This window comes from Carcharodon carcharias, chromosome 1, assembly GCF_017639515.1.
Source record: "Carcharodon carcharias isolate sCarCar2 chromosome 1, sCarCar2.pri, whole genome shotgun sequence".
Taxonomy (NCBI): Eukaryota; Metazoa; Chordata; class Chondrichthyes; order Lamniformes; family Lamnidae; genus Carcharodon; species Carcharodon carcharias.
In genome coordinates this window covers 28,899,515-29,187,872 of record NC_054467.1, presented here as the reverse complement: position 1 = coordinate 29,187,872, position 288,358 = coordinate 28,899,515, and the positions used below count along the sequence as shown (strand labels likewise).

The window sequence follows — 288,358 nt, the reverse complement described above, 5'->3', positions numbered from 1 at the left end:
TCATGGTGGAGGAGGTCTCATGGGGCGGGGGTAGTCGTAGGCTGAGGGGATCCTTTGTGGGAGGGTTAGTCAAGGGTTGTGGGGGAGTCCCATGGCAGGGATAATCAGAGGGTGGGGAGAGTCTCCTCGGGGTACAGGGGTGTAGGGGGAGTCTGGTGTTGGGGTGGGGCGGGGGGAGGTGGGGGGGGTGCGGTCGGTGTGGGCCTGTACAATAGTTACTCAGAAGCTAGAAGTGGTTTTAATTCTTCGAACTTTTTCTCTATAGTTATTGATGTAAGACAGTTAGAACCGTCCAAAGTTTTTAATTTATTTCACATGTTCAGATGGTTCCCAGTGCAGGGCAATTGTCCAACAGGAGTTTGCATTTCCTGGGTAATTGCCATGCAAACATAATCTGGGAATCTCCGGGGCGGGGTTCCCCAGCACTTCTTTGGGGATGCCCCAGTTACACTGCCCTGGGACTCTGGGGTTACGGCCCAATATGTCCACATAGAATGCCAGTAGTGAACAGCCAGAAGCTGCTTCTCATGCCCATCGTACTTTCTCAGACATTCGGAGTTCTGCCGCTTATGCAAAATGTTTTCTCACTTATTTAAAGCTGGGCTCTCAAGCAAATATATTTTAACCTATATGAAGCCAGTGTGCTTTATAGGTTTACATCCATACTTTGTACTATAGGATTATGCTTTCCATTATGGGAAATCTGTGACTAGCCCATTGTTCTCTGCGGTGGGCTGGCCAATATTTATCACTCAATCACCATCACTAAAATAAATTATCTGGTCATTATCATATCATAATTTGTGGGACCCTGCTGTGCATTTCTTAGATTGCAAGATTGACTTACCTTTCAAAAGTACTTCATTAGCTGCAAAGTGGGAAGTCCTGATTGTGGAAAAGGTGCTACATAAATGAAAGTCCTTCCTTTTTACCCCAGTACTGTCTCTCCGATGCCTACCTCTTCTTCAAGCATCCAGAATTAATTCTCAGGCATTTTGCCTTGTTGCAATGTTCTCTGCCATTATCTTGCTATTACGAAAACTAGCACACAAAATCAAAAGATGAATAAATTGTGAATGTATCAGCCATGCAATCACACATTGAGATACTAATGAATGTTTAACAGGTCCTTTGGAAGTTCTTTCTCAATTGTTGGAAGTGTTACTCTGATCAATATCAATCTGTTAAAATGGTGTCACTTCAGAGTTACAGCGAAAATTATTTCCTAGAGAGCTCAAAATATAAAGGTTGCAAAATTGAGCTTCGTACTGCTGCTGGTGCCAGCAATATGAAAGTCCCAGAGGCCCACAAAGGCCCAGGCCACGCTTCTAGCCTCTTCAAGTGTTGTTCTCGCTTGGGAGTGCGTGAATGTAGGTTTGTCATTCATGTGCCGGAAGCGTCAGAGGCAATGCTAAAATGACATCAGACAGCTATTCCAGCAGACCTGACACATTTAATGAACTTTGCCTGCATATGTGCACCAGATTCCAGTGATACTCAGTCCCGACTGAACGTGCTTTATTTGCGTGAAGGCCCCTTCCCTCTACCCCCAACCCTTTCCGCCTCCCAACCTGCATTATTTAATGTTCCAGACGCCAACTTGCAGATGAGGTGCTTTTGACTTACGTCTGCTTTGGCAGAGTTACTGGTAGTACCGTGGTGTATTTTTGGGGGTGCTTTGGAGAGCTGCTGCACACAACTATGGAGGCAATTGGTGACTGAGGCATGGGGATTTTGATTAATGCCTTTAGTTCAGCAACATGACCTGCAAATGGAGAGAAGGCTGCAGAGAGGAGAAGATCTGCAAAGAGGGTGGAGGAGGATGGTTTTCTACAGAAGGCCATACCCACCATGGGTTTATCAAGAGCACTGTGCCTACCTGACCCAGAAGCAGTGCCTGTGGTTACTCGGATTCACTGCGGAAGTGATCACAGACTGACCAGGAGCCCCACACAGTACAAGGAGTGCAGCTAATGGCAGTAAATGTCACAGTGGCATTGAACTTTAATGCGTCTAGTTCTTTCCAGGAGGAGCAGATGACATCTCAAGTATCTCCCGCAAGTGATGGATGTCATATATGCCAGGAAAGGTGAGCACATTGTTTATTTTTCCCTCTGCAGGGAGAAGCAGGATGAGAGGACTTCGGATGGTGTAGGGTGCCATCATTGCTCACATATAGCTCTGTGGCCCACTAATACAGGAACCTTACAGGCTATTTTATCAATTTACAGTCAGCGTGCGACCACTCACGATGCATTATGTTGGGGAATTCACGTTATCCTGGCAAAGGTCACAATACACTGGCCTGGATCTTACAATATGGGGTGCAGCGAGTGACTCAACTTAAGGAACTGATACCATCAGTATCCTTCCATTCAAAAAAACAGGTGGAAGGTGTTCACAGACATTGACAATCCTTCCAATATAAATAAATGTCATTACCCTGAGTAATTCTTGGCATGCACACATGTGCAGTATTTACATGGGAAGTTTAAACTTCCAGGTTTCTGCTCTTACACAGCCCAGGTTGCTCTGTGGTTCCTCATGAAAATGGGATGGAATGGCCATAACCAGGAAGACTCAGGCTGTTTGTCCTATCTTAAACTGGTTTGTACACAGATAGACTTAACGCTTTTCCTAGCAGGTGTAAAGCCTGCTCAGGAATGCAGCTCTGTGTTAATCGGCTGGGGTGTCAAAGCACTTCATCACAACAGCAACACCGATACAGTTTAACACCCCCACAATGTTTATCCCACCCCCACCTCCAATAATACTCACCCTGCGACAATGCTCACCGTCCTCCCAACAATGCTCACCCCACAACAGTGCTCAGCTCTGTTCCACAACGCTCAACCATCCCAACAATGTTCGCCATTCCCTGTATCAATTCATCTTCCGGAATCCCTAGCTCCTGTCCAGCTGATGTTGGAAGTGTCCGCATTGTCGGGGAGCAATGGGTATTGTTGGGGGGGTGGGGGGGCAGGTGGTGAAGGGAGGAGGGTGAGCCGGAAGGGTTGTGAGCATTGCTGGGGGCTGACAGAGGGGCTGAGCACTGTCAGAGGGTGTGCAGGGGGCGAGCATTGTCAGGAGATGAAGGAGAGGGTGAGCACTGTTGGGGGTAAGCACCATTGGTGGGGATGAGAGGGTGAGGGAGAGGGTCAATATTGTCAGGGATGAGGGAGGGTTAAGCACTGTCTTGGGGAGGGGTTGAGCAGTGTTGGGGTGACAATGCCACTTTGTCCTGCAGGAGAGAGGGCAGAATGTTTACATTGCTCTGTGTTTGGTTGATGTGCCAAACAAGCTGAGTAGTTGGAGGTATGTGGAGGTAGCAAAGGCTAGGTGTGAGACTGTCATTAGTGGAAGGTGTGCGAGTGTGAGGTGGAGTATGTGCATGTTAGGCGCGAGTTCTGAGTGCTAGAGAGTTCTGCTGGGTGAGTGATGGGTGTGTGGTGCAGTGAGCAGCATGAGAAGCTGGCGGATATGAAATATTATATGAAGATGCATTCACTGATTCTTGATCACCGTGAGGCCCCTAAACCTCTCACAGCACTACTGCCAGGTTCTCGGGGCCAGACTCTGGGAGTTAATCACCCTTCCCACCTGCTCCCTTTCCCTTCAGAAGGTCTGCCTTGGGGGCCTACTGGCCCTCCGACAGAAGCATGGTCTATCTCTTCTTGTCTACCCCGCTACTAAGGCCTCCAGCGCTGCATTGGTGAACCACAGAGCCCTCCTTCTGCCCTGGTTTTCCATTTCCCTTGTGCAGAATTGCAGTGCTGTCAATTAGCAGCGGCCTCCAGTGATCCAGTGGAGCTTTGATTTAAGAGGAATGGGTTTCCTTTCAGGATTGGAGTCGAGCTGCACCACTTGCTATACTACATGGCGATGTGGGGGTGGGTGGGGAAGTGCGGGATGGCAGTATTTATCTTACAAGGAAGGATTGGACAGGCTGGGCCTATATCTATTGGAGTTTAGAAGATTGAGAGCTGATCTTATTGAAACGTATAAGATCCTGAGGGGACTTGACAGGATGGATGCTGTAAGGATCTTTCCCCTGGTGGGTGAGACTAGAACCAGGAGACACAGTTTAAAAATAAGGGGTCTCCCATTTAAGACAGAGATAAGAAGGATTATTTTTCTCTCAGAGGGTCATGAATCTTTGGAACTCTCTTCCCCAGAGAGCGGTGGGGGCAGGGTCAATGGTTATTTTTAAGGCAGAGGTAGATAGGTTCTTGACTAACAAGAGAGTTCAAAGGTTATCGGGAGTAGGCAGAATGTGGAGTTGAGGCCACAGTCAGATCAGTAATGATCTTATTGAATGGTGGAGCAGGCTTGAGGGGCCAAATGGCCTACTCCTGCTCCTAATTTTTATGTTCGTATGCTAGCCTCGCACGCTCTTAGGTCCCCTGTTTTAAGTGCAGTTAGCAAAATGCAGAAATGAAGAGGAAACATGAAGTTGGTGTGCTAACTGCCTCAATGGGAACAGGTGTGGGTGGGCCATGAGTTATGAACCTGCATCTGAAAAACAGTACAAGACCTATTTTTATCCCAAACTCTCCCATTCTGTGATTGCGGAGAATGTTAGAGGATAAAGTGAATCATAACCATTCTACATTATGACTGTAATCCAAAATATTAAAATCTAAAAGCGCTAGGTGGCAGCATGAGCCACAAAGTCTCAGGCACTTCACTTTGTCCAGGAAGCCTGTAAGAAGAATGCAGCTGAAGGGGGAAGCTGTGAGCCAAGTGGTGTTCTTTCACAACATCACAGGATGGTATGTAAATCAAATCTGGGCTAAATGTCCAGAACGTTTACTGTGGGCTCCTGGCCCTGACCTCCACCATAAGTAATCTTTTTCTGAATTCAGCACGTGAGACTATAAAGGCCTGAATGTAAATTCTAGACAATGGAAGTGTTTCACTGGTTTCTTCCTAAGTTGCGTGGTAAGATTGTCGGAATGGGTGGGAGATAATATTGGCCAGTTTTCTGAGATTATATTTCAAATGCGCTGTTGGGTTAATGTGTATGTGGCTGGTGGGGGTGAGGGATATGGTTTAGTGGGGGGAGAAGGGGTCCAGTCTCCCTCATAGTAAATCTCAGGTCAAAATAGGCTGATGACAAGGGAAATATTTCTGAATGAGGTGTAATTTGTTATTGTTTTTAAAACATATAGCTGCTTTGTTTAAAAGAGACATGAAGGTATTGCATATAAGGGGTGTTTTTAACCATTCAATGTTCCCAATGGGGCATGGTGTTCACAGGGAGCTGTGCCTACCATTTCCTGACAGGCACACTCGACAATACAGCTGGCCCAGGAGGGCTGATGGTGCAAGTGCCTCTTTATTCTTCTCGGTGTACAAGACTTAAAAAATCTTACTTCACTAAATTATGGGCTGGGTTGTATTAAGTGGACGTATCATGACAGGAACCATGGCAGTTGGACCCACTTAATCGTGGGAGACGCCTCATCTCCAGGCGCGGAAAGTAACCCGCGACCCCCCACCCTGCCCCACCGATTAAGTTGAAGGGCAGAAGGGACTGAAGACTGACGTGGGACTCACGGTCAGCAATGGCGGGATGTCAGTTAGACAGACTAATGAGCCAACTGGCGCCCTCCCTGAGCGCACCACAATTTAGTTGCAGCTCAGGGATTAAAGAGGCCAGAGGGCTTCACCATGCCCTCGGAAGGCCACCCAGCAAAACCTGTTGGGTTTTCCAGTGACCTCCTGGGTGGGGGGAGAGCGCCCTCAGTGCCCGACCAAGGGACCTGGCATCGGGCAGCAGGAGGCTGCTGAAAGCCATCGCTTTGCCCTTGTATCTGACCTCATCCTCCCCCTCCCATAACCCCCACCCTGCAACCCCCATTCCACCTTCACGCACTTATGGCCTGGGGCCCCTCCATGGTCCGGTGAATGCAATGCTGCCAGTACCCATTGCTCCTGGCAGCGTGGCGGCACTGAAGAGCTGCCGGCTTCTGATTGGCCTGCAGCTCTTGGCAGGCGGGCCTTCTGCTGCTGGGGACATCAATCGCACGGAAACCCCAATGGGGGCCAATTAAGTAACTGAAGGGCACTTGATTCAATTGAGTCACCCCTCAAAGAACTGACGGGGGTTCCCCACGGGCTCTGCTACCATTGGGCAAGATCCCCCTTTGGCCCGACAGAATCCTGGCCTATGATTCTAAATCAGAAAAAACGTATTCAAAGAACTTGGCTTAGAAACTCGATTGGGCCCAAGACTGATCAGACATTGCACGTGTCTATTAGTGTTGTCCCAGGGCAGCACATAATATAGCTGGTTGCTAGTTATCACCATTACTCATTGCCTACAGGCCATTTTTGGGGACCTGTTTTCAGGCAGCTCTGATGCCTCATAAAGGCAAAAAGCCTGTACCTTTTGGAGGGGCGGGGGGGCCATCAAGAAAATATTTGAAAGGTGAGAAGTGGTTGTAGCAAAGCTGAGAGGACATCAGGATACTGTGTTGCAGCTTTGGAGGTCCTGGTGCAATCAGTGGACAGGAGAAAGGAGTTCCTCTTCATCCCAAGGGGAAGGAAGCTCTCCAGACAATAAAGTCATCAATGGGAATATGCTGCGGAACAGGTCAGTGCCATAGGTTTAGCTCCAGGGACTTGGATGCAATGTTGAAAGTTGTTAAGGTAAAACTAAGGAGTTGTTATGTTGAGACTACTTCTCTCTTACTCTCTTCTCACCTCAATCACCTCTGACCTCATGGCTCATAGTGCACAAAATATTCCTCTCCTCCATGTTGCATCATTCTTCTACAATTGCTGCACCGCACTTTACTACACCTCCTTCTCATCCTCCTCATATTGTCACTACTCTTGCAATTTTCATTTCCCACACCTCCCATCTACATACTAGCCATTCCACCATGATACCCCCATTTTCTAAACTCCTCCTAATACTGTCACCATCACACTGTCTGCTCTCTTGCAGGAGAAAGTCACCCATAACTTGAGACAAGCAGCTGTCACCCAAGGAAGCTAATCACTTAAAGAAAATATGCTGGCCATCAAGAGTAGAGGAAAAGTCATGGCCATTGTGACTGGTAATGGTGAAGGAGGTGAAACAAAGGATTCCTTCACAATCAATCCTGTTTTTCTATTACCTCCATCTCACCAGATGTGCTTTTCATGACATACTGTGGATTCTTTCACCAGTCATTTCTCTCTCTATGTTCTTGCTTGACACTAAAAGCTAATCCTTGCACTTATTTTTCATTTGAGCTGTTGAAAATGTAGATGGTTATCCGTCAGTGGGCAGAATTGTCTGTGCCCACTGGCGTCGGGTCTGTTCAGTGGTGTGATTGGACAACATGGCGAGTAGGCCAAAAATCGGATTCACGATGCTGTGAAACCAGTTTGCGATCGTCCGCTTAGCCCATCAATGGTGGGGGGCCGCATTCCCCGACATTGGACATTGGGAACCTCACTGCCACACATCAGCATATTATTATAAGGCCAGCCTTCCAGACTCATCTCCCCACCGCTGGATCGTCCACCTGCATCGGCGGTGCAGAACACGTCTTGACAACTGTGATGTGCAGAAATTGGGACTTACCGCCAGGACCTTGCTCACAGTGCAGACACCTGAGGAGCAGAAGATGCTGGAGCCTGACAGCAATGGCATACTGGAGGAACATCCATGGCAGGCCGGGTGGATTCTCATAGACATGGCTCTGCTGTGAAGCAGCTCAGGGAAGTTGGAAGGTCACCGTTGATACTCACAGCAGATGATGATCGAGGAGGTGGGAGAGGAAGGTCTAGGATCAACTGAGAGATGGAGAGGTGTCAGATGGTGATGTTGGGGGTGGGGGGCAATGAAGATGTCAGGGGGGTGAGGTTGTGGGGGGAGAGGGTGTATGGGGGAGGGAGATAGCTGGGGAGAAGATGGCAACTGGGGAGGTAGATGCAAGGAGAGTAGAAGGTGTAAGGGAAGGAGTTTGGAGGGGTGAGGTGAGGGTGGTTAGTGGAGACTCTGAGGCAGACACCAATGCTGGGGCTGAGAAGGAGAAGGTCGGGGAGGTTAATGTGGATAGGGTTGGGATTTTCGAGAAGGAAGGGAACATGCACATTCACAAGGACACCCCCAAAGGAAAAGGGCTGTGGCTGGAAGGTGATGGAGGGGAAGTGAAAAGTTATGCCTGGGGGATCAACTGTGATGGGGGAAAGGAAATGGGTGACTGGGGAGGGTAAAGGATGGGGTAGCAAAAGTAAAACCAAATGAGTACCATGCTGTCCAAATCGAAAGTGAAATGACAGTCGTGGTGGGTGAGATCAGGTGCTACATGGGTGTGTGATCAATGAGTGGGCGGAGATGCAGGTCAACTCAGATGGACAACTGAAAGTGAACCCCAGCAGACAGCATTGAAAATGATCAGAACATTGAGGTGAGTGTGTTATGTGAAGGATCCGCATGCGTGGGAGAGTGCTTGCACAAGGCTCTGAAAGGCCCTGCCACAAACATACACACCTCTCCCTTCAATCACTCATGAGTAGTCTATTCCCTCTGTGGTGACAGAGGATGAGTTTGAGGGGTCACAGGCAAAGGGGACGTGGAGGGAGAGGACAGACTCTGAGATTCCTGAGTGAATGACCCAGGGATGTCCAGCAGCTGTTCCTCCTCCCTTGAAGGACCCCGGCCTGATTCATTGAGGGATGGAGCATGTGGAACGTCATCGAGGTGCTCTGTTTCCCTCTCACTTGCCACTGCATTAACTAACCCTTGGCTCCTGCAATGGAGTGCAGGTCTGCGCGCATCACCGCATTCTGCTGGACCAGGGTCTCCATGGCATCCGACATCCTCCCCATGAGACCCCTATATGCGCACGTCAGCACCGCTTCATCAGAGGGCAAGACGGACACACTCCTTTGACTTGGGAGCCATTCTGTCAAGAGCTTCCAATAGCTCTGTGTGATGATACCCTGCCTTCTGCTGACTCTCCAGGATGAGTTGAAAGGTCTAACCCAGAGATTCATCATGTGACTCAGACCTCACAGATGCCTCTTACCTAGCAGCCCTCTGAATGCCAGGGAGCTCGGCTGAACCTGCCTCCTCCTGCTGCAGCCGCGTGTACATGCGGTGATCACCAGACTGTGAACTTGAGTTTGTTATAGGTCTATGTCCCACTGGGGTGTGTGTCTCTGCGCTGGTTGAGGGTGTGGGTAAGCACTCTGACGGGTCTTCCAGGCTGCTTATTTCCAGCTCTTCAATGGAGGAGGTGTTCTCTTGGCTGGAGGTGAGGACGTGAGTGGAGCTGAGGGACTGGCTGGCTGAGGGTGTTGGTCGCTTGGCAGAGCTCCCTGTGAACCAAAGCAGAGGTAATCAGTGCATGGCAGCACAGTCAAAAGCAGGAGAGAGAGCACTCACATTTGCATTGAGAGAGGGATGATGTGGTGCAGGATCCTCAGGTGGGTGTTCACTGCTGACCTCACCGTCACCACAGGCAGTCCACATCCTCACCAGTCAGTGCAGTGACATGCACCTCAAAGTGAGTGAGGGGGCCTAATGTGGGCCATTCCACCCCTGGTCTGGGACCTCCCCCTGCTGTTGTGAGCCAGCTTTTCCTGCATGAAAAGAGGTGGAGAGAGTGTGAGCAGGACGCATGGCACTGAACGGAATGTTTGTGTAGTGAGCGGAGACATGAATGGGATGAGGACGCGAGCTCCAGAGGATATGAGCCCGCTGGAGATGTGAGGGTGTGTGAGAGAGTGAATGGTGATGTCCCTTGAACTGCCAGTGAGGGCCCTGTGGATGTGTGATGGGTTTGTGAGTGTGTGAGTTGAGAGTGATGAGAAGAGTAACTTACCCTGGTGGAATGATTGGTATCACTCATCTTGTAACGGCACTGGGTGGCTGTCCTCTTTTGCAGGACATTGGTGCTGACTACTGCTGCCACCACCTCCCATGCTGGATTGTTGATGCCGCTGCTTCTCCTGTGGCCAGAGTGGGGGTAGAGGACATCACAGTGTCCAAAATGTGCTCCAAGGACGCGTCACTAAACCTGGGGTCTGCAGTCATTTTGCCTTTCAGGGAAATCCTCTCTTCTGTACAGCAGTAGTGGGTTGGTAGCACTGAGAGGTGTGTGAGGCTGGACTTTAAATATGGAGCCTGGCGTGATGAAGCGGCGCAGTGATGGCATGGTGGGCAAACGAGAGCCCGCCCGCCATGGAAACGGCCTGTTTCCCGAGAATGTATAATTAACATAGCAGATTTGGTATAATACGGCCTGAAAAGCTGCCATTGCGGCCAGCTGATGAAACAACCGGCCAGCTACCGCACTCCGCACTTGGTGCAAATCTGGGACGATTCCGCCCAGTGAAAGGAGACCAGCCTTCCTGTTGATTCAGCGTCACTCAATCTCACCCTCAACTGTAATACAGGGACCGCCTGTACTTTACAGGATGGACTAAAATCTTTGTGCATCACTGGCTAGAAGTGTGCAGGAAGTAAGGCAGAGGGATGCGATGCCATAGGTGCCACCTCACCAAAGGGCGAGATCGCATACAAGCTCTGTTGCACAGCACTGAGATGCTGACTTTGAAGGCTCAGGCTGCTGATGGCCACGTACCAGGAAATTCTAGATGCATTGGGTAGCCTGCCAACTGAGCATGTGCACTGTAACAGAGAGCCTAGAGGAGCCAAGCTCCAACTTGACTCAACAATTCACGCAGAGGGTGGAGACTATTCAATCTGCCATTCTCACCTTGCTTCACTGACGTGAGCTAGTGGGCTATTTTAATTTCTGTGCCTCATTTAAATGTACGAGACCCAACTCCTGTTCAAAGCCAGCGAGCATGGCAGGAGCCTTTCCTTCTTTGTTATTCAGAAATAGTCAGTGATATAATCTATTTAATCTTCAAAGACTGAGAAAAATGTTAGTTTTTGGAAATGCTTTGGATGCCTATGTGGCCAGGCTTTACTGTTGTTTTTATATTGGCTTGTTTTTTTTGAGCAGGAACCATATGATTAGAATATAAGTGAGTTATGTTTCAGTTGGGAGAAGCTGATGAATCAGCTGATGTGATGAATGGAGTCTGGTCTCTTAACTGACTGGTCACCTCAACCACCCACAATGCAAGCGGTTATCTCCCCGAGGACCAGTTCGAGGTACATTTAAAGGGGGCGGCATTTTTTATCCACACGCGTGTACGCATACGTGCATGCATGATGGGGCAAATGTAAAATTTTGTTATTGGGCTCTGTGACAAACAAAGAATTCTAGATGCTGAGGAATTGTGGTCACAAATTGCTAAAGCATTTAATCTCGCCTATTTTAATCGAACCAATGAGTTGCTTCAGTGTCACGTGACAGAACTTCAGCACTTTACATGCCCTTTTAAGGGAATCAAGAGTATAATAAATCTGGTGTTCCCTCTGTCAATGCTTTAAAATTGAAAATGTGAAAATGAATTGGAAATTCTACCAATCTGCCATCCTTACCTTTGTTTTTTTTAATTCATTTACGGGATGTAGGCATCTCTGGCTGGGCCAGCACTTGTTGCCCACCCCTAACTGTCTTTCAAAAGGTGGTGATGAGCTGTCTTCTTGAACCACTGCAGTCCATGTGGTGTAGGTACACCCACAGTGCTATTAAGAGGGGGTTCCAGGAGTCTGACCCAGTGACAGTGAAGAAATGGCAATATATTTCCAAGTCAGGATGGTGAGTGGCTTGGAGGGGAACTTTCAGATGCTGGTGTTCCCATGTGTCTGCTGTCCTTGTTTTGCTAGGGCTCCCTGGTGCCATACTTGATTTAATGCTGCCTTAACGTCAAGGGCAGTCAATCTCACCTCACCTCAGGAGACTTAGCTCTTTTGTCCATGTTTGACATGAAGTCAGGAGCTCAATGGCCCTGGCAGAATCCAAACTGACCGTCAGTGAGCAGGTTATTGCTAAGCAAGTGCCACTTGATAGCACTGTTGATGACGCTTTCCATCACTTTACTGATGATGTTGAGCAGACTGATGGGTCGGTAATTGGTCGTGTTGGATTTCTCCTGCTTTTTGTGTACAGGACATACCTGGGCAATTTTCCACATAGATGGGTAGATGCCAGTGTGGTAGCTGTGCTGGAATGGGTTGGCTCAGGGCGCGGCAAGTTCTCGAGCACAAACCTTCAGTACTATTGCTGAAATGTTGTCAGGGCCCATAGCTTTTGCAGTATCCAGTGCATTCAGCCATTCCTTGATATCACGTGGAGTGAATCGAATCAGCTGGAGTCTGGCATCTGTGATGCTGGGGACCCCTGGAGGAGGCCAAGTTGGATCATTCACTTGGCACTTCTGGCTGAAGTTAATAGCAAATGCTTCAGTCTTATCTTTTGTACTGATGTGCTGGGCCCCCCCAACATTGATGATGGGGATATTTGTGGAGCCTCCTCTAGTGAGTTATTTAGCAGTTCACCACCATTCATGACTGGACTTGGCAGGACTGCAGAGCTTAGATCTGATCTGTTGGTTGTGGGATTGCTTAGCTCTGTCTATCACTTGCTGCTTTTGATGTTTGACACGCAAGTAGTCCTGTGTTATAGCTTCATCAAGTTGACACCTCATTGTTAGGTATGCCTGGTGCTGCTCCTGGCATGCCCTCCTGCAGTCTTCATTGCACCAATGTTGATCCCCTGACTTGGTGGTAATGGTAGAGCAGGGGATATGTCAGACCATGAAGTTGCATTCTGTGGTTGAGTATGATTCTGCTGCTACTGATGGCCCAGGGTGCCTCATGGTTGCCCAGTCTTGAGCTGCTGGATCTGTTCAAAATCTATCCCATTTAGCATCGTGGTCATGCCACACAACACAATGGAAGGTATCCTCAATGTGAGGACAGTGCTTCATCTCTACGAGGACTGTGCGGTGGTCACTCCTACTGATACATTCATGGACAGATGCAAAGGCAAGGACAGGTCGGTGAGGATGAGGTCAAGTGTGTTTTTTCCCACTTGTTCGTTGCCTCACCACCTGCCGCAGACCCAGTCTAGCAGATATGTCTTTTATGACTCGGCCAGCTTGGTCTGTGTTGGTGCTACTGTGCCACACTTGGTGATGGCCATTGAAGTCCCCCACCCAGAGTACATTTTGTGCCCTTGCCACTCTCAGTGCTTCCTCTAAGTGGTGCGCAATATGGAGGAGCACTGATTCATCAGCTGAGCTGGGGTGGGGAGTTTATGGTCATCAGCAGGAAGTTGCCTTGCCCATGCTTGACCTGTTGCCATGAGATTTCATGGGGTCCGGAGTCAATGTTGTGGAGTCCCAAGGCAACTCCTTCCCGACTGTATACCACTGTGCTCTCCATCTCTGCTGGCTCTGTCCTGCTGATGGGACAGGACTTTGCCGGGTTGACAGGGCTGAGTTGGCCATTTTCATTACTGGTGCCAAGGTCCTAAAAGGCATCCGTGACCCCTATGGGCTTTAACAACAATGGTTTCATGGCCTTCATTAGATTTTTAATTCAAGATTTTATTAAATTCAAATTTGCCATGGTGGGCTTTGAACCCAGAACATTACTCTGAGTTTCTGGATTATTAGTCCAGTGACAATACCACTATGCCACCACCATCATCTCCCCTAGTAACGCACAGCCACTGGGATTCGCAGTGAACTGATGATAATTCAACCTGATAGCAGATATTACAGCAGGTGAGATTTGCTTTACAAACTGGCTTTAACTTTACTGCCCAGGGTAAAATGCAGGACATTGTATAACATGGTATTTTTGACAATTGGCACGCTGCCAATCCAAAATGCTGACTGCAACACACCACAATGCAAAACACATGGAATATGTTTCTATTTGTCCTACCCCCTGATGAAAATGGAAAATTCCAATCTTGTATTAACCCTCGGGGGGTGGCGTTGGTGGCTAATAAAACCACTTCAGATATAAAACAGGTTTCAGAATAATTACTTCAGTGCGTCACTTTAAATCCAAGCTTTTAGCTCCGTGCTAACAAACTTGTGTGCCTGCAACATGATTCTATTTTTTATTAAGAAATTCCTTTCCTCCTTTAAGCATTCCATAAGCTGTTCGCTCATTTTTAATCACAGAATTTCTGTTTCAGTTTAAAGGCTGACTTGAGAAAAGAAAAAAGCCTTCTCTTTGTGATTGCGAAAGAAAGTCTGACCTGTGCCTGCAACCAGAAGATGTCAGATTGATAAATGTAGTGGAGAAGAACATAATTCATCCTAGTATCAGCTATCATAAAAATATTACAGAGTGCAGGGTTCAGGCCAAAAGACTTCTATTAGTGCAACGTAGGAGGGTGATGATTTAGCTACCTTATGGGGCATCCAAAACTGTATTAAATATAAATATACCATGTTCTGTGATAAATACAAAGGGATTCCATATCCTGCAAATATCCCATTTTATCATGTGCACTAGGATCCGAAATTACATTTCATTTACACCAAGAGCTTTCAAGAGTACCATCATTTTTAAATTTTCCATTGGTACGAACTTCAGTGATATTATTGGCATTCATTGTGTTACTTACTTCTTCTGTTGTTTTTATTTATATTTTCCTGTGATAGGCAGCAGCTTTTATATCTACACAACAGTCATTAATAAAATCATGATGCAGGAGGGCAATACTAATCCAATCTAGCAGCTATGGGTACACAGTATATCACTGTCAAATACTCGGCATAAAATGGGCAAACCCTCTCTGTGGATTGCCACCGGATACAGTGGAAAGGCATATGAGCTTTGACAATTCCTTGAGCCATGCTGTTGGGAGCTCCTTCCTCCTTGTAGAGACACCCATGGCAGCAAAGTTGGGGCAAGATGCCAGACAAAGTGCGGTCCAAAAAGTCTTTAGCAGTAGAACAGGCGAAGGAAGACTGTGCATCTCACCAGCTGTGAAGGCAGAAGAAGGATGGGATGGCAAAGTGGTCCCAGTCTCCGTGGCTTGACACATCACTGAAGTCTGATCGCCAATCCGTCCAGACTGAGTGGACAATGACGGCGCCCCAAGGTCCCCACATTAAATGAAGCCACACACAGGCTTCTTAGGGGTCAAGCTAGGTGGTGTGATAGCCCCATACTTTTTACAATCTACCTGACAATGGCTGCTCACTTCATCAAAGATCAACCACCCTCTGTGTCAATATTCTTGGATTCTTATTCTTATTCTTTATATTCTTGTTCTCATTATTCTTAGATTCTAAATAAGCAAGGGGGTGAAAAGTTTTCAGGGGTAGGCAGGAATGTGGAGTTGAGGTTACAATCAGATCAGCCATAATCTTGTTGAATGGTGGAGCAGACTCGAGGGGCTGAGTGGCCTACTCCTGCCTCTAAGTCGTATGTTAATATTAAATACCATCTAAATAGAAGTCTCTTTAACCTCAGTCGCCTCCATACCAAAACTAAACTGATCACCAAAGAGGTACATTTTCTACAGTTTGCCCACTCTGCACCTGATTTGTAAGCCACTCTTGATCTCTTCAATTCTGCATACAAGGAAGTTGGCCTGTCTTTGAATGTTCTCAAAACAAAACTCATATATCAACCAGATCTCATCAGCCAAACATTCCACCTCCCATATATGTTTAAGAAGAGACTTTGGATTATGTTGAGCATATCCCATACCTTGAAACCCACCTCTCTCAAAAGTCCACCATTGATGAGGAGATCCAACACGGCATCATCTGCATAGGTCAGCCTTCTACAAACAACGGCAATGAATGTTTAACAACAAGACCTCCACAAGTCATCAAAAATCTTAGTGTACAGTGTAGTTGTCACCATTATCTTGTACTGGAGCAATATTTAGAATGTGTATCAGTGACATGTAAGAGCGCTAGAGAAATTCCATCAGCAATGGCACCATCCCATCCTACAGATTCAATGGAAGGGCCATCAAACAAATGCCAGTGTCCTCCTGGAAGACAGTTTCATAAACATTCAAGCGAAACTCCTGCACAATCAACTTCAATGGACTGGACATTGTATCTGGATGGCCAAAAACTGTCTTCCCCACCAGGTCCTGTTTTCTCAACTCTCAAATGGCCAACATTCCATGGGAGCACAAAGGCACTTGAAGCTCTACTTGAAGTGCAGCAGCCTTGGCATTAATGACTGGGAGGATCTTGCTAACAATTGTCCAGAATGGTGACAACCTGTCCACCAAGCTGTATCATGCTTTGAGTCATGACGTCTTAATGATGAGGCAGAGTAGCAGTGGAGAAGGAAAGAAAAGGAAGCAAATTCTACATTTTGGATGCCATTATCTCATTAGACATTCTGGCCAACAAACTCAAAGATCAGTAGGTCCAGAATCAGCCTGAGAATCCATGGCAGAAATTCATGACCCTGGGTAGACACCATCCTCAAACTGAGGAAAGACAACAATAAAATAGGCAATTGCCTATTTAGGAAAAAAGAGACATGTCGAAGTTTTTCATCTTGCACTTAATCAGGAACATTGCAAGAATACCAATTTAAGGGGAAAACAACAATTTATACTGTATGAGAAGATAGTGCTGATTGGTTGGCAAGTGGACTCTGATTGGTCAAGGCATTGCCATGGAGAATGCACCTGAGCTCAAACAGCATGGCATGCAAGGTGGGTAGTGATTGACATTGTCTACCTTCTTCCAATTTTATGAACAAACTGATTAGAAAGAATTGGTATGTCAAATTCTGGATAAGAGGCAATAGAGAACTGAGGGATTGTGAATTTGAAAGCATTGAGTGAGTGCCACATTTTGATTTTAAATTCCCACTCCCCACTCCCCACGCCTTGCATCATTCACATTCTATCTCATCGACAACTGGCATGACCAGCAGTACAGCAGCATGACACACATGTAAGCTTTGTGCATAAAGTGTCTTATTCCCAACATACTTTGTTTCTGCTCCCATGAAAGTTCCCGAGGGAGGCAGTCGGGAGCTATGGTGCCCATACCTCACATTACACTGCATCATTCACACTTCACTGTGGCAAAAACCATCCCAAACACTTGCACTTGGATTGCTCTATGTAGTGAGTTGTACGAGGGAGAATTGAAGCAAGATACAGAAGGAGAATTGTCAAAATCGAACTAGGCAAATGGTTTATTGGGGTGAAATGTTCAAATACAAATTAAAAATAGGAAAGGTAATAAGATGGAACATTTTACTCAAAGTATTATAGAGCTGGGAAATGAGTTAAGGGTATTGGAGGGAACAGTTTGAAAGGATTCAAATGTTCAATGTGGAGAAAATGAGTCGGTTTAGCTGAGCGACAAAAATGGACCATATAGTTGCTCTTTTCCTATATTCCTTAAAAAACTGTTTTCTGTTCTTTCTTTATTAAACTACAATGTATATTGGAAATGACGTGGGTATGGATGTGAGCAGTTTTAACATTGATTTAGTACAAAGTTGCTGCACACTTTCAAGCTTTATATGTTTCAGCCAGGAGCAATAATGAAACAATCATAAATATCACTAATTGACAACCTGGAAGTGTGACAGACTGCCATCACTGTGTTAACTGACAATGAATGTTTTGCGTTAGGAAGATTTGCAGAGAAAAACTATAGTTGCACAGATTGCTTGTAAGATTTCAGAGCATTAGTGAGAGATAAATGACATCCTCAATGCAGTTTTCACTGTTACAAAACTGAGTTAGAAGCCTACACTGATAACTCGCACCAGGCCATGCAGAGATATTTCATGACAAAGAGTACATGTGAAAGATTAGAGAGAGAAAATGTCCTTTGAAGGATAAAATTCAGGTTATTCAGGGTTTAGATAACATTCTGCTTTGACCCTCAGCTGCAATCTGGCTTGATCTAAACCTTTGCACTCTTTCCAATTTATTACTGGAAATCTGTGGACCTTACTAGAGGGCTGTGCCCAGTAGAATGGTTTTTCCCAAAGGAAAGCAAAAGGAGAAAGGCAGAAAAATCTCTATAAATATTAACAACATGATTTTTTTTGAAGAAAACTGGGCTTTGTAATTGCAAAAATGAAAAAAATATAAGGATCTGTTCTCTTTTTTGTTCCAAAATGTAATAAAGATCATCATTGCTCTTCATCCAGATGTGAAAAGTTTGATTTTTTCCTCTGAATTACAAGCTATTAATATAATTAGGACTCCCCATGCAGGAGTTCAATGCTATTATTGGTTTCTCACTGATGACTGCAGAGTGACAAGGACGTTTTGCTATACAAGTCTTTGTATTCTATCAGAAATGTTAAGGTTTACTAGCTAGTTCCAGAGAAAGAAGTTTAATTTTTCACGGTCTAAGGAGTGGATTGGCTTGGTTACATAAGAATAATAGTTTACTGTCATGTCCATGTAGTTATACCTGTGGGTTTATGAAAAATTAACACTACTTATAAACACAAAATGGAGAATAGACAATCTGCTTTGTAACAAGATGGAGTCGAGAGGTCAAGTGACCTCCCTCCTTGTCTGCTAATGTACATGAAACTGCCTGAGGCTGGAAGGTAGCCTTCATCTCTGGTCAGGACACTAAAATGCAAATGACCTTTTGGGACATTCCTTTGAAGAGATGTTGAAATACAATAAATCTTTCCTGTAATTTAATGATCGCTATTGTCCAAATACCTGCAAGGACAAATGCACAAATGGACCTGTAAGCTTCTCGGCTGCAGAATGGAATCCCACAGAATGAATGTTAGGACAACACATTCTATCACAAGGAGATGCAAATGACTGAAACTCAAAACAAAAACAGAATTACCTGGAAAAACTCAGCAGGTCTGGCAGCATCGGCAGAGAAGAAAAGAGTTGAACTTTTGAGTCCTCATGACTCTTCAACAGAACTGAGTGAATCTAAGGAAAGGGGTGAAATATAAGCTGGTTTAAGGTGGGGGGCGGTGGGAGAGAAGTGGGGGGGTGGGTGGGTGATATGGTTGTAGGGACAAGCAAGCAGTGATAGGAGCAGATAATCAAAAGATGTTACAGACAAAAGAACAAAAGAACACAGAGGCGTTGAAGGTGGTGATATTATCTAAACGAATGTGCTAATTAAGAATGGATGGTAGGGCACTCAAGGTACAGCTCTAGTGGGGGTGGGGTGGAAAGGCTAGCAGGGCATAAAAGATTTAAAAAATAATGGAAATAGGTGGGACAAGAAAAATCCAAATAAATTATTGGAAAAAACAAAAGGAAGGGGGAAGAAACAGAAAGGGGGTGAGGATGGAGGAGGGAGTTCAAGATCTAAAGTTGTTGAATTCAATATTCAGTCCGGAAGGCTGTAAAGTGCCTACTCGGGAGATGAGGTGCTGTTCCTCCAGTTTGCGTTGGGCTTCACTGGAACAATGCAGCAGGCCAAGGACAGACATGTGGGCAAGAGAGCAGGGTGGAGTGTTAAAATGGCAAGCGACAGGGAGGTTTGGGTCATTCTTGCGGACAAACCGCAGGTGTTCTGCAAGGCGGTCGCCCAGTTTACGTTTGGTCTCTCCAATGTAGAGGAGACCGCATTGGGAGTAACGAATGCAGTCGACTAAGTTGGGGGAAATGCAAGTGAAATGCTGCTTCACTTGAAAGGAGTGTTTGGGCCCTTGGACGGTGAGGAGAGAGGAAGTGAAGGGGCAGGTGTTGCATCTTTTGCGTGGGCGTGGGGAGGTGCCATAGGTGGGGGTTGAAGAGTAGGGGGTGTTGGAAGAGTGGACCAGGGTGTCCCGGAGGGAGTGATCCCTACGGAATGCCACCGGGGGTGGTGGTGAAGGGAAGATTTGTTTGGTGGTGGCATCATGCTGGAGTTGGCGGAAATGGCGGAGGATGATCCTTAGAATGCAGAGGCTGGTGGAGTGATAAGTGAGGACAAGGGGACTCTATCATGTTTCTGGGACGGAGGAGAAGGCGTGAGGGTGGATGCGCGGGAGATGGGCCGGACACGGTTGAGGACCCTGTCAACGAGCATGGGTGGAAAACCTCGGTTAAGGAAGAAGGAGGACATGTCAGAAGAACTGTTTTTGAAAGTAGCATCATCAGAACAGATGCGACGGAGGCGAAGGAATTGAAAGAATGGGATGGAGTCCTTACAGGAAGCAGGGTGTGAGGAGCTGTAGTCGAGGTAGTTGTGGGAGTCGGTAGGCTTGTATTGGATATTGGTGGACAGTCTATCACCAGAGATTGAGACAGAGAGGTCAAGGAAGGGAAGGGAAGTGTCAGAAATGGACCATGTGAAAACGATGGAGGGGTGAAGATTGGAAGCAAAATTAATAAAGTTTTCCAAGTCACATCGAGAGCATCAAGCAGCACCGAGGTAATCATCGATGTACCGGAGAAAGAGTTGTGGAAGGGGGCCAGAGTAGGACTGGAACAAGGAATGTTCCACATACCCCATAAAGAGACAGGCATAGCTGGGGCCCATGCGGGTACCCATAGCCACACCTTTTATTTGGAGGAAGTGAGAGGAGTTGAAGGAGAAATTGTTCAGTGTGAGAACAAGTTCAGCCAGACGGAGGAGAGTAGTGGTGGATGGGGATTGTTCGGCCAGACGAAGGAGAGTAGTGGTGGATGGGGATTGTTCGGGCCTCTGTTCGAGGAAGAAGCTAAGGGCCCTCAGACCATCCTGGTGGGGGATGGAGGTGTAGAGGGATTGGACGTCCATGGTGAAGAGGAAGTGGTTGGGGCCAGGGAATTGGCAATTGTTGATGTGACGTAAGGTGTCAGAGGAATCACGGATGTAGGTGGGAAGGGACTGGACAAGGAAAGAGAGAAGGGAGTCAAGATAACAAGAAATGAGTTCCGTGGGGCAGGAGCAGGCTGACTTGATTGGTCTACCTGGACAGTTCTGTTTGTGGATTTTGGGTAGGAGGTAGAAGCGGGCCGTCCGAGGTTGGGTGACTATCAGGTTGGAAGCTGTGGGAGGAAGATCTCCAGAGGAGATGAGGTCAGTGACAGTCCTGGAAACAATGGCTTGATGTTCAGTGGTGGGGTCATGGTCCAGGGAGAGGACTGAAACTCAAACCCTGTCAATGCTTAAGCCACCAGGGACCATTTGTGTGGACAATGGGAAGACATACATTACGGCTGCCTGACAGAAATCAGCTTGTGATAAGCAGCATTCATTAACACACGTTTTGTGGGCAGTCTCACTTTAGTCAGTCTGTGAGGCTAAGAAAGCTCAGAGGGAAGAGATCCCACCGAGCAAAGGAGGGATCCTGCCTGGAATCTACTAACAGGCAGAGAAATGGGGCTATCCTTTTTACCTACTGATTTGACGAACCAAGCCAGATCTTAACTACAGGGGCTTGACTGCCCTTGACTGGAGCAAAGCCAGAAACCTACTGCTGCAAGTAGTAAACCATTACAAATTCATCTCAGGAAACTTTCAACCTCTATTTTCTTCAGTGAACCAAAATGGAACCTACAAGTCTGCAACATTTCAAACTTCCATCCTGAAAGCCTAGTATAATACAAATTTTTGGACATGTCAGAGAACCTAAGTACATGCTACTTTTTCTTGTGCATGTGCCTGCCTTGTGTACATGTGTGTGGGTGCTGTTGCGAATACATTAGGGTGTGGAGAAATAAACATTTATTCTTCCTTTTTTTAAGCTTATGAGAAAACCTGCCTTTTGCCTGTTTTCTTTTGAGAGTCACAGCACTCAAGGGGTTAAAACACTTTTTCCTTTTTAAAAAGATACATCTGTCTGCAGCCAGCCAACGGGTGGGGAAAGGGGGAATCATCCTACCATCTCTACTCTGTCTGCAACATTCTGTTTGTTTAGAATATAAGCAAATATATGTTCAGGAATCCTATATACATCTTCCTAACTGTTCCTTCACTAAATTGAGATCAGAACTTCTTACATCACCTGCATTACTAACTTATTTTGTCTCAGGATATCAAAGCTCTTGAGCTTCTTTTGTTCCTCAGTCTTCCCTTCCTCCTAGTATCTACAGGCTTTTAACACTGAAGCATGGAAGCACCCAATGAGTACGTCTTGATTTACCTGACTACTTCTCCTACATGCTTCAATTTTGATGGCTTCCTACACTATAGGCATTGACTCATCACCTGAATAATGCTGTAACAATTAAAGATATCCCTTGGCTAGACAAGGAAAAGGGTAAATGAATGCAGGATCGATTAGAGGCCATTTGGCCCAACCAGCTTTTCTTGTCATCCACAATAACAACGCACATTTACATAGCACTGTTAATATAGAAAAATCTCTCAAGATACTTCACAGAAGCGTTATTAAAAAAAATCTAAGTTCCTCATTAAGACTCATGAAGAGCAGCATGATATTACTCTTGATTTTGTGCTGACCATATATCCTTGTTGAATTCAGAATCTATGAATTTTTTGAACATTTTAATTACATTGTTATATCACTGCAGCTGCGGTGAAGTGATTAGTCACAGCATTATGTTTAGTGTGCATTTTCCTCAGCTTATGATCATATCCCAAGTTTCCTCCATTGTTTAATTCCAAGTGGCATCCATCTCTCTGACTTCCCCGCAAAATATTAAATGTGGAAGTTTGTGCCCTCCACCATGGCGGGTTTGGTGGTGGTGGGGCATTTAATCAGGAGGTAGATAGGATGTGGGGTCCTGTCACCTTCCCACCTCCACCCTGATTAAGCCTGTGGCGGTAAGGCCCAGGGCCAGCATATCCACCCCTCTGCCATTTAAGGCCCTTAATGTCAATTGATGTCCACTTAAGTAAGTCATCCCACCACAGCTGCTATTAACCCTACAGCAGGCAGAAGGCTTGCCATTTGGGAAGCACAAAAAGCAAACCCTGATGGGTTCCCAGTGAGTGTCCCTCGTTCAAAGGCACCATGTGCCATCGGGAAGGAAGGAGACTGCTGAAAGCCACTCCCCGCCCTTGCTGTCGATCCCCTCCCCACTGATCCCCACTCCGTGACCCTCTTCCCACCACCACTCACCTGTGCCTGTGTCCATCGTTGATCTGAGGCCTTGGGTGCGTGTCATACCTGCAGCAGCCATCACATCCTGTCTGGAACTGCTGAACACAGAAGAGCTGCTGATCTCTGATTGGCTGGCAGCTCTTGACAAGTAGGACTTCCTCCCTGGGGTCCTTGAACCCCGAGGAAGGACTGCTGGTGGGCTGTCAAGTGCCTGAGTGGCACAAGATGTAGCAGACCTCCCCAAAAAGAGGCGACGTGGGTGTCTCGCCTGCTCTCTAGCCAGTGGCCAAGACTCCCTTTGCCTCCACAAGACTGTGCCCCGTGTCTCTGGAATATATGGCTTTCCCACATGTCTCATTGTAATCTGCAGCATAAATCTGGTGACCAAGCATTCCAGTTTTGCTGGGATAGTCCTGGTTTTTAATTAAATATCCCAGATTACTGATATTCACTCAAAATGGCTCAAATGTCCCTGTTTGAATCTTTTTTCTCTTTACATGAAACATATCACAGATTTTGCACTGCATCAGTGTCTCTTTTCTTTAGTCCCTCTCCCCTCCCCTTTACCTCATACTCAATTTACTGTTGGCAAACCAAAAAAGATCCTAGCTGCACCCTACGAATGGTAATGCTACTCACCTGCTGATTGTTAAACAGCTATGCCGGGATGCTCCTGCATGTGCAGAAATCCTTCTCAGCAGCATCCAGAGCCGGTACTGGGGGTGAGTATTTTTCCCCAAAATAGATTGGTTCTCAATGGGACAGCTTTTCGCTGGCCTGCTCAATTTACTTTTCAGTGCCCTGATTGGACATTCTGTTCAGTGCTTCAGTTGGCCAACTAGGGATTCCATGCAGTGTGGGAGAGCAGGGTAGAGCCAAGGCCAGTGGGGGATAGTGTCTGATCATGTGACCAAGCTGTCTGGTAGAAAAATATAGTTTAAACAAAGGTAAGCAAGTTAATTAATGTGGGGAGTAAATCCCTGTGGGTGGTTTTGTTTTTCAAGTAGTTTAGTTTAGAACAAACTGGCTACAGGGTACATCTCTTTCAAGCAGGTTTCACTTTAAATTCCGTGTGCTGGCTAAAAGGGCTTAACTCCCTTGATAACTGATGGAGTCTTTTAACAGTGAGTTGGACTTCTAGGATAGCCAAGCTGAGTAGAGAGAGACAGAGAGAGCTCCTAGAAGCAGACTCAAGAGTTAAAGAAGATTAGAACCAGGAGAGTCCTGACCCAACGTGGCTACATATAAGATGCCATTGATACCTGTGTTGAACTGGGAATCTACAACCATGGGACAATTGGAGAAGTTTTGAAGGGACAAGCTTACTGGAAGTATATGAAAGGCCCAAGAAATCTCAACTCCTATATGAATCTTTGAAACAGTACTCAGGCCAAATGGTTACTCTTCCAATTTCTGATAATTATTTGACTTGAGTTTTTTGGGGTGTAAGTCAAATGGACGCAGAGAGCAATTTGGGCTGAGAAGTTTGGTTTAAAGTACAAGTAACTATGTTTGTTTTACTTTTAATATCTTAAAGTAAATGACTTTTTAATATTTATTTATTATGGTCAATGATACTCATATTCTTTGATTTTTCTGTAGTAAAATTATTTTATATTAAACAGTGAGCATTGTGACTTCATTTCTTTAGTAAATACTTGGGTTCTTGGATTTCCAAAGAAAAATGTTCCTGGCCTCTACTGAGACCATAGCAAGATGGAGAGGTTTAGGGAGAGAATTCTAGAGCTTAGGGCCTTTGGCCCTAAACTGAAGACATGTCCAACAGTAATGAAGCAAAATGAAAGCAGCCATAGAACAAAGCAACTAGAAGTGGGTTTAATCTGAGGGTCACCACACCTCAGGCACAAAGTGAGGTTGAGAAGGCAAGGCTTTCATGGATGGCCTCAGTCACTATGGGAAGTGAACCCATGCTTTTAGCATCACTCTACATTAGAGACCAGCTGTCCAGCCAACTGAGCTAACTAGGGCTGGAGGAAATTGCAGAGATGGGAAGGGGAAAGGCCATGAATGGAGTTGAAGGCAAGAATGAGAATTTAAGAACTGGGGCTTGACGTAACTGGAAGCCAGTGGAGGTCAGCAAGCACTGGTGAGATACATTCCATTGAGAATGAAAACGTCCAAGGGGAGAACCCACCATCCATGGTTAACTAAAAAAGTTAAAGACAGGAAAATGCATATAATTGTGCAAAGATGGGTGGCAGGTCAGGAGATTGGGCAAGATATAAAGAACAGCAAAGAATGACAAAAAGATTAATAAGGAGAGAAAGCTAGCTGGAAATATAAAGATGGATAGTAAAACTTTCTACAGATATTTAATTAAGAAAAGAGTTTAAAAAAAGTGAGCGTTGGTCCTATAGAAAGTGAGCCTGGGAAATTAATAATGGAAAGTAAGGAGATGGCAGATGAGTTGAACAGCTATTTTGCATTGGTTCTCACTATAGAAGAAATGAGTAACATCCCAGAAATAGCTGTAAGTCAGCACATGGAAGGGAGGGAGGAACTCCGGGAAATTACAATCACCAAGGAAGGGGCATTGAGCAAATTGTTGGAGCTGCGGGCTGACAAATCCTCGGGTCCTGATAGACTTCATCCTAGGGTGTTGAAAGAAGTGGCGAGTGAAATAGTTGATGCGTTGGTTTTAATTTTCCAAAATTCCCTAGATTTGGGGAAGGTTCCATTAGATTGGTTTGACAAATGTAACTCCTTTATTCAAAAAGGGAGACAGAAAGCAATAAGTTACAGGCCAGTTAACATCTGTCATAAGGAAAATGTTAGAGGCTATTAAAGATGTTATGGCAGGGCACTTGGAAAAGATTAAGGCAATCAGGCAGAGTCAACATGGTTTTGTGAAAGGGAAATCATGTTTAACCAATTTACTGGGGCTCTTTGAAGAAGTCACATGTGGATGAAGGGGAACCAGGGGATGTACTGTACTTAGATTTCCGGAAGGCATTTGATAAGATGCTACATCAAAAGTTATTGTGGAAAATAAAAGCTCATGGTGTAGGGGGTAATATATTGGCATGGATAGAAGATTGGTTAGCTAACAGGAAACAGAGGGTAGCCATAAATGGGTCTTTTTCTGGTTGATGGGATGTGCCTGTGAGTGGTGTGCCACAGGGATCAGTGCTGAGGCTTCAATTTTTTACCATTTACATAAATTACTTGGATGAAGGGACCGAAGGTATGGTTGCTAAATTTGCTGACGACACAAAGATAGGTAGGAAAGTGAATTGTGAAGAGGACGTAAGGAGGCTATCAAGTGACATAGATAGGTTAAGTAAGTGGGCAAAGACCTGACAAATGGAGCATAATGTGGCAAATGTGAAATTGTCCACTTTGACAGGAAGATTGAAAAAGAAGCCTATTATCTAAATGGTGAGAAATTGCAGAGCTCTTAGATTCAAAGGAATCTGGGTGTCCTAGTGCATGAATCACAAAAGGCCAGTATGCAGGTACAGCAAGTAATTAGGAAAGCTAATAGAATTTTATTGTTTATTGCAAGTGGAATTGAATACAAAAGTAGGGAGGTTATGCTTCAGCTGCACAGGGCACTGGTGAGACAACATCTGGAGTGCTGTGTATAATATTGGACTCCTTATCTATGGAAAGATGTAAATATGTTAGCAGTTCAGACATTGTTTACTAGGTATGTGTAATATACCTTTAAGAAGAATGCTGTTAAGGAAGATCACATGATCTTGAGTAACCAATAGAGGAGTAGTGCAAGCTACCTCAGTAGTTAGTAGTCAGTACTGTAGAGACAAGGTTTGAAATGAAAACACACATGTAGTTGCTGCTGAGTACCTTTGTAAATAAACACAAAGTTTTCCACCTAAGAAGTGTCTGCTGATCAACTCTATCTATGGTAACAACTCAGCCACCACTTACAACAAGCATGTGACGAGGATCCATAGGATCCAACAAACTGCTGATGAGGATAAAGCAAGGATAAGATGAGGATAAAACAAGTTAACGGAAGAAATCAAGAGAAACAAAATTGGGCTGTACCTTGCACAGTAATTGTAAGTAGAAGTTCCGTTCAAATCGACAAAGTAATTACTTCACAGAATGCCGCAATGCAGAAGAATTGATCCTTTCAATCCAGCCACGGACGATTGGTCTCATTACATTGACTACCTCGTGCTCTGTTTCTAAGTGAACAAGATTACAGGGGAAGAGAAGAAGCGAGTGATCCTCTTAACTACGTGTAGGAATAAAGCCTGCGGCTTGATTCGAAATTTAATGGCATCCAGTGCCCCAAATTCAAAAAATGTTGGTGACTTGTTGGACATCGTGAAGGATCATTACCAACCCAAGCCCTCAGTAACAATGCAGCAGTTCAAGTTTAACTTGAGAAATAGAGCCCGGTTGGGGGGGTGGTTGGGGGGTGTTGGGGTGGGGGTGGCAGGAACAGTTGCTTGTTATGTGGCAGGTTTGAGGCTGTTAACAGAACATTGTGAGTTTGGCACATGCTCAGAGCTCGTTTAGTGCGCGGTGTGAATGAGGACACGATTCAGAAGAGATTATTGTCCGAAACAAATTTGGATTTTAAGAAGGTGCTAGAGGTAGCACTGGTCATGGAAAGCACACTAAGGGATTTAAAAGCCATTCAGGGAGCGCAAAATGGCGCTGTCCTCCACTTTGGGCAGGAAACCCCAGCCAAAAAGGGTGCAAAAATGCAAGACTCTGTCAAGAAGCGGGAAACATCCCCCGCTAGCTGGTAAATGAGAAAAATCAACTTAGAAAACAAGGAATAATTTCAATAGAGGTGGAAACAAGCAGTTTTGTAACAATTGGCAGTTTAAAAAAATCAAATATTTTTATTGTCATAGAAATGGACACTTAATGAGACAGTGCAAAGGAAGAGTCAGGCAGACTTTCAAACTAAAGAAAAAACCCAGTGAGATCTACAACGTAGAACAGCCTGAAGCAACAAATTCAGATATTTATTTGTTGTTTAATTTGAACATCGGAAAAACAGAACCAAAACATGTAACAGTGAAAGTAAATGGCAGATCTGTTAGAATGGAAGTGGACACAGGGGCTTCCGCTACAGTAATTGCGGTACATACCTTCAGATATCTGAATAATGGTGAACATCAATTAAATTTAGAAGAAACTACTGCCCAATTAAAAGCAGTCCATTACGAAGCCAATCAGCAAAGTTACAGATAAAAGCAAAATACTGCGGATGCTGGAAATCTGAAATAAAAACAAAAATAGCTGGAAAAACTCAGCAGGTCTGACAGCATCTGCGGAGATGAACATTTTGAGTCTGTGTGACTCTTCATCAGAATCAGCAAAGCTACAGTATTGGTATTGAGAGGCAGAGCACCAAGCCTTCTAGGGTGAAACTGGCTAAGGGAAATCAACGTTGACTGGCCACTGAGACTGAACGGAAGCTGGAAACGTTCCTGTTTTTCAAAAGGAGTATGTAAGGTCTCAACAACCTGTAGAAAAGCAGGCTATCTTAAGCCAACACATGGTAGAACAGTAGAAGGAACTCGAAGAGACCATGCTTGATGACAGAGTTCGAGTCGAGGTGAACAACCTCCAACAGGGAAAAGAAAACCTGCTGAAAGACCTTCACACACTACAAGATTCCCTCAGGTCTAAGTTTATACCTCTGAAAAAGTATGAAAAGAAACTGAAAGAATTCAGCACTTCTCTGAATAATTTGAATAATGAGTTGGCAGAGAAGACACAGCAATGCTCAATTTTCCAGGAGAAAGCAAACAAATACAAAAAAAGAGATGGAAGAGCTGAAGAATCAGCTGCATGAAACCAGAGAGGTTTTGGATGCAAAAGTCACAGAATCTTCGAAGAAACAGACAGGTGATGAAATTTTGTGAGACTCAGCCACTGAGTTCACTCAAGTCGAGCTTACGCTTGAGAGTAGTCTGACCGATATTGAAGTCGAAAAGAAGGCCAAGATTAAAGTCAATGCTAGAAAGAAAAAGGCACATAGAAAGAGGACACAGAAACACAAGCAAGGCTTTAATCCTGGCAGCATACTAGTACACTTTTGTATATAGGCCTGGAAATCAAATTGCAAACGCCAATGCACTTAGTCGTTTGCTTTGCAAGAAAATGATGAGGATGTCTCAGCTCCACAAGAACTTGTTTTACGTTTTATTGTTAAATTTCTTAGATTTCTTGCTGACATGTGCTCGACAGATCAGAGACTGGACAAGTTGGGACCCAGTCCTATCTCAAGTGCGAGAACAAGTGTTGCATGGTTGGTCACAAGAGCCTGTGTCTGATGAAATGAAACCGTACTTCAACAGAAGACATGAACTAAGCAGCCAGGATGACATCTTATTGTGGGGAGCACAAATGATAGCACCTCCAAAGGGAAGAGAGCCACTGTTAATGAAACTACACAGTGCACATCCAGGGATATCCTGAATGAAGACCATAGCATGCAACTATCTATAGTGGCCTGGGATGGATAGAGAAATAGAGAGTTTAGTAAAGAATTGTGTGCAATGTCAGCAACTGCAAAAGTTGCCTTCAACAGCTCCATTACACCCATGGGAATGGCCAAGAAGACCCTGGGTGTGGTTACACATTGACTATGCAGGGCCTTTCATGGGGACAGTGTTTTGGCTCACGTTGATGCCAACTCAAAATGGATGGACATATATGAGGTGACGTCACCAACATCTCCTGCTACAATTGAGAAGTGAGGTCAAAGTTTTGCCATTAGCGGACTACCAGAAATAGTCGTTTCTGATAATGGCACAGCATTTACGAATGCTGAGTTTCAACGATTTATCAGCCTTAGTGGCATCACTCATGTAAAAACTGCACCGTACAACAGACTGGCCGAAAGGACGATTCAAATATTCAAGGCAGGCATGAGAGAGTTAATTGGAGATTCCTAAGCAACCAAGTTGCACGCTTTCTTTTTCATTATAGGACCACCCCTCACACAACGACAGGTGTCACACCAGCGGAGTTATTGTTGAAACACCATCTCAGGACGAGATTGAGCTTAATAATACCGAATTTAGGGGGGAAAGTAGAAAGGAGTCAGGGAAGTCAGAAAACTAGACATGATTGGCATAGTCGTGAGAGGAAATTTACTGTAGGAGAGATGGTATATGTGAAGAACTTTGGATAAGGAGCAAAGTGGTTACTGAGTGAAATAAGCGAAATGACTGGACCTCTATCTTCCCATGTGGGGGTAGAAGACCGGGTCATATGGAGACATGTGGATCATCTAAGGAAGAAAGAAACAAATTCCCAAGAAATGATTCTACCACTGTTCACAACCAAGTCAACATTTCCTGTTGAGAGAACTCAACCTAGGACAGATGTGTCAGATGTGTCTGATGTTCCTGCAAGAGTTGAGGAAACAGATTTGCAGGTGCCCACCAAAGAACCTGATACTCAGACAACGCAAGAAAAGGAGGTTCCTGACAAAGCATCTGAAGTTGTAGAGCAGTGATGATCTACATGCCGAAGGAAACCCCTAGAAAGATGAACTTGTAAGTTACTTACCTGTGTAAATATTTTGTTGTCTTGATAAAATTGTACTTGTAAATGTAAAATGTATTTCCGAGTAAAGGGGGAGGGGTGTGGTAATTATGGTTTTATCTTATGTGTAATAAACTGTTAAGAAAAATGCTGGTAAGAAAGATCACATGATCTTGAGTAACCAATAGAAGAGTAACGTGGGGTACCTCTGTAGTTAGTAGTCAGTAGTATGGAGATAAGATTTGAAGCGAAAGCACACATGTAGTTGCTGCTGAATGCCTTTGTAAATAAACATAAAGGTTTCCACCTAAAAAGTGTCTGCTGATCAACTCTATCTATAGCACCAGCTTGGCCAACACTTACAAGTGTGCGATGAGGATCCACAGGATCCAACACTAGGCTAATATCAAGAATGTGCGGGTTGTCTTATGAGGAAAGGTTGGACAGATTAGGTTTGTGTCCACTGGAGTTTGGAAGAGTAAGAGATGACTTGATTGAAACATTTAAGATCCTGAGGGACCATGAAAGAGTGGATGTGGAGAGGATGTTTCCTGTTGCAGGAGAAGCTAGAACTAGGGGTCACTGTTTAAAAATAAGGGGTCGCTCATTTAAAGCAGAGATGAGGAGACATTTTTTCTCTCAGACGGTGGTGAGTCTTTGGAATTCTCTGCCTCAAAAGGCAGTGGAAGCAGAGTCTTTGAATATTTTTAAAGCAGAGCTAGAGAGATTCTTGATTAACAAGGGGATGAAAGGTTATTAGGAGTAGACAGGAGGTTACAATCAGATCAACCATGATCTTATTGAATGCCAGAGCAGGCTTGAAGGACCGAGTGGCCTACTGCTCCTAATTTGAATGTGCGTATGTGTGCGTCAACAGGACTTGTATGAGTTAGAACACAAGCAACAGATTTTTGATGGCCTCAAGATTACAGTTGGTAAAACATGGGAGGCAGGCCAGAAATACATTGAAATAGTCAGGTCTAGAGGTAACAAAGGAATGGATGAGGGATTTAGCAGCAGATGATCTGAGTCGGGCAATGTTACATAGATGAAAAAAGGCAGTCTTAGTGTTGGTATGGATATGTGATCGGAAGTTCATTTCAGGGTCAAACATGACACCAAGTTTGCAGACAGTCTGGTTCAATCTCAGACTGTTGTCACGGAAAGGAATAGGGTCAATGATTAGGGAGCGGAGTTTGTGGTGAAGACTGAAGACAATGGCTTCTGTTTTCCCAATATTTGCTTCGAGGAAATTTCTGTTAATCCTGTACTTAATGTCAGTGCAACAAGTTAAGTACAGTGGGGAGGCTAAGACAAAAGGTGGTGAGGTAGAACTCGGTATTGTCAATGCACTTGTGGGAACTGATGATGTCATTCCAATGAAGTCAATGAAGGGCAAAGTGTTGATGAGAAATCGGTGGGAGGGGGGTCTATGGATAGATACTTGGGGGATACCAGAAGTAACATTGCAGAAGCAGGATGAGAAGCTGCTACAAATGATTCCCTGGCTACGACTGGACAGATAAGAAATGAACAGGTGAACACAGTCCCACCCAGCTGGATGATGGTGGAGAGGTGTTGGGGTAGGATGGTGTGGACAACTATTTCAAAGGCTGCAGACAGGTTGAAAAGGATGGAGAGGGATAGTATACCATTGTCACAGTCACATTGGTTGTCATTTGTGATTTTTCCAGGATGGTTGGGTACCGATTTGGAAGGCGATAGTCAATGATTTCAAGGAAGGAAAAGGAGGTTGGAGCTGGGGTGGAGTTTGCAAGGATGGAGGAGTCAAGGCTTTTTTTGAGGAGAGGGATGATGACAGGAAATTTGATGGAGACAGGGACAGTGCCTCAAGAGAGAGAACTGTTATTAATATCAGCTAACGTGGGATGTTGGATGGTCATCAGTTTTTCAGAATAGGGTTGAGGAAGCAGGAAGTGCATCTCATGGCCAGATAAGCTCCAAGAAGGGAAAAGGGAGAGATAGCAGAGAAATGAGGGAAAAAATACAAACTCATGGCTAGAACAAGGAGGAAATCTTAGAGGATATTTGATTCGATGGGCTAGGGGAAAAGAGAGAAGTGGCAGAGGCAGCTGATTGGATGTTCTTAATCTTGGTGACAAAGAAATCTATGAGTTCCTGCATTTAATCTTGGAGTTGATGGTGGAGGAATAAGGACAGAAAAGTGTAATAAGATGGTTTTCAGTAGAGGAAAGAAGCTGGCGTTTATTTTTATATTCCAGCATCATTCCGGAATAATGTACAGCTTCAGCAGATGAGAGCAAGACCAAGTAGTATGCTATGTGGTCCAGCCAGATCTGGTAGAGAGTAGTTAAATCAGTTGTCCACCATATTCATTTAAAATTACCTCCATTGGACTTAAGGGAACATAAATTAGGGCTGTACCAGGGGAAATGATCAGGATGAAAGAGAGTAGTTGCTTTAATGAGACAAGGTTTTCAAAGATGGGGGTGAGGGTGTGGCTGAACAGATTGGTAGCTGAAGGAAAGCTTGTTGGAATTTTGAAAGTTTAATTATAATTGAATTGGAAGAGAGTTGTTTTCAGTTGTGGTCATAGAACAAAGTAGGTTTGGGAGCAGGAAAGGATATATAGGCGGAGAGCAATACAAGTAAGTGAACAGAAATAGCCTTATCTGTGATTGGCGCAATGGGCATAGTGAGGCCAAGTGAGATGGCAATGTCAAAAGAGTGGCACAGTATATATGTAGGGGAGATTACTTGAAGGGAATATTTAAGGGAGGAAAGGAGGGCTGTGACCTCAGAGGAGAGAGAACATGAATTGAGATGGAGATTGAAATCACTGTGATGAGAAGTCCTTCAGTGTAGTGGAATGAAAGCTATGAAGACATTTTGGTGATGAAGTGTTTTGGATACCTGGGCGGGCAGCAGGGAATAAGGCTTTTTAAATGAAAGGAAAGAGGGGTGGAACAAGGTGAGGTGCTCAAAGGATTTCATAGGGGATGTATGTCATCAGGGTTGATTTCAACTTGCTGAAATTAGCCTTAGTAGGGGCCGTGATATCTTCAAAGAGCTTGTTAGACTTTCCTTCCCATCATTGCCAATGATTGACTCATTGCCATTTTCAAAGTTACCTACTCTGTTGGGTCGCTGGAGCATTAACCTGTCAAAGTGATTGGCCCTCTTAGTATGTAAGCTGGCATCCTATGACCTAAAAAATGTCCTGGTTACATTTTAGGATAGAACTGACTGGTGATAGAGCTGAAGGGATGCTGGAAAGGTAAGGATTAAGTTATTTTTCATTGGATCGGATGAAAATAATGTGGGCTATTGCCACCCTGAATTCGACCCCCACCCAATCTCTGCGATTGTATCACCATCCCTCATCCTCAACCCCCACCCCGCCTCCCCCAGACTCATTTTGTTGCCAGCCCAGAAGCTATCGGGCCACTCAATATTGGGTCATCCTGAATTTGTCGAGCTGAATCCGTACCCAAAGCCCACCAGTTCTATTTAAATGAGGACACAACCTCAAAAAAGCTCTGATGTCTTTAGCCTTAGAACTCGCTAGCGTGAGTTAGCCCAGTCAGCAGAGGAGGGGGGAAATTAAAAGAGAAACAAGAGGACAATTATCCCTGTTAACTGCTTTTTCTCCCCTAGTTTCCTAGTTAAAAACAGTTTTCATCTTCATCTTGCGCCCTTGATCCCTCACTTCAGCCATAAGTCCCATGTGGTGGATCTAGTCAACCATCTTCCGAAAGTTAGATACCGATCAACTTACCCTATGGCATTAAGGCTTCTGTATCATAAAATACCCCATTGGAATCTTGCTGTTTGCACATATTATTTTTCTAAGTATCATTTTATTTTAAGGTTAATTTAGAAAACGATACTACATTAAGGGCCTCTAGTCTATAATAAAACAGAAAATGTTGAATTATGTGGAATACATAATTGCCAAGAAACTTAACACAGCCCATTCTTTTCCCATGTAAATTATGTCTAGGCTTTAAAGCACTCAGTTAATTTATTTTCCTATTCATTAATCTGAAAACTATGCCAGTAAACATGACTTCATGTCATGAATTTGATGCAGATACAGGAGCAAGTTAAGGTTAAATGGGAAAAACATCTAAATGTACTGTTGGGAACATTTTGTCATCAGATCTGCTCAAATTTATGATTTCTGCTCAAGTAGGATGCACTCAGTCTGTCTTTTCCTTTTTTATCTATTGGCAGTCAGACCATTAATACAGTGAAGCTGGCTTTCTGGCTTAAACTTAAAAATGGGAAGCCTTCAGATACTCATGAGAACTGAATAGGCTATATTCAGTGTAGATATTTATGGACTTTACACACAAGTTATTTTATGTATTTATTCAAACTTTATTACATAAGGAAATGGTCTCTGGAGTATAATCTGGAGAATAATCACAGGAGCGGAAGCTCATATCCTGAGATCATAAAAGACTCAGCATTTCAGTCTGTGTGTGACAGATGATGACCAGGTTGACAATTTAGGCCCTCAGCGGAGGATACACTTCACAATTGTACTTGAACCCTTGGTAATGTTACTTTTTCCTGATGGAGTGACCCAGTGAAAGCCAGCTGGATGTATTTATGTCCCTGTCTGCATTTGAATCAAGTTATCTCTTCAGCAAACTACACCAGACCAATGAAACAGTGGAGATTTGTATCATTGGTGCTGTCACTAGCAGTCCTCTTGGGTGTTTAAACCTGTATGCAGTGGTAACAAAAACAAACTGTGTGTGTGTTTTTGATTTACAATACGGACATAACTGATTGCAGAGAGTGTCAATCATCCGAGTTGAAATAAGCAATGTCTTTGAATGAATCGGCTGACTGATTTTGTGCATTTGCAGCCAAAGGGTCATTTAGTTTATTTTTGAAAATCAATGCATGCAGATTTTTCTTTTAATACTTGCCCTCACACCAATTCTGACTCTTTCGGGGGCCTACACAAATATTAGGCTTAGACTCATTTTCAAATTCAGTTGCAAATGTTCGCTTGATAATTCTTTAGCCTCACAATTCTTAAAAGTAAACTTCGTTTTCTATCTGATCTGATACTTTAGTTCTCATCTAGTTTCTACTGGACACAAAAATGACAATATTATTAATGACACCAAAACATCTGGGGATTTAAATCTCATTGGGATGTCGATGATACTGGAAATGTCAGTGTGGAAAATGTTTCTCATAGCTGTATGATTTATATGGTTTCTCTGTAACAAGAAGCAATAGCAGAGGCGTATCTTTCTGTCACTGCTAATTCAGCAGCAGGCAAGTACAAGTGATTTAACATGCAACTGTGTGGCATCAAAGTTTTGTTGAAATTCCCCTGTGTTTTCTTTATGTCATTCTTAGCTTTAAACAGATCCTGATTCTGGGACTGTGTAACTTACCAAGAACTCCCGCCTGGATAATTCTATCACCTACACTATAAAGGATGTGAATTATACACAGTGAATGTGAAGTGGAGGTAAATATTCCTACCGAGCAAACCATGTAAGTTTTTTAAATGTATTTTACAAAATTTTACAGTGTAGGATATTACCAAAGTTGAGAGATAAGATACATCAAGAAGTAACGGTTTCATGATACCAGTTAAGGTTTTTTAAAAATCCTTTGGAGTGGAGGGTAGTGTAATTGGCACTTAGAAAGAACAACAGAGAAGTGTTAATATTTGTGTTTATATAATCATTTCCTAAAATTTAGATGAACTGGAGATGTGGCATTAGGGGGGAATTTGGTACTGAAGTATTTCCTTCTATCTTGTCACATAGTGTATTGATATAAGAATTCAAACTGCCACAAGTGGTGCTATTTATGGGCGGTTTTGCATTTGAAGACTTATTTGTAAATGTGTGATGAGTTAATACATATTTTTAACATGAGTTAAGTTTTATTTTGAAATTTCAACAACCGCTCTTCCATAAAACACTGGCAGCGCTGCACTCATTTGAAAACAAAGGAGCCGTACAAAAGAGAGGTCCCCTCATGTGCCAGTGAGGTAAAGTGCCTGTGCAATGTGTTTGGAGCACAGTGTGAAGTCCTAGATCCAAACTTGGGAACATTTTGTGCTGTGGGCTTCTGCCCAGACAGGGCTGCATTAAGCCTGACCAAACTCATTTCAAATAAGACTAATATGAGAACAAAGGAGAAGGCTTGGCACAGTGTAAATGATAAAAGGATGTATGGTTTTAAATACATTAATTGTATGTTGCTAGCTCTGTATGCTCCTTTGCTATAATGTTAATGTGGATAAACAAAACTTCCTACAAGTTTACACAGTCTCTGAAACAGGACAAGGCAGGGCACACTTAAGCCCTCTCCCACCAGGGGTGTTTTTGATTCTATAAGATTCCACATTCATGTTCAGATTATTAAGAATTGATTCGGCTTCATGAGTAGAATGTTAGTTTTGTGGGTTCCAAATCCATTTAAAAGGGTTGTGCCTTTGTCGTTACAGCTACCTTCACAAGCCACTTAAATGGGATTAATGTCCCTCATTTTAAGCATGGATTTGACTATAGCAGCTTTGCTGGGACCCAGCTAATATTGGAACACAGCAGTCTATTGAAGGTCAATTAAAAAATGCCTAATTGCATTGACTGATTCCTTTCACACAAACTCCAAAATTCCACTTGATTTGTTGTTTTTGTGCTCGCACATTGGGGTACAGATATGGCTACCATACCAAAAAATATCTTCTAATCTGACCAGAAAATATGGGCAAATCTTGTAAATTGGTTAAACATGTCTGTTTTTAAATGCAACATTCTTCAGTGTGTCTGAGGTGAGCTAATTGTAAAGTAAACAAATAATAAAATTCTGCTCGTAAATTGGCCTGGCTTCAGTATTTTCACAGCTGTATCAACAGACTGAGTAGTGTGTGTCAGGCGCTAAAGTTAGGGTCGGTTCTCTCACTTCATTACCTTGTGGGATCCAGCGATCAGCGTCATGTTTCACCTAATACATTCTTTAAAAGCTTGAATATCCGTGGTTAGGATTGACATTACACTAAGTATGAGTTAGTATAACAAAGATGAATGGCAGAAAGAAGGAGGAGAGGAAATACTATGCATGTGGACACATGTAGCATCTGGATATTCTCTTTTTGACTTCATTGTCTAATCTGTGGTCTGGTTTCACCATCTCTCAGTCAATTAATTTGACCCCTTTTTCTCATGCTTTCACCCTGCATCAGTTCACTTCAGGACAGTCCAGTAATTGATTGTGTAGGAGTGTTCCATTAAAAGATTTATATGGGAAGAGTTTATGATTAACCAGAGAATTCAGTGATCATGCATAGAATTTACTGTTTAAAGGAGGAAACCTGAAACATCGTTGATGTACCCTGCAGCAATTCATCATAATAATATTGGAAAATGCTATTGTCTCTCTCTAAGGTACATCTAACATATACAGTACTTAATTTTCTGAGTTGTAGAATTTGAAATCTGAGTTAGCATCATGAACAGAATATTACACTGCAGTTGTGTGTTACCATTACGCATTTAATTTTGATAGCGACTTTCTGCAATTATTGCCATGCTACATTATGGCTCTTTCATTCTGCAGAATGAACAAAGCAAACACACTGTCACTGGTAAGACACTTCTACCTATATGGACATCACGGTAGGACATTGAATAATTATAAGTTTCAGTTTATGCTATACTAAAACAATATTAAACTGTATATATCAAATAATAATCTAACTGATTATTTTATTCTAACTGATTTTCAGGATGTGGGTGTTTAACCCATATTTAGTTACTCTTGAAAAAGTGGCAATGAACCTTTCTTCTCGTGTCTGGGGAGGTGATGGTGTAGTGGTACTGTTGCTGGACTAGTAATCCAAAGACCCCAGGCTAATGCTCTGGGGACCTGGGTTTGAATCCTGCCATTGCAAATGGTGGAATTTGAATTTGATTTTTAAAAAAAATCTCGAATTAAAAATCTAATGATGACCATGAAACCTTTGCTGTATCTGGTTCATTAATGTCCTTTAAGGAAGGAAATTTGCTGTCCTTACCTGGTCTGGCCTACATGTGGCTCCAGACCCACGGCAATGTGGTTGACTCTTAAATGCCCTCTGAACAAGGCCAATTAGGGATGGGCAATAAATGTTGGCCTAGCCAGTGACGCCCACATCCCGTGAATGAATAAAAAAAAATTGCTGCAATTCATGTGGGGAAGATACTTTCTAGGTTTTTGACCCAGTGCTGATGATGGGACAATGATATATATCTGCGCCAGGATGGTGATTGACTTGGAGAAACAGAATTATTTCAAGCATATCGTGAATATTTAATCTTTACACCATGATCATTGTCTCAGATATAGGAATTTTCAAGGGATTACTTACAGCTGTGACCAGGGGTGGGGGCAGGGCCATAAACTGAGGCAAGCCACTCAAAACTCCATTGACTTTAGTGGGAACAGAAGATCCTGTCAAGGGGACAGACTGTAAAATTCTGCCCCAGGAATCACTTAGCTGCTCTCACTTTTGAAAATGAAAACATTATCTGACAACTGTTAAAAGTAATGTAAATCAAACAAGAAAAAAATCTTGACTCGAAATCCCTGGAAGTCCACTCTGCCAGTGGAAGTGCAGCAGAGTCCTATAATGTGGACTCCACCATAGAATCCACACCAAATGACAGAATGGGGCCATTGACATACCTTGGCAGAGTGCCAGCGTCGGTGAAGGGATGTCCGCCCCACCCACCCTGGCACAAGTTTGAAACCTGGCAGCAGCATCAAGCACAGGGCAGCCCAGACCTGCAGCTCTGAAAGGAGCTGTCAGGTCATCTCTCTTCGGATTGGAATACCAGCTCCTCCCTGCAGTTTGGGACCATTATAAGGCCTACAATAGAGTTTTGACTTGCTCTGGGTACTGAGAGGCCCTAACAGGTCTTGCAGGAGGTGGGCAGTGCAGAATTTTCTGGGTAAATCCAGGAACCTCCCCAGCCCCCATTGATGTTGGGGCCGAGTGGACAGAATATCACCCCCCCCCCCCGCCCATTGTGCCCCAACTGGATCTCACTGGCATTGATTTCTAACCCATTGCCTGGCTGTTCCCTGATGCTTATGTCAGGAACATTGGTGTTTTGTTATTTGGTTTGATCCAGTGTTTGGTTGGGACCTGCATTGTCGGCTATATCAAAGCTACTGATTCAATCCGACCATACGCATAAATTTGTAACGAAACCCTTTACGTTCCTGAAACAAACATAATTGTTTAAAACTGCACACAAAACTCTTGCACAGCTGGGTTAAGAATTAATCTGGAAACTGACCTGCCAACCAGTGGTTATAATAACCATTGCAGCATGGCTTGTAGAGCAAAGGGTTAGAATGTTAAATGAAAGATGAGGTTTAATCAGGTGTCTTAATCAGTTCCCTGTCCAAAACACGCTGGAATATTCATCGCACACAATCTCCGAGAAGGTCTTAATTCATAATGTTGTGAGTAACCTCAGAGGATGATGTTTTGTTTTCAGTTTTGCTGCTGAAATGTTACTGTGTTCTGGCAAATAGCATATACGTACTCAAGGGTAATAAAATATAAAAATGAAAAAAAAAATGAAGATTGCAATGGTCTTGTTTACATTTTTTTGTCATATGAAATCAAGTCCAATGGGATCCCAGAGTATAACTCAATAGACCTTGGTGGGGGGGGAGGAGGGAGTGTGACATTCACCTGAAATTGGGCAGTCACAACAGAGACTAATGGTAAACAAAATCTCTGACTCTCCTCATGGTGCATAAAAATAGCACTGGGGTGAGGCATGGGGATGTGGTGTGGCAGTATCTTGTGTCCCCTAGGATTCCACCCATTCATGCTTTTCATTTTCCCTTCAATGCGGGGGTTGTTGTTCATAGGAAGCAAAAGGACACAAGGTTAGCCAATGGGGAGAGGGACCCTGTAGCAGCCACCTCCTCTTCCCATTCATTGCTGCCATCTTTGGGCTACTTCATCCCTTTATTCCCTCACCAGGAATTTTCCACCCTCCCACTGACTGGCTCCCACAAAGGGTTGGTCCGTTCCTTGGACAATGAAGGCATTGAGTAGGTTGAGCAACCCCTCAATGTCTGACAAGACTGAAGAAATGATCTCTAGAATGGGCTAAATGCTGAACTTAGTCCATAGGGCATTCTGCGGTACTGAAACACAGGTTTATGAGTAACAAAGGCTGTAAGATTTGAGCTTTACTCTGTTGGTGGTATCTGAAGGAAGCTTCATCATTTGTCAAGCTTTGTGAAGACTGTGGAGAAATGAAATGAAGCCAATATTTCTTGGATCATCGGAAATAGATACGTGAATGGAATGATAGCTTTGTTGGCTGCCTTAAAGTTGACGCATAGCATAAGGTAGCCAATTTTCATTGTGCAATGACTGTGTTCAATATCCACAGCGATGAGTCGATTCACTCAATGATACCATCTACTTCTAATTGTTTCAGCTTCTATGACACTTCGATACAAATTGAAAGCAGCAGCCACCTCAAGTTTTGAGAAATTGGGTGAGTTGACATGTCAGCATGAGGACAGTACTCCTTAAATGCCCCAAATCCAGTAAACAAGGAAAGATATCATTGTGTATGGTCTGTGTCATCATTCATATTAACGTGTGCTCTGGTGGGGTCTGCAACTTTGAAGCCAAATTTATTGAAAAGGTTTACCCCCAGGTGAGGAGGAGTCAATCAGGTGAGGAAGAGTCGAATGGCTCCCCTTTTTTCCCTCTCCTCATTTGGCTGCAACAGGCTTTTTGTTTGAAAAGGATACGCTTGCCAATTCAGGGATCTTGGTGGAACGTATACCATTTGACCATCATACTTTTCTTTGGTCTGAATAATTTTTCAAGAGCACTTACCACCAAATCAAACAGAGTTGTGTCTTCTATGAGCTGGTAGAATATTCATTGACCTTCTGCTCTGAGACAGTGTACAAGAATCACCTCCATGTGGCCACTGCTACATCCAGACTGTCCATCCCCGTGGCAAGCAAGTAGGTCTTGAACCCCTAAATCTATCAATCCCATGGCAAGGGCGGATTTCCCAGTGAAGAAAGAAAATGTGCTGAAGCTGGTAAGTTTAAACTATTCTCCATCCCTATAGCCTCAGAGACACGTGAAGATGACACACCACATTCTATGTGCGCAGGAGCTTTATTCACAATGCTTCTAAAATGTCTGCTCTCATACTTACGGCTTCTTGCTTTCAGTTTAGTTTGTGTTTCTTGTGACTACCAGCACAGAAAACAGTCAACGGACACACACAGGCAAACACTTAGCAATTGAACAATCGAATGCTACAGTGTTACTGCCTGGAAAGCTGACCTTTGCATACAGAAGTTAAAATGCAGAATTATATACCAAATACAGTGCAAAATTAGTTCTACCTGAATCAGTAAGCTCCCGCTGTACTTCATTCAACTTGTTTGGAACACCAGGGGCAACTGAGAAACAACAGTGTAAAATCTCAATCACAAGAAACAAAATTATGCACATGTAGTTCTTTCAATCACATTTGTAGCTTTAATTTGCTGGCTATGGATTTGACTTGTGTGAAAAAAACATTATTGGCTTGGATGTGAGGTGACAATGCCTCGAGCTTAATAATTAGTGCCACCTTGAAAGGTGCTGATTTATGCCTCAAGAATTGTGTGCAGCCTATTTCATTTTATGGAAAGTATTCTCATAATTCTTTCATATTGTCAACTTGCTCCAGCCACTTACATATGACTATATTGATAGTTGCTAATTCTTTGTCACTGTAGGTAGACAGCTACTTCAAAGTCTACTTTTTTTTATATTATTCGTTCATGGGATGTGGGTGTCAAAGGCTGGGCCAGCATTTATTGCCCAGCTCTAATTGCACTTGAACTGCGTGGCTTGCTAGGCCATTTCAGGGGACCACATTGCTGTGGGTCTGGAGTCACATGTAGGCCAGGCCAGGTAAGGATGACAGATTTCCTTCCCTAAAGGGACATTGGTGAACCAGATGGGTTTTTTCCTAACAATCAACAATAGTTTTTTTTAATGATCATCTTTAGACTTTTAATTCCAGGTTTTTATTGAATTCAAATTCCACCATCTGGATTCAAACCCGGGTTCCCAGAGCATTACTTGGGGTCTCTGGATTAACAGTCCAGTGACAATACCACCATGCCACCACCTCCCCACTACTGGCCATCATATCCATGCCAATCATTATTCTTTAATCCACATTTGGCCAAGTTGTTTGCATTTATTACTGATGCTGCCTCTGCATAGTTAAAGCAACCTTGTCTTAATTAGTCCCCATCTGGGTGACAATGCTTCACCTAATTGGATTTTCAACCCTGGCAGGTGACTAGCATCTGTGTTACTCTTTCCTGGTAATGTAGTTCTATGTTGTATTTACTAAGTTATGCCTTGATGATATCTTATTGTGGCTAAATGACTGAAAAGAGATTGGGAAGAGTCTTGTAGTTGGTTTAAGACAGGCCTAGTCTCTATGAATTGCTGTGTGCAAAGCTTAATTGAGAGTGATGGAGTATATGCTGGGCAAAAGAATTTGTGTGCTTTTGTCCAATGCCAAACCAGTACAAATTCTTTGAGTCTTCCTGCACTTTTCCCAGATGCCAAATTTCCGAGACATTTGCTCCTGTTATAGTTGTCACCAATTGTGTCTTGCTGTATTGCTACAAAAGAAACTATGTTGAAAAAAGACTTTTTAAAAATATTTATCATATGAGATACCTTGTTTGAAATTCAAAACAGATTTCATGGACTGTAGCGCACCAAAGTTAAATGCATAGAACAAGACGACAAGAACAAATTAATACAACAGGTACAGTTCAGAGACCCATCAATTCAATATTCAGCATATCAATAATTCCATTAAAATTTTATTTGTTGCATAATTTTTTTTAATTAACGTTTATTCACAAACAGCTGTGCTACAAAATCAGGCATGCGACAAGCCGTGAAATTGTAAATTATGGTGACATGTATTGTAATTATGCATTTTAAATGTGAGAAAGCACCTGGAAGCTGGTCTGGAAAGTGCTGTCCTTTGGCAGAAGCGGGGACCCAAAGGGATGATGATGCTCTGGACTCACAGCGTGAATTCCGTCGCCCCTGCTAGAGAAGGATCCAATTCTGATCGCCTGGAATTTTAACCAGGGGTGGGCTGTCGGCAGGCAGGCGGGGTAAATTGGCAGAAAGGAGTATCCCGCCTGTCTGATATCATCAATTTGAGGCCCATGTCAGGTTACATTTACATCCCGCAGGCCAATGGACAGAGCTGGCCAATTTTGGGCAGGTTAAGATTACAGGGCCTGGAAGCCTCCCACTGAAACTGAAATAATCCATGGAGTAGATCGGAACTATTTGGGATAGGTTTCGGGCTGCATTTCAAAGGCATCAGAGTCCCCAAGTTCCCTTGTGGCGTCCTGCTGCTCCTCCTGGCCTCCTCATAGAATGTTTTTGACCTCTTCCTTTTTTCTATTTGGTTTTACTTTGCCGTTCACCCATAATGGACGCTTCACGCAATATATTTTGAAATGCGATCGCAATCCCGTTGATATTGAAGGACCCTGATTTACCATTGAGTCGGCTGCCTAAACAAAAAGGCTTAGTTAAGATGATGGTGGGTGGGAACCTGGTGGGAAAGGAGGAGTAAACCATAGTACAGCTATTCTAAATGTGCAGCAGATAAGTTGAATTAAAATTTGCAATGTCTCTGGCTGATTGGTAAAACTCTCCATTAAATAACAACTTTTAAGAAAATAAATAGTAATGCTAAAAGTAATTTAGATGTACAATGTGATTAAACAACTGCAAAAGCTAAAAGAAAATGCAGGGATATAACAGCAGAAAACTACAGTACAAATCTTCAGGGGTTAAGCTAAGGTTTACATTGCAGCAAATTACCACATTTGGTTCTGGCCTCAGCACCATGTAAGTGATACATGAAATAGATAAGGTGCAGGGAACTGGTAAAAGACATGTCCCAAATGGAAAGGATTTAGATATGTGGAAAGATTAGAAAATACTTTCTAGCTAAGACAGAAGGTGGGATATGAAATATTGAATAGTATTGGTTAAGTAAACTTGAAAGTAAACTGGAACTTTTGGAATAAAGGTTACTTTTTAAAGATGAGTAGTGTTACAGATAGGAGAGACAGATCAAACTGCGCTGATTTCCTCTTACCACTTGTCTGTAAGTAGGTGTTTGAATTAGTTTATCAAGAATAATGTGTTTTCCCAATCCCTTGGGTTTTGCGATCCAATTTTGCTACCAATCCACAGCAAACTCGAGTTAGGATTAACTCAGAAGGTTAGTTTATTTTGCACCTTCAAAGCCCACGAAAAGGAGTATCCGCAATGTGTCACTCTGCACGTTCACACAGTAAAGGGAGGGATGGAGAAAAGGAGTTTTACAGTGCAAGGACCACAGGAAAATGAATATTGGTTCACGTGAGTTCCAGAGTCCAAAGTCAGAGTCCAATGAGGAATTCCTTCACGTAAGCGTTCAAGATCGGCTGACTGAAAACCGGCATTGTAGGGTCCATGTTTCCATTGGGGCCAATGTCGCAAGATGAGGTAGGCACACTGTTAGGGGGAAATTAAAAATACTAAAAGAGAATACAGTAAGAATTTACTGAATACCTAAAATCTCCAGGCAGACATGGCTGCTAAACATATGAGTTGAAGATTACGAGATGAACATTGCACAGCCTTGAGAGTCAGACTGGTGACAAAGTATGACATAAATTAGATTAAGTGTACTCCTCTCTCAGATAGGGAAGGGACAGTTGGTTTTAACTTAAATACGGGAAGATGAACAATGGACAAAGGGGGGGCTTTGATGAAACACAAACAGATTTGAGTTGCAAAACCAACGTCTTTGTATATGTGTGTTAGTTCTGATTGGATAGTATAATTATGTATGCATGCTTTAGAATAATTGGATAACAAAATCACATGTTTATGTACTCAATAGGATAGAAATAGTATGGAACCAGTGTGTCTGTTACCAATTGAATGTATTCAAATGTATTATGATAAGACAAAGTACATGAAATGTAATCAATCTGGGAGCTGGCCTGCCATTTTACATAATGGTAGCGGCTCTCTTGTATATGTTTGAATAAACCAATTAAATAGAAGCCTGAGTCTCGAGTGGTCATTGCAGAATCGGAGAGTGTAACAACTCCCCTCCACACACGCACACAGGTTGAATTGGTTCTGCAGGTGATGTTACGGAATCTCCCAATAGAGTCAAGTCAGATGAGTAGGTTGTTCTGCCTGGCGGAGACTGCTTCTTTGTCTCTTGTCAGTGGGATTTTAGATAGCAGACTGGCTGTGAAAACCAAAGATGTGATATTAAACTGTCCAGAAGACTAGAGGCTTTGGCCATGTGGCCTTCCTTCTCCACAATTACTTCAAGAGGGATGTTTATCCAGTGTCTGGATTTGACTTTGGTTTTAGGACTGATAATGTCTCAGTCATTAGTTGTTGAAAGAGGTGCCATTTATGTTGAAGGATTAACACTTGGGAAGCCAATCTCTCAGCTGATCCACTGACTCTGCTAGCAAGGTTGGCCTATCAAATGCAAATTACATCTCTGTAGTTCTCTTTGCAATTGATCTGAACAGTCCCATGTGTGATGTGAATCTGTTAGTATCTCTGTAGATGCAATGAGGTGTGATATTCCAGAAACGGAGGGGGGAATCATCCCAGATTTGTAGTAAGCACGGTAGTGGGTGTGAAAAAAGCCGTTCTGCCTGCCGACCACAATGATGGGTTTTCGCAATGTATCGACTCTTCCTGGCATGTCCCACCTCATTAATAATGCTTTAATGCTTTCATGGGAAGCATGCTGGATCGCTGGGGGGGAGGGGGTGCAGCCTCTGATTTGCCCTCCCCATCATCACCTCAGGCCTTCAATAATCCAGGTGCCATATTTAAAGGGCGCACCTGCACGGAGCTAGCAGTCTCTAGGGGATTGAAAGCTGCTGGAAAGTCATGTCTGCCAGAGGGAGGAAACATGCTGCCCCCAAATTTAGTGATTCCTCACTTGGGCGCTTACTGGATGTAGTGGAGGGCGGCTGTGATGTCCTTTACCCCCACTTTGGGCAAAGGGCAGCAAGCAAGATGCCAAATCCTGCATGGGATGCAGTGGCAGCGGTGGTCAGTGCCAACTCCCTGCAAAAGAGGAAAGCTGCCCAGTGCTGAAAGAGGATGAATGATCTCCTCTGTTCTACTAGGGTAAGTCACTGTTCTCATCACTCTCAACACACACACTGACAAACCCAAAACACATTCACAGAAATCTCACTCACTGACAGTTCATGACACATCACCATTCAGTCTCTCACACCCACCTTCATCTGCCAGTGAATCATGTCCTCATCCTATCCATGGCATCACTCACCACCCACACATGCTTCTTATTCTTCTCAACTGGCCTGGTGGGGGCGGGGGTGGGGGTGGAGGGGGCATACTGTTTACACTCTCCATCTGTATACATGCAGGGCAAGCTAGCACACAACAAAAGGGAGAGGTTGCAGACTGGTGGAGGAATGCCCAGCATCAAGGTCCTTACAGACTTCGAAAATAGAGTCATCCATCTGGCCGACGAGGATCTGGACCTGTGCTGATTGTGAGGTTGGCATAGCGCAACCACTGAGTGTCCAGCAGTGCAACATCCATCAGATAAGCATGCTGTGAGTGAGTTCCTCTGTTCCACAGTCCCCTGCTATGCACTAATTATCTCTTCTTGCTTTCACTGGCAGATCTGGGAAGCAGCTGAGGGGGTCTATGAGTCAGGCTCTTTACTCAAGCCCTGAAGAAACCTTGGAAGAAGAATTTGATGACACCCTAATTGAAGATCCATCAAAGCGCTCATACACACATCCTCCACCAGTGCAGAGACACACACCTTGGTTGGACCTAGTTCTAGAGTAGCCTTGGGGTCACAATCTGGTAAGCACATCACAATGTCTGATCCGCAGCAGGCAGAGGCAGGGACTTCCCAAGTTTCTGACGCGTGAAGGGTTTCTGGAGGCCAGAAATCTTCTGAGTCCAAGCCAGATGAGGAGCCTCTGGATTTGGTCATACCTCAGTTGCTGGAACTGCAAAGGCAAGCTCGGGAACATCAGGAAGGGATGTCCGCTGCACACCTCGGATTGCAAGGCATGATGGAGGAGTCCATCTGCTTTCACTCTGAGCTGATAGCGCTGGCATGTCAATGCACTGAGGTCAACACTGATAGAATGGTGGCCACCATGGAGTCCTTGGTCAGGACATCGGTCCTGTACTGCAGCATGGGTAAACTTTATCGCTGACGCCATAGTTGGCCTCAAACAGTGTCAACGTGAGAGGGGTATGGGACAGCTTGATCATGCTGCAGCTTCTCCTTCTCTTCAAGGGGGCCCTTGTGCACCCCTAGGGAGGACAATCAGCAGGTGCACACCCCAGGCCAACCACCCAGGTGACTGTAGGAGTGTTCAGCCCTTTGAACCCCCTCTTCCTGTGACCCCAACAGCTCCAGCTCCACAGGCCGAGGAAGGTGCCGCTGCCACACAGCAGGACCCTGAAAGCAGGCCGGGGGCCTCCAGGTATCGGCCCTCCAGAGTATGCTCACCAAGGTCATTACAGACAGGACATTGCAGTCAGCAGGCTGCCTCCACTTCCACTGTGGATGTCAGGGGAGCATCAAGACATAGCGGCAGGGTTAGAAAGGTTAAGTAGATGTAACTCTTTTGAGTTAAAACCAGTAAAACCAAATTAACAAAATTGGGATAAATCAGGCACAGCCCCTAATTCAGGTCAGCTGTAAAACCAAGAACAAAGTTTAAAGGAAACTTACAAACTTTAAATCAAAATGTGATTAAAGGGGTCAACAAAACACCCCAGTCCCCGCGGTGCCCACCGGGCATGGAAGGCCTCGAGAGCGCCAGCAGACACTGCGTGCTCCCTATCCAGGGACATCCGGCCGCGAACGTAGCCGCGGAAGAGGGATAAACAATCGGGCGGGACTCCCCCGTCGATCGCCCGCTGCCTGGACCTGTTAAAGGCCAACTTGGCCAGGCCCAGGAGCAGGTTCACGAGGAGGTCCTCCTCCTTCCCGACCCCCTTCCGCACCGGGTAAGGTTAAGAAGATGTAGCTGCACAGCCTGAGCACAAGTGTTAATCATTTGTATGTAATGTTCACTATTGTAAATAAACTCCCAAGAATGTCTCCCTGCCTATGACTCCTTGTTCTGATGAGCAGTGTTCATGTCACTCAGATGTGAAACCTTGGTTCCGGCAAAAGATAAAAGCAAGTGTCTCAGTCCAGGACATCTTCCCTGCGCAGTGTGTAACCTTCAGAGCAAAGTGATGGTCTGGCCCCACACTCCCTGGACACATTACTGATGCCTGCATCCTGATGGTGCTTGTCATTGCTGCCAGAATGTCGTGGTCAGAATTCACAGAATTCTCTCTGTGTGCTCTCAGCACCTTTAAGATGGGGCTGGCCCTCACCTCTTCAGTATCTGTAACCAGTGATGCTGTGCTCCTGAAGGGGACAGGTGCTGAAGGCTGACACAAGATCAGGTGCATTTAAAATGTCAAGGCTGTGTCTTCTTGATATGACCCTGATCACAGAGCGCAAGCAAGCTGCCTTCAGCCAGACAGGAGTCAGACATTCACAGAGGCTATGTGAAAATCTATGGAGTGTCCTCACTGCATGTCATCATCATTCTCCTGGAATCGAGCGACTATTAGGGCCTCCACTGCATCTCCGTGACATCATCCTGAGCACTGAAATTATCTGCGCTGCCATCAGCCACACCGGGGTCAAACATTCACAGATGCAAGGTGAGGATGTCAGAATTGTCCTCACTGCAACTCGTCATCATCCTCTGTGAATCCTGTGGCTATGAGGGCCTCCCGAACGTGCCTGCCTCATCTGGTCAGTGCAATAGCCCTCATCGGCGGCAGCCTCACCTTCAGGGACCTCATCACCGTCACCCCTTTTAATGTCCTCCTCATAGGAGGAGATATGCAGCTCTTCCACCTCCTCCTCAGCCAGGTCCTGCACCTATCACAGTACCAGGTTGTGTAGTGCGCAGCAAGCGACAAAGATGTGCGACACCCTTGGTTGATGGTATTGCAGTGCTTCACCGGACCCGTCGTGGCACCGGAGCCTCATTTTCAAAATGCCGTTTGCTCCACCAAAGTCTGGGTTGCGGCATGAGTTTCGTTATACAGTCGCTCTGCTGCATCCTGAGGCCGCTGCTTGAGCATCATCAGCCACGTCCTCTGTGGACCCTGGGAGATGTCAGGGATCTGACACCTGCTAAGGATATAGAAGTTGTGGATGCTCCCTGGGGATTGTGCGTAGACCTGTAGGATGTATTTGCGGTGGTCACACACCTGCTGAACATTCAGTGAGTGGAAGCCTTTGTGGTTGACATAGTTGACTGCTTGTTGCCACAGAGGTTTAAGCGCCACCTGAGTGCAGTTGATGGCACACTGCACTTGTGGAAAACCAGAGATCTGTGCAAATCCCAGCCCTCTTGCTTCCTGGCTTTCCTGATCTCGGTCGAAATGCACAAAGTTCTGTGCCTTAGTGAAGATGGTATCCGTGACCTCCTGGATACTCTTGTGCCTGGAGGCTTGCAATATCCCACACAGGTCACCTGTGGAGCCCTGGAAGGAGCCACTGGCAGAAAAATTGAGTACAGCAGCCGCTTTCATGGCCACTGGCAGTGGATGCCCTCCATCTCCCTGTGGCACCAAATCCTGCAGCAGGTAGCATATGTGACCAACAAGTTCCCTAGACATGTGTTGTCTTTGGTGACACTGGTTCTCAGTCAGCTGCAGGAATGACAAGCGCCATCTATAGAACTGGCTCTAGTGAAGTACCTCCGAGCGACAGCTCTCTGTGGATCTTCAGCTGCGTGCGCAGCTGTCCCTGCTGCCCCTTCATCAGGAGGAGGTGCTCCTCCCTTTGCCAAGCCAGGTGCCTCTGCTGCTCTCTTCTTCTTCTCTGCTCTCTGTAAGCCATGAAGCATTCGCTAAATCACCAGGCTCCATAATCCTGATGCTCTCCTCCTGCAGGCTCAAAGAGAGAGATGCGTGATTTAGCATGGATGTACTAAGAACCTATCTTGGTTAAGTCTGAAGGCCCCTTCATGCATTCAGGAGCCACCACTTGGATGACCAGCTTGTAGTGCGCTTCACGGCTGTCCGAAACTCCACCCATCCTCATCCCACTCCACTTGACCAATCGGCGGGAGCTTCGCCCACTGGACTGCATGCTGTGCTCTCAGCTCAGGCGAAGGCATTCTCCTAACCCACACTGCAAGGCTGCACTGTTAGCTTCAACTATGAGGGACAGTGGTCTAAACTTTAATAACGACAGTGCAAGGGGCTGTGAGCGCCTTCACCAGTGACTGCACCATGCCCACCTTTCACAAGGGGATTCTCCAACTTACCCATTTGGCCAATTGCTCTGCTGTCCTCTAAAGCACACATTAATTTTCAGGGGTGAAAAGTCCTGGAGTGTTTGGTGGCACTTTCATGCTTTTGTGTTGCTTGACCAGAAAGAAAAGCTTCTGAGGCCCGACTCCAAGCATATCAATGGAGCTGCAGCTGAACAATCTCAGCTGCAGAAGAATGCTCTCTTCTGACAAGCTTTTCCCGGTGCCTGATTGCTTCCCTCACCCACTTTACCCCCACACCCCCAGCATGTGCTTGTATACTTCCTTTGGTCTGTACAGCCCTTGCCCCAGCACTGCACTGAAAGCTAGTTGTGAAAAAGCGACTTTCCTGTGCACCCCCCCCCCCCAACCCACCCTCACCCCGCTGAAGCGCAGCGCATCTTCCTTGATGTCTTACAGCGATGCTCGCGAACGCTGTGCAAAGTTGTGTGCACTTACCTCCAAATTTCCCTGGAAGTTCAGGTTGCCAGGTGCATGCCTTTTAAAGGCAGTCATGAGGCACCCCGTTCTGAAGTCACGCCGACGTGGGCGATAAATTTAACATGGGGGAATGATTCAGGGTGAATAGGACTTATCATGAGATGCTAAAGTATTGAAATTAGGTTACTGATGTGTGGCAACGGGAAACACGGCCTGCCATTGATGGGTGGAGTGGCCGATCACAAACTGGTTTCACGATGGTGTGAAACTGACTTTAGGCCTTCTTGCCATATTGTCTGCTCACGCCTGCCATGACACCTGCCACCAACAGGACTGGATGAATCCGCCCTGAGAAAAGAATTCTTTGTCCTTGAAACTGCTGGGGATAGCTCACAGACAGAGGATCAACTCCATGAATCAGGTGATTTGTGGCAGCCATCTTAATTTTCTTTTCTCAGCAGAAAAAGTCTAGTCTATACATAAAAGTGGCAATAAGGATATAGCTTTAAAATATATAGCAGTGGGTTTCTTACTGTACCAATGGAGCCCAATAGTAGGTATTAAAAACACCTTTATTTAAAGGGTGATAAATGGTTGAGATAATTTAACAGGCTAAGTAATGTGGGCGAAAATATAAGCAATGTTTACTATGGATGCTATAATGGAAGAGCTGGGGTAGCTTTTTATTTTCCTTATGTTTTATGAGCTGTAAAAATATTTTCCTCATATTGTGCTTCTGAGACCATGTTGAGTCCTAAAGTTCATCAAACTTATTCAAAAATCCATTGTTGCTACAAACTATTTTGTTGTTCTTGTGATTTTGTAGCACCTAGCCTGCAGAACTGACATTGTAGTCTAATGTGGATTACTTTAATTTGCCATGGCATCCTGGTCACTTTTATATTTTTTATTCATTCACGGGATGTGGGCTTCACTGGCTGGGCCAGCATTTATTGCCCATCCCTAGTTGTCCTTGAGAAGGTGGTGATGAGCTGCCTTCTTGAACTGCTGCAGTCCAAGTAGTGTAAGTACATCCACAGTGCTGTTGGGGGCGGCGGGGAAGCAGTCTTAAGGAAGCATTAAATGTGGAGTTAATTGTGTTGTTGTAAATTAGACTAATAACTCTGAGTAATAATACATTGTTGAGTTTCAAAATGGATCTGCCTGACAAAATATATTTATTGAGTAATATTTTAAGACAGCCATCAAAACATACTTGTAGAGAAATATACAGAAACTAGAGAACATGCAAATCTAATCTATAAACCATGATGTCATAGGATCATTGAATACCAGAATCTTACAGCACAGAAGGAGGCCTTTTGGCCCATTGTGCATGTGCTGGAATTTTGAAAGGGCCATCCAATTAGTCCCATGCCCTTGCATATACCTCACAGCACTGTAATTTTCTTCCCTTCAAGTATTCTTCAATTCCATTTTGAAAGTTGTTATTAAATCTGCTCCCATGACCCTTTCAGGGAGTGTATTACACAACTCACCATGTAAAAAACTTTTATCCTCATCCCACTTCTAACTCTTTTACCAATTACCTTAAATCTGTGTCCTCTGGTTACCAATCCTTCTGGCAGGGAATTCAGTTTCTAAGTTACTCTATCAAAATCTCTGCTAAATCTCTCTTTAACCTTCTCTGCTCTGTTCTCTAATCTCTCCACGTGACTGGAGTCTCTCTACCACTGACACACAGTGACAGCAGTGTGTACCTTCTACAAGGTGCACTGCAGCAATTCACTGAGGCTCCTTTGACAGCACCTTCCAAACCAATGACCACTACCACCTAAAAGGACAAGAGCAGCAGATCCTGAGAACACCACCACCTACAAGTTCCCCTCCAAGCCACACACCATCCTGATTTGGAACTATATCGCCGTTCCTTCACTGTCGCTGGGTTAAAATAATGGAACTCCCTCCATAACAGCACTGTGAGTGTTCCTACACCACGCGGACTACAGCGGTTCAAGAAGGCAGCTCACCACCACCTTCTCAAAGGAAATTAGGGCTGGGCAAAAAATGCTGGCCGAGTCAGTGACACACGCATCCTGTGAAAGAATAAAATAAAATCAGAAAACATGCATAAGCATTCAGCTGAATAACGCATTCAGAATTTTTAACAAAGATGTTTTGTGTTCTTCTTCAAACTTCATTATCTGAGTACAATAACACTGGGAGCTAGCAACATGCAAAGTGTTCAAAGTCTTAATTTTAAGTGTTGCATTTTCTTTTTAATCTTTCAAGGTGACGGTTGTTTAGTTTAAGTATTGGTACACTTCAGGCACTCAAAGTCAGTGTCAAGCATCTCCATGTCAGGTACAACATAGCCAGCTTGCATGGTAATTCTGTTCTATTCTTGTAATTTGCCCTGGGCCCAGCCTATTAACACAAGCTAGATCTGCATGTTCCACAGTGGGTAGTCGGCACCCTTTGCCCCATATGTGCCATCTATAGATGGTTTGGGAAACTGGCTTCTTCTGGTAGTGTCACATGGTTTTCTGACACGTGAGCAATGTCAGTTTGCATTTCTAAAATTATTTGCAGAGGCTGGTTGTTTAGTTTCAGAAGATGTCTGTTTTTTATTGATTGAGTAACCGACGTATTTATGATGTGGATTATGATTTCAATCTTGTGTGAATCAGGTCCATGGCAATAAGTAATTCCAATTCAGTGATGCAATTTAGCTAAAGGCATCTAGACTCAGGGGTATTGATTAGTGCACTCTGTCACCACTCGCTTTGAATGGGCAAGTCTTAAATTTCTCTGTATAGGACATAGGATCGTGATGCCTCATGTAAAGAGACAGCTTTAATGGATGGTGTCTCTCTCCATAATGCTGTGTGTCTATATCACAGAGAGATGGCATACATTTGGGACTTGTTCCCACACAAAGGGATATTGTCTGTCAACGTACGCTATACACATTATCCATTTCAAAAGGGGAAATCCAAATGAGTACCATCTCTCTGCAAAGAACATGACAGCGCTGTAAAGCAAGATACTATATACATTCACTAATGTCTAGGGAGGATAGGAAGGCACTTTTTCCATCAGTAGAAGGGTCAATAACCAGGGAGCATAGATTTAAGGTAAGAGGTACAAGGCTAAGAGGGGAGATGAGGAGACTTTTTTCACCAAGAGGGTGGTGGGAGTCTGGAACTCACTGCCTGAGAGGGTGGTTGAGTCAGAAACTCTCATAACATTTAAGAAGCATTTAGATATTCATTTGCATTGCCATAACCTCCAGGGCTATGGGCCAAGCCCTGGAAAATGGGATTAGTGTAGTCAGATCTCTGCTGATCACTGCTGACACGATGGGCTGAATGGCCTCCTTCTGTGCTATAGACGTCTATGAGTTTTAGGAGAGGAAATCTGCCACCTTTGCCTTGTTTTGTCTACATGTGACTCTAGACCCACAACCCTGTGGTTGCCTCTTAACTGCCTTGCAAGCCTCTCCATTGTATCTCAGGGGCAATTTGAGTTGAACCTGACCTTGTCCACATTCCACGAATGAAGACAATAAAGTATCCACTTTATTGCTATAGACCCTGAGTGGACACGTTTTTTCCGTACAGAACATATAATGGCCTGGGGAAGGAGACAGTTTCCATTTCAATGAATTTAGTTAGCTCAGTTGGCTAGATGATTAGCATGTGGTTCCAAATAATGCCGACAGTGCAGGTTCAATTCTTCCTCTGGCTGAGGTGAACTTGGGACCTGCCTCTTTGTCCTGTCCCTGAAACTGGAAGCCAATGGCAAACTGCCAAGAAAATAGCTCAGGATGAACCATCAGCAGACAGTGAGCCAAGGGCCTGCCTTCACCAAAGCAGGCATGCTATATCATACTTGTTCAAGACAATAACAAGCAAATTGAGAAATGGTAGAGGGAGTTGCATGAAGGACATTGACTGTCCCAGGCATGATTTGCAAGCTCTCATATGTTTAAATAAGTGAAAAATGCTGTTTTGTGGAAAACTGACATGGTTATTTTCCTCGCAGTGCTGTAACCTTCCATTCGCAGGTTACAGATCCGGGGTTATTGAGGTAGTTCTCTCTTTCAATTACTTTTATTATTGCAAAAAAGGAAGTCAGTTTGAAAACTCATGTTCATGAGGACTGCAGCGGTTTAAGAAGGCTGCTCACTATCAGCTTCTCAAGGACAACTAGGGATGGGCAAAAAATGCTGGCCCAGCCAGCAAAGCCTACATCCCATGTATGAATAAAAAAATATATACTGGAATACAAAATAACTCCTCAAACGCAAATCAGTATGAAACTAAAAACAGAAAATGCTGGAAATAGTCAGCCAGTCTGCCAGCATCTGTGGAGAGAGAAGCAGAGGTATATTTAACACGAAACATTAACTCTATTTCTCTCTCCACAGATTCTGCCAGACTTGCTGAGTATTTCCAGCACTTTCTGTTTTTGTTTCAGGTTTCCAGCTTCTGCAGTATTTTGATTTTATTAATTTGAGACTAGTTAACTGGGATAGAATAATACTGAGGCTGACAGTGCTCATCTGTATTTGCGTGAAAATCAGACAGCAACTTCCAGTGACCGCATAGTGCACAATTAAACACCAAAATCCAGACATTGCAATTGGAGAAGCTCTGCTTCTCATACATCTTCCCAAAAATGACATTTCACTGTCTGTCGCACCATTCAAATACATTGAATGACATGATGTTGCTGTATTCACCTCATAGATGCAGACTAAACTTGTCATGGAAAGTTAGGGCATGTCTATCCTGGTGTAAAAACTCTTTAGGCAGCATGTTAAGTCTGAACTGATACCAAACAACCTCCCTGGCACTGAAAATTAACTTTTAGAAGCATGAGATTCCATTCCTTCAGATTTTAATTATTGTTAGAGCTCTTTAAAAATTAAATGTTTTTAAATGTTTTCTTTCTTTCTCTTTTAGTTCTCTCATTCTCTCAATACCATCTTTCTTTCACTCTCTTTATTTTGCTTTCTGTACCTAATTTGACATTGAATTCTGCACTCTAACTTATGCTTCCTGATTCAGACCGCCCCACCAGACCCCCCACCAAGAAAAAATATATAATTAAGAGGATCTAATACAGTTCAAAGGCAACATTGCTGCCTCCAATCTGACTGACACTGACTAGAACAAGTTACTTTTGTAGCTTGAAGGTTAAGATCTGACATGTTGCTTCCTAGTTATCGGTAGACCTGCGGACACTAGGGTAGGGTTGCTGACCATACGGTTAGCCTTACTAAATCTTGAGAATACATTTCAGTTCAGAGCGGGAATAGTCTCTTTCAGAACTAGTAGACTGAATTGAATTATCTTAGGAAATACCCACTTTTTGCCTCATGTAGTATATTCAACTTGCATTGTGCTGCCACACACTTGATTATAACTTGACTGTTGTACTTTTCATGATCCATCTAAAAAGGACAACCCACTCCAAATCCCAGCAGAAATATGCTCTTCTGGACCTGAAATAATTCTAAATTAAACCATTTCTTACTGTTATGGGGATCATGTATAAATGAATCAGCGCCAAGTGAGGGGAATCTTAGGGGCGGAGTTTTTTAGCCTTGGTTTTGGCTCAAGCATGTTGCCTCATCAGGAGTCTGCAAACAAAGTTTACTGTTTCTTACAAGAAACTAGTCCTGCATTCCAAGCTTATTACAATTGGCGACAAGGATAAATAGTGCCAACGCAACACCTCACCTTGCGACTGTGGGTATTCCAATACCATAAGGGAAGAAAGAAAAGAAGTATACTCAACAGCAATGCCTCTCTTTGGCAGAATTGACCCGTATGACTCAACCATTGAGGATTGGGGTCAATATATTGAGCAATTAGGTTCCTACTTTGTGGTTAACGAAATAACGCGGAAGAGAAACAGAAGGCAATTCTCCTAAGTGTCTGCGGGAGCAAAACGTATAACCTAATCTGTAGCTTGATGGCTCCGAACACACCAAATTCCAGATCCCTCACTGAGCCACTACATCTCGTGAAAGGACATGTTCAGCCTAAACCCTCATGATCGTGCAAAGATTCAAGTTTAACTCTTGATAAAGGGCCCCCTGGTGAGTTGATCGCAACGTACATCATGAAGTTAAAACAGCCACTGTGACCTTGGTGATACTTTAAATGACATGTTGCGAGATCCTTTGGCTTGTGGCGTACACAGCAACGCCATTCAGCGCCGTTTACTTGCAGCAGTTAATATTGACCTGAAGTGCGCCATGGAGATAGCACTTGCAATGGAAAGTGCTGAGAGGGACTCACAGGCTTTGCAGAGTGAGCAACATGGCACCGTTCTGCAGCTAAGGCGGGAACCTGTTGCCGGGCATGGCATGAAGACCAAGGAGGCTATTGTGAAGCATGACACTGCCCCCACCCTAGAAAAACAAGAAGAAATACTGGAAGCAGCTCACTAGTAATCCAGAAGTTAAAGTGTTACCATTGTGGGGTATATCACACACCTGAAGTCTGTAGATTTACAGCAGCAGAATGCCATTAATACCACAACAAAGGACATGTTGTTAAACAGGTCAGGATTAGATTAAGACAGCCATTCAGACATCAGGTGAACTTAAATGAAGTGCACAATATAAATGAATCAGAGGCTGGCGTTTATTCCCTGCACAATCTGAAGCCCAGGAAAACTGAACCAATCACAGTTACACTTCAAGTAAATGGAAAGCCTCTGCTCATGGAGGTTGAAACAGGAGCATTGACCACAGTGGTGAGAGAACACATCTTTAAATATCTCAGAGAAGGTACCCAGACATTGAGTTTAGACAAAACTGCTGCTCAGTTAAAAACATACAGGAAAAGCAATACAGGTGAAAGTCATCACCTCTGTCCTTCATTCAGGCAACAGACAACTCAGCTGCCAATAATTGTTGTAACAGGAGAAGGACTGAGCCTTCTGGGCCATGATTGGTTGAAGGAAATCAAACTAAACTGGTCAGAAATTTTTCAGGTCAGGACAGGAGGAACTCCAGAGTTGCTGAAAAAGTATTACCGAGTATTCTGAGATGAGTTGGGGAAAATCAAAGATCTACAAGATAAAATATACCTGGATCCTGAAGCAACACCCCAGTTTTTTAAGGCAAGACCTGTGCCTTAATGCTTTAAAAGAAAAGGTGGATGCAGAATTGTGTTGCTGTTGGAGAAATTAGGAATAATACAGCCAGTCCAATTTTCTGAATGAGCAGCACCCATAGGCCCTTTGATGAAACTGGACCAAACCATTCGCATCAGCAGAGATTATAGATTAACTGTAAACAAAGCTGCGAAATTAGACAAATAACCAATACCAAAGATTGAAAATCTGTATGCTAAACTCACAGGAGAAAGATCCTACACTAACCTGGACATGAGTCATGCGTATCAACAGCTCGAGCTGGACAACACATCAAGAAGTTATGTCACCAAAAACACACTCTAGGGCCTGTACCAATATACACGCCTACTCTTCAGTGTGTCATCTGCCTGTGCGATTTCCCAAAGAATCATGGAAAGCCTACTACAAGGACTTCCCCATGTTATAGTGTACCTGGATGATGTCCTAATCACAGGATCCACAGAAGCAAAGCATGAGGCAAACCTGGAAAAGGTTCTGAAGAGATTTTTAGAGGCTAGCATTCTTTTAAAAAAAGAAAAGGCCACTTTCTAAACAAAGGAAGTTACATATTTGGGTCATTGAGTGGATGCCCAAGGGTTGCATCCATTAGAGGGGAAAGTCAGGGCAATCAAGGAAGCGCCTTCTCCTACCAACATCACGGAGCTTAAGTCTTTTTTGGGCATGGTAAACTATTACAGTTGATTCTTGCCTAACCTATCTACTTATTACAATGCAATAAGTAATTACAGACTTATTATTGAAGATGAACCACAGATGGTCCTGGAAGGCACAGCAAGACGAAGGCTTCACAAGAGTCAAGGAACTTTTACACTCGTCATGTCTGCTAGTGCACTATGACCCTATACTCACTTGTGATGCATCCTCCTATGGAGTGGGGGCAGTATTGTCACACAAGATGATGGTAGATCTGAAAGACTGGTGGGGTATATTCCAGAACCCTTTCTGCAGCCGAGAAAGAATACTTGCCTATTGAAAAAGAGGGTTTATCTATCGTATTTGGAGTAAAAACATTCCATCGATATTTGCACAGTTGACACTTCACCATAGTGTTAGATCGCTGTTAGGATTGTTTAGCGAAGATAGGGAAATCCCACCGATAGCTTCGACTAGAACTTAAAGATGGGCTTTAATTTTGTCAGTGTATGAGTACACTTTAATGCACCGTCCGGGTGTGCATATAGCAAATGCAGACGTCCTCAGTCAATTCCCTTTGCCAGATAGTATTACACATATTCCAGTACCTCGAGAGGTAGCATATGTGTTGAATTTCCTGGAATCCTCACCCATCAGCATGAGACAGATAAAGAATTGGACAAATCGGGATCCAATTTTAGCAAGAGTCTGCGAACAGGTATTACAAGGATGGTCAAATGCACATGTTCCTGAAGAGTTAAAACCATTCTGTGTATGTAGATCCAAACTGAGTTGTCAAGATGGTATCTTGTTATGGAGAGCAAGAGTCATTACCTCTGTGCAAGGAAGAGAACAATTATTGGAAGAGTTCCATAGTGCACATCAGAAATGAAAAAGCTCGCACCAAGTTATACCTGCTGGCCAGGTTTAGACAGTAATATAGAAAAAATGGTGAAACACTATCTCTAGTGTCAGCAACAGCAGAAGTTGCCCGTTTCAGTTCCACTGCATCCATGGGAGTGACCTGGTCGACCCTGGGTTAGACTACATATAGACTATGTAGGTCCATCTCTAGGTACCATGTTTCTGGTGATTAGTGACACATGTAACAAATGTATGGATGTGGTTGAAGTGAGATCACCTACATCGTCTGCATCCATTGTGAAACTGCAACAGAGTTTCAATGTTCATGGTTTACCTGAAGTTATTGTGTCAGATAATTCAACTGCTTTCACTAGCACTAAATTCTAAAGGTCCTTGAACCTAAATGGGATTAAACATGTCTGAACAGTACCGTATCATCCCTAGTCCAATGGGTTAGCAGAAAGAGCAGTACAAGCCTTTAAAGCAGGTATGTAGAAACTATCAAAGGGAACATTAGAAACACAAATTTCATGATTTCTGTTGAGCTATTGCATAACTCCTCATGTGACCACTCGTTCAACGCCTTCAGAATAGTTAATGAAGCACCAACTTCGTACAAGATTGAGTCTAGTATTCCCTAGTTTAAAGGGGAAGGTGGAGAAAAATCAGAGTCATCAGAAAGTGAATCTTGATGTCCACAGTAGAGGTCAAGAGATTACTGTGGGAGAGACAGTTTTTATATGAAATTTTGCAACTGGACCGAGGTGGATCCCTGGTACAATTGCCTCTGAAATAAGACCTTTATCTTATCAAGTCGAAGTGGAAAACAGGATTGTTAGGAAACATGTGGATCACCTCAGAAGTAGAGAAACCTTCCAGCAATCTGAAATCGAAGTCGGAACTTCGACCCCTGAGGTGCCAGATCGACAAAGAATAAACATACCGGATGTCCCTATTGAAGTAAATAATCCTGAACTGCCTTGTCTAGGGATGTCCCTGATGCTGCAGTTCCTGTTCCTGTTCCTAAAACCTCCAGTTGTAGAGTTGCGTTGCTCTACCCAAAGCCGAAAATTTCCTCAAAAACTACATTTATAATGGCATGAGCTGTATATAATTGTATATAATATGGGTTAAGATATTTTTGTGAATAAGCGGGTAAAACAAAACTAAAGAAGGGGTAATTTAATAATTGTAGGTTAAACTATTTCTTACTATTATGGGGATCATGTGACTGTATAGACAAGTCGACCCTAAGCCTGGGGAACCTTATGGGCGGAGTTTTTTAGCCTTTGCCTTGGAACAAGCATACAGCCTCGTCAGGAGTCTGTAAATAAAGTTTACTGTTTCTTACAGAAAACTAGTCCTGCACTGCAAGGTTATTACTGGACTTATGAATTTTATGACTCATCAACATTTTCTTGTTACCCTACCGGGCATAGTGGTTAAAAGGAGTTGGGATAGGGCGTTATGTTAGAAAGAATTGGCAAGCCATCATCTAAGAGAACCCTTACAAGGGGCATCTCCAGAAATGTCACAAAGTCAAGTAAATTATTAAATAACAGCAAAAAATAAATACTGCTAAAACAGCAAGAATGTAAATGAACAATACCCTTACATAGTTATCTAATTAACCCTGAACACAAAGTGCCAGAAATCAACATTCTAACAAAAACACTCCAAGCCACTTGTCTGATCAGTGAATTTAATCCCTTGTAAGTGAAACTGAACTTAATGTAAATTACACCAAGCTCCTCCTGTGGGGGAATAGTCACAAATCCTGAGACAGAGTGATCACATGAAAAGAACTGTTGTTAGAGGCTGTAACAAACTCCTGCCAATTGAGTATGATGGAATGGTGCCAAGTAGCAGGTGTTTCATGAGCATGGATAATTTTTCTGGCTTGAAATGCATCTAGAACCTTATGCTGCCCTCTCAAATGACTGCAGGTGAGGTATTTTCCTCTTTAGTGCTAAGTTCCCAGTTGTTGCCATGGGAAAATAGGAGGTGCACCTGTTTAGCTATGCCTTTCCCCTCACACTGCTACTGCAAGGCATCTTGGACTGTCCCAAAAATACCACACCTGGGTCTATGGCCGGGATTTTCCAGCTCCATCATTGTGGGACTTGCTGCGGGGGACGCAGCGGACCAGTCAAAAGTCCATTGGTTTTCAGCGGGACCGGAAGATCCCCACAGCAGGCAGGGCCGGAAAATCCTGGCCAATGTCTGAAATAGGTGCAAGGTGACAGAGGGTCTCCCACATCCTGTTCCTTTTGTATCTGGCAGTTGAGCGCCCAAGCAGATTAGTGCTGAAGTAACCTGGCAATGGGACTAATACCTAGAAGGTAAAGGTGCCAAAGGTCTTAATATTCCCCCTGCTCCTTGTTCTTTGGCCCTCAGGTTCTCCTGGTTCCTGCTGGACAGCACCAATCAGAAGGTCCAGATGTTGGCAGCTACAAGCTTTCAAAATTTTAACTTATCAACGCCCTGGCCAGGGACAGGAAATTTGCAGTACCTTGCCTGCTACAAGAATTGTGCACCTCAAGCCTGCTACATCTGCTGGATGCACTGTGTGAACTTCCAGAGAAAAATTAGCCCCCCCCCAACATGTGTGGAAAAGCTCCCTTCCTAACAACATTGTGGGCGTACCTTTTGCCACATTAACTACAGTGGTTTTAAAAGGCAGCTCACCACCACCTTCTCAAGGGCAATTAGGGATGGGCAATAAATGCTGGCCTAGCCACCAACAGCCACATCCCATGAATGAAAAGAAAAAAAACAAGGAGTGACACACTTGGGCATTAGGATTACAGTCACAGATTGTCACTGAGGGAAAGCACCAAGCTGGTGAACAGCAGCACACAGTGATTACATTGAGGTCAACATTGGTAGCACCTGAGCTACGAGGCAGTCAGAAACCCTCAGTCCTCCCAATGCTTTTCTGCTATAAATCTAGTGGGATTGTGACAGATGGCCTGCAAACTAAATCAGAAGCCAAATATGCTGGGTCATGACCTTACATGTGAATGTTCTGTAACCTTGTTGAGGGCTTCCGCTATCCTAAGCACTGCCACTGAAGCAGAAGGCATGGGCTGGGAGTTGGAGGCTCCTCTCCCTAATGAAGCATTAGCAGAGATTTTATTGGATCTGTTCCCAGGGCCACAGGATTACGGAACACAGTAAGCAGTGAAATACTGTGCAAGTTCCCTAACAGTTGTGCACTACAACCCACCTGATTTTCCTTTACTTGTTGCACCCAAGTAATCAATCTGGCGCTGATCCAGGGAAATGTGTACATTTGTGTAGATAATAGCAGGTTGAAATGGACCTTCTGCATTATTCCTCTGCTATTCCCCTTATACTTTTCATTCCTACTATTTTCTGCTAATAGCATAACTAAAGAGGAACCATAGGAATATTCAAGGGTTAGAGAAAATAGGGGCACCAAAATCCATGCTGCGTAGAACAAAAACAGTCAAAAAGCAGCCTGAAAACATTCCTAAAACCTGTATAGAGTACCTGAATTTTTAAATCATAGGATTACACAACACAGTAGAAGGCTATTTGTACCACCTTGCCAGCACTGGCTCTTCCAGAGAGCTATCTAGTTAATCCCATTCCCCTGCTTGTTTCTTAATTTCCTACATTTTTTTCCTGTTCAAGTATTTATCAAATTCCCTTTTGAAAGTTAATATTTTATCTGCTTCCACCACACTTTCAGATAGTGCATTCCAGATCATAGGAACAATATATAGCTTTAAGTTTAATTTATATTTTGCATTTTGGGTGTTAGGAAAGGTGAAACCTGGTTTCAGTTTCATTTAGAGGTTTTTGTGAGCTGGGTGCAGGGAAGTCTGGGGCCCGTTTGTATACATGCATTTTTAATGAGGTTTTACAACTCTTGAAGCTACCAAGGGGTTAGTAGCTTGGTGAAGTTAAAAAAAACATAGAGACAACAATGCTCCAGTATTCTGGATTCTGAAAAAATGTTTTAACAGGCTGGCTCAGTGAAGGTCATTTTATAGTGAAACAAGCATCTCCACAACGGTCTAATTTATCACTTGCAATGTTCCTATGTATATACAGAATGCCTTTTTGCAAGATCACAGGATGCTTTACTTTCAATTATCAATAAATTTGCAAGTACTGTGTAACACAATGCTTCACCATAATGTTCAATTGTGGTTACAGATTAACGTACCAAACAGGAACGGTACATTCGTAGGCATGTAGGCGCGAGTTTTTAAACTATATAAAGGCACTGACTGGCACTTTACTACAAATTATGTAGTCCAATGTTCCTGTGTTGTCCAGCACTTGTATACTGACTGACTGCTTAACTTTATAGTATTAGTGTATTATCATACTACATTACTCCTATGCAATGAAAGATTCACTGGAGATTTAACTGTAAGGCACCAATGTACTATTGATTTGCAGTTACAGTAAAATAGCCTATTAATATACTATGTTAGTGTAAATCTACCTGTATGTACAATTATTTCACAGTAAAGAACTCCCTGGATACTATCTCATCCTAGTTAAGTATCTTCATAATATGACATTTTACATTAACATAGCTTGTGGAATCACTGGTACTCCACAATTTATCAGGCAGTAAAGACCCTGCTGTTGTGCAGACAAATGCATCAATAGCTATTATTGGCATATAAAAGTTACAAGTGCCAATTATGATCTCTTACAGTGACATACTCGTAAATTTACTCAAAGCATCACTTTTAAGAGTTAAATTAATGCCCCAACCTCCCTGTATATACTATGTCCTGATGAATTATTGCAAGCCGGAATGAAGATGAAAGCCTCATCAGAAAGTGAAGATTTGTTGAAGCCAGACCGAAAGACCTGGATTTTATAATCTCGTTGGATCAGAAGGAAAGAACTTGAATTTACATCCCTAAGACATCTCTCAGTGCTTCACAGCCACTTAGATCATTTCAAAGTGTAGCCACTGTTTTAAATTAGGGAAATGTGCACAGCAAGAACATACAAACAGCAAGGAGGTAAAAGACGAGGTAATCAGTTTTTCAGTGGTGTTGGTTGATAGTTAAACGTTGATTTTGCCGCCGGTGCTCACAAGTTAATTGCTTCAAAAATTCCCTCATGTTAATGCAAGCAGGTTTCAATAATTATATTAGACAAATTGCTCTTGCAGCCCAGCTGATAGCAGGACAGCATGGAGCTGGACCAAACAAACTATAATCAGAATGCATGGAAGATTGTTCTTCTTGTCCTATCTACTTGAAAGTCAAAACTGATTAAGCAACATGATTGTCAGCCTATTGGAAAGAAATTTCTTTGCACGTTTGCATTGAAATCAGCTTTAAAAGTCCTGGAACAATGGATTTCCCTCCATCTTTGGCTCTGTTTGCCAGTTTGTTTCAACTTTGTGGCAATGAGATGGGCCCCATAGATTTCTTAAAAGAGATTTGATTACAAGGTTTTGGATGAAAATGATATGATTTTGTATGCTTGATTTTTAATTTGTAGTATTTGAGTTCTTGCAGGTCAAGTAAGCCAAGTTTTCTTGCTTACTTGCTATTTTCATTTGCTTCTCTACAATTATATTCTGTAATTTGACTATCAGCTCCATCTTGCATGTTGTAATCGAATAGCAGGCTATTAACTGTCTTGGGGACAACTGTCTGAAGTGGATAAGTGAGCATGGTTGTCAGTTCATATAATAGTCACTGCAAAGCAATGGGACCAAAGGGTTAATTGTTAATCCTGTTATTTGCTATTCATATTTGCATCATAAACAAGAGTAATTTTCTCTTTCTGAAAATATGGGTCTGTTAAGGAAGTTGCATCTTTGCTTTGGCGCCAGTTTTGGGAGAGCCTGAATTGTAATACAGATATTATGACCACTTAGCATATTTCCAAAGACACATGAGGCATAGCTTCCTGGCAAATTTCTAGAAGTGGGAGCAGTCATGGGGAAATTGTGTAGCATGGCAATCAAACTCGCCAGAAATTCAGGTGGACGTGGTGCCTAATGCTTATTAGGAATCCGCTGTATTTCCACCACATTCGTGCCTGCTACAATTTTAACTGCTGAGTCTTAACTTTGCTTGGCACTGGCAGAAACATAAAAGCTTACTATTGGAGATGGGCATATTTCTGGCCAAGGCAGGTTGAGGAGCTGAGCTCTTCTGCCCAATATGGTACATTCCTGAGAAAGAGGTGTCTTCCCCAGCACAGAGTTGCATGTGCACGTGCCAGCGGAGAACCAGATCAGACAAGGCTGTGATGCTTGCCACAGTTGAACAACAACACATTATATTTATATAGCACCTTAAATATAATGAAACATCAACAGCATGTCAACATTAATTGTTAAGCTTACAGACACATAATGGGTTATGTTAATGACTGCCACCAATAAAACTGAGCCCAAAACGGAGCTGACATATTCTGTGGCAAAGGGAAGCATACATTCCATCTGTTAGCATTTCACGCACTTCCTGGGTAACGTCTGTTAGACAAGAATCAGCACAGGATTTAGCTTCTCACACAGTAACATGCATGGTTGCACTCATTAGGTGGCTTCTGCACTTGTGAGCAAATATAAAGCACTCAACTTAGCAGGTAATTACAGCTGCACTTAGCAGCACTAGGACTGTGAAAGATTTATGGCTCCCAGTTTCTCTATTTAGCCAGTTTGGTGTCAGGTTAATTTCTGAGCTGTCATATTAGTCATTTTGGTGAACATGCAAATCCAGTGTTTCATGCCCACTTGGGCGAGGTAACCAATAGAATTGTTAATCTTGTGAGTAGTTGCTTGATGCATTAGAGTGTTAAAAATAATGTTAAGCTTATTTGTCTCATTGGGGGTAGAGTTTGATTTTTTGCTAAAGGGGTGTCAGCAAGTCACCATTGACTTCAATGGAAATAAACATTGGAAGAGATGTAAACGGGCTGTCGACTTGCTATCACCTGTTTTGCACTATTGCATAAAGTCCAAATCTACCTCAGTTTACAGCTCAATTCTACAGCCTCTCATTGTGTTTGATTGCTTTCCTGTTTCAGTTTGGTTCATCTGCTAGTGCAAGAATCCTTTGTTTTCCTATTAGGTATATTTGTAATAAGCTCAAATACTGCGTGCCCAGTGTAACTACTTGTTTTCAGTTGTTTTGGATAGAACTAATCAGCTTACAAAGTGGGATCTCCCAAATTCTCGTAAAAGTCCTGGAATTCTAAAGTGCAAAAAAGTGGGGCTTAAGTTAAATCAGTGCTCTCAACTAAAGACATAGATTCAGGGCTGAGATATCAGTTGTATTTGAGTTTGTCTGATGTGTATTGTTCAACGTTTGCTCGATTTCTGGGTCAGCGTGTACGAAGAGAAGAGAAAACTGGCAAGAGAAATGTGCATCAGGTGCTGTCGCAACTGCCCAGACATATAAAGTAGTAGACAACAGCCACAGCACCAGGAGCTGCAGCTGCTGTCGACACAACCACATTGTAAAGATGTCTGCAATATAAATGCAGCACTTAGTGAAAATCTGTTGTTGATTTTGCCAGCAAAATTAGTACCATTGCGAGCCTATGCCCAGGGCGATTTAGATTCTGTTGACTTCCAACGCTTTTGTCTTTGTTTTCACACCACCTGCTAATTAGACACAATTAGCAGTCTGTCTGGGAAAGTGAGCAGCTCCCTGCTGACCAAAGAATTAACAATGAACACGAAACTGGCCTTAATCTTTTCAAAGAGTTACTTTTTATTATATTGCATACATATATTTAGAGTTAAGTCCCCATGGCATTGCACACGGGGACTCAAGTAAATGTAGGAGCCAACAATCCTTTTGGCTCAATCCTTTCACAACTCTGCCAGGAGTGCGAGGGATGGACCAGTAAAAGGTCAAAATAGGCTCGGACTGACATCTGCCATTCCGATTTGGAGTGGCTGATCTACTCTCCCCAAAAAGGCCACTGCTGTGGAAGGGGTTGGTGGGGGGTGGGGGTGGGGGGGGGTGGGGGCGGTGGGAGGAGGTGTGGTTGCTAGGAGGATAAGACTTGTAAAGTTGAAGATTATGGAAAGAAGCGAAGACTCGGGGAGATGAGGAGCTACACAGTTTTCAGGTGCTGGGAAAGAATGAGTTACCAAAGGAGATACTCATTGAATCTTAATCTCACAGAGTAGTGACAGGCAACATCATGTAAGGAGGCGTGTTTGTTGTTTAGGAGAAACAGAATTTATACGAGCACTGACTATAGCAGAAATAATAAAATAGATGGAGACTAAGAAATGTTGTGATGGGAGATGGAGTTAGAGAGAGGGAAAAGTTGGAAGTGAGAGAACTATTGCTTCTCAGACTGCAAGCTTTTTCCTTTGTTCTGCACAAAAAATAAAGTATGTGCCCTTGTGGGAGCAATATTTTTTCCAAGATCCAATATCTAAGACTTAAACAAACTTAGACTTTATAGAGAGTAAGATTGGATGATGCGTGTTCTGAGATCAAGTCCTTCTATCTTGGACTCTAGGTGTGGGACTTAGTACTTAAACAGACTGTAGACTAACTCTGGTACTTGCTTAACCCTTGTTTATTAGTCCTACTTCTAAACAGGTTATGGAGAAGGCATGTAGCTCCTAGGCATGATTTCAAACTCTCTCTCGAGACTCTAACACATGACTGACTGGTGTCAGTGGTACATCATCATCTATGTCATACATTAGCATATCCCATGTGTTAATTCTTTATACTACATTAAGGACATTGATATGAAATAGACTGTACATTTTTTGACTTTCTGCATTATATGATGTAGTTGGAATCCAATCTGCAGGTTTAATTGGAGGCCTGAGAATGGAGCAATATCAGTGCTGGCCTGACTTTCCAGGAAGTGGTTCATGGGCCAGAAGAGGTTATAGTAACTAGGAAGGAAGGAATATAGCAACAAGACTAGGTAATTCAGCTGCTTGAGCTTGTTCCACTGATCAATTAGATCATGAATGATCTTTATCTTAACTCCTTTTACCTTCCTTGGTTCTATTATGCATAATACCCTGGTTATTAGAAAAATCTACTAGAAAGCCCCTCTGTTAGAATTGCTCACAGTGACCAGAGGAGCATGAAAAGCCAAAGGAAGCAGACTGCCCCAAATTCCTCATTGCACATCTACATGGCATCAAGGCTATTCCTTAATGGGTTGGAATTTCTAGGACCTGTACTTTTAATTTGGGCAGATTGTCAGGGTAATGGCCCTAATGGACTGCAGCAGTTCAAGAAGGCAGCTCACCACCACCTTCTCAAGGGCAACTATAGATGGACAATAAATGCTGGCCCAGCCAGCGAAGCCCACATCTGGCTAATGATTAAAAAAGAAAACTTGAAATTATTTTTGAAGACATTTGGCTTGCTAAAATAATCCTCATTAAAGTAATTCATTTTGTGCAGTTCCACTCTGTACAAAAGGATTTTATGTGTTTGCTAGTGTTGCACATTCTTCAGTTTCTCACCTTTATCTTCCATTGTGATACTTCCTGGCGTAAGGATTTGTGATCTGGTTTGGTTGAGGTTCTCTAGGGATTCTTCCTGGCCTGGACCCTGAGGTTGAAAGTTGCTGCACAGCACAGGGGTGTCAAATCATTACCTAAGCCACTTCACTAATGTCCAGGCCATGCATTCCATTTTAGGACCAGCGGACATTTTGCTATTTTATTAGATTAATGCAGCATTGCTTCATTAACCTCAAGCTCACATTGGGTAAAAAATTGTCCTTATCTTGGGCAAGCAGCAAGTTATTTATTCATGTGGTGAAGATCCTCAGCAGAGGCTTTTGTAGAATCATACAACACAGAAGGAGGTCATTAGACCCAGTGTACCTGCTCTTTGAAAGGACTATCTGATTAGTCCCAATTCCATGTTTTGTTCCCTCTGTTTTGCATTTTTCATTTTCAGGGATTTATCTAATTCTCTTTGGAAAGTTACATCACCCTTTCAGGGAGTGTGCTTCAGATCAAAACAACATGCTGTGGAAAAAAAACAGATCTTTTGCCAATTATCTTAAATTTGTGTCTTTTGATAATCAACCCTCCTGCAGTGAAAAAAGCTTTTTTTCTCATTTACTCTATTAAAACCCTTCATGATTTTGAATACATCTGTTAAATTGCCCCTTAACTTTCTCTGCTTTAAGAACAATCTTAACTTCTCTCATCAATCTACATAACTGAAGTCCTTTATCCCTGGCACTCATGCCAGTAAATCTCCTCTGCATCCCGGCAAGGCCTTGACAGCCTTCCTCATTTGGTCCCTAGTATTGGACAAACACTCCAGCTGGGGCGTAACCAGCTTCTGAAGAATAGTCATATTGGAGTCAAAACTTTAGCTCTGTTCCTCTCTCCACAGATGTTGCCAGACCTGCTGAGTCTTTCCAACACTTTTTGTTTTTGCTTAAGATCTCCAGCATCTGCAGTATTTTGCTTTTATATTAACCTAACCAGCTTCTTGCTTTTGTACTCCTGTTGCCCAGACTTTCACTCCTGGGCCGGGTGCACAGGGATGGGAAAATTCCCAGCTCTGTGAATCAGACCTTCAAAAATGAAGACCCTCTGTTCTGACTTTTGTCCTGGGGGGCGGGGCACTTCTCCCAGAACGAGTGTGGAGGCAGGTTGGGCAGAAGGCCTGCCTCTGTGCTTCAGCACTTTGCCAACTTAATGCCAATTTATGCCAACCTATGCCCCCATTCTTTGCCCTTACCCCTCCATGCCAGCTCACTTAGTATCCACTAGTTCCAATGAGTTTTGAGAGTGCTTTGGCAGCTTTGATAGTCCTTTGACAGTTTTGACAGCTTTGACAGTTCCAGCAAGTTAATGCACTTTTTATGCACAACCATATTTACATTTAACAATCTCAAAGGGTGCCTTATCTCTCCCAAAGGTGTCCTGAGAACATATCCAAAGGGGTACCTTGCCTCTCCAAAGGGGCACCCTGGCTATACAAATTAATTCACCAAGTTTAGGACAGCTCTTACCAGGTCTAACCTGCACACATCAGCTTTCACATTTCTGGCTGGCAAAAATCCCACTTCAGTGGAGGCACCTGATGATTTAAATGCCCAACTGCTTCCATAAACTGTGCGAACCTGAGGGGTTCTCAAAATTCCCACATTTTTCATATCATCAATAAGGATATGACTTTTGGACTTTTATGGCAGAGGACCCAACTGCTGAGTTAAGTGTAGAACCCTGCAGACAGGAGCTAGGCCCATGAAGGCCTGGGACTGGACATGCCCGGGCTTGTTGAGTGCAGTGTGGATTGTTACCTGAAAACCAGACGACGAGAGGAGACAGAATACATATTCTTCCCTTTAAAACAATCAACCCAGAGAAAGACTTCATCTTGCACGAAACTAAAGCCCATCAAAATCTTGCATAAATAATTGCTACTAACTATTAAGGCAGGAAGGCAGCAATCAATGCAATTATGCGAACCCATCAATGCTCCACATATACAATGGCTTTCATTCAAGACTAGTTACGGGGACAGAAAGACAATGATAAACATCATGAGAGCCCATTAAAAATGAGACAACATGGGACAACTGAAGAAGCCCACCAAAATCAGACAAAGAACTAACCTTGATTTGGTTTCAGATAAGAAATTTGAAAAAACAGTATAACTGGGCCACGAGTTACGAAGAGTTTAAGCAGGAGGGTGAGCGGTTTTTGGAGTGGTTGAAGCAGAGTTTAAGCAGGGAGCTGAGCCAAGTGGAGGAAGGAGATCTGGAGGTTTGCAGGCTCGCAAGCAATATCACGGCGAGGGGCACGGGGTGGCAGGCTCAACCGAAGACAACAAGGCCGCAACCGGAGCCCTCCACAAAGATTGACCACCCACAACCACACCCTCAACCCAACTGAAGAACCTTCGCAGATTCCACAGACCAGGACCACGTGGGGACGGCAGGCCCCAGAGGACGCAAAGAGTGAACCCCAAAACTGCAGCCGGCTTACCTGGCTGGATTTCAAACTGTCAAGGAACCCTGGTTGGTGAGCATGATCCCTAACCTCTCCTAGTTCAATTTAGTTAGGTTTTGGGGTTGGGACAAGTGTAAGGGGATTAGTAACATGATTTTCCCTCATTATGCTGTGTGTTCCCCATTCTTAACTAAGTGTATTTTGTAGGCCTGTACAATCTCAGTGTAATCCTAATGTTATACGTTCATTTGTGACTTCAATAAACCCAGTTTTTTCTTGCACCAAAACCAGTTGTCTGCTGCAATTTGTCACAACCCTCAAATAAATCCAAGGTCTAGAACCCAGGGAGTGAGAGTGATTCGGACCACTCAGAAGTCAGAGGTGAAGCTGACACACACCACAACCCCCTACAACCCCGGCCTGACTCCAGTCTTGCCATTGCAAAAATTGGAAATATCGCATTCTGGGGCGGGTCTTGGAATTTCTGGGCTCATCTGCCATTTCTCCACGATGCAGAGCCTCTCCATCCCAGCCAAAAGCTGGGCCTATGGGCAAAAAGTTTTATCTCAGCGGACAGGTACACGTCCAACCCATTTGAGGGTAAAATGACACGCATTGACGTCGGGCGAGTGTCCTGATGTCAATGCGCAGCTGCGTGATTTTTCGGTCAGTGGGCATGTGCAGGAGTCGGCAGTGCACCCACCGACAATTAAAAGGCTTATTAAGGCCATTAAGGGATCAGTTACCTTAAATTTTTTGCAGCCCATCCAAACTTGCAGTTGGTGGGCAGGTGAAAATGCCAAGCGGCCTTTGCTCTCTTTTGGAAACCTCATCCACAGGCGGGATGAGGTTTCCAACATCAAATAAAAATAAAAATGTTTCCAATTTCACTTACATGTTCCTACTCATGTGACAGAGTCACATGAGGGAACATGTTTTATAACATTTTTCCATTCTTTATTATTTTTTAAAAAAACTCTTCATCTCCTTGAGGCAGTTCTGTGTCTGAGGGAGATTCTCAAACATGCACTCGCATGCATTAGGAACAGATGATCCTTTCTGACACCACTGGGAATCTGAGGTGGAGAAAATTGTACAGCAAGCTGGCATGCAATAATTATTCAAGCCACTTTATTAAAGCCTGTCCATATGCCCATTTTGCAGCTGAGGTGAAAGGATTCTGTTCCTCTGCAATGAAAGAGGTTGCAACTAAGTATAATTTTTTAACAATTACAATCAAGTAGAACTGGTGTGAGGGGGCTCATGATTAGCACAAACACTGGTATAGACATTTTGGACTGAATGGACTGTTTCTATGCTGTTCCTTTTATGTAATATCCAGTTACTATTGAGCAAGCTCTGGGACCTCATAGTGGGACTGCCCATGGGCTTGATGAACTCAACAAAACATGAGTTCAAGATATGTCGGGTCAGCCTAACGTCTGTCATAGGGAAACTGTTAGAATCCATTAATAAGGAGGTCATAGCAGGATACTTAGAAAATCACTATGTAATCAAGCAGAGACAACGTGGTTTACGGAAGGATAATTGTGTTTAACTAATTTATTGTTGAGGAAGTAACAGGCAAGTTGGTTAAAGTGCAACCTACAATGTGGTGTACTTGGATTTTCAAAAGGCATTTGATATGGTGCCACACCAAAGGTTATTACACAAGATATGGGCACATGGTGCAGGAGGTAACATGTTAGCATGGATAAAAGATTGGTTAGCTAACAGGAAGCAGAGAGTTGGGATAAATGGATCTCTTTCAGGTTGGCAAACTGTAACAATTGGAGTGCCACAGGGATCAGTGCTGGGGCCTCAACTATTTACAAATTATATCGATGACTTGAATATAAGGACCAAATATATAGCAGCTAATTTTGCCGATAACACCAAGGTAGTTAGGAAAATAAGTTGTCAAGTGGAGGTAGTGAGTCTGCAAAGAGATATAGAAAGGTTAAATGAGTGGGTAAAAGTTTGAGGAAGGAGTATAATGTGGGAAAATGTGAACTTGTCCACTTTAGCAGGAATAATAGAAAAGCAGTATATTATTTAAATGGAGAGACATTGCAGAATTTGGTGGTACAGAGGGATCTGGGGGTTCTGGTACATGAATCACAAAAGGTTTTATCAGGTACAGCAAGTGATTAGGAAGGCAAATGGAATGTTAGCATTTATTGCAAGGGGAATGAAATATAAATGCAGCAAAATTTTGCTACAGTTGGTGAGAGCACTTCTGAAGTACTGCGTACAGTTTTGGTCTCCTTATTTGAAAAAGGATACAATTGCTTTAGAAGCAGTTCAGAGAAGGTTCACTCAACTTATTCCTGGGATAATGGACTTATTTTATGAAGAAACAGGTTGGGACTACACTCATTGGAGTTTAGAAGAACGAGAGGTGATCTTATTGAAAGGTAAGATTACCTCTTATTCTTCTAAACTCTAATGGGTATAGGCCCAGGATGATAGGATGGAAATCAGAAGGATGTTTCCTCTTGTTGAGAGGAGACTAGAGCTAGGGGATGCCGTTTAAGAATAAGAGGTCTCCCTTCTAAGATGGAGATAAGGAGAAGTTTTTTTCTTTCAGAGGGTAGTTAGTATGTGGAATTCTCTTCCCCAGCATGCAGTGGAGGCTGGGTCATTGAATTTTTTCAAGTTTAGATAGATTTTTGACAGACAATGGAATCAAGGGTTGCGGGCTTGGGGGGTGGGGGGGGGGGTGGTGGTGGCGGGTGTGCAGACAGAGGTTGAGACCACAATCAGGTCAGCCATGATCTTATCAAATAATGGAACAGGCTTGAAGGGCCGAATGGCTTATTCCTGCTCCTAAGTCCTATGTGCATATGGGCAATGTCTCCCCCAGCACCCCTATGTTGTCATATTTAGAGTTTTTGTACATATCCCAATTATCATGGAACATGATTAATGTCATACTCTCCAGTTTGCTAGAAATTTTCTAAATCTGGTAAACACCATAAAAGATCTATGTTTATTTGACAGAAAGACAACAACTGTTATTTGAACTAATGGTTAGTTTTATTTTGTTTCACAATGTTCACCTCTCCCTGCTTTGGGGAGTGCTTGTTGTATTTCTATACAAACCAGGACTCTGGTGAGGGAATATCTACAAAATGCTTGTACTACATCATTGCTTCTTTTCTTCAAAACAAATGAACATTTGCACTTATATATGGACAAATGGCTCACTCACTATTCAATTTCCGATCAGAATTTCCCTCCTACTATTAAAAATAATTGGCATTTCACTTTTGTTTTCTGTTTCTATGGTAAAGGTAACATTTGGTTGGAATGTAATCATCCCATCATGAACAGAAGTATAAAACCGCCTACTCTTTCAATATGATTCAGATAGCCTGAACGTAATATTTGTACCCATATACATAAGCACATATGTAAATTCACAAATTATCATCCTCACTGACTGTTTTCACAATTGTTACGTACTTTTGCAATGTTTTTCTGAATTGCCCATGCATGTGCTGAAGGTAAAACATGATACATCTTCCAATACACATATAAAACCCACCTCTGTCAGATGTTCAACATTATTTATTTTCCAGCAGAGGCCATTCTATCCATGTGATCCAAATAATTTCCAACAAGGTTAATCCCTGTATCAGTACCCAAATGCATCATCACCACTCAAAAGGCCCATGTATATGCAAACAGTATACACTGTGGGCTGAGTAGTGGGGGCCCACTGAGGGCAGAAGCAGAGGTAGACAGGGCCTGAAGATACCAGCACGAGCCCGCGTGCTGGTTTCTTGACCCAGTTTCCGTTGTCTGTAATTTTTGCTGAAGCGGGTTTGGGGTCCAGCAGGGCTGCCCACCCCCACAAAGTGGGGTAGTCAATTAGGCTCTTTAAGAGTCTTGTTAAATACAATTAAAAGAGGCCAACTGGAATAACTGCCTGGAGGTAAGCACCCAGCGGCAGGCCAGGAGGCCATGAAGAGCTCCAGGCAAACCTGGAGCCCTCTTTGCCAGCTTGGGTGCAGGGGCAGCCATAGGCTGCCCTATAGAGGAATCCCGCTTCCCACAGAGTGTTGGCCTGGCCATTGAATCTGTTCTTTTTTATTTACAGGTTTAAAATCTCCCTGTTGAAGTGTCCTCTCAGTTACTTAATTCATTGCAGGCGGCTCCTCTCAAGTTGGAAGACTTCTGATTGACCCTCCTGCTTCAAGATCCAACCTATCACTCTTAATTGGACAGGAAACCTGTCTCCATGCCAATTAAGGGGGAGCCTCCATGAAAACCTGTTTCCCACCCCCGCCACGAAAGTCCAATTCTGCATTTCAAAACTATGTTTGCCTCACTTTGCTTCTCTTTATTATAATTCCTATTTCATCTTTCATTTAATTTGCATTTACTATTTATCTCATTGTCCCATGGGAGACATTTCTTTCCTCACTTAATTTAGCAAAAAATACATGAATATAAAGTGGTCAACTACAACATTTTACTCAGGTCTATTTTCCTGCTACACTTCCTGAAGCACTGATTTCACCCACTCCATTTTGTTTCTTTGCTATCATTTCTCTTTTGCGTTTAGTTTCTTTATTTTCTCTTGGCAAGCACAAAGGAAAACTACAAGCTATAAGGCTGAAAATGGAAGAGGGCTGAGGTAGAGAGCAACATGTATTCAGCCTGAGGGATGAGGGAAGGGCAAAAAAAATCCCCAGGACACACCAGTGAGAAGCTAGAGAGTAGAACAGAAATGTGGCTGGGCAGTTAGGAAGATGTAAATGAATGGGGAGAGAGAAAGAAATCCGACGCATCCACTCTTCCGAGCCTTAATAAAAATCGAGAGGAAGAAATTATAAGCCACAGTCTTGAAATTATATTGAGAGATAATGCCGTATGAATATTTAATATATTTGTCTGAATTTCTTTCAGTCAATTTTGAGTTTGAGGCTCACAGTATTCATAACAATCAGCAGCTAGTCCCAGCAGTGGAGCTAATCAGTCATCATGTTCTTCTGGTGGCACTACTTCCAGAATGATCTGGGCTGTCCTGGCCATTGAATCTGCCACAAAAAAAAACAAAAGGTTACAAATGCCTTCACCACAGACAGGTATAAAAAGAAAGGAAAACATGAGTGCTATAAATCTGAAATAAAAGCATAACATTTTGAACAGTACCTGCAAGAGAAAGATAAGTTAACATTTCAGCTTTGAACCTTCATAAGAACTGTACCTCAACCTTACATTTATTTGAAATGTTGATTCAACCTCTGTATATTTCCAGTATTTTCTGTCTTACTTTTGGCAATCTGTTGAATAGGGGATACACTGACAAGGGTGATGGTCTAGTAATACTTCTTCTTCTTCCTCTTAGACAGTTCTTTGGGGCCGAGGATGACTTTCTTCCACTCCATGTATGTTTCTGGTATAGTTTCAGGTAGTGTCACAAGGTCAAAGTATGATTTTTCAACTTCCAACTGACTGGAAATTTTGCACTTTGAACTGAGACAGAACAAACTGCTTAAAAATGCAAGACCACATTACACCATGAAGGTGAGAAACAAATCAGCATTAGGGGAGTGTGTCGCCATCACTGGGTCAAAATCCTGGAACTCCCTCAACAGCACTATGGGTGTACCTACACCACATGGACTGCAGCCGTTCAAGAAGGCAGCTCACCATTGCCTTCTCAACAACAATTAGGGATGGGCAATAAATGCTGGCCTAGCCAGCGACGCCCATATCTCATAAATAAATTGGAAACAAGAGAGAGACAGTTCCAATTATGCAGTCACACATCATAACTCGTAACTGTTTAAGGAAGAGAGGTTAAAAATGCAAAGTACTGGATATTGAAACATTGGCTGCCATAGGCAGGCACACCCAAAACCTCTTGGAAATACACAATGGGTGAAGTATTTCAAGGCAAGGCTTCCCAGCCACTTGAGCAAGATTACAAGTGACACAGTGGTAGTAAGAAGGCCTTTGGTGGAGGAAACAGGCTGAGGGCTGCTCTCCCTCCCTCTCTCTTGAAATAAGGGTGCCACCTGGTTTGAGAAGCCAACTGTACCAAAAACCTACTAATGAACTAAGGTCTTGTTATATTTGCAACAACTTCCACATCTGATTGCATCTCTGAAATCAGCTAACCCAAATCAGCCACAGTTTTTAAAATCTATACCTCAAGGACAATCAAAGGACACTTAACCGTATATTCTTTTATCTTTTTTTGCTGAAACCTGTATATAAGTTTGTGTTTATGGACCCAAATGATTGCATGAAGGCCGAATGCTTCATGTCGCGTTATTATTATTTTTCTCAGTCTTAGTTGTTAATAAATTTGCTCTTTGACTCAAGAAAACCTGTTTGATTGGCTCACAGCTTCAATAGTTAAATACATTATGATTTGGAAAAGGCATATCCTCTTGAAAAAAAAAACTTAAATATTTATTGTGACCAACTGGGGAGGTTGAATAGAGGGGAGCCGGTTTGTCCCTTTGCACCTGATCGTAACAACAGTAATTATCAAATTTTCACCAGTCGCCATTCAATGATAAGTTAAACAGAGATCAGTTGTGCCATTTGTGTTATGCACACTGGATTTCATTAACGTGGGGATGTAACTGCACTGGGCAATGCAATATTTTTCCATTCTCATCCAGAAGTGGAACTGGCTCCCAGATCAGGAATGACGAGGATAAAAACTATAAGATTCATCCCTTCACACAGACCTACTGCACCAGAATGACTCTTCCATCTCTCACAGTCTTGCCACTTATTGCAAATTAATGCATGTTATCAAGGATGAGCTCCCAAAGGCCTTGACAATTGAAAGTAATCTGAGCTGAAACTATCTGGAGTAATTTACAAATGTCTGAATTTTAGTCCAGTTCGGATCTTTGCGCATTCTTATTTCTGTGTTTTTTGCTTGTAATAATGATAAGGAATTGAGTGTCAGGAAAGTGTTGTTTTTCTATTTTAATAGATTCTTACTGTCTGGCTCAATTTCCTGGAATATACATCAAGCCAACTAGTCATCTTGTTTCTATCAATCCATCCAATTTCTCTGCCTTTGTTTTAATCTGTGTAAATTCCTGTTAATTTACTGAGTCCAATATATTTTAAGTTTCCTGGGGGTGATGGACTCAGGGGAAAGATTTTTTCTCTTTTCTCTTTGGATCAACATCATAAATCCATTCAGAGCCTCTTTAGTAGAAATCTTTGCGTTTAGTATTACTACTTTGAAAGTATGCTAGCGGTTTTACCTATTCTCTAACCTTGGAGGTGGGATGACATTTTTGCAACTTTTACTTGATTTTTAATTTTTAGGTTGAATCTTACAAAAACATCTCAATAGCTGCACTTGCAGGCACAAGGAGATTAATGGGTCTTGTTTTTACCCTCAGTCCAGCTAACAAATTCACTTACTGAAATGAAAGTTGCTGTAGTCCCAGAGGTTGTTCTCTCATTAGAGAGAGATGACAGGTGGTGAGATTAACCTGAGGGTCACCACACCTCAGCTGAGGTTGAGAAGGCCTTCATGGATGACCTTAGCTGGTACAAGAATTGAACTGACACTGTCGGCATCACTTTGTATGATAAACCAGCCTTCCAGCCAGCTGAGCTAACCGACCCCCAAAACACAATGCTGCAGACGCTGGAAATCTGAAAGAAAAACAAAGTGCTGAAAATACACAGCAGGTCTGGCAGCATCTGTGGAGAGAACAACAGAGTTAATTTTTCAGGTCAAATATGACTCTTCATCAGAACGGTTCTGATGAAGCATCATATTCGACTTGAAACCTTAACTGTTTCTCCATAGATGCTCCATAGATGCCTCCTGACTATTTCCAGCATTTTCTGTTTTTATTTCACTTACTATTTTGTTGTCATTGCAATACATGGACAGCTTGCTAATTTTTTATCGATGACTCATGGAATATTGCAATGAAATAAAATAACTTTAGCAATTATGTGACAAACAATTCAGCTTAGAATTCTTACCACTGATGCTGTGATTCATTTGCTGTCCACTAATAGTTTGGTATAGTAACAAATAAGAAGGTCCTGTGGCGCAGTGATAGCTTTATTATCTCTGAGCTGGGGGTTCTTGGTTCAATTCCCACTTCAGGGTCTGAATTTTCTGTTTGGCTTGCGGCTGCAGGCTCTGCACCCTGATGCGCAGTGACGTCGGGCGTGTGTCCTGATGTCACTGCCCATCATTCCGATCTTCCATTCGGCGGCTCCACACCGGAATCAGCTACATGCCCGCTGAACTGTCAAAAGCTATTAATTAACTAATTTACCCAATTGACAGGGCTGCCCATCCAATCTTAAGGTTGGCAGGCAGGAGAGGAGCCCAGGCCTTCATATTTTTCATGAAACCTCATCCACAGCTGCCTCAGGGAGATTTCTGCGCTCTTTCATGTGCACGCGCGAAAGAGTGCAGGACCCGGCTCTCCCTCCTCCCCCCACCCGCACAGGTGGCGCTCAGTGCTATCAGGCGTGTGTCATGCTGGGCGGGCCTTAATTAGCCTGCCCACGTAAAATGGCGGCGCGCAGCCGATTGTGGGTGGCGATCAGCTCTGCACTCACCAGCGCCCGCTCCTGACCGGCCCGCCCGACGGGGAGAAAATTCTCCCCCAATTTGATGCCTACGGAAGGTGTGTTCATAATGTGGCCAAAGAGTTTTTGATTATCAACCTATAAATTCCTTCTGATATGCCTATGGCAGCTGATGGGATTGGGAGAGTTTCCTAGTCAACCAGAACTGTGGTAGCTGGAGCGCAACAACATCTCTGGTTAAAAAGATTCCAGGCGCAAGCTCTTGCCATGGGCTGTACTCCATGGCATGCCTCCTCCTTGTTTTGATGTTCTGTTAGAGAGAGGTATAACAATATGACCATAGTTTCAAAATTTGTGCTCCCTGATGGTGTACTGGCATCATCGTGTTCACAATACATGGATTTCCTCAGTGGTCTAATAGCAATATGCCTGTCCTGTGTCAAGACACAGTTAAGAAATAAGATACAATCTGTCTCAGTTATATGCTTTGTTATCTGCTTCATTATACACTTCAGTGTGGAAAACAGAAAGGCAGAATATTAGTTAAATAGTGATATTTTGGGAAATGTGGATGTACAAAGGGATCTGGGCGTCCTTGTACACCCGTCATTGAAAGTAAATAGGCAGGTGCAGCAAGCAATTAGGAAGGCAAATGGTATGTTGGCCTTCATTGCAAGAGGATTTGAATTCAGGAGTAGGGATGTCTTACTGCAGTTATATAGGGCCTTGGTGAGACCACACCTGGAGTATTGTGAGCAGTTTTGGTCTCCCTACCTAAGAAAGGATATACTTGCCATAGAGGGAGTGCAGCAAAGGTTCTCTAGGCTGATACTGGGGATGGCAGGACTGTCGTATGAAGAGAAATTGGTTCTCCTGGGCCTGTATTCACTAGAGTTTAGAAGGAGAGGGGATCTGATTGAAATGTATACAATTCTAACAGGGCTCCACAGACTGGATACAGGGAGGCTGTTTCCTCTGGCTGGGGAGTCTAGAACCAGGGGCCACAGTCTCAAGATATGGGGCAGGCCATTTAGGGCTGAGATGAGGAAAAGTTTCTTCACTCAGAGGATGGTCAACTTGTGGAATTCTCTACCAAAGAAGGCTGTGGAGGTTGGTCACTGAGTATATTCAAGAATGAGATTGGCATGTTTTTGGATATTAGGGGCATCAAGGGGTATAGAGAGAAAGTGGGGATATGGCATTGAGATAGATGATCAGCCGTGATCATATTGAATGATGGAGTGGGCTCAAAGGGCCGAATGGCCTACTCCTGCTCCTAGTTTCTATGTTTCTATATTGGAATGCATTTTAGACCTTGGAACAGTAGAAAGGAAATTCAGGATTAAATGGTTAATTGTAATAATGGGACACTTTAACTACAACTATCCTACTGTAAAAGACAAATGTTCATGGAGGGATGTTTAAATTGCATCAAGAGCTGCCATCTGAGAGGTATGTTGCATGTACAAGAAGGACAGATGCAGTTTTTAGATCTAGCTCTGAGTCTTCTCTCTCTTTCTTTTGTGTGGCTTTAGGAGCAGAGTTGTCATCACAGTTTTAATGTCAAGTTCCCTAACCAGTCCAATGCCTTGCTGGAGAGCAAATGTAGCTCTAGGATGTCATCTTCAGACTTGAGTCAGCAGCAAGATGTTACTTTTTTAAATTCATTCATGGGATGTGGGCATCATTGGCTAGGTTGGTGTTTATTGCCCATCCCTAATTGTCTTAAGAAGGTGATGGTGATCTACCTTCTTGAACTGCTGCAGTCCATGTGGTGTAGGTACACCCACGGTGCTCTTAGGGAGGGAGGTCCAGGATTTTGATCCAGCGACAGTGAAGGAATGGCGATATATTTCCAAGTCAAGATGGTGTGTGGCTTGGAGGGGCACTTCAAGATGACGGTATTCCCATGCATTTGCTGCCCTTATCCTTCTAAATGGTAGCAGTCGTGGGTCTGGAAGGTGCTTTCTAAGGAGCCCTGGTGAGTTTCTGCAGTCCATCTTGTAGATGGTACACACAGCTGCCATTGTGCGTCGGTGGTGAAAGGAATGAATGTTTGTTGATCGGGTGCCAATCAAGCAGGCAACTTTCTCCGGGATGGCATAGAGCTTCTCAAGTGTGGCTGGACCAGCACTCATCCAGGAAAGTATTCCATCACACAAATGAATACCTGGGTGGCACAAAAGTAATTTGCCACTTGTCAGCTCAAGCCTGGATATTGTCCAGAGCTTGCTGCATTTGAACATGGGCTGCTTCAATATCTGAGGAGTTGCGAATGGTGCTGAACATTGTGCAATCATGAATGAACATCCCCACTTCTGACCTTATGATGGAAGGAAAATCATTGATAAAACAGTTGAAGATGGTTGGGCCTAGGACACGACGCTGAGGAACTGTGCTCCGTTGTTTGATCAGAGTTTCTGCAGTCACAACCAGGTGAGATTTTGAAGTGCCACTTGTGCACCAGGTGGCCACATTGACCATGTCCAGTTCCTATTCTATTGAAGGATGTCCACGTGCCCTGGATGCTGAGAAGTTGAGTCGGAGACAATGTGTTTATTTGGGAGGATGTTTTCTGCCCAAGCTTTTCTCCAGGTTTCATCAGTGTTATGGAATTTGAGATGTTCGATTTACATCCAGTGGGAGTTTCATAGAGCCATGTGATGATTTGTGGGTCTTGGGGGCCTTGAAGGTCTCTGTGGATGCGGAGGTCCACGTTGCTGCTGATATGAGTTATTTCTCTGCGTGTTGTTGCGTCCCGTCAAATGGAGGGAGACGAAATATTTGAGAGGACTGTTAACCACTGAACTGGAGTTGATCACAGAGTTCCAGGGGTTACCCTCATTACTCAGTCAAGTTGTGTGTCAATGGCTGGAATTTTTCATTCGTCAGACGTGCGCTCCCAGAAGTGGACGGGAAATGGGCCTCTGGCTGCGATTTCACACTGGCTGGCTCAGTGCTGTTGGGGTAGGGGCGGGAAGAGGGTGGGCACCCGCATAACTGAGAGTGCGGGTGAGCGCTTATAGTGAGCCTCCTGAAGGCAGACTGCTGCCCCAGGGAGCTGCAGACCTCCACAGAATGAAGGAAATGACAAAAATGCTGCGAAATATGTCCATGCAGCACAACCAAGCCCTGAAAGCAGACCTCATAAAAAGCCAATCCCCAGACATCTCTTTTTATTTTATTTCTCCATGGAGATTGCATCCCGCCCTGGATTGAGGTTTGGGCAAAGGTGTGAATGCCGCCTGGGAGAATGGCCCATCAGCCAACCGTAAATGCGGACGGGCCACGTGAAATCCCTAGTTAATAGCATCATTAATCGGCTTACTGGCCTGTTTAATTGCCGGCAGACGCGGACCGCTGAGCAAAATATCGCAAGCACGCGATGACATCAGGGCACTCGCCCGACATCACCTGGCGCGATTTCATGTCTGCTCAGGTCGGGCACGCGTGGGATGTAAAATTCTGGCCAGTGTGTTTGGTTAAAAATAAAATATTCTGAGTAATGAAGAAGGACAAACATGCAATCTGCACGTAAGTCAGCACATGGAAAATGGTGACATAACCTAATCATACTCACTTTGTAAAATAAGCAAAGATAAATTGAAGCTTAAAATAAAGCTGCTGGGACTGGAAATTAGCTAATTTCAATGATATGGAAGGAGATTAATTGGTGAGAAAGAGAAGGAAGATCAAACAGCTGGAAAAGCAGTTAGAAATATTGAAATGGCAGAGGAGAAAGGTACAGGCAAAATGCATTCTTACTCAGAGGACCAAAGGGAATATGTCAAAATCAGAGAAATAAAATGGGAGTAAGTTTGCCTTTGGGTGACAGCATAATGTAGGTGATATTGGATCTGTTGCATGTCATATGCCTCTCCTGATTTTTGTTTCAACAATGTGGCTAATTTGTTCAAAATCAAAATTACCCTGTTTGAAAAGGAAGCTCAAGATAAGTATAGAGGGGTTTAGAAGAAAAGTATAAACAGTGTAAAAGGAAAGGAACAAAAGGAAAAAGATTAGGAAGGCTAGAATTAGGAATATGAAACAGCGTTACAATTCAACATGTAATGGAAGAAACAAAAAGAATGTCGAGACCATTTAAAGATGGCGTGGCCATTTTGTATAAAGAATAAGGGAATAGTGAAAACACATAGAGGGAGGTAGAATGACTGAGGAGGATGTTGAAAGATGAATATTAAAAAAGACAGGAATTTGCACTGGTCGATGGAGGTGGGATGGGGCTCTTGTGGTCCCGGAATCCCCCCCCCCACCCCCACTGGTTTATGTGCCAGTATGATCCAATCTCTGACCATCTTGAAACAGGCTGGGCTGGGGGTGAAATGGCTACCCGCCCTCAAGTGTTGGGTTGATAAGAAAAGCAGTTATGGGGCTTATTAAGGCCTCTCTCCCATGCTAGCAAATGAGCCACCTGCTTTGGCCAGTGAAACGAGGGAGGTGGGGTGAGGGGGGTAGTACTCTAGAGGCTTTAAACTCCCCCTCATCCCCAATGCTGATGATAAAAAATGATGGTCTGGCTGATGTAAACTTTTACGTTTAAAAGATTTGGTGGTACTGAGAGAGTCCCTTCATCTTGAGGTGCCTTCTCTCTCCCTTACCTGCACCATCAGGCAGTCAGTCTCTCAGTGCTGGAGTATCAAGTGTTGGCCATCCAGTGTCAGGAGCCCACCTGCCAACCTTAATTGGATGGTGAACCTGCCCTTCAGCCATTAATTGGTTATTCCTTTGAAAATCATTCCTGGTGACTATTTCAGACACAGTGTGGGAACAGGATCCAGATTTGATCATAGTTTTGGGAAATTGACTCCAAATCAAAAATCTTGCCCACGGTATTTTTTAGTTCATGGAACTATGAATAGGAAAGCCAATAGATCCCGACGGTACGCATCCCAGAATATTGATGGAATGGGAGAAGACAAATTTAACCATAATTTTACAAACAATCTTTGGAAACAATTGTACCAAAGAACTAGAAGTTGAGAACACTTGTGTTTAGAGATAAAAGAAAATTATTTGCTATGCTTAGCCTTCTTAGCCAATTTTAGCATGAACTAATGGGAAAGTACCCCAAGTTCACACCATTACAATGATGATGCCAAGTCTTTCAGTGAGAACTGTAACAACACAACCTGTGAAGGAGCAGTGTATTCCTGACAGCAACTTCGGGAATACCATGGGGTGAATTTCACAGTGGGACAGCGCTTAGTCCCATGAACTTTTTAATACAGTGGGCAAATTTTTATGTTTTGGAATTAAGCTCCCAAAACTTGAATCGAATCCAGGTACTGTTCCCACACTGTGTGCAAAATAGTCACCAGACATGATTGTCAAAGGAATGGCCAATTAATGTGCTGGGGGCCAGTAGGGAGAGCAGTGCCTGAGAAACATTTAAACCCCGCCTCATCTCCTCATCCCCAATGCTGATGATAAAAATTGGTGGTCTGGCTGGTGTAAACTTTTATTTTTAAAACCTTTGGTAGTACTGAGAGAGTTCCTTCATTTTGAGGTGTCCCCTCTCTCCCTCACCTGCATCATCAGGCTGTCACTCTCTCCAGTACTGCAGTACCAAGCATTGGCCATCCAGTGTCAGAAGCCCAACTGCCAACCTTAACTGGATGGTGAGCCCATGTTGAAAAATCAGTTGCCAGCTTGCCGACTTTAAATCTGGCTGCTCCGCAGTTATAGTATGCTAGGGGCAGCCTTAACTACATTGGTGGGACCTCTGCGCCTCAGGGACAGGAAGTCCCGCCCTTGAGAGCTGCCAGGAATCTGAATGGCCAGCAGCTCTGTAGTCTCAGCAGCTCCAGAAGCAAGTAGTGGCCACTGCTGGGATTATAAGTAGTCACCAAGAAGAAAGAAGATGTCTCCCTGACTTAAAGTTAAGTTAAAGGATTTTGGTCATGGAGGGAGTGGGGATCCTAGCGAGGGGGGAAAGGGGAATGGGGCATTGGGTTTTAGAGGCCTGTGGAGGAGGTATAAAGCGGGTGAACCATCCTGGGAAGGGATCCTGCGATGAGCAGTGGGGACCCCCCAAAAGAGGTATCCCCTTCCGTCCCACTTTTACTGTGCTTTGAAATTTGCCTTCCTTCTGCCTTCCAAAGCCCCATGTTGTGGCAGAGGTGTAATGAGGTCCCTATGTGGCCCTTAATTGGTCACTTTAGGGCTTCAATTGGCCTAAAGGCAAGTTGGCTACCTGAAGCCTTACCCGCCCACTGTAACATGTGGGGCAGACTGGAGTTGGGCGGGAAGGCAGTGGACTGGCCACTCACTTTATTTTACGTGCCCCCTCCCCCACCTTCAAATATGCCGGTTGATTGGAGGGAGAGGGTGGGGTTCTAAAACCCATGTTTAATTGCACATGTAGATGCCACATGTTGCTGTCAAATTTACTAGCTAGCCTCATCATTATTATGATAGCAAAATCCAGGCTACTAAACTAAGCTACAACTGGAGTAGTGAGTGAAATCTTCTGTTCCACATTACAGGAAGGAAGGTAGACCCATGGAAGGGGTACAGAAAAGGATCACTAAAATTTTACTTGGAATGAGAGGTTATACTTATGAAAAAATGTTTGAAAAATTGGATGATTTTGCACTGTAATAGGAAAGTCTCTAGATGGATGTAACAGAGATTTTCAAACTATTGAGAGGCTAACTAGTTAGAAAGTAATTAACCATTGGAAACTATCATGGAGAAAGAGAGTTAGGACTGTCCCGAGAAGAATGAAGAAGGAAGTTAGAAGGCACTTTGCACATAAATGATTAGTAGAACATGGAATGCTTTACTACAGATGGCTGTTGAAGTGGGTGTTATCAGAAGTGGGCAAGCATTTGAAAAGGATGAATTTAAAAGGAGACAGAGAAAGGATGAATAGTATTAAAGCAGACAGCCCCATTTGAAGAGTTACACAAGTAGATGGCAGATAAGCTGAATACATATCCACTGTGCTATAAATTTTATGATTCTATAGATTCTTCAACAGTTTGGTATCTGTGTATGTATCCTTAATTTTGAATCAGTTATAGTGGCTATGTACATGCTCTCATTTGCAATCTGGTTTTGTCATGTCCATCACAATTACCTAGCAGTCTACTGCCTATGTGCCTGTTGTAATTCCTCCACAATCTATGCTGGTTCCTTGGGAATACAATGGAATCCAATAAGTCATGATTTTGTGGTGGTCTGCTGTGGTGTTCAATTGTTTTTCAGGATTATTGGCATGCTCAATTCAATTTGTTCAACGAGGAATAATTTTTGTGAAAAATAAAATCAATAAACCGCAGGATGCACGGAAAGTAGAATTTTTAATGGGATATGATAACATGATTAATCATTAAGCAGCGATAGATTCTTAGCCATAGCACACTGAGTTAAACAATGACCAGTGTCATTAGTGTGGGATGCATGCCAGAAGTTCCTTGTTGTTGTGCTTGTGTGTAGATGATCAACTGTGCACATAATGAGAAATTAGGCATGCGGGTTTTACATCCATACCAGAGTCTGTCTAATTGTCTCCCCACTTAAATTAATAGCCACAAAATTGGCCAGGGTCTAGTCTGAGATGGTTGTATGGTGATTAATAGGGACCTGTTGGTCTCTAGCTACTCATAGCTGATGAAATTGCTTCCCCACTGGAAAACAGCACAAAGTGGGCACAGCAATGGGCCTACAACAAAGATAAAGGCCAGAGGCTCACTAGAAGTTTGGCTTCGCCTATATAATATCAGTCACTTGATTCAGCTTTCTGATTGGGCACCTTCTCAAAATTTGGGTGGCCCACAGGTAGGTTTTTTTTTCATTCATGGAATGTGGGCATCACTGACTTGGCCAGCATTTATTGCCCATCCCTAATTGCCTTCTTTAGGGGGCATTTAAGAGGTAACCACTTTGTGGGTCTGGAGTCACATGTAGGCCAGACCAGGTAAGGGCAGCAGATTTCCTTCCCTAAAGGACATTAGTGAACCTGATGGGTTTTTAACAACCATCTGCAATGGTTTCATAATCATCATTAGACTTCTAATTCCAGATTTTTTCTTTTTTATTGAATTCAAATTCCACCATTTGATATGGTGGAGATTCAAACCCAGGTCCCCAGAGAATTACCCGGGGTCCCTGAATTTACAAGTCTAGTAACAATACCACTATGCCACCACCTCTCCAAGCTGGGAGTGGAGGGCCGGTGAAGTAATGGGAGGGAGATGAGCACAATAGCAGGCAATGGCATTGCTGTGCATCCAAGAATGGCACTCCTGCTTTCCATCTTCCACATGAAAAGATGAAAATTTCTTCTGAAGAGGAGTCATTAGGATTCAAAACGTTAATTCTTCTTCTCTCTCCACAGATGCTGCCAGACCTGCTGAATTTTTCCAGCATTTCCTGTTTTTATTTCAGATAGCCAGCATCCGCGGTGTTTTGCTTTTATAAAGATTTACCTGTTGCTCTGTAGCCTCCAGCTGTCCTTTTATGGCCTGTTGGTTAGGCTACTATAAAACTAGTTAACCTAAAAGAGATACATATGTGCTGCGCCCAATTTTTAATGACTTGGGCACTGGTATCTGAAATGCCAGTGCCCAAAACCCAATTGGGTATAAAATAGCGCGCGATGACATTGGGTGAGCGTCCCGGTGTCATTGTGCACTTGTGCAACATTTCGGGGTTGGTGGACACAAGCAGGTGCTGGAGCTGTGCCAGCCATTAATAAAAAAGTCCACTTAAGGCCATTACCAATCCAATTGACAGCGATTTTTTGTTGCCCGTGCGATTTTGCGCTCATTGCACGAGCGAAACGGGCAGGCAACCAGCCGACATTTTCAAAAACTTCATCCACGGGCGGGATAAAAGGAGTGAGCTGCATTGCCAGTGTCAGTAGTGGGGAGTTTGGTACATAGTTTGTTGCTGGTGACTTATTGGTACTTGGCAGCTTCATCTCTGTTCAGGTTTTCATTTGTAGCATTTGCAAGCCTCATTTCTGGATTCCTTGGTGTCTCCAAGGCCCCCAGAGGATTCAAACCATGTGGACCCTTCCAGGTATTAGATAGCCTTCTGTTACCCTGGTAATGGGGATTGTGGTCTCTGCTGGTGGCACCTCCTCTGAGGAGGAAGAGAGGGGCAGAAGGGAGAGGAGACCAGCTGTCCCCTATGCAGCTTCCAAGAGAGTGACCTGTGGGAGGAGAAGCACAGGCACAAGGGGCGCAGGGCCAGCAGGTAGTCCAAGGCAGAAGGGGCCACAGAAGACGCCACTATCCTGCTGCCAGGGTTTACAGGCTGTGATGCAGCTACCTCAATATGTCTGAGGTGCAATACTGAAGGAGGCTCCGCCTCTCAAGGGAGACCGTGACCTCCATTTGTCAGATCATTGGGCCTGAGATCAGCTCTGACTGTGTGGGTGGATGCTCTGAAGGTCACAGTGACCCTCAACTTCTATGCCTCCAGCTCTTTCCAGGGGTCAGTGGGGGATCTGTGTGGAGTCTCCCAATTAGCTATCCATAGTTGTGTCAAGCTGGTGACAGAAGCTCTGCTCAGGCTGGCACTGACCTTTATTCTTTATCATACGGACGAGGCAGGCCAAGCTGAGTGAGCCAGAGGCTTTGCAGCAATTACTGGGTTCCCTGCGTCCAGGGTGCCATCAACTGCACACATGTGGCCATCAAGGCAGCAGTGGGTCAGCCTGGTGCCTTCATTAACAGGAAGGGCTTCTATTGCATGAATGTGCAGACAGTGTGTGATCACAGGATGCAGATTCTGCGAGTCTGTGCCAGGTACCCTGGCAGCTCCCATAATGCGTACGTCCTGAGACACTCCCAGGTGCCAAGGCTCTTTAGTGTTCCAGCCCGACTGGATGGATGGCTGCTGGGTGACAAGGGCTATCCATTGAAGAGATGGCTCATGACACCTCTCCACCACCCAAGAACAGAGGCAGAGAAGAGTTACAATAGGAGTCATACCTCCATAAGGGCGGTGGTAAAGAGGACCACAGGTCTTTTCAAGATGCACTTCCGATGCCTGGACCATTCAGGGGGTGCACTACAGTACCTCCCAGACTGGGTGCCAGTGATTGTAGTTACATGCTGCGCTCTCCACAATCTGGCTCTGGTGAGGGGGTACCCACTGGAGGAAGAGGATCTTGACGCAGCTGCACAGGCCACAGATGATGAATCCAGTGGTGAGTCAGAAGAGTACCACGGTGAGGAGAACACTGAGGACATGGTGGCAGACCTCAGTAACCCCCTGGGAGGCAGGAACACCTTGACCCAATGGTCCCTCAGCTAGGCTGCCAAAGATCAGCTTCAACCACATGCCAGGGCTGCCACCTCCATCCTGGATGTCTGAAATGTGCCTTTCATTTGAACCCAAAGAACATTCAGTACCTGTGTAATAAAGTTCAGAGCCACTTATGTCCAGCATTACATACTGGCGTACCCTGCACCAATAAAATAAATAGGTGAAGCATACGCAGGCTCTGATGGCAAAAACAAAATTACATAACCTTCTCTGGTCTTCATTGCCAGACCAGTATAGATAAAGCAAACATAAATGAACATAAAATCACCCATGAACTGTCTCTCTTGTGCTCATGATGCCTTTAATTTAGGTTTCCAACTATTACGTTTTGGTGCCCACCCCTTACTGGCACTGGCATTGGAAACAGCCTACTGACTCTACTGTCTCGTTGGCCTTGATGACCTTGGGGGCCGTCCTCTGGCCAATGGAGCCTGTGTTAACCCTGCCTGGGAGGGAGTGGCCAATACCACAGCTGGCATCTCCCCAGTCATCGCAGCCTCATCAGTTGCCATGGTCACTGGTAGAGGGGTGGAGGAGCTGCTGCTGTCATCCAGAGCACACTGAGAGGAGCTGGCAGAGACGGCAGACAGCTCACGTGCCGATGTGAGGTCACTCTGAATCTCCCTGCTCAGCATTAATGGATGGGCACCCAACTGGGATACAGGGTGCCTCATCAATCTCCCACACTGAAACTGACCACTCTCTACCTGGTCAGTGCCTGATTGAGAGCTTGCAGGTCCGAGTGCAACCCCAGGAACTCCTCATTCTGTCCTTGGTGCTGTCTCTCTATGAGAGTCATCACTCTCTCAAGTAAGGAGGCAGTGCTCTCGGCCATGAGGGTTGACGCAGTGCTCACCCTCCGCAGGGACCCCTCCACAATGGAGACCATGGCACACATGCCCTCATGGATCTCCGCCAGATCTTCCCGCATACTCCGCTGGGCATCCAACATCTGCCGCCTAATTGACGACTCCAGAGGCTCAACATCTGCCTTCGACTCAGCATCATCCTGGTCCCCAGCAGTCCTCTGACTACCAGTGCCCTGGGCACTCTCTGCCTCCGCCTGAACACTCAAGCGAGTGTGAATGCCCTCACCAATGTGCACAGAGATATTAGCCGCCGATCTAATGCCCACCGAGGTGCTGGAATCTGCGCTTCAGAGAGGTGTGACACAGGTGAAAATGACGCCTGGTGGTCCTCTGGTGTCAGGGGTGGCCCTTCAGGGTCCACAGAGCAAATGTCTGCTGGTGAACTGAAAGGGAGAACAAGGACCTGTCATCACACTGTCACTGTGCTTGCCAGGTACCCTGGTGAGACAATGGAGATCTGCATCACGGTGCCATCGCCTTTCAAGGTCAATGGGAAATCCAGGTTCGAGGTCACTTCAATGAAGAGACTACACAAGAATGGCTGCATAAGCCGAAAGTCTCATCTCTGTGCACTGCACTCTTACCTTGATCTGGCACCCCTGCCTCTCCATACCCGGTTGCATGTGGAGCATGCCGACTGTCGAGCTTGAGGGCATCTCGCTCAAACCTGCTGAGCAGCAGCAGGTTGGGCTGCCCTCCACCTGTATGTGCCCTCTTGGCTTGGTTATGGCTCGTCTTCCCCTGAAAGTACAGAGTAGCATTGTTTAGTCCACTCTCTACCTGCAGCGCCATTGCGTCCTGGCCAACCCCAGCTGAGGAGCACCTTGCAGGGCATATCTAAGTTGTGGCCCTCGAGCCGCAAGGCACTCAGTCCAAGCTGCCAGGGCTCACCCCCTTGGCTAACTGCAGTGTCATTGGCAGTTGGCACTCAGGCTCTAACACCCCTGAGATCCACAGGGGGGTGGCCAGACCTTAACAATTCTGCACACTGACCGATGCCAGCATGCTACTCACCCTTACTGAGCGTAGCTGGTCATTGAAGCGCTTCTGGCACTGCACCCAAATGCACCACAATGGGTCATGTCTGCTCACCAGCGCTGCTACCTCATCCCATGCCCTCTTGGTGAGGTGCGGTGCCCTCCTCCTTCTATCTCTGGGGACAAGGGTGTCCCTCTGGGCAGCCACCTCCTCCAGGAGGAGAGCGAGGCAAAAATCAAAAAGCGGGGGACCGCGTGCCCACGCGACCAGTCCTCCCGCCTGCCGTGTCAAGCCCCACTGGAATCCATAACTTCGATATTGAGACCACAGAACAGAAATCCTTCTGTGGCAGCCTTCCAGGGGCTGCTTGGGCCGTTTCGAAAAAGGCCACTGGGTTGCCATTGGAGACAGGCCCCTGCCCCCACCAGGCCCTTCCCGACCAAACGCGGAGCCACGTTTCACGCTGGGCGGTACTTAACTTGGCCTGCCGGCGTGAAATCACGGTCAGCGGACCCTTTCCTGCCCACCTTGCCCACCTGATGGCCTCAAAATCCTGTCCATTGTACCGTGATTTCCCAAAACCTTTCCTCATATACTTTTGATGACGTAATAATTACTGTAGTCCTAGCATCCAATTGAAATTCACACGCAAAAACAAAAATACCTGGAAAAACTCAGCAGGTCTGACAGCATCTGCAGAGAAGAGCACAGTTGATGTTTCGAGTCCACATGACTCTTCATCAGAACGTTGAGGAAGCTGGGTAAGGAAGGGCAGAGAGACAGAGGGACGACTCCATGGGAGGACCAAATTTTGGACAGCCATTGATTTTGATGGGCCAGCTCATACCTGCATTTTTAAGTGAACAGAGCTGTTGCCGGCACTTATAAGCAATCATCAGGACTCTTGAAAAACTAACAGCTGAGGCAGGCCATTCAGCGGGCCTGGTCTGAGGCCATCCTGCCTCAGGTCTGCCCGTTGATTCAGCAGACTGGCTCCAGCAGAAAGTGGGACCTTCCACCAGGAAAATCCCATTTTACATAGCCTGGCGACGAAGCCGGGATCGCTACGGCGGGATTAGTCCCGCTTCCTGACTCCCAACTCTGACAGGAAAACCCAGGCCTCGGTTTTTGTTTCCCCTTCTGTTGATTCCTCACAGTGCTCTGATACAACACGGAGCTTTCTGTTCTTCTCTCTTCCTCCCACCTAGCAGCACCTACTGGCTTCTGGCAGTACTTAGCTAAATGGCTATACTCTGTGCACTTATGTACAGGTTCATTCATTCATACCTGTTAACTCCAGAGCTGTTGGATGTGGCATATGTAACTCATTGTCAGGCCTGGCAGCAGTCTCCATTCCAAATGCTATTTCAAGAACCCGGGTAGGCCTGAGCCTGCATTCTACCAATAGTTTTCCCTGCATTGCCTTTCCTTTCAAACCTCAGACAAAGTGATCCCTTACTGTATCATCGAGAAACCCATCAGTCATGTTTTAAGGCCGGGATTTTCCATGCCCGTTGGCGTCGGGCGTGTTCGGTGGCATGAGCAGACAATATGGTGAAAAGGTCAAATATCAGTTTCACGACATTGTGAAACCAGTTTGCAATCGTCCGCTCCACCCCGCCGATTGCGGGCCGCATACCCTACCATCGGATGTCAGGAACCTCTTATAATATCGTTATAAGGCCAGCCCACTGGACTCATCCCCCCGGCCAGCTGGATCGTTCACCCATGTCAGCGGTAAAACATGCCATTGTAGAACACATCCTGACAACTGTGACGTGCAAAAGTCGGGACTTACCACCAGGGCCTTGACCACATCACAGATATCCAAAGAGCAGGAGATGTTGGAGCCCAACAGCAATGGGACTCTAAGGAATGTCCATCGCATGCTGGGTAGATTCTCATGAAGATGGCTCTGCTGCGAAGCAGCTCGCGGAAGTTGGAAAATCACTATTAATGGTCACAATGGATGATGGTCGAGGGGGTGGGAGAGGAAGGGCTAGGATCAACTGCGAGAGGGAAGGTTTGGGGGGGTGGTGAGGTTGGGAGGGGGGATATGAAGGTGTCGAGTAGGTGAGGTTGGGAAGGAGGGAATGAAAGTGTTGGCGGGGCGAGTTTGGGTTGGGGGAATGAAGGTGTCTGGAGGGTGAGGCTGGGAGGGGGAAAGGGAGTATGGGGGAAAGGGGGTGTAATGGGGGAGAAGGTACCAAATGGGGAGGTAGGTGTACAGGGGTTGAAGGTGTAAGGGAAGAAGTTCAGAGGGGGGGAAGGAGTGTAGAGAGAGGAAGGAGTCCAGGGAAGGAAGGAGTGCGGAGGGGCGAGAGAGTCCAGAGGGAGGAAGGAGTGTGGAGAGGGGAGGGAGTAAGAGTGGAGGAAGTAGTAAGGGTGGAGGAGGGAGTCGGGAAAGGGGGCAGAGTAAAGCTGGAAGAAAAAGTGAGGGTGTCTGAGGGAGTCAGAAAGGGGCAAGGAGTAAGGCTGGAGAAAAAAGTGAGGTTGGAGCAAGAGGTAAGGCTGGAGGAAGGAGTCGTGGGGGGAGGACTAAGTGTGGCAGAAGAAGTAAGGGTATCTGAGGGAGTCAGGAGGGACTAAGCGGTGTGGGGGGGGGGGGCGGGGGGAGGTGTCTGGGGGTTTGGGAGAACTAAGGGGAGGTAAAGGGCTTCTGTGGGTGAAGGGGTACGGGGGAGAAAAGAGGTTCCAGTGGGGGTAAGGGTCCAGAGAGGGGCAGGGATTCTGAGGGGGGGGGGCGGGGGAAGGGGTCCGGAGGGTATGAGGTGAATGTGCAGGGAAGGGGTCTATTGGGTACATAACTGTTTACTGGGGAGCGAAGTGAGGGTGGGCGTGTATGAGGGAATGGTGAGAATGACCAAAGGGACAATGACTGAGGGCAGAATGAGGTGGTAGGGTGGGAGGATGAAGGTTCAACGGTAGTGGTAGAAGGGGTGGTGAGGGTGGTTGATAGGGACTCAAAGGCAGACATGGACCCTGGGGGTGGGAAGGAGGATGTCGAGGAGGTTAAGGTGGATGGGTTTGGAATTTTGGGAAGGAAGGGAACGTGCACGTTCACCTGGACATCCTCAAAGGAAAAGTGGTTGGTAGGTCACAGAGGGGAGGTGGGAGGTGATGCTGAGGGTGTTAACTGTGATGTGGGAAAGGAAATGGTGACTGGGGGAGGGGAAAAGATGGGGAAACACACGAAAAACTGAATCCAGACCATGCTGTCCAAATCGAAAGTGAAATGAGAGTCGTGGTGGGCGAGATCAGGTGCTGCATGTGAGTGTGATCATTGGGTGGACGGAGATGCAGGTCAGCTCAAATGGACAACTGAAAGCGAACCCCAGCAGGCAGCATTGCAAATGATCAGGGCATTGAGGTGAATATGATACGTGAAGGATCTGCAGGCGTGGGAGAGTGCTTGCACAAGGCTCCGAAAGACCCTGCTACATACACACAGACACTTCTCCCTCCAGAATCACTCAATGGCCAGCTGCTCCCTCTGCAGTGACAGGGGACAAGGTTGAGGGGCTCACAGGCAAAGGGGACTCAGAGGGAGAGGGCAGACTCTGAGATTCCTGAATGGATGACCCAGGGATGTTCAGCTGCCACTCCTCCTCCCTTCGGGTGCCTGGGGTCCCCGGCCTGACTCCTTGAGGGGAAGGGGCACCTGGAGAGATGTCGAGGTGCCCTGTTTCTCTCTCGTGTTGCCACTGCAGGAACTCACCCATGGTTCCTGCGATGGAGTGCAGGTCTGCACACATCCTGGCATTCTGGTGGGCCAGGGTCTCCATGGTGTCCGCTGTCTCCCCATGGAGACCTGCAAATGGGTACATGTGGGCACCACTTCATCAGAAGCAGGCAGACAGACTCCTCTGACTCGTCTGCCACTCAGCTGGGGGGTTTCCAACATTTCTGTGTAGCGTTCCCATGCCTTCGGCTGATCCTCCACAACGAGTTGGAAGGCCAAATCTGGAGGCCCATCATCTGACTCGGACCTCACAGCTGCTTGCTCCCTAGCAGTCCTCTGAGCGCTGGGGAGCTCGGCTGAACTTGCCTCCTGCTGCTGTGGACATGTGTCCATGCAGTGACCACCAGATTGTGAACCTGACCCTGCTCTAGATCTAGGTCCCACGAGGTGTGTGTCTCTGCGCTGGTGGAGGGTATGTATAAGTGCTGTGACGGGTCTTCCAGGCTGCTTATTTCCAGCTCTTCAATGGCAGAGGTGTCCTCTTGGCTGGAGGTGAGGATGTGGGTGGAGCTGAGGGTCTGGCTAGCTGAGGGTGTCAGTCACCTGGCAGAACTCACTGTGAACCAAAGCAGAGATAATTAATGCATGGCAGCAGACTCAAAAGCAGGAGAGAAAGCACTCACAGTTGCATTGAGAAAGGGATAATGCGGTGCAGGATCCTCATGAGGGTGTCCGCCGCCGACCTCACCATCACCTCAGACAGGTTCCACATCCTCACTAGTCAGTGTGGTGGCACACTCCTCAAGTGAGTGATGGGCCTAATGTGGGCCAGTTCACCCCGGTCTGGGATCTCTCCCTGCTGATGTGAGCAGGCTTCTCTTGCATGATAACAGGTGGAGTGTGAGAAGGACAATAGCACTACGTGGAATCTGTGGTGAATGGAGCCATGGATGGGATGAGGGCGTGAGCTCCAGAGGGTATGAGCCTGATGGAGATGTGAGGGTGTGTGTGAGGGTTAGTGGTGTTGTCCCCTGAGGTGTAAGATCCCTGTGAATGTGTGATGGGTTTGTGAGTTGTGAGTGATGAGTAGAGTGAATTACCCTGGTGGAACGGATGAGACCATTCATCCTGCAATGGCACTGGGTGGCTGTCCTCCTTTTCGGGGCATTGGCATTGACCACCAACTCCCGTGCCCATCCTGTGGCCAGAGCGTATCCTGGCGAGCCTCAACTGCGTCCAAAAGGCCCTCGAGGGTCGCGTCATTGAACCTGGGGGCTGCAGTTGTTCTGCCATACGGGGCCATGTCTTCTTTGCAGCAGTTGTGGGCTGGAAGCACTGAGACATGTGCATGCGGTGATGGCGTGATGGGTGAATGAGAGCTGCTTGCCATGGAAATGGCGTGTTCTCAGGAATTGCATAATTCATGCAGTGGGTTTGGGACGATATAGCATGAAAAGCCGCCATTGCGGCCAATGGGTAAACCGTCGTTTTACCCGCCCAATACTGCACTTAGTGCAAATCTGTTATGATTCTGCCCATAATCTGTTCCGCAACTAAGCTTAGGCCCTGATGTTCTTTGCTCATTTGGACTAACTTGACATACTTTAGATCAGGAGTGATCAGATTCTTAATCAATGTATGTGTTGGAGGTCTGCAGATAACAAACAAAATTGTTCTCTTTTTAGCATCTATTACATGTTTGCCTCAAAATAAAAATTAATTCTTTCTGCCTAATTATTCCAGTTCAACCCCATTTGATGCTCCACATTTTTCCTTATTAACACCAACATAAGAAACAAATAGTGACAAGGTAGATCACAACCTGAGTAACAAAGATGTCCATAATTCATTTTTAAAAAATTTTGTGCTGACCTTTTCCCTTTTTGCCACTGTTATATCTAAATAAAGACTCCGTGGTTATAACTAACTAATTTTATTGCCAGAACTTCTTAATAATCCCAACAAAGAATACCAAAGGAATGCTACAATGTGTTTACACTCATCTGGGGGTCATCTAGTGTTCTGTAGCAACATGTAAACACCATCTATCATTTGCCACCAAGGTGCTGTGGCTTTCAGAAGTGCCTCATATACATTGCCACACAATGAAGGCCCAACTTTGGCAACAGCCTGGTCTGCTCCCTCAGAGATAATAAAACCTAGTGGAAGAGTTGCTTTCAGCAGAACCCATGAAGCTAAAGCTCTGTGCTGAGAAATCTAAACATTGCCTTCAGTCTTCTTTTATGTTTTCTTTTCCTTCCTGGCGCTCTCCATCTGCTCAGTGTTGATGTCACTGTCTCCAGCCCTGAATTCACCCTCAGCACATGGAGAAGGAATGTTTTGTATGCAAGTTACAAACTGCAGTTACACAGCCCACTACCCCCTCTTCAGCTGACATGCTGCTCAAGTCCCCATTGAAAGAAAGGCAGCCAATCCGCTCATTAGAAATTTCCTCCGCTATTGAGTACACGTTCTAGCAGTCAGTAAGGTAACACTGAATAGGAAAGTACTGTTCCAGTATGAGTGATGCTGTGTTAACTGCTTTGAACTTACACGAGAGAAACAATTGTACATCAGAGGAACAATGAGTCCCTGAAGTGATTTGTATCAATGGATTAAATGTCAGATTGGAAAATGTGTCTTTATAGTAACTGCAGACCATAGGAGCACAAGCTGAGCGAAAAAAATGAAATTTCTTCAACAAACATAATCAGTCATAAAATATTAGACACTCCAATAATATTCCCCTTTTAACCATGTGGTGTGACTTAATGCTCCATGAAGAAATGGGATATGTTAAGAACGGTGCAGCTTCTCAAAAAAGTGGAAATAGTTTCCAGTTGTTTTAGTGATGATGCTTCTCAAAACCTTGCTCACTGTATCATTAACAAATCTCTCCCTGTCTTTTTCTTCTTGCCTTTAGATGCAAGATGATAAGTAATAAAGGCATGCTGTAGCAGGGAAAGGAACTATCAACAGCTGCAATTGTGTTGGGGGTGTTGGGGCTTAGATCACCGAGTGGCTCCCTTCCCATCCCCTGCCCCAAATGTTCAATCCTTCCCCACCCCTTGCTATCATAAGAGCATCGGGCTGAATTTTACATGCCCTTGGGAGGCATGTTTCCCATGGGGGGCACGTAAAATAGGTGAGCGCCCATTCCACCACGTTCCCACCACCCCCAAGCTCATCCCCATAATACGGGGGGGAGGGTGGGTGCTGATTTCAGCAGCCCACCTGCCATATTAAAACAAACAATTAAGTGTCAATTAGGCTTGTTATCAAGGAAGGAATGGGGGGCTGGAGAGTCAGTCTTTGGGGGCTACCCTCTGCCGATCATGGGGTGGCCTCGCTTAGTCTGAACCACTCCTTCCTTGCTAGTTGCTCTGTCCCTTAAATGCACCCCCTTCCCCCACACTGCCCCTCTCCCTAAGGCACCCACATCCTCCTGGCCCAAGACCCTGGACTTACCTGCTCGGGGGGATCCTGGGCCTTGGACTCCTCCCTTCAGCAGCGGTCCCAGCAGCTGGCACTAACCCCTTCCTGGCGCTGCTGGGACTGATGGAGGTTCCGGCCAAATGGATTGGCTGGCAGCACTAGAGGGCGGGACCTCTGTCCCAATGAGACGTGGAAGTCTCACTCATTAATCCTCATTAGTGCTTTATGGCTGCGGAGAGGGTTGGCATGGAACGTGCCACACTGACATGGTTTCTGATGGGGGCACATGTCATCCCTGCCCTCCCCCCCATAGTATTCCACGCAGGAAGTGGTGTAGGCCATTTGGCTCTTTGAGCCTGTTCCACCATTCAACAAGATTATGACTGATCATGTACCTCCTGCACTAACCATATGTCCCTTAATCCCCTCAGTTTCCAAAAATCCATCAAGCTCTGTCCTGAATCTACTCAGCAACTCTCTGGGCTAGAGAATTCCAAAGATTTACAACCCTCTGGTGAAGAAGTTTCTTCTCCTCTCAATCCTAAATGATCAACCCTTTACTCTGGAAGTGTGACTCGGTGTTCTAAATTCCCAGCAGGGGAAACATCTTCTCAGCATCTGTCCTGACAAGCCCTTCAAGAATTTTCTATGTTTCAATTAGATCGCCTCTCTTTCTTCTAAACCCTAGGGAATATGGGCCTGGTCTTCTCAATGTCTGCTTGTAGGTTAATCCACTTATCCCAGGAACCAGTCTAGCGAACCTTTGCACACCTTCAGGGCAAGAATGTTCTTCCTTATGTAAGGAGCCTAAAACTACTAAAAGTACTCTTGGACAAAAACAAAAATACCTGGAAAAACTCAGCAGGTCTGGCAGCATCTACAGAGAGGAACACAGTTAACGTTTTGAGTCCAAATGGCCCTTCAACAGAACTAAGTAAAAATAGAAGAGAGGTGAAATATAAACTGGTTTAAGGGGGGTGGGTGGGACAAGAAGAGCTAGATAAAGGGCCAGTGATAGGTGGAGATAACCAAAAGGACAAAGAGGTGCTGAAGGTGGTGATATTATCTAAGGAATGTGCTAATTAAGGGTAAAAAGCAGGACAAGCAAGGTACAGATAGCCCTAGTGGGGGTGGGTTGAAGGAATCGAAAAAAGCTAAAAGGTAGAGATAAAACAATGGATGGAAATACATTTAAAAATAATGAAAATAGGTGGGAAAAGAAAAATCTATATAAATTGTTGGAAAAAAAAGGGGGGGATTGAAAAGGGATGGGGATGGAGGAGAGAGTTCATGATCTAAAATTGTTGAACTCAATATTCAGTCCGGAAGGCTGTAAAGGGCCTAGTCGGAAGATGAGGTGCTGTTCCTCCAGTTTGCATTGAGCTTCACTGGAACAATGCAAGGATGGACATGTGGGCATGAGAGCAGGGTGGAGTGTTGAAATGGCAAGCGACAGGGAGGTCTGGGTAATGCTTGCGGACAGACTGAAGGTGTTCTGCAAAGTGGTCACCCAGTCTGCGTTTGGTCTCTCCAATGCAGTGGAAACTGCATTGGGAGCAACAAATGCAGTAGACTAAATTGAGGCAAGTGCAAGTGAAATGCTGCTTCACTTGAAAGGAGTGTTTGGGCCCTTGGACAGTGAGGAGAGAGGAAGTGAAGGGGCAGGTGTTGCACCTTCTGCGGTTGCATGGGAAGGTGCCGTGGGAGGGGGTTGAGGTATAGGGGGTGATGGAGGAGTGGACCAGGGTGTCCCGAAGGGAACGATCCCTGCAGAATGCCACCGGGGGGGTGAAGGGAAGATGTGTTTGGTGGTGGCATCATGCCGGAGTTGGTGGAAATGGCGGAGGATGATCCTTTGAATGCGGAGGCTGGTGGGGTGATAAGTGAGGACAAGGAGGACCCTATTATGTTTCTGGGAGGGAGAGGAAGGTGCGAGGGTGGATGCGCGGGAGATGGGCCGGACACGGTTGAAGGCCCTGTCAACCACCGTGAGTGGAAAACCTGGGTTAAGGAAGAAGGAAGACATGTCAGAGGAATTGATTTTGAAAGTGGCATCATCAGAACAGATGCGACGGAGGTGAAGGAACTGAGAGAATGGGATGGAGTCCTTACAGGAAGCGGGGTGTGAGGAGCTGTAGTCGAGGTAGCTGTGGGAGTCGGTAGGCTTGTAATGGATATTGGTGGACAGTCTATCACCAGAAATTGAGACTGAGAAGTCAAGGAAGGGAAGGGAAATGTCAAAGATGGACCATGTGAAAATGATGGAGGGGTGGAAATTGGAAGCAAAATTAATAAATTTTTCCAGGTCCAGACGAGAGCATCAAGCAGCACCAAAGTAATCATCGATGTACCAGAGAAAGGGTTGTGGGAGGGGGCTGGATTAGGACTGGAACAAGGAATGTTCCACATACCCCATAAAGAGACAGGCATAGCTGGGGCCCATGTGGGTACCCATCGCCACACCTTTTATTTGGAGGATGTGAGAGGAGTTTAAGGAGAAATTGTTCAGTGTGAGAACAAGTTCAGCCAGACGGAGGAGAGTAGTGGTGGATGGGGATTGTTCGGGCCTCTGTTCGAGGAAGAAGTGGAGAGCCATCAGACCATCCCAGTAGGGGATGGAGTTGTAGAGGGATTGGATGGCCATGGTGAAGAGGAGGCGGTTGGGGCCAGGGAACTGGAAATTGTTGATATGATATAGGGTGTCAGAGGAATCACAGATGTAGGTGGGAAGGGACTGGACAAAGGGAGAGAGAATGGAGTCGAGATAACAAGAAATGACTGTCTGCCGGGACAGTCCTGTTTGTGGATTTTGGGTAAGAGGTTGAAGTGGGCCGTCCAAGGTTGGGAGACTATCAGGTTGGAAGCTGTGGAAGGAAGATCGCCAGAGGAGATGAGGTCAGTAACAGTCCTGGAAACAATGGCTTGATGTTCAGTGATGGAGTCATGGTCCAGGGGGAGGTAGAAGGAAGTGTCTGTGAGTTGACGCTCAGCCTCTGTGAGGTAGAGGTCAGTACTCTTGGTGTGGCTTCATTAACGCCCTGTATATTAGTAGCAAGATTTCTTTACTCTTACTCTGCAATCCCTTTGTAACAAAAGCTAACCTATCATTTGCCTTCCTAATTGTTGCCGCACCTACATGTTAACATTCCACGATTCCTGTATAAGTCCCTCTGAATACTCCTTCAATTTTCCAATCCTCATTCACCTTCATACAATGGTTTCATTCCTACTACTAATTTATTTTTCCAACTTTGAACCATCTTCTGAATCATTGTTTCCTCCCTTGCTCTTGTTCCCCTTTCCATTCTCCTCACACCCACTTTGTCCCTTCCAAGAGGCTAGATTTGCCCCACTCTCAACAAGTTAACTCCTACACATCCTTCCTATCTGTGTCCCTGAAAGAGGCCTAGGCTTCTTTTTCAAAATTCACATTTTTACACAAAAGAAATTAAATTAAAAATAGAAAAAAATCCTGTAGGGTCAAAAATAGCAACAAAAATTTGCCTACTCATTGCTAGTGGCTTGTACTTCAATTTTCATGTAGTCCTCAAATTTAACTTACAATCTTTCCATTACAAACTGATGGGGGCCTAATTACTGTATGATTTTTCTGTGAACTTGCTAAGACTCAAAAGCCATTTCTGTGTCAATTAGTGCCGTAAACTTTGCTCCCTCAATCCACCGATCAGAAACAGGATAGGCCAGAGGCAGGCATTTGCAGTATTACATAAAGGGATCATGGATTTACACAGAGACTGACAGATTTTTGGATGCTAAAGGAATCAAGGAAGATGGAGATGGCATAGCTGAGGTGGAAGGTCAGCTGTGATCTTGTTGAATAGCAGAGAAAGCTCAAAGGGCTGAACGGCTTACTCCTGCTCCTTTTTCTTGCTTCTTACGCTCTCATGAATTGGAGTGGAGCTGGATAAAGGGCCAGTGATAGGTGGAGATAACCAAAAGATGTCACAGACCAAAGGACAAAGAGGTGTTGAATGTGGTGATATTATCTAAGGAATGTGCTAATTAAGGGTAGAAAGCAGGACAAGCAAGATACAGATAGCCCTAGTGGAACACCTGAAGGTGTTCTGCAAAGCGGTCACCCCGTCTTAGTACAAACTTGTCTTGGTACAAACGCAGACTGGGTGACCGCTTTGCAGAACACCTTCGGTCTGTCCACAAGCATTACCCAGACCTCCCTGTCGCTTGCCATTTCAACACTCCACCCTGGTCTCATGCCCACATGTCCGTCCTTGGCCTGCTGCATTGTTCCAGTGAAGCTCAACGCAAACTGGAGGAAAAGCACCTCATCTTCTGACCAGGCACTTTACAGCCTTCCGGTCTGAATATTGAGTTCAACAACTTTAGGTCATGAACTGTCTCCTCCATCCCCACTCCTTTCTGATCTCCCCCTTTTTTTTCCAATAATTTATATAGATTTTTCTTTTCCTGCCTATTTCCATTATTTCCATCCATTGTTTTATCTCTACCTTTTAGCCTTTTTTGATTCCTTCACCCTACCCCGACTAGGGCTATCTGTACATTGCTGGTCCTGTTTTTTACCCTTAATTAGCACATCTCTTAGATAATATCACCACCTTCAACACCTCTTTGTCCTTTTGTCTGTGACATCTTTTGGTTATCTCCACCTATCACTGGCCCTTTATCTAGCTCTACTTGTCCCACCACCCCCCCCCCCCCACCCCCCACCTTAAACCAGCTTATATTTCATCTCTCTTCTATTTTTACTTAGTTCTGTTGAAGGGTCATTTGGACTCAAAATGGTAATTGTGCTCCTCTCCACAGAGGCTGCCAAACCTGCTGAGTTTTTCCAGGTATTTTTGTTTTTGTTTTGGATTTCCAGCATCCGCAGTTTTTTGCTTTTATCTGTTATGTTCAAGTGCTCAGTCACTCTATCCCTAATGAGAGATCTTAGTCACTTCCCATAACTGACATGCCTGTATTTATCTGCTCTCTGTCTCCCACTCTTCATAGGTAATGGAGTGACAATAACAATTTTACTGTCTAACGGCACAGTTTCTCACTCGAGAGATTTGAAAGATTATAACTAAGGTACAATTTCCTCACCTACTTCTTTTAATATCCTAAGGTAGAAGCCATCAGGTCCTGGGGATTTATCTATCCTAAGTCTCATTTTTACCCCATTACCACTTTGTTTCTTATATTGAATGTATTAATTTATGTTTTAGTTTTCCTATTATTGCTGCTGTTTTATCTTGATCCTCGACCGTGAAAATTGGTACAAAATACTTGTTCAATAAATATGCCTTTATATTCTTATCTATTAGTGTATCAGCCCTATTTGTCCTTTTTGGGCCCACATCCACCTTTGGAGATCCCTTACTCTTAATATATTTATAAAATCTTTTAATATTAGTCTTTATATTACTTGCAAGTTTTTTTTTCAGCATTCACTTTTGTGTCTCTTAATATTTTCCTTGTGTCCTGCTGTCAGCCTCTATAATTCTCCCAGCCCACTGGATTACCATTTGTCTTGGCATTTATGTAAAATATATCCTTTAGCTTTATAATCCGTCATACGACATATGTAGACCATGGTTGCTTGACTGTACAAGTGGAACCTTTATTCCTTTGGGGTATGTATTGATTTTGTACTAAATATTTCTTTGAATGCCTTCCATTGTTCTTATGTGGGGTTTAGTTGTCAACGGCTCAGCCCAGTTTAACCTGTTCAGTTTATTCTCCTTTGAAGTCAGCCTTGCTTAGGTTTGAATTAGTAAGCACTCGCCAGTGTCCATTTTTGACAAACCTCAGGAGCCATGTGGAGATGCAAAACTACTTAAACTTCTAACAATCTAAGAGACCTCTATCTCATACACACTTGATATAGAAAAACATCTCTCATTCTTGATACCCATTCAAAGATTTTAAATCCTTACAAATGGTATTGGTATTGATTGATATTGATATTTCCTTCATTGTTCTGCGGACTTTTAATCCATAAAGATTCACTTTGGTATAACTCATCGCTGCTTGGTGTTCCGTTTGCACTTCAATCTGCAGCTCTGTTAACCCACCTCCTTCCCTTTTCGACAAACCTTTTTAAAGTACTGCTTCTGATGTTGACCAGATTTGCTGCCCTCTCAAAAAACATGCTGCCTATAAGCTGTGCAATTAACACTTCCAGCTCATACTATAACTAAATGAGACCCATTCATGAAATTTAATTGGACCACCCATTGATATCATCAAGCACATAGAGTGGATGCCAGAAACAAAAATAGATCATTATTTTTCCTTTCTCTTTCTCCCTCCCCCTTTGTAACTTCAGTGGTACTCAACTGAACTGCGCTTAAAGATTATTGCTTGAAACTGCACTCTGCATCTAAGATGGAGGTAGAGCTGCACTGTCAGAAATGCTGTCTTTTTGAGGAGACATTAATCTGAGACCACAGGCTGGATTTTTCAGAATGGAGGAGGGAAGCTCAAGTCAGGAAATCTACCTACTCGGCAGACATATCTCCATGGAAACGACCCCTGCGTGTATAATTTTGGCCGCAGGGGTATGGGGGCATGATTGAATTGGGTCTGCTGCCCCTGGAGGCAGTTCAAAGGTGGCCTTGGAGGCAGTGGTGTGCCAAGGTGGGTTGGTTAGTTGGTCCGCAGTGTTTCTATGAGACTTCAGCCCAGTTTTATAAAAGCTGTTAGGCCTTTATCCCTCAACCCACACCATCACCTCCCAACCCACAACCATGCCCCCATACTGCCTCCATGCACCTTCAAACACCCATGCCACCTTCATGCCATCTCATAAATGCCCTCAACCACCTCCACAGCCACTCACCAGTATCCATTTTGGACAGACCTCAAGAGCCATGTGGAGGTGCAAAACTATTTAAACTTCTAACAATCTAAGAGAGCTCTATATCATACACACTTGATATAAAAAAAACTCTCATTCTTGATACCCATTCAAAGATTTTAAATCCTTACAAGTGGTCTATCTGTTATTAAAAATAAACTTTTATTCAGTAGCCACATCAAGGACAGTTAATCCTTTAATAGCCTCTCAAAGCTGTCAATCAAGATGTGAAATCAGTCCCCCTGTTGAGGTAAATGGTTTTGGAGCTTTTGAAACTTAGCCAAGCATTCAAAATGGGCTCAGATAAAATAACAGTCCATGGGAAATGTCAAACATGAAATCTATTGAAATTGTAGGAACAGGTGGTCATGTTTTTTCTAAGCTACACCAGATGGCCTATACATCAATGCACTCCAGTAGCACATTTTTTTTTTTATTCTGACGGCTGCAGCTTGGTTTTATCATGTTTAAAGGGCTGGGGATTTAAATAATTTAAAATCATGACACTTAAGCAGACCTTGTCCACATGTCAATGTGTATATGTCTCCTCCATAAATTCGTGACTCCCACACTGTGGGTTAAGGCTTTTGGAACAGCCAAAATTCGGGTATTTTTGAACTCAGCACAATTTTCAAAGGGCCTTGCTGAGTTCAGGTTTCCTGCCTTTGTGATTCACACCCCTCCCTCTTCCCCTTGCTGGCAAGAATGGAGCTGCAGGAAAAGGGATAGAACTTCTACACCTGCATTCCATGCACCATTTTCAAAGGCTTGCAAAAATCTGGCCCCATGCCTGTCCTTTCCTGTCAATGTAAAGGCTCCGTGGCACTTTTTACAGAAGAGCAAGGGAGTTCTCAGAATGCCCTGGCTAACATTTATCTCTCAACCAACATTGTTAAAACAGGTAACTGGCTATTTTTCTCAACGCTATTTGTAGGAGTTTGGTGAATGTAAATTAGCTGCTCTGTTTTCCTACATTACAGTGGTAACTACACTTCAAAAGTATCTCATTGGATGTAAGACGCTATGATGCATCCTGAAGTTTTGAAATGTGCTGCACAATATTTTTCCTTGTTTCTCTCTCTCTCTCTGGCTCCAGGCTATTTTTCTCTCTGTCAGTTTAATTTTTTTTAAGTTTAATGTACACAAAACAAAATCAATCTCAGATGTGTCATTAGAACACTATAGTTTCTTACACACACACACACACACACACCCTCTCTGTATTATTTATGTAAAAAAACGGATACAAATTTTACTTCAGTAAAGATTTCTGAAATGTTTCCTACAGTTTTTTCAACTTGTTTGTAGAAAAACTACTACGGAGCTAAAGAAAACTGCAGCTAACTGAGCAATACTGATTCATTTGAGAAATTAGGTGAACAGCACATGTAACCTAAATTCAGCTCAGAGAGGCACAGTTCTGGCTAAAAATATCTCAGGGAGTGGCAAAGTAAAAGTGAAAGGCGTTACTAGATACAAAGCTAACAATTAGTATAATTAGCTTTGTTATTGTAAAACATTTAATTTGAATGCTATTTTGTTTAAACCCTGATATCGGACATTAGAAATTTCAGTTACAGTTACCACAAAAAAGGACACGTAATAAAGCAATGCAGAGCGAGATCGAGACAGGAAATCAGACGGCAGACCAAGATGACTGAAGTGAATAATAAAACAGAACCAGAGGCTGCCGATACCGATATCTGTTCCCTATACAATGACAAAGCAGTAAAAAAATGAACCAATAACTGTCACCCTTCAAGTGAATGGGAAGCCTCTACTCATGGAGGTAGACACTGGAGCCTCAGTCACAGTGGTGAGAGAACACACATTTAATGAAGGTGCTCAGCCACTGAATCTAGAGCAAACCACAGCTCAACCACAGACATACACTGGAGAATTGAGACAGGTAAAGGGCATCACCACAGTACCTGTGTCCTATAGGGCAACAGACAGCCCAGCTTCCAGTGATCATAGTAACAGGTGAAGGGCCTAATCTTCTGGGCTGCGATTGGTTCCAAAAAATTAAGCTCAACTGGTCAGAAATATTTCAAGTGAGAACAGGGGGGATTCCTGAGTTGATAAGGGAATATGACAGTGTATTTCGAAATGGGTAGGAGAATCGAAGGACCTCCACAGAATGCAAGGATCTCTCAGGTCAGAGTTGGTTCCGATGGAAAATCACAAAAAGAAACAAAAAGAATATAGTGCACTCTGAACAAACTGAAGAAACAGTTGGCAGAAAAGACACAACAATGTTCAATGTTCCAGGGGGAAGCCAAAAGATACAAGGAGAGAGAAGAGAAGAATCAGCTGATTGAAACAAAAGAGGCATTAGAAGGAAAAGTTGTGGAACTTTCTAAGATGTGAGTGGCTAACATAGCAATGGGTAGCTCAACTATCAAATTGAACCAAGTTAAGATTTCACCAGAGAAGAATTTGGCCGACTGTGAAATCAAAATGAAGGACGAGACAAAATCCTGCAGCAAACAAAAGAAGAAAAGCCAGAAATCAAAACCAAAAGGCCAATGGGCTATGTCTACAGAACCCTCTCCGCAGCTGAGAAGGGTTACTCATAACTTGAAAAGGAAGGTTTATCAGTGATATTTGGAGTGAAGAAATTCCATCAGTATCTGCATGGACGACATTTCACCATAGTGTCGGATCATGAACTACTAATGGGTTTATTAAGGACACCACCATTCTGCCAATAGCCTCAGCAAGAGTTCAACATTGGGCTTTGATTTTATCGGTGTATGAGTACACCTTTCTGCACTGTCCTGGTGTGCATATTGCAAATGCAGATGCACTCAGTCATCTTCTGTTACCAGATAGCACTGTACATGCAACAATGCCTCAAGAAGTAGTGCTGGTGTTGAATTTCCTGGACTCGTCACCAGTCTGTGCAAAACAAATAAGGAATTGGACAAACTGGGCTCCAATTTTGTCAAAAGTCCGAGACCAGGAATTGCAAGGATGGTCAAATTCACCAGTGTCTGAAGAGATAAGACCATTCCATGCTTATAAAACAGAGTAAAATTGTCAAGATGGAATCTTGTTGTGGGGATCAAGAGTCATCATCCCTTCAGAAGGAAGAGAACCACTCTTGACAGAGACTCACAGTGTGCATTCAGGCATATTGAAGATGAAAATGCTTGCACAAAGCTATGTCTGGTAGCCAGGCATAGACAGTGACATTGCAAGCATGGTCAAGCACTGTCTCTAGCATCAGTAACAACAGAAGTTGCTCGTTTCAGCTGCACTGCATCCATGGGAGTGGCCTGCTCAATCCAGGGCTAGACTACATATAGACTATGTAGGTCCATTTTTAGTTACCATGTTTTTATTGATCATCGATGTGGATTCTAAGTGGATGGATGTGTATGAAATTAACATCAACATCGTGTGCAACTATTGAAAAGCTGCACCAATGTTTTAGTATACATGGCCTTCCGAAAGTCATTGTTTCGGATAATAGTACTGTACTAGTACAGGATTTCAGAGATTCATGAGTTAAAACAGCACCATATCATCTCCCATTAAATGCGTTAGCTGAAAGAGCAGTGCAAATTTTCAAATCAGGAATGAAGAAGTTATCCGAAGGTACTTTAGAAACTCAAATTTCACGTTTGCTTTTCAATTACCGTACGACTCCTTATGCAACTATGGATTCAACACCGTCTGAATTACTGATGAAATCGTAACCGCTTTCGTACAAGGTTAAGTCTGGTGTTTTCAAATTTAGAGAGGGAGGTAGAGAAAACTCAGAGTATTCAGAAATTGAATCACGATATTCATAACAAAGCTCAAAGATTTACTGTGGGAGATACAATTTTTGTGTGGAATTTTGGAAATCGTCCTAGTTGGGTTCCTGATATAATTGCCTCTTAAACTTGACCTTTGTCATTCCAGGTGGAAGTGGAGGTCCGGATTGTTCGAAAACATGTGGATCATCTAAGGAGTGGAGAGATCGTCCAACAACAACCTGTAACTGATGTCGAACCTTTCATCCCTGAGGGGACAGATCGACCTAGAATAGACATACCTGATGTCTCTGTTGAATTACCTAATCCTGAACTGCCACTTTTTAAGGATATCCCTGATGCTGCAGTTCCTGATCAAGTCGATCCAGTGGGAGAATCTCAAGTGGTAGTGCTAGATCGCTCTAACTGAATTACAAAACTGCCTCAGAGACTTAATCTTTAATTACATGACTTGTGTATATATGTATATGTTGTGGATTAAAGTATTCTTTGTAAATAGGAAACATAAAAAAAACTAAAGGGGAAGGAAATCTAGTGATTGAAGGTGTAACCTTTCCTCCTGCCTTTAGGGGTTCACGTGATTGATCTGACGATTGTTCTAAGCACGGGTAATTTCGGGGCGGAGTTTTTTAGTCGTAGACCCAGTTCAAGCATGTAGCTTCTAAAAGAGCGCTGTTATAAAGTTATCTATTTCAAATAAGAAACCTGTCCGGTACTTCAAGTTCATTACAGAGGCTGACTAGAAAATTGCAGTCAGCCTCTGACAACAGACCTTAATTGGCCTCTACCTATTGCTAAGTGGCTACCTGTTGCTTGTGGGTGGGTAGCCCTGCCACCTCCCATCCCAGCTCAGGAAAAATGGCACGGGGAAGCATGGAGCTGAAAATTGGCACGCCGGCCTACAGTACGAATTTTCACACCCATCCACCTCCATGCTTGCCCCCATCGGAGGCTAAATATCCTGTCTTTACGTAACACTGCACAGTGGGAGGAAAATTTCATGCAGAGGTTTATCTTGTACATTGAAGCAGAGAGATATATTACTTACTCGTCAGCCTTTGGAAGCACTTTGGCTTTTTGTCCCAAACCACAAACAAATAGTAGGCAGGAATACCAGTCAGGGTGATGACAAATCCAATGCCGGTGTTGATGGGATCAGAATAGAGTGACAGTGCCACTATGAAGAGACAGGTGAAAGCAAAGAAAGCTGGGACAAACAGAGGCACCTGCAACAACAAAGAGAAATTATTGAAATGCAACTAGCCAAAGTTTTACCTTCACTGTCTGGGCAATGAGCTGGGAGCAGATTGTTTACCCGTGACAAATTTCAATGGGATAAAAATCGGGTGGCTTTTCAAAAAGGGAAATCTGCTCTGCCAGAGTGCCACACAGGTGGGTGAAGATGAATTGACTTTTAATTCATCCTGCCGTATAGTCAGGAATGAGGCTGGTAAAATCAGTAGCTTTTAATTGAGATATTAATTGAAGAGCTAACATTTACCAGTGCAAGCTCCAATTAAGATCAAACTTGTTCACACAATTATAGAATGCTACAGCATAGAAAAGGACAATTTTTCCCATTAAATCTGCCATGGTACTTACAAGGTTATTTCTCTATATATGGCACTAAAGGTATCACTGCAAGAATTCATACAGCTAGCTAAGACCTTTGACCACTAGGAACAAATATCAGTAATTCAGGAGTGTGTTCCCTCTGTGTTTTTTTGGTCTAATTTAATCCCATATATGCTTTGTTATTAAAATGGTAAATTTTCATAATATGCTTCAATTCACTTTTGAGAGAGAGTGAAATACAGGATGAATGCATAAAAAGGGGGAGAATGTATGCAAGTAAAAGAGTAAAGCACTGAGAGTGAGTGGGACTGAAGGGAGTGTTAGAGATGTCATAGTAAATGGACAAATAGAAAGAAAGAAATAGGAATAGAGAGAGGGGAGTTGATTGAAAGAGTGAAATAATAATCACAGCGCCAAAAAAGTTCCCAGCCCAGAGAAAGGTCAACCTGCATATCAAATTTGCACATGGTACTCTGACTGTGGCCTAACTATAGGCTTAATTGCCTAGATTTGAGAAACAGAAACAGGGAGCATCAATAAAACAGAGAGCAAGTGAGCAAGGCGGAGAAAGAGGTTGTCTGAGACAGAAAGTGCAGAGTAGATTCTGACCTTGTGTAAAGTGGATGACAGTGAGTCGGCAGCCCATTTTATAGCTGATGGTTTTTATTTTAGGGCTGCAGTGGAAATTAAAATTGGGAGTTTTACACTATTGACCATTTTACATTATCACACAGTGCCAAAATCCATCTCCAGTAAGTCAGAGAGTAAGTGCAAAAGTCAGAGAAAAGCACGCAGACATTTTGGGCAGGGTTTTGCCAGCCTGCAAGAGGATGGATCATGGTGGGGGAGGGGGTGAGGAGGAGAGGTAAAATCAGAATGAGCCATGGTAAATCAGCTCCCCAGCAAATGGGGAAATGTTACCGACGGTGGGATTGGTTTCGGACAGGCTTTCAGCCAGAAGGAAGTGGAAAGCAAACTTAAATATTCAAATTTCCCATGGATGGCTATTTTACCAGGTTGTTGGCATTTTGCCGACAGCAGATTAGACCACTGCCGGGTGGAGAGACCGTCAGCTGAATGTAGATGGCTTCCCAGCAGCAGCCCAGGGGGGTGAAGTATTTTTTATTTCAAAGAGAGGGTCGCGTGCAGGGAAGCCATTAGTTCAGAGGGGTTTCCCTTCTATCAATTTAACTTTAGGTTTATTTTTAACATACAATCAGCCTACCTGGTGTAGGCTCCAGGGTCCCTGCCTGCCTCAGCAATGGCTCCTGTTCCTGGTAGCGCTGACGAAGCTGCTGATCCGCCGGCCGTCTGACTGGGCCAGCAGCTCTGGAGGGCAGATGGCCATCCTGCACAGGGTGGCAACTCCAGATGTAGCTCATTCATGAGCTGCCACCAGTAAAATCGAGGGTAAGCCCAGCCGGACAGCCCTGCATGCTGCCGACATGCATTTCCGGCCATTGTCGGGGCTCTGTCCTTTTTTGGGAAAATTCTGCCCTTTGCCTGAGCGAGAGGCAGAAGCAGATGTGTGCGGGGTGGACAAAGAGTGAGCTCTGGCAAGCACAAACGATACGGAAAGACTGTTGAGACAGAAGCTGGGATTTTCTGGCCCCGATGTGGGTGGGACCCGCCGCGGGTGAGGTGGTGCCCCAGCCAGAAGTCTGTTTGACTTGCGGCGGGACCGGAAGATCCCGGCGGCGGGCGGGTGTGGACAATCCCGCCCAAAGTGTGAGAGAATTGGAGGCAGAAGGGATGTAAATGAGATAGAAGGGCCCCAGAATTCCTGGGCTGGTCTTGAGCCTGACATTCCTGACCCCATTGGGAATCACGGGGTCAGGATAATTAAAATCTTACCTGCAGTTGCCTACCTTATTTCCACCACAACTGGGACTTCTGCCTCAACTGTTGGAGAAGGAGGTATTTGCTGCAGCATTTTGGTACAATGTTCATGATGTTGGAGTGCCCAGTGCAGGAGGTGGTAAACAAATTAAAAAGCTTTTTCCCGCTCCCTCATTTTTGACATTTCAAATGACTGATTTGCGCTCCGTTGTATTGCTGCATCCAGTCTAGGGATTGATTTAACTCAACCTCCTATGGCCTTAGCAATGTTGGGAGCCAGGGAGTCATACGTTCAGAAAGTGAATACCCCGCGCTTTCTGTCTCACAATATTATTGGCATCCTTCCGTCTATGTGAGATGGTAGATAGACATGCGGCAAATCCATTGGCAATGGAATGGTTTCCAATAGCCCTCAGTTGCACAACATGTAATGGGGCTGGAAAGAGGTGGAATTCTGGTATATTTAGATTCTTCCCCAGATTTCAGCCAACTCCCATCAGCAGCCCGCTTCCATATCACTCTCCTTGGCCCCAGCAATTTTGAGCTTAAGACATGCATCTGTAGTGTGATGGAATGACTTATAGATCTTGATACCCTTTTTATTTTGCTTATGTGCCCCCTTGCCCCCCGCAATTAAATACATTGTTGGACTGAGAGTGTATTGCATAATGTTGATGACTGACTAATCCAATATTACTTCCACAGAGTCTTACTTAGGGACCTAGTAGGAATGGGGTTGACTGGAATTGTGATACCACCCTCGATGTGGCAGGGATTACAGTGGAATATAGTGTGCAGTATGTATACAGCATAAAAAATTGAGTTTAATTTAAGACAATAATAAATTTTATGGATCAGGCGAGAATTTTGCTCTCATAGTTAATGATGTCATCTGAAACGATTGCCACATTCCCGCCTTGCAATATATTCCTAGCTACCTGATATTCCAGATTCATAAACAGTCTGAGGTAGCACCAGTAAATCAAATCGGACATTGATCATTTCAACGTAACCTGAATGAAGCCTTTGTTGGATTGCTGCTGTGCTCACAATTACCGGGCAAAGGTCAAGAACGAAAAATGTAACTGAGTGACATTTGGATTTTTAAAAAAAACATAGATTATAAGTGCAATCAGGCAAATTGGTCCTGTGGTGTTTTATAAGATCATATGTGGGGGGAGAAATGTGTTTTCCTAGGAACACTGCCAGACCTGGGTATGTGCAAAATGTGTGGCCCCAGATGAATGCAGTTTTTGTTCAGTGGATGACTGATTAGTCCAATAATACTTCCACAGAGTCTTACTTAGGGATCTGGTAGGAATAGGGCTGACATGGTTCACAGACACTAGGTCAACCACCTTCAGGGATCAGCATTTGTGTGTTTTTTTTAAAAAATCGTTCCAAATGTAGCTGTTCTCCATTTATTTCCTAGCAGTGGGTTGACCATTTTCACCACTTGGCCTTATACTTCCTTGTTTTAAAGAAAGGAAATGCGTAACTAGCAATAGTTAGTGTTTGCATTCCCATTAAAAAATTATCCTTCTGTCCGTCTTTTTCATCAACCTAAATAAATGAAATCAATATTAACTAATTAATTGAATCAACTCTTCACTGTCAGCAATCTCATTCCTGAAAAATCTCAGAGAGCTACACTTATGGCAGGAAAAGCAATCTGTGTAATTTATTAGGCTGTGAGCAAAATGCTAACGTGCATATAAAATGAATAAATAAGCATAAATACATAACGCAATGCAATATGTGGCGTTATTATTTTTAATGCCCCATAGTTGAATATGATTTTTAAGATTCTGGCTTTACTGGTGAGAAGTTATAGGATGATAATGACAGTAATTATCACGCTTTAAACCATAACCTAATGCTGTTTGCCTGCTCTTTCAACTGTTGGTGCTATTAACCCTCTCAGTGCCCCGCTGAGTGCTCATGCTGTTGGACTCCTCTTCAGCATTCAATGCATAAAAACACAACAAAATTTGATCTATGGTACAAACTGGTCAATTCTTGGCTATTGATAAGTGAAAGAAAAAAATGGCCTTTCAAACTGGGCCTCACCCCCAATGAAAGGCAGGAGGATGAAGAGAAGTGTCAATCTTGAAAATTTATTTTTACAATTAGAAAAGGGCTAGAAAAAATAAAATTAGATTTGGCTGATAATAAAGAAATTCAAGTAAAAGGCATAAAGATAGGACAGAAAGAGAGAAAAATAACAGTAAGAGCAGAGTCATCAAAAATTGTTTTATTTGTTATGGGGTAATACGGGAATAATAAAGCTACTCCTGACTTTTGATTAATTTAGTTATTGTGAAATTAGTTTCCAATATAGGAACATGACGTAAAAATGAATTGAACAGTTTGATTGGACAATATGATTTGTTGCTATAGGTACGGTAGTAATCTTCCCCTCTTCCTTTTGCTAGAGGTGAACAAGGGTTTAGTCATCAATGGGATTTGTTAGTTTAAGCCCCCAAAGTGAGCACTATATATCAGATGCAGTTTGCTAAGGTTAAAAAGGGCCGTAATTAACCCATGTCGAACAAGGCCAACTTTTTTAAGTACAAAATAGAGAGCCCATAAAAACAACTGGGAGACTGGCCTGAAGTGCAGTATGATATTGAACCCACAAAGACTCTGATGTAATGAGCTACATGACTGTAACTGTGGCAGGAATTAGAATGCAACACATCATATCTGCGCACGTCAGTGTGGAGAGTGGAAAAAGGTGATCATCACTCCAGCTGGTGAGTGTTTGTGGGCATTGGGGTCGCCCATTAGATCCCTATTGATACAGTACTCTCAGACTTGCACATGAGGAATTCCACTGGGGCAAGGTACTGGAAGGTGACAAGCGCTGATCGAACCATACTCTAACATAAGGAAACACTTTCATTTGGGGAAGGAAGAAGGGATAAAGCTGGGGAAAAAAATAATGAAACCATGCTAAGACAGGGTATAAAATTAAATCCTCAGTGTTATTTTGTCGCAATTGATTGAAATTGTGAAAATATTACGGCCGCAAATGAGTGTATGTTCAGCTACAGTGTTCCACTTTTGATGCTTTAAGAAAATTAAACAGGAATGCTACACATTAATGTACTCAGCAAACAAAGGACAGGAAAGGCACAGCATTCCAATATTCATCTTTTCAAATTGAATTGGCCAATCTACAGTACTGATCCGCAGTAAACATTACCTTAAATGGCCGTGGCATGTCCGGACGCTTGTACCGCAAGTAGATCAGACCAGTTACTGCCAGTCCAATGAAGAGCCATCGGGCAAAGCTCAGGAAGTTCAATAGGCTGTAAATATCACTCATAAACAGCATGAGGATAGTTAAAGGGTACTGCAAAAGAAGAAAGTTTAAACAAATTTAAGACTGGAAGAGATTCAGCAGGATTTAGGATGAGATAAGACAAAACATTGTATTGGCAAGTTAAATTAAGATATTTTTCCAGTCTTAATCTCATTATCTTTTCACATATTAAAGATCTGAAATGCCCAAGGGTAATACAACCAATATAGAACAGAAGATAAGTGAAGCACATTCTCAGGTAGCAGAATTTCAAGTGTTAAGATTTATTCAGCATCATAAGTCCAAAGTACTGAAGCGTAGAGTGAAACATTGCTTGTGTTGTGAACTTCTTACCTTCCATTTCCTAACATTCATTCTCCACTTGTGAGCCCGTATTTTTAGGGATGATATTCCAACTGTCAATAAGCGTCTTCTCCCTTATCTATCTTGAGTCTTCCTTTATTAAAGAGCCAGTTTAAGGAATGCCTGCTCCCAGGCGGCCAGGTTGCCCAATGTGAATTGTATTCATATTAAGCAACCAATGGCCTTTAGGAACATAAGAACATTTGGATGAGGTATTGGCCATTCGGCCCCTTGAGCTTGCCCTACCATTCAATTAGATCACGGCTCAACTCGAATCAGAGGCCGGCAGCTCTTCCATTCTTCAGTACTCAGCAGCGCTACCAGGAAGATGGTGGCTGCTGCTGGTACAACACCCATCCGAGGTCTCAGATCAGATGATTGATCGCAGGAGGTGGTGGGGTTGGGGGTGGGGTGGGGGTCACAGTGTGGAGATCATGGAGGATGGGTAGTTGGCAGCAAGAGCAGGAAGATGACTCACAACTGGCACTCCCCCCCACCACGCCCCAAGCCATCCACTGCCCTCGGTCCTTTCCAATGCCGGGTCCCTTGATCAAGCACTGAGTGCATTTGAACAAGGCACCACTGCTCTGGGAGCCCACATTGTATTTGCTTGTCAGGCTCCCCACATGGTGAACCCCTGATTCAACTCTGGGTTAATACCAATGACAGCGGGATAAGGCCCTTAACTGGGCATTAATAATGGCCTCAATTGGTAGCAGGGCAGCCCCGGACCTAAGTGGGGTGGAGGCAGGAAGGTGGTGGGGTCCAACCTAATTAAATGCCCCTCCAACACCAAACTCCCATCGGGAGAGGGTACAAGATTCCGCTCCAGGTTTCTAATACCTTTTGTGTGTAAAACTGCTTCCTGATTTTGCTCCTGAAATCTATATGAGATTTTCAATTTAGTGCCAAAATAAATTTGTGCAGTATTCATTCTATTGGGTTGAGATACTTCAATTAATTTCCCACAGCACTCTAGCTAGCTAAGACAACCACCATACTTTCATTCTAGGTTAGTTAGCCAGCTTTCAAACCTAACTGTCAGAGTTGAAAGGCCAGCATCTAATTCGGTACAGCACGCATTTCTTTATATTCTTAGAAAATAAATTGGATATAATTCATTTGTATTACTGGGCTACAGTTTTCTATGATTCTAGAATCAAGTGCGAGGTGCGGGATATATTCTCCAACACAAAGCAGCAACACTAAACAACCCGTAATGGTGGCACTAACCATCAGAACAGTCACTTTGGGTCTGGTTACAGGTGAACGTCTTCCACGCCTAACCAGAAAGATCATTCCCTGTGGTTGTTGGTCACAAGATTGTGCCATTGTCCTATTGTTGCTGAATCTGGCATCCAGTATAAATGAGCCATTTCAGTGCCAGTGAAAACAGATTGAATTATGAAAGGTACATCTTGCTTTCTTTCAAAAAAAAACATGCTCTTGGTACTTATATATTTTTCACATTTTCTCTATTCCAGCTTTGCCAAGTACATGCAAATTCAACGAAAAACACTAACCCCCAGTTCGTAATAGAGAGCTTAAGGGCTGGATTTTCAAAACAGGGCTTGGAATCTGACATTCAGATTAAGTTCTGGGTCCCGACCCCAAGCCTTGACTGTGTTGCTCCTGCCACACCGCTTTGAAACGTTAATGGCCAAATTCGGCAGGAGGCGAGCTCAGTGTTCAATTAGTGGGGCTCAGTCTCCTGAGGAGGTGGGAGCTGCCTGCACAGCATAGGTGGCAAAGATAGGTGGCAGTCATGATGCGGCTGCCTTGCCAAGAGAGCCAACAGCATAAACGCTTAAGAAAGCGTCCAAACAACCAGATCAGAGGTAATGTGTGCAATACAACGCAAGATCTCCCAGGGCCCGATAATTTTCAGTTCATAAACAACGCTTTCTCTTCAACCCAACTTGAATCTGATAGCTGTGTACTAACGTAGTCCAGACTTATGGGTTCGCTGAATTCACCATTGAAAATTTCAGTCACAATATCCCCCCCCCACCCCTACCGGCCTAGTAACAAGTTCCAAAAGGAGCTTAATGGGTCCTTAATTGGAGGTGGGTGGATTCCCCATTCCCTCGCCCCCTGCCCCCTGACCCCCGCCCTCACTTTGAAAATTGGAGTGTGTCCTGAAGGCTTTGGGATTCAGAGATGCCCTCCCGGACTGTGATTTTTAAAATCGCACTCTCACCCATTCCCAACCTCTCCGGCAAGTGAAAATCCAGCCCAATATTTCTGCATAAGAAGTCATATTGTGATGTGAAATTGACAACTAAGAGGTTGGAAGTCAGATGAATACACACTTAAATGACTGGAGATGCTTTCTTACCAACACAATAACAGCTGGAAGAGGCGTATGCTTACGAACATGGATCATGGACAGGATTTCAGGAAGATGACCCTCTCGCGAAGCAACATAAAACATTCTATTTGATTAAAGAGATACAACAGATTATGTTCTCTGTTAACTAGCAAATACCAATGCAATATCTAAGAGTCTGCACAGATTATTAGTGACATTCTGAGCTCTCTTTTTAAAGCAACTATTGGTCTCCAGGCTTTAACAAGTTTAGCTTAAATATGTCACATGCAATCTCCTTCGCCTCAGCCACCTCATTTATTTCTGAGTAATATACAACAAATAACTCAGTCTGCAATAAATTCGATCATTTTTTTCAGCTGCTTATAAATGGAGGAATTTTATTTAGTACTTCAGGAGAGATTCTAATGTGATTTGATTGACTCCACCAGGGAAAAAAACAACTGATTTCCCCTTTGTCCTGCTGCTACTTTTATAACATTATTGGATATTGTTAAAGGAGGAGGTTTTCCCACTAAAGGATGCCAATAGAAGATAATCAAAGTGCGAGGGATGTTACAGCTAACTTATTTAGTCAGATTATTATGCATGAGAAGCTACACTGGATGCCATGAGTAAAAGGGCCATTGTCAGAAAAGTGACAGTGAAACTCTTCAGCATCTGGTTTAGAAGCTTAATAGATTGTATGGTTGCCTTTTTAAGCTGGATTTTAAAGTTGGCAGTGAGGCCAATTAACCTGCCCTTGTCACACCCCTGGCTGTGATTGGCCAAATCAGCACAGGTTGCAGTTGAAACTAGAGATCATCCTATTCCGCACGTCCACTCACCATAAAAATGCACCAAATGATCAGGGCAATGTAATATACATTCTTAACTGACAGGGAAAATACCAAATACTTTCTTAAAAAATGTTTTCTTAGTTTCTTTTTATATGTGACAGTTGCTCCTCGATATGAAGATATGTCAAGATATCATATAAAGACTGGTCCCTTTATTTGAATTCATTTTTCTTGGCAAGCAATGCTTCTTTATCTTAACAAAATCTGCAATAAATTTAAGGTCTGCTCCTGCATACCCCTTAAAGGGAGCATTGGTTGTGCACGGTCTGTTCATTGCACCACATGGTATGTCCTGGGTTGGTGCATTGACATGCATCCACAAAATTTAGAGGGAAAATCGGAGGCAACCAAATTCTTTGCAAAGCTTATGCCTACATAGAAGGGACCATAATATTTGATTAATGTAGATTTTGAACTTACAGCAATAAAACATTTTACAGTACCTCTACAGTTTGGTCAGTAATTGATGTAATTGGTAAATTTTGCATATTTTTTATAGATGGAAGAGCATATTCTGCACAAAGCTAACACTTGCAAATGTTAATCCATTATTAAAATATTTTAAGTTAATCTTTAAAGAAATTAATGTTTACCAGACTGGACTACTGTGAAAACTGAATGACAATGGATCCCTTGTCATTGAGATTCAAATTGTTTCTCAGCAGAATGTGAAGTGTATCGCTGTACCACCCTCACATTGGCCGCATATCTAATTTGAATACTTTACTGTCTAATGTTCATCAGATAATTGTGAAATCAGCAGAAAAGCTATTTTGTAAAACTGCTTGAATACTCACTCAGAATCTTGATTTTACAATTACTAAATCACATTTGCATACCTTTGCATAACAGTTTGACCCTGGTACAATCTAAGCTTCAGAAATTTGAAGATTGTTTGAAATCTTTTAGCTGTGCAAATAGGGACATTTGTTAGGCTTTTTCACATTTTTACTCTGAAACAATAATTGATATTTTGTAGCAAAACAGCGAGTAAACTGTGAACCAAACTGACAATAATAAATTTGGATTGCTGTCATTGGAAGTTGCCAGCTTGACAGATAATTCCGTACCACAACACATGTAGAATTGAAGCATGATTCATATTGGGCTATTGTCATGGAACTTCCAAACTGACAACCAAGAGTGGCAGAATCTTAGCATGGGAATAAGATAAATTCCCATTCTCTTGTCCCAGACACAAGTAGTGGAGGGGATGGAATAATTGGAGAGGCTAAAGTTTCAGGCAGAGAATAGTAACAAATGGGCAATTAAACAAACATATTACCATGATGATAAATAGCGATTGTAAACCATTAAACTGTTAAGTACATAAATCCTGATATTCTGCATGACTAATCACTAGGCTGAAAATGGCCTTTAACTTAGTTTTTTTTTAGGGCTTCTGCTTGGTCTTTTGAATGGCTGAAATGTTCGTAACCATAGAATTCCAGGGTCATATAATTTTAAAGAAATGTTATTTTTAAGTATAATATTGTACAATGGACATAGATTCCAATTACTTTAAAGTATAGTAAGTCCTCACTTAAAGTTGTGGTTGCATTCCTGAAAATCACGACCTTAAGTGAAACAACTTTAAATGAGTCATAGGTTCCCATAGGAATCAGATTTAAAGCCAGAGTTAAGTTCCTTCGGACATTACTTGCCAAGAAAAAAAAATGTACATTTTGAAATACTGTATCATACATGTGCGGCACTGTGCATTCCTAGCTGGAATAATTTGCAAAATAAATACATCGCAGAGGATAAAAGAAATACAATATAAAATACAATTAAATTCTTTAAAAAAATTATAGCACTTACCTCAGCACACAGCACTTTTAGATTGACAAGGCTCCATCTAGTGACAGAAGTTGGTCAGTGCAGGTAGCAGCTGAAGTCCTGACATTTTATATTCTTTCACAGGGTATGGGTGTTGCTGGCTAGGCCAGCACTTATTGCCCATCCCTAACTGCCCTTGAGAAGGTGGTGCTAAGCTGCCTTTTTGACTCAATGTAGTCCATGTGGTATGGATACACCCATAGTGCTGTTAGGAAGGGAGTTCCAGGATTTTGACCCAGCGACAATGAAGAAACAGTGATATATTTCCAGGTCAGGATGATGTGTGGCTTGGAGGATAACTTGCATGTGGTAGTGTTCCCATGCATCTGCTGCCCTTGTCCTTCTTGTTGGTAGGGGCCGTGGGTTTGGAAGGCGCTGTCAAAAGATCCTTGGTGAGTTGCTGCAGCACATCTTGTAGATTGTACACACTGCTGCCACTGTGTGTCAGTGGTGGACAGAGCGAATGCTGAAGGTGGTGGATGGAATGCTAATCAAGCGGGCTACTTTGTCCTGGATGGTGTCGAGCTTCTTGAGTGTTGTGGGAGCTGCACTCTTCCGCGCAAGTAGAGAGAATTCCATCACACTCCTGACTCGTGTTTTTTATATGGTGGACAGGCTTTGGGGAGTCAGTACGTGAGTTACTTGGAACAGTATTTATATGGCTGTTCAAGTTACGTTTCTGGTCAATGGTAACCTCCGGAATGTTGATTGTGACTAATGTCACCTCTGCCACTAAATGGAGCCCAGGATTTCAGTGCGAGTTCAGAAGGAAACCCAGAGGTCAGGAGCCAGAAACTGGAAGCTGCTGAAGAACAGACCCCGAGGGCTAAGGTAAGAACAGAGGCCGTGAGGCAAGAGTGAGAGTCAGGAAGGCCGGGAGTGGAATGGAGTGGCACTCTAGGCAAAGGCGAAGCGGGAAATGTTGTGTGAGCTGACAGGCCACAGAAGAGGAAGCCTGTGGCAGACAATGTTAAAGTGAAACTGGCAACTTTAAATGGATATACTGATGCTACTTCATTAATGACGTTAAAATGAAACAATGTTAAGTGAGTCGATGTTAAGCAAGAACTTATTGTGTGCATGAAGCGAAATTTTGTGAAGTGGTTCATTTGTTTCTGTGAGCATAAAAAATGTCTTCTTCACTCTTAATTTATGGGTTTACATTGGTTCTTTCCTGCTCTTCTGACACATTTACAAAACCTGTAAATGAACTGATTTCTTACCTGGCAACTGCAAAGATGCCTCCATTCATAGAACCAAAACAGGAGAGAGCGACAAAAATTGGCACAGCTATTGAGAACTTGCCCATCAATCGCTCTGCAAAGGTCTAAACAATCAGATTGCAGTTAAAATCAATCCTACACTGTTAATGGCTTAACTAGTTATATTAATGCTCATGTCTGGATTTAAATTTTCATTTCCATGTAAACAAGAATAAGAAAAACAGCAAGTGGAAGCAAAAAAACCAACAAACCATAGTGCTGCTGAAATTTAGCGAAGGTATTCCTAATCTCTCATTGCAACTCTGCAGTGAAACCCACCATCAAATCATCAAATGGCCAAAACATGAGAGATTGACTACCTTAATCAAAATGGCCGTCCATTCCCTGAAGACAGATCAGTAAACTTATGCTGTCACTTTTCTAACTTTAGGCCTGGGAAGCCCCTTTCAGAAGGACAAGGCACCTTTCTGACATCTCAGTGGGTGTGCATCTCTGCTGCACCACTACTGGCACTGGCAAAGCCTTTGAACATTTAAATGACCCCACCCTGGCAGCCAGAGGCAGGACAGCAGGTGAGCTCCTGTCCCTCTGCACTTCCACCTCCTGATCTACAGAATTGTCACTGATTTATCTATAGAAATGAGTGAAGGCAGATCTGTGGTCTAAATAAAACTCTATGGGCGGAATCTTCCATTTATGAGACTAAGTGCGGGTGGCGGGCAGTTTCGGTGGTGCCCACCCCGCTGGCCGGAATGGCGGGAATGGGCTTGGAGGTTCAATAATTATGCACAGATGAGCATCGGGTCGCATCGCCTGGTGGGTCGAGAGCTGAATCGTCCGCCCGGCATCAGGTGGCGGGTTCGAATGTCCGGGCGCCAGGCTTAACAGCCAGACCAACGCATTATCTCACTTTCTCCAGCCCACCTGTCTTGCGGGCATGTGCAGAGATGTCTCACAGCCAGAAGAGGAAGGCCAAGAGCCTCAAGAAAGAAGCAGCACTCCACTTCACCCACCAGGCCTTGAACAGAGGGATGCAGGTATACAGGCAAGCCCTGCATCCCAGGGATGGCTGCAGGAAATTCAGCAGCCTCACCTCTTTGCCCTTGGAGGCTGTCGCAGCAAGTCAGCGCAACTGCGCACGAGATGCCACCCAGTGCATGAAGAGGATGAATGATCTTATCCGCTCCGCCAGGGTAAGTCATCCTTCAACACCCTCCAATATCAAATTCTCATCATGGCATCATGCACTCAAATGGCTACTCTCTTCGGGCATTTCACACAAGCATTAGCGGGGGACACATACCAACACTCATTCTCTCACTGAGACTTTCATATCACCACCATTCCATCTGTCATGTTGTTCAAACTCCATCCTCTGCCCTTCTGGGGATGGCTCACCACACACACAGGGAACGTGCATCTCACCCAACCTCTGCTCCACCCCTTCTCATCACGTGCCTTTTTTTTGTCTTCATACAGGCCAAGCTGGCACACAGCAGGCGAGAGAGAGTGCAGACTGGGGGGGTGGGCGGCCGGCACCATTTCTCTCCGTGAGTTTGAGGAGGCTGCAGCTGAGCTGGTTGGGGAGGACAGGGATAGTTCCTAGCAACCCAGACCACAGCTCCATCATTTCATCAAGTCCTGACACTCACAGTGACTCACCTGCAGCCTTATATAGCTCATGCCCATCAACTGAAAACCTATTTTCTATTCTCTAGGCACCAGCAGATTGAGGCCCCCAAGCTAGTCCAGCACCAGAGTGAGCCCACAGACCACATCTGAAGAGGAAGCTCTGGAAGAACTGTCATGGCACTCACACGCACCCTCGACCAGTTCAGAGACACACATGTTGGGGGGGGGTGGCACAGCTGCAGGTTAGGCGTGGGCTCACTTTCTCACGTCCCCACAGTAGTCAGAAGCAGGGACAGCCCCGGTCTCAGGCACCCACAGGGTTGATGGAGACTAGCCACCTGCTTGGTCCGAGTCCGAGCCTCTGGGAGCGGCTGGCAACTCAATGCTGGCGATGCAACGATAGGCGGTGGAACGTCAGGCAGAGGTTCAATAGTCACTCAACAGGCTAGAGCGAATGATGGAGGAGTCCGTCCGCATTCTGTCTGATGTCGTGGCTCCAACATGCAAGCACCTCATGGTCACCGAGGGAAGGCTGGCAGCCATCATTGAGACCTTGGTCCAGCAGGGGGTGCCAGATTTGCACTCCATGGCCACACACCCTGGTGGGCACCATCAGGATGTGGGTGATGTGGGGACTATCACTGAGTGGGAGGATGGCTGAACCTCGAAATAAGAGGATTCCAATGTACAAAAGCACAACGCCTTCAGTTGACAAAACATTCACATAACCATCAAATGTATTCAGAAAAGTGACATCCCTCTGGGTGGACCATCTCCTGAGGAATCAAGGCGGGGCCCACGGGCACCCACAGGGAGGATGAGCTTCAGTCAGACACCCTGGGGGCCTCCTCTCAGGACACTCCAAGGGTGTGCAGCCGCTCACAGCCCCCTCTGCCTGCGACCCGACCCCATCCACTCCAGCTTCTCAGGCTGCCCAGGGCGCTTCGGCCCCTGAGCAGGAGGCCCTTTTCTAGGCCTCAGGCCACCAGAGGATGTCCACCAAGGTCATCTCAGACATCAGGACGTAGCAGTCAGCAGGCTGTCTCTACCTCTGCTGTGGATATCAGGGCTGCACCCAGGCGTAGTAGTAGAGTTAGGAAACCTAAGAAAAATTGATGTCACTTTTGGGTCAAGGGTGTGCTAGACATGTAAAGAAATTGCTCTTTTCTGAATACATTGGATGGTTAAGTGAATGTTTTGTCAACTGAAGGCGTCGTACTTTTGTACAGTGGAATCCTCTTATTTCGAGTTTCAGCCATCCTCCCACTCAGCAATAGTGTCCCACTGTGAGATTCACATTGCTGTGATGTCAACCTCAGTTGAACTAGTCTCCGCACCCTTGTGTGATGTCAGGGGGAGGTGTTTAAATCTTTATTTGAAGTGTGTGATATAAACATTTTTAACCCTCCTTCCTCAAGGAACACCATTGAGCAAGGGCAACTCATCAGCATTTATAATTGAGCGGCATTTGTGTCTCCTCAGTGGTAGTGGCAGAAGAAAAGACATGCACGGGAGGAGGCAATCCCTAGGCATGTCCATATGTCAGTCACAGCAGTGTTTGCATCATTAGATGGCGGAGAAGGTTTCAAGTCTTGTCCTGCGTTGCTCTTGTTCCTCAGTGGACTCTCGGTTCCCAGAGTGTGCTCGCTCACAGGGTCTCACAGACCAAAGCATAGATCATGGCCTGGCGATTCATGAGGCCAGAACATGCAAGTGTGAATGCAGGACTTGTTCTCGCTGCAAGTGGTTGGACATCCCCTGAGATGAGGGCTGGGAGAGATGTGGCCATATTCCCTCACTTGACTGTACTCTTCCTGGAACCTGTCAGCAATTAGTGTATCACAGGCATGTCTCTCACGTCTCCCACACACTCACACTGACTCTCAGGGGCCTCCTGAGGTGACTGGGCATCCAGATCTTTGTTTTCTGAGGAGCTCTCGTCCTCCTCCACTTCATCCTCTGGCAAGGGGTCACCTCTCCTCATAGCCAGATTGTGAAGGGCGCAGCACACTGTGATGATACGGGAAACTCCAACGGGAGTGTATTGGAGTGAGCCATCCGAGTGGTCCAAGCATCTGAAGTGCATCTTCAGAAGCCCTATGTTCTGCTCTATGAGGGAGCATGTGGAGCTGTGAGCAGCACTGTACCTCTCCTAAGAATGATTCTGAGGGCAATGCACCAGTGTCATCAGCCAGCGTTTCAGTGGGTACCCCTTATCCCCTAGCAGACATCCCTGCAGATGTAATGGCCCCTCAAAAATTTCAGGTACCTGGGAGTGACTTAGGATGTAGGAGTCATGGCAACTCCCAGGGTACCATGCACAAAGGTGCAGTCTGTGCTTCCAGTGATCACACAGCAGTTGTACATTGATGGAATGGTAGCCCTTGTGGTTTATAAACATTAGGGGCTGCTGCCATGGAGCCTGTATAGCCACATGGGTGCAGACTATTGCATCCTGCACTCATGGAAAGCCTGAGATGGTGGTGGAGCCGGTTAACCTCGCAGCCTGGCTATCTTGGTCCAGAGCAAACCTGACATAATGATGGGCCTTCCTGTAAAGGGTATCTCTGACCTCCTTTACGAATTGATGTGTTGCGGACTGAGACATGCCACACAGGTCCCCCGCTGATCCCTGGAAATGCCCAGGGGCAAAGAAATTGAGCACTGTGGCCACCTTCAAAGCCATTGGCATGGGGATACCCTCCAACTCCATGTGGCCTCAGGTCTTCACAAAGAACGTGGCATATGTGACGTACCAGAGCTCAAGACAAGCACGGACGTGCATGGCAGTGCCTCTTGCTCATTTGTAAATAGGAGACTCTTGGATGATAAACCCTAGGTCTGGTGAGTCACCTCCATTGTCCGGGTCTGTCTTCCTGACCCTCCTGTTTGTGCTGTGGTTCTGCTTGACCATGTCCCTCCTGCTGGAGCTGTGCACAGAGTTGCCTCTCCCTCCTTTGCTTCCTCCATTGCATTAGGACCCAGACAAAGGCAGCATTGAGCCCTGGATCCATATGTGCTTTTGCCTTCTCTCTGAATGGAAACATTAAAGACATTAATGATTCAAGGGGAAAGAAAGCCCCTTCATCAGAAGATGCAATGTATGGAAACTGTAAGGGTCCATAGTTTTTCCTGCCCAACTTGCATGGTGGCTGATGCCGCCTTGTCCCTGAGACAGTAGCACACACATCGAGGTGACCAAGATGGTATCGCAGATATGTAACATCTTAAGCCCTGCGTGGGATGCTACTGTTTAATTGAGATGAGTGACCCAACCTAGCTCTGTGCTCCAATCTCTGATGTGGCATATTAATGACCAATCAGTTTTTTAATTCATTTATGGGATGTGCCTTCTTGAACCGCTGCGGTCCATGTGGTGTAGGCACACCCACAGTGCAGTTAGGGAGGGAGTTCCAGGATTTTGACCCAGCGACAGTGAAGGAATGGTGATACATTTCCAAGTCAGGATGGTGAGTGGCTTGGAGGGGAACTTCCAGGTGGTGGTGTTCCCATGTGTCTGCTGTGAGTGGATGCCCCTTGGCTCATTAGGAGTGTCAAATCTGATGAGCACGTGACAGGCCTTCATTAATGGAATGCCATATATGATACAGCTGTGCCTCCTTCACTATTGCCTGCATTCCCAAATTCTAACTTCCTATGTGTTACTCTTGAGATTCAGCAACTGTGATGTGAAGCCACTGAGTTCTGAGTAGCCCTTTAACAGTGCTAATGAAGCCATTGGCTTTCAGTGGCTTTCATCGCAAGGAGATCTTCTTACTTTCTTTCTAAGCAGACTCCTGTTCACTCCTGCGGCAACAAAAAGTTAGAGGGTGACCCCCTGTTATTCGCCCTTCCCCCTCCCTGCCATTCCATAATCTTCCCTCCCCGTTGCCCACTTGGTGTTCATCAACCCGACCCTCGCCTCCCAGCCCACACCCGGTTGAAGGGCTAGTTTCTGAAAGTGGAGGCCTGCATGAGTACCAGAGCACAATGGTGTTCTTCGGGGCAATGTAGGCAAAGAGAAGGAGCAGACCAACCCTACAGCCCCAGCAGTGCGGTGTTCATCTCAACAAGACCGGTGCAGAGCTATGGCAGGTAGGCTGTGTATGTTGCACTCGCCTCGAATTTACCAGTGAACTGAGGTCCGACTTGTGCAGGCCACCCCTTTCCAAATGGGTTTGAGGCTGACGTGATTTCCCACGGGTGTGACGCAAGATTGAAAGGTGTGACAAGATTTCAATGAGCAGCTGTTTCAATGAGCATTCATGAGATGTTAATGAATCAAAATGGCGTTCGCACCACTAGTCGGGGGCTATCTGACCTGCCATAAACGCACCATCGGGAGAATTGCAAGCCCTTTTTACAACGGTGAATTTCTGACTTTTTTTGCCTGCCATTGGATTCTCCGCTCCCACCCACTATGAAACCTGCCATGGGCGGGATGGAAAAGCTCCACTCTATATATATATCTACCTGCATACCAGTTTATTAATCTCAAAAAGTATCAATTAACAGCTGTACACTTAATAAGTATGCTCTTCGCTAAAACACACTTCAAAAATATAAACTAAGGAACAATATATTTTGCAAATATTGCTGGCAATCATACACTGAACGGGTGCATATTTTTTAATACATAAACACTTAGTAAGTTTATACTTAATAAGTCCAGTCTCAACAGTACCAGTGTACACATTCAGCATGCTTAACAGGAACATCTTTAAATACAGATTATTTTAGAAAGGTTCTCTGGGAGTTTTCCTGGCCTCCTGTTATAACGTCCACCGGAGACAGGCCAAAACCTCGAAAATAAATGGCGAAATCTCAGCATGTGCTGCTTAAGCGCATAGATTTGGTTGGAAGCATAATGACCACGCTGACCATGGACCAATTAACCCATCTTTATCTTTACAAATGCAAAGTGGTTGCTTTTCTTTTAGCACTTCCCTCCCTTCTCCTGATAATGCTGAATTGCTGCTCAGGCAGTGAGACCAATCCTTAATGCTATCAAGAATGCAGTCATCAGACACAGCATGAACTGGGGATCAAGCCTGTAACTTTCCTGATCTGTAGAGTTCAGCTAGTCAATGGAAAAATTGGCTGCGCAATTGTGGAGATTTGTCTATTGGCTGTTTACATAGACAAATACCACACTGGTCTCTAACTAAATGTCATCCTTTAAAAGCTGTTAATCTATTATTATAAATGTGTAAACATCAGTACATATATATTTATATAAATAAATAGTCTGTAAAAGACTGTATAATTGATTCCTTCAGTGAAGAAGGCTCGATTATCTTATGTGATGAAATTCCAAGTGATTTATTAAGGTAATTCTTGTGAGTGTAATAAATTCTGTATTTGAGAGCTGATTGTTGAGTATTCGTTTCATGCTATTTATGTAGAATATTTCCTTTACCATCCTGAAGATCTCCTGAGTAGGGACAAAATATTAAATTCACAGGACTGCATTGGCCCAAAATAGAACATAGTGCAACACAGAATAATAAACTGGGAAGCTTCTTTTTCCCCTAAATTGGACCTTGTCAGCCATGCCACAGAATATCAAAGTACTTCTGTGAGCTAGGCAGCCAAATGTCCCGTCACCTTTGTGACCAGGCTTCAATCCACTCCAGGATATGCAACAGACGTCTCCTCTCTGTACTAGTTATAAAGATAGAACATTAGGGCAGTTTCAAACTAGTCCCAAGTGGGCTTGAGAGCACGGTCAAAGCTGTCTGCATTTCAGCAGTGCGTAACAAGCAATTTTATTTAGTGAGGGCATAAGGGGTATGTGAAATGGAAAAGTTCACACTGGTGCATAAGGTGCTCCTTTGGATTGCAGTTAAATTCATGCTTAGAGTGGAGGGAGTTTTACTCTGCTTCAAATCCCTGATATACCTGACCTGGATGAGCTTAATGCTGATAGAGGGGACAAAAGATCGAAAGAGTACACACGTCTTTCATTTTGATGAGCACGTTATTCACAACAACCAATAAAATCTTCTTATAGAAATAGAATATTAATGAAATGGATGAACTTTATCTTTGGGGAGTAAGTTAAATTGTACCTTCTTTCCTTCCTCTCCTTAGGTCACCCCGTGCTGCATACCCAAAAGGAAAAGAAAACAGCTTGGACCAGTTCTCTTATTTCCCAGTTTTACTGGTGTTCCATTTTAGGTTATACAAGACCAGTTTGGACCAGTACTCTTACTTCCCAGTTTTTACTGTTTTTTCCTTCTGGGTATGCAGCATGGGGTGACCTAAAGAGAGGAAGGGAAGAATGTATAATTTAACTTACTCCCCAGAGATAAAGTTCATCCATTTCATTAATATTTTAAACAAAATCAAAAATACCTGGAAAAACTCAGCAGGTCTGGCAGCATCTGCGGAGAGGAACACAGTTAACGTTTCGAGTCCGAATGACTCTTCAACAGAACTAAGGAAAAGTAGAAGAGAGGTGAAATATAAGCGGACTTGAAACGTTAGCTGTGTTCCTCTCCGCAGATGCTGCCAGACCTGCTGAGTTTTTCCAGGTATTTTTGTTTTTGTTTTGGATTTCCAGCCTCCACAGTTTTTTGCTTTTTTCATTAATATTCTACTTCTATAAGAAGATTTTTTTTGGTCATTGTGAATGACATGCTCATCAAAATGAAAGACATGTGTACTCTTTCTATCTTTTGTCTGTTGGAGTGAGTAGGGGCCAGAGTAGCAGTGGATCATTCAGTAATCTTTTGCCTGGAAAGAATTGAGTGATGATCCTTTCTCCAGCTTAGTGCTTTCCCCTAATAATGACGGAGTTGATTTTGAGAACTCAAGAGCATTGACATTATACCCTCTGTGTATCACACCGGCATTTTGTAGCTGCAGTGTGCTCTGCATATAAATGAATTCATCTCCTTGGACAATACATGGAGAGCTTATGTGTGCACTTTTTACTGCAGGGCTGCTTATTGTACACTGGGAAATATTTAGGTTGGGTGGGAGACACCAGGGATATGGAAGGCAAGTGTGCTAAGGCTGTTGGAGGCTGGAATTTGTTTTAAAGCCATGTGGCCTGCCCTTCAACATAAATCCCAAAAATGCTTGCTCAGTGCTCCAGCTGGATTAAAATCATGGGCCCATTGAGCATAGCGTCCAACTTGGTGCAGGCGATGATAGCCTTTGTACTTGCTATCTGCAATGGGTTACACTGCAAGTTACAGGCCTCATGTTTCTTCACTTGTGGTACAGGGAATAGGTGCCTGTTGTGCTTCAGCTCACTGGGCGCCCACTGTTGTAGAATCCACCTGTAAATGTGACATATCACTCCTTCTGGCCATGTCAACCAAACTATTCTCATGATCGCAATGGGGGTGGGTTTTTAATTTACTTGATATCATCCTTCCAGAGTACCAACTCTATTTTCAGAGTATTTCCTCCCACCTCATTCACACGGTACCTTGAACTGCAGGCTGTGTTAGCAACCCATAATACTGCAGAAAACATGGAAGATTGATCGCTAATATTTTGCATATGGTCTTATTTAACTAAGTCAGCTTCTGTCTGTATTTGAAGAGAATTTCAGAAAATTGTTGGTAATCCAGTTTGTTTGTAACCATTTGTAAACTGAAGTGTACTCTACATTTCAAAATACTATCAGGCTCTTTCACATAAATTTCATCCATTAAAGTCTATATTACTCACCACAGCTACTGCTTCAGAGGCCAAAAGCTCCTCAGGACTCATTACGGCAAAATAGGCCACATTTGTTAATACGTATCCAACTGTGACAACTGCCATTGATATGCAGATAGCAAGAGGTATATTTCTGAAACAAAATATAATGTTGAGCGTTTTTTAATAGCAGAATATTCTAAAGCCCTGCAATACAAAAACATGCTTTTTCTAGCAAGTGTTGTTGCATTGTGTTTAATTATCAGAAAACATTATATTTTAATGTATAGGGTATAATTAAATATCCTGTGCATAACAGATGTTTATGCTATTAATCTGTGTCAATTGTATTGTACTTGTAATTTTGTGTATTCTGCCATAATGTAATGAGTAATATGTAATAATAAGTAATATCTTATAATTATTTTATGTTCAATTATTTTATAATTAGTTATGTGTTCAAATACACAATTATTATTAATCTTGTTCAGTTGTTCTATAACCATATTCGACTTATTTAGTTATAGTGTGATCATCATGTGAATTCAGCTGTACTGTTATAATTTTAATAGTGCTCAGTTGTATTGCAACCATTGTTATGTGTTATGTATTATGCATTTAGTGTATTCACATGTATTATAAACAATTGCCTTTAATTGCTCTGTTATCATAACGGTTGTTCAGTTGCGATGAAATTACGGATTGCCGGACGGGTGGGGTATCATGTGTGAACTGCTGTTCGAACAAATGACTTGTCGAATGTTCTGTTGGGTGCACTGAGCCTGGTTTTAAAGCTTGTATTTTTTTGGACCAGACCCAAACTGAAAGGAAAACTGAACCTTCAGCTTTCTAGGGAGATAAAACTAAAACTGAATCTGAAGCTGGGTGAAACCAGATAAAAGACACAGGGCCCTCTGAGCTCGGATCACCCAGTGGTACAGTGCATGCAGGTTGAAGAACACGAAGGCTAGATCCAGGACCTGGCAATAGACAAACACCGGGATTGCTGCAGTTGTTTCTGTCCCTTGAAGTAATTGACTACCTGGCCATACAGTGCACAGGGTTGTCACTGAGGGTTTGGACATAGGTAATGCTGGTGGATCCACATCAACAAGATTGTCATGAACAGAGCCAAGGAGGTTCTGGAAAAGTATGTCACTGTGGTAATGAGACCGCTTGTGGAACTTGGGCTGGTTGTGAGCTGCTGTTGATGAGAATTAGTGGCTAAATCCTCAGAAAGGAGCTGGAATTCCAACTACTGAAGATGAGAGCTTTGAGAGACTTTGTAGTTGAAACTGGTGCCATATATGCTGAGTAAAATGCACAGTTAACCAGTGAGATCTATCTTTGTTGTATCCGCTCTTTAATGTGCTATTTGTAATATATATTGATTGTGATTTGCCTGTTCATTCATGTTTGGTTTATGTTGATTTCGGTTTGGTTTATGTTGATTTCGGTTTGATTGTTAAAGTAAAAGTTATAAAAATGAAATCTTGTCCACTGGGTTTTTGTTGGAGTCATTTGGTAAATTTGGTTCTTTGTTTGCCCCATGGGAATCACAACACAGCTGTATTCTGATCAGTTACATTTGTTGCATTGCATTTTAATCATTGAGGTGTTTGGTTTAATCAAATGCCTTTTTACTAGTGCTCAAATCCACTATGCAAATTTCTTTCTTTCTGTTTGCTTGCATGTTGTTGGGAGACAATGAGTAAATTGACTTTCTTGTATAGCTAGCTCACTGTCTCAGAGGTGTATATGCCACTGAACTGACCTGATCAAAATGTTCCCAAACCTGTGTATCCTAGTAGATGATGACTGTCACACTACATTTTGTCTCACACATTCATTCATGTGTGCTCTGCCCAAAGGCTGATTGTCTGAGAGGAAGCAGGTCTTAAGTCTTAGCTGGAACAGGAATCAAACCTATGCTGTTCTGAACCACATGCATTTAATTGATTGAAATTTAAAGTACACTTTGACCAAGCACCCTGAGTAAATGGTGAACTTTCTGACTGCAAATTTCACTTTTTACTATAGACAGAACTTATTCAATGGCATTTCTTGTAATATTTTAACAGTGGGCAATTAAGAATACTGGAGAGCAGAATTGACACTCAATACCTAAAGATCCCCCAATGGTTCAGCTTGAAGCTTGGCCAAAATAACAGGTGAACAGAAATTCTAATGTCTGAATTACTGTAAGTTTGCTCATCAAATTATTTTCTCCCACCCATGAGAACCAACAGCTAAATAGATCTCCACATAAATACAGCATGAATGCACTATCAAATTAGGGGATATAATACAGGGCATCAAATCTCAGCAACCATCTCAGGATTATATGGGGCAATTTTAACCCCGCCTACCTCACGGAAACCAGCAGATGAGCAATTAAAATCAGCAGTGAGCTTACCTGCCATTGTCCTGCCACCTTCCCTTCAGTCCTTAATTTTAAGGAAAGGGCATCTGCTGGAACAGGGCCCTTCTATAAATATGAAGGTTGGCTCTGATGCCATAATCAGACTGCGAATGCTATTTTAACAAGTGACCTGAGAGGGGAAAGCATTGTGACTTTCCAGCTAGGTGAAACAAAGAGGCCCAAGGAGGCAGTTGTTTAAAGCATTTTACATTTCCCTCTGGCACCAGGAGGAGTAAGAGTGCTCCGCTGGGCTACACGTGAAACTTTGGACCTTGAGTGTCTCAGGTATCCCGACTCCCAATCTTGAAACATTACTAAAGCACCCCCACCCTCCTGCACCTCACCCTCCAACACTCCCCCACGACTTTACTTCAGTCCTACCCAGTGACCCCCTGCCATTCAACATTCAGTAGCTTACAGAAGAGTTTTGAGAATTAAAATCACAACAGGTCTCACGCTGCTGAAGTTGGGAGTTTTTGCTTCTCACTTCAGACACCACCTGTCTGAATCTCGTCCCAAGATAAAATCAGGCTACAGAGGTTAAATGGGACAAATCAAATCTAAACCTAGAGATTTCTTTGCCCTGATTTTTGGATGTGAGTCTGGTCATGATTCACGATGTGCCTTTGCCTGTCCAGATCGAGGTGGGAGACATGCAAAATTTGTGCACCCACCTCATCCAAATAATCACAGCTGGTGTTCCACCAGTGCTGATCTCTGTTCTGGGGAGTTGTCCTTGAGATCTGTACAGAGCGGGAGGATCAACACTAACAGATTCAATGCTGGAGGCATTAGTGGTACAGGTGGACAGGTGGACAGACCATGGTTCCAGAGGTGGCCAGGGGACCCTAAAGGACGACTCTCAGAAAGGAGTGGCGGCAGATGGCCAGGAAGGTCAACTCCCAGAGTCTGGATGCAAGAACCTGGCAGCCATGCTACATGAGGTCTAATGACCTCATGCACGTAGTCAATGTCAGTGAATGCACCTTCCTGTCATATCCACCACACCACCAGGTTCTCCAGCTTCACAATACCCTATCATTCATTCAGCATAATTCACTAGCACATGTAATTCATGCTTATGCAGATACTCCCCACCTTATCCTCACACACTTACCAATCAAGCCAGCCTCACCTGCACCCCTCACTGCTTCCACATACTACCAGCTGCAATTTGAGGGGAACTCGGAGGCAAGTACACAGTAAAGTTGCGGAGCGCTTGACCGGGTCACCTCCTGGACTTCATGGTTAGGGTACATTGCAGTGGCTGGAGGCAAGGGCTGCCCTGCGGTTGAAGGTAGCGCACAAGCACGTGCAAGGTTGGGGGGGTTGGGTTTATAAGGCGCCCACAAATTTGGGAAACCTTGTATACGGTGGCCATTCCTCTGCAGCTGAGACAGTTCAGGTGCAGCCACATTGATATTATTGGAGTCGGGCCTCTAGCTTATCTGCCCACTCAAGCAATGCAGAGGAATCAAAGTGCTACCAAATGCTCCAGAGCTTTTCACCCCTCGGACACAGACTGCAAAGTAATGAGTATTTTAATGGACTGCAGAACAGTTTGACGACTGCGCACGTGGTACAATCTCCTCGCTAAAGCTGGCCATGGGGCAGTCACTGATGGAGGCGCTCACAACCCCTAGCAATGTCATCATCCCGGTTTGGACCAGTCTCCCCAATGCTTCAAGCTAACAGTGCAGCCTTGCATTGCGGGTTAGGAGAATGCCTGTGCCTGAGCTGAGAGCACAGCGTGCAGTCCAATGGGCAAAGCTGCCACCAATGTGGGGTGGGGTGGAGGTCGGTGGGGTTTCAGGCAGTCACGCAGAGCACCAAACTCTTGCCATCCAAGGGGTGGCCAGCAGTCTCTCCGGGATGCGTTGAGGGGGCCTTCAGACTTAACCAAGACAGGTTCTTAGTACATCCATGCTAACCCGCGTGTCTGTCTCTGTCATCCTGCAGGAGGAGTACATCAGGATCATGGAGCCTGGTGAGCTAGCTGTATGCTCGTGACATACAAAGAAGAAAGTGAGTAAGGTGCCTGGCTGCTCAGAGGCAGGGGCAGCACCCTCTGGAAGATGGGATGGCACAGCCACAGCGAGTTGTTTCTGGTTGGTGCTTAGCGACACCCAGCAGCTATAGACACCGCCTTTCGTTCCTGCAGGTGAATGAGAACCAGTTGCCAAAGACTGCGCATGTCTAGGGAAATGTTCACTCGCATCTGCCAGCTACTGCAGGATTTGGCGCCACGGGGAGCATCCACTGCCAGTGGCTGTGGAAGTGGCTGTGGCACTCAGTGGCTCCTTTCAGGGCTTCACAGGTGACCTCTGTGGGATATCATAAGCCTCCACCCACAAATGCATCCATGAGGTCACGTCTTGCTGCTCTCCGGCCATTCACAGTGGTGATGGAGACTGCTACTCCCTGTCTGTGATGACCTTGGTGGGCATCCTCTGAAGGGCCAAGACCCGGAAGGGCTTGACCTGCATTCAGGGTCCTGTGTGACAATGGCACCCTCCTCAGCCTGTGGAGCTGGAGCTGCTGAGGTCAAAGAAAGAGGGGATTTGGATGGGCCGGACACTCCTGCTGACCCTCCTCCCTATGCATGCCCAAGGGCCCCTGGCTGACTCCTTGAGGAGAAGGGGTAGGTGGAGTGATATCAAACTGCCTCACACCCCTCGTGTGGACACACTGTTGGAGGTCAACTATGGTGTGAGCGATGGAGTTCAGCTCACGTAGCAGTGCAGGAGTGATGTCCTGGACCAAGGTCTCCATGGTGGCCGCCATCCTACCAGTGTTGACCTTGGTGCATTAGCATGCTGGTGCTATCAGCTCAGCCTGAAGCTGGATGGACTCCTCCATCGTGCCTTGCAATCTGAGGAGTGCAGCAGACATCCCTTCTTGATGTTCCCGAGCATGAACATCACTTTACCCGCCTGCTACCACACTTAGTGCAAATGTGGGACGATTCCCCCCGATGAAGCAGGGAGTCGCAACAATGGACAGTGCAAGCTGGGATGTTGAGACAGAGGAAACTGCAAAGATAGGATGGAGCAAAGCCATACGAGGATTTTTAAATAAGAACAAGGATTTGGAAATGCATGTGGTTGGAAATGGGGAGTCGTCAGTAAACATATGGTTAAACTGGAGTTAAACTAAATACAATGCAAAGTGCAAACTGTGTGAAATTTCCTCACATTACAATGACCTGAATTTTTCTGTCGGTGAGTTGGGGGTGGGGCCTGCTCACTGACGTGAAAATAATGCAGGATAACATCGGGCGGGACCCCCGACGTCATCCCACCCCATTTAAATATTGACGGCGAAATCATCTGTTCGCCCGCTGACCTGTCAAGGCCAATTGAGGCCATTGAGAGGGTAACTAAAACAATTAAAGTAATTAAAGGCCCTGCCCGTCCAACCTTAAGGCTGGTGGGCAGGCCAGGAGCCCCAGTGGGCTTCTGATAATACATGAAACCTCATCCACTGGCGGGATGAGGTTTCATGTCTGTTTTTAAAAAGTTTAGTAAAGCTTTAGTCATATTTATTAACATGTCCCATCTCGTGTGACATTGTCACATGAGGGGGACATGTTAATAATTTATTGATTTTTCTATTTTTGATATTTAAAACGCTGTCAGTGACCTCCCTGAGACAGCACTTAGTCTCAGGGAGATGTGCGCTCTTTCATGTGCATGCACGAAAGAGCCCACTCTGACAGCTGGGGAATCCCTCCCCCAACCCCCCCGCACAGGAAGCACATAGCGCTTCCCGTCGGGCAGCCTGCTGGGTGGGCCTCAATTGGCCCGCCCACTTAAAATGGCGGTGGGGCACGTTTCGGTGGCAGTGATCGGCTGCCCGCCTGCCGCCAAGCCGGTGGGGTCCGCCTGCTTATTAAGGGCAAAATTCTGCCCAATATATCCCCATCCTCAAGGATGGAGAGCCCAGAAAATCAGTGCAAAAGATAAGGCTAAAGTATTTGCTGCAACCTTCAGCCAGAAGTGCCGAGTGGGTGATCCATCTTGGCCTCCTCCGGAGGTCCCCAGCATCACAGATGCCCGACTTCAGCCAATTCGATTCACTCCATGTGATATCAGGAAACAGCTGAAAGCATTGGATACTGCAAAGGCTATGGGCCCTGACAACATTCCAGCAATAGTACTGAAGGTTTGTGCTCCAGAACGTGCCACTTACCTAACCAAGCTGTTCCAGCACAACTACAACACTGGCATCTACCCGGCTGTGTGGAAAATTACCCGGGTATGTCCTGTACACAAAAAGCAGGACAAATCCAACCCAGCCAATTACTGCCCCATCAGTCTACTCTCCGTCATCAGTAAAGTAATGGAAGGAGTCATCAACAGTGCTTTCAAGCAATACTTGCTTAGTAATAACCTGCTCACTGACGCTCAGTTTGGGTTCTGCCAGGGCCACTCAGCTCCTGACCTCATTACAGCCTTGGTTCAAACATGGACAAAAGAGCTGAACTCCCGAGGTGAGGTGAGAGTGACTGCCCTTGACATCATGGCAGCATTTGACCAAGTGTGGCATCAAGGAGCCCTAGCAAAACTGGAGTCAATGGGAATCAGGGGGACAACTCTTTGCTGGCTGGGGTTATACCTAGCACAAAGGAAGATGGTTGTGGTTGTTGGAGGTCAGTCATCTCAGCTCCAGGACATCACTGCAGGAGTTCCTCAGGGTCGTGTCCTCGGCTCAGCCATCTTCAGCTGCTTCATCAATGACCTTCCTTCCAACATAAGGTCAGAACTGGGCATGTTCGCTGATGGTTGCACAATGTTCAGCACCATTCTTGACTCCTTGGACACTGAAGCAGTCCATGTCCAAATGAAGCAAGACCTGGACAAATCCAAGCTTGGGTTGACAAATAGCAAGTAATATTCGTGCCACACAAGTGCCAGGGAATTACCATCTCCAACAAGAGAGAATCCAACCTATTGAGGTTCAATGGCATTACCATCACTGAATCCCCCACTATCAATATCCTGGACAAGGCAACAGGATCTATCAATATCCTGGGGTTGCCATTGACCAGAAACTGAACTAGATTACATATAAATACTATGACTACAAGAGCAGATCAGAGGCTGGGAACCGTGCGACGATTAACTCACCTCCTGACTCCCCAAAACTTGTCCACCATCTCAAGGCACAGGTCAGTAGTGTGATGGAGCACTCTCTACTTGCCTGAATGAGTACAGCTGCCACAACATTCAAGAAGCTTTACACTGTCCAGGACAAAGCAGCCCGCTTGATTGGCATCACATTCACTCCCTCCACCACCAACGCACAGCGGCAGCAGTGCATACCATCTACAGGACGCAATGCAGGAATTCACCAAGGCTCCTTCGACAGCACCTTCCAAACGCATGGCCACTAGCATCTAGAAGGACAAGGGCAATAGATAGATGGGAACACCACCAGCTGGAAGTTTCCCTCTAAGTCACTCACCATCTGACTTGGAAATATATCGCCGTTCCTTCACTGTTGCTGGGTCAAAATCCTGGAACTCCCTTGCTAACAGCACTGTGGGACTGCAGTGGTTCCAGAAGGCAGCTCACCCCCACCTTCTCAAGGGCAACTAGGGATGGGCAATAAATGCTGGCCCAGCCAGCTATGTCCATATCCCATGAATGATTAAAAAAAAATTGACTTCAGTACATTTAGGAACCATATTGGGGCCTGAGTCTGAAGTGACACTGCCACTTTCACTCCAGCTAAGAGCTGAAAATGTTTCATATTGGCAAGAAGGTATTGGTACAATAACAATGGAAGCCATTTCTAAACTTATGATTATTAGTATTACTAATTCAGTAATTCTGTAGCTATTTGTGTTTGCCATTTCAAAAACAAGCTGATATCAAACAGGATTATAGATTTGTCCTGTAGATGGAAGGGCAGCCTAGCAGTCCCAAAATCCATTGAGTTATCAGGCCCACACTTTGTCCGAAATTATAGAGGTGGGGTAACTTATATATGCAGGACTTGTGCATTGTGTCAGTGAGCACACATCAGTAACACCCACCTTGTTACACAACCAGCTAATGAGAACAAGAGTATGGCACCAAAGGTAGGATAAACAGACTATTGGGACACCTCTTATGTCTATGCAAGTTCCTGGGTTTTTACAAAGCTCTCAGCTGATGAGAATTCTTGTTTTGGCCTTGTTCGGGCCTGCTGGGCTGGATTCTATAGTGGCGCAAGAAAGCTGCCCGGCCATATGTCAACTTGATGTAAATATAGCAGCAGATTTACTCTCCTTCCCTCCTATCTCTGCTCTCAAAAAATGACAATCACCAACCTATCATTAATTCTTGTATGGTCATAGTTCAATGAGACTTCCCCCAAAATCTGACCCCACAATCGATCACATAGATAATGGCAGATTTCTGTGCTTCGCTGCCTACTGGGAAGACATATGAAAAGAAACAGATGTAGCTTTTCAATCTCCTAGATCTAAAGGGCATGCATAGGCCTGCTAGTAAAAGATGACAAGGTGTATAATATTCCCTGTTGGGCTTTAACTAATTGACAATTAATCACATCTAGCTCTAATTCAATAGCCGTATTTCCCAAGCTCCAAATGAATTCTTCATTATCTAAATGTCAACAATTAAGTTGCAACAAACAGTCCCACTGCATGAATTATTCTGTGGTGTGCACAGATAATTATATTCAGGGTTGTCATGGCAGCTGGCCCTTTTCAATTTCATTGTAAATGGATCAGGCATAATCACAGCACATCATGAGTACAGAATCTGGTCAAAACTATGCTCTGGGTTTTTTGTTGTAAAGTGAAAATATTTCTCTTCTTTCATTAATGCTCATCAAAATGAATATTTCTCTGTTTAAGTGGCTGACAGAGCCACAGTTGTCAGTGGGTAGTTATAGCACAAGGGGGAGAAATAGAACTAAGAGAAAATATCACATTTGAAATGGTTTGTTCTCCCCATAGATACCGACCAAACTGTCGAGTGGTTCTAGTGTTTTCCCATTTTGTTTCAGAGTTCTATTATCTACAGCATTTTGCTTTTTGATCCTGGCATTTGCTGCCTGCCCAGCAAACGGTTCAACTTATACTTGTTGTTGTTCCGTGTAGAATTGGTTCCATGAAAAGCTCTGATAATAACTGTAAGGTGGGAAGGAGGTAGCAACAGTAGATTTAGCAGCTGCGAAACCCAGAGGTTTGGGTTTTCCGAAGCTCCTGCAGAGTTTAACCAGCAGGACCTGATTTAAATTGGTTTGGAATCAAATCAACCCATTTTGTTCCGAGCTCAGTAATTTGACACATGGACTAGGTGGATGCACAGTTCTCCAGGGCATTGTTGATGATGTACAGCTATCACGGCTGGGAAATAGCATGGTAGACCTATTACTGGGTGCTGAGGTCCTTTCCACTCACCTTTAGGTTACTCTGCAACCAATGCTCCAACACATAGTTTGATTCTGGCTGGACAAACAGCAGGAAGGTTACACGCTTTCTGTGCACTCAAATTCTAACACTAATCTATGCATAAATGGGGCACCTCCCAACATTTTTCTCTTACCAGTCTATGTTTAAGCTCACCGGATGCAATTAGGCACGGATGATAGGGTTCAAAATCTAGTTCAGCAAAAAATTTAAACCATAAAATAAAATTCAGCACATTCTCTTTTTTTTGACTTGACTGCAGCAGTGAGGGAAGGGTGATGTGGGAAGGGTGCGGGGGGGTGCGGGGGGGAGGTGGGGCTGGTGGGAAGCTGTAAATGATATCCCATTGGGAACAATCAGTTACTGTTCAACAATCTAACCTTGAAGTCACGTGTGCAGCTTTCAACATGCTGCAACATATACCACCATTTTCCACAAGCAGACAGACTATGGGTCCCTGTGTGGGTCCTAGTTATGCCTGTCTTTTTGTGGGGTGTGTGGACCATTCCTCATTTCAGTTCTACTCAGGCCCCCTCCCACAACTTTCTCCAGTGTATCAATGACTGCATCCTGTGCTTCCTGCTTTCGACTGGAACAGCAAAAATTTATCAATTTTGCTTCCAATTTCCACCCCTCTCTCACTTTCACATGGTCCATCTCCAGCACTTCCATTCCCTTCCTTGACTTCTCTGTCTCCATTTCTAGGATAGTCTGTCTACTAACATTCAATACAAGCCTACTGAATCCCGCAGCTATCTTGACCACATTTCCTCACATCCTACTTCCTGTCAGGGCTCTATTCCATTCTCCCAGTTTCTCCATCTCCGTGGCATCAGTTCTGATGATGCCACCTTCCACAACAGTGTTTTAAACATGTCTTCCTTTTTCCTCAACTGAGGACACCCCCCACCTCCACCACCCCACTGTGGTTGACAGGGCCTTCAAGTGTGTCCAATGCATTTTCTGCACTTCTGCCCTCACCCCTTCCCACCCCTTCCAGAACTGTGATAGGAATCCCCTTCTCCTCCCTTTCCACCCTCCAGCCTCCATATTCAAAGGATCATCCTCCACCATTTCTGCCACCTCTAGCATGATGCCACCATCAAACACATCTTTCCCTTCCCTCCCCCTCCCTCTGCATCACCTTGGTCCATTCCAAATTCCCTTCCCGTGGCACCTTCCCATGCAATCCCAGGAGGTGTGACACCTGCCCCTTTACCTTCTTCCTCTTCACAATCCAAGGCCCAAAACATTCCTTCCAGCTGAAACAGCGATTTACTTAGTTAATTTAGTATACTGTATTTGCTGCTCACAATGTATTCTCCTCTACACTGGCGATACCAAATGCAGACTGGGTGATTGCTTTGCAGAATACCTCCATTCAGTCTGCAAGCATGACACCAACCTTCCCGTTGCTCGCCATTTCAATTCACCATTTTGCTCTTATTATGCTCATATTTCTGTCCTCAACCTGCTACAACGTTCCAGTGAAGCCCAGCGCAAGCTGCAGGAACAGCATCTCATCTTCCAATTAGGCACTTTACATCCTTCTGGACTCAACATTGAGTTCAACACCTTTGGACCATGAATTCTGTCTTCCATTTTATTTATTTTTGCTAAATGCCAATCTGAATCTTGTTTTTGCTTTCAGATGAGCTGACCTTTTTTCTGCTATTAACACCTATTCTGAACCTATACTTTGTTTCTTTACTACGTCCATTACCATTCCCCTTGCCTTTTGTTCCATGACATCTTTGGCATTTAATCTCCACATCCTGTAGCCCATGCCTGACCTTCCTTTTTGCTCCACCTGACCATCCATCCCCTTTTCAACAGCATAAAGCCCTTCACATTTCTACCTCTCTTCAGTTCCGAAGCAGAGTCATGTTGGACTCGAAATGTTAACTCTGTTTCTCTTTCCACAAATGCTGGCAGACCTGCTGAGTTTTGCTGTCACTTTCTGTTTTCATTGCAGATCTCCCGCAGCGTTAAGATTTCATCATCAGTGTTTCCTTTCCTCATGCACCATCCATCTCCTTTTCAAAAGTGCTGCCCTTACCTCCTCCTCAAAAAAAACCCTCAACGAAACTATTTTCTCCATCTATTGTGTCATGTCCAATTCCTTTCTTCCCTGAGGAAAAGAATATTTCGTCACCCAACAGCTCTCCAGTGAAACAATACTAGCCAAAGTTAAGACCACAATCATAGGCCAGAACATTGCCATTGGCATGTGGGGGCGGGCCTGACACAGCGACGCGTAAAATGATGCGAGATGACATCGGGTGTGCGTCCCGACGTCATCTCGCGTCACTTCGATATTACATTTGGCGGGCGCGGGCAGGAGGTTGCTATGCGCCTGCCAAACTGCCAAAGGCCTATTATGGCCATTAGGAAAGTAATTTAGCTCATTAACAATGCTGCCCGTCCAACCTTAAGGCTGGCAGGCAGATGAAGAGTCCAAGCGGCCTTTGCGTTTTTCAGGAAACCTCATCCAAGGGCGAGATGGGGTTTTCTGAAGGTTTAATAAAGTGATTAAATAAATTTTGGGAAATGCACAAACATGTCCCAGCTCATGTGACACTGTCACGTTTTTGCAGTGCTTCATATGATAGATCATGTCATCCAACTTCAATACCTCTTGTCCAGCTCTGTAGGATAATCTTTGTGTGGTTCCATTTCTACCTATAAAATTCAAAAGTGTGTATCCAATAAGAACACACCTTCCTAATCTCACATCATCACCTTCAGAGCCTCCAAGTGTCTTCCTTTTGCTTCACTCTCTTTTATCTACATGTAGTACCTTGGCGATAGTGTCAGCAAGCGTGAAGCTGAGAGATGGGTCGGCAGCCAGCACAACGAGACCTGTGGGTATTTTAAATATGATAATGAGGTTGCAAGCCTCATTGTCATGCAGATTTTCAACTGTAATTCTGGTTGGCTGGCTTTGCCGAATGGCAGGGAATGTGGCAGTTACAACCAGGCATGGACTTGGTGGATCCAGGAGGTAGGTGCCTACACATCTACCTCCTGAATTCAGCGTACCTGCCTGAGAGGATCCCACAATCAGGTAAGCACCCTTTTTCCCTGCCTTCTCTGCGAGGCCTGCAATCCGACCCCCACTCCCTCAGGCCTCTGATACCACCTGTCTCCCCAAGGCATCCGATCTGCCTTCACCAACTTATACTGGCACCTGGTTCTCCAATGTATCACATTTAAAATCCTTGTATCTCTATTTATAAATCTCTCCATGCTTTTGTTCTACTTCTGCAATTTTCTTGGGCTCTACATCCTTCCTAAATGTTCTGACCCGCCCACCTTTCTGTGCATCTCTGCTCCCTTTGCCCCCATCACTGATGTCAGAATGCTAAGCTGCCTTGCTGATACCCCTTGGGATTCATTTAAACCACTCTAAACTCCACCTCCTTCTTTCCATCCTTAAAACCCTTCTCAAGACCCATCCCATGCTCTGGCCAACCTTTCAGTCTCTCCTCCTCTTCTTTGTCTTTTCGGCTTGGCTACTGGTCTTTTAATCCGTTTTTAAAATGACTTTTGGCCATTTTCTTACATTAAAAAGGTATTGCACAAATGAAACTTATTGCCGCTGATATTTCTAATAAGGTCAGAGCTATGTTAGTTTCTGCGATTTATCTGAATCAATACCTTATTGAACTGTCATTAATCAAGAGCTTGTTACCATGTATCCTGGATTGACTCCATTTATCTTTCAATTTCTGTTTATATTATATAAATTAACAAAGATGATTTCCATGGTCCTTTGAATTAACTAACTGATTATGAATATTTTACTTGATTGGTTTGACTTTCGATTTGAGGTGGTAAATTTTAAGAAATTAAATGCTAAGGTAGGCTTTTCTGCTCCTGTTTCCTAGGTGCAGCACATAGGGGAGGGTCTCAGACCCAAAGGGACCCACCTGATTTTGCTGTCCATTCATTTAAACTGACAAAAAAAATAGGCAAGTGTCTTATAGGCAAAGGGCTGCCCTAATTTATTTTCCTCTGTTTCTTATGCCCAGGTGATCCAATGTGTCCCAGGCACTAGAATAAAAAAAATCTGTCCCACTACCTCTTTAAGAGCATTAAGTTATAATTAATTTCAAATCTTCACATTCTAATTTTTTTCAAATTATTATTTTTAATAAAAGGGGGAAGCGCTAATGCTAATCAAGGTAAAGGTCACTGCAGAGGAATGGGTTATTTCTCAATTTAGTTGCCATCAGCATGCATTCCCTAGCCAAATTTATCAATGGTTACCCATGGTTCAGAGCTCCTTCTTCTCGCTCACAAAATCTCTTAACACCTGTAAAGAACCTTTTTTTTAAATTTTTCTTGGACTGTGGCTTTAAAATTGAACTTTGGCTTTAAAAACTACCATGGCTGCAGTTGAAAGACATGTTCACTGGAACAGGATGTGAAATATCTACAATGTTGCTATCCTGGAACACAGGGTGTCATAAGAGAACAGGATGGTGCTGGAAAGGAGTTCTGGACTAAGGGGAAGTGCCTGACAACAACATTTTAATTGGCTCCTGACCAAGTGTCCAAGACTTTGTGTGGTAACAGTGCAGGCAGAACAGCTCCTAGCCTGCAAAAATGGAAGACCCAAAAACCTCCCTCTCCTGTGTTTGTAAGATTCCAACAATTCTGCCATAATAGCTAGCAGATTATCCCTCACATCTCTTTAACCTGCTTTCTCTGAAAACCCCTGTTAAGAAGAAAAGTTGATAAATCACCAGTAAAGACATTGAAAATCAAATTTTTCAACCAGTGAACCACAGATTGAAAGTGCTGCGTGACCACCTTGTATCATCAACAACAAACTACAAGGAATTTGAAAGACAACAATCAAAATCAAACCATCTAATCCTGTAATCTGGATTGGTGCTATTGAACTGTTTTATCTCACCCTTAAAATCCATGTTTGTGTGTTGTGTGTGTGTGTGTGTCTAAACAGGGGTAGATTTTAAGTTATTGAGTTAGAAGTTAGCAGTTCTTTTACCACTAGCTGAATCCAATTTGTTCAATAAACAGTTATTTACTTATGGGCAGAGTTTTTCAGTTGGCGTATGGGGGTGAGCCCAACACGCTGATGCACAAAATGATGCGTGATGACATTGGACGTGCGTCCCAACATCATTGCGCTGAGTTGTGATGTTTTGTTCGGGCGCACGCGTCGGAGTCAGCTGCGTGCCAGCCGATATGTAAACGGCCATTAAGGATCTAATTTAAGGTTATTGCGAGCACTGCCCATCCAGTCTTAAGGTTGGTGGGCAGGCGAAAAGGCCAAACGCCCTTCGCGTTCTTTAGGAAACATCGTCCACGAGCGGGATGAGGTTTCTTAAAGCTTTTGGAAAAATAAAAACATGTCCCATCTCATGTGACACAGTCACATGAAGGGACATGTTAAAATAAATTTATAAGCCTTTCATTTCATAATTTCAGAAGTTCTTCAATCTGCCTCAGGGAGATTGAAACATTCTTTTGCACTGGCCCTGACTCTCCTGCCTCCCCGTGCGCCGTAGGTAGTGCTGAGCGCTGACCGGTTGCATCTTACACGGGGTGGGCTTTAATTGGCCCACCCGTGTAAAATGGTGGTGCAGAGCCGATTGTGGGTGGTGATCAGCTCCACGACCGCCCCTGCCCCCTCCTGCCGAGCCTGCCTGCCGCCTGAAAAATTTAGGCCATTAAGGTTACAAACCTGGTGCTTGTATTCTGTTAACTAAACTAAACAGTTAGAATTGGGGCAATCTGGTGGTTTGGTCAAACTTTTCATGTTTGGCGCTGCTTGGGGGACAATGGGGCTTGATATGACAGTGCATTATCCGCAGTGGGTCATGGCACACCTAGCTCAGCAAAGAATCTCAGCTGCTGTGTCAACATACTTTTAAGGGATATCAGCATGACAGCACTAGAAGGGAAATGTGTCATATGATCCAGTCTTAGGCCAGGATTTTGTGCCCCCCCACCACGTCAACATCCGCACCCCCCCCCCACCCCCCACCCCCCGCCCCCCCCAACAACTGGCGCTGGGTGTGTTTGGCGCCGAGTGGACAATATGGTGAGAAGGCCAAATATTGGTTTCATGACACTGCGATCAGTTTGCGATCGTCCGCTCAGCACACCAATGGTGGGCCGCATGTCCCCCCCCCCCTCGGACATCGGGAACCTCATTATAATAAATCAGCATAGCATTAAAAGGCCAGCCCGTCGGACTCATTCCCTTCCCCTCAGCCCGCCCGCCGGATCATCTACCCACGTCGACAGGAAGACACGTCGATGTGTTTCACAACAGCACTTAAGCGGCGTGCACCTGCTGGGGACTTCAAGCTTTGTTTGCTTCGGTCAGCACTCGCAGTCATCAGCAGTAAGCATCACAGGCAGCAGCACATCACTTTTAGGGGGGCTCACAGGCAGGTTTCTACCTACCAGATCAGCCATCTATGGGGTGGCTTTTCAATGGCTGCAGGGCAAGGTCTGGCTTGGCGAAATGGCAGGAGTGGCCTTAGGCAAAGGAAGCGGTTGCAGGACGAGGGCTGTACTGGGGAAGGGGGGTATCCCAGGGTGTACATGAGGGCACATGTTGATCTGTGCAAGTGGCCTCAGGATGGTGAGGGCTGAGGAGGCAGTCTCCAGAGGAGATGAGGCCAGATGGATATGTGAGGGTATGTGTGTGAGAGTGAGTGGTGATGTCCCTTGAGCTGGCAGTGAGTGAGATGCCGGTGAATGTGTGATGGGCTTGATTGTGTGAGTTTAGAGTGATGAGATGGTTGCCATACCCTGGCTGCACGGATGAGATCATTCATCCTCTATCTGCATTGGATGGTCAACCTGTTCTGTGCAGCATTGGCACTGATCACCTCTGCCACTGCCTGCCATGCTGGATTGGTGATGCTGCTGCCTATCCTGCAGCCAGAGCGGAGATAGAGGACATCACATGTGGGCCTCCACAGTGTCCAAATGGCATTCCAGTGATGAGTCATTAAACCTGCAGTTGCAGTCTTTTTGCCTCTCATGGACATCTTCCCGGCAGTAGTCGTGGGCTTGGAGCACTGAGATGTGTGCATGTGGTTCGGCTTTAAATAAGGCGCCTGACATGATGAAGCAGCGAGGTGATAGCGTTGTGGGCAAATGAGAGCCCACCCACCATGGAAATGGCATGTTGCTTGGGAATGCATAAATAATGCGACGAGTTTGGGATGATACGTTGTGAAAACTCACCATCGTGGCCGGCGGGTAAAACATTGTGTTAGCTGCCTGCTACCATACTTAGCATAAACCTGGGACGATTCCATTTTGCTTTGAGCAGAGCACAATGTCTTGAGGCTTTATACCTATGTATAACTGTTCTCAAGTGCTTAGCCATAATAAATGAACCCTCAATGTGTTTACTAAATCCCTTATGAGCGATTAGTGCCTTGCATCTTGTATCTTAAATAAGAACTATGTATTATATCATTATAATATAATGCAATAGCTTACAATTTCCACTTTTTACTCTTTGTGTGATGACACATGGTTGGCTGTAATTGTGAGTCAATTTTGTGATGCAAACAAATGTTTATTTAAAATAAGGATTGAAAACACACCTACTTGTTTCACTGGTATGATTTTCTCTATCTTATCTGCCTTTCCTTTGGATTTTACCTTTTCACATACATTTTCATCTATCCTTTACATTTTTCAATTTTTGTTTTTAACTTCCTCACTTCATCTCTTTTTAGACATCTATTCACGCAATTTCATTCTCATCTCTTAATCTAATCTCAGACCAAAGCCTAATGGTCAAACTTCCCTCCTTACTGTCCTCTACTGAGCTAGCTACACACTGTGTGAGATGCCACAATTACATCAGCTCATTCACTTTCTCATCCTATCGTCATTTTTTTGTTCACTGAATTTCTCTTCTTCCACAAGATGGTCCTTCACATGCAAACTATGCCCAGGGTGCAAGAACAAATGTACAACAGGAAATTATTCATTACTGAAAGGGTGCCCAGGACTCAGGCTATTTTGCGAGGGGTTGTTTTAATCATGTGAGATGATCATTTTAATGCTTTCCCTTCCTCTCTCCATTCAGTCCAGGTAGCTTATGGCAGAGCTGGCAGAAAAATGGGCGTGGAAGACGGGGTAAAGAGGACGTGAAGGTGCACGCAATTGCTGTTGGTAAAGAGTAGGAGCCATGTGTACAGACTTTCTTAGTCTGTAATAAAATGAACTAATAATGGTTATATTGCATGTAGACAGCACATCATCATGTGCAAGTTCAAGTCTATCAAAATCTTTTTTATGCCGACCCCTCCCTGGCCTTGTTTTCCCCTCTGTTTGTAACTTCTTACAGCCCTACAGGCAGACCCCCTTTGCATTTTTCCTCCTTCTACTCTCAGAGTGATAGGGTGGAGCTTGATGCCTCTCCGCAATGCAGGCAGTGAGGCAGAGGACTACATTCACTCAGGTGGGAAGGTGCAGGCCTTCCCAACTCCCCCTCGCCAATTAATTCAGGGGCAAAGAAGGTCAAGGTTTACCCTTCTGCCCCTAGACCAATTGAGGCCCTTAAATGGCCAACTAAGGGCTACTTAATGGCCTAATCCCACTGTTGCTGGTGTTCTACCCGGCTCGGGGGAGGGGGGATGCCACATGAGTAGGCTGCTAGGTATACTCAGGTAGGCCTGCCTGTGGGCTGCAGGGGGTGGGGCGGCCTCCTATTCTGATACCCTGTGCCCAATGGAGGGCCACAACGGCAGCAAAGGCCATCCCCCTGTGGGGAGGAAGATACCCCCCACCGCCCTCCACACTGACCTGCCCCTACCATCCTGGTAATATATGGACTGAAAAGCCTGAAATGATGATGTAACTGATTAATTTTCAGTGGCCTGTTATGTTATGGGAATAAGACATGATATAGTAAGTCAAACTGTCTGCTATGTGAGCTTGATCCTTATGGGAATGTAAGTGTTATGTGAGTGGAAAAATAGTAATGGTCAATTCATCTGTGCAAAGAAGCACTTAAACAGAATTCAGTGTGAAGTGTCTTGTGTCCTGTTTATGCTGCAGCCTTAAGGCAGGGTATAGGCAACGGAAAGGTCAAATGCCTTTGAATTATAAGAGGTCAGGAGACATTTCACTGGTATGAAAACCTATGGTTATCAAAACACTGACGGGAGAATCTCAATCGGGCATCTTGAAACTTCTTCTGATCTTATTGGTTACCATTGTGGTCAGGGGACCAAGAAACCTTGAAACAGTGTGAAGATGCACTTGGGTGATGCTTAACATGTGGAATGTTTGGGAGTCTTGTAACAGTCAATAAGAGCATTTTTAAAAGGATTATAGGGACTCTCTCCATGAGGGGTGACGTCACCCTTAATCCACTGCAGAGCTGAACATGCAAGGAGTAACCAATTTCAATAATCACAGGTTTTGAACACATATGCAGGGGGTATGAAGGGAGTACCTTCCTTGGTTCCTCAATATGCAGTTGGACATTGGCCAACATGTCAGAAATTACATCTTTCTTTCTGGGTGTCTGATCAGCACCCCAGGTGTGTACAGAGACTAGAAATGACTAGCTGAGCTGGGTAAAAGGAAAGCTTGTGAATATCGTTCAGGGAACGTGTAACCCTTTAGTCTCCTGGTCAAATTAAAGCAGAGAGCTGGAGGGGAAGAGCCAGTTTTTCTGTGGGTTAAGGACAGAATGCTTGGGTAAAAGAGACTAGTTGTTTTCTGTGGGTTCATGTACAGGAATTGAAGGGCAAGGCTGGGGACTGTGTGGAACATTCAGCTTTGTGGATATAATCCAGACAACTGGATGTGTCTTCCTTTGATCTTACAGTTTAAAGTAAGACAGGGAACTGGATGAAAGATGCCAGTTGTCCTGTAGTTTAAAAAATAAAACACCAACTGGAATGGGAGGATTCAGCTGCTGTGGAGTATTTATAACATTAGGACACAACTGAATTGAAATAAATCAGTTTGTAAGTTTTGTTTTTTATTGATAGCTCCTGCATCCAGTTAGTCCCATTCCTCCACTCTATCCTTGTAACTCTGCAAGTTTATTTCCCTCAAGTACCCATCCAATATCCTTTTGAAATCATTATCTCTGCTTTCACTGCCCTCATAAGCAGTAAGTTTCAAGTCATTACCACTTACTGTGTATAAAAGTTCTTCCTGCATCTCTTGGCCAAAACCTTAAATCTGTCTCCCTAGCCCTTGTACCATCAACTAATAACAACAGTTTTTCTTTGTCTACCTTATCAAAACTTGTCATAATCTTGTACACCTCTATCAAGTGACTCCTCAATCTCCTTTGCTCCAAGGAGAACAACCCCAGCTTCTCCAATCTAACCTTGCAACTAAAATTCCTTATGGTCGGAAGCATTGCGATAAATCTCCTCTCCACACTCTCATGGACCCTCACATCCTTCCCAAACTGTGGTAATCAAAACTGGATGGAATACTCAATGGAATTTAAAATTGGGTTGTTTCTATAATGAACAGCCAAATTGCAATACTCGTTTTGTGCCCAAGAATTGAAAATCTTGCCCACAGTTTGTGCCCTCTGCAGCAACATTACAACACATGACTGTTACTTAATCACAATGTCATCATCAATACCGGGAAGCATCTTAAACCTCCATTGTTAAAATTATTGTGCATGCCACACTGGCTTCACACTTTGATACCAGCAGGTCAACCTTTGGTGACAGTGGGAATTCTTTCAATTGCTTTTCCTAGTTCAATATATAAGATCATGTAAAATTAATGCTATTCTGTGACTCTCAGCAAGCATTAGTCCAGTTGACAGCAGGACCATTGTGTAACGAACTGAATGAGTAATCTGCAGCCACTCATTCACTGGTGGTAACTAGCATCAGAAATACTTTGACTTAGATAGTTTGAAGCAAAATTCCTAACCACATGAATAGGAAAGTAACCAGTTACTTAATAGGCTTGCACAAGTTTAACTGAGTAGCCCCTCTGACTTCCACAGTTAGGCAACTTTGGCTTTAAACTACTAAATGTAATTTGATCAAGTTGTTTTCAAAGGAACGGGTAAACAATTTCTCGATTGGTGAAAGGCTTATTCTTAAAAAAAACAAGCTTGTGTGACACAATAATTTACTTGTTTCTGATGTTATTTGCTTTTGTCTATTAATCTTCATTGGATTTCCCTCACCACATATTTATTTGTGCATTGCTGAAAAGACACATGTTGTTGAAGCTTTTCATCTTGCACTCAACTGGACAATTTGCAAGAATAGCAAACGCAAAGTGAACAACAATTTACACTTCATGAGAAGAGAGTGCTGATTGGTTGGCAGATAGGCTCTGATTGGTAGAGGCGTTGCCATGGAGAATTCACCAGTTAACTGATGACTGACAGTTAATTGCCAAGCTTTGTTTAAATTCAAACCAGACAGGTTGACTCTGATTGGTCAAAGCATTGCCCTGGGGAATGAACAAGAAAATGGCTGTTGCCTATTTTCTTTACTTGCCAACCTGATGTTCCCTTAACATGTGGTATTCTATCAAATTGTCCTGATGAGCACAAGATGAAAAGCTTCAACAACATGTATCTTTTTCAGTTACCAAATTAATACATATCTATTTGTTCAATATCCTTGAAGATTTATTGGGCCTGAGGTATTCGAACTCCGCTGGTGGTTTTGTGGACCCAAAGCATCCATGTACAATGTATTTACTTTTCTGGCCTAATGTGAGTTGATGGTCTTTAAGTTGCACCACACAGCATCCATTTGTTGTTCATTGCCAGTAGGTCAGCAGCCAATGTCCATGGCCAGACCAGTTTTTGTCCCTTTACACATAGAAATAGGCCCCCACCCAGAAATGGCTCCTGCCCAAATTATGACCCACAATATGTCTTTTAAGCCATTCGTCTAAGTTCCATGGCAACTGAGCGAATTGGTCTGGTTTGAATTTTATCTCATGCTTAGTCTGAAATGGTTGAGCTCCCTGGTGGCGTAGAGCCTAGAAAGCAGCTCTACTTTTGAAAGGAGGTTATAAGGTTCAACCTAATTCCCTTAATTGCACCTGAACACAAAGTCAGACAAAGAAAATGTATCTTACTATTTATGTTGTTCTAACTTTAGAAAAGTGTGTACTGGATGTTATGCTGGCTCAGACTTGTTCAATATGCCATGTGAAATCCTTTCACTTTGTCTGTGCTTACGGGCACATATGAGAGACGGTCTCACACATTTATAACACAATCAACAAATTCCCTCACTAAAATGGATTTCAAAGTACAAAGTAAATGAATGTTTCCCCCAAGTTGTGATATTTCTAACTGTTATTATGACACAGCTGATGGTGAAACTTGAAACAACTATCATAACCCATATTTGCAATTTGTATGTTTCAGGATGCAGGCTTTGAATTCAGTTGTAATAAGACCACTGAGTTCAAGGTTATTTATAAAACTAAACATTTATTAATACAAGAAAGATTGTAAACATATACATATGTCTACAAAATTACTACTATAATAACCATAAAAATCCCCCAATTAATCTGACTCTCCATTACATCCCCGTTGAGGCAATAGTAAAACTCATAGACTTAACAGACTTCTGGCAAAACACACTCTGAGCAGTCACATTCAAAGTGAGTTTTTTTCAGCTCTGGGTCCTTGCAGACAGACTTGGGGCTTATAGGCTGGAGGCTTCTCACACTTGGTGGATCTTAAAATGCCTCTACCTTACACACAATCTCCTTTCTCCTTTATATATATCTTTCTCTTTGAATATGAGTTTTCCATTGTATCACTAGGCTTTTGCCTTTACCTCTTCTAACAATAACATCCTTTCATCCCATCAATTTTATTAGTAAGCTGAAAAAATAAATACATTGCTTGGCGTCTCCCAGGTAGGCGTAAGATTTCACCTGCAGTCGTGAATGGTTTCTTTTAAAAAAAATGCAGATTTACACTTTATCTTCTATCCTCCTCATGTTTACCTAATTACCATCACAAAAATACTATACATCAGACCACCTAGGCTAGTTGGCTTTAATCCAATTAAGACACACAGATACTCACATAGACACAGACCCCACTAGAACCCTATTTTAAAAATAATTTCCAATAACATTATAGACATTAATATCTCTTCATGACACTGTCTTGTATGTGCTGAGACCAGACGACTGCAGCATACATGTAATTTGGCAATTGGGGAATATAGTTTGCCTTATTATATGGCATGTATTATAATTAGTGATTCAGGATTTCCATACTTGACTACTTTACATAAACCACTTCATGTTGTTATGGCAATCCTGACATAGAAACCTTAATGGCACTGTAATTCTTCAAGAGTTCTACTAGTCTTCCATATTAAACAGACCTCCAGAACTTCTAGGGAAACTGGGAGATCTGATTACATTGGGTCTATTGGTCAGCTTCCCCAGCATACAATAGAATACGGCCAAAGTGGTGCTTGCTCATGCTTGCCTCCCTTAAAGGACCCCATTGATTGTGCACACTCTAGTAGTGTTGCAGGGTATCAGAGAATGTAAGTCCAGCAAAGCTGCAATGGAATTTTGAGGCCTTTATTTGCAGCTACATAAAATCCTCTGTCTGAAGTTCTACACATGAGCCTAATATATCTGGCTGGTTGATTTCTCTGTAAGTTTGAGCCTGAGATATCATATTTCACTGGTGGCCCAGTGGCTAGGCATTCACTTGCAGTCTAGTGAGTTTGAATTGCGAATAATGTTCTAATATGTCAGTGACAGTCATAAAATTGCAACCTACTTCTCCTTTAGCTGTAGCCCTTTGTATCCTGCTTTTCCATGGGCCTCTAGGTATCTCTTCACAGCCTGCTTGACTGTCAGGAGTGGAATCGAGCATCAATCCTTCTCTATAGGCTTTCCCTCGAGATAAAGCAAGTTAATGCCATAAGGTGGTGGAATAATCACAGCAAGAGCTAAATCCGGAGCAATGGTCCTGTGCCTTTAATCCCTGCTATTGAGAAATGCTTAGGAGGTCACATTGGCATGCTGACTGGCAGACTGTGGGTAGAGTGGCCAGTTTCACTGGGGAGTCAGCAGGGGAGCTGACTGATTTAATATTGGGATTAAAAATAAACATCGCTATGATATCAGCAGGAAACATGTGCCGCAGCAACCACATACATTACAGGCACATTCATGTCCATAAGTTACTGCTAGAAATTTGTCTTCAACACCTCTACCCAGCTTTGCCTGACAACAAATCCCTTTCCTTATCACTAGAACTTGCCACCACCCATGACATGCAGCTCCTACACTTGGTGGGAAGGAGCATCAATTGGTGCTAATCAGACAGGTAGAGGCAAAGATTGTGCCATCCATGAGTTTATTGAGACAGATGTCAAAGCAGCAGCATTTGATACAATAATGATCCAACACTTGATCTTGTTTGCACTCTTGCACCAGCAACTTGAAAATCCCCCCACATCTCCCCTAGCCTGCTACTATATTGGATATTGCTCAAGTTGGCAAATTTGAAACCAAGAACTTGTGAGGACTTGATCGCCCAGCATGTTACAGGATTCTTGAAATTGCTTATGCAAGACTGAACAGTTTGGAATAAGGAAATTTTTAAAATTGCAACTGCTGGAAATATAAAATGAAAACAGCAAGTGCTGGAAATCAATAGCAGATGTGTCAGCATCTCACAAAGGGAAAAAACAAGTTAATGCAAAGCACTTTGCAGGTGCTGATGAACCTGCTGTATATTTGCAGCATTTTCTGAATTAATACATTTAAGCTATTTTATTTTATGAATGTCTTGAATTCAGCATTTCTCTCTAAAAGAGGAAGATTTAGTATTTATATGATACCTTCTATACACTTGTGAAGCCCCAAAGCACTTTACTTGTTAATTACTCCTTGGGAGCGGAGTCAATGTTGCCACACACGCAAATGTGGCTGCCAATTTTCACTTGATGGACAATATATGTTCACATTGTGACAGGATGACATTAAGCAATATTAAAATCCCTGTTAAAATTGTAATAATCCACCTTGCTTTATGTGGATTATAGAAGAAAGGAATTGAGGCTTACAATGTTGCTGAAAAGTGTGGTAGAGGCTTGCTATTTGGGCAGATATCATAATTTAACAAAAGAGGGCCAAGAAGTTGGTAAAGATAGAGAAAAGAGAATATATGAGTAGACTAGCAGGAGATATGAAAGCAGATTGCAAACATTCCTACAGTATGTAAATTGGAAGAGATTAGTGAGAATGATGGGCTCATTAGAGGCAGAGATAGGAGAAATTATAATGGGGAATAAGGAAATGGCAGACATTAAACAAATATTTTGAATCTCTCTTCAGTATGGAAAGCACAAAAAAACCATTCCAGAAATAATTGGGAAGCAAGGGTGTGGCAAGAAAGAGGACCTTAAAGAAGTGGGGACTTTTGGGAAGTCCCCGGGCACATCTTTTGGGTACATCACCCTGGAGCCTGGACGTTCTGGGACAATAGTTGCAAGTCAGGATGGCATTCAGGATGGGAAACTTATAGGTGGTGGTATTCCCATGCAGCTGCTGCCCTTGTCCTTCTAGGTGGTAGAGGTTGCAGGTTTGAAAGGTGCTGTCAAAGGAGCCTTGATTTGTTGCTGTGTGTAAGTGCATCTTGTAGATGGTACATGCTGTTGCCACTGTGCGTCAGTGGTGGAGAGAGTGAATGCATGGCAGATGGGATGCGTTTTCCTGGATGGCACTGAGTTTCTTGAGCGTTGTTAGAGCTGCACTCATCCAGGCAAGTGGAGAGTATTCCATCATACTCCTGACTTGTGCCTTATAAATGGTGAACAGGCTTTGGAAGGTCAGGAGGTGAGTTACTCTCCACAGAATTCCCAGCCTCTGACCTGTCCTTGTAGCCACAGTATTTATATGGCTAGTCCAGTTCAATTTCTGGTCAATGGTAACCCCCAGGATGTTGATAATGGGGGATTCAGCGATGGTAATGCCGTTGAATGTCAAGGCGAGATGGTTAGATTCTCTCTTGTTGGAGATGGTCATTGGCTGTCACTTTTCTAGTGCAAACATTACTTTTCACTGATCAGCCCAAGTCTGAACGTTGTCCAGGTTTTGCTGCATTTGGACATGGACTGTTTCAGTCTCTGAATAGTCACAAATGGTGCAGAAAATTGTGCAATCATTAGCGATTATCCCCACTTCTGACCTTATGATGGGGGGAAGGACATCGATGAAGCAGCTGAAGATGGTTGGACCTAGGACATGCTTCTGTAGACCTAGAATTCTAATCTGGAATAGCAGGTGATGGATACTAGCACTAAAGTCAGGACTCACAAACATCATAGAAAAGAGAAAATAACATCCTGAAAACATGTGTTAATGTCCATCTAATGCCAACATAATTTAGGTTAATGCCAGGAGCCTACTTTCTGCCAGCTGGTCAAAGTTAACATAGGGTAAAATTTTTACCTCGGTGGGCAGGCATGCACTCGACCCACTGGAGCGTAAAGTGACGCGTGTCAATATTGGGCGAGCGTCCTGACGTCAACGCGCAGTCACATGATATTTCAAATCAACAGCGTGCCAACCAACAATTAAAAGCTTGTTAAAGCCATTGAAGCCTTAATTAACTTACGTTTTTCACTGCCCGTCCAACATTATGGTTGGTGGACATGCCAAAAGGCCAAGCAGCCTTTGCACTTTTTAGGCAACCTCATCCACAGGCGGGATGAGGCTTCCAAAAGCAAATAAAAATAAAATAAAGATTTTAAAATTTATTTAATAACTTGTCCCTGCTCATGTGACAGAGTCACATGAGGGGACCTGTTTTATAACATTTTTCGAGCCCTTACTTATTTTTCTGAAAACATCATCTCCCGGAGGCAGCTCTATGCCTCAGGGAGCTTTTCAAGCTTACACCTGCACACATGCGCAAACTTGTGCACTCGCCCTCCTCCCCCCCCACACCCCACCCCTTCCCCCCCGCACCCCACCCCCTCCCCCCACTACACACAGGCAGCCCTGAGCGTGCAGCATGCATTTCACGCTGGGTGGGCCTTAATTGGCCCACCAGTGCGAAATTGCGGTCCGGCCCTGATCACAGGTGGCGGTCAGCTTCCCGACTGCCCCCACCAAACAAGGGCTAAATTCTGCCCATGTAGTACAGGAATCAGGTATAAGACATAAGAGGGCAGGAATAGACAACCATGGGCATGTCTAAATATTGATCAATAGCTTTACAGGCTACTTTGCCTTGTCAATAACAGTAGAACCAGATGACACATCCTGAAGAGGGGTTGTATTCTAAATAAGTGTGCTGAAACAAGATTTCATTGAGCGAGTGGTCAATTTATGGAGCAAGTCCCCTAGGGGGATGGTGGAACCATTAGTACTGATTGATTCATTCAAATGTAAATTAGTTAGATTTCTTTCAGAAAATAACACTTTGGGATACAGTAAATGAGAAAATTAAGACACGATATGTGGTAAATGTATAGTATGCTTGAAAGAAACAGATGAATCTTCCAAAGCTCTCTACAACTGGGTTTTGCTTGTGTCGTGTTTGGGTCTGTTGTAGACTCACTGACAGAGATTTATTGTTATGAGCTGTCAACCACGCCATTATTGTTCTCTCATGCAATTCCTAGAATGGTAGAGGGTGAACTAGATGGACCTTGGTCTTTCTTTGTTAGCAATGTTTATGTTCCAACAGTGTAGGATGTGACACAACAAAATAAGGGAACATAACAGAAGAATTGGCAAATTTCAAAAATTTATAGTGCAAAATAAGCCAACACTGATTTCACCCTCACCTGATAAGTTTATTAAGAGTTTCAACTTGCCACACGGGCAAGAAACAAACGTGGTGGATTGGCCATGCTTTATAGAAATCAGCTGATTTTCAGTTCCCTTAAGAGTAAAGGAAATTAATATAGGTCAGAGTCTATACTGAGCATGTGATCTAGCATCACTTTTACCCCTTGCTAAACGTAGAAATTAGGTGATGAAAACACTTTCTATTTAAGGGTTGACTTTAATAATTAAGTGAATGATCTTGTTCATTAAAGAATACACCTGAATAAAGGACCCTAACAGCCTTAACCTCAATTGTTCACCTGAAAATTAAGGAGGTGATTTCTGCAATAAGCGCCATCTTTAATAAACCCCTCCCCCAGCCCCCCTACCCCACTTAGCTTAGAGACCACCAATCTCAAGAAAAATATGCATGGTAATTCATGCTCATTGCCTGTCTATGAACATAAGACTTTGTGACATGAAATAGCATCACTTGTGTGTGATGTCAAGATAAAAAGAGTATATTTCACTCCCCAACACAGCAAAGAGAAAAACTTGCCCAACACTTCTTCTAGATATGAAAACAAAACTCCTTAAAAATAGTCTTCACAAGCAAGACTTAAAGACAAACTCATTAGCTGATAGGTCAATTCTTACTTGGGTATGTCACTTCTTAATGATCCAGAAGTTAAGTACTGGCACTGATCCCCCCTCCAGCTTTCATCACTGCCTCATCTTCCCCATGCCAAATTGCTTATTGAAGTGTATTGGGAACAGGATGCCTCATGCAAAGTGACAAGATGGCACATTCCAACATACTAGGCCATAACTTCTGTGGTGTGGCAATCATAGTTGGATTACCACTCCACTGCTAGTTACTTACCTTCAAATGCAGCCACACCTTTCTTGCCTGGCCTTTTGACCTTGGGTCAGGTGAGAAAGTTGCGGTGCAGGGGGTTCCTGAGCCCTGTGTCGAGGTAAGGAAGCTGAGTCAAAGGTAAGGAAGCCACCATCCCTTTTTTTACAGCACCAACTGCTGTAAAGCAGGTAATTTTAAAGGTTCAACCACTTTGAGAAGCCAGGGTGAAGCTAAGTGTCTAAGGTAAGTGGGTCGTGTTGGGGTGGGGCAGGGGGGGCTGGTTGGTGAGGGGGTCAGTGCTGGTGGTGGTCAGTGGAGGGGGTTGGAAGGTCACTGGGGGGAGTCAGTGGGGAGATCAGGTGGTCATTGGGGAGCTGGGTGGTCAGGTTGGGGGGTTGGGGGGTGTAAGGCAGGGGGAGGTCAGTGGGGTAGACAGGTCGGATGGTTAGGGGGTGGCCATTATGATGGAAGGTCAGAAGGGGGAGGTTAGATGGTCAGTGGGTGGAATCAGGTAGTCAGGGGGGTGGTCATTGGGAGTGGGTCAGGTGGTGAGTGTGGGGTTGCATGGTGAGATGGGTGGTCAGTGGGGCAGTGCTCAGTCAGGGTGGGGCAGGTCATCTGGTGGGGGTCAAGTGGTCTGGGGGTGGTCAGTGCAGGGGGATCGGGTGGTCAGAGGGGGTGGGTCAAGTGGTCAGTGGGGGTAGGTCGGATGATCAGTGTAGGGGTGGTCAGTGGAAGGGGGACAGTTAATGGGGAGGGTGGTTGGGGGGTAGTCAGGGGTTGGGGTGGTCTTCAGGTTGGGGGGTAGTCAATGAATGGGGAGGGTATTTGGGGTTGGGAGTGTGGTTGGCAAGGTGGGGGGTGGTTGAGGTTTGGGGAAGGTAGTCAAGGTATGGGGGCGGGGTAGCCGGTGGCTGGGGAGGGTAGTTGAGACAGTGGGGAGTAGTCGGGGGTCCCGTGGGGTGTTGGGGTTGGTCAGCACTATAGTTGCTCAGAAGTTACAGAAGAACCATATGAAGTTTGTGATTTAAACTGGAGTTTTGGTTGGTTCTCAATGCAGGGCAATTGCCTAATGGCAGTTTGAACTCGTGTAATCCTTACGGCGGGGGGGACTTCTGTGGGGAGGGTCCCGCAGTACACCTTTGGGGTACCCCCATCCCCCCACCGCTGGGTATGACGCCCCAGAGCTCGGAAGTTATCGTCCATTATCTCTAAAACATTATGGGGAAGGAAAGCCCAACTGGGAAGCAAACTCAAATAGAAAATGCTGGAAAAGCTCAGCAGGTCTAACTGCATCTGTGGAGAGAAAAAAACCAGAGTTAACGTTTCGAGTCTGTACGTTTTTTTTCTCTCCACAGATGCTGTAAGACCTGCTGAGCTTTTCCAGCATTTTCTATTTTTGTTTCAGATTTCCAGCATCCGCAGTATTTTGATTTTATCTATGGGAGGCAAGCTACTTTGCTGTGACTTTTAAGAACAAAATAAAGATAATTTTACCAGAATGATTTACTATGGTGGTGTACATATGCAGACAAGTATGGTCTGAGGCTATTGTAGCACCTTATTCTGGCACACATTCCCTAAGATTTATTATAGAAAAATTCCACCATAGAATGCAAAGTATTCAACACGAACATAAATCACTGATCAATGGTGAAAGAAGTTCAAGATATCAAGTCTTGCCCTACCCTGACAGGGAACTAAATTTCAGGCTCCTACATATGTATGTTTGGGAATTATGAAGAAAAGAATGTATGAAAAATTCAGAAAGAAAAATTAGTTTACTGTCAACAGATATTCTACTGGCCAACATCCAGCAATCTAAGGTTAATAGGGAGGGGAAAATTAGAGTATGAGAGAAAGCTAGCTAGTAATATAAAGACAGATAGTAAGAGTTTCTATAGATACTTAAATAAGAAAAGAGTTAATCAAGTGAGCCTTGGTCCTATAGACAGTGTGTCTGGGGAATTGATAATGAAAAGTAAGGAGATGGCAGACAAATTAAACAGGTATTTTGCTTCAGTCTTCAGTACAGAGGACACCAGTAACATCTCAGAAATAGTGGTAGATCAGGAAATGGCTGGGGGGGGGTGGTGGGGTGGCGGGGGGGGTGGGGGGGGGGGTGGGGGGCAGTGGGAGGGAGGGAGGGAGGAACTCAGGAAAATTACAATCACCAGGGAAGTGGTATTGAGCTAATTATTGGGGCTGCGGGCTGACAAATCCCCAGGTCCAGATGGACTTCACACTCAGGTTTTAAAAGAAATGTCTAGTGAGATAGTTGATGCACTTGTTTTAAAATTTCCAAAATTTCCTAGATTCCTGGTAGGTCCCATTAGATTGGAAAATAGCAAATGTAACTCCTTTCTTCAAAAAAGGAGGAAGATAGAAAACAGGAAACTACAGGCCAGTTAGCCTAACATCTGTCACAGGAAAAATGTTAGAAGTTATTATTAAAGATGTTATAGCAGGGCACTTAGAAAAAATTAAGGCAATCAGGCAGAGTCAACATGGTTTTGAAAAAGGGAAATCATGTTTAACCAACTTATTGGAGTTCTTTGAAGGAGTCACATGTGCTGTGGACAAAGGGGAACCAGTGAATGTACTTTACTTAGATTTCCAGAAGGAATTTAGTAAAGTGCCACATCAAAGGTTATTGCAGGAAATAAAAGCTCATGGTGTAGGGGGTAACATATTGCCATGGATAAAAGATTGGCTAAGTAACAGGAAGCAGAGAGTTGGCATAAATGGGTTTTTTACTGGTTGGCAGGATGTGACGAGTGGTGTGCCACAGGGATCAGTGCTGGGCCTCAACATTTTACAATTTATATAAATGACTTGCTGAAGGGACTGAAGGAATAATTGCTAAATTTGCTGACGACACAAAGATAGATTGGAAAGTGAATTGTGGACAGGATGTAAGGAGACTATAAAGTGACATAAATAGGTAAAGTGAGTGCGCAAAGACTGGCAAATGGAATATAATGTAGGAAAATGTGAAATTGCTCAGTTTGCCAGGAAGAATAAAAATGAAGTTTATCTAAATGTTGAGAGGATGCAGAGCTCTGAGATTCAGAGGGATCTGGGTGTCCTAGTGCATGAATCACAAAAGGTTAGTATTCAGGAACAGCAAGTAATTGGGAAAGGTAATAAAATGTGAGGGGAATTGATTACAAAAGTAGGAAGGTTGTGCTTCAATTGTACAGGGCATTGGTGAGACCACATCTGGAGTATTGTGTACAGTACTGGTCTCCTTAGTTAAAGAAAGATGTAAATGCATTAGAAGCAGTTCGGAGAAAATTTACTGGATTAATACCAGGGATGGGCAGGTTGTATGAGGAAAGGCTGGACAGGTTAGACTTGTATCCACTGGAATTTAGAAGAGTAAGAAGAGTCTTGACAGGGTAGATGTGGAGAGGATGTCTCCTCTTGTGGGAGGACCTAGAACTAGGGGTCACTATTTAAAAATAAGGGGTCGCTCATTTAAGACAGTGATGAGAAGAAACTCTTTCCCTCAGAGCGTAGTGAGTCTTTGGAACTCTCTTCCTCAAAAGGCGATGGAAGCAGAGTCTTTGAATATTTTTAAGGCAGTGCTAAATAGGTCCTTGGTTAACAAGGGGATGAAAGGTCATCAGGAATAGGCAGGAATGTGGGGTTGAGGTTACATTCAGATCAACCATGTTCTTATTGAATGGTGGAGCAGGCTCGAGGGGCAGGAGTGGTCTATTCCTGCTCCTAATTTGTATGTTCATGTGTTCCTATGTATGTTCATTTACATTGTCATTACTACATTATCCTTACCGCGTCTCCCCCCCTTTGAAGTCCTTGAATTCAAAGTCCAGGCAGGCTGGAAGCCTTATAATCCTTTCATATCTCACTTGCACAACTGTTGGAGGAATGGGAGGCTTTATTGCTCCTGATACTTCCTGTAGGCTTGAAGATTGTTCTGGCATCTGGGTGTGGTTTCATCCTTTTTCATTCTTTTGTGTTGACCTGCATTTGGTTGGTTCAGCTGTTGCGCTGGTTGGTGGTTGCTACCTTAACTTGTTTCTTGCGGGGTGGGATGACCATTGTGATTGGCCCCTTGTCATTTCTTTCACTTCTTCCATTGTTGTGTGGGTTGCTCAGAGGTGATGTCCTCTGTGGCGGAGGATGAGCTCCCTGTGACTAGAATAAAGTTTAGTGGTACATTCACCTCTGCCTTTTTCCATCGGCAATGGATGGCTGCTACCAGGTTTCAGCATCTTTTGTGGCTTTGACATGCTGGCTGGAGTTTAGCGTATGTTTGGTGGTTGCAGCGTTGACCTGCTGTACCGTCACTGGAGCTGGAGGTTGAGGCTCATCAGACTGCCGGTCACTTTCTTCTGCATCCTCCACTGGAGGCGTCATGGTTACTTCCTGGGTGGTTGGCTGGTCTGACTATTGATGGTTTTCCACCATCTGTAATGAGAATGGACAAAGCTGCTCCGCAAAGAGAAAAGACAGCTCAGAGCTGAAGTCACAGTCAGGATCATTTTTGTTTGAGTGGTCGGGAATATGGAGTTCTGTATGATTGGTGACAATGGTTGTCTTGACGTCTTCTGCCATTTTGAGGAGATCCAGGGATCTCTGCTCAAGAGAGAGAAAGGATGGTAACAGATGATGTACATCAGCTTGAAGATTTGTTTGCCACCACATCTTAGTGGTCCCAGAATCATGTCTACGGCTGAAAGTCGGATTCCTCCGGGCCCATAGAGTGGTGTCTCTGTTGTTCGAAGCCAGAGGCCTTTTCGCCACAGTTCTTTGTCCGACAGGACTGTTTCGCTGGGTTCTGTGTCTAACTTAAAATTTGTTAAATGGCCATTGACTGAAATGTCCACGTTCCAAAATGAGAAACCAAGACTTTTGACCTCACACAAGGAGCATGCTGTGTATCTTCTGGGCTTGCAGTCTCGATCTTGTGGATAATCTTTGGGCCTTCTGTGTGTTTCAGAGTTTTTGTCTTGCACAATTTGCGTATCGTCCAATTCTGTTGCACTGAAAGCGCTGGACTGAAATTGCAGGTCACTGATCTGGCCTGTGGGGGGCGCTTTGCTCCACAGCAATGGCACGGTCGCCCTGATGCTGGTATTGCTTTCCCTGGCCTGAGGTGTTCCTCTGGGCGAAATTTTAGGGCAGCGGGATTTTACGGTCCCGCCGAAGCCAATGAGGTTTCGAATGTCTCGCCACATTTTACGGCCCCATCCCCACCGAAACAGGACCGTAAAATTCTGCCCTCTATCTTTGTTGTTTAACTAACTGAACCGTGGGTTGGCCTCTGCCCCATGTTTTATTGGTCCTGTGCTGCACGCAGAGTTCTGCCTGCCAACTACCTGGATTGTCTTCCAGGGTTGGATCTTCCTTTGCTTGTATGAGGTCAGAGAATGCATCTCACACCTGCCACTATTCTGTCTCTGAAGAGTTCAGATTTTAAGTCTCTGTATTTGTAACCTTTTGCCATCCTGTACAGATCATTGATGAATGAATCAATGGGTTCTCCTGGCTGCTGGAGTCCCTTATTAAATTTAACACTTTCGAGTATTTTCTTTGCTTCTTAGATTTCAAAAAATGTCGTATGATTTTAATACTTCAAATTTAGCAGACGATTCATTGATTCCCTATCATCCAATAATGTTATCCGCAATCAGACCTGCTGAGTAACCTGCTCTGCTTCTGATTTCTTGTCTAAGCCTGAAGCGATGCTGTCTCTTCAGAATCTTTTCCTCCAAAATCCCCGATTACGCGACTGACCTGGGCCTTGGATTAGTCTGACTTGATTTGGAGGTGCGGAATTCTGATCCATGGTTAAATGTTTAAAAGTGTAGGTTCTGCTTTAAGAGCTTCCTGAATTTCAAGATGGCATAGCCATTCACTTGGAGACAAAAGGATTTCCTACACTTGCCAGTTTTGGTGGGCTCCGCTACAATGGCGATTGCGCTCAGCTTGAAAAAAATTGCTAACAATGGCTGCCTGGATCGACCGCCTGCAGAGTTCTCTCGCTCAGCGTTTTACTTTAAAGTCCCGAATTTGTTGAATCCTGGCTTTTGCTTTCTCTCAGCTGTGTTTAGAAGTCGCAATTCTCCAAGATTATTTAATGACATTTTTTTTCCCGTTTTGGAGCGCGTGTCCTGTACTTCTAACTGAATTATTTAAAAATTTCTCAGGACTTGCTGTAGCCAGGAATTTAAAAAGATTTAGCTCACCCCTGCAAGATCTGCTGACTCTGCACTCTGAGATCAGAAACTGGTTAACAAAGAACGTTCAATGGAGTCTTCTGCTGCAGTAAGGAATTTTAAGTTTCTGCCTCCAGCCTCCAATCCTTTCTTTGGAGCCTTTCCTGGTGATTTTTCCTTTGTGCCTCTGCGTCTGAAGCTTCTTTTTGGGTCAGGCTGTTTTGCTGAATTTTTTTTTCAATCTTCCAGCATTTTAATTTTGCTCTGCATTTTCTGCGAGGTCTTGGGTTTTTCCGCAAGCTACCACCATGTTGTAGGGCGTTCAGTAAGTCTGAAGAAGTCTTTGTTGTCATACTTAATTAACTGTAAGTCTTTATTGACCCCTAGAACTATTTCCAAATATACAGTAAAGGGTACAAGCTAGATGTCTCCATGCTTGCTGGTACACACGGCTCTGTCCAACATTAGACTGACCGTGTGTGCAGGTCATGTGCCTCTTACATTACTGTGTGGGCAGTGCTGTACTCAGCCCCACATTAACCCTATATGTGCCAAACCCTTATACTACACCGCTGCCCTTAATGGGTGGGTTAATTTCAAATCCGTTAACTCCATTTCTCACTCCACAGATGCAGCCTGACCTAAGTGTTTCCAGCATATTCTGGGCAGAATTTTATGGCCCCATTTTGGCGGGGATGGGGCTGTAAAATGCAGTGAGCCATTATAAACCCCATTGACTTCCTGCTGCTGTAAAAGTCTGCCCTCTGTTTGTTTTTGTTTCAAACAGTGCTTGGAACTGATAGCTGAGGGCGCGGTCAGCTCCTGATAAGGGCTCCTAAAGCATCAAGTAGCAAAGATTAACATTTCAATTTGTTTGGTCAATCTCAGCACAATCCTTCAATATTGTGGACACACAGATATGATAAGCCTTTCTAAGGGAATAAAATAAGATTAATTAATTGTGCCACCCAAACCTTTAAGTTTGTGGCCCAGGTAGCTATGGTTTTGACAGCAGCTGTGCTACTCAATAGGACAATAAAAACAATTATCCTGACAACAAACCTTCTGGAATCTGTATTTGCCTCATGTTGATAACTTGATTGTAGGCACAGAGAGGAGCTGAATGAGTCAATGGCAGAAAAACTCAGCTCCCATTTTTTTGAATATATAAATACATCAGAAAGTATATCAACCAGGTGGCAAATAAAATCTGTCCTTTGGTAAAAAGCGCTTGGATTTTCTTTAATAAATAGAATTTATATTTTAGAAATCAGTCAACTGCAGAGCTCCCTTGGCTGTCAAAGCTGATATTTGACAACAGAATTTGTAACAATTTAAAAAATGGCATCTTCTGTCTTCATCCCTGTCTTCCTGTCCCCTTCTTGTAGCTTTATATGGCACCTTTACCCCCAGCTTTCTCACAGCATAAAACTTGATTTATGGTAAACTAAGCACTGGATCCCGATGTAGGTCCTGCCCACCATTTCGAGAACAGGCAGGAAATCTGTGTCGCTTCGGTGGGAGGAGGCCCAGGTAAATTAAGTGCGTGTCAGACCCTTAAGAGGCCAGTGCCAGACTTTCCCCAGGATCTTAGACAACAGCAGCAAAAATCCCATCTCCCAAGAGCTGCCAGCCAATCAGAGGCTGGGAGCTGTCCATTGGCCATCAGCGCCACTGGGAGTGGTGGCTACTGCTGACAATGAACCCACCAGGAACCCAGGATCTATGGAGGACCCAAGCCACAGGTGAGTGAGTGAGGGCTGGGGGGGGGGGGTGAAGAAGGCCTCATGGGGTGGGCTTGCTGGCAGGGATGTATGGAGGGGAGAACCAATGCAAGACTAGGACTCTGGCTTTCAGTAGGCACCCTCCCTTCCCAATGCCTGGTTCCCTACTTGGGCACTAAATACTTGCAAAAGAGGGACCCCCCCCGCCCCCCACACCAGGTGGCCACTGGAAAACCTGACAGGGTTTGTTGGGTGTCCTCAGGAGACACGGGAAACCCATATGAGTTAGGGAGAATCCCTGCGCCACCACCAAATCCCTGTGGATTCAGGGATTATGACCCTTAAGTGGCTCGTTAATGAGCCTAATTAGCCATCGGGCAGATTCCCAATATCAGCCCATCCCCGCCACCATCTCGATCTACAGCATTAACAACTTGCATTTATATAGCACCTTTAACATAGTAAAACATCCCAAGGCGCTTTGCAGGAGTGATATCAAGACCAGTAGCCTAAGGGGAAAATTTTCTCCCTGTCGGGTGGTGGTGGGTGCAGGCGGGCGCACCCGTGATCGCCCCCCCCCCCCCCCCACCCGCCCCCCCCGGCCGCCATTTTATGTGGGTGGGCTAATTAAGGCCCGCTTAGCGTGACATGTACCCGAAAGCCCTCAGCACCAACTGTGCAGGCAGGGGGAGGAAGGAGAGTCGGGGCCTGCGCTCTTTCGGGCATGCGCACGTATGAGCGCAAAAATCTCCCTGAGGCATGGAGCTGCCTCAGGGAGATTAATTTGATTGTGAAAAATTGAAAAAAAGAATAAATAAAATGATTCGGACATGTGCCCTCATGTGATGGTGTCACATGAGCTGGGACATGTCTATGAATTTTAATAAAAATTTTTATCAAAGTTATAAACTCTTCATGAAACCTCATCCCGCCTATGGATGAGGTTCCATGAAAAATGCGAAGGCCGCCTGGGCTCTTGGCCTGCTTACCAACCTTAAGGTTGGATGGGCAGCCCTGACAATTACTTCAATTAGTTGATAAATGGCCTTAATAGGCCTTCGACAGTTCGGTGGGTGCCCAACTGAATCCGGTGTGCGCCCGCCGAACTGAAGATCAGAATGACACGCGGTGATGTCGGACACACGCCCGACGTCACCGTGCGTCATTTTATGCATCGGCGTGTGGGGCCCACCCCCACATGCCGACCAGAAGATTCTGCCCTAAGAGTGGATGTAACCAGTGACAGGGAGTTCCCACATATGGTGGGTTGATGCCAAGTGGAAGCAGGCATACAGCGTGCCAATTAGGGTAAGTGGAGCCAACATTAGGGTTTAGGGTTTCCAGTCCTGGCTGGAGATATTCCTGGAGCTTTTGTCACAGGACCTGCGGCCTCCGACCACCGTGCCCTGTCAAATGGCCTTATTTTGCCATTCAGCTATTTTTGTAACTAATAAACAAAGTGTTCAAAGAATATTAAACCAATGCTAATGGCCCTAACATTTTTCTCCTGGGTTTCCTCCCAGGTTAACCCAGGATATCAAACTTTCACTTCTGGAGATTCCCTTAGGGGGCTGGCAACACCTCCATCACTGAAGATTTCTGCAAGGTGCAACTGAGCCACTAAGGTGATCCTTACCAAAAGGCCCATTTGGAATGACAGGGGGAAGATGAGGATGGGAAACTTAGAAGAGGGGGTTTCCTGAATTGCAGGCTCTGTTTTAAGCTATTTCTCCATGTTTGCACCCAAAGGCTAGCCACATTGATAGGTTGGGTGCCTGTTGGGCCTTTAAATCTAGAGCACAAGTAGGCACCGAAGGAGAAGCTACATCCAAAATAAAAGCAAAATACTGCTGATGCTGGAAATCTAGAACAAAAACAAAAATACCTGGAAAAACTCAGCAGGTCTGACAGCATCTGCGGAGAGGGATACTGTTGACGTTTCAAGTCCATATGACCCTTCATCAGAACTAAGACATATAGAAATGAGATAGAATATAAGCTGGTAGAAGGGGGTGGGACAGGAGAGCTCAATAGGGGGCCAGTGATAGGTGGAGGCCAAGAAGTGGCTGCCAAAGATGTCATAGACAAAAGGACAAAGAGGTGTTAATGGTGGTGATATTATCTAAAGGATGTGCTAATGGGGACATTAAGGGAAGCAAACAGGACAAGCTAGTGGCAGATGGCCCTAGTGTGGGTGGGGTGGGGGGAAGGGATTGAAATGGGCTAAAAGGTGGAGATGAAACAATAGATTGAAATAAATTTAAAAATAGGGGGAAAAGAAAAAAATATAGTGTAAAAAAATTATAAATTATTGGAAAAAGTGGAACTGGAAAGGGGGTGGGGATGGAGGAGAGAGTTTATGATCTGAAATTGTTGAACTCAACATTAAGTCTGGAAGGCTGCAAAGTGCCTAGTTGGAAGATGAGGTGCTGTTCCTCCAGTTTGCGTTGAGCTTCACTGGAACATTGCAGCAGGCTAAGGATGGACATGTGGGCATGAGAGCAGGGTGGTTTGTTGAAATGGCAAGTGACAGGGAGGTCTGGGTCATGCTTGCAGACAGACCGAAGGTGTTCCACAAAGCGGTCATCCAGTCTGCGTTTGGTTTCTCCAATGTAGAGGAGACCACATTGGGAGCAGCGAATGCAGTAGACTAAATTGAGGGAAGTGCAAGTGAAATGCTGCTTCACTTGAAATGAGTGTTTGGGCCCTTGGGCGTGAGGAAGGGGGAAGTAAAAGGGTAGGTGTTGCACTTTCTGCAGTTGCATGGGAAGGTGCCGTGGGAGGGGGTTGAGGTGTAGGGGGTGATGGAGGAGTGGACCAGGACGTCCCAGAGGGAACAATCCTGCGGAAAGCCAGGCGGGGGGGGGGGGGGGGGGGGGGGTGCTGAAGGGAAGATGTGTTTGGTGGTGGCATCATGCTGGAGTTGGCTGAAATGGCGGAGGATGATCCTTTGACTGCGGAGGCTGGTGGGGTGATATGTGAGGACAAGGGGGTCCCTATCATGGTTCTTGGAGGGAGAGGAACGTGTGAGGGCGGATGCACGGGAGATGGGCCGGACACGGTTGAGGGCCCTGTCAACCACCGTGGGTGGAAAACCTCGGTTAAAGAAGAAGGAAGACATGACAGAGAAACTGTTTTGGAAAGTGGCATCATCAAAATAGATGCAACAGAAGCGAAGGAACTGAGAGAATGGGATGGAGTCCTTACAGGAAGTGGGATGTGAGGAGCTGTAGACAAGGTAGCTGTGGGATCGGTAGGCTTGTAATGAATATTGGTGGCAGTCTATCACCAGAAATTGAGACAGAGAGGTCAAGGAAGAGAAGGGAAGTGTCAGTGATGGGCCACGTGAAAATGATGGAGGGGTGGAGATTGGAAGCAAAGTTAATAAATTTTTCCAGATCCAGACGAGAGCATGAAGGGGCACCGAAGCAGTCATCGATGTACCCGAGAAAGTGTTGTGGGAGGGTGCCTGAGTACTACTGGAACAAAGAATGTTCCACATACCCCATAAAGAGACAGGCATAGCTGGGGCCCATGCGGGTACCCATAGCCACACCTTTTATTTGGAGGAAGTGATTCGAGTTTAAGGAGAAATTGTTCAGTGAGAGAACAAGTTCAGCCAGACGGAGGAGATTAGTGGTGGGTGGGGATTGTTCAGGCCTCTGTTCGAGAAGCTACATCTAGTGGTTGGAGGGTTGGGGAGTGGATGGATGGAATAGGGAGATTGCAACAGGTAGAGAATGTAGGGAGGGCCTTAAGGGGGTGTCAAATCACTTAGGGAGTTTTGGAAGTAATGAAGCTAAGGGGGTTAGACAGATTGATGTTGGGGGTCGGTGATTGGGAAGGGGGCAGTCAGAGACTGTGGAGTGGGCTAGTCGAGCAGATCAAGATGGGAAGGTTTTATAGGGGAGCTTACTGGGCCTGGAGGAAACACTTCTAGTCCTGTTGACCCACAAGCAATGCTGCAAAGATGCATACACAACATATTCTGCCATTTCTCATCTTCTACCTGCAACATTTGCCCAGGCCCGGGACATGTCGCCAACATGTATTAAAAACAGAAATCTTGTTAAAATGGAGGCACGTAGCCTCCTTAAAAACTTTCAAAGACTGACCTGCCTTCTAAGGATTGGTTGCCAGCCTCCCATACCATCTCTACTAAAGCTAGGATGGGCAGGTTCAAAGTGGGTTGGATTTGGGTTTGAGTTTTAAAAAAAATTAACTCCAGACCCAATTCAAACCCTCCTATTTTTGGGGCTAAATTATCACCAGTGTTTCTGGTAAGGGTGCCATACAACATGTCTGAACCGCATTGTGCTACAATTTTCAGCCTCTTTTGTGCCCAAGATGTGCCCCTTGTGGTGCAGCCTGCTTTGTTTAAATTAAGTAACCCTGTGATTTTATTAGGGTCAACATGGAGATCGGGGGCTGGTACATCCTGGCACGTACAGCAGTTGTTGGGCTTCTGCACATTTAGTCCCTTTGTGCTTTTTTTCAAATTTTGCATGAGTAACGTGTGAGTAGATGTAAATACTGTGTAAAATCTCTAAGGAAATCCAAAAGGCTGATAGCTGCCGGGTTTTTTTTTTTAGAAGCCTTCTTTCCACCCTCCCCACCCTCATTCCCCATCATGAAATTGTACCTGAAATCAGGACAGGAAGGTTTTCCACCCTAAAGGAGAGAGCGGCCAATTTGAATGCTGAAGTCGTACTTATCCCAAACGCACCAGTTAACTGTGGTCCGACTAAAGACTACACAACCTTGGGCTGCAAACAAAAGCTGACCAGAACTCTTTTAAAGGTTCCTTGAGGACTAGGAAGATTCAAAGTGCTCCTCCTGGCACCAGAAGGATACGTTTGGTCTCCACTGCTGCAGGCTTCTTCCCTTCCCCCAGTTATGAACTTTACCGAAGCCCCTTGTCAGGGGCAATTTCATTCAGTCCGTAGTAGCAACTTGACCCCCTGAACAGTTCCACTCCTTGTTACCAGAGTTGACGTAATTCCTAGCAATTTCAGGTGGGAGTCTGCATTGGAGAAGCCAATAGGGTCTGATAGTTAAAATCTCTCAGGCCTCACGGGGGCCTTTCTCAAGGGTATTGCAATCAGTGGATAGTGGTGTTTGGGCAGAGTTGTGGTACCTAATGTCGGGGAGGCCTCAACTTTCCTTATAGGGCCCCAGGCCAGCATTTCTGTTTCATCTGGCCCAACAAATAAAATCAAATAAATTAAAGAAAAACTTCCTTTGAGCCTCCTTCTGCTAGATTCGCTGGCGAGAAAGCCACAATGGTTTTCTCATACAGGCTTCTGATTAAAATAGCAACCGAGCCTGATGACAGCCTCACCACCTGACCCTGAAAAGTCAGGCAGGGTCACTGCAGACCAGTGAGATTTGGATGTTGGAGACCCTTCAACTGCGCAGTGATTTTCAAAGACTCATTGCAAGTCAAGACACTGAGCACTGTGACAAAAATATTCACTGAGCACTGTTACTTAGATTAAAAATTATACAGTCATGTTTTGTTTCTGCTTGGATTGCCTGGCTTCATTCCAGTCTGCTGGACAACAGCTTCACTAATGTGACATTCCAACTTCTAGTGACAAGCCAAAAAAAAAAACAATCAAGCTTCTTTTATTAAAAACCTAGTTGCAAAAAAAATTTCAAAAGAGTCATTTTCGATTTTGTCCTCTTGTCACAGTTGAGGACTCACGTTGGGAAGACTGAATAAATCCAGGTCTAGTTCTTGTTGGAGTGCAATCTGAGGAGGAAATCTTTGCCAGCCTCTCTCCCTCACATCAGCGTGGCATCTCATCCCAACTCTGCTATTCCCAACACCCAACCTGGTTTGACAACTTGCCGACTCCACAGAGCTAATCATAACTGATGGTTGAGCTTCAGCTTCAGTTCAGGATCTTGCACCATTTTTTTCATAAGGTAAATGCCATAACTGGCACACACATTTTCAAATGAGCGATTAGGGAATAGCAGAGCAAAATTACTAGGACAAACGTGTGTGGGAGCAGAAGCAATTCTGTCAACTTAAGGGGAAAGCCACTCTTGGAAAAGCACGTCCAATGTAAAATTAGAAGATTGCTGAAAACTAAAGGTGACTTAAATGTTTCCTTCCCAAGAAGAGATTGTTAGAAGCCTAAACGCTGTACTCAAGCTTCAAATGAAGTACTTGAGACAGATGACAATGGGCAGGAGGTCTGCTAATCTCCACTCACCTCAAGCAGTTGGTTGAAAATAAATCTTTGGAATGTCATTTAGGATGGTATTTTACGCTGAAACTCTCAGATAGCACATTGGCACAAGATTGTGACGAGAACAAATAGGTGTATCTCCTCAATGAAGACTTTTTTTAAGCAATTGTTGACAAGTGATAGATAGTGGTAGGAGAATCTTATAGTCAAGCTCCTTGCCCAAAGTAACATTTCTCCTTAATAAGATTGCAAAGGATATACAGCACAGAAAAAAAACCATTCAGTCCAACCAGTCCATGCTAGTGTTTAAGCTCCACTTGAGCCTCCTCCCATCTTTCCTTATCTAAATCTACCATCAAAACCATCCATTCCCTTTTCCCTCATGTTTGTACAGTTTCCCCTTAAAAGCATTTAATATAGTTCACTTCAACCATTCCCTGTGGTAGCAAGTTCCACATCTTTTGTTGCATTTGATCTTATTCCACACTCAGTTCACTCACTCCACTATTAAATTAAAGCTAACCCTTCCTATCTTAGCCTTTGCTTATGAACTGGAACTTGAACCCAGCACCTTTCACATCTCATCCAGACTCTCTAACTGCATAGCTACCAGACACCATCCTAAGAAGCTTCTTTCCCTGACTGGAAATTGAACCCAGGTCATGGCAATGAGCGCACTGAATTCTAACCATTAGACCACCAGTGACTCTGTTCAAAGGAGGCTAGTGAACCAGATTTTAATGACAAACTGGTAGTTTAATGGTCACTGTTACTGATTTGAGCTTTTTATTCCAGGTTTAATTAACTGAATTTACATTCTGCTGCTGCTGTACAGGGATTTGAACTCATGTCTCTGCATCAGGCCTCTGGATTATAAGTATTGGCCAGAACATGAGGAATAACTGCCCCTCTCTTTTTTTGAAATAGTGACATCCACCCAAGCAAACAGATGGGGAAAGACATGAGTGAACCAGATGAGGTTTTACAACAGTCTGATAGGTTCCTTCTTACCTTTACTGAGACTAGCTTTTAATTCCAGGTTTATTATTAATTAATTAATTGAATGTAAATTCCAGCCATGCTGGGGTTATTTTCAATCCTCAAAGCATTTTACTGGATTACTTGCCCAGTAACATTGGCACTATACTACCATACCCCATCTGTTCAAAAAATTGTAGTGTTCAATTGTTCTGTGGTTGATATTGATGTTCACTGTGCTTGATTGGTTAAGCCTGGGTGTGGACTCAGAGAAAAGTAAACAAAGCTGTAGAAAGAGCTGGAAGTCTGAGCTGGAAGCATGGACATTTCAAAGCATTGTATAAAGCACTGTAAATAAAGATCCTAGACGCAAAAACTAGTATCATCTCTGCATAGATCCAATATATATATACATACAATAAAAATGAATATAAGTAAAAGATTTTCATTTCTTGCATTTTTATTGTGCTTTTCATGACCATCTGATATCCCAAAGTGCTTTATAGCCAATGAAGTGCTTTTGTAGCAACTGTTAAGTATTAATGTGGCAGCTAATTTGCATACAGCAAATTGCCACAAGCAGTACTGTGATAACAACCAGATAATCTGTTTTGTTTTTGTGAAAAAATTGAGTTTGTTCTTACCTGAAATACAACTTCAAACATAAGCTAACAAAGAATCTGGGACAAATAAGAGCTCAGTCCATTGCAGCAATCTTTTTAAATCTTCCTATTTTATTAATGCTAATTTGATTGGTGCTGCTCTGAACGCTGCTCTCGTCATATTCCTAAGCCTCAAATTTGACAAACTGCATATTTTTTGCCACTCTCCATAACTGTCACTGCACTGAGGTCAAGATTCATAAAACTGTTTCCTGTTCTAACCACAAACTCAGGAACCCTCTCAGTAATTTTTCCCTCCAGCAACCTTTTAGATTTTAAAAGCTCAACATTGGTGCCACTGTAACTGTTGCATTTAAGGGCCATTTGTGATTTGACAAAAATGGAAAGAAAAATTGGGCATGGTGTCCTGTCTGGTCCTGTCAGACCCCTTCCCCTCACAACACTCCCCCCCCCACTACCTGCCCCCTTCAGGACCAGGCTGCAGAGGTGAAAATGAATCCCGTGGTAACTGCTAGTGATTGCAACGTGCACTTTAGGAACCTCAGACATATTTCAAGAAAACTTTATTCAAAGCACATTCAGAATCTTTACTCAGTAGTTCAAAAAGCAATATATAAATATATTGTTCCTGATCAAGGTTAGACAAATATAAAACAATAGAGCTGCCTGCTCGCAGAACTCCACTTTTGTGCTTTTAATCAGTTCTTGGACTGGCCAGCAGATGGAGAGTTCCTTGGACCAGAGAATATCTGACATCTACCTCATCCTAATCTTCCTGCTGGTTGATTGATGATCATTTGGAGAAGTTCATGACTCAGATTTTGACTTATGGGTGGCAGATTGGCAACACCTGCTGCTTGGCCACTTATGGTGGCAAAGAGGCCCTACAGGAAAGCTCTCGGGCAGCAAACAGATGTTATGACAGAGTCCGCCAGATTAACGCTTGATAATCAGGCCAAAGCTGCTGCCAACACATTGGGTTGCAAGGGGTGAGAGTTTTGTGATGATAGATGGTAAGTGTCCCGGGGCAGCAGTGTCCCAGATTATTTTTGTGGTCCTGGAATTGCCATTCTGCTCCTTTGCAGTCCACAAAAATAATTGAATACTTACTTTCAGAGGGACTTTTCTGTTCCCTTATCCATGGAACAAGTTGGGACGTGTACCGTGCCGGATCTGACCAGTTCCTAGTAAGGTGGCATTTGGAGGTCCGGTTATACTATCAACAACAACAACTTGCAATTTATATAGCATTTTTAACATAGTAACATGCCCAAGACACTTCACAGGATGATTATGAAACAAAATTTGATGCCAAGCCACATAAGGAGATATTAAGACAGATGAAAAATGGTTTTAAGGGTTGTTTTAAAGGAGGCAAGAAAGGTAGAGAAGCAAAGAATTTTAGGAAGGGAAATGCCTAGGCCATGGGCCTTTTTAACTGAAGGCACAGCCACCAATAGTGGAACAATTAAAATCAGGGATGCTTAAGCTAGAGTTAGAGGTTTGCGGAGGGTTTTCAGGCTGGAGGAGATTACAGAGATAGGGAGATAATATAGGAAAACAAGAATGATAATTTTTAAAATTGAGGCACTGCTTAACCGAGAACAAATGTAGATCAGCGAACACAGGGTGATTGGTAAATGGGAGTTGGCATGAGTTAGGGCACAAGCAGTAGAGTGTTAGATGACCTCAAGTTTATGGAGGTGTAGACTAGGGTAATGAAATAGCCAAATCTGGAGATGATGAAGACATAGAGGAGGGTTTCAGTAACAAATGAGCTAAGGCAGAGATGGGTTAGGTGATGTTATGAAGGTAGAAATAGGCAGTTTTAATGATCGCAAGTTTGTGAACAGTCTAGTTCAGCCTCAAATCTTTGCAAACCAATTTCCATATCAGCCTGAATCAGGCAGGCGCTTTGAGCACCCAGCAATAGGTCCCTTATAACATGTCAAGGCTACCAAGCTCATTTTGAGGCTGTTACTGACAGACAAGGACACCCAAATCAACCCCAGACTGTCCAATAAATTAATCTGTGACTCGATGCGGGAAGAGTAACATTAGATCTGAAACATTTTTATCTGTCTATTATTATTCCTGATGAATTTAAGTGCACATCATGACAGCATTGCAAGAATGGGGAGAAAAAAAAAAATCACCCTTCATGGCAAATATTCATTGGCAAAGTATACAATGGGCTGAATTCGGGGGTGAAGTTGATTGGCGGGCGCGCACAAGCGTGCTTCCTATCGGTGCCCCCGATCGGGGATGCGGTGCCATTTTACGTGGGCAGGCCTTAATTGATGTCCGCATGGAAGTGCTATGTACTCCCTGTGCGGGCGGGTGGTGGGGGCGATCCCAAAATCGAAAGTGCATTTTTTCAAGCATGCGTTCAAAAGAGCGCATTCATCTCTCTGAGGCTAAGTGCAGCCTCAGGGACATTGGCTGTAAATGTAAAAAAGATAAAAATAGAAAATAAAATTTCCCTAACATGTCCCCTTATGTGACAATGTCACATGAGCTGGGACATGTCCATAATTTTCACAAAAAATTTATTAAAATTTTTTAAATGCTACGTGAAACCTCATCCCACCTTCAGGTTGGATGGGCAGGTCCTTTAATTACTTAATAGCCTCTGTCAATGGCCTCAATTGGCCATTGACAGGTCGGCAGATGTGCAGCTGATTTCGCTGTGCCCCCGCTTTCCTGAAAATTTAAATGGGGCGCACTGACGTCGGGAGTTCCCCCCAACGTCACCGCGTGTCACTTTACACGTCGGCGAGTGGGCTGATGTGTAAAATCCTGCCCAATGGGTTTGTCCATTATCTGCAGAGTAAAATTCTCTTTCTACTGCCACAACAAAGACCTCTGTGGCAGTTTTTGCACTACTTATTTGTTATTTGCTCAGTTAGCTTGTCTTCTCAGATGAACAGTGGAAGGTGTAGTGGGGTGATAGAAACAGAAGAAAGTAGATGCAATTTTTTTCTCCTGGGGAAGTTTTGCGTTCATTAAGATTATGAACGTTTGAACTGGAAAATGGAATTGCTTCATTCTCAGCAGCTAGTGACATGAAAACAAACAAACACACAAAAATAACAGACAGGAAAAGACCTAGTAGTTCACCTAGCCTGTACCATATGGTTCCGATGACTTTAAGGCACATTTATATGAAATATAAAGCTCCCTACACTCTGTCTTAACATTTGTTTTAACTTCTGACTTCACAGCCCCATCGCCAACTTCCAAAAAGCATTCCCTCTATATCAATATGATGTCTTCCATTTTGCAGATCAGCAAGGCTTCGGCACTGCTTTGAATGCAGAAATGCAGCAGCCAATTTGCAGAAGGCATGATCCCACAGGCAATGATGAGACATATGAACAAGTTTTTGATCCCTTTTTTAAGGCTGGAGGAATGACATATGTTGACCAGGAAAAACTGTTCACTCTTCTTAAAATAATGTCTTTGGATCTTTAATATTCACCAGAAGCGACAGGCAGAAACCCGGTTTAGCACCTCCTTCAAAGGTGGCTGAAAGCAGTACTTTCTCAGATCTGTGCTCAGTGTTGGCTGTAATCACCAACCTTTTAATCTATGCCTTTCTTACCTCCAGAGTCTATTGTTCCAATGATCCCTTACGAGCTTCTCCCACCTCCCACAAACATGAACTCATCCAAATCTCTGCTGCCTTTATCCTAATTCATAGAAACATAGAAACTAGGAGTAGGCCATTCGGCCCTTCGAGCCTGCTCTGCCATTCAATATGATCATGGCTGATTCCCTATCTCAACGCCATATTTCCGCTTTCGCTCCATACCCCTTGATGTCCCTAATATCCAAAAAAAATCAATTTCTTTCTCTCAGTGACCCAGCCTCTGTGGTAGAGAATTCCACAGGTTGACCACCCTCTGTGTGGAGAAACCTTTCCTCATCTCAGTCCTAAATAGCCTGCCCCATATCCTGAGACTGAGGCCCCTGGTTCTAGACTCCCCAACCAGGGGAAAGAACCTCCCTGCATCTAGTCTGTCTAACCCTGTTAGAAGTAATGCCAGCCCTTCTCAACCATCACCCTGTGCTTGTTGACCTACATTGCTCCCAGTCAGGAAATTTTCAAATTCTAATCCATGTATTTAAATGCCTCCATGGCCTTATCCTTTCCTATCTCCGAAACTAATCCAGCCCAACAACGCCACTATGAATCTTCGCTCCCAGCACTGCTTCTGCATCCCCCGAATTCTCTGCGATTCTTCAATCTCTAGGATCCCTGATTTTAATTGCTCCATCATTGGTGCCCATGCCTTCAGTTGCCTAGGCCCTAATCTCTAGAATTCCCTCCACCTCTCAACCTCTATTTCTCCTCCTTTAATTCATTCCATAAAATCTAATGCTTTGACCAAGCTTTTGATCATCTGCCTCTTTCTGCAACTCAATGTAAAATTTTGTCTGATAATGCTCCTGTGAAGCACCTTGAGCATTTTACTACACTAAAGTCACAATATAAATGCAAGTCCTTGTTGTTTATTTTTATTATTCATTCACAGGATATGGACATCACTGGCTAGGTCAGCATTTATTGCCCATCCCTAATTGCCCTTGAGAAGGTGGTGGTGAGCTGCTTTCCTGAACTGCTGCTACCCATGTGGTGTAGGTACGCCCACAGTGCCATTAGGAAGGGAGTTCCAGGATTTTGATCCAGTGACAGTGAAGGAATGGCAATATAGTTCCAAGTCAGGATGGTGAGTGGCTTGGAGGGGAAATTCCAGGTGGTGGTGTTCCCATCTATCTGCTGGCCTTGTTCTTCTAGATGGTAGCGATTGTGGGTTTGGAATGTGCTGCCTAAGGAACCTTGGTGAGTGCATCTTGTAGATGGTACACACTGCTGCCACTGTGCATCAGTAGCGGAGGGAGTGAATGTTTGTAGATGGAGTGCCAATCAAGGAGATTGCTTTGTCCTGGATGGTGTCAAGCTTCTGAAGTGTTGTTGAAGCTGCGCTCATCCAGGCAAGTGGAGAGTATTCCATCACACTCCTGACCTGTGCCTTGTGGACAAGCTTTGGGGAGTTAGAAGGTGAGTTCTCAACACTGGATTCCTAGCCTCTACCTGCTCTTATATTTATATACATATGAACATATGAATTAGGAGCAGGAGTAGTCTGCTCTGCCCTCGTGCTTGCTCTGCCATTCAATAAGATCATGGCTGATCTGAATGTAACCTCTACCCAACATTCCTGCCTACCCCAGATAACCTTTCATCCCCTTGTTAATCAAAAATCTATCTAGCTCTGCCTTAAAAGTATTCAAAGACCCTGCTTCCACCGCCTTATGAGGAAGAGAGCTCCAAAGACTCACAACCATCAGAGAGAAAAAACTTCTCCTCATCTCTGTCTTACATGAACGACTCCTTATTTTTAAACAGTTCAGCTCTGTGTCAATGGTAACCCCCAGGATGTTGGTAGTGGGGGATTCAGCAATGGTAATGCCATTGAATGTCAAGGGACAATGATTAGATTCTCTCTTGTTGGAGATGGTCATTGTCTGGCACTTGCATGGCGCAAATGTTACTTGTCAGCCCAAGCCTGGATATTGTCCAAGTCTTGCTGCATTTGGACATGCACTGCTTCAGTGTCTGAGGAGTCGCAAATGGTGCTGAACATTGTGTAATCATCAGTGATAATCCCCACTTCTGACCTTGTGATAAAAGGAGGGTCATTGACGAAGTAGCTGAAGATGGTTGGGCCTAGGATTCTACCCTGAGGAACTCCTTGTTGCTGCAAGTGTTACCAACCAACCCAAGATGATGTATGCTCAGATTAAATGCGGGGTCAAACAGTTTCAATCAGTGTATCACACAATTTTCATTCTATTTAATTGCTGTGAATATTTCTTATTCCAAACATTTGAGCACACTGTGCCCACTCATTTAGCCCACTTATGTAATGTTGGAAGCTATTCTGTTGTTAAATCTTGTCACCAATTTGATATAAAACTTGCCCCCTGGGGTATTACCCTCATTTAAGTGCAGCTTTTGTAAATACAACCCTTAATCGCATAATTCACTGCCAATTCCCAGTCTGAAAATGTGTATCCTGGCAACCAACCAACGATAAATATGTGGTTGGACCAGAAGTGTTAGAAAGTTCTGAAAAACATTACAAATGATCGATGGAGAAAACTGGCAGAAATGAATTGAATGGAGTGATTTTACAACTGGGATTTATCCCCCTGTTTATAGTCCAAGAGCAGGGCTTTCTTATTAAAATATTAAAAAAACTTTCAAATTGACAGTCTTTGTGTTATTTAAAGTATGACACAATGATCCTTTAGCATTATCAGAGACAGAACTACAGCAACACATGTTCACTCTTAAACAAATGATATCCTGCAAAAAAATTATTGAAGAACACGCCACAGTTAATTAAGAAATCTTTTGGAAACTATGAACAGATGACTTGTTTCAGTATTGGTTTCTTTTGGCACTGTGAAATATGCCGCGGTGCAAAAACCTTGCTGTGGGCTGTGCTTGGTTTTATTTGGCTGTCCTTCCTGAGGAAGCTGCAACCTATTATGAAGTGGGAAAGTCAAGCATTTTCCAGAATTTAGCACATAGTCAATTAAACTGACAAGCTCACAGTTACCAGCTCGTGGGCTGTGATCTGTAAGGGAGGCCTGGCTGTCAACTGGCTCAGAAGAAGGGCTGGGCCCTGACAGTGTTACATAAACTGAGAGACAGAAAACTACTTTGCTGCTGCTCTGCCGATCAGCTAGAAGGAGTTCAATGCTTTGTGGCTGAATGAGTGACCCTCACCCTCAACTGCTCTTTCCCACATGAAAATATAAAATAGAAAGCTTTGCTCACGAGTCACTGATGGATCCAAAACATTGTTTAATTTCTTTCCAGGAGCATTATTTGGATTAGAGAACAGGAAATATATTAGTATGCCCTGTCTGCACTCATTTTCAGGCACAGATGGGGCGGAATAGACTTTAAAAGGAGGTAGATTGAGTCGGTGGGCGGAACTGTCCCAGATTTGCACCAAGTGCGGCAGCAGGCGGGTAAAATGACGTTTTACCTGCTGGCCACGATGGTGGGTTTTCCCAAACCCACCACATTATTTATGCATTCCTGTGAAACATGCCATTTCCAAGGCAGGCGGGCTCTCTTTGCTTGCCCGCCATTATCTTGCCGCTTCATCGCGCTGGGCGCCATATTTAAAGTCCAGCTGCATGCACACATCTCAGTACTTCCCGATCATGACTGCTGCAGGGAAGATGTCCACAAAAGGCAAGAAGACTGCAGTCCCCAGGTTTAGTGACGTGTCACTGGAACGCCTTTTGGAGGCCCTGGAGGCCGGCCACAATGTCCTCTACCCTCGCTCCAGTTGCAGAATGGGCAGCGGCGTTACCAACCAGGCTAGGGAGGCAGTGGTCAGCGCCAATGCCCTGCAAAAGAGGACACCCACCCAGTGCCGTTACTGGATGAATGGTCTCATCTGTTTCACCAGGGTAACTCACTCTTCTCATCATTCTCAACTCACACACTCACAAACCCATCACCCATCCACAGGGATCTCACACGTCAAGGGACAACATCACTAACTCTCACACACACCCTCACATCTCCATCAGGCTCATATCCTCTCAAGTTCACATCCTCATTCCTGTCCATTCACTACACAAACATTCCGTTCAGTGCCATGTGTCCTGCTCACGCTCTCTCCATCTGTTTTCATGCAGGAGAAGCTGGCTTACATCAGCAAGGACAGGTCCGGGTCCGGGGGTGGAGTTGCCCCCATTAGGCCCCTCACTCACTTTGAGGAAGGTGCCATCATGCTGACTGGTGAGGATGTGAACCCTGTCTGCGGTGACACTGAGATTGGCAGCGAACACCCACCTGAGAATCCCGCACCACATCATCCCTCCCTCGACGCAACTGTGAGTGCTCACTCTCCTGCTTTTGACTCTGCTTCCATGCACTAATTATCTCTATTTTAGTTCACAGGGAGCTCTGCCAAGTGACCAACACCCTCAGCCAGCCAGTCCCTCAGCTCCATCCATGTCCTCATCAGCAGGCAAGAGGGCACTTCCTCAAGTGAAGAGGTAGAAATAAGCAGCCCGGAAGATCTATCACCGCAGAGGGAGCAGCCAGCCGACGGGTGATTCTGGAGGGAGAAGTGTGTGTGTGGCAGGGCCTTTCAGAGCCTCGTGTAAGCACTCTCCCACGCATGCGGATCCTTCACATTTCACACTCTTTTCAATGTCCTGATCATTTTGAATGCTGTCTGCTGGGGTTCGCTTTCAGTTGTCCACCTGAGCTGATCTACATCTCCGCCCACCCACTGATCACACTCCCATGTAGCACATGAACTGGCCCACCACGATTCTCATTTCACTTTCAATTTGAGCAGCATGGTGCTAATTCGGTTTTACATTTGCCACCCGCCCCATCCTTACTCTCCCCCATTCACACATTTCCTTTCCCCCATCACAGTTGACTCCCTTCTGGCATCACATTCCACCTCCCCTCTGTTACCTACCAGCTGCAGCCCTTTTCCTTCGGGGTTGGCCAGGTGAACATGAACATTCTCTTCCTTCCTGAAAATCCCACCCCCCTCATCCACATTCACCTCCCTGACCTCCTCCTTCCCACCCCCAGGGTCTATGTCTACCTTCGGATCCCCACTAACCACCTTCGCTGTCCCTTCTACCACTAATGTTGAACCTTCATCTTCCCACCCTACTGCCTCATTCTGCCCTCGGTCATTCTCACCCTTCCTCCAAACCATGCCCACCCTTAATTCACTCCCCAGGAGGCAGACATGGACCTATCCAACCCACCCCTGCACATTCAGCTGCACATCACACCCCCCCCACCCCCCGTGCACCCCTTCGTCACTTTGCACCCCTTCCCCTCTTTTCCTGCTTCCCCCTACACACCCTGTACCCACCCCACCAGAACTCCATCCCCCCAGACCTCCCAACGCCCAGGACATCCCCCCTGTTTAGTCCTTCCCCCTCCCGACTCCTTCCTCCCTTTCGACACCCTCCCCTCTCCACTCCCTTCCTCCCCCCAGACACCCTCCCCTCTCCACACCCCTTCTGCCCCCTGGATACCCTCCCCTCTCTGCACTCCTTCCCTTGCACCTTCTACCCCCCTTACACCTACCTTGCCAGTTGCCGTCTTCTTCCCCATTAGCTCCTCCTCCCCGTTCTCTCTCTCCCCTCTCAACCTCCCCCCCGACTCAAACACCTTCATTCCCCCCCGTCCCAACCCCACCTCATCCTGACACTTTCATTCCCCCCCTTCCAAAGCTCACTCCCCAGACACCTCTTCCCCTCCCAACCAATCCTAACCTTTCACTTCCACCTCCTCGACCAGCATCAATGGGGACTATTCCACTTCGGTGAGCTGCTCCACAGCAGAGCCATTCCCAAGAGAATCCACCCAGCCTGCCATGGACATCCCTCCAGTGTGCCGTTGGTATCAGGCTCTAGCATCTTCTGCTCCTTGGCTGTCCGCGATGTAAGCAAAGTCCTGGCGGTAAGTCCCATCTTCTGCATGTCACAGTTGTCAAGACGTGTTATACACCAACATGTTTTCCCACCGACATGGGCAGACGATCCAGCAGGGGACTGGCAGGGATGGGTGGGGGGGGAGGGGGGGTGATTCCGGCAGGCAGGCCTAATAATGATATGCTGATGTATTACAATGAGGTTCCTGGTGTCTGATGGTGAAGAACATGGCCTGCCGTCAGTGGGCTGACTGGATGATCGCAACCGATCACACCATATTGTTCACTCACGCCACCGAACATGCCCGATGCCAGTGGGCACAGAATCTTGGGCCCGCACTAATTTCTATGTGGGCCTGGAGTGGGCATTGATAGTTCCTATATTCAGTAGGTGGGAACTACATCAGGGCATAGGAAAAGGGGCAGAGAAAGGCACTGCTACATTCTGTGGGGGCCAGACATGCTGAACATCGCATGGCTACGAGCAGTTCTGCAGTTAGGGCATTTATAAGGCCTACAGGTGTTACAGGTGAATGTTTTTCTCTTCTTTTATCTCCATGCATTTTCTTGAATGGTTTCACCAATTGTAAAAAATATACTTTGGGCAGAATATTATACTCTCCGAGCAGGTCCAAGCGTAAAAAGACGCACGATGACGATGTCATCGCGCATTCGCACGATATTTCGTTCACCGGGCGTGTGCCAGAGTCGGCTGCACGCCTGCTGATAATTAAAAGTCCTATTAACAAGCGAATTAAATTCAAATCTATGCTACCTGTCCAACCTTACAATTGGCAGGCAGTCCAAAAGGCTAAGCGGCCTTTACATTTTTTAGGAAACCTCATCCACGAGCGGGATGAGGTTTCCTAAAGCAAATAAACATTAAATAAAAACTTCATTTTGGAATTAAAAACATGCCCCACCTCATGTGACAGAGTCACATGAGATGGGACATGTTTTATTAAATTTTTATAGCCTTTATTGATTTTTTTAAAAAGCGCTTCAATCTCCCTGAGGCAGCTAGCTCTGTGCCTCAGGGAGATTGAAGCGCTCTCTCATGCGCATTCGCATACTGTGCACTAGGCCCAGCCTCTCCCTCCTTGCCCCCAACCGGCCCCACCCGCCCCCCCGCCCACATTGAGCGCTGCTGTTCGCAATCTTAATTGGGCCGCCCACGTGAAATCGCGGTGCGGAGCCGATCACGGACGGCAGTCGGCTGCCTGACCGCCCTTGCCCGTCCCCGCCGGGCACCCCCCGCAAAGGGCAAAATCCCGCCGTCACCAATGGGTTTACCAATTCCCTGAGCTGACAGTCCTGGAAGTGAAAGGCTTTTGGATGGATTCTGGGCAGGTCGCACCGTTCAAACAGCAACCGGTGTCCTCTCGGTAGAACTCTCACCAGCTTAACTGGAGAAAGTGGTGAAATTACCTCACTGTGCCCACCATCAATGGCATCACTGTGAGACGTGAATATCTAACCAACCATGATGTTCCCACGAAAGGCCCTGGACCTGAAATGTTCATTCTGTTTCTGTTTCTTTCTCCACAGGCCTACTGAGTATTTCCAGCACTTTTTTGTTTTTGTTAACCATTATGCTGGTAATTTCTGCAGGAGCGCCCCCACATTCACAGCTTGCGAGTACAGGCTTCATGGTCTCCCCCTTTTCTGTATCATATGATTCTATATTATTCTTTGTCCATAATTAATCTACATTTTTTGCATCTCCTACAATGTAACAGTGATTATACAACAAAAGTATTTAATTGGGACAGCCTGAGGTTCTGAAAGGTGCTATATAAATATATGTTTTTCTTTCTTTAACAGCATAGAAGGAGCCATTCGTATACCACCAACATATCAGCAGGTCTCATTATACCTATGATGTGATTATACAAATGATGTGATGTCTATCTTCTTGGAATCGGGTTCAAGAGAGAGACAGATGCAGAGCTGTGTCACCTAACGCAAGGTTACCTGCAATGACGTTACAACATAGGGCTGCCATAAACAGGGAGAGAAATAGATGTGACCTGAAACTTTGTTGCACCTCCTTGTAAGCCTCTTGCAATGCTGACCAATGGGGATGGGGTCCATCCAGTGGGAAAACCCTCCCAGCAAACACCTCATCAAGCATCACATTGACTTCTACAGCCATCAAATCCAGTTAGCTGCCGGGCGGTGAGTTACTTGTTTGGAGGCCTATGCCTGCACCTAGTGTTCCCTTTTCCTGTATTTCTCCCTGCCATCTTTTCATGCCCTGCTCCTTCAGGTATTGAGTTGAGATGGCCATCACTTTAACGGTCAATTACACACAATGTTCTTCTCTCAGCACTTGTGTGTCTCCTAAATCTGATTTTACGCACTTGTGAATACAAGATGGTCAAGAAAGCCGCCCAAGTGATCATTGAGAAATATTACACCCGCCTTGGCAATCACTTCCACACCAACAAAAGGGTCTGCGAGGAGATTGCCATCATCCCCAGCAAGAAACTTTGCAACTTTTACTATTAGCACTCTTCCTTTCAGGCAGGTTTACACACATTCTAAACATTATAGGTCTGAGATAAACCCAAAGGCAAAAGTTGGCTTCAAAGTATTGCAGCTAGCCAAGAATACAAGAGATTTTCCAGCTAATTAATTACATTGAGGCAAATCTGTCACCCCTCATGAAAATGCCAAATGTCCAGGTATTTTCCAAATTTTAAGTAAATCGACATACCCCTTCTACACTCATCTCTTAATTGTTTTGTTATATCATTGTAAGAACCTCCTTTTTGAGAAATTGTTGCTGGAAGTTTTCAGTCTCACTTTAATGTTTTTTTTGTGATTTGAACCACCCAATGAGTGATGAATCCTCCAACAGGATCAGAGCCCGAATGATCCTTGTTAACATGTAAAATGAATAATCAGAATGAAGAAGGAATAATTGCACTACCTTCTAGAACCTAGATTGGCGTGTGTAATTATCTATCTAGCTAGCTAGCTATCTAGCTATGTAATATTCTTGAACAATGATAGTCACTGATAAAACAAAGTCAACTAACTTCAGGTGTCATACTTCAATTCACATGTTGCATGATCATTCTGGTTTAAATCAAGTGATGTGATCATCGAAAGTAGCTTCCATTGCTGTGAGCCGTGGCACCTAAATCCTAGACATCTTCAGCAAAGCTTAAAATGGATAGACTTAAATATTATAAGCGTCTGTCTACAGGTAAAAAAACACAGCCTAAGAGAGTGTGTTCTGTGGCAGTAATCTTGGGGCTGAGATGATAAACTGCTGGAGCTTCTGTTGCAGTTTGTCATGTCAGTACTTGCTCCTGACTGTAGTTAACCCCCATACTATACTTTTGGTTTGAAATTTTTAAAGTAACTATTCTGACAATTCTGAATATGAGTAGTGGAACCTTAATGAACAAAGTAATAGATATAGAAAATTAAAGATTGTTGTTCTGAAATATATAAAATATGGAAAATTAATCAGTGATTAAGATTTTTTTAGGCAATGCAAAATGCTAATTTTTGAAAAGTACTATCAAACTATTTGAACCCTCTTCACCTTTTCACACTCCAACTGCCCCACAATGCTTTTGCTTCTATAGTTCTCTGCCTCTATGAGGCATGAGCCACAATATATCCTTATTCTCAAAATTGTGACTATTACCAAGAGGGGAAAGGACAAATGCCAGCCTGTATTTGACTTAAGTGCTTGTTACCTGGAAGCAAATGACTCTTGAAGTCAAGAATACTGAAATGCTGATGGCTAAATTAACAGGCTTTTTCAGTTCTATGGATGTATCTCCCTGACTTTAGATAGGAGATATAACACAAGGTGCCAAATCGTCAGATTGTGGTGGATTGACTGTTTATTTTCCCCCATTTTCTGATGTTATTATTGGGGAAATAAATTAAGTGTTTCTTTTCCTAGCAATATTATCATGATGGCCAGAGATCAAGAATATCATTGCTGAGGAACTGACCAGTTTCCCAATTTTCCTTTGTTCAGTGTCAGCTTTAAGCTGTCACAAGTGCAGGAGCAGCATGAGTAAAATGCAGAGTAATGCCCTCCTGACCATGCATCAGTAATGTACCAAATCACTGTTGTAGGATGGCTGAGTTGTGTTGTTAATGATAGAGTTGATCTGCAAACACTTCCTGGGTGGAAACATTAAGTTTCTTTACAATATACTCAGCAGCAACTACACGTGTGCTTTCAAATTCAACTCTATCTTTATACTGTCTCCTGAGGTAGCACACAATGCTCTCCTATTGTTTACTACAGATCATGTGATCTTGCCTAACATATGTTATTCTTAGAGCTAAGTCTTCTGGTCAGCATGCGGGGGCAGGCCCAACACGCCGATGTGTAAAATGACGCGTGATGATGTCAGGCGTGCGTCCTGATATCATCACATGTCATCTCGATATTTCGTTCAGCGGGTGCACGCTGGAGGCAGCTGCGCGCCCACCAAAATGTCAGCGGCCTATTAAGAATGTGATTAAACTAGTTAAGAATGCTGCCCGTCCAACCTTAAGGTTGGCGGGCAGCCGAAAAGCCCAAGCAGCCTCTCTTGAAGCTTTTGTAAAATCAGTGAAATAATTTCCCCACCTTTACAAACATGTCTCAACTCATGTGACACTGTCACATGAAGGGTCATATTTAAATAAATTTTAACATAATTTATTAAAGTTTTTTATTATCTATTCAATCTCCCTGAGGCACGGAGCTGCCTCAGGGAGATTGCGGCGGTCTTTCGTGCAAATGCGCAAAAGGGCACAGGAACCAACTCTCCCTCTTCCCCCCACCCGCACCTGAGCGTTACCGGCAGTGCGTTATGCTGGGCGGGCCTTAATTGGCCCACCCGTGTAAAATTGCGATGCACAGCCAATCACGGACACCGATTGGCTCCTTGCTGCCCCCGCCACTCCCATCCAGCCCGCTTGCCATAAGTAAATTCCTGGCCTTAAAGGTTCATTACACACTAAATAAAACCATAGTTACTACATTCCTCCCCCTTTAACTCGGCTGTACATCTTATGATTACAAATACATATTTTTCAAGATAACATAATATTTACATTGGGTAAGGAATTTAAAGTTCAGTCTTTCAGGTGGTTTCCTGGTACATGTCACAACTCTACAACTTCAGATTCTTTGTCAGGAACCTCCTTTTCCAGAGTTGCCTGAACTTCAGGTGCTTCGATGAGCACTTATAGTTCTGTTTCCTCAACACTACAGGAACATCAGACATGTCAGTCCTGGGTTGAGTATCCTCAACAGGAAATGCAGACCTGGCCATGATCACTGGTGGAACCTTAACTTGAAGATTTGTCTCTCTCTTTAAATGATGATCTGGCCTTCCACCACCACGCGGTAAGATAGAAGTCCAGTCACCACACTTATTTCACCCGGTAACTACTTTGGTCCTTCCCCAAAGTTTTTAACGAATACTGGCTCTCCTATGGTAAATTTCCTCTCGCGACAATGCCAGTCATGTCTAGTTTTCTGGCTGCCCTGACTCCTTTCCACCTTCCCCTCTAAATTCAGCATTATGAAGCTCAATCTCATCCTGAGATGGCGTTTCAACAATAACTTTGCAGGTGTGACACCTGTTGTTGTGTGAGGGGTAGTCCTGGGATGAAAAAGAAAGCGTGATAGCTCCATTGCCAAGGAATTGGCAGATAGCTTTTTCATGCCTGCCTTGAATGTTTAAGCCACCCTTCTGGCCAGTATGTTTGAGGAAGGGTGGTACGGTGCATTTTTCAAGAGGGATACAGTTGAGGTTGATAAACCGTTGAAACTCAGCACTTGTAAACGTTGTGCTGTTGTCGGAAACAACTACTTCTGGTAGTCCACGAATGACAAACTCTGATGCAGTTTCTCAATTGTGGCAGCCAATGTTGGTGACTTCACCTCATATACGTCCAACCATTTTGAATGGGCGACAATGAGCAGAAACATTTTTTCCAGGAAAGATCCAATGTAGTCAATGTGTAACCACACCCAGGGTCTACCTGGCCACTCCCATGGGTGTAACGGAGCTGTCACTGGCAATTTGTGCAGTTGCTGACATTGCACTCAGTGCTTTACTAAACTCTCTATTTCACCATCCATCCCAGGCCATCATAGATAGCTGCATGCTATAGTCTTCATTTGGGAAATTCCTGGATGGGTACTGTGTAGAAAATTAAAAATGGCTCCCTTCCCTTTGGAGGAACTATCACTCACGCTCCCCACAATAAGGTGCCAGCCTGGCTGGTTATTTCATGTCTTCTGTTGAAGTATGGTTTAATTTCATCAGATATGTGCTCCTGTGACCATGTAGCACTTGTTCTCATACCTGAGATAGGACTGGGCCCCGACTTGTCCAGACTCTGATCTGTAAAGCTCATACTGGTGAGGAATCTAAGAAATTTAATAGTAAAACAAGTTCCTATGGAACTGGGACGTGCTCATCATTTTCTTAAAGGCAAATGACTAAGGGCTTCAGCGTATTCGATTTGATTGCTAGGCCTATGTTCGGAAGTGTATTTGTATGCTGCCAGAATTAAAGCCCATCGTTGTATTCTTGCTGAGGCTATGGGTGGCATAGCCTTGTCCTCATAAATAATTCTAGCAATGGTTTGTGGTCTGAAACGATTGTAAAGTGGCAGCCGTGTACATACTGGTGAAATTCCTTCACACCAAAGATGATGAGGCCTTCTTTTTCTATCTGTGAGTATCCCTTTTCTGTTATGGTGAGTGCTCTTGATTTGTAACCTATTGGTTCCATGCCTTCATCCATCTGATGAGAGAGCACTGCTCCCACTCTGTAGAGAAATGCTCACATGTCAGCACCAATTCTTCCATTGGTCATAATGCACTAATAGATTGAACGAGTCCAACAATTGTTTCACTTTAAGAAAGTTTCTTTTTGGGGCACCTCCCAAGACCAACGTTGGTTCTTTTTGAGTAGACAGTGCAGGAGAGCCAGCATTGAGGGCAAACTGGGTAAGAACCACCCATAATAGTTGATCATTCCTAGGAATGATTTGAGCTCTGAGGCGTTCTTTGACACAGGTGCCTCTTTTATGGATCTCATTTTTTCCTCAACTGGGTGGAGGCCCTGTGAATCTACCCCGTGACACAAATAAACTACCTCCCTTGTTTGGAACGTGTACTATTCTTTTTTTAAATGCACTCCAGCTTGCAGGAAACATTTTGCCAAATGCTCTTTTTCTGTGAATTCTGTCACCAATACACCATGTAAATAGACTACAACCTGGGGCACTCCCTCCAGTAAGTTTTCCACTGTTCTCTGAAAGATGGCACAAGCGGAGGAGACACCAAAAGGCAATTGCGTATATTGGTACAACCCTTTGTGGGCATTAATTGTGACAAATTCCCGGGAGGCTTTATCCAATCTAATTGTTGATAAGCATGACTCATGTCAAGCTTTGTGTACGTTGTCCCTCCTGCCAGCTTGGCATACAGTTCTTCAATTTTTGGAATGGGGTGCCTGTCTAGCTTAGCTACTTTAGTAACCATCAGTTTGTAGCCTCCACAAATTTGGATGCTTTGGTCGAGTTTAAGGACTGGGACTATGGCTGCTGCCCATTCTGAGAATTGAACAGGTTGTATAATGCCCGACTTCTCTGGTCTGTTCAGTTCAATGTTGACTTTTACTCACAGGATATATGGCACCAGTCTCACCTTCATGAAGCGAGGGGTTGCTTCCGGATCCACATGAATCTTGGCCTGCAGGCCCTGGATTTTCTCCAGTTCATCCTTAAAGAGGGTGACGTACTTTCTAAGTAGCTCTGGTGGCCCACCTGCTCTCAACTGGAAGATTTCAGCCATTCTAATTTAATCTCCTTTAACCACTTTCACCCAAAAGGCTAGGTAAATATTGCTTCTTCCCTTTCAATTTTCAGATTAAACAATGAGTAAATGTCTGAATTTGTTGCTTCAGGCTCTTCTACGTTGTAGATTTCATTGGGCTTTTTTTGTTTACAAGCCTGCTTGAATCTTTCTTTGCATTGCCTTATCATATGTCCATTTCTGTGACAATAGTAGCATTCGATTGTTTTAAGCTGCCAATCACTAAAAGATTGATTGTTTCCACCTCTATTAAAATTATTATTCAATTTCACTGCTAAGTTATTTTTCTTTATTCTTCAGCTAGTGGGGGCTGTTTCTCGGCAAAGTCTTGCTTTCTTGTGCCACTGCTGCTTGAGGTTTCTTGCCTGATGTGGAGGAAGGTGCCATTTTGCGCACCCTGTGTTGCTTTTGAATCTCTCACTGCACTTTCCATGGCCAACGCTATCTCTAGTACCTTCTTGAAATCTAGATTAACTTTGGACAATAATCTTTTCTGAATAGTGCCCTCTTTCACACCACATACTAAACAAATTCTGAGCATGTTGTTCGAGTCATATCAAACTCAATGTTCCGTTAGCTGCTTCAAATTTGTCACGTTGCATGCAATTGTCTCACCTGGGGATCTATTTCATGAATTAAACCTGAACCTCTACATCATGACTGAGGGCTTTGGTTGAAAATTACACTTCATGAAGTCCGCCAATTCATTGAAATGCTTTGAATCTGGGGCACTGGGTGCCTTCAAACTTCGAATCAGACTGCGGGTATTGTTCCCACAAGCACTTAAGAGGATTGCTCACCTCTTCTCTTCCCCCGTAATCTAGTTCACTTGAAAAAGGAACATCAGGTGTTCTATGTATTGAGACCAATTGTCTGTGGCAGGTTCAAAAAGGATCAATTATCCAAAATTGTGGCATTTTGAGAGGGGATAACTTCTTTAATTCTAACAGAGCTTGCTACTTACAATCACTGGGTGAGGTACAGTGCTGATTTCTTTCTAACTTGATTTCTTCTGTTCAATCCTGTTTATCCTCATTGCCAGTTTGTTGTTGAGTGGCTGAGCTGTGCTATTAATGATAGAGTTGATCTGCAGACACTTCTTGGGTAGAAACATTAAGTTCATTTGCAATATACTGAGCAGCGTGTACACATATGCTTTCAACTCCAACTCTATCTTTACAATGACTCTTGACGTAGCCCACGCTACTCTCCTATTGGTTACTACAGGTCATGTGATCTTGCCTAACAAGTATTATTCTTAAAGGTTCATCACACACTAAATAAAACTATAATTACTATAATCACCAATATAAAAATACATTCCCTCATGTAAAAGACCACATTGCCTTTATTGCAGTATTTACTCTCTCTAAATAAGATTTAATGCCTCCTAATGTTGAACCATGGGCTTGATTCATTAGGAGCTAGATTTAATTGCTCAAGGACATTTCCGTTAAGGGGTTTAGGATGTACTTACACAGTCAATTCAGCATTGGAATTTTACACGGACACTGAACTTGCATTCCCAATCCAGAGACAAAGCTTGACATTGCCTGCACTACAAATCCAGTCAGTTATCAACTTTGTAAACCTACCTAAATGTTATAGAATTCCCTGGAATGGTGTCATCTCTGATTTACACCATAAATTACCCAGTTTCTTGCCCCTGATGTTCCCAATGTGAACTTAAACATTTCCTGGTAAAGTCATTTAAATGCAGCACGGCGAGTATAATGGTGAATCAGGGAGCTCAGAAGCAGTGCAACCATTGTCTTATCCCCAATTACATCAATTAAACCTGAGTCACTTACAGAAAGCTCTTGGAATTATGGGCACACTCAGCCACTGCATTCAATTTTCAGGAATGTCCTAAGTTAGTAATTTAGGTTACCTAAACAGTATCAAAGAAAACAACTGCTGGGGGGAGAGGGGGTGGTGGGGGTGGTGGTGGTGGGGTGGGGGGGGGGGTGGTGGTGTATGGAGTTGGGTACAAAATTTGACCTTATTTTGTCCATTTCTCAGGTCTGTTACAGGAGCTAAAAGGTCCAAGTGTTAGGAGCTATGTCCTGTGCCCCAAAGGTGCATAAAATATGTCAAATACAATATTAGCTTGGACAATAATCAAACATTTCCAAATGCTAATTTCAAGATGAATTAGGCTCATTAACTGTGCAAATGAGGACCTAAGATGTGTTTGAAGACCCTTCACTGAAACTGGTCAGCAACTGAGCACCACTTGCACCCACATACTTTGTTCAGTTTCTCTAACTCCCAATTAGCTGTCCTCAGAGGGACTGTTGGAGGCTGCCAAAATAATAGGTTTTTTTCTTGCTTTACTGTAGAGTCAAGAATCTTACTGTGGGTTGCTGCTAACCTGTATTTTCCCCATTATGGCCCCTACATGCCTCCTCACCTCAAACTCCCACCATCTCCACCTCTCCCCCACCTCCACACACTGTTCACTTCCACCGACACCCAGAGCCAATCTGGAAGATGTCACCAGTGTCACACCTGCCAGAACTGGTCAAGGGGAAAATGATGAGTGACCTCAGAAAACCTGACAGGCATCTGCAGTTCATTATTCAGATGAGGACTATCTTCAAAGGAGCCTTGAGCCTACACCTTCTCGACTGTGCTGCAAATACACTGGACAGTTGAGGCCTAAGCAAATTTCATCTCCACTCTTGCTTTGGCACCCGTAAGCATGTCAGTGCCCTAAGATGTACTTAATAGACACTAAACCTAACACACAATGATAAATAAGATGAGTTTTAGCCAAGAAGTAAAAATATCAAGAAAGGTTAGAGATTTTGACTTACATTAATCGATTATTTTGAATTGGTGAATTTAAATACCAATTTTCAGCCTAAGTGGCTACTATGGCCTGTAAACTGGTGTAAATCAAGGAAATTTGTGATAACCCATTAACTTAACTGGGGAGTGCAGCGGAAGCATGGTAATAAACTTGGATGGGCATGGCCAAGTTATCTGTAGAGACGTGGCACAAAAGATCCATGACTTTATGGTGCAGCATTTATAACAAAGTGTTATGACACTGTAGTTGATAAAAGCTGAATTATTTAAAATCCCAGAGGGAAGCTTTAAACAACTGTCATAACCTATATTGTCAATTGGTATGTTTTGAGTTGCAGCTCTAAATTCACCGATAAAACGGCCAGTTCTCGAGAGATTTTAATCAAACTAAATGATACATTTATTAATTTACAACAAATTAAACACACACACATGGCTACAAATTACTACTATCATAACTTTTAACAAATTCCCAAATTAATCTCCATTAAGGCAACAACAACCAATAGACTTAAAGAGACACCATTTTTCACCTTACGAATTCAAAATGAAGTTCCTTTCCATTTGTTCCTTCACAAACAGTCGTAGACTTGCAGGCTTAGATCTTACATGCCTCTAACCTGTACACACACACTCCTCTCAGGTTATACCTAGCCTTCCCTTTGAATTCAAATTCTCACTGTCTCATCAGGCCCTTTGAACTCCACCTCTTTTAATAATAAAGGCCCTTTCGTAGTACCAATTTTATTAGTAATATAAACATTGCTTGGTGTCTGCTAGCTAGGTGCAAGATTTCACTCCCACTCTTGAATGTTCTATTCAACAAAATTCTACCTCTGTTTACATCTCAAAACTACTGTACATGAAAGCACCCAGACTAGCTTGGTTTAATCCAATTAACACACATGCAGGCTAAACCTCTATTTAAAAAAAATTTCAAATAACATTATAAACATTAATATCTCTTCAAGACACAGAGTAAGTCACACCATAAATGTACTAATGCCATGGACATGAAATCCCAGTGGCACAAGTGCCTAGGAAATTGTTGGCCAAATTTCATAAAGAGCAGAGATTCTCCTCTCCCCGCCCTCTGGACATGCAAATTTATAAGTTCTGGGAGGTTGGCCTGCTCATGCATATATCCAAGTATCTGCAGAGCTCTCAGTTAAACATAATTAAATTTCTAGACAACATGGGTTTGACTGAAGCTCAAATTACAAGTACTGGTCTCAGATCCTTGGAAGGGAAGGAGCTGGATTTGAACCCAGGTGCCAGAAATGACAACACTGCGGTCAATTTCAAGTTTATGTCTAGCCTAAAGCCAATATGCTGCCAGAGGTGGTCCTCAGCTAAATCCTGGGATTAATTTGATAGCAGCCTGAAGCTGATATAGAAATGCTTATCGTCTGCTATTTATACTGGTGCTCTAATTGCTGCCAATTTGTATTGAGTCATGAGATGTGTGACCAATGTGCCCATGAGTTTCAGGTGGGAAGCCACTTCTTATATTCAAATTGAAGTCCTATGGCGTACACAAGTTGAGGTGCAAACATCTGGTGTTTGTGCGCCATGGATGCTTCATCCATTTGTACATGGCAATAAGCAGCTTAAACTGAGGCCCTTAAAGGGCCCACTATTGACGGCTCAGGAAACGGCCCAGGTAATGTTTATATTTTTCTTGGTGAGGCCAGAAGGAATGAGCAGGAACTCTGATCTGCTGCCAAGGCCCTTCCTGGGATTACCTCCACCCTGCCACTGACTGATGCTTGGTTTAGCATGGGAGGAAGGTAATTTCCCTCCCTCTCACAACTGGTGGCTTGGCACCTGCAACTGTTGACATGTTAATGAGGATCTGGTCTCCATTTAGTGCAGGCTTCACATCAAAGACACCATAGGTCCTACAGTCTGTTAATCCACTGCATCATCCAATCCATTTTACATTGTTTTAACTTCTTTCTCCCTCAGAAGTTAATGTAGTATTAGAAACTCTTTTTTGTGCAGTGTTAAATACTGTAGCTCCTTCAGTTTATCACATCCCTTAACAGGGGTGGAGGTAGGTTTTGTGTTTGGTATTGTATGGTGTACCAGTTTTCTTGCTAGTGCAGGAAAAATATTTTTCTGAAACATTTGAATTTTCTTTCAGACTTCTTCCTCAAAGAGAACTGTTTAAAATACAATTGATTTCATAGACTTACTTTTCAGGATTTTCTACTTCTTCTGTGACAAAATTCATGTAAAACCTGATTAAATAGTAATGAATAGTTAGAGGACAATCTTATAAATCATGTTTTCAGCAGCTTTAAACAAAATCATTCAACACAATTATTTAATTTCTACTGGAAACATAACTGGGAACATAACCTCAGGTCTTTATCTTAGGTGTGCTGAGAACATTTTCTACAAAGATTATTTGCCTTCTCTATCCTGTTCTTACATGTCTTTATCTTGTGATAGACAGTGAGAGCTCTTACCATCCTGCATATGCATACATTCCGGAATAAAAAGCAAGAGGAACTCCCATAAGGCTAAATTCTTTTGTTTTAAATGCTTGATTGAAATGTTGAGTTTCTCCTGTGGTATGTGAAAGGAAAGAAAATGAGCAGAAACATCATAATATGTGATTAGAGAGACTGACACAAGCAAGTAATCTGATTAACCAAAAACACAACCATTCATCCTTAGTAATGCAGTGCATTCTTCAAACTGATTTAATAGAGAGACTTGCACTTATGTAGCACCTTTCATGACCTTAGGATGTCCCAAAGCGCTTTACAATCAATGAGGTACTTTTGAAGTACAGTCATTGTTGTAATGTAGAAAACTGTGGCAACCAATCTGCCCACAGCAAGCTTCCACAAACACCAATGTGGTAATGACTGGATAATTTAGTTTTGTGATGTTGATTGAGAGACAAGTAATGGCCAGGACTCCAGGGATAACTCCCCTGCTCTTCTTCAAAAAGGTGCTGTGAGAGCTTTTACCTTTATCCGCCTTAGATTCCTCGGTTTAATGCTTCATCCGAAGGATGCATCTCTGACAGTGCAGCTCTCCCTCAGCACTGCATTGAAGTGCCTGTATGGATTTTGTGCTCCTGGACTGGATTTTCAATCTGGCATCAGGAAACCGACACCTGGATCACTGCTGGGTCCCAACCCTGTGCCACATCTGTGTTGCTCAGGCGACGCCATCTTCAAATGAAAATCATCTAATTGGGCCTGGGCGAGCCCGGCATCAAATTAGTGGCGCCGAGTGCTGCCAGGAGACGGGGACTGACTCTGGAGTACAATCCTCAAAAGCGGATGGCAGGGATGATGGGAATCTGTCGCCTTGCAAAATAGAGCAGGCAGGACAGAGAAAGCCAGCAGCGTCATGGCGCAAAGAAATGGCCAAATGGCCAACAACAAGGTAGTAAACCCACTCTGACAGAATAACCCTTTTAACCAAAAAATTCTCTTTAGTGTTAGCATGACTTGATGCCTCCCCACCTTGCAGTCAACAGCTGTGCACTAACATGCAACAAACTGCTGGGGTTCACCAATCTGCAACTTCAAAATTCCCTTCAGGCCCTTCCCAGCCCATTAATAAGCCCTTTATGGAGCTTAACCGGCAGTTAATTGGAGGGGAACATCCCCACCCACCTTTGCTTTGAAAGTAGCTACACGTCCCAGAGGCTTTAGGACACTGATACGCTATCCCAGGGCACTATTTTCAAAGTGAACCTGCACCCATTCTCACCCCCACAGGCAATTAAAAATCAAGCCCCAAGACTTTGGAGTGGGATTTAAACCCACAACCTTATAACTCAAAGGCTAGAGTGCTTCCAACTCAGTCGCTGACCTTATCACTGATTGGCAAACATTAATGTGCACGGTCCAAATTCTTAAAAGACCCATGTTGTCAGTCAAAAGTTGTGGGATGAAAGGATTTGACTAATAATTAAAATTAGTATTCTACTATTTTCCTTTGGTGGAGGAAATATCTAAGAGTCGCTGATGGATGAGGCATTGTTGTTAATCCTCCTCTGCATTTAAACATGTCAAAACTAGGGGCCATAAAATAATATTGTTACTAGTAAATTCAACTGGGAATTGACATAAAATTACATATTCATTGTGAAAACAGGGGCAGAGGGAGCACAAATCATTAATAATAGTGACACAGGTTAATAAGATCATTGAAAAGGCAAGCAAAGCACTGTGGTATAATTCTAGAGGAATATAATTGTAGAGTAGGATGCAAAACTTTTATCAAAGCTTAGTTAGACCACATTTGGAGTACTGTGCACTGTTCCAATCTCCAAATACTGTGGTTAGACCACACTTGGAGCAAAGTGCACTGTTCTGATCTCCATATACCTTGGTTAGACCACAATTGAGGCACGTTGCACAGTTCTGGTCTCCATATTACATTGGAAGAAGAAGTACTGGAAAAGGTGCAAAAGGATTTACAAGGAAGATGCTAGAGCTGTGAGGTTATAACTATGAAAAAACTAAAAAGGTTGGGTCTCTTTTCACTTGAAAAGGTAAGGCTGAGTGGTGATCTAATAGAGGTCTTTGGAGTTATGAAAGGTTCTTATAGAGTAGATGCCGAGAAAGAGCCATCAACGTAGGATTAAGAAAGGGTTCAGTAGGGTTGACATAGATAAGATGTTTCTACTTGTGGGTGAGATCAGAACTAGGGGCTATCAATATAAGACATTAATAAATCCAATAAGGAATTCAGAAGAAACCTCTTTAACCCTGAGAGTGGTGACACTGTGGAACTTGCTACCACAGGGAGTGATTGAGGAGAACTAGACAAGCACATGAGGGATAAAGAAATTCAGAAGCTGTTAGAGTTAGATGGGAGGAAGCTCATGTGGAACATAAATGCTATCATGGACCTGTTAAGCTGAATAGTCTGTTTCTGTGTATATATCTTATGTAATTCTACGGAATTTACTCAAAGACTGATTAAAATCGCTACCACATGGAATAGTTGAGGTGAATGGCTTAGATGCATTTGAGACAAAGCTAGACAAGCACATGATGGAGAGAGGAATAGAAGGTTATGGTGAAGCTGTTAGTTGCAGAGGGATGGGAAGAAGCTTGTGTGGGCCATTAACACAGCTGAGTCAAATAACCTTTTTTTGTTCTCTACATATTAAGTAAATGTACCACGGAGCATAATTATAACTGGCTAGAGAAAGACAGAGGTTACAGCTTCAAAACCAAAATTGAAGTGTTGATTCATTTATCTGTCTTCTGCATCAAGTCTGCAAATGAGGGAACTGGACTGATAAGAAAGGACCTCCAAACCAGCATAGAGGAAAAATCACGCAGAGGGATCACAAAAATGAGTGTCAACTGTAGCTCAGTGGTACTCATTCTTGCCTCTGAGTCAGAAGATTGTGTCTTCAAACTGCACCACAGAGCCTTGAGCACAAAGTCCAGCTGACACTTCAGTGCTGCACTGTCAGAGGTGTTATCTTTTAGGAGAGATGTTAAACTGAGATTCTGCCTGCCGTCTCAGGTAGACGTAAAAGATCCCATGGTACTGTTCTGAAGAAAAGTAGTGGGATTCTACCTGGGGTCCTGGCAATATTTATCCCTCAACAGATTATCTTGTCATTATCACGTTGCCATTTGTGGGATCTTGCTGTGTGCTGTATGGCTGTTGTTTTCTACATTACATCAATGACCGTACTTCAAAAGCACCTTCGCTGACTGTAAAGTGCTTTCTGGTGGCATGAGGTTGTGAAAGGTGCTATATAAATACAGGTCTTTTTTTTCTTTTTTTGTGCAAGAGCTTTCAGTGGTATTTAAAACTGACAAAATGATTCTTCCTGGCATATCATAAGCGACACCATCATCAAGTTGTAATATTGATAATTACCATTGGAGAGCTATGCCAATGATTTTCTAATAACAATGTTGCTGCTCTAAAAGCTTCAAGAGATTACTGTGGTCTCGCAGTCCACTGCGATGTCCACTGCTGCTCAGCAGCCTGTTTAATAATCAGGGCCAGGATTTTACATTCGGCATGTGGGATGGGGGCCCAACATGCCGGAACATAAAATGACGCGCGGTGACATTGGCATGCGTCCCGACATCATCGCGCAGTCTCGCGATGTTTCGTTCGGCGGGCACACGCCGAAGTTGGCTGCGCGCCCGCCGATAATTAAAAGGCCTATTAAGGCCATTAGCAACCTCATTAACTTGAAATTTACACTGCCTATCCAACCTAATGGTAGGCGGGCAGGCGAAAAGGCCAAGAGGCCTTTACATTTTTTAGGAAACCTCATCCATGAGTGGGATGAGATTTCTTAAAGCTTTTACAAATTGAATAAAAACTTTTTTTTGAAAAATAAAAACGTCCCATCTCATGTGACACAGTCACATGGGCGGACATGTTTCATTAAATTCTTAATGTTTTTAATAATTTCTTCAAAAAGTGCATCAACCTCCCTGAGGCAGCTCCATGCCTCAGGAAGATTGAAGCGCTCTTTTGCGCACATGCACAAAAGAGCGCTGGACCTGACTCTCCCTCCTCCCCCAGCCTGCATGGGTAGCGCTCAGTGCTACCGCTTGTGATCCATACTGGGTGGGCCTTAATTGGCGTGCCTACGTGGAATCACAGTACCGAGCCGATTGCGGGCAGTGGTTGGCTCCACGACCACCCCCGCCCACTCCCACCGAGCCCATCCGATTCAGGAAAAGTCCTGGCCCAGGGATTTCTGGCTCTGATTCTCAAAATTCTTAATATTAAGGGTTTGTTTAGTACTTCAATCAAAAAAAAAATCTTTGTTAAGACACGCAAGCAGGTTATGTCACTGGAGGTAAATCTACAGTGTAGAATGACAGTGTCGTTCAGCTGCTACAGTAATAGACTGTTTACTTAAAATAATGGCATTTTTGATAGATTAAAAGTAAAATATGAACAACTCCTAAAACTTTTCCATCACAAATGAAAAGCGAACTGTCATGTTTGACAGCACAGTAATACTAACAAAAGCAGCAGAGAAAGACCATTTCTAATTTGTCATTCCAGAATATTCTGTGGCTCTGAAATTCTTTAGAAATGTAAAAGTGTTTTATGACCACTTACCTTTGAATAAATGCATCATTCCAGGGAAGATGATTATTAATATGGCAGCAAGTTTGCAGAATGTCAGAAAGATCTGTAGCCGTGCAGTCCAGCTGACGCTCATGCTGTTAATATACATTACCGCAGCTGGAAAAAGAAACAGGACAAAATAAATACCGTTACCTTAGGTAACAACACACGGCACAAAGCCACAACAAGGGTACCACTGACTGGCAACTAGATCGAAACCAATAGTGCACAATTTCCTTCATATTACTGTCAAACTGTGGAACGTAAAGGTAACAAAGGACCTGATAAATAATTCAGGATCAAAATATTGACAACTTGAACAAAGAAATCTATCTCTCCACATCCTTGTCTCCAAATGTTCCCATTTAGAACCTCTGTGGAATCGATGTGGAATGTGCCTATTGTGCTTGCAATTTCTCACACACCAGGTTTCCTAATTTCAGTAAAGGCATTGCTGAGCTGGGTTTGAGATTGAGGCATAGGCTATGTTTTGCCTCACAGCAAGGGAGAGAAATATCAGAGAGTGAGTTATCCAGAGCTGCACTGAGAACACTGCCTAGTGGCTATTCATAAATCTGTTTCAGCACTGGAACTAGTGGTTGGTCACTGCGTGAGATAAAGTGGTGGAGAAAATGGCTTGCATGGACAACATGGGAAAGACCAATATCGAGTCAGCAAATAATTAATTTAGATACAAAGCTTCCCCAATTTAGAACCTCTCAAGACATGTCCCACAGCACATTTTAATATGAGCTCTGGAGTCGGTTTCCTGTAGAAAAAGGAATCAAACATTTTAAACCCAAGCTCTAGTATTCTCCGCTATCGCGTCTCAGAAACATTTAATTCCCGGGCACTATGGAAAGGAAAAGAGAAGCGCAGAGAACAGTTATATTGGATCTCCCTCTCCTGCCTTATATTTGCCCAGGATCTCTGGGACTTCCTCACATAGGCAGACCTGGGCACGAAGCCACAAAAATGTGTAGGAACAGGGGAGCCATCAATAAGAATTGGAAAGGGGCATCTCCAATCATCTTCAGCCCTCTCACATCAGATTACTCTCTCTCTGCAACAAAGCAGCACTCTTTTTGAGGCATGTCTGAAGAAGCTGTTGCTAGGCCTTGCACCTAGAACCACTGAGATCAGAGGATGTGAGGCAGCCAGACAGCTTCCCAAGAGCAACTAAAAAGCCTTGAAGTTAACAATGAAGACTACACTTTCAGGCCATGCAATTAATTGGCACAACAAATTCCAGTCTTAGGCAAAATGGGGATTGGGGGAGGGAAAGAATATTGGGGCCACTGTGTACAAACACCACAGTACTTTAACTTTCATTCTTGGTGTTAACACTGCCAGTACTCCATTCCTTACTACTCTTAAGATTGAGAATGGACTTAAGTGCACAGGTGTCCACGCCCCACTGTGACTAGATGTAGGAGACTGTAATGTGTTCAAGGCATCTAGTGTGATGCATTGTGGCTGGACCATGCAATGACAATAGGGGGCCAGTGTATAAATTGTGTACAGGACTCGTTAAGGTTCTGAAAAATTTTAGTTTGGATATCACTCCATAATGTGACTGGAGCAATGCTTAAGCTCTATGGTGTCTGTCTGGGAGAGATACTGAATGGGAAGCACCACGTCAAAATTTCTTCTCATCTGTCTGATGATTTTTTCTATTATCCCAGCCCTATGCCCATGTACAGAGCCCATTCTTCCCCTTTTGGCCATAAAATCTTATCAGTGCTCAACAAGCAGCCAGCTTAATAGGCTATAATAAAAGCAAAATACTGCAGATGCTGAAATAAAAATAGCAAGTGCTGTGGAGAGAGAAATAGAGTTAACGGGCAGAATTTTCTGCCTGTCGGGCGGGCGTGCCCAACTCAATCTCCGGCAGGTGGGGAGAAGATCCATACCAGAGAAGTGGGCCGCGCCGCCATTTTATGTGGGTGGGCCAATTAAGGCCCGCCCAGTGTGACATCCGGCGGGAAGCACTATGCATTTCCTGTGCGGGTGGGGGGGATTCCCTAAAAGCAAGAGTGCGCTCTTTCGCGCATGCGCACAAAATCGCGCACATCTCCCTGAGGCTAAGTGCTGCCTCAGGAAGATCGCTTCCATTTTGAAAAATATTAAAAATAGAAAAAAAAAAATTCCCCAATATGTCCCCATCATGTGACAATGTCACATGAGATGGGACATGTTCATAATTTACATAATAACTTTATTAAAAATGTTTAACACACTGCATGAAACCTCATCCTGCCAGCGGATGAGGTTTCCTACTTTTTCTATTAGCTGCCGGGGCTCCTGGCCTGTCCACCAACCTTAAGGTTGGTCGGGCAGGTCCTTTCATTGTTTAAATGATTCTGTTAATGGCCTCAATTAGCCAATGACATGTCGGCGGGCCCGCAGCTGACTTTGCTGTGCCCCCACCTTCCTTAAAATTTAAATGGGGTGGGATGATGTTGGGGATTCTGCCCGACGTCAGCCCGTGTCATTTTATGTGTTGGTGAGCGGGCCCCACCCCCTGCTCACTGACGGCAAAATTCTGCCCAACGTTTCGAGTACAGTATGACTCTTCTTCAGAACATCTTTGGTTCCGAAGAAGAGTCATGTTGGGCTCAAAACGTTAGGTGGGATTTTCCAGAGCCGCCCGTTGTAGGACCAGAAATTCCCATCCAAAGTCAATGGACCCTTTGCTGGTCCATTTTCTGTCCCCCCTGCGTCGATTCCCACGGTGGACAGGACCAGGAAATCACCACCATTAACTCTGTTTCTCTCTCTCCACAGTTACTGCCAGACCCACTGAGTTTTTCCAGCATCTTCTGTTTTTCTCCCTTGATCGGCTGCTGTGAAATGAAATTCCAGTCCTGTTGCTCCATGCACAAAACCAACGAACCAGCTCCCCCCCACCTACTCCCATCACACCCTCGGCCCCGCTGACACTCCAACACATTGGATGATATGTGTTTGAAGTGTCATCAAAATATTACAATGCAATAATCTTGTTATGGGGGCCAGTTCAGTTCAAAACATTGCTCCACAGGCAAGTGAAACACAATAACAGTGCCATAGCTGGCCGACAAAGGATGGCATCAAAAATAAAAGGCAGGACTAGGAAGAATCTGATGAATATTTTATCTTAACTCGGACACTGCTATGTTGCAAAGGGCCAATTCTTTTCAACTTTTGATCCAGTACAGAAATGGGACAATCATCCTCAAGAGGGCAGATATCAGTTTAAGATTGAAAGACCTCTAAATATCTATCAATCTAATTGTGGATCCAATTGCTTTCTAAAGCACAGTAATGCCAGCAACTAAACCTGGGGGTTTCTTTAGTGTGTTTCAGAAATGAGTATGGAATGAATTGTTCAAAGACCATAGACACAGTTCTGCCTTTGCTTGGACCTTCTAACGTTAACACAAGTAGAAGGGCATTAGCACAAGTTTTCAGTTTGCCTTATTTCGATAAAGTGTGTAAAAAGACATTTCTGAGGTGATCAAGTGCCATCTTCCAATGTGTTTTAGTAGTAACAAGTAAAGCTACGTACATCAAAAAATGTACAGATCAGCTATTGGGTGTGTGGCTGAGTTCAGAATCACACTGGGGAAGCTGGCCACCCTACATGGATAGACAATGATTGTCGGGTTGTTCATTCTGTTTTAATAGACGTAACAGTACAGCACTGGAAAAGATTCAAGCTGATTTATGGACAGTATCCTGTCCCTCCTCTCTGAAGTTTCAGTCTAGCCCACACTTTCAAAAGAAAATGTCCCCTCTCTCCTGACTGCAAGGCTCCTACATGACATGAATTTGGACCATTCAACCAAATTCTGAGAAGCATGGAAGTACAGAACTATTATTACTCCCCAGTTAGCCTGATGAGTGCAGTCCCAGCAACACTCAAGAAGCTTGACACCATCCAGGACAAAGCAGCCCGACTGAATGGCATCCCACCCACAAACATTCACTCCCTCCACCACCAACGCATGGTGGCAGCCGTGTGTGCCATCTCCAAGATGCACTCCAGGAACTCAACATGGCTCTTTAGACAGCACCTTCCAAACCCCCAACCACTACCATCTAGAAGGGCAAGGATGGCAGACACATGGGAACACCACCACCTGGAAGTTCCCCTCCAAGCCACTCACCATCCTGACTTAGAAATATATCATCATCCCTTTACTGTTTCTGGGTCAAAATCCTGGAACTCCCTCCCTAACAGCACTGTGGGTGTACCTATACCACATGGACAGCAGAGGTTCAAGAAAGCAGCTTGACCTTCTCAAGGGCAATTAGGGATGGGCAATAAATGCTGGCCTAGCCAGTGACACCCACATCCCATGAATGTATAATTTTTAAAAAATCAGCACAAATTTGCAGTAAATTAAAATGCCACAGGAAATTTTCTTGCGAAGATCACACTACTGTGGGAGTATTTGTCTGAGGTTAGGGCTAGGGCAAATTATCAGAGTTCAGTAGAAATAGCTTAATCCTGCATCTGGTTGCTCCATAGTTGTGATCGTTTGATACAACAGTTGCTTCAGTTGAAAAACCTATTGCCCAGCACTGCCCTTCCTCACCTTGCTAAGCAGCAAATAATTCTTTGAAAAGGTTATAAAGTAGTAAATTAACGAGAAATGTATCCAATGTCTACCATGATTCAAACAATGCAGGTACTAACAGGATAAAGAGGAGTCATATCTAAGTGGCCCAGATGTGGTTCCTTTGACTCCTGTAAAAGGGCACCATCATTCACTCCCTGTGAATTATAACTCAGTTAGACATGGGATGCCTGGTGTGGAGTTGTCCTCTAGCCACCCCATGTAAATCGGTGAGGAAAAACATGACATGCTTTGCGTTAGGGTACAATTGCATGCCAGATTCTTAGCTATAATTTTGTTACCTTGCTTGAGAAGCCATTCATCAAGATGGCTGCAAATGCACAGACTCAATAAGTTTGTCCCACGTAATTAATGTTCACTTTTCTGTAACTACCTCCTTGCTGATAAAAAGATTTTTTTATATAAACATAACTCTTGAAATTATACAGTGTGAAAATAATATACCAAGGCTGAACACGTTTGTTTGAAACATATTTAGTAATTTGGGGTGTCAGGAATGTCAGACAAATATTTCAACTTTTGTATGATGTCATATATTTTCAAGACTCTACTTCAGTTAATCCCAAGAACCTTTGCAAAACACTTTAGCTTAAATGGAGACTACGAGAAATGTTAGGCCCTGAAATTGTGCAGGGGTTTTGACTAGTTTTGTGTCATAACTCAACAGGAGACTGATAGATTCCTCGGGGAAACAGAGTAAATGGCTAAAATGGCCATTTCGACATTTTCTCCATTATTGCACTGGTCTTCTGCCAGATAGTAGGAGACTTAACAGAGCTGACAGAATTTCAGGGGCACAATTTGACATAGTACAAGAAAATGAAAAATCTTCTGAAGTTCCTCTCCTCCTTGCTTGAGAGCACTGACTCTTACTGGCATACAGTTCCACAGACTCCACGATGGAGCTTGGATAGTGTCACTAGACAATTCAACTAACTTTCATTCTGTATCTTCTTGATATTCATAAATGTGCACGTTATGGTGATCGAGGTTGGGAACTTTGGTCGAGATCCTCCACCTCCATTACTTAGCCTAGAAATGCTGAGCTGAAAAATATTGCTCTTTTTAATTGACACGAATTTCCCCCTTTTTTGAATCTCACCTATAAATAGAATATTTTCAAATATTCAGCAAAACATGAGTGGAGGCACAGGGCTGATTTTTTGCTTTGGGGGTGGGAAACAGCAGTCAGCAGCACCTTCATCATACAGACGCAGTGGTTTAAGGAGACACCGCCCCACAACTTTCTCAAGGGCAAATAAGGATGGGAAATAAATACTGGCCTTACTAACAGCACCCACATCCCATCAATGAATTAAAAATATTGTGCTTGATTCCAGGTACCTGTAGAATTGGCACTCTGTCCATTCATATCTAGGCAATACATACTGAATACGTCATGCTCTTTAGAAATGTAGTAAATGTACATAAAGAAGGAAGCTACAATCTGGTGGAAGAATTGTTTAGCACTGTGTTATGAATGTGAGACTTTAAAAGATAGCTATGTTTTAAACTGGCTTTTTAAATTTAAGGTAAAACAAAATGTCCTGGATTGGTGGATGGTGAGATCATCTGGAAACAGGCCCATTTGATTTGGTTGTCATAGGGAAGGAGGCCTAGGCTGAAACCTATAGAAAATCAAGTGCCAGTTTTCACACTTTTACACAAAAGTGGGCAGCTGGTCTGGCCTTTCTGGCCACAGGCTCTCAGACTCAGAGGCCTGGAGAGAGAGGGAGAGAAAGAGATAGAACGGCTGGAAGCTTCCTATGCAAGTCTCCTGGGCCCATCGGAGGCACCCCTACCAAGGCCACCCCCCCACTTTAACCCTGCCCCCAGCCACTTGAATCCAGCCCCACCATCCACTTTCCCCTCTTGTTGATGCCCCTGTCCCCGGACCTAGGGCTGCTCAGCATTGGGCACTGCCTATAGTCCCAACAGTGGCCACTGCTCCCAGCTGGTGTTGCTGGGACTACAGAACTGCCAGCACCCATTTGGCTGGAAGCTCCCTAAAGTGGGACTTCCTCCTGTGACGGGAATGAAAGTTTCACTTTAAAGCAATTAATGCTGCTCCCAGTGTTAAATTGCCATGGGGCAGCCATTGGGATCGTGCATTGGCTCCCCACCAGCTTTTTGCTAGGTGTGGTGGGGGGAGGGGAAACTGTGCCACTTCGTAAAATCCAGCCCAAGGAGTTACCAGAGTGAACCTTGCTGCTGGGAGTCAATTCAAGGATACTCACAAGGACACTGGAGGATTCACCCTGGTGCAGCACAGTGAAGAGAGGCTGCCGCACAGCAGAGGAAGTCTGGGGCTTAACCTTCAAGATTATCTTACCTACTGAGGGCATGGCTTAACATATAAACAGATCATAAAGTTGTGGTAATCTGATGTGTAATATACCTTTAAGAAGAATGTTATGGAAGATCACATGATCTTGGTATCCAATAGCAGAGTAGCATGGGCTACCTCTGTAGTTAGTAGTCTGTAGTCAGCAGTTAGTAGCAGTAGTAGTGTAGAGATAGAATCTTAAGTGTAAGCACGTTTAGTTGCTGCTGTGTACCTTTGTAAATAAGTACAGAGCTTCTACCTATGAATGTCTGCTACTGAACTCTATCATTAGTACCAATAGTACCAAATCGGCCACTTCTTATAACAAGTGTGCGAACAGAATCCAAGAAACTGGTGACTAGGATGCAACAAAAGTATTTTCGGTTGAGTTAATTAGTTAATGGGAAAGTGCCTCTTCTATAGTTTGGTATATTGCTTTCCTATTAAGTAGTATTTAGCCCCTGTTGATTTTAGCTTGTTTCTTAGAGTTAATGTCTTAAATCGTGGAATCTTGCTATGTGAATCTTTCTGTTGGCTGCTGGGAAATTCATATTTCTTTTTAAAAGTTATTGGTCTCTACAGGGATCGTAACAATTGATTTTGTGTGGTGGGAGATAAAGTAACCAACACAGAGGTTTACAATGATTAGACTTGTACACAACTTAGCATTTATTTGTGCTCATGAAGCATGCAAAATCAGGGATTTAATTTGAGGGAAAAGGAAGCATATAATGGGTCTTGTTTTCAAGCTATGATTAACAAACTATTGTTCCCAAGGTTACTAGATATACAAAAACTTTTTTTCATTAGGATTATTCCAATGATTGCTCTGTAACATAATATTAACAGTTAACACCCAACATCTAACATGCTGTGTTATTAACTGAATTCTCCTTGCGTTTGATTAATTTTTGTTCCCAGTAACTGGCATGTGCTGTATTATTGACAAAAATGTCTGGTAATTGATCCATGTTGCTTGACTGACACTTTGCTTCCAGTAACAGGTTAGTATCATAATGTTAGCAATGTGTTCCCTTAGTAACTGATACGCAGCTAATGGTACAACTGCTGGCGTGTACTGAGTCTTTAATACAATTTCTGTCATCTCAACAGTCTGAGGGTCAATTGTTTACTGCTGCTGCCCTCAACTATAATGAACATTTATAAACCATACATACAATAGGCAGTATTACATTGGCTACAAGCCCAGTTGAATTGATTGAGGTTTTGGCTTATAGGTGTCATGGTGCTTTAATGTTCCTATCTGTCCTCCGATGCAGTTTAATATTGGGAATCAGATGGGTACATTACCACTATTCAATCTTAACCTGAACATTTCCAGTGTTACAAATCAAAAGCAAGTTAGAATAGACACTATATCGTAAATATATCCTCCTTCCCTGCTTCAAAAATGAACCCAGTCTCATCTATTTTGTCTAATGCTTTACAGCGTTCATGGACTGTGGCAGCCCTGGTTTAGTGGAATCACCACCTCTGAGATAGAAGCTTGTGTGTTCAAATCCCAACTCTTGGGGGTATCTTTGATTTCAGGCCTTGTGTGAAACAGTCAATATCAAAATAGCCGCAGTTATACATCCCTCCTGATTTTCAATTTCATTCAAAGAATAACAAGCAAAAAGGCATGAAGTCCAACACATGTTACAATCATGACAAATTATGGATCTTGAAAAATGTATAGCATTATAATACCTAAAACGTTTTATAAAGACACGCACACTTAACTTGTGACAATTTCCTTATCATAACTGCCTGGTATTGTGAAAAAGGTTACATGGCTATTCCAGATCTGAAGAGTTTATCTTGCAGTGAAAGAAAGCAATTATCTTTCAACTTCTTAATGTTATTGACGTTTATTCCCTGCATCTCGTTTTCTGCTGTCATTTTTAATATAATGAAGTTATGATCAATGGACGTCTATAACCTTTCTAACCTGCACAACTTATTGATGCAGTGAGATTGACACACCCCCTTGCAGTTATATCTATGTTCTCCTCAATCCTTTGGAAGGCATGTAGAATACCCTAGTGCACATGAGATTTTAGTGTTTACAGCTGCCTAAAACCTAGCACCAATCCAATGCAAGCTATGTCAGAGCTGTAGCCAGTTTAACAAACCCTTAGTTGTCTCTGCCCTAAAACGTCAATTGAATCGTCTGCCATAATTTTAATCGTGCATCGTCAGCCAACCCTTAGACGATATTATATGGTTTCTGACTACAAAAATTACAAGTCAAAAACAGGGAAAATGTCACATTCTTGAAGTCCAGGTGAGTTGATTAACTTTTGAGTTAGAAACGTTCTGTTGTACTTGGCTTCATTTCTGTGAAAGTGCCCAGGAATGAATGATGAAGCAAGGACCAGTCTGTTAACATTGGGCGGAATCGTCCCAGATTTGCACTGCGCAGTAGTGGGCGGAAAAATGGACCTTTTAACCACTGGCTGCAATGGCAGCTTTTCACGCCGTATCGTCCCATTCCCGCCTCATTAATTATGCAGCCACAGCAAACAGCCGCTTCGCTGTCAGTGGCCTCCGATTTGCCCGCCACGCTGTTACCTCGCTGCTTCCACATGCAGGGTGCCATATTTAAACTGTAGCTGCATGCACATTTCTCAATGCTTGCAGCCCAGGAGGACAAAGGTGGAGACATGGCCCCAAACGCCAAGAAGAGCGCAGCCCCCCGATTAAGTGGCGCATCATTGGAATGCCTTTTGGACACCATGGAGGCCCCCCACGATGTCTTCTACCCCTGCTCTGGCTGCAAGAGGCCCATCAGTCTCACCACCCTGGCTTGGGAGGCAGTGGCACAGGTGGTCTGTGCCAATGCAGCACACAAGAGGTCAGCCATCCAGTGCAGAAAATGGATGAATGATCTCAAACCAGAGCAAGGCAACTATCTCATCACTCAAAACTCACACACTCACAAGCCCTTCACACATTCACTGGCATCTCACTCACTGCGAGCTCAAGGGACATCACCACTCACTCTCTCACAGACACCTTCATATCTCCATCTGGCCTCATCTCCTCTGGAGACTGCCTCCTCAGCCCTCACCATCTTGAGGCCATTTGCACAGATCAACATGTGCCCCATACACAGCCTGGGATACCCCGCTTCCCCAATACAACCTTAGCTCGTCAGTCTCTCCCCTTGCCTGAGGCCACTTATCCCCCTACCCCAAGCAGGCCTTCATCCTGCAGCCGTTGAAAAGCCATCCCCACCTTCCAGCTGGTCTGGTAGGTAGAGACCTGCCCGTGAGCCCCGCTAGAAGTGCTGGTGCTGCCTGCGAAATTTGGCACTGATGATTACGAGTGCTGCCCGAAGCAAGGTAGGCAAACAAATTTGAAGTGCAGGATGGCAAGTGCACATTGTTTACGTACAGTTGTGAAACACGTCAGAGTGACCCTGGTGAACAGGGCTTATATTGTGGTGCTAAAGCATTGAAATTAAGTTCCCGTTGTGCGGCAGCGGAAAACGTGTCCAGCCATTGAAGGGTGGAGCGGATGATCGCAAGCTGGTTTCACAACGGTGTGAAACTGATTTTCGGCCTTCTCACCATATTGTCCCCTGGCCTGCCCAACACCAACGGGGCTGGAAAACTTCAGCCATAGTATTTTGAAATCATGATTTTGTGATAATGTTTAAGCTAACAGGGTTATACTTTAACAGAACAATAGGATATGATTTTCAGGCCCCACCAGGGGCAGGGATGTAGGACAGGGCTTGACGGCTGATGTGCCAGTTTCCCGACTGCAATTTCGGATGCTGGCCATTTTTGCTAAGGAAGGTTTGAGGCCAGCAAGACTATGCGCCCCTTCAAGCTGGGTAGCTGATTAGGCAAGCTCAGATCCTTGTCAACAGCAATAAGAGAAGGCTGACTGGACTCCAGTTGCTGAACCGGCAGAGGGCAGTTTGACTGCCTGCAGGAGGGCACGCAGCAGCAGCCTAGAGGCCCTCCCTGCCTACCTCAGAGCGAGAAGAACCAGAGGCAACTTTGAAAATAGGGTGCTCCACATAGTGGTGGTCTGGCTGCAGGAAACATATTTTTGTTTAAAGTTGCAAAAACCGTTGGTGAGAGGGCGCTTAATGTTAATGTACCCTCTCAGTTACTTACTATCCATTGCAGGCTGCTGCTCCTGTCAAGCTGGGAGGCCTCTGATTAGCCCTCCGGCTTCGAGAGCCCACCTTCCACTCATGATTGGACAGGGACGGGGTTGGGGGTGGTGCGGGGCGCCTCTGTGAAAATCCCAAAGAATGACAATCTCTGCCCACCCCCACCACCGCCCCCCACCCCCCTCGCCCCCAGGAGTGGGATCAGGACCCAGAAACATTCCTGACTCCTGCTTCCCACCCCTGGAGGGAAAATTCAGCCCTTTGCCCCTGAACTCTAAGTAAAACTAGGTGCTAAAGCAGGAAACAAGGTCAGAACAAAATTTTTTGCCACATTCAATAGTGCAGCTGCTCCAGACATGAGACAATGACTAGCAGACGACAGCTCAATCCACTTTCCTCATACTGCCTTCTAGAGCATCACTCAGTGTTATTGCTATCAACTGTGGGCATTCAAATTGTCTTTGGTGTAAGTGATGTTATTTCAGTTTCTCAATAGGAAGTCTGATCTTCATTGTTAGCAAAATTCAGAAAGGAAGAAGAAGCACATGCAGAAAGTCTAACTTGCTGGAAAGTGATCTGGCTGATTTCATTTGCAGCTTCAGTATCATATGCATAATCATTGACCTGACTGGGCACTGAAATCTTTGGCCTGAATTTCATGCTCTCCTGCCGGCGGGTATTTCGGTGCGGGGGAGCGCAAAATTGAAGGAATGAGATTCCCTTTGGGTTCCTGCCCACCCAGATCTCACAGTGATTTTACAGAGGGCAGGCGGGGCCTCGGACGGGAAGCCCGCCCTTGTCCCAATTGAGGCCCTTAAGTGGCCAATTATTGGCCACTGAAGAGCCATTTCCCACCCAGCCTCAATTTTTGCCCCGAAAAAGAACAGGCCTAGATCTCGGGAGAGGAGGGTTGACAGGGAGGTGGGGGCATGGGGGGGTCCATCCATCAGGAACCCCCTTCTGCACCCATTCCTTAAGGTCCAATGGCTGCTGGGCATCCCTTCCCACCCCAGCCCCTCCCCTGACACCCTGATGGCTCCCCTTGCGCCCCCGAACCCTGGCCTTCTCTAGCCTCCCTGCCCTGGGACCCTTAAACTTATCTTGTCCTCCAGTCCTGGCCAACCAGATTGGCTGGTAGCTCTTTAAGATGGGACTTTCTCCTGAGTGAGGGGTGGAAGTCCCACCTGCTGCCAATAGAAGCTCATTCGAGCGTGAAATGGCTGCAGGGCTGTGGTCTCAGCTGACTCTTCGGATAGTCGGAAGGGAGACTCCACCATCCGGAAAATTCAGGCCCTTGCTTTTTGTGCACACTAACCTGTATCCTAACTGGTCCAAATACCGTTGAGCTATCACCCCTGTGCTTGCTACCTTGACCAGAAAAACCTCAGATTTAAAATTCTTATCCTAAAATCCCTCATAGAATCATCCCTCCCTATCTCGATGATTTCTTCCAGCCTGGCAACCCTCCAATTCCGAACTCTTGTGCATCCCTGATTTCTATCACCCCACCTTTGATGGCTGTGCCTTTAGCTGCTTGGGTCTTAAGTTCTGAAATTCTCTCTGCTGAAATCGCTCTGCCTCTCTACCTCTCTCCTTTTAAGATACACTCTTGCATTTATTACTTTTACCAAGCTTTTGGTCATTAACATATAGCTTGGTGTCAAATGTTATCTGATAATACTTCTCTGTGAGGCACCTTGGTTTGCTTTACTATGTTAAAGGCAATTATACAAATGCAAGAGGTTGTTGTTGGATTTTATTAACATCTCAAGATCAATTGACTCATTAAAGATACTTTGGCTGATAAACTAAATGATGTAGTTTTGCACAAGGAATGTGTGATACTTGCTATGTATCTTTACCAGTGCCCACCAATGAACATGATGGTGGTTAGAGGCGCAGATTCTGGACATCTCTCATTCTGCCTTTACCAATATGGCAGGAGTGTGCACACGGCACATTGGTACTTAAGACGTATTATCACCTGAAAAATGAGGGTAGCATCAACAAACTTGTAGGACATAGTTTGCACAGGTACATGTCTCTGAAATGAGGCCCTTAAATCTTTTTATTTCATTTTAGTAAAACATTCAGCCTGAAGCACATATGGGAAATGTTTCCCTGAGCACATTCATCATTAAAACTAGTGGGGCTTTACTGAATTTTACAAGATTGATGATGTGCACCATTCAGGGAACTGAAAATGTGTTATTTAACACTTCCCAAATATGTATAATGTAAACTGATTGTATTTTTTCTTTTAATGGAAGAAAGTACGGTAACAATGTTCCGTTCAGGATTTCAATCTAAAGAAAAATAAAGTAGTATTAGGCTCTGCGTTCAAGAAAGATTTGTTTTCAAGATCTCAGGACTTAGACGGCCAATAAAATAATGTTGATGTATAGTGATTACTGTAATATAGGAAATCCAGCAGCCAATTTACACACAGCAAGGTCCTACAAACCGCTAGACAATTTGTTTTTGAGGTGTTGATTGAGGGATAAATATTGGTCAGGACATTGGGGAGAACTCCTTGTTCTTCTCCAATATAGTCATGAGACTTTTTTTCCACACGAGAAGGCAAAGACAGGTTCAGTTTAACACCTCATCCAAAAGGCATCACCTTTCTGAGCACAGCCTCTCTACTGTATTGGAGTGACAGCATAGATCTTGTGCTCCAGTGGTTTGACCCACAATCAGAGTACAACCTACTGGCTAATCGGCCTAACTCATACCAAGTCCTATGCAGATGTCACCCCTGTTCTCTTTAACCTACATTGGCTCCCAGTTAAACAAATGCCTCGTTTTTAAAATTCTCATCCTTGTTTTCAAATCCCTTATGGTTTCAGTCCTCCTAGGTCTGTAATTCCCTGCAGCCCTACAACCCTCTAAGAGATCTATGATATTCTAATTCTGGTCTTTTGAGCGTATCTAATTTTAATTCCGCCATTGGTGGCCTCATCTTCAGCCAAGTCTTAAGCTCTGGAACTCCCTCGCTAAACTTCCCCAACTCAGTACCTCTTTTTGCTCTTTGAGGCATTCCTTAAAACCTACCCCTTCGACCAAGCTTTTGATCACCCGCCCTAATGTTTCCTTATCCAGCTCATCCAATTTTGCTTTACAACTCTCCTACGAAACGCCTTGTTTTATTGTGTAAAAGGTGCTATGTAAGTGCAAGCTGTTGGTGTTGTTCAGCCAGGCAGACTTTTAAGGTGCCAGGAGCTTATTTGAAGAAGGCCCTGGAGCTTTTCTACTGTCCTGCTGTAAGGATAGAGTTAATCAAAATGTTCTGAACTCTTCTAATGTTTTGCTATTGATTTTTTTTTGTGTTATAGTAATAATAGCCTTTAGATTTCACCTGTTAAGTAAGGAAGCATGAATTAAATTAGATGCGGTGGCCAGTGAACTGTTGAATTAAGACTGACCTTAAAGCAATGATTAGTTTGGTACCTAATTTCAGGTAGTGCATTCCAGATCATAAGAATGTAAATGAAATCCTCTTCATCACCTTTGGTTCTTTTTGTCAATTATTTAAATCTGTATTCTCTGATTACTGAACTTCTAGTCAATGGAATTAGTTCTCCCTTTCTGCTGAATTAAAACCCATCATAATTTTGAATAACTCTATTAAATCTCCTCTTTCCTTTTCCTGTTGTAAGGTGCAAACCCCAGTTTCTTTAGTTTTTTCCACATAAACTGACGTCCTTGTGTCAGGAAGGAATAATAATTCTCATAACGTTATTGGAATTTATTATAGAATAGTGGTATCTGTGGTTGATCCGAAGGCTTTGATGTAGACATGGGGGAGAATTTTCTCCCCGTCGAAGGGGTCAAGGGGTCGGGCGGGACCAGGTGGGCACGTAGCCGATCGCCGCCCCAGCGTGACGCACACCCAGAAGCGCTGAGTGCTTCCTGTGCGGGCAGGGGGATTGGGCTGAGTGACAGTGTCACAGGAGCTGGGACATGTCTGTGAATTTTATTAAAAATCTCTAAATGTTTTAAAACCTTCATGAAACTCATCTCGCCCGTGGATGAAGTTTCATGGTAAATGCGAAGGCCGCCTGGGTTCTTTGCCTGCCCGCCAACCTTAAGGTTGGATGGGCAACTCGGTAAGTATTTCAATTGGAATTTAAATGGCCTTAATAGGCCTTTGATGTGTTCGGCGTGTGCAAAGCTGACTCCGGTGCGCGTCCACCAAACTGAATATCTGAATGACGTGCGGTGATGTCAGGACGCACCCCCAAGGTCACCATGCGTCATTTTACGCGTTGGCCCCGCTCACCGACCCGAAGATTCTGCCAATGGTAAACATGGGGGAAGTTTACAATGTAAGGTGTAAAAGGACATTTGTATTTTTACATAAACCAGACTAGATTGTTTCCAAAGGAGGGGGTGAAGTTTAGAAACAGTGGGTAGAATTTTCCTGTTGGCATGCGGGGGCGGGTCCCACGTGTCCATGGGTAAAATGACGTGTAATGACGTCGGGTGAGCGTCCCGATGTCACCGCGTGCCATCGCTATATTTCGTTGGGCGGGCATGCTATGATGTCCGTTGTACACCCGCCATTAATTAATGGGCCACTTAAGGCCTTTGATTCACCGATCCACGCTGATTTTTCAGTGCACATGCAATCTTCGGGTTGACACATGGGCACAACAGGCAGACGGGTAGGGCACATTTGTATAAACCTCATCTACGGGCGGAATAAGAGGGCTTATTGGGGCCGTGAGTGTGCTCTCTCAAGTATTGATTTTTCAAAAATTTTGAAACTCGCCTGTGTGGTCTGCAAAACTTCAAAATGCATACCAGCTGCTTTGTCTGGACTCTTAACCTTCAGGTCAGCACTCTGCAGTGAGGAATCTATTTTGGTCCTGCAGGTTTCTGGAAGCCTTCCCTTAGCCTGGGAATGGGAGCTGAACTCTCCACTGGAGGCACCTCCTCTGAGGAGGAAGGGAGGACTAGAAGGGGGAGGAGATCAGGAGTGCACATTCAGCCCCCAAGGGAGCCACCTTTGGGAGGACAGGTGCAGGCACAAGGGGTAGACCAAGGCAGAAGGAGCCACAGAAAATGCCACTATCCTGCTGCCAGGATATACAGGCAGCGAAGCAGCTACCTCAATATGTCTTACATGCAATGCTGAAGGAGGCTCCATCTCTCAAGGGAGACAGTCAACTATATCTGTCATGTGATTGGGCTTGAGATCTCTCCGAAATGTGTGGCTTGACACCTCTTGCCAGTTGCTCTAAAGGTCACAGCTGCCCTCAACTTCTATGCCTCTGGCTCCTTCTAGGGGTTGGTGGGTGATCTTTGCGGTGTCTCCCAATCAGCCGTTCACACTTGTGTCAAGCAAGTTACAGACGCTCTATTCAGGCGTGCATTGACCTTCATCCATTTCTGTTGGGACCAGGCAAGCCAGACACAGCGAGCCAGAGGCTTCACAGTCATTGCTGGCTTCCCCCGTGTCCAGGGTGCTATAGACTGTACACATGTGGCCATCAAGGCGCCAGCAGGTGAGCCCGGTGCCTTCATCAACAGGATGGGCTTCCACTCCATGAATGTGCAGATAGTGTGTGATCACAGGATGCTGATTCTACAAGTCTGTGCAAGGTACCCTGGCAGCTCCCATGACGCCTACATCCTCAGACACTCCCAGGTGCCGGGGCTCTTCAGTGCTCCAGCCCGGCTGGATGGATGGCTGCTGGGTGACAAGGGCTATCCCCTCAGAAGGTGGCTCATGATGCCTCTCCGCCATCCAATATCAGAAGCCGAGCAGCGCTACAATAGGAGCCACACCTCCACAAGACCTGTGGTGGAGAGAGCCATCGGTCTTCTCAAGATGCGCTTCTGAAGCCTTGACCGCTCGGGGCGGGGGGGGGGGGGGGTGGTGCGCACTCCAGTACCCCCCAGATTCAGTCTCGGTGATAGTGGTTGCATGCTGTGCTCTCCACAATCTTGTGCTGGAAAGGGGGGATGCAGTGGACAATGAAGACATCAATGCAGTGGCTGCGGCTGCACATGATGAATCCAGCAGTGAGTCCGAGGATGAGCACGCACAGGGAAATGCTGAGGGGTAGACGCTGACCCGGGCATACTGCAGGGATGCAGAGATACCATGGAGGCTTTAATCCAATGAACTTTCAGCTAGAACACTACAGATGTACCTCCAGGACAAACCTGGGCTGTAGGCTCCATACTCAATACCTAAGTGCCAAATCTCCCAGGTTAGGAACAGTAACTAAGGGCCTTGTTAATAAAGCTTAATGTCCCACAAAGCACTCCTAACATTTTTGGAAACCATACACATGAAGAAGTCATGCCATGGTCACATGTCAGATATCACAGGCAAAGAAACTGAATGAAACAAAATGACAACCGCATTCCAATTCAAAGGAAATCATAAAGACTTCATCCCAGGCCAACACAAAAGCATCTGTGAAAAACCTGTGGTGTGCCTAAGGTGCCTTATGTTTAAGTTTCTACATCTTGGTGCTGCCCTATTGCTGGCACTGGCATTGGAGACAGCCTGCTGGCTCTGCTGTCCTGTTGGCCTCGATGACCTTGGTGGTCGTCCTCTGGCCCGTGGAGCCTGTGCTGACCCTGCCTGAGGGGGAGCTGCCAGTTCCACAGCTGGCATCTCCCCAGTCATCGCAGCCTCATTGGATGCTATGTAACTGGGGGAGGGGCGGAGGAGCTACCGCCATCATCCAGAGCGCCCTGAGAGGAGCCAGCAGAGACAACAGGCAGCTGCTGCAACGACGTGAGTTCGCTAAGGACCTCCCTGCTCACTGTGGATGGATGGGTACCGAGCTGGGAAACTTGGTGCCCAGCCCATCATCCACACTGGCACTGACCAGCTGAGGTCAATGTCAATGTGAGGGCTTGCTGATCCGAGCGCATCCCCAGGAAGCCCTGATGGGTCTCCTGGAGGAGCCTCTCCATGAGAGTCGCCACTTTCTCCATGGAGGATGCCTGGCGCTCGGCCATGTGGCTCATTGCTTCGGCAATCGTCTGCGTAGACTCCTCCATCACGGAGACAAAGCCAAGCATAGCCTCATGTATCTCCCCTAGATACGCCCGCACACCCGGCCGCATTTCCTGCCCCTGCTGCGTTGCGGACGACTCCAGAGGCACATCATCAGGCACTGACTGAGCATGTGCTTGGTCCCTTGCAGTCCTCTGACTGCTGGTGCCATGGGCACACCGTTTCTGCCAGTTCCTCCAGTGACTGTGAAGTGCCCTGACCGCTGTGCCCCAGGACACCAGCCGATGTTCTAGCTCCCTCGGAGGTGCTGGTATCTGTGCTGGTGCCTGCCTGGCTGAGATGGTGTGAGACTTCAGGGCCCTCAGGTGTGAGAGGGGCCACTGCCGCTGCTCCTTCCGGTCCTGCTCTGCTGATGCTGAAAGGAAGAACAAGGACATTGGATCAGTTAACGTGGAGACAATGACAAAGAGCATCCCTGTCCCCCGGATCATTATGCGCTCATCCTTCCATAAACAATAGTCAAGCCATGTTGCAAAATTAAATCACTGAACATTCAGCACTGCTATGGCTGTTGGGAGAACAATGCTGACGTCACTGCTGGGTGTACACTCCTGGCCATGGCACCCCAGCCTCACCAACACCGGTGGACCTGGATGCATGGCGCCTCTCCAAATCCAGGGCCTCCTGTTCAAACCGGCTGAGAATAGTTAACTGCACCTGCCACTGCCAGTCCTCACATGCTCTGCCACATTATGAGCATTCTTCTCCTGAAAATGAGAGAAGAGCATTGATTTGTACATGGGCTCTTTTTGTGCATGGCCCACCCCAACCAGAATGGGACATATCGGGGCTCCAGTGCCTCCTCACCCTGCTGCTGCCAAACACTCACACAAAGTTGCCAGGTCTGTTCCCACATCCCCCCCCCACCCCCCACCACCACCCCCCTCACCAAACCCCCCTTGACCACATGCTGCCTACATCACATTAGGCACTCTATGGTATATCCTTCTATAGCAAGGAGGCGCAAACACGTGGAGCGCAGAGGGCAGCAGATGGTTCGTTGCCACGCCACCTTGGAGCTCCCCTCCCAGCATGTCATTACTCTGACTTGGACATGTCCTGTAGCTCAAACACAGCACCTAGGTGCAGCTCCTCCAGGTTGCCCCCAAAGGAGTCAAGTGGGACTCAGTGTACCACATGCTGCGGGGGCAAAACCCATCTCTTCATCACCCTCCCAGGCTGACCTCAGCATGGGCAATATCTGATGGCCCACCCAGCAAAGGACACATGCCGTCAATGATTCAATACAGTCACTACACTCAGCAGGGGGGGGAAAGCCGACCTACTGAGTTAAGTGATCAATGCCAACATTATCCTCACCCTTCCAGTGCGCAACAAGTTGTTGAAGTGCTTGTGACACTGGATCCAGGTGTGCTGCACCACGTTGCGGGAGCTCACCTCCTCCGTCACCTCCTCCCAGGCACGTTTCGTCATGTGGTGGTGGGGGGGGCCTCCTCCTCCTATCCTGGGGAGCCAGCACCTCCCGCCGTACTGCCACCTTCTCGAGGAGAGCAGCAAGGCAGTCATCAGAAAAACGAGGTGCACACTGCCCCCCCCCCCGCCCCCCCCGGCTTGTCCTGCCCCAATAGCCTACCCTCCGGATGGGTCTGCCCCGATGGCCTACCCTCCGGATTTGAATAACCTCCATTGCCCCTCTGTGGAGCCCTTTGTCCAACCATTACAAACTGCCTTTCCAAGGCTGCCAGACCTTCCTTTATACAGGCTACCGGGTTGCCATTGGACCCGGTGGGCTGAGCGCATCCGCTGCTGCCCGCCCACTCCCGCTATGCACGGGAATCATGAAGCATGCTGGGCAGGCCTTAATTGGCCCACCCGTATAAAATGGTGGCGCGGAACTGATCATGAGCGGCGATCGGGTCTGTGCCCACCCGCGTCCACTCCCGCTCCGCATCTCCCCCCCCTCCCACCATCCAGAAAATTCTGCCCAGTGTGTTTATTTTTCCCAAAGATTACTGGTAAAACTTAGTACTATGAGAGATTTTTTATCATCATAAAGATAGGGGAGGAATTTTCCTTTGTTGGATGGAGTCGATGGGAGGGGGGGGGTGCGGAGCGGATGGGAAGCCGACTGCCGCCCGCAATCGGGGCCGGATCGTGATTTCACATTGGCGGGCCAATTAAGGCCTGTCCAGCATGAGTCGTGCATGGCAGTGCTCAGCGCTGACTGTGTGGAGGGCTGGTGAGGAGGAAGAGTGTGCAAGTTTGCGCATGTGCGTGGGTGCGCACTCGAAAAGCTCCCTGAGGCACAGAGCTGCCTCAGGGAGATGAAGGGTTCTGAAAACTAACAATAAAGATTTTTGAAATGATAAAAAATATGTCCCCCATGTGACTCTGTCACATGAGCAGGGACATGTTAAATACAAATGTTAAAATTTAAAAAAATTTTTGAATCACTGGTCGAAACTTTCATCCTGCCTGTGGATGAGGTTTTGCAAAAAATGCAAAGGCCACTTGGCCCTTTCACCTGTCTGCCAACCATAAGGTTGGACAGGCAATGAATAATTTAGATCAATTACACCGTTAATGGCCTTGATAGGCCTTTTAATTGTCGGCAGATGCACTGCCGATTCCCATGTGTACTCACTGACCGAAATATCACATGAGTGTGCAATGACGCTGGGACGCTCGCCCATCATCATAGTGTGTCATTTTATGCTCGAGTTTGTCAGGCTCTTTAAAATCCAAATATCTTACTGTTGCCTTAATGAAAGTGTAACTGGGAGTCAGATAAGTAGGGGATTTAGGAGGTAATTTTTAGATGTGTGTACGTGCTTAAAATAATCTTTCTCGTTAATAAATGTTGAATCTAGTTTTTTAAAAACCTGTATGACTAGGTGGTCTTATTACTACTGAATTTAAGGCACGCATCTCAAAATTTATAAAAATTGCAAAACAAGTTGTGGCAGTTGTTTCAAGTTTCTGTTTGGGATTTGAACAACTCAGCATTTACCATCAGCTGTGCCATAACACTTGCCTCTGTACCTATTCTAGTAAGTATCCTCTGCACCTTCTCCAAGGCTTTAACATCCTTCTTAAAGTGCAAGGGTGAAAGTAGGTGAACATAAATCGGCCTGATTTTTTGTTTCATGACCAGGAATCATGTACACATTATAGTGCAAATTGGCAAAGTCACCGCAGCATGTGGGGCTGGAACATTACAGCACTTTTTAGGATCTGTTATGAAATGCAAATTCTTCTAGGCCATTCCAAATGGGTGAAGTTATTAGGCTTCAAATGGGAAGGAACGTTACTTTTCCTTTTGTTTACCTTCTATTACCATCAAGACTGTGGACCAATGCATTTGTACAAAATCTACAAAGTGGCCTGAGAATTTCAACATTCAAGCAGTTAGTGCTTGCAATCCAGGACAAAGTCCACACTAACAGTAGGACATGACCTTGCTTGGTTGCATATATATGAAACAAGAAAAGAACCAAGAAGAGGGGAGGTAGAGGCCAGAAAAACATTTCACAGGGCAGAATTCCATAATTGGTAAATTGAAATTCTGCCAAAAGGTGGAAATTTCTCATTAAAAAACACAGCTATTCTTCAATACATCAAATTATTAATTGCCATTATATAACAGAATGATAATCTTGCAAAAAATAGACTTCTGCAGCAACACACAGTTGATTCCTTTTTCTTTCTGTTTTTCATTATAATCTGACTATGACAAATTTAATTGTTCAGCATTATGCACAGTTTGTAGCTCTGCAGCATGACAATTTACTTGTAGGTAACTTCCAGTAAACTCTTTTACTTTTGAATTGTCATGTTGGTTTTTGTAGGACCTAACTGTGTGAGACCAGGTTAGACAGAAGTGTCACCAGACAAGTGATTTGTGAGCAACTGTCAAGAACTTTTGATAATTAGTTGGATCAGGGAAAATGCCCTATGCAAACCAATGAATGAACTGCATTGTTTGCCTATAATTGCGACCTGTAAAGCTTTTTAGAAAGGAAATTCCACCAATTTTAGACTTCCTGTGGCAGCAGAAATGCAAATTGTTAAAATCAGCAGCTTAGCTGGAAAACCATACCGTAAGGAAATTGAAAAGGGAAATGTAAAGCATGGTTACTTCTCTGGCAATGGGTATTTTCATCACTAAATGCTTTGTAGGGTTGAGAATGGGAGTTATGAATTTTAGGAAGAGCAAATGAAAGACATTAACAGGTATCAGTGATGCAGTGTGATGTATGTCAGCATTTACAGGCTTAATAGGATCCTTTAAATGTTGGTCATGTGTCACGGGTTCCCACTAGTCTCAGATTCTAAAGCATTTCACCACAGGTTGCAAATCGGCTGTACAGATGCCATGTATGAGTCAAAGGAAGAGTGCAAACAGTTGGGCAATTCTTAGTGATACATTACATTGAGACAAGAGCAAACATTGTCTAAATAGCAAACATTGCTGCGTAAAATGGACTCATAGTGATATATTTTCCATGTCAATGGAAACTCAGAGTGAGAAATCACTGCTGGCACAGACCAATTTCACCTCCTGCATGTTTGACAGTCACTCTCTTCATCCATGCCACCAGCATTCCCTTAAGCGTAGGTATGTCGAGCATTTTATAAACAGCCAATAAACTGGCACCATGTATATGCAGAACTGAAGGAAACATCATCTAAACAAACTACTGCGAATGCCTGGCAGAAACTGAGAAGGTGAACTGTTAAAATCAGCCAAGTTACTTACCTGCCAGAAAATCAGCAAGAACTCACTCTTCTGAATTTTACTCTGCTCAACTGAACAGGTGGCGAGGATACTCGATCTAAAGTCTGCAGGATCCTTCTTTGTATATGCAATCCGGGTCCCAATGATATCATTAGTACCTTTTCTTCTTTTGTTCCCAGGATGGAACTATGTCGCTGGCAAGGCCAGTATTTCTTGCCCATCCTAATTGCCCTTGAGTGGCTTGTTTGTCCATTTCAGAGGGCAATTAAAAAGTCAATAAGATTACTGTAGGTCTGGATTCGGATATAAGTCAGACTAGGTAAGGACATAGATTTCATCATGTCTGTGGATCATTTGTCCAGGCTTCTGGGTTACATGTCTGCTAGCATAACAACTATACTACTGGATCCCCAAACATAACCGTACTGTTAATTAGTAAATTGAGAAGGCAAACTGCTGTATCTTTTCCACCAGTAGAAAACAGTGGGAAAAGGAGATTGATTCAGATGCCAGCGAAGCCCAAATGGGTAAATTTACTTAAGGGGAAAGCAGGAACAAAGGGGGAAGAATTTGTCCATGTAGAGCACTAGGCAGACTTATGTAGATTCCAGTAGTGCAGGCAGTGCCACAGATTGCTACCTGCACAGCTTGTGTAGTACTCTTCACTGATATCAAAGAAGGATGGTGCAAGTGCTACGCCTTTAGCAGCCCACGGTGCTGCTTCTCCCTGGGGAATCGATATGGATTGTGTAGTATTGCTGCAAGTGGCGCTACACAAACCCATTTTTTCTCCAAGGCATTTTTCCACACCAAGGGGCGGGGGGGGGGGGTGGTGGAAATAGGAGGGCGGATCAAGCCAGTTGGACCTTTTGCACTTTTAGTGACAGACTAAAAAATGGTACCAACAGTTTATAAATTTGTTCTTGTGTAAAAGGGAAGTTACTTAGCATGGAGTACCATAAAATGGAAAGGAAATACATTAAAAGACAATGCTTGTGAATTTCCATGGGGATTGCCTGGTCTCCTATCAGGACTTTAACATGAGGTCTGCAGAATCCCAGGAGAAATGGTATAAATACTTGGAGTGTTCTTGTCTCTGTATCATAAAGAGGATACAGAGGCACTGTAAAAGGCACAAAATAAATTTACATGAATGATACCAGAACTGAGAAATTATACGTAGCAGGAAAGATAGTACAGGCTGGGGTTCTTTTCTCCAGACTAAGGGGCCCTTAAGAACGTGACAGTTTCAACAGGATAGATGTAAAGAATTTGTTTCCATTTGTGGGTGAGGCCAGAACTAGGGGCCTGTTGTAGAGTGGCTGAGTCACCTATTTGTAATAGAATTGATCTGCAGACAACTTTCTAAGTGGAAACAATAGGTTTATTTACAATACAGCCAGCAGCAACTACACGTGTGCTTTCAACTCCATCTCTATCTCTACACTGACTGTGGAGGTAGCCCCGCACTGCTAACACATTGGTTTACACAGATCATGTGATCTTACATCACAGGATGTTCTTAAAGGTACATTTAACAAAACCATAATCACTACAGGGCCATAAATATGAGATAGTAACTCATAAATTCAACAGGGAATTCAGAAGAAGCTTCTTCATCCAGAGTGCGGTTAGAATGTGGAACTCACTGCCATAAGAGTAGTTTGAGTTAACTAGCATAAATGCTTTTAAGGGTAAGTTAAATCGGCACATATGGAGGAAAGGAATAACAGGATATATTAATGAGGTTAGATGAAATAGAGTGGGAGGAGACTGGCATGGACTGGCATTGGGCGAAAGATGCTGTTTTCCTGCTGTAACTATCTATACAATTAACTATTTACATCTATTTACACCATTTCTCGGGGCATTCCATCAATCTCCTAACAAAGTTACAGCAGGAAAGCATGCAAAGATTGTTTAGGTATTTTTGATTCCGGGCATAACTCATCAACACTAAAGAAAAATGGGGTGAAATTGGTCTAGCTCAATAGTGGAAAATTAGCTCATCATAAATTGGCTGCTTGTTTTACACTTTACTCAATTTCCTTTTCCATGGCTAGATTAATATGCCCCCCAAAGTGTTAGCATCAGGAACTCTCTGGCTCTATAATATTTCTGAATATATTTGTTTACACTATGAATATTGAGAATATTGGGCTGGATTTTTATGAAGTCAGGGAGACTTGGTGGAGATGTGGAAATGCTGGCCACGACCCGATTTTGAGATCCCCAACTCCATTCCCGGAGCCCCAATTTTAACCAATGCGGGTCAAGGATCTGGGCTAGCGCAGTTGTGAGCTTTGCACTCCTGACCTGGCTGGCTCCACTGCGGGGACGGGCATTTCCTAGTTCTCTGTAATCTTCATGGAGTTGGGCCAGCTTTTAAAGGACTCATGGTTCACAACCCCATGAACCATAGTCTGGGTAAGGGAGCCTTTTGAAAGGTAAGTTCAAAAGGTCTTACCCATGCCCCCTCCATGCCAAGCTATAGCCCTCTACCCAATCCCTATAGATCCATGCCACTATACCCACCCATCCACCCCCACCGCCCCTCCCACCACCCCATGGCCCCTCAAACCTCCATGCCAAGCTACGGCACTTCCTTAATAAAAAACAGAAAATACTGGGAAAACTCAGCAGGTCTGACAACATCTGTGGAGAGAGAAACAATTAAAGTTTTGAGTCTATATGACTCTTCTTCAGAGCCCACTTCCATGCCTATTCATCCACTATACAGTCTGTACAAAACCAGTGGACCCCTATAGTGGCAATAGGATGTGTGATAAAGCTTTAAAAAGCAGTCATTCATTCACAACTTTCTACTTCCTTAAAAAAAACTCATGTCACTACAGCCCATAAGTGTGAATCATCCAGACACTTTAAAGTAGCAATAGCTGAAATTGCAAACACTTGAAACCTCTTTATCTTGTGTAAATAAATATTGGGCAATTGACAGAATAGATCAGAGAGCAAGAGCAGTCATTCAAGCAATGTTTTACCTGGTGTGTGGCTGTTTCATGTCTAATGGATATCTGAACTCACAGTCAAGCCTCCTGGCTGAGGTGGCATGAGTTGGCATGGATGGGGCATTGTGAGTGTGGGAGGCAGTGGTGAGGGAGTGTGAGGGGTAAGGGATAGAGGGCGGTTTTTTGTTTTTCTGTCATTATTACAGTTGGGATGAAGTTCCAGACGATTGAGGTGGGCCTTTTAAATAGCTCATCTCAGCTTTGGCAGCGCCTGTGGGTGTCTCTGGGGCAGCCGGGTCCGGCTAAAGTGAGCACCCTGCTGGGAATGAAAATCTGGTCTTTGCTAATGCTTTCTCCCGAGGCAAAGGGGCTGAGCTGGGAAATGTCCCGACTTCTGCTACCCGCCTCTAGGATGAAAATCCAACGCATTGTTTCAGATAATGGATAGGGTTATGAGAGACCTAGATTTTTGCATGCACCAGTTGAATTGATACAATGACTGAAAATCCTGGCTGGATTAGCTGTCTGGGGATGCCAATTCTGGTCTCCTGGCATCTTTTCTGAAGCAATTTCCCAGGTATAATCTGTAGACATTAAAAATATAACCAAAAATCAGAGAAAGAATAGGAGGAGTAGATTGTTAAAGGTACGACAACTCTTCACAAGTATTTGCTTTCAATAGCTAAGAATCTGTTTAAGAAAAGAAAGGAAATAATAAGATTAATTTCCACACTCATCAACTGTACCACAAAGCATTTCCCAATGCAAATGAAAAATATGACCAAAGGCCTATCAAGGGCTTTAGCATGCATTCTGGGAAATCTGCCAAATTCTGCAACGTGCATTTGCCTGAGCTTACCCCTTATTACCAAGAAAGGATGAAGTGTACAGAGGAGTGTGTATTTATTATATTCCAGTAATTGAATGAGATTATTTGCAAATTAAAATTATTTGTGAATTAATGTCATTCCATACTATAATATGTTTAAATACTGAATAAAATATGGCTGACCATGAATGATCATGATGTTCAAAGTAGCTTTTCAGGTGGATGTCACGTGCATACATACAGCCTCATTGACCCCTGCCTCCAAATCACTACTGAGCAACATAATCCATTACAGCTCAAAACCCTGACAGCTGGGAAACTTGCCAAGTTTTTTCAGGATCCTTGAGTCTATGACAAATGACCAGAGGTGAGGTAACTTGTTCAGGGGTGGAGAATCTATGCCATGTAACAGAGGGGTAATATCACAATGAGCGTCTTATGTTGGAATCCCATAGTACCAGATTAAAATAATGCAAGACCATGCAAGCCACACGTATACATTTTCAGGAACCACATAACTGAGAAAGAAAGTCGGTTTGGCATTTACCCTCATTAGACGTAAAGCTATGGCCTGGAAATTGGGTACACAGCACCTGTTTTCCAGGCATTTAATGGTCACTGCAAAGTGTGCAGTGAGCATGGTCAGTCTTCTCAGAAGACAGGCATATGCCAAGTTGGTTAAGGTACCTTGGAGTTACTCAGGGCGTCCTTCCAAAATGACCATAAGGCCCTCTATCTCTGCAAATGATGGACCTGTTTCAGACCCTTCTGAGAAACTAGATGGTGAGTGACTGCACTACACGCCATGCATGCGGAGTTCAATTTTCTCGGGCCTAAACAACCATGCCAGCAGTCCTAAAAGAGAACGCTGGAAGCTGCCACCAACACATCAAGTTTAAAAAAAGTTATTTTACTGTATGATCCTTCTAGCTCTATGATTTTTTTATTCTTCCATGAGATCTGGGGGTCGCTGTCCATCTCTAATTGAGGTCGTGGTGATAAGCCTCCTTTTTGACCCATTGCAGTCTACACGGTGCAGGTACACCCACAGTGCCGTTAGCAAGGGAAGTTTAAACTGTGTGCTGCTGCCAGCCACTGCTTGTGCCCTTCCTGATCTCATTCTCCCACAAGAAACTTACCACAGATCCAGTTCTGGCATCTCTGCCGAGCATCTTCCACCCCCCACACCTCCCCCACTCCCCCCCTCCCTCTACTCCCCCCACCCTCTACCCCCCCCCACCCACCCCTCTCCCCCCAATACCCCCCCCCCCCCCACCAACCAACCTCTTAATAACTTCCTCCCCCAGCATGTGACTGATGTTCAGTGAACTAATTTCTATGCCTATAGGCGGAACTTTCCATTGGTGGGATTTTATGGTCCTGCCGAGGTCAATGGGCTTTTGAATGGCTTGCCGCACTATCCCCCCATCGCTACAGGGCTGTAAAATTCTGCCCTCTGTCTATTACAAGGTTATCAGATATTGTTTTCCAAATCTCTCAAATTATATTTTACAGCATGTTATGTTTGCTACAGCATATTCACTGCTTAGCTGCAGCGAACCAGGTTGACTGCATTACATAAAGACAAAGCAGTGAGTGTAAATGTTACAAATCTGAGGTGTAATCCTTGGGTTCAGTTGGCATCTTAAAGCAAAGCAGTGAAGTTCATCTGAAGCCTAACATGGAATTTGCAAATGCCTGCATTATAATGTACAGCACACGTCTATATGACTCATTGGTAGCATGCTTGCTTCTGAACCGTAAGGTTATAGGTTCAGGCCATGCTCCAGAGTGTATAATTGAAGATGGCACTTCTGTGCAACACTGATAGAGTGCTGCATTATCAGAGGTGCCATCTTTCAGGTGAGCTATTAAACCGACCTGCCTGCTGCTCAGGTAGATGTAAAAGATCCTGCAACTGCATTCAAGTAAAAGCAGGGGAAATTGTCTTGACTATCATTTATCTTTCAACCTAGTGTAGATGATGTCCTTTATTTCATTATCGTTTACTGTAATCGGCTTCTGCAGTTCTTACACTACAACAGAAACTACACTTCAAAAGTACTTCATTGGCTATAATACACTTTGAGAAGTTTTGAGGTTGTGGGAGCCACAATGTAAATACAAGTCTTTACTCGGCCCTCCAGATTTTCCCTTCAGCATAAATATGCTAGAAAATTTATCACTCATGCTGATTAGCAGGTAAAATCACTTTTCTCACTATTATTACTGTGGGTGATGATGAAAAACCTCACGAGAGGCAGTGAAAGAGTTTGGAATGACCCACACTTTCTGACGTTGATTCGAAAGTGAAAAACACATTCATCAGTCAGAGGAAAGATGTAACCCTGCTGGTATCCTATGAACACCATCTCCAGGGACATAATGCAGGTAGGCTTTGGTTAGCTTTTTATGTTTTGATTCAAACTGCCCTGTGTTTTTAAAGCTGTTGTGATGATCTGTTTTTTTTACACAAAGGGCTTGGATGTGAGAGCAGCCTGATACAGAAGAATAGAAGCTATTATCGTATTATGTCAGAGGAGGGCTGATCTTCATTATCAGTCGGTCCTAATTTGCTTTGCATTGCTCTGAGGCCCAATTAAATCTCAAGTGCAAATAATACTTCATTCTCTTGTAACCTCAGCTGAGTAATGATGCACACATCCAGGTGCAAACTCACATAGGTTTAGGGATGACACCACTGGTGGGAGAGGAACATTGTATATAAGTGAAATTTAAAAGGATGAGCTCAATTAAAGAGATGTACTACAAGGGGGGAGGGGGGGACCAAAATGTTAAAGAGGCACCTGGTGAGCATTAAAAGTCATCTCAATCTTTCAGTCATGTTTGCCAAGGCTGAAAATACAGGAAATGAGAAGTGGCGAGCAAGAGGAATAGAAAAGGAAAGGTTCCCCAAGTGCTAGCGTGAATCTGAAGGCAAGTAATAGTGTAATGCAGCACTTGGCATACTCTATGATGGCTGAAGTTGAAGTGATGCTGTATGTGATGTTTCCCTCTGCACCGTTCCATGAGCCAGCACTACAGCATGCCAGAGAGAAGGTGTAACCAATTTGCAGGCCGCAGCTGATATTGTGTCTCTGCGTGTGCCAGCCCTTCGCTGCGTGGCAGCCACAGGCGTCCTTGCAGCAGATGGCACTGCTCAGCATCTGCTCCCTTGGCTGACCCAGGCCTTGAGAAGGCAGGTTCCCGCAGTCGCTCCGAGGTAAGTTTTCAGGGCCTTCAGGATGGTTGCTGACAACTTGGCAGGTGAGGCCAAGCAGATGACACTGGTTTCCGATGACCTAATAGTGACAAGGGTCTGCTGATACAGTCAATCTCGAGAAAAGAATCCCATTTATATCTCATTGAAACATATATAGGTTTCTGAGAGAGCTTGGCACTGTTGACAACGAGAGGCTATTTCTGCTGGTTTCTCCTGGGAGTCAATCAGATCAGCCATGATTTTATTAAATGGCGGACAGACCCAAGGGGCAGAATGGCCTACTCCTGCTTCTAATTCATGTGGTAGTATGGTTTGAACATCAAGAATTAGGGAGCATTGTCTCAGGATAAAAGGTCACCTGCATAGGACAGCAAAGAAGAGAAATCCTTCACACAGAGAGTTGTGAATCTTTGAGATTCTCTAGCCCACATGGAAGGCTGAGACCAATAGGTTTTTGGATTGGAATTTTCCAGCCGCGTTGGAGTTGGATGTGGGTGGGGCGGGGACATTTCAGCATCTGGGGCAGAAATTAGTTTCACTGGTGGAAAACATGCAGACCTGGAAACCACCCGGACAAGTGTGACATGCAGAAATTGGGACTTACTATTAGGGCCTTGCTCAGATCACAGACATCCGAGGAGCAGGAGATGCTGGAGCCCTACAGCTACCAGACCCTGGAGGAACACATGCATCACATACTGGGTGGATTCTCATGGACATGGCTCCGTCGTGAAGCAGCTCACAGAAGCTGGGAGGTCTCTGCTGATGCTTCCAGTCTGCTTCAGAACATCACGGTTTTGGCCATGAGCTGCTATGGATGATCGGCAAGGAATGAGGAGGGGAAGGTGTTCCAGGGCCGGGTGGAAGAGGAAGGTCTAGGTTTGACTGGGAGAGGAAGATGTGCTGGGGTAGGTGAGGTTGAGAAGGGGGAGACGAAGGTATCAGGGGTGGTGAGGTTAGGAGGGACAGGGACAAAGTTGTCGGGGAAGGGGCAGGGTTGGGGTCAGAAGGGGGGGCAACAAAGGTTCAGGGGAATGAGGTTGGGAGGGGGTGACAAAGGTGTCGTGGTGAGGTTGGTAGAGGGGATGAAGGTGTTGGGAGGTGAGGTTGGGAGGGGGAGGAGGTAGTATGGGGAGGAGGGGTTAATGGGGAGAATGCAGCAAGTGGGGAAGTAGATGTAAGGATGGAGGAAGATGTAAGGGTGGGAGTTCGAAGGGGGGAAGGACTTCAAAGGGGGAATATGTTCGGGGGGGGGCAAAGGTGTCTGTAAGGAGGATGGAGTAAGGGTGGAGGATAGAGTAAGGGTGGAGGAGGGGGTAAGTGGGTGGGGAGGTGGATGTCCAGGTAATGTGCAAGAGAAGGGTTGGTGGAGAGAATGACTGCCTGCTTGGGAGTGAGCTGAGGGTGGGTGTGGTAGGAGAGGATGGTAAGTATGAGAGGGGGCAGAGGGAGCTGGAAGGGTGGGAGGGTGAGGGTGCATTGGTAGCAGCAGAAGGGACGGCAAGGGTGGTTGGTAGGGACTCGGAGGCAGACATGGACTCTGAGACTGGGAAGGAGGAGGTCAATATGGATGGGAGTGGGATTCTCAGGAAGGTAGGGAATGTATAAGTTCACCTGGACATCCTGGAAAGATAAGGGTTCAGGTTGGTTGGTGACAGTGGGGAGGTGGAAGGTGATGCTGGGGAGGGGGGGTCAACAGTGATGGGGAAAGGACATGGGTGACTGGGGGAGGGTAAAGGATGGGGGAGCTAACAGTATACTTCACTACTACCATGGTTGTCGAGATAGGAAGTGAGCGGAGCCTCATGTTGGATGGCCCATCCCAAACTCACCTGCTGAATGGCAGTGTGATCAATGGGTAGGCGGAGATGCAGGTCAGCTGAGATGGACAACTGAAAGATAACCCCAGCAGGCAGCATTGAAAATGCTCGGGACAGTGAGATGAGTGTGATAAATGAAGGCTCCGTGTGGGTGGGAGGGTGCTTGCACAGGTGGCCCAAAGGGACTTCACTAAATTTGGGGGCTGCCATCTTCTTTGCTTTTGGGGCCATCTGTCGCCTGGAGCAGTCCTGGTCTGTAGACATGAAGTAGGCTGTACTCTGGCGCACTTTAAATATGGTGACCGGAGGGAGAAAGCGCTGAAGTCACGGCATGCCGGGCAAATCCGAACCCACCCACCAGCAATCCGGAGTGTTTCCTGTGGAAGCATTATTAATGAGGCGGGATGCGCTGGGAATGGGATGATACGGCGTGAAAACACACCATTGCGGCCAGCGGATAAAACGTCTGTTTTCACGCTCATTACCACACTTTGTGCGAATCTAGGATGATTCCAGCCTTGGGCTCTAAGAGAATCAAGGGCTCTGGGAGTCAAGCACGAAAGAGTTGAAGATCAGGCATGATCTTATTGAATTGCAGAGTAGGCCCCAGGGACTAATTGGTCTATTCTTGCTCCTTTTCATTATGTTCTTCTCCTGTACTAGCACAAACCTGATAAATTGAGGTATACTGCCTCTGTAGGTGCAGAGATGTGGGTGTTGGTAAAAAGGCCCAGAGCACCTTTTGGACAGCCTAAACTGCTTGGCATCCTTCTGTAGATCCTTCACTTCCTCCAAACACAACACACATTGCCAAACTATTGATCCCAATAATGGGAGGTCAGGGCAAACAAATAGGATAGCAATCACATGAAAACACAAAGACTCACGAAAGCCTACCTGGCAAGCGGAGAAAGGCAAAATAAAAATACAAGAAAGGCCTTTAAAAGCATGAAATATATATCCATAACACCTGCAGGCCTGTTAAAGGTTCTCCCAATAATCACTCCACCTGTGGTCTCTTTACTGCCCAGTTACATTGTTTTGTTTGGTGCTCAGGGTTTAATTTTGGCCTAATCCACCGAGCAGCAACAGGGCACTTGTTATACAGCCCACTCATTACTCTTCATTGAGTTCAACTGGAAAGGGGTAAAATGGGAGGTTGATCCCTATTTACCTGTTCCTACTGGGCAGGTCAGATTAACATTTATATCTGAAAACAGTAAAGTGTCTTTCCCGCTTTTTTTAAATTGGTTAATGAAGCCTCTAGCTGCTTCCACTTGGAGCTTCAGAAGTCCAGCCCTGTCATAACCAAAAGAGTCATTATGACCCAAGATCAACAACAATGGACTGAATTTTAGGTCCAAGGTCCCAATCCCAATGCAAGGCTGAATTCTGGGTCAGGAACCTGGAAGCGGCCATGATGGGACCCTGGAAGAGATTTTCAAGGAGGCCGGCAGGCTCTGCAGCCAGGAAGACCAATGGAAGCACCCAAGGCTCTAGGCACATGGCAACCCCACCGGCAGACGTGGATACTGTCACGGGGACTGTGAGAGCACCTCAAGAGGACTTATGAATCGATAAAAATATACTGTTGCCTCTGCTGACAGGCCATTATTGCAGATGGGAAACCCCTCCACAGGATGACCTGTAGCTGTGGTTGTGCTTTGAGGATCCATGTTAGGCTGCTTTGTATGATGCACCTCTGGACAGCTTCCACCCCTACACCCCGCCTGACACCAGGTGCCCACCACCATTCTACCTATGGGTTTCAGCCACATGGGGGCGGCAGGGCCTGTCCGACACCTGGAAGATCCAGGCGGTATGCGCACAGTGCCCTCAACGGAGATTTTAATTGGCCTAATTAGTAACCGTTCGGAAGAGAACAAAATTTCAGCCATTGTTGTTGAACTTGGAGCACCTCCACGCCACCCCCTGCCCAGAAGCCACTTCCCTGCAAATAGGCCAGAGGCAGGAACATAACAACAGGCTGATATGGTGGCAGGTAGCGAGAAACCTGCCAGCACGCATGCCTTCTATACCCACCTCTGCCTTGGGATGAAAGTGTAGCCCAATATTTCACAACTGGTCTCTAACTGTCCAGTTAGTACGACAGATCAGGTGTTACGGAGATGAAAATCAGACAACTTAAATTTATTGCTTCTTGGGACATTGTACAACTATTCTCCGTGCTATTTTAGTCCACAATAGAATGCAGTAAAATTCCCCTTTTGGTATATATTAAAATTATATAACTGAAGAATGGGTAAAAATTATAGCTTCACTAAACACAATGCAAGGAAACTTACTGATTCCAATGGTGGTGACCATCTTGATGGCAATTTCTGGGACTCCACATGGCATAAAAATTGGCTCCAGTATATATTGGCCAAAGGCCAAGGATATCACAGCAGTAGCTGCAGGGCTGTACAAAAAGAAATACAATAGCATTAGCTGCTGTGTCCTCAGGTGATATGTAACCATGAAAGCGCCAAAAGATCCTTGTATTCCATAGCCTTTTCCCAGAGGTACTCTGAACAGAAGGATGACAAGCAAAGTGCTTTAGCAATTTCAAGGTAACACAGAGGGCAGAACTTGTGAAATTGGAACATGGGAAGGCAGGGGACAAGAAAAGACCACTTGGCCTCTTTGACACATTCTTTCTACAGACTGTAGAATTCATATTTTCATGGAGTTTCTCCAACACATCCTGAGGAAAGGTTCTCCAAAGTTGTTTTTTTTCCCCCTATATTCTCTCAGCATGTTAAATCAATCAATACTTGTAACTTTCTATAAATATTCCTAAATGATGGGGCTTTTGACTGGGAGCGTACATTTAGAAAATTAGGCCTATAAACTTGATCTCACCGTGCATGATTAAAGGCCCAAATCTGCCACCTTAAAATCCATTGTGGTAGGCATATGCACACTCATTCCATGTTAGAATACACCATCCACCATAGTGGGGCACCAGTTGTATTAAAAAACCTTATTAAAATATTGAAATCATACTGTTTGCATGTCATAATGAAAGACAGAGGTTACATTTTAGTGTGAAGGGAAAGCAGAGACTAAAGTGACTGGTGAAAACAACTGCAGTGTCCAAAAGGAAAAAAAAAGTTCGAACCAGTGCTCTTGTTTCCCAGTTTTTGCTATTTTAAGGTATACAAAGTCAAATTGGGCCAGTATTTTTATTTCCCAGTTTTTACTTGCTTTTCGTTCTGGGGTGTCAGGCAGACTGTGAGATCAAAGTAAGAAAGGGAGTAAAAGCTCAAGGTGTGAAGGAGCCCTATGCCACATCCCCTCCCACAATGTTACTCCCCACAACAATGACTCTCCCCCTGCACATGATGCCCAGCACATCTTGCTTCACAGAGGATCAGGTGTGACCATGGCCTCAGCCTGTTTCAGTCGCATCTAATTGTCACAAGATGGGTGTGACTATCCATTGCAAGAAGGAAGTATGTTAGTGACATTGTTCTGAGGTATTTAGAGGCTGTGCTTGTCATAGTCAAATAGTTTGTATGTAGTGTGCAAGGTGTGAGATCTATAGGCATATATGGGTTGCAATAGCAGTGAAAGTAAGAAGTGGAAGTGTGTGAGAGAAGGAGGGTAAGGAAGTGAACTGATGTGTGATGGTTGCAGGTGAATAATGGGAATGGGGGAGGGGAGTATTGTGAGCAATGACGATGAATGTTTTGCAGTTGTGAGGAGAGAGTAAGAAGGCAATATTCTTACTTAACAACTCTGATGAGGTCATTGGACTATTTTCTATATTACAGCCATGCTCAGAGTACTAAGCTCCTGAAAATAGCCTTGCCAGTGAACTTGCCCCACCAGCAGTGAGATGTTGGGGAAAATCTCATTCCTTTTGTCCACTGTCTGGATCAGGGCCTCTAATGTTAACTGTGCCTCAGCTGGTAGCACTCTTTCCTTTGAGTCAGAAGGTTGTGAGTTCAAGTCCCATTCCAGGACATGACCATAAACATTAAGGCTGATACTCCAATGCAATACTGAGGTCCTATTTTTCAGATGTGATGTTAAACTGAGGTCCATCTGCCCTCTCTGATGGATGTGAAATGTCCCTTGATACTATTTTGAAAAAGAGAAGGGGAGTTATCCCTGATGTGTTGGCTGAAATTTATCCCTCAATCAACATAAAACAGATGACCTGGTCATTGTCACACTGCAGCTTTTGGGAGCTTTCTGCATGCAAATTGACTGCTGTGTTTCTTACATTACAATAGTAACTATCCCTCAAAAGTACTTTATTTGTTGTAAAGTGATTTCTGACATTTTGTGGTTATGAAAGGTGCTAAATGAATGCTTTTTATTTTCAATGATGCATCAGAGAACCTGAGAGCCCTCAGGGCCACGTCCAACCATTATTTAATTTGTGACATTTTCCTGAAGTCTGCAGCCAAAGTGCAAACCTCTTCAAGAGGTGCTAGCTGCCTTTATGCAGAATCAGTCCTATCCAACCAGCACTTCCTCATTCCCCCCACCAAACAGGCAAAGAGCCAATGAGAAATGCTGGTTCCATGCCTGAGTCAAGCAAACAAGCTGTAAGAACCAATATTATATGGTTCCTTTCACCTTGGGAACAGGTCACTGCAATGCATCCTTCCCCACCAGCTGCCTGTTTTCGGCTGTTATCTAATTTCTAAGCCTTGGCCCTCATATTAGTCACTTTAGGTTGAATGTGCTTCAAGGTATTAAAAAAAGTGTGCTAATGCATGACTCTGCATAGTTCCTAAAGGCATGCCCTTTGATCAGTAGCTGATTTAATTGTACAATGGTACTGTGTGGTGTGGTACAAAGCGGTTTTTATGCAGCATTATCATAAGTTTAATTAAGCTTAATGATCCTTTATATAATTGGGATCTTAAAAGCTCTAAAATTAAAGCTCCTGGAAAGAAAAGCCCCAAAAAAGGAAAATAAATTACTGAAAAATCAGTCGGCTCGATATCTGCCATTTCTGGTGAAATAAAAAAAACACTTGAATGATTGGTCACATTGCAGCCAGGTGCTATTATAGCAAGCAGGGATTGGCATCCTCCCAGTTCTGGATGTCCATCTCACTGCAACAATATTATTGGAAATTTGAGCACCAGGTAACTTTGGTTAATGTTTTATGAACAGGGGTGTAACTTTCGAATCATTGTAGCAAAATGGAGTGCAACTTCTTCAATTCCCCAAGGGATTCCTTGTCATCAACCTAGAATTCCATAGGCGCTCTGCCAGTGCCACGTGTATCACTGATACACTGTACACCAAACTCTGTGGGCCCTGGCAACTACTGTAGCGACGCTGAGGTCTAAAGCAGCGATCATGTTGTCTAAATGCCAGACTGATGTTTACAGTGCTTCTAAGACCCATTAAACAAACTACTTAGCTATATGGTAAGGATGCTGCTGGTTGCCAAAAGAGCCTGTCAGGTCAAAGGGTGAAACAAGAGTTTGCAGCACCAGGTTTGTTCCACAGTGGCAGCCACTCCAAATTAATTCTAGAAACAAGATGATAAGGACCTGTAGTCAGATATTCCAATTACATTGGATTTATGCCCTAGAGCTGGCACTTGCATCTTTTTTATTATTCTTTCATGGGATGTGGGCATCTCTGGCTAGTCCAGCATTAATTGCCCATCTCTAACTACCCTTGAGAAGGTGGTAGTGAGCCACCTTCTTGAACCGCTGCAGCCCATATAGCGTAGGAGCACCCACAGTGCTGTTAGGGAATGAGTTCCAAGATTTTGACCCAGCGATAGTGAAGGAACGGCGATACAGTTCCAAGCCAGGGTGGTGTGTGGCTTGGAGGGGAACTTGCTGGTTGTGGTGTTCCCATGTATCTGCTGCCCCGTCTTTCTAGGTGGTTGAGGTTGTGGGTTTGGGAAGTACTGTCGAAGGAGCCTTGGTGAGTTGCTGCAATGCATTTTGTAGATGGTTCACACTGCTGCCACTGTGCACCGATGGTGGAGAGAGTGAATATTGAAGGTGATGGATGGGGTGCCAGTCAAGTGTGCTGCTTTGTCCTGTATGGTGTCCAGCTTCTTGAGTGTTGTTAGAACTGTGTGTAGTTCAGACTCAGGAGAAGTCTGTTGTTATAAATACCTAGTTCAAAGTTCATAGTAATATTTTAGAGATAATTTTTAGTTCTGGGAAGATTAAGATTTAACTGTAGAAAATGGGATAAATGCAACTAAAGCAGCTTGAAGAACACTTAAAAGGTTGGGGCCATGTTGACCCAAAGTGTTAACAGCTAGAAAGGTAAGATAATAAAACAGCAGGTAGGATTACTTAGATGGAGAATGGAGATGAGGTATCTACACTTCTTACAAATAAATGCAGCCCAGAGAGTTTTATTTGGGAATTAGAGCTAGAGTTAGTTTAAACGTATTCAAGGAGCCTTGAGAGGTTACATTGTTATGGAGATGGAGCTTAAGTTCTAGGGTTTCAATTTATCTGTGTGTTAGCTGGGCGAGTGAATGTTCTGCAGCAGGGGAAAAGGCCATACCGAAAAGGTGCTGCTGTTAGCAGGCTCCAGGCAGCTAATGTGTTGCTGTTAGCTGGCTCTGTGCGCTTAGGACTCAGGAGAAGCCCTGGAGAGCTGACAAGGTGGCAGAAGGACACTGGCTCCCATGCTGGGGCTCAGAAGTCGCCCTGGGAGCCATTTATAGCTTGGTGTAGCTGGGGAGATTGGAGCTCAGTGAAATCCAGGGCCAGTGCCAGCCCATTGAAGCTAACTGGCTATTAAAGAGCTCAAGTTGCACCAGTAGGTCGATGTTAAAGTGCAGACTCGGAAACCAATGGGAATGGAGTCTTGGGGCTGAGATTGAGACCCTGGGAGGTGTGCAGTCATTGAGGCAGTCCGAGTTGGAGAAGCATTGAGGGAATTCAAAGGCTTGATCATCAAAAGTGAAAAGTTTGGAGTACCCTGTGAGAAACACAAAGGACAGGATTTTCCGCTCCTGTTTGCGGCAGGAGTCATAACGGGCGGGAGTGGAATAGATCGAGAGATTGCAAAAATTGGCTTCACATCACACAAAACCAGCTTGCGATCGTCCAATCTACCCGTCAATGGTGGGCCGCGTTTCCCGCCACTGCACTTTGGGAGCCTAATTTCAATACCTTAGCATCTCATTATAAACCCTGCTCTCTGGAATCATTCCCCCCACGCTGGATCAGGAGCCAACGTGTTTCACAACTGTACATAAATGACCTGCACCTGGTGAGCTGCACCTCACTTAGGACTTCAAGGTTTGTTTGCATACCTTGCTTCGGGCAGCACTCGCAGTCATCAGTACCAGGCTTCATAGGCAGCACCACTTCGCTTTTAAGAGGGCTCACGGGCAGGTCTCTACCTACCAGACTGACCATAAGGCGGGGGTGGCTTTTCAATGGCTGCAGAGCTAGGGCTTGCTTATGGAAGGGGGGTAACCCAGGGTGTACGTGAGGGCATATGTTGATCTGTGCAAGTGATCTCAAGCTGGTGAGGGCTGAGGAGGCAGTCTCCAGAGGAGATGAGGGCAGGTGGAGATGTGAGGGTGTGTGTGAGAGAGTGAGTGGTGATGTCCCTTAAGCTGGCAGTGAGTGAGATGCCAGTGAATGTGTGATGGTCTTGTGAGAAAGTGAGTTTAGGGTGATGAGATGGCTGCCATACCCTGGCAGCAGGGATGAGATCATTCAATCTCTTTCTGCACCAGATGGCAAACCTTTTCTGATCTGCGTTGGCACTGATCACCACTGCCACCGCCTCCCAAGCTGGAGAGGTGAGATTACTGGGCCTCCTGTGGCCAGAGCTGGGGTGGAGGACATCACGGCGGGCCTCCAAAAGGTTTTCCAGGGATGGGTCACTGAACTCTTCTTGGCTTTCAGGGCCATGTCTCCACTGGAGCAGTCCTGGGCTGCAAGCATTGAGAACTGTGTGCACAGCTGCAGTTTAGATATGGCAACTGGAGTGATAAGGCAATTTAGAGGCTGCCTGCCGATGATACTGCGTGTGTCCTGTGCCTGCATGATTAATGAGCTGGGAAGTGGTCCAAATGGTGCAAAAACCCACCTGAACGTCTCTTTTCATGCCTGCCACCGCAGTTAATGCAATTCAGGGAAAATTTCACCTTGAGCTTCAACGCGATTGGTTTACAGACAGTGACCAGGATTTTCCGGTCGTCGGGCGGGCTCAGCGAGCAGACCCGAGAGCTGTCGGGAAGCCACCCGCCACCCACGATCGGGCTCCAACCGTGATTTCACGCCGGGTGGCCAATTAACGGCCAGCCTGCGTGAAAGACCCACTGCCGCGCTCAGCACTGCCGGGGTGGGGGGAGAACAGAAATTTGCGCATACGCGGGGATGCCTGCAGTAAAAGCACCCTGAGACACAGAGCTGCCTCAGGGAGCAGAAGAATTTTGAAAATAAAGAATTTAAAAATGTTAATAACATGTCCCCTCATGTGACTCTGTCACATGGGCAGGGACATGTTAGAGATTAGTTTGAAAAACGTTTATTTTTTTCTCAGTCACCGATCGAAACCTCATTCTGCCCAGTGTTTACTGAAGTCTGGATGGGTTGCTGAGAAATCCATGGGATCTGCCTGGATTGCATCTGCCACTTACTGAACAGTGTGGGTTGTTCAACCACAATTTGCCTGTTAATTCACATGCACCTCATCTTAATCCTGAATGCTAGAGTACAAGTTAGATATTGTAATTTTTTTATCTTTCTGACCTTGTAAAGTTTATTTTTACTTGTTCAAAACCTGTTGAATCTTGTGGCTTTATTTTCCTAGCAAGAGTACTACAAAAGTAGGGAGGTTATGTTGGATTTGTATTGAACCTTGGTGAGGCCACAGCTGGAGTACTGTGTGCAGTTCTGGTTGCCACATTATAGGAAGGATGTGATTGCAGTGATAGGACTGAATAGACTTGGGTTGTTTTTGTTGGAGCAGAGAAGACCAAGGGGCAACCTGATCGAGGTGTACAAGATTATGAGGGGCATGGGTAGGGTGGATAGGGAGCAGCTGTTCCCCTTAGTTGAAGGGTCAGTCATGAGGGGGACACAAGTTCAAGGTGAGGGGCAGGGGCTTTAGGGGGGATGTGAGGAAAAACTTTTTTACCCAGAGGCTGGTGATGGTTTGGAATGCACTGCCTGGGAGGGTGGTGGAGGCGGGTTGCCTCACACCCTGATGAACACGTCATAACATTCAAGGCTATGGGCCAGGTGCTGGTAAATGGGATTAGGTAGATAGGTCAGGTGTTTCTCACATGTTGGTGCAGACTTGATGGGCCGAAGGACCTCTTCTGCACTGTGTGATTCTGTGAGTCAATAGCAAAGTTTGTCTACTTTAAACTATAAGTTCTTGGTCCCGAACTGGGTCGTACCAAAAAACTTGGAGGATCGTAACACTGGTGATGCTCTGGAGGGCCGACATCATTTGGGTCAGCTCTGTTCAATATCCATTGGCACTTCTGTATTGCAAATGCTGCATAAAACAAGAGGAGCGCTTGGAAATGAGAGTGAAATAAAGCAAAGTTTAGTTACAACAGGAGGCTGGTGGAGCAGCAGGTAAATAGCAAAATTTTCGACTCGGTAAGCTGATTGTCAGGCAACTGGGCTGGATGTTTGTGTGCCATTTGGGACCACTTTGTGAGAATGCCTTCCACTGGGTGAGGTGCAGAGGGGATCAAAGCAAAGAAAGGATTCTAAACTGAAAAAGAGCACACAATTTCAATAAGAGATGGACCCCCATGTGGATGAGTTTCAGCAAAGGAGAGAGCAAGAGAGAGACTGCTGGATTCCCATCAAAAGAGGCTCAAAAGGTACGCCTTATGCCACATGAAAGGAGGTGGCAGCGACAATGAATATTGCCTCCCTCACCCTCAGGATTGCAGACCAATGGTACAAGAATTTTAATAACCCAAAGATGGCCAGAATGCTAACCAAGCAGCCACAGTCTCTATCTTTCCTTGGTTAAAATGCCATCGGGATCCTACCTAAATCACAGGACCATGATTACTATGTATTATTGAGGCTCCAGTTTAATCAAGTGGGCACCTCAGCCACCAACAAAGACAGCAATTTAAAACTCCGGCAGGTGAGAATGGGAATGCAAATAGAGGTGTTCAATCTTAATCTGCCATGTTTCTGCAAAGTGAAGGGAGTTAGAGTTCCCCCTGTTTAGACTTTAATCTGCTCAGCAGGCTGATTTTGTATTGCTGCTAATTTAACAGCTATCAAAAGAGACTAATTCTAAATTATATAGAATTACTTAGAATTACATAGAACTTCAGCTCAATTGATCCATGCCAGTGTTTATGTTCCAAAACAAGCCTCCCTCCACCAATTCGTCTAACCTTATTAGCATGATCTTCAGCACTAAAAGCATTCGCAGTATCATAGAATCATTAGGGGAGGATTTTTCCCTCATCGGCCGGGCTCGGCAGGATGATCGGGAAGCCGACTGCCACCCACGATTGGGGCTGGATCGTGATTTCACACTGGCGGGCCAATTAAGGCACAGAGCTGCCTCAGGGAGATGAAGAGTTTAAAACATTAAAAATAAAGATTTTGAAATGTTACAAAACATGTCCTCTGATGTGACGGTTGCATGAGCAGGGACATGTTATTAACGAAATGTTTTAATTTTTATTTAATTTTTAATAGCTGTCGGAAACCTCATCCCGCCCGTGGATGAGGCTTCCTAATAAGTGTAAAGGTGGCTCGGCCTTTTCGCCTGCCCGCCAACCCTCGGGATGCTTGCCCGACATCATTGCGTGTCATTTTACGCTCAGTCAGTTTGGGCGCGTGCCTGCCCGACGAGCATTATATTCTGGCCATAGAGTACAGATGGAAACCATTTGGCCCATTGAGTCTGTTGTCACGAAAGTATTATAATTCTCCTGATAGTATTGTGATTAGTGTAAAAGTAGGTTACTAGTGGGGTTTGGATAGTTTCTCTGTTTGTGTGTCTAGGGGATTTGATTGAATTGGAGACAGCTGGTCTGGAGGCTTTGATTCATCAAAAGAACCTAGGTTTGAAATGCTAAATATGTAAACATGGCTGATGTCTTAGCATGTGAGGTGAGGAGAATTTGCATTTTTAGATAAATCAGGGTAGTGTGAATTTCAAACAGATGATAGAATGTTTACACTGAGACAGAGAAGCTAGGCCAAGCAGTGTGTTTATTTTTCCCAAAGGTTACTGATAACATCAGCACTATGAAAAGATATATATTATGAAAAAAGTAAAGTTCCAAAGACATATGGGAACAATGGGATTTATATTAAAAGGGAGAAACATGTATAAAGGTGAATGAGGCTGTGTGTTAGAGAAGGCATTGAAAAATCTGCCAAAAGTGTGAAAAGCCTCCAGTATTTGTGCATTAAGGCTGCTGTCTACATAAACCAAAGTTGGGAAAAGCCACTTTGAATTCTACCATCCAGGGTATGGTGGTGACTTGCCTGGATCTATTTAAAACCTATTTTTTTTTGTTTTACTGTTGTCTTAATGGGGGTGTAACTGGAACCAGATTAATTAGGGATTTTAGGAGTTATTATAGTAGTAGTTTGTAGACCTATGTATGTATTTGAAATCTTTTCTTTTGTTAATAAATGTTTAATTTAGTTTTCTAAAAAAGATCTCTAAAGTCTTGCTGGACTTGTCACTATTGAATTCAGGACATGCATCTCGAAATAAATACAAATTGCAAAACTGTTGTGATAGCAAGATTGAGCTTCCCTCATGGATTTGAACCACCTGGCACACACAATATGCCAAGTCATAACACTGAAGGAGCAATTCACCTAGTGGCACTCCCCTTTCCCTTCCCTGGTTATACCCACAAATTTCCCCAGGGGTCATTCTGATTTTGGCAGAAGCCCAGTTTATACAGTCTATCTGGGATTTTGGTTTATCTTCCATTGAAGTTAGATGGTTGATTGAGAAGGAACCACCAACAAAATTTCAGGCGCATATCTCTCAGTCCCCAAAGTGCACTATTGTGAACCACATGACCACCAATAAAGGGCAAGTTATTTCACAAGCTATTCTACCTGGGAATACTGCGGTGAAAATCTACTGAATGCTTGCATGTCACAACTGCAAGTTTATTCTTGCTGTTTCTGAACCATCCAGCTACATATTTGTCTTATCGTCTCTGCACTGATTTTAGTGATTCTACTTTCACACAATTGTTAAGCAACTACTGGTGCTGACAGACCTCTAGCAATTGAAGCTGGTACAGTGTTTAGTTACCTTTCTGGTGCAGCCAGTGCAAAGCTGATACCAATATTGGACAGTGTGAGTGAGTTGGCTTTTGTCAGTTCAAATTCAATTTCAAGCTGTATATTTATGGCAAAGCTGAATTTACTTCTGATCCTCTGTTATTTATTTAATCAATAGACTACCATCTGTTATGGCACAGCCGATGGTAAATGCTGAGTTGTTCAAATCCCAAAGGGAAACTTGAAATGACTGTCATAACTTGTTTTGCAATTTGTATAAATTTTGAGATGCATGTCATGAATTTCATGAATAAGACCACCAAGTCTTATAGGTATTTGTAAAACTAGATTAAACATTTATTAATAAGAGAAATGACATGCATATGTCTACAAATTACTACTATAATAACTTCTAAATCTGCTACTTAATCTGAATCCAAGGGCAGAATCTTCCAGCTGGTGTGCAGGTGGCAGAGTCCGCCCGCCAGCGCTTTAAATGTCACGTGCAAGCGTCCCGGTGTCAGCGTGAGGCATCGCGATATTTCAGTCGGCCATTAACTCTCCAATCAACCAGGATTTTGAGGGGCCCATGTGAACTTCGGCTCGGCGCACGGGCCCAACGGGCAGGCAGGTAAGTGAATTTTTTACAAGCCTCATCCAGTGGCAGGATGAGGTTTGATACCAGAATTAAAAAATTGTTATAAAGTTTTTGTGTACTGCATTAACATGTCCCATCTCGTGTGTCATTTTCACATGAGGGGGACATGTTAATGATTTTTTTATTTTTCTATTTTTAAAGTTTCACTGCCTTTCAGTGATCTCCCTGAGGCCACACTTTGCCTCAGGCAGATGTGCACTCTTTCGCACGCAGTTGGCATAGCGCTTCCCGTCGGGCGACACACTGGGCAGCCTTAATTGGCCTGCCCACTCAAAATGGAGGCGGGGCCTGTTTCAGCGGCGGGGATTAGTGCCCGCCCGCCACCGAGAGTTGGTCGGGCCCACCTGCCCATCAAGGGCAAAATTCTACCCCAAGTTACACTTTCATTAAGGCACATAGATTTCAAAAGACCCAGGCAAAGAAACATGATACCCTGACAATCCAATTCAAAGTGAGTTTCCTTAACTTCAGTTTTTTGCAGACAGTGACTTTAGGTGTAGATGCTGAAGGCTTTTCACACTTGTTAAATCCTAAAATGTCTACCCTTACACGTAGCCTTCACTCCTTTATACATATTTTCCCCTTAGAATGCAAATTCCCATTGTTTCATTATGTCTTTGGGCTTTTCCTTTTGATAATAAAAATCTCTCATAGTACTAAGTTTTACCAGTAATCTTTGAGAAAAATAAACATATTATTTCTAAACTTCACCTGGCTAAGCGGCACATTTTGCTCCCTCTTTTGAAAACAATCTAGCCTGGTTTATTTAAAATACAAATGTTCCCTTGACAAATATGTTTAGCTACTTAACATTTCAAACCTAGGTCATCTTCTACGACGTCAAAGCCTTTAGACCAGCTTCCTTTAATCCAATTAAGTCTCTCACACACACACACACACACACACACACGCAGACACATATAGACACAGATACCACTATTTTACAATAAATTCCAATAACATTATGAGAATTATTATATCTTCCTAATACCATCTACTAATTATTTGCCAACATAATGACAAAATCTTATCCGGGGCTGAGAGCAGGGGTTTAGGATGGTTGGGAGGTCAAATATCTCTCAGAAACCCAGAATATCTTAAGCACATCTGTACATTGCTTTTTAATGTAGCCACCCTATTACCATTCCAGTTCTGGGTTTGGGGTCCAATGAGTAGCAGCAGTCATGATGAGGATCCATACGATGCTACCCAGTATTTAAAGGGACAATCCAAAGATGCAGTTTGAAAGTGTTAGAGTTCAAGAGAAGAGAGGAGGAGGATGAGGACGGAAGTGAGATGTGCAAAGGTTGCACCCCAGCACCCCATTTCAAAGATACGTCTCTGGGTGTTCTGCTCTGGGCTGTGAGGGGTAGGAAGCTGATACAATTCCCCAGCAATGGGAGGAAGAAATGTTTATTGGAAACCAAGAAGCAGTAGTTGGATGTTTCTAAGGAGGTCATCAGCAGAAATGCAATGCTGCACTCCTGAATATAAAGCAAGAAGCACTTTAATGACCTAACCAAGTCAGGAAAGGTGAGAAAATTGATACATTTACCTACATGCAACAACCCCAATCTGCCTTGTCATGATGTGATATCACTCCTCATACTTCCTCACACCCATACCCATCCATGCACCAATCCCATGTACCTCATTTTAAAGCAACGTCCAGGTATTGTCTCGCCAAGGCTCTATACAATTGCAGTACGACTTCCTCAGTCTTATACTCTAATCCCTTTGTAATAATGGGTAACAAAACATTTGCTCACCTAATTGCTTGCTGTACTGGATATTAACTTCCTGTGATTTGTGTACCAGAACACACTTTATTCGAAAAATCAACACTTTCCATCATTTGAAACTAATGAAATAAGTAGTTGGTTGTTTGCATGTTGGGGTGGGGGAGTTTGGGAGAAAGTGGCTGTTGCATGTGGTTGTGAGACAGGTCCACTGGTAGAACCTAAGCAAACCTCACAATAATCAGGGGCTTCTCTGGAATTCAGGGCAATGAGATGTACACAACTGTGGGGGTGCAAGGCCCTCATCACCTTCCTCCTCACACGGTACATTTTTGTTCCCTCTGATTGTCCAAATCATGCTGCCGCGCAATGTTGTGCAGTCTGCAGCAAACCATCACCATTCTGGATAGCATGGCAGGTACATATTGATGTGCAGCTGCAGATCTGTTGAGGCACATCTTGTTCATGGTCCTTCTGCATTGATTGTAACGCTCTTGGGTGTCATCCCACAGGTTTCTAAGAGGTGGCATCCTCCACCAAAGAAGAAATCAGTGACCAGTTATTGCCTTCTCCTCATTGGAAACACAGGATGAGCAATGGTGAGAGTAGGTTACTGATTAGACTGTTCCATATGTACAGGTACCAGACCCTGGAGGCTGCATTTTACGTGCCCCTGCCAGACATGTTTTTGGTGGGGCCATATAAAATAGGATGGACGTCCACCCCACCACTTTCCACCCCGAACTCAACCCCATGATACAGCAGCCTGCTTGCCATATTTAAATATGCAATCAAGGCCAAGTAGGCTTGTTAGAGCTTTATGGCTACGCTGGCGTGGAGCAGGTTGGTTCCATACAGACTTTGCATTCTGGGCTGCAGGGGGGGGGGGCTTTGTGTGTGTGTGTGTGTGGCGGGGTGGTGGGGCATGATGCCATCTACACCTCCATTATGTTCAACCTTGGGAGTGGGCTGCAGGATGCTATCTCATACTGTTTTCAGGATCTGCTAGCTGCCACTGAGTACCCGGGGCACAGATCCAAGAATGACAATGCCTGGAATCAGGCTGCCTGAGACTGCTGTTCCTCACATGCCACACATTCAATCTTCCCATAGAAGAAACATTAAGCTATTCAGGCACAAGCCCCAGAGGTGCAAACAATAGCAGCTCCCTCCCAAGAATAAACTGCCATGTTAGGAGAAGCACTTCAGTCATGAATGTTTTGTACCACAGACAATCTCATCCCATGATACTGATCCTAGGGTGGCACATAGGGTAAACAGATTTGAAGAAAGGAAATTAGTAGACACACAGAGGAAGCACAGTGTAAGTATGGAGTAGGAAAATGCCCAATTATGCCATGCTTTGTTACACATGGAGATGATTTCCACACAGGAAAGGGTGTGCTTATTTGTACTGATATCAATGCGATAACTATGATTTGCACAGTCAAGTAACACCAAAGAAGCCAAATATACTGATGACTGCAGCATTGCAAATGTTGTCATTTATTTGAGTGTTAATATTTACTAGTTGCAATACTTTGGATTAAGCCCACTATTTTGGATTAACAATATTTGCAATTGCTAAGAATTTCCAGCATTAGCAATTTTTTTTATACCACCTTCCCCGACTTGCACCAGTCCCTGTACTAAACTCGCTCTGAGCTCAGCCGATACAAATCTAGAAGTGGATCACATGCAAAGTCGAACTAATTATTCAGATCATGTTCAGCAATGAACTGCTTCTTTCCTTGACAACCAGTATTAAAATATGCGTAATTTTTGCTCATTTGTTGAACACTTAAATAATTAATTGTAATAGCATTACTCGAATAAGGTGAGTGGAAGCAAAAGGATTGATGTGGGAATGTGCTTGCACAATGTATAACATAACATTGTTATGCAAAGCAATGAACAGAACTCAAACCAGAACAAGTTAGGTCAGAATTATTGTGCAACCCTTAGAACATTTACTTTGACAATTGTGGAGTACATTGCCAAATTGCTTGTGTATTGCTTACATCACTAATTATCCAGCTGAAAGATTTTCTTAATCAGCAACACAATTGACTGAATCCCTCCTTTTAGAGATATTTAAGCTGTAAAATCGACAAAGGAGCTGATTGTTCTCAACTTTGGAGCAGTGTTGAATTTATAAAAATAGTTGTCTCTTCAAGCTTAGAAGGGTAAGGGATCAGATTCAGGGGAGGATGCTCATGCCAATCAACAAATGCATTTTCCTTCAAGAAATTACCCACGCAAAGACTCATTTTCAAGCAATCATAGAATCTTACAGCACAGAAGGATGACATTGGGCCCCCTCCTGCTTGTCCCAGCTCTGAAAAAGTGCTGTCCTATTTAGTCTTACACTCCACTTCTTTCTTTTAACCCTGCAAATAAATCTTCTTCAAGTACATGTCCTTTTGAAAATTCTGATGGAATTTGATTCCACCATCCTTTCAGATCTTTACACCCCTCCAAGTGGAAACATTTCTCCTCATTTTCCCCACTAATCCTTTTGCCAATTATTTTAAATCTATAACGTTTAGTTAATGACCCACTTGGCAGAGGAAACAATTGCTCCCTATTTACTCTAACAACGCCCATCATAATTTTGAATACTGTGGGGAGAATTTTTCCTATGGTGGGCGGGCTGGGGTAGACGCGGAGCCGATTGCTGCCCGCAATCGGCTGCGTGCCACCATTTTAGACGGGTGGGCCACCCAGTGTAATGAACGGCTGGTAGCTTTCAGCGCTACCTGTGCAGGCAGGGGGAGGAGGGGCCTGCGATGTGCGCGAAAGGGTGCAGCAATCTCCGAGGCACAGAGCTGCCTCAGGGAGATTATTTATTGAAAAATTTTATGATCTACTTAAAGTAAAAAAATATTTAAACATGTCCCCTCATGTGACGGTGTCACATGAGCTGGGACACGTTTGTGAAGTTTGCAAAATTTATTTAATTATTTTAGAAAACCTTCAGGAAACCTCATCCAGCCCGTGGATAAGGTTTAGTGAAGAATGTGAAGGTTGCTTGGGCTCTTTGCCCACCTGCCAACCTTAAGGTCAGACGGGCAGTGTTCTTAACAAGGTTAATTGCTTTTTTAATGGGCATAATAGGCTGCTGCCAGTTCGGCGGGCACGCAGCCACCTCTGGCGCGTGCCCGCCAAACAAAATCCCTTACCCTTCTAACCTTAAAGAAACAACTTTTTTAATAAATTCAACACTTTTATATGTAGCAAGATCTTTTATATTTATCAAGAAAAGCAATGGTCCTAAGACTGACCCCTGAGAGACCCCAGTGAATACTTCTCTTCAGTCTGGGAAAATATTCATTCACCATTATTCTCTGCTTCCTATCCCTTAGCCAGTTACAAACCCAACGTATCACTGCTCCTTTAATATTATTTTCCTCTATTTTCCAAATAAATCCATGTATACAACATCTATTGTAATATCTTCATCAGGCCTCTTGGTTACTTCAAAGAACATTTCTAAAATTGTTTTATGGGATTTGGGTGTCGCTGGCTAGGCCAGCATTTATTGTCCATCCCTAATTTCCCATTGAGAAGTTGGTGGTGAGCTGCCTTCTTGAACCGCTGCAGGCCCATGTGGTATAGGTACAATCACAGTGCTGTTAGGGAGTTCCAGGATTTTGACCCAGCAACAGTGAAGGAATGGCAACATAGCTCCTAGTCAGGATGGTGTGTGGCTTGGAGGGGAACTTTCCAGGTCATGATGTTCCCATTTATCAGCTACCCTTGTCCTTCTAGATGGTAGAGGCTGCAGGTTTAGAAGGCACTGTCGAAAAAGCCTTGGTGAGTTTCTGCAATGCACACTGTAGATAGTACACTGTGCGTCGGTGGTGGAGGCAGTCAATGTTTAAGACAGTGGGTCAGGTGTCAGTCAAGCAGGCTGCTTTGTTCTGGATGATGCCAAGCTTCTTGAGTGTTGTTGGAGCTGTACTCAACCAGGCAATTGGAGAGTATTCCATCATACTCCTGACTTGAGCCTTGTAGATGGTGGATAGTCTTTGGGGGATCGGGAGGTGAGTAATTCGCTGCAGAATTTCCAGCCTCTGACCTGCTCTAGTAGCCACAGTATTTATATGTCATCAACTCAATCAGCTTAGTCAAATATGATTTGTCTTTAACAAATTGATATAGTGTGTGTACCTTATTACTCCATACGTCTCCCTGACTAAATTAAAACAATTTGACCTGTAGTCTCCACTCGATTGCCTTGGCTTTCCTGGTGTAATTCCTCTGCTGTCCATGTAAACGATGCAAAATATCATAGGATTTTAAGTGCAAATTGCAATCATTGAAATTGGATTGTTTATTAGTTTCAAGAACATCATGACAGAAGCAGACCCTGCCTACAAAACTGACCACTACCCCAGAATGAATGAATCACTATCAGGAGTTTCTGCTGCAATTGCATTCTTGACAGGCATTCAATGAGGCTTCAAAAGCTAATGAACTTTCGAGCGCAAGAACACTAAATGTTCAGCAAGATTTTGATTTGTTTTTAAATTTACCAATGTATTGGCTATTCCAGGAGGGGTGGGGGTTTGGGTGGGTGGAATCCTGTGGGGGATTGGTGGGTGTCAATACTATAGTTACCCAGGAGTTAGAAGTGGTTTTAATTCTTCTAACATTTCCTAGGTAACTATTACAGTAAGTCAAATGGAACCAAAGTTTGCAATTTAATTCGTACTTTCAGATTGTTCCAATTGCAGGGCAATTTCCCAGTGGAAGTTTGAACATCCTGGGCAATTGTTGGGAAATCCTTACCTGGGGACATCTGGGGAGGTTTCCCCAGCACATCTTTGGGATCCCCCAACATTTATGACACCCTGGAGCCCGTAAGTTATGGACTATTATATTTTAATTTCATCAGCTGGTCAAATATATATTTAACTTCTTTAAAAGGACTTTTTAAAACAAACAAAGACACTGACTTAAGATGGCTGCAATGAATCAACTGACACGTCTAGTATTATAAGTTGGCCAGTTTCTGGAAGTTTCTAATGTGAATTACAATTAAGAGAGGCCAAGACAACCTCCCTTGGAATTTCAAACCTGCTGATATCAAAAATCACTTCAAGGTTTTACTGAAACTTGTAACTGGCTCTTACTATTAGTATTTCTATAAAGCTACCTTCCAGGTAGAGCCAGAAATTCTACCAGGACAATAGCTACATAGAAGACATTGATATGTTCTTCCTAGCTCATCACAGGGAAGAATGGGCCATTCGGAAAAGATTGCTGGAACATTAAATAAACTAATCAACCAGACCTTAATAAAATAGCCAAGGTCCATCCAGACATCAGCTAATCAATTACTTTTTGGAATACTCTTTACTATGGGGGGAGAGGTCACGTGATCAAAATAACCATTTTGAAGAGTTCTTTATTACAATACCCAAGCTGCTAAGAAAAAAGTCTTGAATAAATCTTCCAATGCAGCAGTAACACCATCTCTCTTTCCCCTGCTCTTAAGCTCTGTTACAGTTTGGAATCCATCACAGAGATTAAGAATTTCAATTACAAGGAACCTCAGGTGCAATATCTTCGACTAATGGAAAAAATAGATTACGTTTAAAAAAAAGAGACTATCTCCAGAAATTGCAGTTTACATCAGCCTCAACCCCACTGGAATTTCAAGAATTCTGCCTTCTGTGCAAAAAATCTGCCTCAGCCATGAACACCAGTGAAAAACTCAAAAACAGTGAACTTTCTATTTTTTTTTACCTTTTATCACTGAATCTTAAATTTGGCCAAAGAGTAACCTCCTACTGTATAACTTGTAACTTTGCATGCTTGTTTTTTTTTTATTCATTCACGGGATGTGGGCTTCACTGGTTGGGCCAGCATTTATTGCCCATCCCTAGTTACCCTTGAGAAAGTGGTGCTGAGCTGCCTTCTTGAACCGCTGCAGTCCATGTGGTGTAGGTACAGTGCTATTAGGGAGGGAGTTCCGAAATTTTGACCCAGCAACAGTGAAGGAACGGTGATATATTTCCAAGTCAGGACATTGAGTAACTTGGTGGGTAACTTCTATATTGTGGTCTTCCCATTTATCTGCTGCCCTTGTCCTTGTAGATAGTAGTGGTTGCGGGTCTGGAAAGTGCTGTTGAAGGAGCCTTGGTGAATTGCTGCAGTGCATCTTGTAGATGCTACACTCTCCTGCTACTATACATCAATGGTGGAGGAAGTGAATATTTGTGGATGTGCTGCCAATCAAGCGGGCTGCTTTGTCCTGGATGGTGTCAAGCTCCTTGAGTGTTGCAAGAGCTCCATTCCTCCAGGCAAGTGGGGAGTATTCCATCACACTCCTGACTTGTGCCTTGTAGATGGTGAACAGGCTTTGGGGAGTCAGGAGGTAAATTACTCATCGCATGATTCCTAGCCTCTGACATGCTGTTTTAGTCACAGTATTTATATGGTTAGTCCAGTTCAGTTTCTGGTCAATGGTAACCCTCCAGGATGTTGATATTTGGGGAATTAGTGATGGTAATGCCATTCTGTTTTGTTGGAGATGGTCATTGTATGACAATTGTATGGCATGAATGTTATTTGCCACTTGTCAGCCCAAGCCTGGATTTTGTCCAGGTCTTGCTGCATTTGAACATGGACTACTTCAGTATCTGAGGAGTTACAAACGGTGCTGAACATTGTGCAATCATCAGTGAACATCCGCACTTTTGACCTTATGGTGGAAGGAAGATCATTGATGATGCAGCTGAAGATGGTTGGGCTGAGGACACTCAGTGCAGTGATATCCTGGAGCTGAGATGACTGACCTCCAACAACCACAACCATCTTCCTTTGTGCTAGGTATGACTCCAACCAGCGGCAGGCTTTACTCCTGATTCCCATTGACTCCAGTTTTGCTAGGGCTCCTTGATGTCACACTCTGTCAAACCTGCCTTGATGTCAAGAGCAGTCACTCTCACCTCACTTCGGGAGCTCAGCTCTTTTGTCCATAATTGAACCAAGGCTGTAATGAGGTCAGAAGCTGAGTGACCCTGGTGGGACTCAAACTGGGCGTCAGTGAGCAGGTATTGCTAAGCAAGTGCCGCTTGATATCACTGTTGATGACCCCTTCCATTACTTTATTGATGATTGAGAGTAGACTAATGGAGTAGTAAGTGGCTGGGTTGGATTTATCCTGCTTTTTGTGTACAGGAGATACCTGGGCAATTTTCCAATTTTCCACACAGCCAGGTAGATGCCAGTGTTGTATATAACAGCTGTACTGGAACAGCTTGGTTAGCAGTGCAGAAAGCTTATTTTATTCATTCATGGGATGTGGGCTTTGCTGGCTAGACCCTTGATCAGGGATTAGTTAAGAGTCAACCACATTGCTGTGGGTCTGGAGTCAGATGTAGGCCAGACCAGGTAAGGACAGCAGATTTCCTTCCCGAAAGGGACATTAGTCAACCTGATGGGTTTTTACGACAATCGGCAATGGTTTCATGGTCATCAGATTATTATTGAATTCAAATTACACCATCTGCCATGGTGGGATTGAAACCCAGGCCCCCAGAACAATACCCTGGGTCTCTATATGCTAGTCCAATGACAACACCACTATGTCACCACCTCCCAAAGTTCTGGAGCACAGGTCTTCAGTGCTGTTGCCGGAATATTGTCAAGGCCCATAGCCTTTGCAGTATCCAACGCCTTCAGCCGTTTCTTGATATCACGTAGAGTGAACCGAATTGGCTTGTATGTGAACCAATTCGGTTCACTCCGTGTAATGTCTGAGCATAATTTTGCCATCGGTGAGCAGGGGGCGGGGCTCGCTCAGCGATGCGTAAAATGACGCGGGATGATGTTGGGCGGAACCCCTGATGTCATCCCGGTCCATTTAAATCTTCAGGAAGGCGGGGGCGCAGCAAAATCAGCAGCGGGCCCGCTGACCTGTCAATGGCCAATTGAGGCCATTGACAAATCAATTAAAGTTCTTAGTTTACCTGCCCGTCCAACCTTAAGGTTGGTGGGCAGGCCAGGAGCCCCGGTGGCAAATACAAAAAACATAAAACCTCATCCACGGGCGGGATGAGGTTTCATGTAGGGTTTTAAAATTTTTAATAAAGTTATTATGTTAATTATGAACACATCCCATTTCATGTCACATTGTCACACGAGGGGGACATGTCAGGGAGTTTTTTATTTTTATTTTTAATATTTTACAAAGTGTAAGTGATCTCCCTGAGGCAGCACTTTGCCTCAGGGAGATGTGCACTCTGTGGTGCGCATGTGCGAAAGAGCGCACTCTCGCTTTTGGGGAATTCCCCCCCAACCTGCACAGCAATGCTAGCAATAGCCACTGCTGAGCAGTAACACCAGGGGAGAGGGCACCTCAGTGGCCAGGTGCCCTCAAAGCGAGTTGAAGTTGTTTGGGGGAAGCCAGGGCCAGCAGTCAGGCCCCGGCGATCAGTGGGCCATCAAGCATCAGCCATTCCATTGTCACGAGGTTGGCCATTGCTGCTGGGTGGAGACACCCAATGTGCCATGGGGTGCTCATAACAAAGAGCCCCACCCACTATAGTCTGCTGGGAGGCCAAGAGGTGGCTCTTAATCGACCAATTAAGTGGCCCAGTAGGCCTCTGAGTCACATCTTTCTTGTCCCTGGCAGTATGGCACGCTGGTGGGAAAATGTTTGACTTCTTTCCTTACGCCCTCTCCCCATCATTATAGTTGTTTTCCATAAAGGCCAATCTCAGGTGAGGAACAGATTGACCTGAAAGAAATATTCCCATGCAGTCCAACACAATTAAAGATATCTTGAAATTATAATGGAAGCACTTAAAGAGATCAACTTGTCTTGCAAAATAAGCCTTGCAGTCCTGAAGCGACACAACATCTGTTATTCATGGAATCAGCTAAAAGTCTTTCATAACTATTTTACCTAGTTTCAAAACTGTGATCTCAGGTCCAAAGATTGCAAAGTGTACAAAACAGAATAATTATGTTTCTTCACAACAGCCACACCATTGAAGTTGCACCTTGCCAAAGACATGATACGGCCCCTGGTGTTTCTCAGATTTATTGATAAGAGACCTCAACTATATTTACTGTTGGTCTTGCTGTTGGGGTTGCTGCTCTTGCTGAATTATAATTTTTGATTAAAACGTGTTTTTGAAAAACATTGACACAGTCCCAATGCTATACTGTGCTGTTATAACCAGAATTCCTTTGCCGGCATTTGCTATTCTGCCCTTATTCAAGAGGGATTTGTACATCTCCACACAATAGTATGACATAGGAATCTGTGGCTGGCACAAATGATGGATTGCAAGGTGTTGATATGATTTTATATCATTGACGTTATCTCAGTTAAACAGCAGCACCCCTGTATTAATACTTTGTTCTGCTCTTAAGTCAATATTTCAACATGACATTGAACGAACATCTGCAATATGCCACATAGCAATCCATAGTATGAAGTAGCTAAACAAATATTAGGATTGTTTAACTGAGAATGACTATCTGAGAGTCTTCAAAAGGTATTACAAAAGGAGTCCAGGAGTACTGCAGCGATATTGGTCTAATTGTCGAATGCACAGAACAGAGATCACTGACAGTAGCTTTCAACTTTGGCGAGAGGCGGAACACTGGCGGTAATGGATCAGTTGTCCAATTATATACACCGCCTGCCTTCCCTTCCTATAAATCAGGCATTTGAGCTGATGCTGCAATCTTTCTTCCCCAAGGACTTTTGAAAGTTACCCTTCACACCCCAGTATTATAGTCTGGAGTTGTCATGTGTTACAGAATACTAAATAGGTTATCAAAGCACATTGCAAATGAAACCAGTTAAATCCTAGCTGTGAGAGACAAGGCTTTTGTCCTTATTATGCCTTTTATGGACTCTTTACCGGGTGCAATGATAAAAGAAATTTGGCAGAGATCTATTCTGCTGGACCTCTGTTGAGACCGCACTCTATGCCAGTTGTAAAGGAAATGGGGGGCAGAAAGTAAGGGTAGATGCTTCAGAGTAATATTATAATTAAAGGGGATGACATAGTTTAATGATGTACACTTGTTGCTGACATTAACTGGTGGATGCCAAGTGAAATCTATGTCCAAGATTGCAAGGTGATCTATGATTGCTAGGAGATCTAACTGAATACCAAAATTCATGTAAAACACAAAAAGTAGATTCAATGAACAGATTTTCCAATTTTTCTTTTTAATTTCCTTTGCTTTCCCCCTGCTGTCAGCTATGGTTCTCAGGAGCCACTGTGGTAATTGTTCTGCTACTTTACATCAGTTTCATTGGTGATATCGAGACATTTCTCAATGGAAATTCCCTAATAAGTGAGATTGCTGGAGAAAGAAAAAATGGATGCGAGGTAGAACAGCCAGCTCAGAGGTCAAAGCATTTATTTGTCTATTTATTTATTTATTTATTATCCTTTTTCCCCAACCAGCCCCCGACCCCTCCAAAGGTCACTGGTTTCTATGTTGTGCTTTCACAGAGTACTGACTCTTGTTCTCTATTAATGCATTCTGTTCTTACCTTTATGCCACCATCAGCACCTTCTTTAATCTTCACACTTAACATTGCCTTTGTCTGGTATCCATGACATCTTTGTCAATCTCTCTTAAGCTCCCACCTATGCCTGACCTTCCATCTTGCTCCAGCTGCTCCGCCCCCTCTAAACTATATAAAATCCACCACATTTTTACTTCTCTTTAGCTCTGCAGAAGAGTCATATAGACTCCAAATGTTAACTCTGTTTCTCTCTTCACAGATGCTGCCAGACCTGCTGAGTTTTTCCAGCACTTTTTATTTTTAGCTCAGATGTCACTGACATCTTTCATATATCACTCCTTACGCCTGAATATAATGATGGTATAATGAATGATGGTATAATGAATATAATGAATATATAATGATACATATTCCTCACATCAGCAGAATACTACTTCATGCAATATCACCAATTCACCAACGCACTGAAGGAGTCCATGACAGTAGTCCCCAAGGGCACAATTAATATATTTGAAGGCCTAATTAACCACAAATGCTGAAACCAGAGTTCCCACAGCACTGCCATACACCAGGAATGTGCAGCTCTTTCCCAGCAGAGGGATCACCTGCATTTCCTACCCAAGGACACTTAAAAGATCTAAGAAAAACTTGTTGTAGGCCTACCCATTGCAAGGTCTAGCACCAATTGTAGAGTCAGGGGAGTCATGAGCATCTGTAGGCCTCTCTGACATTTAGCAATCAGGAACTTCAGGCTGTCAATGCAAATGATGGCCCTAATTGGAATCCTGAGGGGCCCTAAAGAGATTAAAACCAGTTCTCACCAATTTTTGGCCTTCCCTCAGATATCCACAGGCCCTTTCTGGTGCAGCAAAACTTCAGGAACATACCACAACTCCATGATCTTCAGATAACTCTACTTTAGGAGAGGGTGGCAGCTGACATCATACCAAATAAGAAAAGTGGCAGGCCTAGAACAACCTCATTTGAATGAGATTGTCTGGCTAGCACCTACAACAACCAGTGGGCTTGGCCTAAATAGCCAAGTGGTTATGGTAGTGGGTTTGTAACCCCAAGATCAAGAGTTCAAATCTCACAACGGCAAACTATGAAACAACGTAACTTCATGTGAAACAGATGGAAACGGGTTTGTACTCGAAAGAGTTACAACAACCAGTGGCCAAGATTTAATCCTCTCCCTCCATCCAAGAAAGCCCCAGGAATCCTGAGGCAACACTGTGTAGTGGGGCTTCCAACAGCAGATGGCGATGGTGGGGGAGCACTGAGCAGGGGAACCGATTGGTCCAGTGTGCCCCTCCCTGCAAGGAGCAGTGTCTTTGACAAGCTGAGAGGCGGAGCCAGATGCCATGAGGCAAGAAAGAAAGCAGCCAGGACAAACTCAGGACATGTCAGTGGCAGAGGCCTAGGATAGCTTGAAGACCCTGAAGGTGGCTGAAGAGCCAGGAAGGGGAATTTGGACCTAGTTGACTGACTGGAAGTACCCATTAGTCTGAGAAGCCTCATGGGAGGGGAGAAGAACTGCTGTCAGGAGCTGGGCTAATAGACAAGCCTGAACGTGCTGGTGAGTGCCGTGCTGAGGAACTGACTTGGACAGGGATCTGGAGCATCGCTGGTGAATATTCTCTGTAAATAGTTATTTCTTAGAGTTATGCTTTCCCTTCACAGTTTATACAGTTTTGATGCCAGTGGAATAAAGGGACCTTGTTTTTTTTTTTAACCCTTGTTCAGTCCATTTGCTTAAACACACATTACAATTGAAATGGCAGAAACTGAATGATCTGGATCTTTGATCTTTGCTTCTCATTTTTGCAGCTGAAGAAGTAAGTCTTCCTGGGATGGCATTGACATTGGCCTCAGCTGGAATCTTCCCAGGCCCGCGGGGGTGGAAAATGGGACCAGGAGGAAAGTCAAAAATATTAGCATTAGGTTAGCAGGCCATTGACTTGCCTCCAGAAACACATCAGGGGCAACTGAGGCTGCCCACACACTGCATAATTAAGTGCCAAATTGTGGGCAGATTCGAGGACGCCATTGGAATCAAGCAAGCACCCTGATTGTCATTGAGACTGGAAAATGGTTCCCTACCTGCAATTTATTTTTTAAAGTGCACACAAGATTCTGCCCTTTGAGTGTTTATCAGTTGGAACACCTCTAAAACTGGATGAAATTTACAATGAACAACATTGAAAAAGGCCCTGAAATTCCACAGTGGTTCTGCCGATCCCTCACCAGCATCCCTGTGGAAACTCAAGGCCAAAATGTCTTTTTATATCGGCAAGACTTACTGTGCCATTTCCTTCGGTCATAATCAGAATTGCATAACATTCAGTTTTATACATTACTACAATTTCAAGAAATCCTGAAGAAAATGCAAAAATATTCCACGTTTCACGTTGCCACTTTTCTTAAAAGGAAGGCTAGTATTTAAAAAAAAAAGATGGGGCTTTTGAATTCTGTATACATCACTTGGGTTTACATTTCCCAACAGATGCAGAGCTCTTTCATAATAAAAACACAGGCTGTAACAGACTGCGTTGATGCAAGGATGTGGTTTTGCCCGCTTGCTTCAGAAATCTACTCACCGTATGACAATCAGTTCTACCCAGACTCGAACAAAAGCTGGCAGTGGACCGAAGGCTTCCAGGATGTAGGTGTAGTGGGCACCTGATTTCTTTATACTTGTCCCAAGTTCAGCATAACAGAGCGCTCCTGAAAACAGAAAGGAACAGAGAGGAAAAATAAGCGATTTCTCAAAGTACCCTTGTGTACATATCTGTAAATGCAGAAACTGTCATGTCTGATATATGCTTATCTCAATTCAAGATTTTATTACAGAAGCAAAAAGCAAAAGAATCCTGGAAAAAATTCAGTTGACAGCTGTAACCACCCCCCCCCCCCCCCCAACAAAACCTCCATATCAGTAATTTCCAAATGGCTTTCCTGATCTTTTATGTGGGGCTGGGGTAGAGGTGAGATCGGGATGAAATAGCAGATAGGGTGGGCTTATACTTCACTCACTACTACCAACCCAGAGACAAACAAGTGTGGCATGATCAACTTCAGAACATGCCCAGCTTAAATTAGCCAGCACACACATGAGTGTACCTGTTCAAAGCAACAGGACTGATTGCTTTAAAGGGACAAGCCTGGTTGGACATATAGCTCCTTGTTAGTAACAAAGCAATAAGCTCTGCGCTACCTGGTATAATGGCCCTATGTTTTTAAGCATTGTGGTCCGTGGCATTTCACAGGGGCTCTATCGGTCTCTCACTGTAACTCCAGCAGGAGACTAGTAGAACCCTCTCAGAAACAACATAAAATTCTATTTGCTGCCATTTTTTGTAAGGATTCCCAACAGATTGTCAGGTGTATTGTCAGACTTACCATAAGTACATATGTAAGCCACTCATTCAAATTTGTGTATTTTTTCAACAAGAGAAAGAAAGCCCATTGATTTCTTTTGACCACTTATTGCCCTCTACTTGACATCAGGATTGACCTGTGTGCAGCAACAAAACTTTGCAACTGTAAGAGGACAGATTAGATTACAAAAAGCTGCAGCTCAGCCACAGCACATTACATGACACATGTAGACATATTTATATAGTGCCTTTCATATTCTCAGGATGGTCCACAGTGCTTCACCACCAGTTAATTCCTTTCAAAATGTGGTCGTCATAACTTTGTAGATAAATAAGGTTATAGAAATGAGATGTACAAACAGATCATGTGGTTTGTTTGAAGGATGAAAGCTAGAGAAGGTTCCGAGAAGTCTCTGCTTTTCTTTCGAAAATGTGGCATGGGATCAATAACGTCCACCTGAACAGGCCAATGAGGCTGCCATTTAATATGTCATCCAGAAGACAACATCTTTGACAATATATTGTCCTGTCAATACTCCACTGAGGTGTAAGCATAGATTTTGAGCTTAAATTCTGGAGTGAGGCTTAGACTCTCAACCTACAGACTCAGGAGCAAGACTACTACAACTGAATAGTTAAATAGTACAATGCTCTGATCCATATAGAACAGTTCGGCAATGGGATGTTGTAAATGGGTAAAAGCACTTATGTTGTGACACTAACCATTCAAAGTTGAATGTCCTGTCTATGCTGAGTTAGCTGATTTCAGTTGAATGTTGGTGGCAATCGGCGTCCTGAGTGAGGTAGTGGGAAAAATCTGCCAGAGTTCCACTACTTTTGATTGTTATCTAGTGGCTGCTGCTGAAAAAGTGTGTGCACATGGACATTGGCGTGAACAGGATTGGGAAGGTTTATATTCCTTCTAGGGTTGCCAACCCCCAGGACTGGTCTGGAGTCTCCAGGGATTGAAGATCGATCTCCAGGACACTGCTGTGTGCAATCGTGGAGAAAAATCATTGGGAAATTAAGAATTTTTAAAAACATTTTCTTTGAAAATTTCACTTTATCAGACAGTAAAATATTGAAAATAGGATAAAATAGCTGTTTGGCTGACAGCCAAGGATCATCCAACTCGGTAATGTGTCCTTTTGCTTTCCAATTGGCGTAGGAAGACAGGATGGATATATTGGCCGAATAATTCATGTGATGAAACTATCAGGAATACATTTAATTATAGTTGGCATGCATAATTCCTCCCTCTCTGGGCACAATCAAAAGGCCTGCTTGTACCCACTGCTTTTATGTACAGACTCATGAGTCCCAATTGGCCACCGGTAAGATTATAATGTCAAGTAGAGGAAAGGAGATGAAGTGAAGAAAAATAACTTCTTCAATCTTATCTGAACACTAAACTGCTTTACTAGCTTGAATTGTAAGTTTTTAAAGTCTACATTTAGATGAAGTTTGTTTCCTGTTATATTATTCATGAAGAGTTGGAACTAATTGTTATGCGAATGTTGCAACCAGGATGCCACAGTTGCTGCTGCACTGTGGCCAAGTGCTGAGCAACAATGTATCAGCCACATGGAGAGCTGTAAGAAATACAATTGCTGAGACTCCAGCATTTTGAGTCTAAAAATGTGATTATTTCGAACTTATAGGAACCAGAAGACATAACAGTTCCCTTTTTAAATGAGACCTTTAGTGGAGATTTAAAAAAGATAATAGTCATTAGTTTGGCAAAACTGAAGAAGGAAAAGAATGACTTGGAAAGCTTCACTTTAACATTTTCTTTTACCGTCTGTATTTCTGGAATTCCACCCCATTAAAGTTAATGAACTGGTGTCAAGTAAGGATTTGGAAGGTCAAAGTGCGGTGTTTTTGTTCCACAAGTATACCCTTGGGCTGTGCTTAGGGCTAAAATTCAGGTTGCATCATGGTTTATATGAGGTTTGGAATGTAGTGGGTCTTTCCCCAGTTGGCAGCCGAGATAATTTTGCCTTTGTTTTGAAGAAGGGAGAAGGTGAAGAGAGAGAAAGGGGCAAGAAGAAGGATGAATGGGAAACCAGAGTTGCACTCTTGGGAAGGTGTTTTAGCCATTACTTAACAGTTAGATCACCAAAAAGCAATGAAAGGGTCAGTGCAGAAAGATTATTCACTTGACCTGACAGCATTGCTGTTCCTGGAAATGCAGAGCAGGGAGTGGATCCAAGGTAACACATTGGGAACTCAGCATACTGTTTTTTTAACATACTGTTGGGTTCACATTTTTGCCTTGTCTGATTATTTGAAAAGTTTGTTTTCAGTGGTACATAAATCCTCATCCAGTGTAGAATAGTTCTTTTTTCCCCAAATAGACAGGTCCACAAATTTCAAACAAAAGCAAAACTGCAGTGGAGAAACAATTCTTCATCGATAATCTTACAATTTTAAGAAAGTTCAATGAGATGACAGCAAAGTAATTCAGCTAAGGGCTGCACTGGAACTGGTTGGATGGATGAACAGTCTTATTTTAGCCCACAGATTTTGACACTCCTGTTTCTAAATACTTTAATCTCTGAACTCCAGCAGCAGCTCTAAATTACTTTAATTTCATTTCTGTCTTTGAAACTCTCCCTCCATTTTCCAAACACCTCCTGTGGATGCATCACCACCCAGTGCGTGACTTCCTTCCTTGAAGAAAGCCTGAATGAAGCCTAGAAAGGACACTTATCAATCCTTATATCTCTTAAAGGATAGCCTAAGAGTAATGGACCCAGAATCTCAACACCACAACCTGCATCCAAATGCATTGCGCATAACTTACTCCATACATGTTTCATAGATTTCATCCTTGTAAGGATGATGAGTGCTCCAGGGCTGTGACCAGAAGAACGTCTTCCTGCACATAATTCCCTCCACATCCAGCTATTCTGGATAGCAATTTAGGACCGCGACAGTTAGTGCAATCCTAGAAGACCCACCTTGGCACTTACTTCTCCACTTCCACAGGAGATGAGAACTGTCACGAGCAGAACCAAGAAAATTCTGGTCCTCAGATTTGCAGCCTCAAGAGAGAGTATGAGTGATGGAGCAGAAAGTATGTGGGGGAGGTTTTGCTTTCTGAGCATAGCAGCCTCACGTTTGGATGTTAGTTTTTCTGTGTATGGGGTCTCCCTTTTTATTTGCGTATCTCACTTTTGTGGACCTTGACTATGTGTATGTGTGCAGGGTCTCATTTTTTTGTTTAGGATGGCGGATTGTATTATTGTCTAATCAAATATGGTTCACTCCTGGTTTTGTCACATTCATCCAGCTCTCATCTCTAAAATCTTATGCATCACTGCTATGGTTCAGTTGTAATATAAAACTCATCACCCTAAAGCTCAAAAGTTCTATCATGCAAGCACAATGATGGCAGTAGCTGCAAGACTTGGGTAAGCTGTAGATAGTCGGTTCTGAAACGTAGGTTGAAATAATTGTAATATTGTGGGGCAGGCCGGCAGTGGAACTCCCACTACCGTCTTGGGAGTTACACTGGGAGAGATTGGATACTTGGTGGTGTTGCAAATGAGTCTTGTAAAGGGAGAGCAACAGATTAAAGGAACAACATGTACTTTAGGCTACATGCCAACATTTAACAGTGTTTCTTGCCACAGGCAGGGAAAGTACTTAATGCCACAAGCAAAGATTAGCATAGCACTTTTTCCTGCTAGACAGACAGAAGATTGGTGGATAAAAACAAAAAAACTGCGGATGCTGGAAATCCAAAACAAAAACAAAAACAGAATTACCTGGAAAAACTCAGCAGGTCTGGCAGCATCGGCGGAGAAGAAAAGAGTTGACGTTTCGAGTCCTCATGACCCTTCGACAGAACTATAAATTAAAACTCATCACCCTAAAGCTCAAAAGTTCTATCATGTAAGCACAATGATGGCAGTAGCTGCAAGACTTGGGTAAGCTGTAGATAGTCGGTTCTGAAACATATTGATAGTTCTGTCGAAGGGTCATGAGGACTCGAAACGTCAACTCTTTTCTTCTCCACCGATGCTGCCAGACCTGCTGAGTTTTTCCAGGTAATTCTGTTTTTGCTTTTGTAGAAGATTGGTGGAGTTAGAAGTTTTTTTTGTGGTTGTTGAATTACTCACGTCTGAAGTTTTCAAGGACCAGTCCTGAAAAGCCAAATAGGCGGACTGATATCTGCAGTTCTCCAGCCCCGACCAATGTTAAGATTGCTCCTGTTATCATGCCATTAATCTAATTGCTGCACGCAGGACCTTGCTATGTACAAATTGGTAGTCGTGCTTCTCTACATTACAACAGTGACTGCAATTAGAATCGTCATGAAACGATATGAATGCAAGTTCTTTCTTTATCAGCACTTTATGCCCAAATTTTAAAATAGCTCGACTTTCTCTGTAATTATGACATCATCAGAATTGCTGATTAATTACTACTTTGTAACATCTGTTGTAGAAGGGCAGTTAGCTTAGATGGCTAGTTTGGTTCATAATAATGTCAACAGGGCAGGTTCAATTCCCATTCTGGCTGAGGTAGACTTGGGACCTGCCTCCTCGCCCTGACCCTGAGAGTAGAAGACAATGGCAAACCACCGCTTAACAAAAGCTGCTAAGAAAACAGCTCAGTAAGCATCAGCAGACAATAAGCCAAAGACCTACCTTCAGGCACAGCCTATATGAATGAACATCTATTGTAATATATGTAAAGTCAGCATCTCTGAGCACATAATTTAAGGTTGATTTTCCTTCTTGAGTGGGGAGTTAGAACACGTCTTTGACCTGTTAAACACTTATTTTTGTTCCTGGTTGTAAGCAATCTATGGCTTTGCTATAGCTTCTGACGATTAGTTGTTTTCTATAAAGGCCAATCTCAGGTGAGGAACTGATAGACCCGAAAGAAATATTCCCATGCAGTCCAACACAATTAAAGATATCTTGAAATTATAATGGAAGCACTTAAAGAGATCAACTTGTCTTGCAAAATAAGCCTTGCAGTCCTGAAGCGACACAACATCTGTTATTCATGGAATTAGCTAAAAGTCTTTCATAACTATTTTATCTGGTTTCAAAACTGTGATCCCAGGTCCAAAGATTGCAAAGTGTACAAAACATAATAATTATGTTTCTTCACAACAGCCACACCATTGAATTTGCACCTTGCCAAAGACATGATACAGCCCCTGGTGTTTCTTAGATTTATTGTCTAAAAGTAAAACAAAATTTAAAGCTCTTCTTCTGCACAATACATAAAAATGATCACGATGAGAATTTGAGTCCATTCAGGTTACTTGCAGAAGCTTTGTCTTTATTTTTCCATTAGTTGAATACGAGAACAAAATTGCAAAGTAGAAGGCATTGAGGCCCTTTGAGCCTTCTGATATGCCTGAAAATACAGCTTGATGAAATATGATGGAGTTATGGTACAGACGATGGTGAAATCTACTGTAATTCAACATCCATAATATTACGTTAAACTGCCAGGTCCTTTGTCAAAAGTTAATAATTTTAAGGTTTCATATCATCTCCCAATATATCAAGCATTTTTAAAACTCAGGACTCTCTTAAATAGTACATTAAAAGCAAAAAGATAGCTATCATATGCACAACATGAATAAAGTTCTTTGCTGCCTCCCAAATTGTGTTAAAAGACTAATCACAAAGCAGCCCTTTGAATTAAAAAAGTAACAAATATATCTGTATTATATCAGAGGTCTTAAACATAGCTAACAATCTCACGTGCTTTCTTTCAATACTTTCTTTGGCACACTTTGTAGACAGTATTCTGATTGATATAAAACCCGTGAATCTGCTGACTCACCATGAGTAACACCATGAGAAAGCCGTTAGTTGTAGTTTAAAAAAAACCAGTGGACAATGGGCAGCGGTTCAAACCTATGACTTAAAGGCTAACAAACTGTTTGAGCTTTGCTTTTCTCATACAAAACTGCAGTGGGGAACCTCTGCTGAATTCCAGCCATGTAATCCAATGTCATTCAGCGAACATCTTCCATATTTGACAAAATACAACGTGATGCTCTGGGATAGTTAACACTGAGAAACACAACAAAATACCAGCCGCTTTGCAAACAACCAGCAGAAGTATTTTCTCTTTATTTACCCTGCCTGTTCCTCGTAATATCAGGAAAACTTCAACCACCTTCTAAATTCTGTGCAGCACAACCCTAATTTATTGGACCTGTCCTTGTAATTTAACCCTTGGATTCCAGATATCAGGTACTCGTTGAGATTTTCAAGGAGGTACCCCCTTAATTGGCATGGAGTTAGGTTCCTTGTTGAATAGATGGGCAGCAGGAGGGCTCTTGAAACTGGAAGGCTGATCAGAGGCTTCAACTGTGCTTCAACATGTAGGCACCCTCTCACCAACCTTTCTTAAAAACTTAAACAAAAATTTTTAAAAAGCAGCCCAGCCAGCACTGTGGAATTGCCCTACATGGCAGCCTTTGGCTGCAGTTCCTTCCAAGCAGTTAAGCTCCCTCCTATCGCATCGGGAAACTGGAGGCCTACTGGAAAATCCAAGTCAGCCTCCTTTAAACGTAGTTAACAAGGCTGTTAATGAGCCTACTTGGCTGCCCACCTTGTGGGGGCAGGTAACCCTGCCAGCCCTGTACTCACCTTGGCCAAAATGGTTGGTGCCAGGAATGGAGTCAGGAAGCAGCATGCCAACTGGCTGCAGTATTTTCAGGTCCAGTCCACCTCTCTTCTCACCCTCAGAGGGGCCCAGAAATTCAGCCCCAGGAGTTTGTATAGCTGCAGCATAAGTACCACAATGTTATATTTGCTTCCTCTAGATATAAAGACTGGCATTCCATTAGCCTTTTTGGTTATTTTCTGCCACTATCCTTGAAATTATAATGAGCTATGTACCTTGGCCACCATGTCTCTTTGGACCTCCACTGCTTCTAGCTTTTTACCATTTAGGAATTGTCCTTTTCATTCCTTTCAGGTGCAAAGTTGATGATCTCACTTTTAGTGACATCAAAATCCAGTCGCCACAGTTCTGTCCATTTGCTCAGTCTATTAATAGCTCTTTGTAAATTTATGCTTCCATCCACACTGCTTACAATGCCACGTATGTTTGTGTCATTGGCAATCATTGATATGTAGCTTTTTATCTCCTCATCTAAATCATTAATAAATAGTGAATAACTGAGACCCAAACCCAGATCTTTGCAGGATACCACTAACCGCACCTTACCAATTAATATACCTGCCCATTATCCCTACTCTCTGGTGTCTGCTGCTCAGACAATTTCCAACCGGGTCTATAATTTGCCTTTAATGCGATATGCTTCAACTTCAGCTAACAGTCTCTTATGAGGGATTTTATCCAATGCGTTCCAGAAGCCCAGATAAATAACATCCATTCTCATGTCCACTACTTTGGTCATCCTCCAAAAACTTCAGTCAGGCTTATTAGGCATGACCTACTCTTCACAAATCCATGCTGGCTCTTTCTGATCAATAGAAAGTTTTCAATGTGTTCAATCACTCTACATATAATTACAGACTCCAGTAATTTTCCAAAAACAGATGTTAAGCTAAGTGGTCTATAATTCCCTGATTTCTCTCTCTTGCTTTTCTTAAATAGCAGAATGTCATGCTCAATCTTCCAATCTAAAGGAACGGTTCCCAAATTGAGAGAACTTTGAAAGATTCAGGGCATCTACAATGTTCTCACCTACTTCCTCTAAAACTTTGGGATAGAAACCATCTGATTCTGGGGATTCGTCACTCTTTAGTGCCATTATTTTCTTCATTACTATTGTTTTGCTTATGTTAATTTTGCTAAGTCCCTGATTCAATATTAGTTTCTTTAGTTTTCTGGCATACTATCCTCTTGCTCTACTGTAATTACTGATACAGAGTCATTCTTCAACAGTCCGTCATTTCCTTATTTTCATTTACAATATCGCTGTTATTAATTTTCAAGTGGCCCATATTGCTACTGACCACCCTTTTTTCCCAATGTAATTGGATGAGGTGAGAGTGACGGTCTTCGACATCAAGTCACTATTTGACTTAGTGTGGCACCAAGGAGTCCTAGCAAAACTGAAGTCAATGGGAATCAGGGATAAAACTCTCTGTGGGTTGGAGTCACACCTAACATAAGGGAAGATGGTTGTGGTTATTGGAGGTGAATCATCTCAGTTCCAGAACATTACTGCAAGAGTTCCAACTATAGCCTAGGCCCAACTATTTTCAGCTGCTTTATCAATGGCCTTCCTTCCATCATAAGGACAGAAGTGGGGATGTTCGCTGATGATTGCACAATGTTCAACACCATTCATGACTCCTCAGATTCTGAAGCAGTCCATGTCCAAATGCAGCAAGACCTGAACAATATCCAGGGCTGACAAGGGGCAAGTAACAGTCGCACCACACATGTGCCAGGCAATGACCATCTCTAACAAGGGAGATTCTAACCATTATCCCTTGACATTCAATGGCATTACCATCTTTGAACCCCCACTATCAACATCCTGGGGGTTATAATTAACCAGAAACTAAACCTTTCTAGCCATATAAATACTGTGGCTACAACAGCAGGTTAGAGGCTAGGAATTGTGGCGTGTAACTCACCTGCTGACTCCCCAAAACCTGCCCACCATCTACAAGGCACAATTCCAGAGTGTGATGGAATACTCTCTATTTGCCTGGATGAGTGCAGCTCCAACAACATTCAAGAAGTTTGACACCATCCAGGACAATGCAGTCCACTTGAATGGCACCCTGTCCAGAAACATTCACTCCCTCCAGCACCAAGGCACAGTGGCAACAGTGTGTACCACCTACAAGATGCACTGCAGAAACTCACCAAGGCCCCTTAGACAGCACCTTCCAAACCCAAAAACATTACCTTCTAGAAGAACAAGGGCAGCAGATAGATGGGAACACCAGCACTTGGAATTTCCGTCCAAATCACTCACCATTCTGACTTGGAAATATACTGCCGTTCCGTCAATGTTGCTGGGTCAAAATCCTGGAACTCCCTTCCTAACAGCGCTGTGGGTGTATCTACACCACATGGACTACAGCGGTTCAAGAAGGCAGCTCACTGCCTCCTTCTCAAAGGCAATGAGAGATGGGTAACAAATGCTGACCTAGCCAGCAATGCCTACATCCTACGAATGAATTAAAAAAGGAACTTTTTTTTCTGTAGAGTTTGATATGCTTTGCATGTTTCCTTACATTTTCACTTTTTGTAGCTCTTTCAGTTTTGTCACCTTTTATAGTTCTTTATACCTATCCCAGTTGTCAGAGTTTGTACACATTTTTATATTTTTGATATGCTTTTTCGTTTTAGTTTTATCCCTGTGGTTGTCCATGGCTTTTTATGGCAAGTTGAGCTCTTGCCCCTTAAGAGTATAAATTGGTTTTATATAATGATAAATTATTTTGGAACACCTTCCACTGATGGTTCTCTCATTTTAGACATTAATGTATTTCTCCAGTTTACTGTGCATGGTCTCTGTCTCATCACATTGAAGTCAGTCTTACCAAAATCTTGAATCTCAGTTGCTCTTTCACATTATTCCCTTTCCAATGCTATGTTGAATTTGATCATCTTACAATCACTATCAGATAAATGTTCACACACCAGTCTTGTTCACCAAATTTGGGTCATTGCTCATTGCTACACACAATATAACCTGCCTCTTGTTGCTTCTAGGTATCTTGATGCAAAAAGCTAGCCAAAACACACTTAATGCCTTTCTAACATGAGCTTATCCCAGTCATAGAATCATAGAATGGTTCTAGCACAGAAGGAGGCCATTCAGCCCATTGTGTCTTTGTTGACCCTGTGAAGGAGCAATTCATCTAGTGCCACTCCCCTGCCTTCTCCCCATAGACCTGCAAATCAATCCTTCTCAGATAATTACTCAATTCCCTTCTGGAAACCCCGATTGACCCTGCCTCCCCCACATTCTCAGGCAGAGCATTCCAGAGGCTAACCATTCGATTGACACTGCCTCCACCACATTCTATATGAAAGTTAAATTCCCTCCTTAAAATCACTCTGCCTTTGCTACGTGCTTCTCTAATCTCTGCACTTAGACATTTACAGCTTCCCAGCTACTGCCCGGGAGCTTATACACATCTTCTATTTAGCTCTGAAGAAGAGTCTTATGGACTCGAAAAAATAACTCTGTTTCCCTCTACACAGATGCTGTCAGACCTGCTGAGTTTTTCCAGAATTTTCTGTTTTTATTTCCGATTTCCGGCATCCGCACTATTTTGCTTTGAGCTTATACACATCTCCCACTACAGTCTCAAATCCTTTACTAAATGTCTTTGCATCGACTGGTATCACTATTACTGGCAGTGACAGTGTAGAGTGGACTGGTTGTGCAGATAATGTTGGAGGTGCAGAGTGTCCTGGTGTCTTTTTCCTGTAGCAGGTCCACTAGTTATCACTTTGTCCTCATCTCCTCCATATTTGGTTACCTTCAGTCCCAGCAAAAAGAAAATGAGTATAGTAATAAGATTCCCAGCAAGTTGGGATTATTTTTTAAAATAAAAATATATGTTGAATTGACAGATAACTTGATGGGGCATGCAACTTTCTCAGTAGTTGAAACTGGTGGTTTTAAACAGCAGTTAAACGTTCTGAAATTGCTATAACTTCTTGGTTTAAATTAGTTGCATGTGCACAACACAGAAAGAGCTAAACTTAATATGTCAGAGAAATGTGCAGTCCCCTGACAGAACCAGTGGGACATTTCAGCCTCTATTTTTTTGTGACAGAGATACCTTCCACACCATTGGTTCGAAATTGCATAGAATGATATTAATAACAAATACACATAAGCATTCATGTGAAATTTGAAGGTATTATTTATTAAATGGGTTAAAAAGTCTGTTAGTAATATCGTACAGCAAAATTTTAATCCCCATGTTTTATGTCAAACACAGCTGCCCCATTAACCCCAGTCAATTCCATTTCCCACTTTGCAACAAATGTGGTTAGCTAACTGAGAGGAATGACAAAAAATAGACATCCATTTATATAGAACCTTTCACGACCTTAGGACATCTTAAAGAACTTTATAGTGAAGTAAGCATTTCTGAAGTGTGGTGAATGTTGTAAAATAGGAGATGCAGCTGCCAGTTTATGTACAGCAAAGTCCCACGTGCAACAATTAAATAACCATGGTGCTGGTTAAGAAATAAGTATTGGGCAGGAAAATAAATATTGAGAAAGATCTTCCCTTCACAGTTAACAACATTCAAAGGGAAATTTAATAACTTGGCACTTGAGGTGCCTTACCTTTCAGGAATACATACCTCAAACTTGGGTGCATGATACCGTTGTGGCACAGTGGATGGTAAATGCTGAGCTGTTCAAATCCCAGAGGGAAACTTGAAACAGCTGTCACAACTGTTTTTGCAATTTGTATTTTTATTTCAAGATGCATGCCTTGAATTCTGTAGTAGTAAGTCCACTGAGTCTCAGAGGTTTTTTACAAAACTAAATTAAACATTTATTAATAAATGATTTTAAACAGGTCTACAAATTACTACTATGATAACTCCTAGCTCCCCTAATTAACCCAACTCCCAGTTATGCCTCCATTAAGGCAAACGGAAAAAACAAAAATTTCAACAAACACAGGCAAATCACACAATACCCTGGACAGTGATATTCACAGTGAGTTTTCTTGGTTCCTGTAGACAGCAACTTGATACCTTGAGGCTGGAGGCTTTTTGCGCTTGTTAGATCTTAGAATTCCTTCTGCTTACACATAACCTCAGCTCCTTTATACATGTTTCTCCCATTTTAATGTAAATCCCATTGTTCCCAATGTGTCTTTACAACTTTACTTATACTATTATATAAAACTTCCATGGTACTCATATATTATCAGTAATCGTTGGGAAAAAATAAACATAGTTTGGCTTAGCCTCTTATGGCTAGGTATAACAACTTACCATCTCTTTGAAATTCAATACTCTGGTTTTTCTAAAAGTGCAAATGTTCTTCACACCTCACATTCTAAAACTTCAGCCATGTTTACATATTTAGCATTTCAAACCAAGCTTTTATTTTTGATAACTCAAAAGCTCCAGATTAGCTGTCTGCAATTCAATTAAAACCCCTGCACACATAACTTCACACAGATAAACTAATCCAAACTCCACTATTAACCTACCTTTACAATAAATCTCAATAATATTTTGAAAATTATTATATTTTCAAGACAGGTACAAATTAATTTGAGTGGGTACAAAACCACATGCAGATCTGGTCAAATTTCTAATATCTGCTCCACACAGAGAACGCATATTTGAAAAATGATTCCTTTGGTATTTTAGCTCTGACATAAACAATGACAACTCAGGCTAGGTATCAAATGGTTACCAATATTGAAAAAAATTGTTATTATTACATTGTTCTTTGTGAAATCTTGCTTTGCATAAATTGTCTGTGGTATTTCCTGTAATACAAAACCAACCACAATTAATTGGTTGTAAAATACTTAAGCGACATAAATGGTAACATTTTTCCAAGTTTCCTTAGCTCTTCCTTCAAAGTTACAGTGAAAAACAGTAGAACTTCCACTGAACTTTACCCACACCTTCTCCAAAAGTCATCACGGCAAATATGCTCCTGTTGAAACAACAAATTCACCAGAGCAATTGGGAAAACTATAAGAAATTGGTCATCCTGGTGACCAATCTGTCAAAATTGGTTTATCTTGATCTTGCCATTACTTTTATGATGACTAAATGTTAGGTTTCGGTGGCACATAACATCTTAACTATTCATTTGCATTGAGCACTACACCCAGTGAAATCATTTGTGATTAACATTGCAGAGACTTGTATCATGGCCTGGAAAATGTGTCTTAATAACTGTTTTAGATTGTAGCCTATTATTACTTGTGCAAGGAACATACAAAAGCAGCCAAAAAATAAATCCATAAAGCTTCTCTGCCAGTGTAATTAAGATAGTAATAGACAGCTAGTGGTGAGACAAGGCAAGAAATGAATGGAGGTTACAATTTCATCCTATCATGAAAGGTATTTACGACACCCCAAAATTCATGTATCTCTGTCGCAAAAATTAAGAGCAGAAATGTCTCAGCAGTTCTGTGAGGAGACAGTAGCAGTACCTTCAGGAAAATAATAGCATCATGGTGGTACCAGGTGGTTTCTCAATTGGTGGAATTTTCATCCAACCCATATGAAGCAAATTTTGGGTAGGAATTTCTACTCCAATGCTTCAGTGGGTACATGACATTGTAATGAAGATTAGTATGCCAAGCGAGTGGAGGCATACTAGCTCCAAGAGCGCAGACATAGACCATATTGGTGGGGGACAAACCTGGAAATAAGATCATGGCTACAGTTGGTGTTTGTGGTGGAATTCTGAAACCCAATCAAAGTTGACAGGCTGAGGCTGGGTACTCTGCAGCAATTTGCTCAAATTTTGACCCATCCAGGACTCTTCACCATCCACAGGCCTCAGGTTAGAAGTATGATGGAATTATGTATCACGCTGTTAATAGTGCCAAAACACTCAAAAAGCTCAAGACTATCCAAGCCAATACATTTCACTTGATTGGTGACCATGCCACTGGAATCAGTAACCAATCCCATCAGTCTACTCTCCATCATCAGTAAAGTGATGGAAGGGGTCATCAACAGTGCCATCAAGCAGCACTTGCTTAGCAATAACCTGCTCAGTCTGGGCTTTGCCAGGGCCACCTGGCTCCTGACCTCATTTTAGCCTTGGTTCAAACATGGACAAAAAGAACTGAACTCCCTAGGTGAGGTGAGAGTGACTGTCCTTTACAACAGGTTGTATTTGACAGAATGTGACATCAAGGTGCCCTAGCATAACTGCAGTCAATGGAAGTCAGGAGGAAAACTCTCTGCTGCTTAGAGTCATACCTAGCACAAGGGAAGATGATTGTGGTTTTGGAGGTGAATCATCTCAGTTCCAGGACTACAATGCAGTAGTTCCTTAGGGTAGTGTCCTAGGCTGCTACAGTTGCTTCATCAATGACCTTTCTTCCATCATAAGGTCAGAAGTGGGGATGATCGCTGATGATTGTGCAATGTGCAGCACCATTCACAACTCAGATACTGAAGCAGTCCATGTCCAAATGGACAATATCCAGGCTTGGGCTGACAAGTGGCAAATGACATTTGTGCCATACAAGTGCCAGGCAATGAACATCTCAAACGAGAGAGAATCTAACCATCACCCTTTGACATTTAATGGTATTACCATTGCTGAATCTCCCACTATCAACATTCTGGTGGTTACCATTGACCAGGAACTGAACTGGACTATATAAATACTGTGGCAGCAGGAGCAGGTCAGAGGCTAGGAATCCTGCAGCATGAAACTCACCTGACTCCTCAAAGCAGTCCCAAAACACAATTCAGGAGCATGATTGAATACTCTCCACTTACCTGGATGAGTGCAGCTCCAACAGCATATAAGAAGTTTGACACCATCCAGGATAAAGCAGCCTGCTTGTCTGGCATCCCATCCACAAACTTTCACTCCTTCCACCACCGACGAACAGTGGCAGCAATCTACAAGATGCACGGCAGGAACTCACCAAGCCTCCTTAGCCAGCACCTTCCAAACTCACGATCAGTACCACCTGGAAGGACAAGGGCAGCAGGCAGATAGGAACACCAGCACCTGGCAGTTCCCCTCCAAGCCACTCACCATCCTGACTTGGAAATATATCACCATTCCTTCACTGTCGCTGGGTCAAAATTCTGGAACTCCCTCCCTTTCAGCACTGTGGATGTACCCACACCTCACGGACTGCAGCAGTTCAAGAAGGCAGTTCACCACCACCTTCTCAAGGGCAATTAGGGAAGGGCAATAAATGCTGGCCCAGCCAGCAATGCCCACATCCCAAGAATGAATTTAAAAAAAGTTTCTCCTTTTGAAATTTGACACTCTTGCATCTGTCCTGTTGAGTGCAAAATGAAAAGTTTCAACAGCATGTCTCTTTTTTCAATAATACTCAAATTTTATCTTTATGTGTCCATTACAGTAAAAGATGTATTAGAACAACCCTGGTGGGAGCAGTCTTAAATAAAGTCAGGATGGTGAGTGGCTTGGAGGGGAACTTCCAGGCGGTGGTTTTCCCACGTGCCTGCTGCCCTGGTCCTTCTAGGTGATAACAGTCGTAGGTTTGGAAATTGCTGTCTGACGAGCCTTGGTGAGTTCCACACAGCAAAATGGTTAACTCTTAAGTGCCCTCTGAAGTGGCCTAGCAAGCCACCCAGTTGTATCAAACCACTACAGAAATTATACTACATGAGAAAAGGATGCTGATTGGTTGGCAAGTCAGCTCTGGTTGGCTGAGACACTGCCATGGAAGATGAACCAGAGAGCTATTGCCCCAATGCTTTTGTTTAATTCAAAAAAGGTACAATACTTAGGCAATTCCTTTTGTCTGCAGAGGACAGATCCCTGCGTATGAATATACCCAGCTTCTAGCAAGCGTAAGTGAGCTACATTGCGAGCCCAACTGATAATTATAAATTGGTTGTTTGTGTAATTATTAACATGCACAGGATCATTCAGCAAGTGTTTTTTTTTTGGAAAAATATACTTTATCAATAAAATATCTGGAAGAACATACCAAACCCTTTCAAAATCACCATCACAAAGATACAATCAGGTTCCACTTTTACAACATGTATCACGAGGTGTGTCAATACAATTAATGAATATTACAATCATTTGCAGACATTCATTTTGAGCTGTAGAGCCCAAGGGGCTCTAAACAGTTCCCAGTTCCTCGGTGCACTGTGGCAGAAAGGTCTTAGACAGCGACCCTTCCCTATTGCGCCTTTGCGGCGGCTACCCCAAGGTTTAATGCGTCCCGCAGCACGTAGTCCTGGACTTTGGAATGTGCCAGTCTGTAACACTTGGTCGGGGACAACTCTTTGCACTGGAAGACTAACAAGTTTCGGGCAGACCAAAAAGTGTCTTTCATCGAGTTGATGATCCTTCAGCGGCAGTTGATGTTTGTCTCGGTGTGTGTCCCTGGGAACAGCCCGTAGAGCACAGAGTCCTGTGTCACAGAACTGCTCGGGGTGAACCTCGACAGAAACCACTGCATCTCTCTCCAGACCTTCTGTGCAAAGGCACAATCTACAAGGAGGTGAACAATGGTCTCGTCCCCACCACAGCCACCTCGAGGGCAACGTGCAGAGGGGGTGAGACTCCTGGCGTGTAAGAAGGATCTGATGGGGAGGGCCTTTCTCACCACCAGCCAAGCTACGTCTTGGTGCTTGTTGGAAAGTTCTGGCGATGAGGCATTCTGCCAAATGACTTTGACAGTCTGCTCGGGGAACCATCCCACAGGATCCACCCTCTCCTTTTCCCGCAGGGCCTCTAAGACGTTATGTGCCGACCACTACCTGATGGACTTGTGGTCAAAGCTCTTTCTCTGCGTAAATTTTTCCACGAGAGACAGGTGGGATGACATGGTCCAACTACTACCAGACCCATCCTTCGCAACACCAGGGACAGGTAGAACCTCAGCACGTAGTGACACTTGGTGTTTGCGTACTGAGGGTCTACGCACCGCTTGATGCAGCCACACACAAAGGTGGCCATCAGTATGAGGGCGATGTTGAGCACGTTTTTTCCCCCTTTATCTAGAGGCTTGTATATCGCGTCCCTGTGGACACGATCCATTTTCGACCTCCAGATAAAGCGGAAGATGGCTCGGGTGATCGCCATCACGCAGGAGTGCGGAATGGGCCAGACCTGCACCACGTACAGCAACAGTGAGAATGCCTCACACCTGATGACCAGTTTCTTACCCGCAATGGAGAGGGAGCGTCGCTCCCACATGCCCAATTTCCTTTTCACCATAGACACTCGCTCCTTCCAGTTTCTAACGCATGCCCCGGTCCCTCCGAACTATATCCCCAGCACCTTCAGGCTGTCAGCCCTGATGGTGAAGGGGACAAAGGATTGGTCAGCCCAGTTCCCGAAGAACATGGCCTCACTCTTCCCATGATTTACCTTGGCTCCCGAGGCCAGTTCGAACTGGTCACAGATGTGGATCAGTCTGTGCACTGACAGCAGATCCGAGCAGAAGACGGCGACATCGTCCATGTACAGGGAGGCTTTGATCTGAGTGCCTCTACTGCCTGGGATCGTCACTCCTCTTATGCCCGGATCCTTCCTGATGGACTCAGCAAAGGGTTCTATGCAACACACAAAAAGAACAGGCGAGAGAGGGAGCCCTGCCTGACTCCAGATTTAATAGGAAAGCTATCTCATTCCCACCCATTGATTGAGACTGCACTACTCATGTTAGTGTAGAGCAGTTGGATCCAATTGCAAATTCCCTCCCCAAACCCTATTTTGGAGAGTGCATCCACCATGTAGGTGTGCGATATTCTGTCAATGGCCTTCTCCTGATCCAAGCTGATAAGGCAGGTGTCCACACCCCTGTCCTGCACATAGGCAGTCGTATCCCTGAGTAGCGCGAGGCTGTCGGAGATCTTCCTGCCCGGCACAGTGCGGGTCTGGTCAGGGTGGATCACCAATTCCAGAGCAGATTTGACCCAAATGGCGATGACCTTGGACAGAATCTTTTAGTCCACATTCAACAGTGAAATGGGTCGCCAATTTCTAATTTCCTCCCTTTCCCCCTTGTGCTTGTAGATGAGGGTGATAACGCTTTTCCTCATGGATTCTGACATACTGCCGGCCAGGAGCATACTCTCGTATACTTCTAGCAGGTCTGGGCTGATCCAGTCCCACAGAGCTGAATACAACTCCACCGGCAAGCTGTCGCTTCCGGAAGTTTTACTCTTCTCGAAGGACTCAAGGGCCTTAGTCAGTTCGTCAGGAGTTAGCGGTTTGTCCAGGCTCTCCCGTGTCCTGTCGTCTAAGACCTCCTTGATAGAGGACAGGAAGGACGGGGAGGCCGTGCTGTCTGTGGGCTTCCCGTCATACAATCTGGCATAAAAGGATTTGCTGATCCTCAAAATGTAGGATTGTGATGACTTTACTGAGCCATCTTCTTCCTTCAGGCTGCTGATCACAGAGCTCTCTCTGTGTGTACCTTTTGGAAGAAGAAACATGAGCACGTCTCATCCTGCTCCAGAGAGCGGACTCTGGAATGGAAGATGATCTTGGAGGTCTCCAAGGCAAAGAGCGAGGCTTGCTGGCTCTTCACCTCTTGGAGTTCCTCCTTGACATCGACCCCCATCAACCTCAGCCGGAGCAGATTCTGCATGTTTTTCTGGAGTCGGGACATTTCCCTCTGTTCCTTTCTAGCTTTCTGGGTGCCTTTGAGGATGAAAAACCTCTTGATGTTTCCCTTGATCACTTCCCACCAGTATGTCAGGGATCCAGAGAGGGGTTTCACGGTTCTCCAACCTTTGTAATCCCTCTTGAGCTCCTCAATGTTCTCTGGGGTCAGCAGTTGCGCGTTTAGCTTCCATGCCCCCCTGCCCACCCTCTGGTCTTTCTCTAAGTGGCATTCAGCCAGTAGGAGGCAGTGGTCAGAGACGAGCACCGGCTTGATGTCGGTGGATCTGACTGCGAACGCTCGGGACACAAACAGGAAGTCTACCTTGGAACGGATGGACCCGTCTGGCCGTGATCAGGTGTATCTACGCTGCGCTCCATCTGCAGGGTTGCTGAGGACGTCGTGCAGCTTGGCATCCTTTACTGTTTCCATCAGGGATCTGGATGTAATGTCCAATCTGCTTTTGGCCCTGCCGGATCGTCCAGCCACATCAATGATGCAATTGAAGTCGCCGCCCAGAATGACCGGCCTGGAGATCGCCAGCAGCAGTGGGAGCTGCTGAAAAAGCTCCAGCCGCTCGGCTTTTTGTGCTGGGGCGTACACATTAATTAACTAGAGAGGAGTATTCTTGTACATTAGGTGTGCTACGAGGAGGCGCCCGCCCACCACCTCCTTAACCTGGGAGACGGTGAAGTTGCCTCCCCGCAGCAGAATACCCAGGCCAGAGGAACAAGAGTCATTTCTGCCTGACCAGATCAATGGCCCGTGACCATTGTGACCATTGCCTGTAGGAGCTGAGGTGCAGTATCACACACTCCTGCAGAAACAGCAGGTCAGCGTTGATCTTGGCAAGGTAGTCCAAGGTCGCAACACATTGCGTAGTAGATTTAATGCTATGCACATTTATGGATTCAATCTTTACACCCATTTTAAAGCATTTATTCTCTTAGTAAACCTGTTGTCTCTGAGAGTTCCAGACCTTTGGTCTGCTCCGTCATACCCATTGTGTGCACAAATTGCCTCACTTTGGATGGGCTGAGGAAACTGTTCAGCAAGTGCTGCCCAATTGCAGAATTACATCTAACGTTAGACACCTGTCTCCTAACAGAACCTCAGCACTCTGAGGAAAGAAGAACCACTAAACATTCAGCCTGTTCCTACTTTTGCATGGACTTCTGAATCGGGTTCTTCATCCATGCAGGTGCAAAACTGCTTCGCATTGATGTGAAAGTGTCAGTACAACCATGTCTTCCACAGAATACAACAATAGCTTCCATTCTATATTGCACCTTTAACATAGTTAAATAGCCCCAATGAGCTGCTCAGCAGTGTAAATTTGACAGCAAGCCACAAAAGGAGATATTAAGATAGGTGACCAAAGAGTTGGGCCCAACCAAACATCTTAAAGATTTGATGAGAAATTATTCATTGATACCCCCCTACATCAGTATGATCCTATGCATATATAACATATATATTTCATTGTAACTACTTATGCATATGTAGCTATATAATTAAACAACAAAGTATCGCCGTACACATTTCACTTTCATCCTAGTTTGATGGCGAACAAGTTAAAGCAAAGGGAAGCTGCTCACGCCTTAAGTTATGCTCTTTGCATTATTGCTATTTAACGTTGTTTGTTAGGCCAAGAAAAGGAGCAAACACTGAAACTTCTGGGGGGACCTGGTGTCCAGAGTCTTTCCAATCGCTTCTCAGCATCACGCTGAGGAGGAGCACCGCTGTCACCAATCGTTTCCCCTTCGACTGCAAAAAAAATCAGGATGAAGACGAAAAGTTTTGTGTCAACTTTGCAAAGCCTGAGAAATAGAACTCACCGAACAGCGACAGTATACCGCACGCAGTCCACATAACCAGGGCCATCCCTACGGTCCCGGTGTGTTTCAGAATCCCCTTGGGAGAGATGAAGATGCCAGCGCCGATGATCGTCCCGATTATAATCGATATGCCTCTCAGCAGCGTCACTTTCTTCTTTAAAACCACTTTGTTCTGGGGGCTTTTACTTCGCTGCCGGGGGTCCGCACCAGGTGGTACCAAGCCGTTGGTGCCCGCATTGAGGTGATCTCGGCTGGAGTTAGTACGTATTGTGCTGGTGGACATGTTGCTAAAAAGTCAAGGGGGAGTCACTGGATTGCACCAGTAAGTGGTCTTCCGATGCTCCTGATTCACCGAATGTGCTTTTCTTTGATCTTCCCAGCTGATCCCTCTGCCACGGTTCTCTCTGCACTGGATGCTGTGCCTAGAGTAAAGGCAGGTGTGTGTGGTTTAAGTCGGGTTCTTGTTACTAACACTCATTTCACTATGATTACCTGTGCACGTGTGTGTGTGTGTATTTCTGTCTCTCTGTGTCTCGGTGTAAATTAGTCTCTGCGTGTCTATTTGACCGTGTGTGTACATCTGTCTCTGTCTCCTTGCTGCTGCACAAGACCCTCCTAAAAGTAACAAGTCGGCTTCCGCCGGCTCTTTATTCAGCCTCGGGCAAACAAACACTTAGTTGATGTCACTACTCGGGCTGTGTTGCATCAGCCAGGGAATATTACTCACCACTTTACCGTACCCAGACTGCTTCGGCAACCCAATTCTTTCAAACATTTTCTGTCACTTTGATTTCCTCTTCCCATTCGTGTCTATGTCTCTCTTTATTAATCTCTATTCGTCTTTCACCTCTTTCTCACAGCCACAATTATCTGTAAAGAGAAAATACAAATACAATTTCAGATACGCAGCCTTCAGCGGCCACCTGTATTTCCTTACACGCACTGGCTGACCCCTTTCTTAATTCTTCCATCTTTGCAACTTTTGGGGTTGTTTTTCCTTTTTGTTTTATGTACAAGTACACTTTAGCGCTCAGGTTATCTGTGAAATACAAATAATGATTCACATTCTCAAACAGGAACAAACTGTGCTTCTGTTCCTGAAAACCCGGAGACCTGATGTGACAATTCCAGTTGGTCAGCTGGGTGCATTCCCAACTCCTTAATGGAAACTCCAGCTCATCCAAAATTCTGCTGCTCAGAACATAACCCACGTCAAATCTTCCTCACCCATCTCTCCTGTTTATGCTGAAAAAGCAAGACACCTGAAGACATTGATTCTGAAACGCTAACTCTGTTGCTCCCTCCAGACGTGCTGCCAGATCTGCTGAGTATTTCCAGCATTTGCTGTTTCCATTCCTTGCTGACCTCCATTGACTCTCCATTGGCAAGTCCTCAGCTGTGCCTCCTTGTGGTGACACATGGAAACTGGATCCCTCACCGCCCCAGGCTGAAGCTTTGAAGGCACTCAAAGGAGGTTGACCAGCTCTCCCCCCCACCCCCCCCCACTACAGTCATGCAGTATGCAGGCCCACCAGCATGTCAACATGTCCTGGCCCTCACGAACCAAACTCCCAGCTTTGCATGGATGGTTCCACTGCCTCATGGACACCTCCGGAGAATTGAAGGCTAAGGCAGTAAACCCTGACAAAAAATCTGAAGTGGTATCCAAAGGCAGATTGAGGTCTAAACATGTAACCTTTCTGGTAATTCCTGCAACCAAACCAGTGCCGAATATAATCTTTTGAACTCAGTCGGGGAGGTCGATGAGGGGACCCTGGCATTTTGGCAGCCAAGGGTCTCCTTAAATTTTGCCCAGGCTTGTGCCCTGAAGAGGACACTCCAGTTTCCCTGCAGAGAGTTAACACAGGATGGGAGACAGCAGTTATGAATGACAAGCCCAACTTAATTGACATAGAGAAGGACTGCTATGGGCTGTCTCCAATGGTGAGAGGGGGCATTATTTTCCCACTGGTCAGCCATCTTAAGTCTGGCAACCCCCAACTAATAAGGTGCTGACCCATCACTGCTTCAATTTCTGCTTGGAGCTCTGAACCCATGCTCATCGAATGGCAGAATCCATTGCACCAGGCCAACAAACACATAGACAAAAGGTGCGAGCTCTATGATTGGCAAACTTGAATGTCCACATTGGGGCTCCTTGAGGGATAGGAATCCTACATTGCTGTACTTCCAGTGATGCAAAATTACATGGCTACAAATATCCTGCATTACACAGAGATATACAGTCTCAAAAAGAGATACACTGCATCAAACATAGATACACTGGGGGTCATTTGCAAGCAATGTCCGGAATGAACACAAAGTCAAGTTCTGCTCATCCACTGGTGCCAGTGGGCAGACTGAGCCATTTTGACATTTCAACTTCATCAACTTGCTGTTGGCTATCTGTCAAATGGGAGTTTGTTGCAGTTTACTGGTTCTGGTAAAGTGAGAAATCAGCTGCTTTCTGTACTGAACCTGACAGTGGGTCAGTCCTGGGAGAGTGGGAGGGAGGTGACCCTGGAGTGGGGGTTGGAAGTGGGGTGGGGTTCCTCAATGGAACATTTTCCTTGGCGATTTATTGAGTAGCCTCCAGCAGTCCCTTTAAAGTTAGACTGCTCAAGATGTTTTATTTCCTTTTGCACAGCCAGTTGAAACATGAGTGCTCCTCTAGGCCCTGCAATGAAGGTGTGGCCCTCCCCTATCCTGGGCTCCCTGCTCCTTTCCTACAACACATGGAATGCAGCATTTCAAGAAGGCAGCTCACCACCACTTTCTCAAGGGCAATTGGGGATGGGCAATAAATTCTGGCCTAGCCAGCGACGCCCACATCCCATGAACAATTAAAGGAAAAAAGTGACCTGCCTGGAGGCCTCTCCACACCTGCCTTCATGCCATTGGTGACTATGATCTCTTAGATCTTCCAGGGCAGAATTTAGCCCTTGTTGGGTGGGCTCAGCCGGGGAGGGCAGGGGCTGTCGAGAAGCCACCTGCCACCTGCAATCAAGGCCAGAAGACAATTTCACGCTGGTAGGCCAAATAAGGCCTGCCAGTGTGAAATGCAGGCGGGGGAGGAGGGCAAGTGTGCGCTTGAGAATCTGCCCTGAGGCACAGAGCTGCCTCAGGGAGATGAAGAAATTTCAGCAAAAAAATAAAGCTATGAAAAATGTAATAAAACACGTCCCCTCGTGTGACTGTCTCATGAGCAGGGACATTTGGATGTGGTTTGCTAAAAAGTGCAAAGGCCGCTTGGCCTTTTCGCCTGCCCACCAACCATAAGGCTGGATGGGCAGTGAAAAATTTCAGACAATTGAGACTTTATTGGAATTAAAAGGCCTTTTAATTGTCGGCGGGTGCGTTGCCGATTCCCACACATGCCCGACGACCGAAATATTGTGTGACTGTATGTTGACGTCAGACTATTGGGAAATTATTATATATACGTACATACACAAATACAGATGGCAGCAATGACTCGCATAATAAACAATCGACTGGAGTCAAAATGAAGTATATAGATGGCTAACTTAAAACAACAACCCTTGATTGCAAGGTCAACTAATATCACACTCAAGAATACATGGTTGCAGAATTTACAATAATTAAATACTGCTAATTCAGGTCCCCATGGTTGGAGACTTACCTGCTGAGGCTACGACAGCTTTTAAAAAAAACTAAAAGATGATCAACATCTTAATTCAGACTGCTT

The 288,358-nt window shown here is 44.2% G+C and overlaps 1 protein-coding gene across 1 annotated transcript; it reads right to left on the bottom strand.

Annotated features, from left to right (window-relative positions):
• Window positions 1-74,869: 74,869 nt before the first annotated feature.
• Window positions 74,870-285,288, bottom strand: slc7a11 (solute carrier family 7 member 11). Its single transcript, XM_041195655.1, has 12 exons — window positions 284,650-285,288; window positions 263,755-263,881; window positions 238,339-238,454; window positions 204,359-204,484; window positions 199,744-199,843; window positions 199,468-199,512; window positions 132,903-133,026; window positions 123,585-123,688; window positions 119,693-119,789; window positions 116,893-117,042; window positions 111,319-111,496; window positions 74,870-76,897 (listed from the first exon to the last, which is right to left on the bottom strand). Exons 1-12 carry the CDS (start codon window positions 284,930-284,932, stop codon window positions 76,833-76,835), a joined length of 1,515 nt encoding a protein of 504 aa, XP_041051589.1. The 5' UTR covers window positions 284,933-285,288; the 3' UTR covers window positions 74,870-76,832.
• Window positions 285,289-288,358: the final 3,070 nt, after the last annotated feature.

Bases quoted from the DNA above. Each gene is read 5' to 3' on its own strand.
- slc7a11 (XM_041195655.1), bottom strand. From the start codon at position 284,932: ATGTCCACCAGCACAATACGTACTAACTCCAGCCGAGATCACCTCAAT. The intron at 204,485-238,338 runs GTAAGTTTCCTT...TTCTTTTTCCAG, and splicing joins GGTCACCACCATTGGAATCA to CTGCGGTAATGTATATTAAC. The intron at 199,513-199,743 runs GTAAGAGCTCTC...CTATTTAATCAG, and splicing joins ATGTATGCATATGCAGGATG to GTTTTACATGAATTTTGTCA.